This window comes from Patagioenas fasciata, chromosome 38 (assembly GCF_037038585.1).
Source record: "Patagioenas fasciata isolate bPatFas1 chromosome 38, bPatFas1.hap1, whole genome shotgun sequence".
Classification (NCBI taxonomy): domain Eukaryota; kingdom Metazoa; phylum Chordata; class Aves; order Columbiformes; family Columbidae; genus Patagioenas; species Patagioenas fasciata.
In genome coordinates, this window is record NC_092557.1 from 874,370 (window position 1) to 1,162,727 (window position 288,358).

Below are 288,358 nucleotides of genomic sequence, written 5' to 3' on the forward strand. Positions count from 1 at the left end.
GGGCTCGAGCAAACCCGACAGGGCCCGACGGAGCCTGACAGAGCTCGATGGAGCCCGACAGGGCCCGAGGAAACCCGACAGGGCCTGATTGAGCCCGATAGGGCCCGAGCAAACCCGACAGGGCCTGACGGAGCCTGACAGGGCCCGGGCAAACCCGACAGGGCACGCTGGAGCCCGACAGAGCCCGAGCAAACCCGACAGGGCCCGACAAGGCCCGACAGGGCCCAAGCAAACCTGACACGTCCTGAGAAAGCCTGACAGGGCCCGACGTAGCCCGCCAGGGCCCGAGCAAACCCGAAAGAGCCCGACGGAGCCTGACAGGGCTCAGTGGAGTCCGACAGGGCCCGAGGCAACCCGACAGGGCTCGAAGGAACCCGACAGGGCCCGACGGAGCCCGACAGGGCACGAGCAAACCAGACAGGGCTTGACGGAGCCTGACAGGGCCCGAGCAAACCCGACAGGGCCCAACAGATCCCGACAGGGCCCAAGCAAACCTGACAGGGCCCGACGGAGCCCGACAGGGCAGGAGCAAACGCGACAAGGCCCAACGGATCCCGACAGGGCCTGAGCAAACCTGACAGGGCCCAACAGAGCCCGACAGGGCACTAGCAAATCCGTCAGGGCCTGACGGAGCCTGACAGGGCCCGAGCAAACCCGACAGGGCCCGAGCGAATCTGACAGGGCCCGACGGAGCCCGACAGGATGCGGGCAAACCCGACAGGTCCCGAGCAAACCCGACAGGGCCTGACAAGGCCCGACAGGGCCCAAGCAATCCTGACAGGGCCTGACGGTGCCCGACAGGGCTCGAGCAAACCCGATAGGGCCTGACGGAGCCTGACAGGGCCCGAGCAAACCTGACAGGGCCCGAGAGAACCTGACAGGGCCCGACATACACCGACAGGGCGCGAGCAAACCCGACAGGGGCTGACAAGGCCCGACAGGGCCTGAGCAAACCCGACAGGACCCGCCAAAGCCTGATAGGGTCCGATGGAGCCCGACAGGGCCCGAGGAAACCCGACAGGGCGCAACGGAGCCTGACAGGGCCCGAGCAAACCCGACAGGGTCCGACGAAGCCTGACAGGGCTTCAGCAAACCCGACAGGGCCCGAGCAAACCCAACAGGGCCCGACGGAGCCCGACAGGGCCCGAGGAAACCAGACAGGGCTCGACAGAGCCCGACAGGGCCCGAGCAAACCCGACAGGGCCCGAGCAAACCCGACAGGGTTCGACAAAGCCTGACAGGGCTTGATGGAGCCCGACAGGGCCCGAGGAAACCCGACAGGGCCCGACGGAGCCTGACAGAGCCCGAGCAAACCCGACAGGGCTCGACGGAGCCCGATAGGGCCCGAGCAAACCCGACAGGGCCTGACGGAGCCCCACAGGGCCCAAGCAAACCCGAAAGGGCCCGCCGAAGCCTGACAGGGCTTGATGGAGCCCGACAGGGCCCGAGGAAACCCGACAGGGCCCGACGGAGCCCGATAGGGCCCGAGCAAACCCGACAGGGCCCGATGGAGCCCGACAGAGCCCGAGCAAACCCGAAAGGGCCCGACGGAGCCTGACAGGGCTCGATGGAGCCCGACAGGGCCCGAGGAAACCCGACAGGGCCTGATAGAGCCCGATAGGGCCCGAGCAACCCCGACACGGCCTGACGGAGCCTGACAGGGCCCGGGCAAACCCGACAGGGCACGCTGGAGCCCGACAGAGCCCGAGAAAACCCGACAGGGCCCGACAAGGCCCGACAGGGCCCGAGCAAACCTGACACGTCCTGACAAAGCCTGACAGGGCCTGACGGAGCCCGCCAGGGCCCGAGCAAACCCGAAAGAGCCCGACGGAGCCTGACAGGGCTCAGTGGAGTCCGACAGGGCCCGAGGAAACCCGACAGGGCTCGACGGAGCCGGATAGGGCCCGAGCAAACCCAACAGGGCCCGATGGAGCCCGACAGGGCTCGAACAAACCCGACAGGGCCTGAGCAAATCCGACAGGGCCCGACGGAGCCCGACAGGGCTCGAGGAAACCCGACAGGGCCCGCCGGAGCCTGACACGGCTCGATGGAGCCCGACAGGGCCCGAGGAAACCCGACAGGGCCCCACGGAGCCCGATAGGGCCCGAGCAAACCCGACAGGGCACGCTGGAGCCCGACAGAGCCTGAGCAAACCCGACAGGGCCCGACAAGGCCCGACAGGGCCCGAGCAAACCTGACACGACCTGACAAAGCCTGACAGGGCCCGACGGAGCCCGACAGGGCTTGAGCAAACCCGAAAGAGCCCGACGAAGCCTGACAGGGCTCAATGGAGCCCGACAGGGCCCGAGGAAACCCGACAGGGCCCCACGGAGACCGATAGGGCCCGAGCAAACCCAACAGGGCTTGATGGAGCCTGACAGGGCCCGGGCAAACCCAACAGGGCACGCTGGAGCCCGACAGAGCCCGAGCAAACCCAACAGGGCCCGACAAGGCCCGACAGGGCCCGAGCAAACCTGACAGGACCTGACAAAGCCTGACAGGGCCCGACGGAGCCCGACAGGGCCTGAGCAAACCCGAAAGAGCCCGACGGAGCCTGACAGGGCTCGATAGAGTCCGACAGGGCCCGAGGAAACCCGACAGGGCCCGACGGAACCCGAGAGGGCCCGACGGAACCCGAGAGGGCCCGAGGAAATCCGACAGAGCCCGACAGAGCCCGACAGGACCCGAGCAAACCCGACAGGGCCCGAGCAAACCCGAGAGGGTTCGACAAAGCCTGACAGGGCTCGATGGAGCCCGACAGGGCCCGAGGAAACCCGATAGGGCCTGACGGAGCCTGACAGGGCCCGAGCAAACCTGACAGGGCCCAAGAGAACCTGACAGGGCCCGACGGAGCCCGACAGGCCGCGAGCAAACCTGACAGGGGCTGACAAGGCCCGACAGGGCCTGAGCAAACCCGACAGGACCCGCCAAAGCCTGATAGGGTCCGATGGAGCCCGACAGGGCCCGAGCAAACCCGACAGGGCCCGAGCAAACCCGACAGGGCCCGAGCAAACCTGACAGGGCTCGATGGAGCCCGACAGGGCCCGAGGAAACCCGACAGGGCGCGACGGAGCCTGACAGGGCCCGAGCAAACCCTACAGGGTTCGACGGAGCCCGATAGGGCCCGAGCAAACCCGAAAGGGCCTGACGGAGCCCGACAGGGCTCAAGCAAACCCGAAAGGGCCCGACGGAGCCTGACAGGGCCCGAGCAAACCTGACAGGGCCCGAGAGAACCTGACAGGGCCCGACATACACCGACAGGGCGCGAGCAAACCCGACAGGGGCTGACAAGGCCCGACAGGGCCTGAGCAAACCCGACAGGACCCGCCAAAGCCTGATAGGGTCCGATGGAGCCCGACAGGGCCCAAGGAAACCCGACAGGGCGCAACGGAGCCTGACAGGGCCCGAGCAAACCCGACAGGGTCCGACGAAGCCTGACAGGGCTTCAGCAAACCCGACAGGGCCCGAGCAAACCCGACAGGGCCCGACGGAGCCCGACAGGGCCCGAGGAAACCAGACAGGGCTCGACAGAGCCCGACAGGGCCCGAGCAAACCCGACAGGGCCCGAGCAAACCCGACAGGGTTCGACAAAGCCTGACAGGGCTTGATGGAGCCAGACAGGGCCCGAGGAAACCCGACAGGGCCCGACGGAGCCTGACAGAGCCCGAGCAAACCCGACAGGGCTCGACGGAGCCCGATAGGGCCCGAGCAAACCCGACAGGGCCTGACGGAGCCCCACAGGGCCCAAGCAAACCCGAAAGGGCCCGCCGAAGCCTGACAGGGCTCGATGGAGCCCGACAGGGCCCGAGGAAACCCGACAGGGCCCGACGGAGCCCGATAGGGCCCGAGCAAACCCGACAGGGCCCGATGGAGCCCGACAGAGCCCGAGCAAACCCGAAAGGGCCCGACGGAGCCTGACAGGGCTCGATGGAGCCCGACAGGGCCCGAGGAAACCCGACAGGGCCTGATAGAGCCCGATAGGGCCCGAGCAACCCCGACACGGCCTGACGGAGCCTGACAGGGCCCGGGCAAACCCGACAGGGCACGCTGGAGCCCGACAGAGCCCGAGAAAACCCGACAGGGCCCGACAAGGCCCGACAGGGCCCGAGCAAACCTGACACGTCCTGACAAAGCCTGACAGGGCCTGACGGAGCCCGCCAGGGCCCGAGCAAACCCGAAAGAGCCCGACGGAGCCTGACAGGGCTCAGTGGAGTCCGACAGGGCCCGAGGAAACCCGACAGGGCTCGACGGAGCCGGATAGGGCCCGAGCAAACCCAACAGGGCCCGATGGAGCCCGACAGGGCTCGAACAAACCCGACAGGGCCTGAGCAAATCCGACAGGGCCCGACGGAGCCCGACAGGGCTCGATGAAACCCGACAGGGCCCGCCGGAGCCTGACACGGCTCGATGGAGCCCGACAGGGCCCGAGGAAACCCGACAGGGCCCCACGGAGCCCGATAGGGCCCGAGCAAACCCGACAGGGCACGCTGGAGCCCGACAGAGCCCGAGCAAACCCGACAGGGCCCGACAAGGCCCGACAGGGCCCGAGCAAACCTGACACGACCTGACAAAGCCTGACAGGGCCCGACGGAGCCCGGCAGGGCTTGAGCAAACCCGAAAGAGCCCGACGGAGCCTGACAGGGCTCAATGGAGCCCGACAGGGCCCGAGGAAACCCGACAGGGCCCCACGGAGACCGATAGGGCCCGAGCAAACCCAACAGGGCTTGATGGAGCCTGACAGGGCCCGGGCAAACCCAACAGGGCACGCTGGAGCCCGACAGAGCCCGAGCAAACCCAACAGGGCCCGACAAGGCCCGACAGGGCCCGAGCAAACCTGACAGGACCTGACAAAGCCTGACAGGGCCCGACGGAGCCCGACAGGGCCTGAGCAAACCCGAAAGAGCCCGACGGAGCCTGACAGGGCTCGATAGAGTCCGACAGGGCCCGAGGAAACCCGACAGGGCCCGACGGAACCCGAGAGGGCCCGACGGAACCCGAGAGGGCCCGAGGAAATCCGACAGAGCCCGACAGAGCCCGACAGGACCCGAGCAAACCCGACAGGGCCCGAGCAAACCCGAGAGGGTTCGACAAAGCCTGACAGGGCTCGATGGAGCCCGACAGGGCCCGAGGAAACCCGATAGGGCCTGACGGAGCCTGACAGGGCCCGAGCAAACCTGACAGGGCCCAAGAGAACCTGACAGGGCCCGACGGAGCCCGACAGGCCGCGAGCAAACCTGACAGGGGCTGACAAGGCCCGACAGGGCCTGAGCAAACCCGACAGGACCCGCCAAAGCCTGATAGGGTCCGATGGAGCCCGACAGGGCCCGAGCAAACCCGACAGGGCCCGAGCAAACCCGACAGGGCCCGAGCAAACCTGACAGGGCTCGATGGAGCCCGACAGGGCCCGAGGAAACCCGACAGGGCGCGACGGAGCCTGACAGGGCCCGAGCAAACCCTACAGGGTTCGACGGAGCCCGACAGGGCCCGAGCAAACCCGACAGGGTTCGACGAAGCCTGACAGGGCTTCAGCAAACCCGACAGGGCCCGAGCAAACCCGACAGGACCCGAGCAAACCCGACAGGGTCCGAGGGAGCCCGACAGGGCCCGAGGAAACCAGACAGGGCCCGACAGAGCCCGACAGGGCCCGACCAAACCCGTCAGGGCCCGAGCAAACCCGACAGGGTTCGACAAAGCCTGACAGGGCTCGATGGAGCCCGACAGGGCCCGAGGAAACCCGACAGGGCCCGACGGAGCCTGCCAGGGCCCGAGCAAACCCGACAGGGCTCGACGGAGCCTGACAGGGCCCGAGCAAACCCGACAGGGCCCGAGCAAACCTGACAGGGCACGAAGGAGCCCGACAGGGCCCGAGCAAACCCGACAAGGCCCAACGAAACCTAACAGGGCCTGAGCAAACCTGACAGGGCCCGACCGAGCCCGACAGGGCACGAGCAAACCCGACAGGGCCTGACGGAGCCTGACAGGACGCGGGCAAACCCGACAGGTCCCGAGCAAACCCGACAGGGCCTGACAAGGCCCGACAGGGCCCGAGCAAACCTGACAGGGCCTGACGGAGCCCGACAGGGCTCGAGCAAACCCGATAGGGCCTGACGGAGCCTGACAGGGCCCGAGCAAACCTGACAGGGCCCAAGAGAACCTGACAGGGCCCGACGGAGCCCGACAGGGCGCGAGCAAACCCGACAGGGGCTGACAATGCCCGACAGGGCCTGAGCAAACCCGACAGGACCCGCCAAAGCCTGATAGGGTCCGATGGAGCCCGACAGGGCCCGAGCAAACCCGACAGGGCCCGAGCAAACCTGACAGGGCTCGATGGAGCCCGACAGGGCCCGAGGAAACCCGACAGGGTTCGACGGAGTCCGACAGGGCCCGAGCAAACCCGACAGGGTCCGACGAAGCCTGACAGGGCTTCAGCAAACCCGACAGGGCCCGAGCAAAACCGACAGGACCCGAGCAAACCCGACAGGGTCCGAGGGAGCCCGACAGGGTCCGAGGGAGCCCGACAGGGTCCGAGGAAACCAGACAGGGCCCGACAGAGCCCGACAGGGCCCGAGCAAACCCGACAGGGCCCGAGCAAACCCGACAGGGTTCGACAAAGCCTGACAGGGCTTGATGGAGCCCGACAGGGCCCGAGGAAACCCGACAGGGCCCGACGGAGCCTGACAGAGCCCGAGCAAACCCGACAGGGCTCGACGGAGCCCGATAGGGCCCGAGCAAACCCGACAGGGCCTGACGGAGCCCGACAGGGCTCAAGCAAACCCGAAAGGGCCCGACGAAGCCTGACAGTGCTCGATGGAGCCCGACAGGGCCCGAGGAAACCCGACAGGGCCCGACAGAGCCCGATAGGGCCCGAGCAGACCTGACAGAGCCCGATGGAGGCCGACAGGGCTCGAGCAAACCCGACAGGGTCCGATGAAGCCTGACAGGGCTTCAGCAAACACGACATGGCCCGAGCAAACCCGACAGGGCCCGACAGAGCCCGACAGAGCCCGAGGAAACCCGACAGGGCCCGACGGAGCCCGACAGGGCTCGAGCAAACCCGACAGGGCCCGACGGAGCCTGACAGGGCTCAATGGAGCCCGACAGGGCTCGAGCAAACCCGAGAGAGTCTGACGAAGCCTGACAGGGCTTCAGCAAACCCGACATGGCCCGAGCAAACCCGACAGGGCCGACGGAGCCCTACAGAGCTCGAGGAAACCAGACAGGGCCCGACGGAGCCCGACAGGGCTCGAGCAAACCCGACAGGGCCCGACGGAGCCCGACAGGGCCGAGCAAACCCGAAAGGGCCCGACGGAGCCTGACAGAGCTCGATGGAGCCCGACAGGGCCCGAGGAAACCCGACAGGGCCTGATTGAGCCCGATAGGGCTCGAGCAAACCCGACAGGGCCTGACGGAGCCTGACAGGGCCCGGGCAAACCCGACAGGGCACGCTGGAGCCCGACAGAGCCCGAGCAAACCCGACAGGGCCCGACAAGGCCCGACAGGGCCCGAGCAAACCTGACACGTCCTGAGAAAGCCTGACAGGGCCCGACGTAGCCCGCCAGAGCCCGAGCAAACCCGAAAGAGCCCGACGGAGCCTGACAGGGCTCAGTGGAGTCCGACAGGGCCCGAGGCAACCCGACAGGGCTCGACGGAACCCGACAGGGCCCGACGGAGCCTGACAAGGCCCGAGAAAACCTGACAGGGCTCGACGGAGCCCGACAGGGCCCGAGCACACTCGACAGGGTCCGACGAAGCCTGACAGGGCTTCAGAAAACCCGACAAGGCCCGAGCAAACTGACAGGGCCCAACGGAGCCCGACAGGGCCCGAGCAAACCCGACAGGGCCTGAGCAAACCCGACAGGGTTCGACAAAGCCTGACAGGGCACGACGGAGCCCGACAGTGCCCAAGCAAACCTGACAGGGCCCGACGGAGCCCGACAGGGCACGAGCAAACCAGACAGGGCCTGACGGAGCCTGACAGGGCCCGAGCAAACCCGACAGGGCCCAACAGATCCCGACAGGGCCCAAGCAAACCTGACAGGGCCCGACGGAGCCCGACAGGGCAGGAGCAAACGCGACAAGGCCCAACGGATCCCGACAGGGCCTGAGCAAACCTGACAGGGCCCAACAGAGCCCGACAGGGCACTAGCAAATCCGTCAGGGCCTGACGGAGCCTGACAGGGCCCGAGCAAACCCGACAGGGCCCGAGCGAATCTGACAGGGCCCGACGGAGCCCGACAGGACGCGGGCAAACCCGACAGGTCCCGAGCAAACCCGACAGGGCCTGACAAGGCCCGACAGGGCCCAAGCAATCCTGACAGGGCCTGACGGTGCCCGACAGGGCTCGAGCAAACCCGATAGGGCCTGACGGAGCCTGACAGGGCCCGAGCAAACCTGACAGGGCCCGAGAGAACCTGACAGGGCCCGACATACCCCGACAGGGCGCGAGCAAACCCGACAGGGGCTGACAAGGCCCGACAGGGCCTGAGCAAACCCGACAGGACCCGCCAAAGCCTGATAGGGTCCGATGGAGCCCGACAGGGCCCGAGGAAACCCGACAGGGCGCGACGGAGCCTGACAGGGCCCGAGCAAACCCGACAGGGTCCGACGAAGCCTGACAGGGCTTCAGCAAACCCGACAGGGCCCGAGCAAACCCGACAGGGCCCGAGCAAACCTGACAGGGCTCGATGGAGCCCGACAGGGCCCGAGGAAACCCGACAGGGCGCGACGGAGCCTGACAGGGCCCGAGCAAACCCTACAGGGTTCGACGGAGCCCGACAGGGCCCGAGCAAACCCGACAGGGTTCGACGAAGCCTGACAGGGCTTCAGCAAACCCGACAGGGCCCGAGCAAACCCGACAGGACCCGAGCAAACCCGACAGGGTCCGAGGGAGCCCGACAGGGCCCGAGGAAACCAGACAGGGCCCGACAGAGCCCGACAGGGCCCGACCAAACCCGTCAGGGCCCGAGCAAACCCGACAGGGTTCGACAAAGCCTGACAGGGCTCGATGGAGCCCGACAGGGCCCGAGGAAACCCGACAGGGCCCGACGGAGCCTGACAGGGCCCGAGCAAACCCGACAGGGCTCGACGGAGCCTGACAGGGCCCGAGCAAACCCGACAGGGCCCGAGCAAACCTGACAGGGCACGAAGGAGCCCGACAGGGCCCGAGCAAACCCGACAAGGCCCAACGAAACCTAACAGGGCCTGAGCAAACCTGACAGGGCCCGACCGAGCCCGACAGGGCACGAGCAAACCCGACAGGGCCTGACGGAGCCTGACAGGACGCGGGCAAACCCGACAGGTCCCGAGCAAACCCGACAGGGCCTGACAAGGCCCGACAGGGCCCGAGCAAACCTGACAGGGCCTGACGGAGCCCGACAGGGCTCGAGCAAACCCGATAGGGCCTGACGGAGCCTGACAGGGCCCGAGCAAACCTGACAGGGCCCAAGAGAACCTGACAGGGCCCGACGGAGCCCGACAGGGCGCGAGCAAACCCGACAGGGGCTGACAATGCCCGACAGGGCCTGAGCAAACCCGACAGGACCCGCCAAAGCCTGATAGGGTCCGATGGAGCCCGACAGGGCCCGAGCAAACCCGACAGGGCCCGAGCAAACCTGACAGGGCTCGATGGAGCCCGACAGGGCCCGAGGAAACCCGACAGGGTTCGACGGAGTCCGACAGGGCCCGAGCAAACCCGACAGGGTCCGACGAAGCCTGACAGGGCTTCAGCAAACCCGACAGGGCCCGAGCAAAACCGACAGGACCCGAGCAAACCCGACAGGGTCCGAGGGAGCCCGACAGGGTCCGAGGGAGCCCGACAGGGTCCGAGGAAACCAGACAGGGCCCGACAGAGCCCGACAGGGCCCGAGCAAACCCGACAGGGCCCGAGCAAACCCGACAGGGTTCGACAAAGCCTGACAGGGCTTGATGGAGCCCGACAGGGCCCGAGGAAACCCGACAGGGCCCGACGGAGCCTGACAGAGCCCGAGCAAACCCGACAGGGCTCGACGGAGCCCGATAGGGCCCGAGCAAACCCGACAGGGCCTGACGGAGCCCGACAGGGCTCAAGCAAACCCGAAAGGGCCCGACGAAGCCTGACAGTGCTCGATGGAGCCCGACAGGGCCCGAGGAAACCCGACAGGGCCCGACAGAGCCCGATAGGGCCCGAGCAGACCTGACAGAGCCCGATGGAGGCCGACAGGGCTCGAGCAAACCCGACAGGGTCCGATGAAGCCTGACAGGGCTTCAGCAAACACGACATGGCCCGAGCAAACCCGACAGGGCCCGACAGAGCCCGACAGAGCCCGAGGAAACCCGACAGGGCCCGACGGAGCCCGACAGGGCTCGAGCAAACCCGACAGGGCCCGACGGAGCCTGACAGGGCTCAATGGAGCCCGACAGGGCTCGAGCAAACCCGAGAGAGTCTGACGAAGCCTGACAGGGCTTCAGCAAACCCGACATGGCCCGAGCAAACCCGACAGGGCCGACGGAGCCCTACAGAGCTCGAGGAAACCAGACAGGGCCCGACGGAGCCCGACAGGGCTCGAGCAAACCCGACAGGGCCCGACGGAGCCCGACAGGGCCGAGCAAACCCGAAAGGGCCCGACGGAGCCTGACAGAGCTCGATGGAGCCCGACAGGGCCCGAGGAAACCCGACAGGGCCTGATTGAGCCCGATAGGGCTCGAGCAAACCCGACAGGGCCTGACGGAGCCTGACAGGGCCCGGGCAAACCCGACAGGGCACGCTGGAGCCCGACAGAGCCCGAGCAAACCCGACAGGGCCCGACAAGGCCCGACAGGGCCCGAGCAAACCTGACACGTCCTGAGAAAGCCTGACAGGGCCCGACGTAGCCCGCCAGAGCCCGAGCAAACCCGAAAGAGCCCGACGGAGCCTGACAGGGCTCAGTGGAGTCCGACAGGGCCCGAGGCAACCCGACAGGGCTCGACGGAACCCGACAGGGCCCGACGGAGCCTGACAAGGCCCGAGAAAACCTGACAGGGCTCGACGGAGCCCGACAGGGCCCGAGCACACTCGACAGGGTCCGACGAAGCCTGACAGGGCTTCAGAAAACCCGACAAGGCCCGAGCAAACTGACAGGGCCCAACGGAGCCCGACAGGGCCCGAGCAAACCCGACAGGGCCTGAGCAAACCCGACAGGGTTCGACAAAGCCTGACAGGGCACGACGGAGCCCGACAGTGCCCAAGCAAACCTGACAGGGCCCGACGGAGCCCGACAGGGCACGAGCAAACCAGACAGGGCCTGACGGAGCCTGACAGGGCCCGAGCAAACCCGACAGGGCCCAACAGATCCCGACAGGGCCCAAGCAAACCTGACAGGGCCCGACGGAGCCCGACAGGGCAGGAGCAAACGCGACAAGGCCCAACGGATCCCGACAGGGCCTGAGCAAACCTGACAGGGCCCAACAGAGCCCGACAGGGCACTAGCAAATCCGTCAGGGCCTGACGGAGCCTGACAGGGCCCGAGCAAACCCGACAGGGCCCGAGCGAATCTGACAGGGCCCGACGGAGCCCGACAGGACGCGGGCAAACCCGACAGGTCCCGAGCAAACCCGACAGGGCCTGACAAGGCCCGACAGGGCCCAAGCAATCCTGACAGGGCCTGACGGTGCCCGACAGGGCTCGAGCAAACCCGATAGGGCCTGACGGAGCCTGACAGGGCCCGAGCAAACCTGACAGGGCCCGAGAGAACCTGACAGGGCCCGACATACCCCGACAGGGCGCGAGCAAACCCGACAGGGGCTGACAAGGCCCGACAGGGCCTGAGCAAACCCGACAGGACCCGCCAAAGCCTGATAGGGTCCGATGGAGCCCGACAGGGCCCGAGGAAACCCGACAGGGCGCGACGGAGCCTGACAGGGCCCGAGCAAACCCGACAGGGTCCGACGAAGCCTGACAGGGCTTCAGCAAACCCGACAGGGCCCGAGCAAACCCGACAGGGCCCGATGGAGCCCGACAGGGCCCGAGGAAACCAGACAGGGCTCGACAGAGCCCGACAGGGCCCGAGCAAACCCGACAGGGCCCGAGCAAACCCGACAGGGTTCGACAAAGCCTGACAGGGCTTGATGGAGCCCGACAGGGCCCGAGGAAACCCGACAGGGCCCGACGGAGCCTGACAGAGCCCGAGCAAACCCGACAGGGCTCGACGGAGCCCGATAGGGCCCGAGCAAACCCGAAAGGGCCTGACGGAGCCCCACAGGGCCCAAGCAAACCCGAAAGGGCCCGCCGAAGCCTGACAGGGCTCGATGGAGCCCGACAGGGCCCGAGGAAACCCGACAGGGCCCGACGGAGCCCGATAGGGCCCGAGCAAACCCGACAGGGCCCGATGGAGCCCGACAGAGCCCGAGCAAACCCGAAAGGGCCCGACGGAGCCTGACAGGGCTCGATGGAGCCCGACAGGGCCCGAGGAAACCCGACAGGGCCTGATTGAGCCCGATAGGGCCCGAGCAACCCCGACACGGCCTGACGGAGCCTGACAGGGCCCGGGCAAACCCGACAGGGCACGCTGGAGCCCGACAGAGCCCGAGAAAACCCGACAAGGCCCAACGAAACCTGACAGGGCCTGAGCAAACCTGACAGGGCCCGACGGAGCCCGACAGGGCACGAGCAAACCCGACAGGGCCTGACGGAGCCTGACAGGGCCCGAGCAAACCCGACAGGGCCCGAGCGAATCTGACAGGGCCCGACGGAGCCCGACAGGACGCGGGCAAACCCGACAGGTCCCGAGCAAACCCGACAGGGCCTGACAAGGCCCGACAGGGCCCGAGCAAACCTGACAGGGCCTGACGGAGCCCGACAGGGCTCGAGCAAACCCGATAGGGCCTGACGGAGCCTGACAGGGCCCGAGCAAACCTGACAGGGCCCAAGAGAACCTGACAGGGCCCGACGGAGCCCGACAGGGCGCGAGCAAACCCGACAGGGGCTGACAATGCCCGACAGGGCCTGAGCAAACCCGACAGGACCCGCCAAAGCCTGATAGGGTCCGATGGAGCCCGACAGGGCCCGAGCAAACCCGACAGGGCCCGAGCAAACCTGACAGGGCTCGATGGAACCCGACAGAGCCCGAGGAAACCCGACAGGGTTCGACGGAGCCCGACAGGGCCCGAGCAAACCCGACAGGGTCCGACGAAGCCTGACAGGGCTTCAGCAAACCCGACAGGGCCCGAGCAAAACCGACAGGACCCGAGCAAACCCGACAGGGTCCGAGGGAGCCCGACAGGGTCCGAGGAAACCAGACAGGGCCCGACAGAGCCCGACAGGGCCCGAGCAAACCCGACAGGGCCCGAGCAAACCCGACAGGGTTCGACAAAGCCTGACAGGGCTTGATGGAGCCCGACAGGGCCCGAGGAAACCCGACAGGGCCCGACGGAGCCTGACAGAGCCCGAGCAAACCCGACAGGGCTCGACGGAGCCCGATAGGGCCCGAGCAAACCCGACAGGGCCTGACGGAGCCCGACAGGGCTCAAGCAAACCCGAAAGGGCCCGACGAAGCCTGACAGTGCTCGATGGAGCCCGACAGGGCCCAAGGAAACCCGACAGGGCCCGACAGAGCCCGATAGGGCCCGAGCAGACCTGACAGGGCCCGATGGAGGCCGACAGGGCTCGAGCAAACCCGACAGGGTCCGATGAAGCCTGACAGGGCTTCAGCAAACACGACATGGCCCGAGCAAACCCGACAGGGCCCGACAGAGCCCGACAGAGCCCGAGGAAACCCGACAGGGCCCGACGGAGCCCGACAGGGCTCGAGCAAACCCGACAGGGCCCGACGGAGCCCGACAGGGCCCGAGCAAACCCGAAAGGGCCCGACGGAGCCTGACAGGGCTCGATGGAGCCCGACAGGGCTCGAGCAAACCCGAGAGAGTCTGACGAAGCCTGACAGGGCTTCAGCAAACCCGACATGGCCCGAGCAAACCCGACAGGGCCGACGGAGCCCTACAGAGCTCGAGGAAACCAGACAGGGCCCGACGGAGCCCGACAGGGCTCGAGCAAACCCGACAGGGCCCGACGGAGCCCGACAGGGCCGAGCAAACCCGAAAGGGCCCGACGGAGCCTGACAGAGCTCGATGGAGCCCGACAGGGCCCGAGGAAACCCGACAGGGCCTGATTGAGCCCGATAGGGCCCGAGCAAACCCGACAGGGCCTGACGGAGCCTGACAGGGCCCGGGCAAACCCGACAGGGCACGCTGGAGCCCGACAGAGCCCGAGCAAACCCGACAGGGCCCGACAAGGCCCGACAGGGCCCGAGCAAACCTGACACGTCCTGAGAAAGCCTGACAGGGCCTGACGTAGCCCGCCAGGGCCCGAGCAAACCCGAAAGAGCCCGACGGAGCCTGACAGGGCTCAGTGGAGTCCGACAGGGCCCGAGGCAACCCGACAGGGCTCGACGGAACCCGACAGGGCCCGACGGAGCCTGACAAGGCCCGAGAAAACCTGACAGGGCTCGACGGAGCCCGACAGGGCCCGAGCACACTCGACAGGGTCCGACGAAGCCTGACAGGGCTTCAGAAAACCCGACAAGGCCCGAGCAAACCGACAGGGCCCAACGGAGCCCGACAGGGCCCGAGCAAACCCGACAGGGCCTGAGCAAACCCGACAGGGTTCGACAAAGCCTGACAGGGCTCGACGGAGCCCGACAGGGCCCAAGGAAACCCGACAGGGCACGACGGAGCCCGACAGTGCCCAAGCAAACCTGACAGGGCCCGACGGAGCCCGACAGGGCACGAGCAAACCAGACAGGGCCTGACGGAGCCCGACAGGGCCCGAGCAAACCCGACAGGGCCCAACAGATCCCGACAGGGCCCAAGCAAACCTGACAGGGCCCGACGGAGCCCGACAGGGCAGGAGCAAACGCGACAAGGCCCAACGGATCCCGACAGGGCCTGAGCAAACCTGACAGGGCCCAACAGAGCCCGACAGGGCACTAGCAAATCCGTCAGGGCCTGACGGAGCCTGACAGGGCCCGAGCAAACCCGACAGGGCCCGAGCGAATCTGACAGGGCCCGACGGAGCCCGACAGGACGCGGGCAAACCCGACAGGTCCCGAGCAAACCCGACAGGGCCTGACAAGGCCCGACAGGGCCCAAGCAATCCTGACAGGGCCTGACGGTGCCCGACAGGGCTCGAGCAAACCCGATAGGGCCTGACGGAGCCTGACAGGGCCCGAGCAAACCTGACAGGGCCCGAGAGAACCTGACAGGGCCCGACATACCCCGACAGGGCGCGAGCAAACCCGACAGGGGCTGACAAGGCCCGACAGGGCCTGAGCAAACCCGACAGGACCCGCCAAAGCCTGATAGGGTCCGATGGAGCCCGACAGGGCCCGAGGACACCCGACAGGGCGCGACGGAGCCTGACAGGGCCCGAGCAAACCCTACAGGGTTCGACGGAGCCCGATAGGGCCCGAGCAAACCCGACAGGGCCTGACGGAGCCCGACAGGGCTCAAGCAAACCCGAAAGGGCCCGACGGAGCCTGACAGGGCCCGAGCAAACCTGACAGGGCCCGAGAGAACCTGACAGGGCCCGACATACACCGACAGGGCGCGAGCAAACCCGACAGGGGCTGACAAGGCCCGACAGGGCCTGAGCAAACCCGACAGGACCCGCCAAAGCCTGATAGGGTCCGATGGAGCCCGACAGGGCCCAAGGAAACCCGACAGGGCGCAACGGAGCCTGACAGGGCCCGAGCAAACCCGACAGGGTCCGACGAAGCCTGACAGGGCTTCAGCAAACCCGACAGGGCCCGAGCAAACCCGACAGGGCCCGACGGAGCCCGACAGGGCCCGAGGAAACCAGACAGGGCTCGACAGAGCCCGACAGGGCCCGAGCAAACCCGACAGGGCCCGAGCAAACCCGACAGGGTTCGACAAAGCCTGACAGGGCTTGATGGAGCCAGACAGGGCCCGAGGAAACCCGACAGGGCCCGACGGAGCCTGACAGAGCCCGAGCAAACCCGACAGGGCTCGACGGAGCCCGATAGGGCCCGAGCAAACCCGACAGGGCCTGACGGAGCCCCACAGGGCCCAAGCAAACCCGAAAGGGCCCGCCGAAGCCTGACAGGGCTCGATGGAGCCCGACAGGGCCCGAGGAAACCCGACAGGGCCCGACGGAGCCCGATAGGGCCCGAGCAAACCCGACAGGGCCCGATGGAGCCCGACAGAGCCCGAGCAAACCCGAAAGGGCCCGACGGAGCCTGACAGGGCTCGATGGAGCCCGACAGGGCCCGAGGAAACCCGACAGGGCCTGATAGAGCCCGATAGGGCCCGAGCAACCCCGACACGGCCTGACGGAGCCTGACAGGGCCCGGGCAAACCCGACAGGGCACGCTGGAGCCCGACAGAGCCCGAGAAAACCCGACAGGGCCCGACAAGGCCCGACAGGGCCCGAGCAAACCTGACACGTCCTGACAAAGCCTGACAGGGCCTGACGGAGCCCGCCAGGGCCCGAGCAAACCCGAAAGAGCCCGACGGAGCCTGACAGGGCTCAGTGGAGTCCGACAGGGCCCGAGGAAACCCGACAGGGCTCGACGGAGCCGGATAGGGCCCGAGCAAACCCAACAGGGCCCGATGGAGCCCGACAGGGCTCGAACAAACCCGACAGGGCCTGAGCAAATCCGACAGGGCCCGACGGAGCCCGACAGGGCTCGAGGAAACCCGACAGGGCCCGCCGGAGCCTGACACGGCTCGATGGAGCCCGACAGGGCCCGAGGAAACCCGACAGGGCCCCACGGAGCCCGATAGGGCCCGAGCAAACCCGACAGGGCATGCTGGAGCCCGACAGAGCCCGAGCAAACCCGACAGGGCCCGACAAGGCCCGACAGGGCCCGAGCAAACCTGACACGACCTGACAAAGCCTGACAGGGCCCGACGGAGCCCGACAGGGCTTGAGCAAACCCGAAAGAGCCCGACGGAGCCTGACAGGGCTCAATGGAGCCCGACAGGGCCCGAGGAAACCCGACAGGGCCCCACGGAGACCGATAGGGCCCGAGCAAACCCAACAGGGCTTGATGGAGCCTGACAGGGCCCGGGCAAACCCAACAGGGCACGCTGGAGCCCGACAGAGCCCGAGCAAACCCAACAGGGCCCGACAAGGCCCGACAGGGCCCGAGCAAACCTGACAGGACCTGACAAAGCCTGACAGGGCCCGACGGAGCCCGACAGGGCCTGAGCAAACCCGAAAGAGCCCGACGGAGCCTGACAGGGCTCGATAGAGTCCGACAGGGCCCGAGGAAACCCGACAGGGCCCGACGGAACCCGAGAGGGCCCGACGGAACCCGAGAGGGCCCGAGGAAATCCGACAGAGCCCGACAGAGCCCGACAGGACCCGAGCAAACCCGACAGGGCCCGAGCAAACCCGAGAGGGTTCGACAAAGCCTGACAGGGCTCGATGGAGCCCGACAGGGCCCGAGGAAACCCGATAGGGCCTGACGGAGCCTGACAGGGCCCGAGCAAACCTGACAGGGCCCAAGAGAACCTGACAGGGCCCGACGGAGCCCGACAGGCCGCGAGCAAACCTGACAGGGGCTGACAAGGCCCGACAGGGCCTGAGCAAACCCGACAGGACCCGCCAAAGCCTGATAGGGTCCGATGGAGCCCGACAGGGCCCGAGCAAACCCGACAGGGCCCGAGCAAACCCGACAGGGCCCGAGCAAACCTGACAGGGCTCGATGGAGCCCGACAGGGCCCGAGGAAACCCGACAGGGCGCGACGGAGCCTGACAGGGCCCGAGCAAACCCTACAGGGTTCGACGGAGCCCGACAGGGCCCGAGCAAACCCGACAGGGTTCGACGAAGCCTGACAGGGCTTCAGCAAACCCGACAGGGCCCGAGCAAACCCGACAGGACCCGAGCAAACCCGACAGGGTCCGAGGGAGCCCGACAGGGCCCGAGGAAACCAGACAGGGCCCGACAGAGCCCGACAGGGCCCGACCAAACCCGTCAGGGCCCGAGCAAACCCGACAGGGTTCGACAAAGCCTGACAGGGCTCGATGGAGCCCGACAGGGCCCGAGGAAACCCGACAGGGCCCGACGGAGCCTGACAGGGCCCGAGCAAACCCGACAGGGCTCGACGGAGCCTGACAGGGCCCGAGCAAACCCGACAGGGCCCGAGCAAACCTGACAGGGCACGAAGGAGCCCGACAGGGCCCGAGCAAACCCGACAAGGCCCAACGAAACCTAACAGGGCCTGAGCAAACCTGACAGGGCCCGACCGAGCCCGACAGGGCACGAGCAAACCCGACAGGGCCTGACGGAGCCTGACAGGACGCGGGCAAACCCGACAGGTCCCGAGCAAACCCGACAGGGCCTGACAAGGCCCGACAGGGCCCGAGCAAACCTGACAGGGCCTGACGGAGCCCGACAGGGCTCGAGCAAACCCGATAGGGCCTGACGGAGCCTGACAGGGCCCGAGCAAACCTGACAGGGCCCAAGAGAACCTGACAGGGCCCGACGGAGCCCGACAGGGCGCGAGCAAACCCGACAGGGGCTGACAATGCCCGACAGGGCCTGAGCAAACCCGACAGGACCCGCCAAAGCCTGATAGGGTCCGATGGAGCCCGACAGGGCCCGAGCAAACCCGACAGGGCCCGAGCAAACCTGACAGGGCTCGATGGAGCCCGACAGGGCCCGAGGAAACCCGACAGGGTTCGACGGAGTCCGACAGGGCCCGAGCAAACCCGACAGGGTCCGACGAAGCCTGACAGGGCTTCAGCAAACCCGACAGGGCCCGAGCAAAACCGACAGGACCCGAGCAAACCCGACAGGGTCCGAGGGAGCCCGACAGGGTCCGAGGGAGCCCGACAGGGTCCGAGGAAACCAGACAGGGCCCGACAGAGCCCGACAGGGCCCGAGCAAACCCGACAGGGCCCGAGCAAACCCGACAGGGTTCGACAAAGCCTGACAGGGCTTGATGGAGCCCGACAGGGCCCGAGGAAACCCGACAGGGCCCGACGGAGCCTGACAGAGCCCGAGCAAACCCGACAGGGCTCGACGGAGCCCGATAGGGCCCGAGCAAACCCGACAGGGCCTGACGGAGCCCGACAGGGCTCAAGCAAACCCGAAAGGGCCCGACGAAGCCTGACAGTGCTCGATGGAGCCCGACAGGGCCCGAGGAAACCCGACAGGGCCCGACAGAGCCCGATAGGGCCCGAGCAGACCTGACAGAGCCCGATGGAGGCCGACAGGGCTCGAGCAAACCCGACAGGGTCCGATGAAGCCTGACAGGGCTTCAGCAAACACGACATGGCCCGAGCAAACCCGACAGGGCCCGACAGAGCCCGACAGAGCCCGAGGAAACCCGACAGGGCCCGACGGAGCCCGACAGGGCTCGAGCAAACCCGACAGGGCCCGACGGAGCCTGACAGGGCTCAATGGAGCCCGACAGGGCTCGAGCAAACCCGAGAGAGTCTGACGAAGCCTGACAGGGCTTCAGCAAACCCGACATGGCCCGAGCAAACCCGACAGGGCCGACGGAGCCCTACAGAGCTCGAGGAAACCAGACAGGGCCCGACGGAGCCCGACAGGGCTCGAGCAAACCCGACAGGGCCCGACGGAGCCCGACAGGGCCGAGCAAACCCGAAAGGGCCCGACGGAGCCTGACAGAGCTCGATGGAGCCCGACAGGGCCCGAGGAAACCCGACAGGGCCTGATTGAGCCCGATAGGGCTCGAGCAAACCCGACAGGGCCTGACGGAGCCTGACAGGGCCCGGGCAAACCCGACAGGGCACGCTGGAGCCCGACAGAGCCCGAGCAAACCCGACAGGGCCCGACAAGGCCCGACAGGGCCCGAGCAAACCTGACACGTCCTGAGAAAGCCTGACAGGGCCCGACGTAGCCCGCCAGAGCCCGAGCAAACCCGAAAGAGCCCGACGGAGCCTGACAGGGCTCAGTGGAGTCCGACAGGGCCCGAGGCAACCCGACAGGGCTCGACGGAACCCGACAGGGCCCGACGGAGCCTGACAAGGCCCGAGAAAACCTGACAGGGCTCGACGGAGCCCGACAGGGCCCGAGCACACTCGACAGGGTCCGACGAAGCCTGACAGGGCTTCAGAAAACCCGACAAGGCCCGAGCAAACTGACAGGGCCCAACGGAGCCCGACAGGGCCCGAGCAAACCCGACAGGGCCTGAGCAAACCCGACAGGGTTCGACAAAGCCTGACAGGGCACGACGGAGCCCGACAGTGCCCAAGCAAACCTGACAGGGCCCGACGGAGCCCGACAGGGCACGAGCAAACCAGACAGGGCCTGACGGAGCCTGACAGGGCCCGAGCAAACCCGACAGGGCCCAACAGATCCCGACAGGGCCCAAGCAAACCTGACAGGGCCCGACGGAGCCCGACAGGGCAGGAGCAAACGCGACAAGGCCCAACGGATCCCGACAGGGCCTGAGCAAACCTGACAGGGCCCAACAGAGCCCGACAGGGCACTAGCAAATCCGTCAGGGCCTGACGGAGCCTGACAGGGCCCGAGCAAACCCGACAGGGCCCGAGCGAATCTGACAGGGCCCGACGGAGCCCGACAGGACGCGGGCAAACCCGACAGGTCCCGAGCAAACCCGACAGGGCCTGACGGAGCCTGACAGGACGCGGGCAAACCCGACAGGTCCCGAGCAAACCCGACAGGGCCTGACAAGGCCCGACAGGGCCCAAGCAATCCTGACAGGGCCTGACGGTGCCCGACAGGGCTCGAGCAAACCCGATAGGGCCTGACGGAGCCTGACAGGGCCCGAGCAAACCTGACAGGGCCCGAGAGAACCTGACAGGGCCCGACATACCCCGACAGGGCGCGAGCAAACCCGACAGGGGCTGACAAGGCCCGACAGGGCCTGAGCAAACCCGACAGGACCCGCCAAAGCCTGATAGGGTCCGATGGAGCCCGACAGGGCCCGAGGAAACCCGACAGGGCGCGACGGAGCCTGACAGGGCCCGAGCAAACCCGACAGGGTCCGACGAAGCCTGAAAGGGCTTCAGCAAACCCGACAGGGCCCGAGCAAACCCGACAGGGCCCGATGGAGCCCGACAGGGCCCGAGGAAACCAGACAGGGCTCGACAGAGCCCGACAGGGCCCGAGCAAACCCGACAGGGCCCGAGCAAACCCGACAGGGTTCGACAAAGCCTGACAGGGCTTGATGGAGCCCGACAGGGCCCGAGGAAACCCGACAGGGCCCGACGGAGCCTGACAGAGCCCGAGCAAACCCGACAGGGCTCGACGGAGCCCGATAGGGCCCGAGCAAACCCGAAAGGGCCTGACGGAGCCCCACAGGGCCCAAGCAAACCCGAAAGGGCCCGCCGAAGCCTGACAGGGCTCGATGGAGCCCGACAGGGCCCGAGGAAACCCGACAGGGCCCGACGGAGCCCGATAGGGCCCGAGCAAACCCGACAGGGCCCGATGGAGCCCGACAGAGCCCGAGCAAACCCGAAAGGGCCCGACGGAGCCTGACAGGGCTCGATGGAGCCCGACAGGGCCCGAGGAAACCCGACAGGGCCTGATTGAGCCCGATAGGGCCCGAGCAACCCCGACACGGCCTGACGGAGCCTGACAGGGCCCGGGCAAACCCGACAGGGCACGCTGGAGCCCGACAGAGCCCGAGAAAACCCGACAAGGCCCAACGAAACCTGACAGGGCCTGAGCAAACCTGACAGGGCCCGACGGAGCCCGACAGGGCACGAGCAAACCCGACAGGGCCTGACGGAGCCTGACAGGGCCCGAGCAAACCCGACAGGGCCCGAGCGAATCTGACAGGGCCCGACGGAGCCCGACAGGACGCGGGCAAACCCGACAGGTCCCGAGCAAACCCGACAGGGCCTGACAAGGCCCGACAGGGCCCGAGCAAACCTGACAGGGCCTGACGGAGCCCGACAGGGCTCGAGCAAACCCGATAGGGCCTGACGGAGCCTGACAGGGCCCGAGCAAACCTGACAGGGCCCAAGAGAACCTGACAGGGCCCGACGGAGCCCGACAGGGCGCGAGCAAACCCGACAGGGGCTGACAATGCCCGACAGGGCCTGAGCAAACCCGACAGGACCCGCCAAAGCCTGATAGGGTCCGATGGAGCCCGACAGGGCCCGAGCAAACCCGACAGGGCCCGAGCAAACCTGACAGGGCTCGATGGAACCCGACAGAGCCCGAGGAAACCCGACAGGGTTCGACGGAGCCCGACAGGGCCCGAGCAAACCCGACAGGGTCCGACGAAGCCTGACAGGGCTTCAGCAAACCCGACAGGGCCCGAGCAAAACCGACAGGACCCGAGCAAACCCGACAGGGTCCGAGGGAGCCCGACAGGGTCCGAGGAAACCAGACAGGGCCCGACAGAGCCCGACAGGGCCCGAGCAAACCCGACAGGGCCCGAGCAAACCCGACAGGGTTCGACAAAGCCTGACAGGGCTTGATGGAGCCCGACAGGGCCCGAGGAAACCCGACAGGGCCCGACGGAGCCTGACAGAGCCCGAGCAAACCCGACAGGGCTCGACGGAGCCCGATAGGGCCCGAGCAAACCCGACAGGGCCTGACGGAGCCCGACAGGGCTCAAGCAAACCCGAAAGGGCCCGACGAAGCCTGACAGTGCTCGATGGAGCCCGACAGGGCCCAAGGAAACCCGACAGGGCCCGACAGAGCCCGATAGGGCCCGAGCAGACCTGACAGGGCCCGATGGAGGCCGACAGGGCTCGAGCAAACCCGACAGGGTCCGATGAAGCCTGACAGGGCTTCAGCAAACACGACATGGCCCGAGCAAACCCGACAGGGCCCGACAGAGCCCGACAGAGCCCGAGGAAACCCGACAGGGCCCGACGGAGCCCGACAGGGCTCGAGCAAACCCGACAGGGCCCGACGGAGCCCGACAGGGCCCGAGCAAACCCGAAAGGGCCCGACGGAGCCTGACAGGGCTCGATGGAGCCCGACAGGGCTCGAGCAAACCCGAGAGAGTCTGACGAAGCCTGACAGGGCTTCAGCAAACCCGACATGGCCCGAGCAAACCCGACAGGGCCGACGGAGCCCTACAGAGCTCGAGGAAACCAGACAGGGCCCGACGGAGCCCGACAGGGCTCGAGCAAACCCGACAGGGCCCGACGGAGCCCGACAGGGCCGAGCAAACCCGAAAGGGCCCGACGGAGCCTGACAGAGCTCGATGGAGCCCGACAGGGCCCGAGGAAACCCGACAGGGCCTGATTGAGCCCGATAGGGCCCGAGCAAACCCGACAGGGCCTGACGGAGCCTGACAGGGCCCGGGCAAACCCGACAGGGCACGCTGGAGCCCGACAGAGCCCGAGCAAACCCGACAGGGCCCGACAAGGCCCGACAGGGCCCGAGCAAACCTGACACGTCCTGAGAAAGCCTGACAGGGCCTGACGTAGCCCGCCAGGGCCCGAGCAAACCCGAAAGAGCCCGACGGAGCCTGACAGGGCTCAGTGGAGTCCGACAGGGCCCGAGGCAACCCGACAGGGCTCGACGGAACCCGACAGGGCCCGACGGAGCCTGACAAGGCCCGAGAAAACCTGACAGGGCTCGACGGAGCCCGACAGGGCCCGAGCACACTCGACAGGGTCCGACGAAGCCTGACAGGGCTTCAGAAAACCCGACAAGGCCCGAGCAAACCGACAGGGCCCAACGGAGCCCGACAGGGCCCGAGCAAACCCGACAGGGCCTGAGCAAACCCGACAGGGTTCGACAAAGCCTGACAGGGCTCGACGGAGCCCGACAGGGCCCAAGGAAACCCGACAGGGCACGACGGAGCCCGACAGTGCCCAAGCAAACCTGACAGGGCCCGACGGAGCCCGACAGGGCACGAGCAAACCAGACAGGGCCTGACGGAGCCCGACAGGGCCCGAGCAAACCCGACAGGGCCCAACAGATCCCGACAGGGCCCAAGCAAACCTGACAGGGCCCGACGGAGCCCGACAGGGCAGGAGCAAACGCGACAAGGCCCAACGGATCCCGACAGGGCCTGAGCAAACCTGACAGGGCCCAACAGAGCCCGACAGGGCACTAGCAAATCCGTCAGGGCCTGACGGAGCCTGACAGGGCCCGAGCAAACCCGACAGGGCCCGAGCGAATCTGACAGGGCCCGACGGAGCCCGACAGGACGCGGGCAAACCCGACAGGTCCCGAGCAAACCCGACAGGGCCTGACAAGGCCCGACAGGGCCCAAGCAATCCTGACAGGGCCTGACGGTGCCCGACAAGGCTCGAGCAAACCCGATAGGGCCTGACGGAGCCTGACAGGGCCCGAGCAAACCTGACAGGGCCCAAGAGAACCTGACAGGGCCCGACGGAGCCCGACAGGGCGCGAGCAAACCCGACAGGGGCTGACAATGCCCGACAGGGCCTGAGCAAACCCGACAGGACCCGCCAAAGCCTGATAGGGTCCGATGGAGCCCGACAGGGCCCGAGCAAACCCGACAGGGCCCGAGCAAACCTGACAGGGCTCGATGGAGCCCGACAGGGCCCAAGGAAACCCGACAGGGTTCGACGGAGCCCGACAGGGCCCGAGCAAACCCGACAGGGTCCGACGAAGCCTGACAGGGCTTCAGCAAACCCGACAGGGCCCGAGCAAAACCGACAGGACCCGAGCAAACCCGACAGGGTCCGAGGGAGCCCGACAGGGTCCGAGGAAACCAGACAGGGCCCGACAGAGCCCGACAGGGCCCGAGCAAACCCGACAGGGCCCGAGCAAACCCGACAGGGTTCGACAAAGCCTGACAGGGCTTGATGGAGCCCGACAGGGCCCGAGGAAACCCGACAGGGCCCGACGGAGCCTGACAGAGCCCGAGCAAACCCGACAGGGCTCGACGGAGCCCGATAGGGCCCGAGCAAACCCGACAGGGCCTGACGGAGCCCGACAGGGCTCAAGCAAACCCGAAAGGGCCCGACGAAGCCTGACAGTGCTCGATGGAGCCCAACAGGGCCCGAGGAAACCCGACAGGGCCCGACAGAGCCCGATAGGGCCCGAGCAGACCTGACAGGGCCCGATGGAGGCCGACAGGGCTCGAGCAAACCCGACAGGGTCCGATGAAGCCTGACAGGGCTTCAGCAAACACGACATGGCCCGAGCAAACCCGACAGGGCCCGACAGAGCCTGACAGAGCCCGAGGAAACCCGACAGGGCCCGACGGAGCCCGACAGGGCTCGAGCAAACCCGACAGGGCCCGACGGAGCCCGACAGGGCCCGAGCAAACCCGAAAGGGCCCGACGGAGCCTGACAGGGCTCGATGGAGCCCGACAGGGCTCGAGCAAACCCGAGAGAGTCTGACGAAGCCTGACAGGGCTTCAGCAAACCCGACATGGCCCGAGCAAACCCAACAGGGCCGACGGAGCCCTACAGAGCTCGAGGAAACCAGACAGGGCCCGACGGAGCCCGACAGGGCTCGAGCAAACCCGACAGGGCCCGACGGAGCCTGACAGAGCTCGATGGAGCCCGACAGGGCCCGACGGAGCCTGACAGAGCTCGATGGAGCCCGACAGGGCCCGAGGAAACCCGACAGGGCCTGATTGAGCCCGATAGGGCCCGAGCAAACCCGAAAGAGCCCGACGGAGCCTGACAGGGCTCAATGGAGCCCGACAGGGCCCGAGGAAACCCGACAGGGCCCCACGGAGACCGATAGGGCCCGAGCAAACCCAACAGGGCTTGATGGAGCCTGACAGGGCCCGGGCAAACCCAACAGGGCACGCTGGAGCCCGACAGAGCCCGAGCAAACCCAACAGGGCCCGACAAGGCCCGACAGGGCCCGAGCAAACCTGACAGGACCTGACAAAGCCTGACAGGGCCCGACGGAGCCCGACAGGGCCTGAGCAAACCCGAAAGAGCCCGACGGAGCCTGACAGGGCTCGATAGAGTCCGACAGGGCCCGAGGAAACCCGACAGGGCCCGACGGAACCCGAGAGGGCCCGACGGAACCCGAGAGGGCCCGAGGAAATCCGACAGAGCCCGACAGAGCCCGACAGGACCCGAGCAAACCCGACAGGGCCCGAGCAAACCCGAGAGGGTTCGACAAAGCCTGACAGGGCTCGATGGAGCCCGACAGGGCCCGAGGAAACCCGATAGGGCCTGACGGAGCCTGACAGGGCCCGAGCAAACCTGACAGGGCCCAAGAGAACCTGACAGGGCCCGACGGAGCCCGACAGGCCGCGAGCAAACCTGACAGGGGCTGACAAGGCCCGACAGGGCCTGAGCAAACCCGACAGGACCCGCCAAAGCCTGATAGGGTCCGATGGAGCCCGACAGGGCCCGAGCAAACCCGACAGGGCCCGAGCAAACCCGACAGGGCCCGAGCAAACCTGACAGGGCTCGATGGAGCCCGACAGGGCCCGAGGAAACCCGACAGGGCGCGACGGAGCCTGACAGGGCCCGAGCAAACCCTACAGGGTTCGACGGAGCCCGACAGGGCCCGAGCAAACCCGACAGGGTTCGACGAAGCCTGACAGGGCTTCAGCAAACCCGACAGGGCCCGAGCAAACCCGACAGGACCCGAGCAAACCCGACAGGGTCCGAGGGAGCCCGACAGGGCCCGAGGAAACCAGACAGGGCCCGACAGAGCCCGACAGGGCCCGACCAAACCCGTCAGGGCCCGAGCAAACCCGACAGGGTTCGACAAAGCCTGACAGGGCTCGATGGAGCCCGACAGGGCCCGAGGAAACCCGACAGGGCCCGACGGAGCCTGACAGGGCCCGAGCAAACCCGACAGGGCTCGACGGAGCCTGACAGGGCCCGAGCAAACCCGACAGGGCCCGAGCAAACCTGACAGGGCACGAAGGAGCCCGACAGGGCCCGAGCAAACCCGACAAGGCCCAACGAAACCTAACAGGGCCTGAGCAAACCTGACAGGGCCCGACCGAGCCCGACAGGGCACGAGCAAACCCGACAGGGCCTGACGGAGCCTGACAGGACGCGGGCAAACCCGACAGGTCCCGAGCAAACCCGACAGGGCCTGACAAGGCCCGACAGGGCCCGAGCAAACCTGACAGGGCCTGACGGAGCCCGACAGGGCTCGAGCAAACCCGATAGGGCCTGACGGAGCCTGACAGGGCCCGAGCAAACCTGACAGGGCCCAAGAGAACCTGACAGGGCCCGACGGAGCCCGACAGGGCGCGAGCAAACCCGACAGGGGCTGACAATGCCCGACAGGGCCTGAGCAAACCCGACAGGACCCGCCAAAGCCTGATAGGGTCCGATGGAGCCCGACAGGGCCCGAGCAAACCCGACAGGGCCCGAGCAAACCTGACAGGGCTCGATGGAGCCCGACAGGGCCCGAGGAAACCCGACAGGGTTCGACGGAGTCCGACAGGGCCCGAGCAAACCCGACAGGGTCCGACGAAGCCTGACAGGGCTTCAGCAAACCCGACAGGGCCCGAGCAAAACCGACAGGACCCGAGCAAACCCGACAGGGTCCGAGGGAGCCCGACAGGGTCCGAGGGAGCCCGACAGGGTCCGAGGAAACCAGACAGGGCCCGACAGAGCCCGACAGGGCCCGAGCAAAACCGACAGGGCCCGAGCAAAACCGACAGGGTTCGACAAAGCCTGACAGGGCTTGATGGAGCCCGACAGGGCCCGAGGAAACCCGACAGGGCCCGACGGAGCCTGACAGAGCCCGAGCAAACCCGACAGGGCTCGACGGAGCCCGATAGGGCCCGAGCAAACCCGACAGGGCCTGACGGAGCCCGACAGGGCTCAAGCAAACCCGAAAGGGCCCGACGAAGCCTGACAGTGCTCGATGGAGCCCGACAGGGCCCGAGGAAACCCGACAGGGCCCGACAGAGCCCGATAGGGCCCGAGCAGACCTGACAGAGCCCGATGGAGGCCGACAGGGCTCGAGCAAACCCGACAGGGTCCGATGAAGCCTGACAGGGCTTCAGCAAACACGACATGGCCCGAGCAAACCCGACAGGGCCCGACAGAGCCCGACAGAGCCCGAGGAAACCCGACAGGGCCCGACGGAGCCCGACAGGGCTCGAGCAAACCCGACAGGGCCCGACGGAGCCTGACAGGGCTCAATGGAGCCCGACAGGGCTCGAGCAAACCCGAGAGAGTCTGACGAAGCCTGACAGGGCTTCAGCAAACCCGACATGGCCCGAGCAAACCCGACAGGGCCGACGGAGCCCTACAGAGCTCGAGGAAACCAGACAGGGCCCGACGGAGCCCGACAGGGCTCGAGCAAACCCGACAGGGCCCGACGGAGCCCGACAGGGCCGAGCAAACCCGAAAGGGCCCGACGGAGCCTGACAGAGCTCGATGGAGCCCGACAGGGCCCGAGGAAACCCGACAGGGCCTGATTGAGCCCGATAGGGCTCGAGCAAACCCGACAGGGCCTGACGGAGCCTGACAGGGCCCGGGCAAACCCGACAGGGCACGCTGGAGCCCGACAGAGCCCGAGCAAACCCGACAGGGCCCGACAAGGCCCGACAGGGCCCGAGCAAACCTGACACGTCCTGAGAAAGCCTGACAGGGCCCGACGTAGCCCGCCAGAGCCCGAGCAAACCCGAAAGAGCCCGACGGAGCCTGACAGGGCTCAGTGGAGTCCGACAGGGCCCGAGGCAACCCGACAGGGCTCGACGGAACCCGACAGGGCCCGACGGAGCCTGACAAGGCCCGAGAAAACCTGACAGGGCTCGACGGAGCCCGACAGGGCCCGAGCACACTCGACAGGGTCCGACGAAGCCTGACAGGGCTTCAGAAAACCCGACAAGGCCCGAGCAAACTGACAGGGCCCAACGGAGCCCGACAGGGCCCGAGCAAACCCGACAGGGCCTGAGCAAACCCGACAGGGTTCGACAAAGCCTGACAGGGCACGACGGAGCCCGACAGTGCCCAAGCAAACCTGACAGGGCCCGACGGAGCCCGACAGGGCACGAGCAAACCAGACAGGGCCTGACGGAGCCTGACAGGGCCCGAGCAAACCCGACAGGGCCCAACAGATCCCGACAGGGCCCAAGCAAACCTGACAGGGCCCGACGGAGCCCGACAGGGCAGGAGCAAACGCGACAAGGCCCAACGGATCCCGACAGGGCCTGAGCAAACCTGACAGGGCCCAACAGAGCCCGACAGGGCACTAGCAAATCCGTCAGGGCCTGACGGAGCCTGACAGGGCCCGAGCAAACCCGACAGGGCCCGAGCGAATCTGACAGGGCCCGACGGAGCCCGACAGGACGCGGGCAAACCCGACAGGTCCCGAGCAAACCCGACAGGGCCTGACAAGGCCCGACAGGGCCCAAGCAATCCTGACAGGGCCTGACGGTGCCCGACAGGGCTCGAGCAAACCCGATAGGGCCTGACGGAGCCTGACAGGGCCCGAGCAAACCTGACAGGGCCCGAGAGAACCTGACAGGGCCCGACATACCCCGACAGGGCGCGAGCAAACCCGACAGGGGCTGACAAGGCCCGACAGGGCCTGAGCAAACCCGACAGGACCCGCCAAAGCCTGATAGGGTCCGATGGAGCCCGACAGGGCCCGAGGAAACCCGACAGGGCGCGACGGAGCCTGACAGGGCCCGAGCAAACCCGACAGGGTCCGACGAAGCCTGAAAGGGCTTCAGCAAACCCGACAGGGCCCGAGCAAACCCGACAGGGCCCGATGGAGCCCGACAGGGCCCGAGGAAACCAGACAGGGCTCGACAGAGCCCGACAGGGCCCGAGCAAACCCGACAGGGCCCGAGCAAACCCGACAGGGTTCGACAAAGCCTGACAGGGCTTGATGGAGCCCGACAGGGCCCGAGGAAACCCGACAGGGCCCGACGGAGCCTGACAGAGCCCGAGCAAACCCGACAGGGCTCGACGGAGCCCGATAGGGCCCGAGCAAACCCGAAAGGGCCTGACGGAGCCCCACAGGGCCCAAGCAAACCCGAAAGGGCCCGCCGAAGCCTGACAGGGCTCGATGGAGCCCGACAGGGCCCGAGGAAACCCGACAGGGCCCGACGGAGCCCGATAGGGCCCGAGCAAACCCGACAGGGCCCGATGGAGCCCGACAGAGCCCGAGCAAACCCGAAAGGGCCCGACGGAGCCTGACAGGGCTCGATGGAGCCCGACAGGGCCCGAGGAAACCCGACAGGGCCTGATTGAGCCCGATAGGGCCCGAGCAACCCCGACACGGCCTGACGGAGCCTGACAGGGCCCGGGCAAACCCGACAGGGCACGCTGGAGCCCGACAGAGCCCGAGAAAACCCGACAAGGCCCAACGAAACCTGACAGGGCCTGAGCAAACCTGACAGGGCCCGACGGAGCCCGACAGGGCACGAGCAAACCCGACAGGGCCTGACGGAGCCTGACAGGGCCCGAGCAAACCCGACAGGGCCCGAGCGAATCTGACAGGGCCCGACGGAGCCCGACAGGACGCGGGCAAACCCGACAGGTCCCGAGCAAACCCGACAGGGCCTGACAAGGCCCGACAGGGCCCGAGCAAACCTGACAGGGCCTGACGGAGCCCGACAGGGCTCGAGCAAACCCGATAGGGCCTGACGGAGCCTGACAGGGCCCGAGCAAACCTGACAGGGCCCAAGAGAACCTGACAGGGCCCGACGGAGCCCGACAGGGCGCGAGCAAACCCGACAGGGGCTGACAATGCCCGACAGGGCCTGAGCAAACCCGACAGGACCCGCCAAAGCCTGATAGGGTCCGATGGAGCCCGACAGGGCCCGAGCAAACCCGACAGGGCCCGAGCAAACCTGACAGGGCTCGATGGAACCCGACAGAGCCCGAGGAAACCCGACAGGGTTCGACGGAGCCCGACAGGGCCCGAGCAAACCCGACAGGGTCCGACGAAGCCTGACAGGGCTTCAGCAAACCCGACAGGGCCCGAGCAAAACCGACAGGACCCGAGCAAACCCGACAGGGTCCGAGGGAGCCCGACAGGGTCCGAGGAAACCAGACAGGGCCCGACAGAGCCCGACAGGGCCCGAGCAAACCCGACAGGGCCCGAGCAAACCCGACAGGGTTCGACAAAGCCTGACAGGGCTTGATGGAGCCCGACAGGGCCCGAGGAAACCCGACAGGGCCCGACGGAGCCTGACAGAGCCCGAGCAAACCCGACAGGGCTCGACGGAGCCCGATAGGGCCCGAGCAAACCCGACAGGGCCTGACGGAGCCCGACAGGGCTCAAGCAAACCCGAAAGGGCCCGACGAAGCCTGACAGTGCTCGATGGAGCCCGACAGGGCCCAAGGAAACCCGACAGGGCCCGACAGAGCCCGATAGGGCCCGAGCAGACCTGACAGGGCCCGATGGAGGCCGACAGGGCTCGAGCAAACCCGACAGGGTCCGATGAAGCCTGACAGGGCTTCAGCAAACACGACATGGCCCGAGCAAACCCGACAGGGCCCGACAGAGCCCGACAGAGCCCGAGGAAACCCGACAGGGCCCGACGGAGCCCGACAGGGCTCGAGCAAACCCGACAGGGCCCGACGGAGCCCGACAGGGCCCGAGCAAACCCGAAAGGGCCCGACGGAGCCTGACAGGGCTCGATGGAGCCCGACAGGGCTCGAGCAAACCCGAGAGAGTCTGACGAAGCCTGACAGGGCTTCAGCAAACCCGACATGGCCCGAGCAAACCCGACAGGGCCGACGGAGCCCTACAGAGCTCGAGGAAACCAGACAGGGCCCGACGGAGCCCGACAGGGCTCGAGCAAACCCGACAGGGCCCGACGGAGCCCGACAGGGCCGAGCAAACCCGAAAGGGCCCGACGGAGCCTGACAGAGCTCGATGGAGCCCGACAGGGCCCGAGGAAACCCGACAGGGCCTGATTGAGCCCGATAGGGCCCGAGCAAACCCGACAGGGCCTGACGGAGCCTGACAGGGCCCGGGCAAACCCGACAGGGCACGCTGGAGCCCGACAGAGCCCGAGCAAACCCGACAGGGCCCGACAAGGCCCGACAGGGCCCGAGCAAACCTGACACGTCCTGAGAAAGCCTGACAGGGCCTGACGTAGCCCGCCAGGGCCCGAGCAAACCCGAAAGAGCCCGACGGAGCCTGACAGGGCTCAGTGGAGTCCGACAGGGCCCGAGGCAACCCGACAGGGCTCGACGGAACCCGACAGGGCCCGACGGAGCCTGACAAGGCCCGAGAAAACCTGACAGGGCTCGACGGAGCCCGACAGGGCCCGAGCACACTCGACAGGGTCCGACGAAGCCTGACAGGGCTTCAGAAAACCCGACAAGGCCCGAGCAAACCGACAGGGCCCAACGGAGCCCGACAGGGCCCGAGCAAACCCGACAGGGCCTGAGCAAACCCGACAGGGTTCGACAAAGCCTGACAGGGCTCGACGGAGCCCGACAGGGCCCAAGGAAACCCGACAGGGCACGACGGAGCCCGACAGTGCCCAAGCAAACCTGACAGGGCCCGACGGAGCCCGACAGGGCACGAGCAAACCAGACAGGGCCTGACGGAGCCCGACAGGGCCCGAGCAAACCCGACAGGGCCCAACAGATCCCGACAGGGCCCAAGCAAACCTGACAGGGCCCGACGGAGCCCGACAGGGCAGGAGCAAACGCGACAAGGCCCAACGGATCCCGACAGGGCCTGAGCAAACCTGACAGGGCCCAACAGAGCCCGACAGGGCACTAGCAAATCCGTCAGGGCCTGACGGAGCCTGACAGGGCCCGAGCAAACCCGACAGGGCCCGAGCGAATCTGACAGGGCCCGACGGAGCCCGACAGGACGCGGGCAAACCCGACAGGTCCCGAGCAAACCCGACAGGGCCTGACAAGGCCCGACAGGGCCCAAGCAATCCTGACAGGGCCTGACGGTGCCCGACAAGGCTCGAGCAAACCCGATAGGGCCTGACGGAGCCTGACAGGGCCCGAGCAAACCTGACAGGGCCCAAGAGAACCTGACAGGGCCCGACGGAGCCCGACAGGGCGCGAGCAAACCCGACAGGGGCTGACAATGCCCGACAGGGCCTGAGCAAACCCGACAGGACCCGCCAAAGCCTGATAGGGTCCGATGGAGCCCGACAGGGCCCGAGCAAACCCGACAGGGCCCGAGCAAACCTGACAGGGCTCGATGGAGCCCGACAGGGCCCAAGGAAACCCGACAGGGTTCGACGGAGCCCGACAGGGCCCGAGCAAACCCGACAGGGTCCGACGAAGCCTGACAGGGCTTCAGCAAACCCGACAGGGCCCGAGCAAAACCGACAGGACCCGAGCAAACCCGACAGGGTCCGAGGGAGCCCGACAGGGTCCGAGGAAACCAGACAGGGCCCGACAGAGCCCGACAGGGCCCGAGCAAACCCGACAGGGCCCGAGCAAACCCGACAGGGTTCGACAAAGCCTGACAGGGCTTGATGGAGCCCGACAGGGCCCGAGGAAACCCGACAGGGCCCGACGGAGCCTGACAGAGCCCGAGCAAACCCGACAGGGCTCGACGGAGCCCGATAGGGCCCGAGCAAACCCGACAGGGCCTGACGGAGCCCGACAGGGCTCAAGCAAACCCGAAAGGGCCCGACGAAGCCTGACAGTGCTCGATGGAGCCCAACAGGGCCCGAGGAAACCCGACAGGGCCCGACAGAGCCCGATAGGGCCCGAGCAGACCTGACAGGGCCCGATGGAGGCCGACAGGGCTCGAGCAAACCCGACAGGGTCCGATGAAGCCTGACAGGGCTTCAGCAAACACGACATGGCCCGAGCAAACCCGACAGGGCCCGACAGAGCCTGACAGAGCCCGAGGAAACCCGACAGGGCCCGACGGAGCCCGACAGGGCTCGAGCAAACCCGACAGGGCCCGACGGAGCCCGACAGGGCCCGAGCAAACCCGAAAGGGCCCGACGGAGCCTGACAGGGCTCGATGGAGCCCGACAGGGCTCGAGCAAACCCGAGAGAGTCTGACGAAGCCTGACAGGGCTTCAGCAAACCCGACATGGCCCGAGCAAACCCAACAGGGCCGACGGAGCCCTACAGAGCTCGAGGAAACCAGACAGGGCCCGACGGAGCCCGACAGGGCTCGAGCAAACCCGACAGGGCCCGACGGAGCCTGACAGAGCTCGATGGAGCCCGACAGGGCCCGACGGAGCCTGACAGAGCTCGATGGAGCCCGACAGGGCCCGAGGAAACCCGACAGGGCCTGATTGAGCCCGATAGGGCCCGAGCAAACCCGAAAGAGCCCGACGGAGCCTGACAGGGCTCAATGGAGCCCGACAGGGCCCGAGGAAACCCGACAGGGCCCCACGGAGACCGATAGGGCCCGAGCAAACCCAACAGGGCTTGATGGAGCCTGACAGGGCCCGGGCAAACCCAACAGGGCACGCTGGAGCCCGACAGAGCCCGAGCAAACCCAACAGGGCCCGACAAGGCCCGACAGGGCCCGAGCAAACCTGACAGGACCTGACAAAGCCTGACAGGGCCCGACGGAGCCCGACAGGGCCTGAGCAAACCCGAAAGAGCCCGACGGAGCCTGACAGGGCTCGATAGAGTCCGACAGGGCCCGAGGAAACCCGACAGGGCCCGACGGAACCCGAGAGGGCCCGACGGAACCCGAGAGGGCCCGAGGAAATCCGACAGAGCCCGACAGAGCCCGACAGGACCCGAGCAAACCCGACAGGGCCCGAGCAAACCCGAGAGGGTTCGACAAAGCCTGACAGGGCTCGATGGAGCCCGACAGGGCCCGAGGAAACCCGATAGGGCCTGACGGAGCCTGACAGGGCCCGAGCAAACCTGACAGGGCCCAAGAGAACCTGACAGGGCCCGACGGAGCCCGACAGGCCGCGAGCAAACCTGACAGGGGCTGACAAGGCCCGACAGGGCCTGAGCAAACCCGACAGGACCCGCCAAAGCCTGATAGGGTCCGATGGAGCCCGACAGGGCCCGAGCAAACCCGACAGGGCCCGAGCAAACCCGACAGGGCCCGAGCAAACCTGACAGGGCTCGATGGAGCCCGACAGGGCCCGAGGAAACCCGACAGGGCGCGACGGAGCCTGACAGGGCCCGAGCAAACCCTACAGGGTTCGACGGAGCCCGACAGGGCCCGAGCAAACCCGACAGGGTTCGACGAAGCCTGACAGGGCTTCAGCAAACCCGACAGGGCCCGAGCAAACCCGACAGGACCCGAGCAAACCCGACAGGGTCCGAGGGAGCCCGACAGGGCCCGAGGAAACCAGACAGGGCCCGACAGAGCCCGACAGGGCCCGACCAAACCCGTCAGGGCCCGAGCAAACCCGACAGGGTTCGACAAAGCCTGACAGGGCTCGATGGAGCCCGACAGGGCCCGAGGAAACCCGACAGGGCCCGACGGAGCCTGACAGGGCCCGAGCAAACCCGACAGGGCTCGACGGAGCCTGACAGGGCCCGAGCAAACCCGACAGGGCCCGAGCAAACCTGACAGGGCACGAAGGAGCCCGACAGGGCCCGAGCAAACCCGACAAGGCCCAACGAAACCTAACAGGGCCTGAGCAAACCTGACAGGGCCCGACCGAGCCCGACAGGGCACGAGCAAACCCGACAGGGCCTGACGGAGCCTGACAGGACGCGGGCAAACCCGACAGGTCCCGAGCAAACCCGACAGGGCCTGACAAGGCCCGACAGGGCCCGAGCAAACCTGACAGGGCCTGACGGAGCCCGACAGGGCTCGAGCAAACCCGATAGGGCCTGACGGAGCCTGACAGGGCCCGAGCAAACCTGACAGGGCCCAAGAGAACCTGACAGGGCCCGACGGAGCCCGACAGGGCGCGAGCAAACCCGACAGGGGCTGACAATGCCCGACAGGGCCTGAGCAAACCCGACAGGACCCGCCAAAGCCTGATAGGGTCCGATGGAGCCCGACAGGGCCCGAGCAAACCCGACAGGGCCCGAGCAAACCTGACAGGGCTCGATGGAGCCCGACAGGGCCCGAGGAAACCCGACAGGGTTCGACGGAGTCCGACAGGGCCCGAGCAAACCCGACAGGGTCCGACGAAGCCTGACAGGGCTTCAGCAAACCCGACAGGGCCCGAGCAAAACCGACAGGACCCGAGCAAACCCGACAGGGTCCGAGGGAGCCCGACAGGGTCCGAGGGAGCCCGACAGGGTCCGAGGAAACCAGACAGGGCCCGACAGAGCCCGACAGGGCCCGAGCAAACCCGACAGGGCCCGAGCAAACCCGACAGGGTTCGACAAAGCCTGACAGGGCTTGATGGAGCCCGACAGGGCCCGAGGAAACCCGACAGGGCCCGACGGAGCCTGACAGAGCCCGAGCAAACCCGACAGGGCTCGACGGAGCCCGATAGGGCCCGAGCAAACCCGACAGGGCCTGACGGAGCCCGACAGGGCTCAAGCAAACCCGAAAGGGCCCGACGAAGCCTGACAGTGCTCGATGGAGCCCGACAGGGCCCGAGGAAACCCGACAGGGCCCGACAGAGCCCGATAGGGCCCGAGCAGACCTGACAGAGCCCGATGGAGGCCGACAGGGCTCGAGCAAACCCGACAGGGTCCGATGAAGCCTGACAGGGCTTCAGCAAACACGACATGGCCCGAGCAAACCCGACAGGGCCCGACAGATCCCGACAGGGCCCAAGCAAACCCGACAGGGCCCGACGGAGCCCGACAGGGCTCGAGCAAACCCGACAGGGCCCGACGGAGCCTGACAGGGCTCAATGGAGCCCGACAGGGCTCGAGCAAACCCGAGAGAGTCTGACGAAGCCTGACAGGGCTTCAGCAAACCCGACATGGCCCGAGCAAACCCGACAGGGCCGACGGAGCCCTACAGAGCTCGAGGAAACCAGACAGGGCCCGACGGAGCCCGACAGGGCTCGAGCAAACCCGACAGGGCCCGACGGAGCCCGACAGGGCCGAGCAAACCCGAAAGGGCCCGACGGAGCCTGACAGAGCTCGATGGAGCCCGACAGGGCCCGAGGAAACCCGACAGGGCCTGATTGAGCCCGATAGGGCTCGAGCAAACCCGACAGGGCCTGACGGAGCCTGACAGGGCCCGGGCAAACCCGACAGGGCACGCTGGAGCCCGACAGAGCCCGAGCAAACCCGACAGGGCCCGACAAGGCCCGACAGGGCCCGAGCAAACCTGACACGTCCTGAGAAAGCCTGACAGGGCCCGACGTAGCCCGCCAGAGCCCGAGCAAACCCGAAAGAGCCCGACGGAGCCTGACAGGGCTCAGTGGAGTCCGACAGGGCCCGAGGCAACCCGACAGGGCTCGACGGAACCCGACAGGGCCCGACGGAGCCTGACAAGGCCCGAGAAAACCTGACAGGGCTCGACGGAGCCCGACAGGGCCCGAGCACACTCGACAGGGTCCGACGAAGCCTGACAGGGCTTCAGAAAACCCGACAAGGCCCGAGCAAACTGACAGGGCCCAACGGAGCCCGACAGGGCCCGAGCAAACCCGACAGGGCCTGAGCAAACCCGACAGGGTTCGACAAAGCCTGACAGGGCACGACGGAGCCCGATAGTGCCCAAGCAAACCTGACAGGGCCCGACGGAGCCCGACAGGGCACGAGCAAACCAGACAGGGCCTGACGGAGCCTGACAGGGCCCGAGCAAACCCGACAGGGCCCAACAGATCCCGACAGGGCCCAAGCAAACCTGACAGGGCCCGACGGAGCCCGACAGGGCAGGAGCAAACGCGACAAGGCCCAACGGATCCCGACAGGGCCTGAGCAAACCTGACAGGGCCCAACAGAGCCCGACAGGGCACTAGCAAATCCGTCAGGGCCTGACGGAGCCTGACAGGGCCCGAGCAAACCCGACAGGGCCCGAGCGAATCTGACAGGGCCCGACGGAGCCCGACAGGACGCGGGCAAACCCGACAGGTCCCGAGCAAACCCGACAGGGCCTGACAAGGCCCGACAGGGCCCAAGCAATCCTGACAGGGCCTGACGGTGCCCGACAGGGCTCGAGCAAACCCGATAGGGCCTGACGGAGCCTGACAGGGCCCGAGCAAACCTGACAGGGCCCGAGAGAACCTGACAGGGCCCGACATACCCCGACAGGGCGCGAGCAAACCCGACAGGGGCTGACAAGGCCCGACAGGGCCTGAGCAAACCCGACAGGACCCGCCAAAGCCTGATAGGGTCCGATGGAGCCCGACAGGGCCCGAGGAAACCCGACAGGGCGCGACGGAGCCTGACAGGGCCCGAGCAAACCCGACAGGGTCCGACGAAGCCTGACAGGGCTTCAGCAAACCCGACAGGGCCCGAGCAAACCCGACAGGGCCCGATGGAGCCCGACAGGGCCCGAGGAAACCAGACAGGGCTCGACAGAGCCCGACAGGGCCCGAGCAAACCCGACAGGGCCCGAGCAAACCCGACAGGGTTCGACAAAGCCTGACAGGGCTTGATGGAGCCCGACAGGGCCCGAGGAAACCCGACAGGGCCCGACGGAGCCTGACAGAGCCCGAGCAAACCCGACAGGGCTCGACGGAGCCCGATAGGGCCCGAGCAAACCCGAAAGGGCCTGACGGAGCCCCACAGGGCCCAAGCAAACCCGAAAGGGCCCGCCGAAGCCTGACAGGGCTCGATGGAGCCCGACAGGGCCCGAGGAAACCCGACAGGGCCCGACGGAGCCCGATAGGGCCCGAGCAAACCCGACAGAACCCGATGGAGCCCGACAGAGCCCGAGCAAACCCGAAAGGGCCCGACGGAGCCTGACAGGGCTCGATGGAGCCCGACAGGGCCCGAGGAAACCCGACAGGGCCTGATTGAGCCCGATAGGGCCCGAGCAACCCCGACACGGCCTGACGGAGCCTGACAGGGCCCGGGCAAACCCGACAGGGCACGCTGGAGCCCGACAGAGCCCGAGAAAACCCGACAAGGCCCAACGAAACCTGACAGGGCCTGAGCAAACCTGACAGGGCCCGACGGAGCCCGACAGGGCACGAGCAAACCCGACAGGGCCTGACGGAGCCTGACAGGGCCCGAGCAAACCCGACAGGGCCCGAGCGAATCTGACAGGGCCCGACGGAGCCCGACAGGACGCGGGCAAACCCGACAGGTCCCGAGCAAACCCGACAGGGCCTGACAAGGCCCGACAGGGCCCGAGCAAACCTGACAGGGCCTGACGGAGCCCGACAGGGCTCGAGCAAACCCGATAGGGCCTGACGGAGCCTGACAGGGCCCGAGCAAACCTGACAGGGCCCAAGAGAACCTGACAGGGCCCGACGGAGCCCGACAGGGCGCGAGCAAACCCGACAGGGGCTGACAATGCCCGACAGGGCCTGAGCAAACCCGACAGGACCCGCCAAAGCCTGATAGGGTCCGATGGAGCCCGACAGGGCCCGAGCAAACCCGACAGGGCCCGAGCAAACCTGACAGGGCTCGATGGAACCCGACAGAGCCCGAGGAAACCCGACAGGGTTCGACGGAGCCCGACAGGGCCCGAGCAAACCCGACAGGGTCCGACGAAGCCTGACAGGGCTTCAGCAAACCCGACAGGGCCCGAGCAAAACCGACAGGACCCGAGCAAACCCGACAGGGTCCGAGGGAGCCCGACAGGGTCCGAGGAAACCAGACAGGGCCCGACAGAGCCCGACAGGGCCCGAGCAAACCCGACAGGGCCCGAGCAAACCCGACAGGGTTCGACAAAGCCTGACAGGGCTTGATGGAGCCCGACAGGGCCCGAGGAAACCCGACAGGGCCCGACGGAGCCTGACAGAGCCCGAGCAAACCCGACAGGGCTCGACGGAGCCCGATAGGGCCCGAGCAAACCCGACAGGGCCTGACGGAGCCCGACAGGGCTCAAGCAAACCCGAAAGGGCCCGACGAAGCCTGACAGTGCTCGATGGAGCCCGACAGGGCCCAAGGAAACCCGACAGGGCCCGACAGAGCCCGATAGGGCCCGAGCAGACCTGACAGGGCCCGATGGAGGCCGACAGGGCTCGAGCAAACCCGACAGGGTCCGATGAAGCCTGACAGGGCTTCAGCAAACACGACATGGCCCGAGCAAACCCGACAGGGCCCGACAGAGCCCGACAGAGCCCGAGGAAACCCGACAGGGCCCGACGGAGCCCGACAGGGCTCGAGCAAACCCGACAGGGCCCGACGGAGCCCGACAGGGCCCGAGCAAACCCGAAAGGGCCCGACGGAGCCTGACAGGGCTCGATGGAGCCCGACAGGGCTCGAGCAAACCCGAGAGAGTCTGACGAAGCCTGACAGGGCTTCAGCAAACCCGACATGGCCCGAGCAAACCCGACAGGGCCGACGGAGCCCTACAGAGCTCGAGGAAACCAGACAGGGCCCGACGGAGCCCGACAGGGCTCGAGCAAACCCGACAGGGCCCGACGGAGCCCGACAGGGCCGAGCAAACCCGAAAGGGCCCGACGGAGCCTGACAGAGCTCGATGGAGCCCGACAGGGCCCGAGGAAACCCGACAGGGCCTGATTGAGCCCGATAGGGCCCGAGCAAACCCGACAGGGCCTGACGGAGCCTGACAGGGCCCGGGCAAACCCGACAGGGCACGCTGGAGCCCGACAGAGCCCGAGCAAACCCGACAGGGCCCGACAAGGCCCGACAGGGCCCGGGCAAACCTGACACGTCCTGAGAAAGCCTGACAGGGCCTGACGTAGCCCGCCAGGGCCCGAGCAAACCCGAAAGAGCCCGACGGAGCCTGACAGGGCTCAGTGGAGTCCGACAGGGCCCGAGGCAACCCGACAGGGCTCGACGGAACCCGACAGGGCCCGACGGAGCCTGACAAGGCCCGAGAAAACCTGACAGGGCTCGACGGAGCCCGACAGGGCCCGAGCACACTCGACAGGGTCCGACGAAGCCTGACAGGGCTTCAGAAAACCCGACAAGGCCCGAGCAAACCGACAGGGCCCAACGGAGCCCGACAGGGCCCGAGCAAACCCGACAGGGCCTGAGCAAACCCGACAGGGTTCGACAAAGCCTGACAGGGCTCGACGGAGCCCGACAGGGCCCAAGGAAACCCGACAGGGCACGACGGAGCCCGACAGTGCCCAAGCAAACCTGACAGGGCCCGACGGAGCCCGACAGGGCACGAGCAAACCAGACAGGGCCTGACGGAGCCCGACAGGGCCCGAGCAAACCCGACAGGGCCCAACAGATCCCGACAGGGCCCAAGCAAACCTGACAGGGCCCGACGGAGCCCGACAGGGCAGGAGCAAACGCGACAAGGCCCAACGGATCCCGACAGGGCCTGAGCAAACCTGACAGGGCCCAACAGAGCCCGACAGGGCACTAGCAAATCCGTCAGGGCCTGACGGAGCCTGACAGGGCCCGAGCAAACCCGACAGGGCCCGAGCGAATCTGACAGGGCCCGACGGAGCCCGACAGGACGCGGGCAAACCCGACAGGTCCCGAGCAAACCCGACAGGGCCTGACAAGGCCCGACAGGGCCCAAGCAATCCTGACAGGGCCTGACGGTGCCCGACAAGGCTCGAGCAAACCCGATAGGGCCTGACGGAGCCTGACAGGGCCCGAGCAAACCTGACAGGGCCCAAGAGAACCTGACAGGGCCCGACGGAGCCCGACAGGGCGCAAGCAAACCCGACAGGGGCTGACAATGCCCGACAGGGCCTGAGCAAACCCGACAGGACCCGCCAAAGCCTGATAGGGTCCGATGGAGCCCGACAGGGCCCGAGCAAACCCGACAGGGCCCGAGCAAACCTGACAGGGCTCGATGGAGCCCGACAGGGCCCAAGGAAACCCGACAGGGTTCGACGGAGCCCGACAGGGCCCGAGCAAACCCGACAGGGTCCGACGAAGCCTGACAGGGCTTCAGCAAACCCGACAGGGCCCGAGCAAAACCGACAGGACCCGAGCAAACCCGACAGGGTCCGAGGGAGCCCGACAGGGTCCGAGGAAACCAGACAGGGCCCGACAGAGCCCGACAGGGCCCGAGCAAACCCGACAGGGCCCGAGCAAACCCGACAGGGTTCGACAAAGCCTGACAGGGCTTGATGGAGCCCGACAGGGCCCGAGGAAACCCGACAGGGCCCGACGGAGCCTGACAGAGCCCGAGCAAACCCGACAGGGCTCGACGGAGCCCGATAGGGCCCGAGCAAACCCGACAGGGCCTGACGGAGCCCGACAGGGCTCAAGCAAACCCGAAAGGGCCCGACGAAGCCTGACAGTGCTCGATGGAGCCCAACAGGGCCCGAGGAAACCCGACAGGGCCCGACAGAGCCCGATAGGGCCCGAGCAGACCTGACAGGGCCCGATGGAGGCCGACAGGGCTCGAGCAAACCCGACAGGGTCCGATGAAGCCTGACAGGGCTTCAGCAAACACGACATGGCCCGAGCAAACCCGACAGGGCCCGACAGAGCCTGACAGAGCCCGAGGAAACCCGACAGGGCCCGACGGAGCCCGACAGGGCTCGAGCAAACCCGACAGGGCCCGACGGAGCCCGACAGGGCCCGAGCAAACCCGAAAGGGCCCGACGGAGCCTGACAGGGCTCGATGGAGCCCGACAGGGCTCGAGCAAACCCGAGAGAGTCTGACGAAGCCTGACAGGGCTTCAGCAAACCCGACATGGCCCGAGCAAACCCAACAGGGCCGACGGAGCCCTACAGAGCTCGAGGAAACCAGACAGGGCCCGACGGAGCCCGACAGGGCTCGAGCAAACCCGACAGGGCCCGACGGAGCCTGACAGAGCTCGATGGAGCCCGACAGGGCCCGACGGAGCCTGACAGAGCTCGATGGAGCCCGACAGGGCCCGAGGAAACCCGACAGGGCCTGATTGAGCCCGATAGGGCCCGAGCAAACCCGAAAGAGCCCGACGGAGCCTGACAGGGCTCAATGGAGCCCGACAGGGCCCGAGGAAACCCGACAGGGCCCCACGGAGACCGATAGGGCCCGAGCAAACCCAACAGGGCTTGATGGAGCCTGACAGGGCCCGGGCAAACCCAACAGGGCACGCTGGAGCCCGACAGAGCCCGAGCAAACCCAACAGGGCCCGACAAGGCCCGACAGGGCCCGAGCAAACCTGACAGGACCTGACAAAGCCTGACAGGGCCCGACGGAGCCCGACAGGGCCTGAGCAAACCCGAAAGAGCCCGACGGAGCCTGACAGGGCTCGATAGAGTCCGACAGGGCCCGAGGAAACCCGACAGGGCCCGACGGAACCCGAGAGGGCCCGACGGAACCCGAGAGGGCCCGAGGAAATCCGACAGAGCCCGACAGAGCCCGACAGGACCCGAGCAAACCCGACAGGGCCCGAGCAAACCCGAGAGGGTTCGACAAAGCCTGACAGGGCTCGATGGAGCCCGACAGGGCCCGAGGAAACCCGATAGGGCCTGACGGAGCCTGACAGGGCCCGAGCAAACCTGACAGGGCCCAAGAGAACCTGACAGGGCCCGACGGAGCCCGACAGGCCGCGAGCAAACCTGACAGGGGCTGACAAGGCCCGACAGGGCCTGAGCAAACCCGACAGGACCCGCCAAAGCCTGATAGGGTCCGATGGAGCCCGACAGGGCCCGAGCAAACCCGACAGGGCCCGAGCAAACCCGACAGGGCCCGAGCAAACCTGACAGGGCTCGATGGAGCCCGACAGGGCCCGAGGAAACCCGACAGGGCGCGACGGAGCCTGACAGGGCCCGAGCAAACCCTACAGGGTTCGACGCAGCCCGACAGGGCCCGAGCAAACCCGACAGGGTTCGACGAAGCCTGACAGGGCTTCAGCAAACCCGACAGGGCCCGAGCAAACCCGACAGGACCCGAGCAAACCCGACAGGGTCCGAGGGAGCCCGACAGGGCCCGAGGAAACCAGACAGGGCCCGACAGAGCCCGACAGGGCCCGACCAAACCCGTCAGGGCCCGAGCAAACCCGACAGGGTTCGACAAAGCCTGACAGGGCTCGATGGAGCCCGACAGGGCCCGAGGAAACCCGACAGGGCCCGACGGAGCCTGACAGGGCCCGAGCAAACCCGACAGGGCTCGACGGAGCCTGACAGGGCCCGAGCAAACCCGACAGGGCCCGAGCAAACCTGACAGGGCACGAAGGAGCCCGACAGGGCCCGAGCAAACCCGACAAGGCCCAACGAAACCTAACAGGGCCTGAGCAAACCTGACAGGGCCCGACCGAGCCCGACAGGGCACGAGCAAACCCGACAGGGCCTGACGGAGCCTGACAGGACGCGGGCAAACCCGACAGGTCCCGAGCAAACCCGACAGGGCCTGACAAGGCCCGACAGGGCCCGAGCAAACCTGACAGGGCCTGACGGAGCCCGACAGGGCTCGAGCAAACCCGATAGGGCCTGACGGAGCCTGACAGGGCCCGAGCAAACCTGACAGGGCCCAAGAGAACCTGACAGGGCCCGACGGAGCCCGACAGGGCGCGAGCAAACCCGACAGGGGCTGACAATGCCCGACAGGGCCTGAGCAAACCCGACAGGACCCGCCAAAGCCTGATAGGGTCCGATGGAGCCCGACAGGGCCCGAGCAAACCCGACAGGGCCCGAGCAAACCTGACAGGGCTCGATGGAGCCCGACAGGGCCCGAGGAAACCCGACAGGGTTCGACGGAGTCCGACAGGGCCCGAGCAAACCCGACAGGGTCCGACGAAGCCTGACAGGGCTTCAGCAAACCCGACAGGGCCCGAGCAAAACCGACAGGACCCGAGCAAACCCGACAGGGTCCGAGGGAGCCCGACAGGGTCCGAGGGAGCCCGACAGGGTCCGAGGAAACCAGACAGGGCCCGACAGAGCCCGACAGGGCCCGAGCAAACCCGACAGGGCCCGAGCAAACCCGACAGGGTTCGACAAAGCCTGACAGGGCTTGATGGAGCCCGACAGGGCCCGAGGAAACCCGACAGGGCCCGACGGAGCCTGACAGAGCCCGAGCAAACCCGACAGGGCTCGACGGAGCCCGATAGGGCCCGAGCAAACCCGACAGGGCCTGACGGAGCCCGACAGGGCTCAAGCAAACCCGAAAGGGCCCGACGAAGCCTGACAGTGCTCGATGGAGCCCGACAGGGCCCGAGGAAACCCGACAGGGCCCGACAGAGCCCGATAGGGCCCGAGCAGACCTGACAGAGCCCGATGGAGGCCGACAGGGCTCGAGCAAACCCGACAGGGTCCGATGAAGCCTGACAGGGCTTCAGCAAACACGACATGGCCCGAGCAAACCCGACAGGGCCCGACAGAGCCCGACAGAGCCCGAGGAAACCCGACAGGGCCCGACGGAGCCCGACAGGGCTCGAGCAAACCCGACAGGGCCCGACGGAGCCTGACAGGGCTCAATGGAGCCCGACAGGGCTCGAGCAAACCCGAGAGAGTCTGACGAAGCCTGACAGGGCTTCAGCAAACCCGACATGGCCCGAGCAAACCCGACAGGGCCGACGGAGCCCTACAGAGCTCGAGGAAACCAGACAGGGCCCGACGGAGCCCGACAGGGCTCGAGCAAACCCGACAGGGCCCGACGGAGCCCGACAGGGCCGAGCAAACCCGAAAGGGCCCGACGGAGCCTGACAGAGCTCGATGGAGCCCGACAGGGCCCGAGGAAACCCGACAGGGCCTGATTGAGCCCGATAGGGCTCGAGCAAACCCGACAGGGCCTGACGGAGCCTGACAGGGCCCGGGCAAACCCGACAGGGCACGCTGGAGCCCGACAGAGCCCGAGCAAACCCGACAGGGCCCGACAAGGCCCGACAGGGCCCGAGCAAACCTGACACGTCCTGAGAAAGCCTGACAGGGCCCGACGTAGCCCGCCAGAGCCCGAGCAAACCCGAAAGAGCCCGACGGAGCCTGACAGGGCTCAGTGGAGTCCGACAGGGCCCGAGGCAACCCGACAGGGCTCGACGGAACCCGACAGGGCCCGACGGAGCCTGACAAGGCCCGAGAAAACCTGACAGGGCTCGACGGAGCCCGACAGGGCCCGAGCACACTCGACAGGGTCCGACGAAGCCTGACAGGGCTTCAGAAAACCCGACAAGGCCCGAGCAAACTGACAGGGCCCAACGGAGCCCGACAGGGCCCGAGCAAACCCGACAGGGCCTGAGCAAACCCGACAGGGTTCGACAAAGCCTGACAGGGCACGACGGAGCCCGACAGTGCCCAAGCAAACCTGACAGGGCCCGACGGAGCCCGACAGGGCACGAGCAAACCAGACAGGGCCTGACGGAGCCTGACAGGGCCCGAGCAAACCCGACAGGGCCCAACAGATCCCGACAGGGCCCAAGCAAACCTGACAGGGCCCGACGGAGCCCGACAGGGCAGGAGCAAACGCGACAAGGCCCAACGGATCCCGACAGGGCCTGAGCAAACCTGAAAGGGCCCAACAGAGCCCGACAGGGCACTAGCAAATCCGTCAGGGCCTGACGGAGCCTGACAGGGCCCGAGCAAACCCGACAGGGCCCGAGCGAATCTGACAGGGCCCGACGGAGCCCGACAGGACGCGGGCAAACCCGACAGGTCCCGAGCAAACCCGACAGGGCCTGACAAGGCCCGACAGGGCCCAAGCAATCCTGACAGGGCCTGACGGTGCCCGACAGGGCTCGAGCAAACCCGATAGGGCCTGACGGAGCCTGACAGGGCCCGAGCAAACCTGACAGGGCCCGAGAGAACCTGACAGGGCCCGACATACCCCGACAGGGCGCGAGCAAACCCGACAGGGGCTGACAAGGCCCGACAGGGCCTGAGCAAACCCGACAGGACCCGCCAAAGCCTGATAGGGTCCGATGGAGCCCGACAGGGCCCGAGGAAACCCGACAGGGCGCGACGGAGCCTGACAGGGCCCGAGCAAACCCGACAGGGTCCGACGAAGCCTGACAGGGCTTCAGCAAACCCGACAGGGCCCGAGCAAACCCGACAGGGCCCGATGGAGCCCGACAGGGCCCGAGGAAACCAGACAGGGCTCGACAGAGCCCGACAGGGCCCGAGCAAACCCGACAGGGCCCGAGCAAACCCGACAGGGTTCGACAAAGCCTGACAGGGCTTGATGGAGCCCGACAGGGCCCGAGGAAACCCGACAGGGCCCGACGGAGCCTGACAGAGCCCGAGCAAACCCGACAGGGCTCGACGGAGCCCGATAGGGCCCGAGCAAACCCGAAAGGGCCTGACGGAGCCCCACAGGGCCCAAGCAAACCCGAAAGGGCCCGCCGAAGCCTGACAGGGCTCGATGGAGCCCGACAGGGCCCGAGGAAACCCGACAGGGCCCGACGGAGCCCGATAGGGCCCGAGCAAACCCGACAGGGCCCGATGGAGCCCGACAGAGCCCGAGCAAACCCGAAAGGGCCCGACGGAGCCTGACAGGGCTCGATGGAGCCCGACAGGGCCCGAGGAAACCCGACAGGGCCTGATTGAGCCCGATAGGGCCCGAGCAACCCCGACACGGCCTGACGGAGCCTGACAGGGCCCGGGCAAACCCGACAGGGCACGCTGGAGCCCGACAGAGCCCGAGAAAACCCGACAAGGCCCAACGAAACCTGACAGGGCCTGAGCAAACCTGACAGGGCCCGACGGAGCCCGACAGGGCACGAGCAAACCCGACAGGGCCTGACGGAGCCTGACAGGGCCCGAGCAAACCCGACAGGGCCCGAGCGAATCTGACAGGGCCCGACGGAGCCCGACAGGACGCGGGCAAACCCGACAGGTCCCGAGCAAACCCGACAGGGCCTGACAAGGCCCGACAGGGCCCGAGCAAACCTGACAGGGCCTGACGGAGCCCGACAGGGCTCGAGCAAACCCGATAGGGCCTGACGGAGCCTGACAGGGCCCGAGCAAACCTGACAGGGCCCAAGAGAACCTGACAGGGCCCGACGGAGCCCGACAGGCCGCGAGCAAACCCGACAGGGGCTGACAATGCCCGACAGGGCCTGAGCAAACCCGACAGGACCCGCCAAAGCCTGATAGGGTCCGATGGAGCCCGACAGGGCCCGAGCAAACCCGACAGGGCCCGAGCAAACCTGACAGGGCTCGATGGAACCCGACAGAGCCCGAGGAAACCCGACAGGGTTCGACGGAGCCCGACAGGGCCCGAGCAAACCCGACAGGGTCCGACGAAGCCTGACAGGGCTTCAGCAAACCCGACAGGGCCCGAGCAAAACCGACAGGACCCGAGCAAACCCGACAGGGTCCGAGGGAGCCCGACAGGGTCCGAGGAAACCAGACAGGGCCCGACAGAGCCCGACAGGGCCCGAGCAAACCCGACAGGGCCCGAGCAAACCCGACAGGGTTCGACAAAGCCTGACAGGGCTTGATGGAGCCCGACAGGGCCCGAGGAAACCCGACAGGGCCCGACGGAGCCTGACAGAGCCCGAGCAAACCCGACAGGGCTCGACGGAGCCCGATAGGGCCCGAGCAAACCCGACAGGGCCTGACGGAGCCCGACAGGGCTCAAGCAAACCCGAAAGGGCCCGACGAAGCCTGACAGTGCTCGATGGAGCCCGACAGGGCCCAAGGAAACCCGACAGGGCCCGACAGAGCCCGATAGGGCCCGAGCAGACCTGACAGGGCCCGATGGAGGCCGACAGGGCTCGAGCAAACCCGACAGGGTCCGATGAAGCCTGACAGGGCTTCAGCAAACACGACATGGCCCGAGCAAACCCGACAGGGCCCGACAGAGCCCGACAGAGCCCGAGGAAACCCGACAGGGCCCGACGGAGCCCGACAGGGCTCGAGCAAACCCGACAGGGCCCGACGGAGCCCGACAGGGCCCGAGCAAACCCGAAAGGGCCCGACGGAGCCTGACAGGGCTCGATGGAGCCCGACAGGGCTCGAGCAAACCCGAGAGAGTCTGACGAAGCCTGACAGGGCTTCAGCAAACCCGACATGGCCCGAGCAAACCCGACAGGGCCGACGGAGCCCTACAGAGCTCGAGGAAACCAGACAGGGCCCGACGGAGCCCGACAGGGCTCGAGCAAACCCGACAGGGCCCGACGGAGCCCGACAGGGCCGAGCAAACCCGAAAGGGCCCGACGGAGCCTGACAGAGCTCGATGGAGCCCGACAGGGCCCGAGGAAACCCGACAGGGCCTGATTGAGCCCGATAGGGCCCGAGCAAACCCGACAGGGCCTGACGGAGCCTGACAGGGCCCGGGCAAACCCGACAGGGCACGCTGGAGCCCGACAGAGCCCGAGCAAACCCGACAGGGCCCGACAAGGCCCGACAGGGCCCGAGCAAACCTGACACGTCCTGAGAAAGCCTGACAGGGCCTGACGTAGCCCGCCAGGGCCCGAGCAAACCCGAAAGAGCCCGACGGAGCCTGACAGGGCTCAGTGGAGTCCGACAGGGCCCGAGGCAACCCGACAGGGCTCGACGGAACCCGACAGGGCCCGACGGAGCCTGACAAGGCCCGAGAAAACCTGACAGGGCTCGACGGAGCCCGACAGGGCCCGAGCACACTCGACAGGGTCCGACGAAGCCTGACAGGGCTTCAGAAAACCCGACAAGGCCCGAGCAAACCGACAGGGCCCAACGGAGCCCGACAGGGCCCGAGCAAACCCGACAGGGCCTGAGCAAACCCGACAGGGTTCGACAAAGCCTGACAGGGCTCGACGGAGCCCGACAGGGCCCAAGGAAACCCGACAGGGCACGACGGAGCCCGACAGTGCCCAAGCAAACCTGACAGGGCCCGACGGAGCCCGACAGGGCACGAGCAAACCAGACAGGGCCTGACGGAGCCCGACAGGGCCCGAGCAAACCCGACAGGGCCCAACAGATCCCGACAGGGCCCAAGCAAACCTGACAGGGCCCGACGGAGCCCGACAGGGCAGGAGCAAACGCGACAAGGCCCAACGGATCCCGACAGGGCCTGAGCAAACCTGACAGGGCCCAACAGAGCCCGACAGGGCACTAGCAAATCCGTCAGGGCCTGACGGAGCCTGACAGGGCCCGAGCAAACCCGACAGGGCCCGAGCGAATCTGACAGGGCCCGACGGAGCCCGACAGGACGCGGGCAAACCCGACAGGTCCCGAGCAAACCCGACAGGGCCTGACAAGGCCCGACAGGGCCCAAGCAATCCTGACAGGGCCTGACGGTGCCCGACAGGGCTCGAGCAAACCCGATAGGGCCTGACGGAGCCTGACAGGGCCCGAGCAAACCTGACAGGGCCCAAGAGAACCTGACAGGGCCCGACGGAGCCCGACAGGGCGCGAGCAAACCCGACAGGGGCTGACAATGCCCGACAGGGCCTGAGCAAACCCGACAGGACCCGCCAAAGCCTGATAGGGTCCGATGGAGCCCGACAGGGCCCGAGCAAACCCGACAGGGCCCGAGCAAACCTGACAGGGCTCGATGGAGCCCGACAGGGCCCAAGGAAACCCGACAGGGTTCGACGGAGCCCGACAGGGCCCGAGCAAACCCGACAGGGTCCGACGAAGCCTGACAGGGCTTCAGCAAACCCGACAGGGCCCGAGCAAAACCGACAGGACCCGAGCAAACCCGACAGGGTCCGAGGGAGCCCGACAGGGTCCGAGGAAACCAGACAGGGCCCGACAGAGCCCGACAGGGCCCGAGCAAACCCGACAGGGCCCGAGCAAACCCGACAGGGTTCGACAAAGCCTGACAGGGCTTGATGGAGCCCGACAGGGCCCGAGGAAACCCGACAGGGCCCGACGGAGCCTGACAGAGCCCGAGCAAACCCGACAGGGCTCGACGGAGCCCGATAGGGCCCGAGCAAACCCGACAGGGCCTGACGGAGCCCGACAGGGCTCAAGCAAACCCGAAAGGGCCCGACGAAGCCTGACAGTGCTCGATGGAGCCCGACAGGGCCCGAGGAAACCCGACAGGGCCCGACAGAGCCCGATAGGGCCCGAGCAGACCTGACAGGGCCCGATGGAGGCCGACAGGGCTCGAGCAAACCCGACAGGGTCCGATGAAGCCTGACAGGGCTTCAGCAAACACGACATGGCCCGAGCAAACCCGACAGGGCCCGACAGAGCCTGACAGAGCCCGAGGAAACCCGACAGGGCCCGACGGAGCCCGACAGGGCTCGAGCAAACCCGACAGGGCCCGACGGAGCCCGACAGGGCCCGAGCAAACCCGAAAGGGCCCGACGGAGCCTGACAGGGCTCGATGGAGCCCGACAGGGCTCGAGCAAACCCGAGAGAGTCTGACGAAGCCTGACAGGGCTTCAGCAAACCCGACATGGCCCGAGCAAACCCGACAGGGCCGACGGAGCCCTACAGAGCTCGAGGAAACCAGACAGGGCCCGACGGAGCCCGACAGGGCTCGAGCAAACCCGACAGGGCCCGACGGAGCCTGACAGAGCTCGATGGAGCCCGACAGGGCCCGAGGAAACCCGACAGGGCCTGATTGAGCCCGATAGGGCCCGAGCAAACCCGACAGGGCCTGACGGAGCCTGACAGGGCCCGGGCAAACCCGACAGGGCACGCTGGAGCCCGACAGAGCCCGAGCAAACCCGACAGGGCCCGACAAGGCCCGACAGGGCCCAAGCAAACCTGACACGTCCTGAGAAAGCCTGACAGGGCCCGACGTAGCCCGCCAGGGCCCGAGCAAACCCGAAAGAGCCCGACGGAGCCTGACAGGGCTCAGTGGAGTCCGACAGGGCCCGAGGCAACCCGACAGGGCTCGAAGGAACCCGACAGGGCCCGACGGAGCCCGACAGGGCACGAGCAAACCAGACAGGGCTTGACGGAGCCTGACAGGGCCCGAGCAAACCCGACAGGGCCCAACAGATCCCGACAGGGCCCAAGCAAACCTGACAGGGCCCGACGGAGCCCGACAGGGCAGGAGCAAACGCGACAAGGCCCAACGGATCCCGACAGGGCCTGAGCAAACCTGACAGGGCCCAACAGAGCCCGACAGGGCACTAGCAAATCCGTCAGGGCCTGACGGAGCCTGACAGGGCCCGAGCAAACCCGACAGGGCCCGAGCGAATCTGACAGGGCCCGACGGAACCCGACAGGATGCGGGCAAACCCGACAGGTCCCGAGCAAACCCGACAGGGCCCGAGCAAACCTGACAGGGCTCGATGGAGCCCGACAGGGCCCGAGGAAACCCGACAGGGCGCGACGGAGCCTGACAGGGCCCGAGAAAACCCTACAGGGCCCGAGGAAACCCGACAGGGCGCGACGGAGCCTGACAGGGCCCGAGCAAACCCTACAGGGTTCGACGGAGCCCGATAGGGCCCGAGCAAACCCGACAGGGCCTGACGGAGCCCGACAGGGCTCAAGCAAACCCGAAAGGGCCCGACGGAGCCTGACAGGGCCCGAGCAAACCTGACAGGGCCCGAGAGAACCTGACAGGGCCCGACATACACCGACAGGGCGTGAGCAAACCCGACAGGGGCTGACAAGGCCCGACAGGGCCTGAGCAAACCCGACAGGACCCGCCAAAGCCTGATAGGGTCCGATGGAGCCCGACAGGGCCCAAGGAAACCCGACAGGGCGCAACGGAGCCTGACAGGGCCCGAGCAAACCCGACAGGGTCCGACGAAGCCTGACAGGGCTTCAGCAAACCCGACAGGGCCCGAGCAAACCCGACAGGGCCCGACGGAGCCCGACAGGGCCCGAGGAAACCAGACAGGGCTCGACAGAGCCCGACAGGGCCCGAGCAAACCCGACAGGGCCCGAGCAAACCCGACAGGGTTCGACAAAGCCTGACAGGGCTTGATGGAGCCAGACAGGGCCCGAGGAAACCCGACAGGGCCCGACGGAGCCTGACAGAGCCCGAGCAAACCCGACAGGGCTCGACGGAGCCCGATAGGGCCCGAGCAAACCCGACAGGGCCTGACGGAGCCCCACAGGGCCCAAGCAAACCCGAAAGGGCCCGCCGAAGCCTGACAGGGCTCGATGGAGCCCGACAGGGCCCGAGGAAACCCGACAGGGCCCGACGGAGCCCGATAGGGCCCGAGCAAACCCGACAGGGCCCGATGGAGCCCGACAGAGCCCGAGCAAACCCGAAAGGGCCCGACGGAGCCTGACAGGGCTCGATGGAGCCCGACAGGGCCCGAGGAAACCCGACAGGGCCTGATAGAGCCCGATAGGGCCCGAGCAACCCCGACACGGCCTGACGGAGCCTGACAGGGCCCGGGCAAACCCGACAGGGCACGCTGGAGCCCGACAGAGCCCGAGAAAACCCGACAGGGCCCGACAAGGCCCGACAGGGCCCGAGCAAACCTGACACGTCCTGACAAAGCCTGACAGGGCCTGACGGAGCCCGCCAGGGCCCGAGCAAACCCGAAAGAGCCCGACGGAGCCTGACAGGGCTCAGTGGAGTCCGACAGGGCCCGAGGAAACCCGACAGGGCTCGACGGAGCCGGATAGGGCCCGAGCAAACCCAACAGGGCCCGATGGAGCCCGACAGGGCTCGAACAAACCCGACAGGGCCTGAGCAAATCCGACAGGGCCCGACGGAGCCCGACAGGGCTCGAGGAAACCCGACAGGGCCCGCCGGAGCCTGACACGGCTCGATGGAGCCCGACAGGGCCCGAGGAAACCCGACAGGGCCCCACGGAGCCCGATAGGGCCCGAGCAAACCCGACAGGGCATGCTGGAGCCCGACAGAGCCCGAGCAAACCCGACAGGGCCCGACAAGGCCCGACAGGGCCCGAGCAAACCTGACACGACCTGACAAAGCCTGACAGGGCCCGACGGAGCCCGACAGGGCTTGAGCAAACCCGAAAGAGCCCGACGGAGCCTGACAGGGCTCAATGGAGCCCGACAGGGCCCGAGGAAACCCGACAGGGCCCCACGGAGACCGATAGGGCCCGAGCAAACCCAACAGGGCTTGATGGAGCCTGACAGGGCCCGGGCAAACCCAACAGGGCACGCTGGAGCCCGACAGAGCCCGAGCAAACCCAACAGGGCCCGACAAGGCCCGACAGGGCCCGAGCAAACCTGACAGGACCTGACAAAGCCTGACAGGGCCCGACGGAGCCCGACAGGGCCTGAGCAAACCCGAAAGAGCCCGACGGAGCCTGACAGGGCTCGATAGAGTCCGACAGGGCCCGAGGAAACCCGACAGGGCCCGACGGAACCCGAGAGGGCCCGACGGAACCCGAGAGGGCCCGAGGAAATCCGACAGAGCCCGACAGAGCCCGACAGGACCCGAGCAAACCCGACAGGGCCCGAGCAAACCCGAGAGGGTTCGACAAAGCCTGACAGGGCTCGATGGAGCCCGACAGGGCCCGAGGAAACCCGATAGGGCCTGACGGAGCCTGACAGGGCCCGAGCAAACCTGACAGGGCCCAAGAGAACCTGACAGGGCCCGACGGAGCCCGACAGGCCGCGAGCAAACCTGACAGGGGCTGACAAGGCCCGACAGGGCCTGAGCAAACCCGACAGGACCCGCCAAAGCCTGATAGGGTCCGATGGAGCCCGACAGGGCCCGAGCAAACCCGACAGGGCCCGAGCAAACCCGACAGGGCCCGAGCAAACCTGACAGGGCTCGATGGAGCCCGACAGGGCCCGAGGAAACCCGACAGGGCGCGACGGAGCCTGACAGGGCCCGAGCAAACCCTACAGGGTTCGACGGAGCCCGACAGGGCCCGAGCAAACCCGACAGGGTTCGACGAAGCCTGACAGGGCTTCAGCAAACCCGACAGGGCCCGAGCAAACCCGACAGGACCCGAGCAAACCCGACAGGGTCCGAGGGAGCCCGACAGGGCCCGAGGAAACCAGACAGGGCCCGACAGAGCCCGACAGGGCCCGACCAAACCCGTCAGGGCCCGAGCAAACCCGACAGGGTTCGACAAAGCCTGACAGGGCTCGATGGAGCCCGACAGGGCCCGAGGAAACCCGACAGGGCTCGACGGAGCCTGACAGGGCCCGAGCAAACCCGACAGGGCCCGAGCAAACCTGACAGGGCACGAAGGAGCCCGACAGGGCCCGAGCAAACCCGACAAGGCCCAACGAAACCTAACAGGGCCTGAGCAAACCTGACAGGGCCCGACCGAGCCCGACAGGGCACGAGCAAACCCGACAGGGCCTGACGGAGCCTGACAGGACGCGGGCAAACCCGACAGGTCCCGAGCAAACCCGACAGGGCCTGACAAGGCCCGACAGGGCCCGAGCAAACCTGACAGGGCCTGACGGAGCCCGACAGGGCTCGAGCAAACCCGATAGGGCCTGACGGAGCCTGACAGGGCCCGAGCAAACCTGACAGGGCCCAAGAGAACCTGACAGGGCCCGACGGAGCCCGACAGGGCGCGAGCAAACCCGACAGGGGCTGACAATGCCCGACAGGGCCTGAGCAAACCCGACAGGACCCGCCAAAGCCTGATAGGGTCCGATGGAGCCCGACAGGGCCCGAGCAAACCCGACAGGGCCCGAGCAAACCTGACAGGGCTCGATGGAGCCCGACAGGGCCCGAGGAAACCCGACAGGGTTCGACGGAGTCCGACAGGGCCCGAGCAAACCCGACAGGGTCCGACGAAGCCTGACAGGGCTTCAGCAAACCCGACAGGGCCCGAGCAAAACCGACAGGACCCGAGCAAACCCGACAGGGTCCGAGGGAGCCCGACAGGGTCCGAGGGAGCCCGACAGGGTCCGAGGAAACCAGACAGGGCCCGACAGAGCCCGACAGGGCCCGAGCAAACCCGACAGGGCCCGAGCAAACCCGACAGGGTTCGACAAAGCCTGACAGGGCTTGATGGAGCCCGACAGGGCCCGAGGAAACCCGACAGGGCCCGACGGAGCCTGACAGAGCCCGAGCAAACCCGACAGGGCTCGACGGAGCCCGATAGGGCCCGAGCAAACCCGACAGGGCCTGACGGAGCCCGACAGGGCTCAAGCAAACCCGAAAGGGCCCGACGAAGCCTGACAGTGCTCGATGGAGCCCGACAGGGCCCGAGGAAACCCGACAGGGCCCGACAGAGCCCGATAGGGCCCGAGCAGACCTGACAGAGCCCGATGGAGGCCGACAGGGCTCGAGCAAACCCGACAGGGTCCGATGAAGCCTGACAGGGCTTCAGCAAACACGACATGGCCCGAGCAAACCCGACAGGGCCCGACAGAGCCCGACAGAGCCCGAGGAAACCCGACAGGGCCCGACGGAGCCCGACAGGGCTCGAGCAAACCCGACAGGGCCCGACGGAGCCTGACAGGGCTCAATGGAGCCCGACAGGGCTCGAGCAAACCCGAGAGAGTCTGACGAAGCCTGACAGGGCTTCAGCAAACCCGACATGGCCCGAGCAAACCCGACAGGGCCGACGGAGCCCTACAGAGCTCGAGGAAACCAGACAGGGCCCGACGGAGCCCGACAGGGCTCGAGCAAACCCGACAGGGCCCGACGGAGCCCGACAGGGCCGAGCAAACCCGAAAGGGCCCGACGGAGCCTGACAGAGCTCGATGGAGCCCGACAGGGCCCGAGGAAACCCGACAGGGCCTGATTGAGCCCGATAGGGCTCGAGCAAACCCGACAGGGCCTGACGGAGCCTGACAGGGCCCGGGCAAACCCGACAGGGCACGCTGGAGCCCGACAGAGCCCGAGCAAACCCGACAGGGCCCGACAAGGCCCGACAGGGCCCGAGCAAACCTGACACGTCCTGAGAAAGCCTGACAGGGCCCGACGTAGCCCGCCAGAGCCCGAGCAAACCCGAAAGAGCCCGACGGAGCCTGACAGGGCTCAGTGGAGTCCGACAGGGCCCGAGGCAACCCGACAGGGCTCGACGGAACCCGACAGGGCCCGACGGAGCCTGACAAGGCCCGAGAAAACCTGACAGGGCTCGACGGAGCCCGACAGGGCCCGAGCACACTCGACAGGGTCCGACGAAGCCTGACAGGGCTTCAGAAAACCCGACAAGGCCCGAGCAAACTGACAGGGCCCAACGGAGCCCGACAGGGCCCGAGCAAACCCGACAGGGCCTGAGCAAACCCGACAGGGTTCGACAAAGCCTGACAGGGCACGACGGAGCCCGACAGTGCCCAAGCAAACCTGACAGGGCCCGACGGAGCCCGACAGGGCACGAGCAAACCAGACAGGGCCTGACGGAGCCTGACAGGGCCCGAGCAAACCCGACAGGGCCCAACAGATCCCGACAGGGCCCAAGCAAACCTGACAGGGCCCGACGGAGCCCGACAGGGCAGGAGCAAACGCGACAAGGCCCAACGGATCCCGACAGGGCCTGAGCAAACCTGACAGGGCCCAACAGAGCCCGACAGGGCACTAGCAAATCCGTCAGGGCCTGACGGAGCCTGACAGGGCCCGAGCAAACCCGACAGGGCCCGAGCGAATCTGACAGGGCCCGACGGAGCCCGACAGGACGCGGGCAAACCCGACAGGTCCCGAGCAAACCCGACAGGGCCTGACAAGGCCCGACAGGGCCCAAGCAATCCTGACAGGGCCTGACGGTGCCCGACAGGGCTCGAGCAAACCCGATAGGGCCTGACGGAGCCTGACAGGGCCCGAGCAAACCTGACAGGGCCCGAGAGAACCTGACAGGGCCCGACATACCCCGACAGGGCGCGAGCAAACCCGACAGGGGCTGACAAGGCCCGACAGGGCCTGAGCAAACCCGACAGGACCCGCCAAAGCCTGATAGGGTCCGATGGAGCCCGACAGGGCCCGAGGAAACCCGACAGGGCGCGACGGAGCCTGACAGGGCCCGAGCAAACCCGACAGGGTCCGACGAAGCCTGACAGGGCTTCAGCAAACCCGACAGGGCCCGAGCAAACCCGACAGGGCCCGATGGAGCCCGACAGGGCCCGAGGAAACCAGACAGGGCTCGACAGAGCCCGACAGGGCCCGAGCAAACCCGACAGGGCCCGAGCAAACCCGACAGGGTTCGACAAAGCCTGACAGGGCTTGATGGAGCCCGACAGGGCCCGAGGAAACCCGACAGGGCCCGACGGAGCCTGACAGAGCCCGAGCAAACCCGACAGGGCTCGACGGAGCCCGATAGGGCCCGAGCAAACCCGAAAGGGCCTGACGGAGCCCCACAGGGCCCAAGCAAACCCGAAAGGGCCCGCCGAAGCCTGACAGGGCTCGATGGAGCCCGACAGGGCCCGAGGAAACCCGACAGGGCCCGACGGAGCCCGATAGGGCCCGAGCAAACCCGACAGGGCCCGATGGAGCCCGACAGAGCCCGAGCAAACCCGAAAGGGCCCGACGGAGCCTGACAGGGCTCGATGGAGCCCGACAGGGCCCGAGGAAACCCGACAGGGCCTGATTGAGCCCGATAGGGCCCGAGCAACCCCGACACGGCCTGACGGAGCCTGACAGGGCCCGGGCAAACCCGACAGGGCACGCTGGAGCCCGACAGAGCCCGAGAAAACCCGACAAGGCCCAACGAAACCTGACAGGGCCTGAGCAAACCTGACAGGGCCCGACGGAGCCCGACAGGGCACGAGCAAACCCGACAGGGCCTGACGGAGCCTGACAGGGCCCGAGCAAACCCGACAGGGCCCGAGCGAATCTGACAGGGCCCGACGGAGCCCGACAGGACGCGGGCAAACCCGACAGGTCCCGAGCAAACCCGACAGGGCCTGACAAGGCCCGACAGGGCCCAAGCAATCCTGACAGGGCCTGACGGTGCCCGACAGGGCTCGAGCAAACCCGATAGGGCCTGACGGAGCCTGACAGGGCCCGAGCAAACCTGACAGGGCCCGAGAGAACCTGACAGGGCCCGACATACCCCGACAGGGCGCGAGCAAACCCGACAGGGGCTGACAAGGCCCGACAGGGCCTGAGCAAACCCGACAGGACCCGCCAAAGCCTGATAGGGTCCGATGGAGCCCGACAGGGCCCGAGGAAACCCGACAGGGCGCGACGGAGCCTGACAGGGCCCGAGCAAACCCGACAGGGTCCGACGAAGCCTGACAGGGCTTCAGCAAACCCGACAGGGCCCGAGCAAACCCGACAGGGCCCGATGGAGCCCGACAGGGCCCGAGGAAACCAGACAGGGCTCGACAGAGCCCGACAGGGCCCGAGCAAACCCGACAGGGCCCGAGCAAACCCGACAGGGTTCGACAAAGCCTGACAGGGCTTGATGGAGCCCGACAGGGCCCGAGCAAACCCGACAGGGCTCGACGGAGCCCGATAGGGCCCGAGCAAACCCGAAAGGGCCTGACGGAGCCCCACAGGGCCCAAGCAAACCCGAAAGGGCCCGCCGAAGCCTGACAGGGCTCGATGGAGCCCGACAGGGCCCGAGGAAACCCGACAGGGCCCGACGGAGCCCGATAGGGCCCGAGCAAACCCGACAGGGCCCGATGGAGCCCGACAGAGCCCGAGCAAACCCGAAAGGGCCCGACGGAGCCTGACAGGGCTCGATGGAGCCCGACAGGGCCCGAGGAAACCCGACAGGGCCTGATTGAGCCCGATAGGGCCCGAGCAACCCCGACACGGCCTGACGGAGCCTGACAGGGCCCGGGCAAACCCGACAGGGCACGCTGGAGCCCGACAGAGCCCGAGAAAACCCGACAAGGCCCAACGAAACCTGACAGGGCCTGAGCAAACCTGACAGGGCCCGACGGAGCCCGACAGGGCACGAGCAAACCCGACAGGGCCTGACGGAGCCTGACAGGGCCCGAGCAAACCCGACAGGGCCCGAGCGAATCTGACAGGGCCCGACGGAGCCCGACAGGACGCGGGCAAACCCGACAGGTCCCGAGCAAACCCGACAGGGCCTGACAAGGCCCGACAGGGCCCGAGCAAACCTGACAGGGCCTGACGGAGCCCGACAGGGCTCGAGCAAACCCGATAGGGCCTGACGGAGCCTGACAGGGCCCGAGCAAACCTGACAGGGCCCAAGAGAACCTGACAGGGCCCGACGGAGCCCGACAGGGCGCGAGCAAACCCGACAGGGGCTGACAATGCCCGACAGGGCCTGAGCAAACCCGACAGGACCCGCCAAAGCCTGATAGGGTCCGATGGAGCCCGACAGGGCCCGAGCAAACCCGACAGGGCCCGAGCAAACCTGACAGGGCTCGATGGAACCCGACAGGGCCCGAGGAAACCCGACAGGGTTCGACGGAGCCCGACAGGGCCCGAGCAAACCCGACAGGGTCCGACGAAGCCTGACAGGGCTTCAGCAAACCCGACAGGGCCCGAGCAAAACCGACAGGACCCGAGCAAACCCGACAGGGTCCGAGGGAGCCCGACAGGGTCCGAGGAAACCAGACAGGGCCCGACAGAGCCCGACAGGGCCCGAGCAAACCCGACAGGGCCCGAGCAAACCCGACAGGGTTCGACAAAGCCTGACAGGGCTTGATGGAGCCCGACAGGGCCCGAGGAAACCCGACAGGGCCCGACGGAGCCTGACAGAGCCCGAGCAAACCCGACAGGGCTCGACGGAGCCCGATAGGGCCCGAGCAAACCCGACAGGGCCTGACGGAGCCCGACAGGGCTCAAGCAAACCCGAAAGGGCCCGACGAAGCCTGACAGTGCTCGATGGAGCCCGACAGGGCCCAAGGAAACCCGACAGGGCCCGACAGAGCCCGATAGGGCCCGAGCAGACCTGACAGGGCCCGATGGAGGCCGACAGGGCTCGAGCAAACCCGACAGGGTCCGATGAAGCCTGACAGGGCTTCAGCAAACACGACATGGCCCGAGCAAACCCGACAGGGCCCGACAGAGCCCGACAGAGCCCGAGGAAACCCGACAGGGCCCGACGGAGCCCGACAGGGCTCGAGCAAACCCGACAGGGCCCGACGGAGCCCGACAGGGCCCGAGCAAACCCGAAAGGGCCCGACGGAGCCTGACAGGGCTCGATGGAGCCCGACAGGGCTCGAGCAAACCCGAGAGAGTCTGACGAAGCCTGACAGGGCTTCAGCAAACCCGACATGGCCCGAGCAAACCCGACAGGGCCGACGGAGCCCTACAGAGCTCGAGGAAACCAGACAGGGCCCGACGGAGCCCGACAGGGCTCGAGCAAACCCGACAGGGCCCGACGGAGCCCGACAGGGCCGAGCAAACCCGAAAGGGCCCGACGGAGCCTGACAGAGCTCGATGGAGCCCGACAGGGCCCGAGGAAACCCGACAGGGCCTGATTGAGCCCGATAGGGCCCGAGCAAACCCGACAGGGCCTGACGGAGCCTGACAGGGCCCGGGCAAACCCGACAGGGCACGCTGGAGCCCGACAGAGCCCGAGCAAACCCGACAGGGCCCGACAAGGCCCGACAGGGCCGAGCAAACCTGACACGTCCTGAGAAAGCCTGACAGGGCCTGACGTAGCCCGCCAGGGCCCGAGCAAACCCGAAAGAGCCCGACGGAGCCTGACAGGGCTCAGTGGAGTCCGACAGGGCCCGAGGCAACCCGACAGGGCTCGACGGAACCCGACAGGGCCCGACGGAGCCTGACAAGGCCCGAGAAAACCTGACAGGGCTCGACGGAGCCCGACAGGGCCCGAGCACACTCGACAGGGTCCGACGAAGCCTGACAGGGCTTCAGAAAACCCGACAAGGCCCGAGCAAACCGACAGGGCCCAACGGAGCCCGACAGGGCCCGAGCAAACCCGACAGGGCCTGAGCAAACCCGACAGGGTTCGACAAAGCCTGACAGGGCTCGACGGAGCCCGACAGGGCCCAAGGAAACCCGACAGGGCACGACGGAGCCCGACAGTGCCCAAGCAAACCTGACAGGGCCCGACGGAGCCCGACAGGGCACGAGCAAACCAGACAGGGCCTGACGGAGCCCGACAGGGCCCGAGCAAACCCGACAGGGCCCAACAGATCCCGACAGGGCCCAAGCAAACCTGACAGGGCCCGACGGAGCCCGACAGGGCAGGAGCAAACGCGACAAGGCCCAACGGATCCCGACAGGGCCTGAGCAAACCTGACAGGGCCCAACAGAGCCCGACAGGGCACTAGCAAATCCGTCAGGGCCTGACGGAGCCTGACAGGGCCCGAGCAAACCCGACAGGGCCCGAGCGAATCTGACAGGGCCCGACGGAGCCCGACAGGACGCGGGCAAACCCGACAGGTCCCGAGCAAACCCGACAGGGCCTGACAAGGCCCGACAGGGCCCAAGCAATCCTGACAGGGCCTGACGGTGCCCGACAGGGCTCGAGCAAACCCGATAGGGCCTGACGGAGCCTGACAGGGCCCGAGCAAACCTGACAGGGCCCAAGAGAACCTGACAGGGCCCGACGGAGCCCGACAGGGCGCGAGCAAACCCGACAGGGGCTGACAATGCCCGACAGGGCCTGAGCAAACCCGACAGGACCCGCCAAAGCCTGATAGGGTCCGATGGAGCCCGACAGGGCCCGAGCAAACCCGACAGGGCCCGAGCAAACCTGACAGGGCTCGATGGAGCCCGACAGGGCCCAAGGAAACCCGACAGGGTTCGACGGAGCCCGACAGGGCCCGAGCAAACCCGACAGGGTCCGACGAAGCCTGACAGGGCTTCAGCAAACCCGACAGGGCCCGAGCAAAACCGACAGGACCCGAGCAAACCCGACAGGGTCCGAGGGAGCCCGACAGGGTCCGAGGAAACCAGACAGGGCCCGACAGAGCCCGACAGGGCCCGAGCAAACCCGACAGGGCCCGAGCAAACCCGACAGGGTTCGACAAAGCCTGACAGGGCTTGATGGAGCCCGACAGGGCCCGAGGAAACCCGACAGGGCCCGACGGAGCCTGACAGAGCCCGAGCAAACCCGACAGGGCTCGACGGAGCCCGATAGGGCCCGAGCAAACCCGACAGGGCCTGACGGAGCCCGACAGGGCTCAAGCAAACCCGAAAGGGCCCGACGAAGCCTGACAGTGCTCGATGGAGCCCGACAGGGCCCGAGGAAACCCGACAGGGCCCGACAGAGCCCGATAGGGCCCGAGCAGACCTGACAGGGCCCGATGGAGGCCGACAGGGCTCGAGCAAACCCGACAGGGTCCGATGAAGCCTGACAGGGCTTCAGCAAACACGACATGGCCCGAGCAAACCCGACAGGGCCCGACAGAGCCTGACAGAGCCCGAGGAAACCCGACAGGGCCCGACGGAGCCCGACAGGGCTCGAACAAACCCGACAGGGCCTGAGCAAATCCGACAGGGCCCGACGGAGCCCGACAGGGCTCGAGGAAACCCGACAGGGCCCGCCGGAGCCTGACACGGCTCGATGGAGCCCGACAGGGCCCGAGGAAACCCGACAGGGCCCCACGGAGCCCGATAGGGCCCGAGCAAACCCGACAGGGCATGCTGGAGCCCGACAGAGCCCGAGCAAACCCGACAGGGCCCGACAAGGCCCGACAGGGCCCGAGCAAACCTGACACGACCTGACAAAGCCTGACAGGGCCCGACGGAGCCCGACAGGGCTTGAGCAAACCCGAAAGAGCCCGACGGAGCCTGACAGGGCTCAATGGAGCCCGACAGGGCCCGAGGAAACCCGACAGGGCCCCACGGAGACCGATAGGGCCCGAGCAAACCCAACAGGGCTTGATGGAGCCTGACAGGGCCCGGGCAAACCCAACAGGGCACGCTGGAGCCCGACAGAGCCCGAGCAAACCCAACAGGGCCCGACAAGGCCCGACAGGGCCCGAGAAAACCTGACAGGACCTGACAAAGCCTGACAGGGCCCGACGGAGCCCGACAGGGCCTGAGCAAACCCGAAAGAGCCCGACGGAGCCTGACAGGGCTCGATAGAGTCCGACAGGGCCCGAGGAAACCCGACAGGGCCCGACGGAACCCGAGAGGGCCCGACGGAACCCGAGAGGGCCCGAGGAAATCCGACAGAGCCCGACAGAGCCCGACAGGACCCGAGCAAACCCGATAGGGCCCGAGCAAACCCGAGAGGGTTCGACAAAGCCTGACAGGGCTCGATGGAGCCCGACAGGGCCCGAGGAAACCCGATAGGGCCTGACGGAGCCTGACAGGGCCCGAGCAAACCTGACAGGGCCCAAGAGAACCTGACAGGGCCCGACGGAGCCTGACAGGGCTCGATGGAGCCCGACAGGGCTCGAGCAAACCCGAGAGAGTCTGACGAAGCCTGACAGGGCTTCAGCAAACCCGACATGGCCCGAGCAAACCCGACAGGGCCGACGGAGCCCTACAGAGCTCGAGGAAACCAGACAGGGCCCGACGGAGCCCGACAGGGCTCGAGCAAACCCGACAGGGCCCGACGGAGCCCGACAGGGCCGAGCAAACCCGAAAGGGCCCGACGGAGCCTGACAGAGCTCGATGGAGCCCGACAGGGCCCGAGGAAACCCGACAGGGCCTGATTGAGCCCGATAGGGCTCGAGCAAACCCGACAGGGCCTGACGGAGCCTGACAGGGCCCGGGCAAACCCGACAGGGCACGCTGGAGCCCGACAGAGCCCGAGCAAACCCGACAGGGCCCGACAAGGCCCGACAGGGCCCGAGCAAACCTGACACGTCCTGAGAAAGCCTGACAGGGCCCGACGTAGCCCGCCAGAGCCCGAGCAAACCCGAAAGAGCCCGACGGAGCCTGACAGGGCTCAGTGGAGTCCGACAGGGCCCGAGGCAACCCGACAGGGCTCGACGGAACCCGACAGGGCCCGACGGAGCCTGACAAGGCCCGAGAAAACCTGACAGGGCTCGACGGAGCCCGACAGGGCCCGAGCACACTCGACAGGGTCCGACGAAGCCTGACAGGGCTTCAGAAAACCCGACAAGGCCCGAGCAAACTGACAGGGCCCAACGGAGCCCGACAGGGCCCGAGCAAACCCGACAGGGCCTGAGCAAACCCGACAGGGTTCGACAAAGCCTGACAGGGCACGACGGAGCCCGACAGTGCCCAAGCAAACCTGACAGGGCCCGACGGAGCCCGACAGGGCACGAGCAAACCAGACAGGGCCTGACGGAGCCTGACAGGGCCCGAGCAAACCCGACAGGGCCCAACAGATCCCGACAGGGCCCAAGCAAACCTGACAGGGCCCGACGGAGCCCGACAGGGCAGGAGCAAACGCGACAAGGCCCAACGGATCCCGACAGGGCCTGAGCAAACCTGACAGGGCCCAACAGAGCCCGACAGGGCACTAGCAAATCCGTCAGGGCCTGACGGAGCCTGACAGGGCCCGAGCAAACCCGACAGGGCCCGAGCGAATCTGACAGGGCCCGACGGAGCCCGACAGGACGCGGGCAAACCCGACAGGTCCCGAGCAAACCCGACAGGGCCTGACAAGGCCCGACAGGGCCCAAGCAATCCTGACAGGGCCTGACGGTGCCCGACAGGGCTCGAGCAAACCCGATAGGGCCTGACGGAGCCTGACAGGGCCCGAGCAAACCTGACAGGGCCCGAGAGAACCTGACAGGGCCCGACATACCCCGACAGGGCGCGAGCAAACCCGACAGGGGCTGACAAGGCCCGACAGGGCCTGAGCAAACCCGACAGGACCCGCCAAAGCCTGATAGGGTCCGACGGAGCCTGACAGGGCCCGAGCAAACCCGACAGGGTCCGACGAAGCCTGACAGGGCTTCAGCAAACCCGACAGGGCCCGAGCAAACCCGACAGGGCCCGATGGAGCCCGACAGGGCCCGAGGAAACCAGACAGGGCTCGACAGAGCCCGACAGGGCCCGAGCAAACCCGACAGGGCCCGAGCAAACCCGACAGGGTTCGACAAAGCCTGACAGGGCTTGATGGAGCCCGACAGGGCCCGAGGAAACCCGACAGGGCCCGACGGAGCCTGACAGAGCCCGAGCAAACCCGACAGGGCTCGACGGAGCCCGATAGGGCCCGAGCAAACCCGAAAGGGCCTGACGGAGCCCCACAGGGCCCAAGCAAACCCGAAAGGGCCCGCCGAAGCCTGACAGGGCTCGATGGAGCCCGACAGGGCCCGAGGAAACCCGACAGGGCCCGACGGAGCCCGATAGGGCCCGAGCAAACCCGACAGGGCCCGATGGAGCCCGACAGAGCCCGAGCAAACCCGAAAGGGCCCGACGGAGCCTGACAGGGCTCGATGGAGCCCGACAGGGCCCGAGGAAACCCGACAGGGCCTGATTGAGCCCGATAGGGCCCGAGCAACCCCGACACGGCCTGACGGAGCCTGACAGGGCCCGGGCAAACCCGACAGGGCACGCTGGAGCCCGACAGAGCCCGAGAAAACCCGACAAGGCCCAACGAAACCTGACAGGGCCTGAGCAAACCTGACAGGGCCCGACGGAGCCCGACAGGGCACGAGCAAACCCGACAGGGCCTGACGGAGCCTGACAGGGCCCGAGCAAACCCGACAGGGCCCGAGCGAATCTGACAGGGCCCGACGGAGCCCGACAGGACGCGGGCAAACCCGACAGGTCCCGAGCAAACCCGACAGGGCCTGACAAGGCCCGACAGGGCCCGAGCAAACCTGACAGGGCCTGACGGAGCCCGACAGGGCTCGAGCAAACCCGATAGGGCCTGACGGAGCCTGACAGGGCCCGAGCAAACCTGACAGGGCCCAAGAGAACCTGACAGGGCCCGACGGAGCCCGACAGGGCGCGAGCAAACCCGACAGGGGCTGACAATGCCCGACAGGGCCTGAGCAAACCCGACAGGACCCGCCAAAGCCTGATAGGGTCCGATGGAGCCCGACAGGGCCCGAGCAAACCCGACAGGGCCCGAGCAAACCTGACAGGGCTCGATGGAACCCGACAGGGCCCGAGGAAACCCGACAGGGTTCGACGGAGCCCGACAGGGCCCGAGCAAACCCGACAGGGTCCGACGAAGCCTGACAGGGCTTCAGCAAACCCGACAGGGCCCGAGCAAAACCGACAGGACCCGAGCAAACCCGACAGGGTCCGAGGGAGCCCGACAGGGTCCGAGGAAACCAGACAGGGCCCGACAGAGCCCGACAGGGCCCGAGCAAACCCGACAGGGCCCGAGCAAACCCGACAGGGTTCGACAAAGCCTGACAGGGCTTGATGGAGCCCGACAGGGCCCGAGGAAACCCGACAGGGCCCGACGGAGCCTGACAGAGCCCGAGCAAACCCGACAGGGCTCGACGGAGCCCGATAGGGCCCGAGCAAACCCGACAGGGCCTGACGGAGCCCGACAGGGCTCAAGCAAACCCGAAAGGGCCCGACGAAGCCTGACAGTGCTCGATGGAGCCCGACAGGGCCCAAGGAAACCCGACAGGGCCCGACAGAGCCCGATAGGGCCCGAGCAGACCTGACAGGGCCCGATGGAGGCCGACAGGGCTCGAGCAAACCCGACAGGGTCCGATGAAGCCTGACAGGGCTTCAGCAAACACGACATGGCCCGAGCAAACCCGACAGGGCCCGACAGAGCCCGACAGAGCCCGAGGAAACCCGACAGGGCCCGACGGAGCCCGACAGGGCTCGAGCAAACCCGACAGGGCCCGACGGAGCCCGACAGGGCCCGAGCAAACCCGAAAGGGCCCGACGGAGCCTGACAGGGCTCGATGGAGCCCGACAGGGCTCGAGCAAACCCGAGAGAGTCTGACGAAGCCTGACAGGGCTTCAGCAAACCCGACATGGCCCGAGCAAACCCGACAGGGCCGACGGAGCCCTACAGAGCTCGAGGAAACCAGACAGGGCCCGACGGAGCCCGACAGGGCTCGAGCAAACCCGACAGGGCCCGACGGAGCCCGACAGGGCCGAGCAAACCCGAAAGGGCCCGACGGAGCCTGACAGAGCTCGATGGAGCCCGACAGGGCCCGAGGAAACCCGACAGGGCCTGATTGAGCCCGATAGGGCCCGAGCAAACCCGACAGGGCCTGACGGAGCCTGACAGGGCCCGGGCAAACCCGACAGGGCACGCTGGAGCCCGACAGAGCCCGAGCAAACCCGACAGGGCCCGACAAGGCCCGACAGGGCCGAGCAAACCTGACACGTCCTGAGAAAGCCTGACAGGGCCTGACGTAGCCCGCCAGGGCCCGAGCAAACCCGAAAGAGCCCGACGGAGCCTGACAGGGCTCAGTGGAGTCCGACAGGGCCCGAGGCAACCCGACAGGGCTCGACGGAACCCGACAGGGCCCGACGGAGCCTGACAAGGCCCGAGAAAACCTGACAGGGCTCGACGGAGCCCGACAGGGCCCGAGCACACTCGACAGGGTCCGACGAAGCCTGACAGGGCTTCAGAAAACCCGACAAGGCCCGAGCAAACCGACAGGGCCCAACGGAGCCCGACAGGGCCCGAGCAAACCCGACAGGGCCTGAGCAAACCCGACAGGGTTCGACAAAGCCTGACAGGGCTCGACGGAGCCCGACAGGGCCCAAGGAAACCCGACAGGGCACGACGGAGCCCGACAGTGCCCAAGCAAACCTGACAGGGCCCGACGGAGCCCGACAGGGCACGAGCAAACCAGACAGGGCCTGACGGAGCCCGACAGGGCCCGAGCAAACCCGACAGGGCCCAACAGATCCCGACAGGGCCCAAGCAAACCTGACAGGGCCCGACGGAGCCCGACAGGGCAGGAGCAAACGCGACAAGGCCCAACGGATCCCGACAGGGCCTGAGCAAACCTGACAGGGCCCAACAGAGCCCGACAGGGCACTAGCAAATCCGTCAGGGCCTGACGGAGCCTGACAGGGCCCGAGCAAACCCGACAGGGCCCGAGCGAATCTGACAGGGCCCGACGGAGCCCGACAGGACGCGGGCAAACCCGACAGGTCCCGAGCAAACCCGACAGGGCCTGACAAGGCCCGACAGGGCCCAAGCAATCCTGACAGGGCCTGACGGTGCCCGACAGGGCTCGAGCAAACCCGATAGGGCCTGACGGAGCCTGACAGGGCCCGAGCAAACCTGACAGGGCCCAAGAGAACCTGACAGGGCCCGACGGAGCCCGACAGGGCGCGAGCAAACCCGACAGGGGCTGACAATGCCCGACAGGGCCTGAGCAAACCCGACAGGACCCGCCAAAGCCTGATAGGGTCCGATGGAGCCCGACAGGGCCCGAGCAAACCCGACAGGGCCCGAGCAAACCTGACAGGGCTCGATGGAGCCCGACAGGGCCCAAGGAAACCCGACAGGGTTCGACGGAGCCCGACAGGGCCCGAGCAAACCCGACAGGGTCCGACGAAGCCTGACAGGGCTTCAGCAAACCCGACAGGGCCCGAGCAAAACCGACAGGACCCGAGCAAACCCGACAGGGTCCGAGGGAGCCCGACAGGGTCCGAGGAAACCAGACAGGGCCCGACAGAGCCCGACAGGGCCCGAGCAAACCCGACAGGGCCCGAGCAAACCCGACAGGGTTCGACAAAGCCTGACAGGGCTTGATGGAGCCCGACAGGGCCCGAGGAAACCCGACAGGGCCCGACGGAGCCTGACAGAGCCCGAGCAAACCCGACAGGGCTCGACGGAGCCCGATAGGGCCCGAGCAAACCCGACAGGGCCTGACGGAGCCCGACAGGGCTCAAGCAAACCCGAAAGGGCCCGACGAAGCCTGACAGTGCTCGATGGAGCCCGACAGGGCCCGAGGAAACCCGACAGGGCCCGACAGAGCCCGATAGGGCCCGAGCAGACCTGACAGGGCCCGATGGAGGCCGACAGGGCTCGAGCAAACCCGACAGGGTCCGATGAAGCCTGACAGGGCTTCAGCAAACACGACATGGCCCGAGCAAACCCGACAGGGCCCGACAGAGCCTGACAGAGCCCGAGGAAACCCGACAGGGCCCGACGGAGCCCGACAGGGCTCGAGCAAACCCGACAGGGCCCGACGGAGCCCGACAGGGCCCGAGCAAACCCGAAAGGGCCCGACGGAGCCTGACAGGGCTCGATGGAGCCCGACAGGGCTCGAGCAAACCCGAGAGAGTCTGACGAAGCCTGACAGGGCTTCAGCAAACCCGACATGGCCCGAGCAAACCCGACAGGGCCCGACGGAGCCCTACAGAGCTCGAGGAAACCAGACAGGGCCCGACGGAGCCCGACAGGGCTCGAGCAAACCCGACAGGGCCCGACGGAGCCTGACAGAGCTCGATGGAGCCCGACAGGGCCCGAGGAAACCCGACAGGGCCTGATTGAGCCCGATAGGGCCCGAGCAAACCCGACAGGGCCTGACGGAGCCTGACAGGGCCCGGGCAAACCCGACAGGGCACGCTGGAGCCCGACAGAGCCCGAGCAAACCCGACAGGGCCCGACAAGGCCCGACAGGGCCCAAGCAAACCTGACACGTCCTGAGAAAGCCTGACAGGGCCCGACGTAGCCCGCCAGGGCCCGAGCAAACCCGAAAGAGCCCGACGGAGCCTGACAGGGCTCAGTGGAGTCCGACAGGGCCCGAGGAAACCCGACAGGGCTCGACGGAGCCGGATAGGGCCCGAGCAAACCCAACAGGGCCCGATGGAGCCCGACAGGGCTCGAAAAAACCCGACAGGGCCTGAGCAAATCCGACAGGGCCCGACGGAGCCCGACAGGGCTCGAGGAAACCCGACAGGGCCCGCCGGAGCCTGACACGGCTCGATGGAGCCCGACAGGGCCCGAGGAAACCCGACAGGGCCCCACGGAGCCCGATAGGGCCCGAGCAAACCCGACAGGGCATGCTGGAGCCCGACAGAGCCCGAGCAAACCCGACAGGGCCCGACAAGGCCCGACAGGGCCCGAGCAAACCTGACACGACCTGACAAAGCCTGACAGGGCCCGACGGAGCCCGACAGGGCTTGAGCAAACCCGAAAGAGCCCGACGGAGCCTGACAGGGCTCAATGGAGCCCGACAGGGCCCGAGGAAACCCGACAGGGCCCCACGGAGACCGATAGGGCCCGAGCAAACCCAACAGGGCTTGATGGAGCCTGACAGGGCCCGGGCAAACCCAACAGGGCACGCTGGAGCCCGACAGAGCCCGAGCAAACCCAACAGGGCCCGACAAGGCCCGACAGGGCCCGAGCAAACCTGACAGGACCTGACAAAGCCTGACAGGGCCCGACGGAGCCCGACAGGGCCTGAGCAAACCCGAAAGAGCCCGACGGAGCCTGACAGGGCTCGATAGAGTCCGACAGGGCCCGAGGAAACCCGACAGGGCCCGACGGAACCCGAGAGGGCCCGACGGAACCCGAGAGGGCCCGAGGAAATCCGACAGAGCCCGACAGAGCCCGACAGGACCCGAGCAAACCCGACAGGGCCCGAGCAAACCCGAGAGGGTTCGACAAAGCCTGACAGGGCTCGATGGAGCCCGACAGGGCCCGAGGAAACCCGATAGGGCCTGACGGAGCCTGACAGGGCCCGAGCAAACCTGACAGGGCCCAAGAGAACCTGACAGGGCCCGACGGAGCCCGACAGGCCGCGAGCAAACCTGACAGGGGCTGACAAGGCCCGACAGGGCCTGAGCAAACCCGACAGGACCCGCCAAAGCCTGATAGGGTCCGATGGAGCCCGACAGGGCCCGAGCAAACCCGACAGGGCCCGAGCAAACCCGACAGGGCCCGAGCAAACCTGACAGGGCTCGATGGAGCCCGACAGGGCCCGAGGAAACCCGACAGGGCGCGACGGAGCCTGACAGGGCCCGAGCAAACCCTACAGGGTTCGACGGAGCCCGACAGGGCCCGAGCAAACCCGACAGGGTTCGACGAAGCCTGACAGGGCTTCAGCAAACCCGACAGGGCCCGAGCAAACCCGACAGGACCCGAGCAAACCCGACAGGGTCCGAGGGAGCCCGACAGGGCCCGAGGAAACCAGACAGGGCCCGACAGAGCCCGACAGGGCCCGACCAAACCCGTCAGGGCCCGAGCAAACCCGACAGGGTTCGACAAAGCCTGACAGGGCTCGATGGAGCCCGACAGGGCCCGAGGAAACCCGACAGGGCCCGACGGAGCCTGACAGGGCCCGAGCAAACCCGACAGGGCTCGACGGAGCCTGACAGGGCCCGAGCAAACCCGACAGGGCCCGAGCAAACCTGACAGGGCACGAAGGAGCCCGACAGGGCCCGAGCAAACCCGACAAGGCCCAACGAAACCTAACAGGGCCTGAGCAAACCTGACAGGGCCCGACCGAGCCCGACAGGGCACGAGCAAACCCGACAGGGCCTGACGGAGCCTGACAGGACGCGGGCAAACCCGACAGGTCCCGAGCAAACCCGACAGGGCCTGACAAGGCCCGACAGGGCCCGAGCAAACCTGACAGGGCCTGACGGAGCCCGACAGGGCTCGAGCAAACCCGATAGGGCCTGACGGAGCCTGACAGGGCCCGAGCAAACCTGACAGGGCCCAAGAGAACCTGACAGGGCCCGACGGAGCCCGACAGGGCGCGAGCAAACCCGACAGGGGCTGACAATGCCCGACAGGGCCTGAGCAAACCCGACAGGACCCGCCAAAGCCTGATAGGGTCCGATGGAGCCCGACAGGGCCCGAGCAAACCCGACAGGGCCCGAGCAAACCTGACAGGGCTCGATGGAGCCCGACAGGGCCCGAGGAAACCCGACAGGGTTCGACGGAGTCCGACAGGGCCCGAGCAAACCCGACAGGGTCCGACGAAGCCTGACAGGGCTTCAGCAAACCCGACAGGGCCCGAGCAAAACCGACAGGACCCGAGCAAACCCGACAGGGTCCGAGGGAGCCCGACAGGGTCCGAGGGAGCCCGACAGGGTCCGAGGAAACCAGACAGGGCCCGACAGAGCCCGACAGGGCCCGAGCAAACCCGACAGGGCCCGAGCAAACCCGACAGGGTTCGACAAAGCCTGACAGGGCTTGATGGAGCCCGACAGGGCCCGAGGAAACCCGACAGGGCCCGACGGAGCCTGACAGAGCCCGAGCAAACCCGACAGGGCTCGACGGAGCCCGATAGGGCCCGAGCAAACCCGACAGGGCCTGACGGAGCCCGACAGGGCTCAAGCAAACCCGAAAGGGCCCGACGAAGCCTGACAGTGCTCGATGGAGCCCGACAGGGCCCGAGGAAACCCGACAGGGCCCGACAGAGCCCGATAGGGCCCGAGCAGACCTGACAGAGCCCGATGGAGGCCGACAGGGCTCGAGCAAACCCGACAGGGTCCGATGAAGCCTGACAGGGCTTCAGCAAACACGACATGGCCCGAGCAAACCCGACAGGGCCCGACAGAGCCCGACAGAGCCCGAGGAAACCCGACAGGGCCCGACGGAGCCCGACAGGGCTCGAGCAAACCCGACAGGGCCCGACGGAGCCTGACAGGGCTCAATGGAGCCCGACAGGGCTCGAGCAAACCCGAGAGAGTCTGACGAAGCCTGACAGGGCTTCAGCAAACCCGACATGGCCCGAGCAAACCCGACAGGGCCGACGGAGCCCTACAGAGCTCGAGGAAACCAGACAGGGCCCGACGGAGCCCGACAGGGCTCGAGCAAACCCGACAGGGCCCGACGGAGCCCGACAGGGCCGAGCAAACCCGAAAGGGCCCGACGGAGCCTGACAGAGCTCGATGGAGCCCGACAGGGCCCGAGGAAACCCGACAGGGCCTGATTGAGCCCGATAGGGCTCGAGCAAACCCGACAGGGCCTGACGGAGCCTGACAGGGCCCGGGCAAACCCGACAGGGCACGCTGGAGCCCGACAGAGCCCGAGCAAACCCGACAGGGCCCGACAAGGCCCGACAGGGCCCGAGCAAACCTGACACGTCCTGAGAAAGCCTGACAGGGCCCGACGTAGCCCGCCAGAGCCCGAGCAAACCCGAAAGAGCCCGACGGAGCCTGACAGGGCTCAGTGGAGTCCGACAGGGCCCGAGGCAACCCGACAGGGCTCGACGGAACCCGACAGGGCCCGACGGAGCCTGACAAGGCCCGAGAAAACCTGACAGGGCTCGACGGAGCCCGACAGGGCCCGAGCACACTCGACAGGGTCCGACGAAGCCTGACAGGGCTTCAGAAAACCCGACAAGGCCCGAGCAAACTGACAGGGCCCAACGGAGCCCGACAGGGCCCGAGCAAACCCGACAGGGCCTGAGCAAACCCGACAGGGTTCGACAAAGCCTGACAGGGCACGACGGAGCCCGACAGTGCCCAAGCAAACCTGACAGGGCCCGACGGAGCCCGACAGGGCACGAGCAAACCAGACAGGGCCTGACGGAGCCTGACAGGGCCCGAGCAAACCCGACAGGGCCCAACAGATCCCGACAGGGCCCAAGCAAACCTGACAGGGCCCGACGGAGCCCGACAGGGCAGGAGCAAACGCGACAAGGCCCAACGGATCCCGACAGGGCCTGAGCAAACCTGACAGGGCCCAACAGAGCCCGACAGGGCACTAGCAAATCCGTCAGGGCCTGACGGAGCCTGACAGGGCCCGAGCAAACCCGACAGGGCCCGAGCGAATCTGACAGGGCCCGACGGAGCCCGACAGGACGCGGGCAAACCCGACAGGTCCCGAGCAAACCCGACAGGGCCTGACAAGGCCCGACAGGGCCCAAGCAATCCTGACAGGGCCTGACGGTGCCCGACAGGGCTCGAGCAAACCCGATAGGGCCTGACGGAGCCTGACAGGGCCCGAGCAAACCTGACAGGGCCCGAGAGAACCTGACAGGGCCCGACATACCCCGACAGGGCGCGAGCAAACCCGACAGGGGCTGACAAGGCCCGACAGGGCCTGAGCAAACCCGACAGGACCCGCCAAAGCCTGATAGGGTCCGATGGAGCCCGACAGGGCCCGAGGAAACCCGACAGGGCGCGACGGAGCCTGACAGGGCCCGAGCAAACCCGACAGGGTCCGACGAAGCCTGACAGGGCTTCAGCAAACCCGACAGGGCCCGAGCAAACCCGACAGGGCCCGATGGAGCCCGACAGGGCCCGAGGAAACCAGACAGGGCTCGACAGAGCCCGACAGGGCCCGAGCAAACCCGACAGGGCCCGAGCAAACCCGACAGGGTTCGACAAAGCCTGACAGGGCTTGATGGAGCCCGACAGGGCCCGAGGAAACCCGACAGGGCCCGACGGAGCCTGACAGAGCCCGAGCAAACCCGACAGGGCTCGACGGAGCCCGATAGGGCCCGAGCAAACCCGAAAGGGCCTGACGGAGCCCCACAGGGCCCAAGCAAACCCGAAAGGGCCCGCCGAAGCCTGACAGGGCTCGATGGAGCCCGACAGGGCCCGAGGAAACCCGACAGGGCCCGACGGAGCCCGATAGGGCCCGAGCAAACCCGACAGGGCCCGATGGAGCCCGACAGAGCCCGAGCAAACCCGAAAGGGCCCGACGGAGCCTGACAGGGCTCGATGGAGCCCGACAGGGCCCGAGGAAACCCGACAGGGCCTGATTGAGCCCGATAGGGCCCGAGCAACCCCGACACGGCCTGACGGAGCCTGACAGGGCCCGGGCAAACCCGACAGGGCACGCTGGAGCCCGACAGAGCCCGAGAAAACCCGACAAGGCCCAACGAAACCTGACAGGGCCTGAGCAAACCTGACAGGGCCCGACGGAGCCCGACAGGGCACGAGCAAACCCGACAGGGCCTGACGGAGCCTGACAGGGCCCGAGCAAACCCGACAGGGCCCGAGCGAATCTGACAGGGCCCGACGGAGCCCGACAGGACGCGGGCAAACCCGACAGGTCCCGAGCAAACCCGACAGGGCCTGACAAGGCCCGACAGGGCCCAAGCAATCCTGACAGGGCCTGACGGTGCCCGACAGGGCTCGAGCAAACCCGATAGGGCCTGACGGAGCCTGACAGGGCCCGAGCAAACCTGACAGGGCCCGAGAGAACCTGACAGGGCCCGACATACCCCGACAGGGCGCGAGCAAACCCGACAGGGGCTGACAAGGCCCGACAGGGCCTGAGCAAACCCGACAGGACCCGCCAAAGCCTGATAGGGTCCGATGGAGCCCGACAGGGCCCGAGGAAACCCGACAGGGCGCGACGGAGCCTGACAGGGCCCGAGCAAACCCGACAGGGTCCGACGAAGCCTGACAGGGCTTCAGCAAACCCGACAGGGCCCGAGCAAACCCGACAGGGCCCGATGGAGCCCGACAGGGCCCGAGGAAACCAGACAGGGCTCGACAGAGCCCGACAGGGCCCGAGCAAACCCGACAGGGCCCGAGCAAACCCGACAGGGTTCGACAAAGCCTGACAGGGCTTGATGGAGCCCGACAGGGCCCGAGCAAACCCGACAGGGCTCGACGGAGCCCGATAGGGCCCGAGCAAACCCGAAAGGGCCTGACGGAGCCCCACAGGGCCCAAGCAAACCCGAAAGGGCCCGCCGAAGCCTGACAGGGCTCGATGGAGCCCGACAGGGCCCGAGGAAACCCGACAGGGCCCGACGGAGCCCGATAGGGCCCGAGCAAACCCGACAGGGCCCGATGGAGCCCGACAGAGCCCGAGCAAACCCGAAAGGGCCCGACGGAGCCTGACAGGGCTCGATGGAGCCCGACAGGGCCCGAGGAAACCCGACAGGGCCTGATTGAGCCCGATAGGGCCCGAGCAACCCCGACACGGCCTGACGGAGCCTGACAGGGCCCGGGCAAACCCGACAGGGCACGCTGGAGCCCGACAGAGCCCGAGAAAACCCGACAAGGCCCAACGAAACCTGACAGGGCCTGAGCAAACCTGACAGGGCCCGACGGAGCCCGACAGGGCACGAGCAAACCCGACAGGGCCTGACGGAGCCTGACAGGGCCCGAGCAAACCCGACAGGGCCCGAGCGAATCTGACAGGGCCCGACGGAGCCCGACAGGACGCGGGCAAACCCGACAGGTCCCGAGCAAACCCGACAGGGCCTGACAAGGCCCGACAGGGCCCGAGCAAACCTGACAGGGCCTGACGGAGCCCGACAGGGCTCGAGCAAACCCGATAGGGCCTGACGGAGCCTGACAGGGCCCGAGCAAACCTGACAGGGCCCAAGAGAACCTGACAGGGCCCGACGGAGCCCGACAGGGCGCGAGCAAACCCGACAGGGGCTGACAATGCCCGACAGGGCCTGAGCAAACCCGACAGGACCCGCCAAAGCCTGATAGGGTCCGATGGAGCCCGACAGGGCCCGAGCAAACCCGACAGGGCCCGAGCAAACCTGACAGGGCTCGATGGAACCCGACAGGGCCCGAGGAAACCCGACAGGGTTCGACGGAGCCCGACAGGGCCCGAGCAAACCCGACAGGGTCCGACGAAGCCTGACAGGGCTTCAGCAAACCCGACAGGGCCCGAGCAAAACCGACAGGACCCGAGCAAACCCGACAGGGTCCGAGGGAGCCCGACAGGGTCCGAGGAAACCAGACAGGGCCCGACAGAGCCCGACAGGGCCCGAGCAAACCCGACAGGGCCCGAGCAAACCCGACAGGGTTCGACAAAGCCTGACAGGGCTTGATGGAGCCCGACAGGGCCCGAGGAAACCCGACAGGGCCCGACGGAGCCTGACAGAGCCCGAGCAAACCCGACAGGGCTCGACGGAGCCCGATAGGGCCCGAGCAAACCCGACAGGGCCTGACGGAGCCCGACAGGGCTCAAGCAAACCCGAAAGGGCCCGACGAAGCCTGACAGTGCTCGATGGAGCCCGACAGGGCCCAAGGAAACCCGACAGGGCCCGACAGAGCCCGATAGGGCCCGAGCAGACCTGACAGGGCCCGATGGAGGCCGACAGGGCTCGAGCAAACCCGACAGGGTCCGATGAAGCCTGACAGGGCTTCAGCAAACACGACATGGCCCGAGCAAACCCGACAGGGCCCGACAGAGCCCGACAGAGCCCGAGGAAACCCGACAGGGCCCGACGGAGCCCGACAGGGCTCGAGCAAACCCGACAGGGCCCGACGGAGCCCGACAGGGCCCGAGCAAACCCGAAAGGGCCCGACGGAGCCTGACAGGGCTCGATGGAGCCCGACAGGGCTCGAGCAAACCCGAGAGAGTCTGACGAAGCCTGACAGGGCTTCAGCAAACCCGACATGGCCCGAGCAAACCCGACAGGGCCGACGGAGCCCTACAGAGCTCGAGGAAACCAGACAGGGCCCGACGGAGCCCGACAGGGCTCGAGCAAACCCGACAGGGCCCGACGGAGCCCGACAGGGCCGAGCAAACCCGAAAGGGCCCGACGGAGCCTGACAGAGCTCGATGGAGCCCGACAGGGCCCGAGGAAACCCGACAGGGCCTGATTGAGCCCGATAGGGCCCGAGCAAACCCGACAGGGCCTGACGGAGCCTGACAGGGCCCGGGCAAACCCGACAGGGCACGCTGGAGCCCGACAGAGCCCGAGCAAACCCGACAGGGCCCGACAAGGCCCGACAGGGCCGAGCAAACCTGACACGTCCTGAGAAAGCCTGACAGGGCCTGACGTAGCCCGCCAGGGCCCGAGCAAACCCGAAAGAGCCCGACGGAGCCTGACAGGGCTCAGTGGAGTCCGACAGGGCCCGAGGCAACCCGACAGGGCTCGACGGAACCCGACAGGGCCCGACGGAGCCTGACAAGGCCCGAGAAAACCTGACAGGGCTCGACGGAGCCCGACAGGGCCCGAGCACACTCGACAGGGTCCGACGAAGCCTGACAGGGCTTCAGAAAACCCGACAAGGCCCGAGCAAACCGACAGGGCCCAACGGAGCCCGACAGGGCCCGAGCAAACCCGACAGGGCCTGAGCAAACCCGACAGGGTTCGACAAAGCCTGACAGGGCTCGACGGAGCCCGACAGGGCCCAAGGAAACCCGACAGGGCACGACGGAGCCCGACAGTGCCCAAGCAAACCTGACAGGGCCCGACGGAGCCCGACAGGGCACGAGCAAACCAGACAGGGCCTGACGGAGCCCGACAGGGCCCGAGCAAACCCGACAGGGCCCAACAGATCCCGACAGGGCCCAAGCAAACCTGACAGGGCCCGACGGAGCCCGACAGGGCAGGAGCAAACGCGACAAGGCCCAACGGATCCCGACAGGGCCTGAGCAAACCTGACAGGGCCCAACAGAGCCCGACAGGGCACTAGCAAATCCGTCAGGGCCTGACGGAGCCTGACAGGGCCCGAGCAAACCCGACAGGGCCCGAGCGAATCTGACAGGGCCCGACGGAGCCCGACAGGACGCGGGCAAACCCGACAGGTCCCGAGCAAACCCGACAGGGCCTGACAAGGCCCGACAGGGCCCAAGCAATCCTGACAGGGCCTGACGGTGCCCGACAGGGCTCGAGCAAACCCGATAGGGCCTGACGGAGCCTGACAGGGCCCGAGCAAACCTGACAGGGCCCAAGAGAACCTGACAGGGCCCGACGGAGCCCGACAGGGCGCGAGCAAACCCGACAGGGGCTGACAATGCCCGACAGGGCCTGAGCAAACCCGACAGGACCCGCCAAAGCCTGATAGGGTCCGATGGAGCCCGACAGGGCCCGAGCAAACCCGACAGGGCCCGAGCAAACCTGACAGGGCTCGATGGAGCCCGACAGGGCCCAAGGAAACCCGACAGGGTTCGACGGAGCCCGACAGGGCCCGAGCAAACCCGACAGGGTCCGACGAAGCCTGACAGGGCTTCAGCAAACCCGACAGGGCCCGAGCAAAACCGACAGGACCCGAGCAAACCCGACAGGGTCCGAGGGAGCCCGACAGGGTCCGAGGAAACCAGACAGGGCCCGACAGAGCCCGACAGGGCCCGAGCAAACCCGACAGGGCCCGAGCAAACCCGACAGGGTTCGACAAAGCCTGACAGGGCTTGATGGAGCCCGACAGGGCCCGAGGAAACCCGACAGGGCCCGACGGAGCCTGACAGAGCCCGAGCAAACCCGACAGGGCTCGACGGAGCCCGATAGGGCCCGAGCAAACCCGACAGGGCCTGACGGAGCCCGACAGGGCTCAAGCAAACCCGAAAGGGCCCGACGAAGCCTGACAGTGCTCGATGGAGCCCGACAGGGCCCGAGGAAACCCGACAGGGCCCGACAGAGCCCGATAGGGCCCGAGCAGACCTGACAGGGCCCGATGGAGGCCGACAGGGCTCGAGCAAACCCGACAGGGTCCGATGAAGCCTGACAGGGCTTCAGCAAACACGACATGGCCCGAGCAAACCCGACAGGGCCCGACAGAGCCTGACAGAGCCCGAGGAAACCCGACAGGGCCCGACGGAGCCCGACAGGGCTCGAACAAACCCGACAGGGCCTGAGCAAATCCGACAGGGCCCGACGGAGCCCGACAGGGCTCGAGGAAACCCGACAGGGCCCGCCGGAGCCTGACACGGCTCGATGGAGCCCGACAGGGCCCGAGGAAACCCGACAGGGCCCCACGGAGCCCGATAGGGCCCGAGCAAACCCGACAGGGCATGCTGGAGCCCGACAGAGCCCGAGCAAACCCGACAGGGCCCGACAAGGCCCGACAGGGCCCGAGCAAACCTGACACGACCTGACAAAGCCTGACAGGGCCCGACGGAGCCCGACAGGGCTTGAGCAAACCCGAAAGAGCCCGACGGAGCCTGACAGGGCTCAATGGAGCCCGACAGGGCCCGAGGAAACCCGACAGGGCCCCACGGAGACCGATAGGGCCCGAGCAAACCCAACAGGGCTTGATGGAGCCTGACAGGGCCCGGGCAAACCCAACAGGGCACGCTGGAGCCCGACAGAGCCCGAGCAAACCCAACAGGGCCCGACAAGGCCCGACAGGGCCCGAGAAAACCTGACAGGACCTGACAAAGCCTGACAGGGCCCGACGGAGCCCGACAGGGCCTGAGCAAACCCGAAAGAGCCCGACGGAGCCTGACAGGGCTCGATAGAGTCCGACAGGGCCCGAGGAAACCCGACAGGGCCCGACGGAACCCGAGAGGGCCCGACGGAACCCGAGAGGGCCCGAGGAAATCCGACAGAGCCCGACAGAGCCCGACAGGACCCGAGCAAACCCGATAGGGCCCGAGCAAACCCGAGAGGGTTCGACAAAGCCTGACAGGGCTCGATGGAGCCCGACAGGGCCCGAGGAAACCCGATAGGGCCTGACGGAGCCTGACAGGGCCCGAGCAAACCTGACAGGGCCCAAGAGAACCTGACAGGGCCCGACGGAGCCTGACAGGGCTCGATGGAGCCCGACAGGGCTCGAGCAAACCCGAGAGAGTCTGACGAAGCCTGACAGGGCTTCAGCAAACCCGACATGGCCCGAGCAAACCCGACAGGGCCGACGGAGCCCTACAGAGCTCGAGGAAACCAGACAGGGCCCGACGGAGCCCGACAGGGCTCGAGCAAACCCGACAGGGCCCGACGGAGCCCGACAGGGCCGAGCAAACCCGAAAGGGCCCGACGGAGCCTGACAGAGCTCGATGGAGCCCGACAGGGCCCGAGGAAACCCGACAGGGCCTGATTGAGCCCGATAGGGCTCGAGCAAACCCGACAGGGCCTGACGGAGCCTGACAGGGCCCGGGCAAACCCGACAGGGCACGCTGGAGCCCGACAGAGCCCGAGCAAACCCGACAGGGCCCGACAAGGCCCGACAGGGCCCGAGCAAACCTGACACGTCCTGAGAAAGCCTGACAGGGCCCGACGTAGCCCGCCAGAGCCCGAGCAAACCCGAAAGAGCCCGACGGAGCCTGACAGGGCTCAGTGGAGTCCGACAGGGCCCGAGGCAACCCGACAGGGCTCGACGGAACCCGACAGGGCCCGACGGAGCCTGACAAGGCCCGAGAAAACCTGACAGGGCTCGACGGAGCCCGACAGGGCCCGAGCACACTCGACAGGGTCCGACGAAGCCTGACAGGGCTTCAGAAAACCCGACAAGGCCCGAGCAAACTGACAGGGCCCAACGGAGCCCGACAGGGCCCGAGCAAACCCGACAGGGCCTGAGCAAACCCGACAGGGTTCGACAAAGCCTGACAGGGCACGACGGAGCCCGACAGTGCCCAAGCAAACCTGACAGGGCCCGACGGAGCCCGACAGGGCACGAGCAAACCAGACAGGGCCTGACGGAGCCTGACAGGGCCCGAGCAAACCCGACAGGGCCCAACAGATCCCGACAGGGCCCAAGCAAACCTGACAGGGCCCGACGGAGCCCGACAGGGCAGGAGCAAACGCGACAAGGCCCAACGGATCCCGACAGGGCCTGAGCAAACCTGACAGGGCCCAACAGAGCCCGACAGGGCACTAGCAAATCCGTCAGGGCCTGACGGAGCCTGACAGGGCCCGAGCAAACCCGACAGGGCCCGAGCGAATCTGACAGGGCCCGACGGAGCCCGACAGGACGCGGGCAAACCCGACAGGTCCCGAGCAAACCCGACAGGGCCTGACAAGGCCCGACAGGGCCCAAGCAATCCTGACAGGGCCTGACGGTGCCCGACAGGGCTCGAGCAAACCCGATAGGGCCTGACGGAGCCTGACAGGGCCCGAGCAAACCTGACAGGGCCCGAGAGAACCTGACAGGGCCCGACATACCCCGACAGGGCGCGAGCAAACCCGACAGGGGCTGACAAGGCCCGACAGGGCCTGAGCAAACCCGACAGGACCCGCCAAAGCCTGATAGGGTCCGACGGAGCCTGACAGGGCCCGAGCAAACCCGACAGGGTCCGACGAAGCCTGACAGGGCTTCAGCAAACCCGACAGGGCCCGAGCAAACCCGACAGGGCCCGATGGAGCCCGACAGGGCCCGAGGAAACCAGACAGGGCTCGACAGAGCCCGACAGGGCCCGAGCAAACCCGACAGGGCCCGAGCAAACCCGACAGGGTTCGACAAAGCCTGACAGGGCTTGATGGAGCCCGACAGGGCCCGAGGAAACCCGACAGGGCCCGACGGAGCCTGACAGAGCCCGAGCAAACCCGACAGGGCTCGACGGAGCCCGATAGGGCCCGAGCAAACCCGAAAGGGCCTGACGGAGCCCCACAGGGCCCAAGCAAACCCGAAAGGGCCCGCCGAAGCCTGACAGGGCTCGATGGAGCCCGACAGGGCCCGAGGAAACCCGACAGGGCCCGACGGAGCCCGATAGGGCCCGAGCAAACCCGACAGGGCCCGATGGAGCCCGACAGAGCCCGAGCAAACCCGAAAGGGCCCGACGGAGCCTGACAGGGCTCGATGGAGCCCGACAGGGCCCGAGGAAACCCGACAGGGCCTGATTGAGCCCGATAGGGCCCGAGCAACCCCGACACGGCCTGACGGAGCCTGACAGGGCCCGGGCAAACCCGACAGGGCACGCTGGAGCCCGACAGAGCCCGAGAAAACCCGACAAGGCCCAACGAAACCTGACAGGGCCTGAGCAAACCTGACAGGGCCCGACGGAGCCCGACAGGGCACGAGCAAACCCGACAGGGCCTGACGGAGCCTGACAGGGCCCGAGCAAACCCGACAGGGCCCGAGCGAATCTGACAGGGCCCGACGGAGCCCGACAGGACGCGGGCAAACCCGACAGGTCCCGAGCAAACCCGACAGGGCCTGACAAGGCCCGACAGGGCCCGAGCAAACCTGACAGGGCCTGACGGAGCCCGACAGGGCTCGAGCAAACCCGATAGGGCCTGACGGAGCCTGACAGGGCCCGAGCAAACCTGACAGGGCCCAAGAGAACCTGACAGGGCCCGACGGAGCCCGACAGGGCGCGAGCAAACCCGACAGGGGCTGACAATGCCCGACAGGGCCTGAGCAAACCCGACAGGACCCGCCAAAGCCTGATAGGGTCCGATGGAGCCCGACAGGGCCCGAGCAAACCCGACAGGGCCCGAGCAAACCTGACAGGGCTCGATGGAACCCGACAGGGCCCGAGGAAACCCGACAGGGTTCGACGGAGCCCGACAGGGCCCGAGCAAACCCGACAGGGTCCGACGAAGCCTGACAGGGCTTCAGCAAACCCGACAGGGCCCGAGCAAAACCGACAGGACCCGAGCAAACCCGACAGGGTCCGAGGGAGCCCGACAGGGTCCGAGGAAACCAGACAGGGCCCGACAGAGCCCGACAGGGCCCGAGCAAACCCGACAGGGCCCGAGCAAACCCGACAGGGTTCGACAAAGCCTGACAGGGCTTGATGGAGCCCGACAGGGCCCGAGGAAACCCGACAGGGCCCGACGGAGCCTGACAGAGCCCGAGCAAACCCGACAGGGCTCGACGGAGCCCGATAGGGCCCGAGCAAACCCGACAGGGCCTGACGGAGCCCGACAGGGCTCAAGCAAACCCGAAAGGGCCCGACGAAGCCTGACAGTGCTCGATGGAGCCCGACAGGGCCCAAGGAAACCCGACAGGGCCCGACAGAGCCCGATAGGGCCCGAGCAGACCTGACAGGGCCCGATGGAGGCCGACAGGGCTCGAGCAAACCCGACAGGGTCCGATGAAGCCTGACAGGGCTTCAGCAAACACGACATGGCCCGAGCAAACCCGACAGGGCCCGACAGAGCCCGACAGAGCCCGAGGAAACCCGACAGGGCCCGACGGAGCCCGACAGGGCTCGAGCAAACCCGACAGGGCCCGACGGAGCCCGACAGGGCCCGAGCAAACCCGAAAGGGCCCGACGGAGCCTGACAGGGCTCGATGGAGCCCGACAGGGCTCGAGCAAACCCGAGAGAGTCTGACGAAGCCTGACAGGGCTTCAGCAAACCCGACATGGCCCGAGCAAACCCGACAGGGCCGACGGAGCCCTACAGAGCTCGAGGAAACCAGACAGGGCCCGACGGAGCCCGACAGGGCTCGAGCAAACCCGACAGGGCCCGACGGAGCCCGACAGGGCCGAGCAAACCCGAAAGGGCCCGACGGAGCCTGACAGAGCTCGATGGAGCCCGACAGGGCCCGAGGAAACCCGACAGGGCCTGATTGAGCCCGATAGGGCCCGAGCAAACCCGACAGGGCCTGACGGAGCCTGACAGGGCCCGGGCAAACCCGACAGGGCACGCTGGAGCCCGACAGAGCCCGAGCAAACCCGACAGGGCCCGACAAGGCCCGACAGGGCCGAGCAAACCTGACACGTCCTGAGAAAGCCTGACAGGGCCTGACGTAGCCCGCCAGGGCCCGAGCAAACCCGAAAGAGCCCGACGGAGCCTGACAGGGCTCAGTGGAGTCCGACAGGGCCCGAGGCAACCCGACAGGGCTCGACGGAACCCGACAGGGCCCGACGGAGCCTGACAAGGCCCGAGAAAACCTGACAGGGCTCGACGGAGCCCGACAGGGCCCGAGCACACTCGACAGGGTCCGACGAAGCCTGACAGGGCTTCAGAAAACCCGACAAGGCCCGAGCAAACCGACAGGGCCCAACGGAGCCCGACAGGGCCCGAGCAAACCCGACAGGGCCTGAGCAAACCCGACAGGGTTCGACAAAGCCTGACAGGGCTCGACGGAGCCCGACAGGGCCCAAGGAAACCCGACAGGGCACGACGGAGCCCGACAGTGCCCAAGCAAACCTGACAGGGCCCGACGGAGCCCGACAGGGCACGAGCAAACCAGACAGGGCCTGACGGAGCCCGACAGGGCCCGAGCAAACCCGACAGGGCCCAACAGATCCCGACAGGGCCCAAGCAAACCTGACAGGGCCCGACGGAGCCCGACAGGGCAGGAGCAAACGCGACAAGGCCCAACGGATCCCGACAGGGCCTGAGCAAACCTGACAGGGCCCAACAGAGCCCGACAGGGCACTAGCAAATCCGTCAGGGCCTGACGGAGCCTGACAGGGCCCGAGCAAACCCGACAGGGCCCGAGCGAATCTGACAGGGCCCGACGGAGCCCGACAGGACGCGGGCAAACCCGACAGGTCCCGAGCAAACCCGACAGGGCCTGACAAGGCCCGACAGGGCCCAAGCAATCCTGACAGGGCCTGACGGTGCCCGACAGGGCTCGAGCAAACCCGATAGGGCCTGACGGAGCCTGACAGGGCCCGAGCAAACCTGACAGGGCCCAAGAGAACCTGACAGGGCCCGACGGAGCCCGACAGGGCGCGAGCAAACCCGACAGGGGCTGACAATGCCCGACAGGGCCTGAGCAAACCCGACAGGACCCGCCAAAGCCTGATAGGGTCCGATGGAGCCCGACAGGGCCCGAGCAAACCCGACAGGGCCCGAGCAAACCTGACAGGGCTCGATGGAGCCCGACAGGGCCCAAGGAAACCCGACAGGGTTCGACGGAGCCCGACAGGGCCCGAGCAAACCCGACAGGGTCCGACGAAGCCTGACAGGGCTTCAGCAAACCCGACAGGGCCCGAGCAAAACCGACAGGACCCGAGCAAACCCGACAGGGTCCGAGGGAGCCCGACAGGGTCCGAGGAAACCAGACAGGGCCCGACAGAGCCCGACAGGGCCCGAGCAAACCCGACAGGGCCCGAGCAAACCCGACAGGGTTCGACAAAGCCTGACAGGGCTTGATGGAGCCCGACAGGGCCCGAGGAAACCCGACAGGGCCCGACGGAGCCTGACAGAGCCCGAGCAAACCCGACAGGGCTCGACGGAGCCCGATAGGGCCCGAGCAAACCCGACAGGGCCTGACGGAGCCCGACAGGGCTCAAGCAAACCCGAAAGGGCCCGACGAAGCCTGACAGTGCTCGATGGAGCCCGACAGGGCCCGAGGAAACCCGACAGGGCCCGACAGAGCCCGATAGGGCCCGAGCAGACCTGACAGGGCCCGATGGAGGCCGACAGGGCTCGAGCAAACCCGACAGGGTCCGATGAAGCCTGACAGGGCTTCAGCAAACACGACATGGCCCGAGCAAACCCGACAGGGCCCGACAGAGCCTGACAGAGCCCGAGGAAACCCGACAGGGCCCGACGGAGCCCGACAGGGCTCGAGCAAACCCGACAGGGCCCGACGGAGCCCGACAGGGCCCGAGCAAACCCGAAAGGGCCCGACGGAGCCTGACAGGGCTCGATGGAGCCCGACAGGGCTCGAGCAAACCCGAGAGAGTCTGACGAAGCCTGACAGGGCTTCAGCAAACCCGACATGGCCCGAGCAAACCCGACAGGGCCGACGGAGCCCTACAGAGCTCGAGGAAACCAGACAGGGCCCGACGGAGCCCGACAGGGCTCGAGCAAACCCGACAGGGCCCGACGGAGCCTGACAGAGCTCGATGGAGCCCGACAGGGCCCGAGGAAACCCGACAGGGCCTGATTGAGCCCGATAGGGCCCGAGCAAACCCGACAGGGCCTGACGGAGCCTGACAGGGCCCGGGCAAACCCGACAGGGCACGCTGGAGCCCGACAGAGCCCGAGCAAACCCGACAGGGCCCGACAAGGCCCGACAGGGCCCAAGCAAACCTGACACGTCCTGAGAAAGCCTGACAGGGCCCGACGTAGCCCGCCAGGGCCCGAGCAAACCCGAAAGAGCCCGACGGAGCCTGACAGGGCTCAGTGGAGTCCGACAGGGCCCGAGGCAACCCGACAGGGCTCGAAGGAACCCGACAGGGCCCGACGGAGCCCGACAGGGCACGAGCAAACCAGACAGGGCTTGACGGAGCCTGACAGGGCCCGAGCAAACCCGACAGGGCCCAACAGATCCCGACAGGGCCCAAGCAAACCTGACAGGGCCCGACGGAGCCCGACAGGGCAGGAGCAAACGCGACAAGGCCCAACGGATCCCGACAGGGCCTGAGCAAACCTGACAGGGCCCAACAGAGCCCGACAGGGCACTAGCAAATCCGTCAGGGCCTGACGGAGCCTGACAGGGCCCGAGCAAACCCGACAGGGCCCGAGCGAATCTGACAGGGCCCGACGGAGCCCGACAGGATGCGGGCAAACCCGACAGGTCCCGAGCAAACCCGACAGGGCCTGACAAGGCCCGACAGGGCCCAAGCAATCCTGACAGGGCCTGACGGTGCCCGACAGGGCTCGAGCAAACCCGATAGGGCCTGACGGAGCCTGACAGGGCCCGAGCAAACCTGACAGGGCCCGAGAGAACCTGACAGGGCCCGACATACACCGACAGGGCGCGAGCAAACCCGTCAGGGGCTGACAAGGCCCGACAGGGCCTGAGCAAACCCGACAGGACCCGCCAAAGCCTGATAGGGTCCGATGGAGCCCGACAGGGCCCGAGGAAACCCGACAGGGCGCAACGGAGCCTGACAGGGCCCGAGCAAACCCGACAGGGTCCGACGAAGCCTGACAGGGCTTCAGCAAACCCGACAGGGCCCGAGCAAACCCGACAGGGCCCGACGGAGCCCGACAGGGCCCGAGGAAACCAGACAGGGCTCGACAGAGCCCGACAGGGCCCGAGCAAACCCGACAGGGCCCGAGCAAACCCGACAGGGTTCGACAAAGCCTGACAGGGCTTGATGGAGCCCGACAGGGCCCGAGGAAACCCGACAGGGCCCGACGGAGCCTGACAGAGCCCGAGCAAACCCGACAGGGCTCGACGGAGCCCGATAGGGCCCGAGCAAACCCGACAGGGCCTGACGGAGCCCCACAGGGCCCAAGCAAACCCGAAAGGGCCCGCCGAAGCCTGACAGGGCTCGATGGAGCCCGACAGGGCCCGAGGAAACCCGACAGGGCCCGACGGAGCCCGATAGGGCCCGAGCAAACCCGACAGGGCCCGATGGAGCCCGACAGAGCCCGAGCAAACCCGAAAGGGCCCGACGGAGCCTGACAGGGCTCGATGGAGCCCGACAGGGCCCGAGGAAACCCGACAGGGCCTGATAGAGCCCGATAGGGCCCGAGCAACCCCGACACGGCCTGACGGAGCCTGACAGGGCCCGGGCAAACCCGACAGGGCACGCTGGAGCCCGACAGAGCCCGAGAAAACCCGACAGGGCCCGACAAGGCCCGACAGGGCCCGAGCAAACCTGACACGTCCTGACAAAGCCTGACAGGGCCTGACGGAGCCCGCCAGGGCCCGAGCAAACCCGAAAGAGCCCGACGGAGCCTGACAGGGCTCAGTGGAGTCCGACAGGGCCCGAGGAAACCCGACAGGGCTCGACGGAGCCGGATAGGGCCCGAGCAAACCCAACAGGGCCCGATGGAGCCCGACAGGGCTCGAAAAAACCCGACAGGGCCTGAGCAAATCCGACAGGGCCCGACGGAGCCCGACAGGGCTCGAGGAAACCCGACAGGGCCCGCCGGAGCCTGACACGGCTCGATGGAGCCCGACAGGGCCCGAGGAAACCCGACAGGGCCCCACGGAGCCCGATAGGGCCCGAGCAAACCCGACAGGGCACGCTGGAGCCCGACAGAGCCCGAGCAAACCCGACAGGGCCCGACAAGGCCCGACAGGGCCCGAGCAAACCTGACACGACCTGACAAAGCCTGACAGGGCCCGACGGAGCCCGACAGGGCTTGAGCAAACCCGAAAGAGCCCGACGGAGCCTGACAGGGCTCAATGGAGCCCGACAGGGCCCGAGGAAACCCGACAGGGCCCCACGGAGACCGATAGGGCCCGAGCAAACCCAACAGGGCTTGATGGAGCCTGACAGGGCCCGGGCAAACCCAACAGGGCACGCTGGAGCCCGACAGAGCCCGAGCAAACCCAACAGGGCCCGACAAGGCCCGACAGGGCCCGAGAAAACCTGACAGGACCTGACAAAGCCTGACAGGGCCCGACGGAGCCCGACAGGGCCTGAGCAAACCCGAAAGAGCCCGACGGAGCCTGACAGGGCTCGATAGAGTCCGACAGGGCCCGAGGAAACCCGACAGGGCCCGACGGAACCCGAGAGGGCCCGACGGAACCCGAGAGGGCCCGAGGAAATCCGACAGAGCCCGACAGAGCCCGACAGGACCCGAGCAAACCCGACAGGGCCCGAGCAAACCCGAGAGGGTTCGACAAAGCCTGACAGGGCTCGATGGAGCCCGACAGGGCCCGAGGAAACCCGATAGGGCCTGACGGAGCCTGACAGGGCCCGAGCAAACCTGACAGGGCCCAAGAGAACCTGACAGGGCCCGACGGAGCCCGACAGAGCCCGAGGAAACCCGACAGGGCCCGACGGAGCCCGACAGGGCTCGAGCAAACCCGACAGGGCCCGACGGAGCCCGACAGGGCCCGAGCAAACCCGAAAGGGCCCGACGGAGCCTGACAGGGCTCGATGGAGCCCGACAGGGCTCGAGCAAACCCGAGAGAGTCTGACGAAGCCTGACAGGGCTTCAGCAAACCCGACATGGCCCGAGCAAACCCGACAGGGCCGACGGAGCCCTACAGAGCTCGAGGAAACCAGACAGGGCCCGACGGAGCCCGACAGGGCTCGAGCAAACCCGACAGGGCCCGACGGAGCCCGACAGGGCCGAGCAAACCCGAAAGGGCCCGACGGAGCCTGACAGAGCTCGATGGAGCCCGACAGGGCCCGAGGAAACCCGACAGGGCCTGATTGAGCCCGATAGGGCTCGAGCAAACCCGACAGGGCCTGACGGAGCCTGACAGGGCCCGGGCAAACCCGACAGGGCACGCTGGAGCCCGACAGAGCCCGAGCAAACCCGACAGGGCCCGACAAGGCCCGACAGGGCCCGAGCAAACCTGACACGTCCTGAGAAAGCCTGACAGGGCCCGACGTAGCCCGCCAGAGCCCGAGCAAACCCGAAAGAGCCCGACGGAGCCTGACAGGGCTCAGTGGAGTCCGACAGGGCCCGAGGCAACCCGACAGGGCTCGACGGAACCCGACAGGGCCCGACGGAGCCTGACAAGGCCCGAGAAAACCTGACAGGGCTCGACGGAGCCCGACAGGGCCCGAGCACACTCGACAGGGTCCGACGAAGCCTGACAGGGCTTCAGAAAACCCGACAAGGCCCGAGCAAACTGACAGGGCCCAACGGAGCCCGACAGGGCCCGAGCAAACCCGACAGGGCCTGAGCAAACCCGACAGGGTTCGACAAAGCCTGACAGGGCACGACGGAGCCCGACAGTGCCCAAGCAAACCTGACAGGGCCCGACGGAGCCCGACAGGGCACGAGCAAACCAGACAGGGCCTGACGGAGCCTGACAGGGCCCGAGCAAACCCGACAGGGCCCAACAGATCCCGACAGGGCCCAAGCAAACCTGACAGGGCCCGACGGAGCCCGACAGGGCAGGAGCAAACGCGACAAGGCCCAACGGATCCCGACAGGGCCTGAGCAAACCTGACAGGGCCCAACAGAGCCCGACAGGGCACTAGCAAATCCGTCAGGGCCTGACGGAGCCTGACAGGGCCCGAGCAAACCCGACAGGGCCCGAGCGAATCTGACAGGGCCCGACGGAGCCCGACAGGACGCGGGCAAACCCGACAGGTCCCGAGCAAACCCGACAGGGCCTGACAAGGCCCGACAGGGCCCAAGCAATCCTGACAGGGCCTGACGGTGCCCGACAGGGCTCGAGCAAACCCGATAGGGCCTGACGGAGCCTGACAGGGCCCGAGCAAACCTGACAGGGCCCGAGAGAACCTGACAGGGCCCGACATACCCCGACAGGGCGCGAGCAAACCCGACAGGGGCTGACAAGGCCCGACAGGGCCTGAGCAAACCCGACAGGACCCGCCAAAGCCTGATAGGGTCCGATGGAGCCCGACAGGGCCCGAGGAAACCCGACAGGGCGCGACGGAGCCTGACAGGGCCCGAGCAAACCCGACAGGGTCCGACGAAGCCTGACAGGGCTTCAGCAAACCCGACAGGGCCCGAGCAAACCCGACAGGGCCCGATGGAGCCCGACAGGGCCCGAGGAAACCAGACAGGGCTCGACAGAGCCCGACAGGGCCCGAGCAAACCCGACAGGGCCCGAGCAAACCCGACAGGGTTCGACAAAGCCTGACAGGGCTTGATGGAGCCCGACAGGGCCCGAGGAAACCCGACAGGGCCCGACGGAGCCTGACAGAGCCCGAGCAAACCCGACAGGGCTCGACGGAGCCCGATAGGGCCCGAGCAAACCCGAAAGGGCCTGACGGAGCCCCACAGGGCCCAAGCAAACCCGAAAGGGCCCGCCGAAGCCTGACAGGGCTCGATGGAGCCCGACAGGGCCCGAGGAAACCCGACAGGGCCCGACGGAGCCCGATAGGGCCCGAGCAAACCCGACAGGGCCCGATGGAGCCCGACAGAGCCCGAGCAAACCCGAAAGGGCCCGACGGAGCCTGACAGGGCTCGATGGAGCCCGACAGGGCCCGAGGAAACCCGACAGGGCCTGATTGAGCCCGATAGGGCCCGAGCAACCCCGACACGGCCTGACGGAGCCTGACAGGGCCCGGGCAAACCCGACAGGGCACGCTGGAGCCCGACAGAGCCCGAGAAAACCCGACAAGGCCCAACGAAACCTGACAGGGCCTGAGCAAACCTGACAGGGCCCGACGGAGCCCGACAGGGCACGAGCAAACCCGACAGGGCCTGACGGAGCCTGACAGGGCCCGAGCAAACCCGACAGGGCCCGAGCGAATCTGACAGGGCCCGACGGAGCCCGACAGGACGCGGGCAAACCCGACAGGTCCCGAGCAAACCCGACAGGGCCTGACAAGGCCCGACAGGGCCCGAGCAAACCTGACAGGGCCTGACGGAGCCCGACAGGGCTCGAGCAAACCCGATAGGGCCTGACGGAGCCTGACAGGGCCCGAGCAAACCTGACAGGGCCCAAGAGAACCTGACAGGGCCCGACGGAGCCCGACAGGGCGCGAGCAAACCCGACAGGGGCTGACAATGCCCGACAGGGCCTGAGCAAACCCGACAGGACCCGCCAAAGCCTGATAGGGTCCGATGGAGCCCGACAGGGCCCGAGCAAACCCGACAGGGCCCGAGCAAACCTGACAGGGCTCGATGGAACCCGACAGGGCCCGAGGAAACCCGACAGGGTTCGACGGAGCCCGACAGGGCCCGAGCAAACCCGACAGGGTCCGACGAAGCCTGACAGGGCTTCAGCAAACCCGACAGGGCCCGAGCAAAACCGACAGGACCCGAGCAAACCCGACAGGGTCCGAGGGAGCCCGACAGGGTCCGAGGAAACCAGACAGGGCCCGACAGAGCCCGACAGGGCCCGAGCAAACCCGACAGGGCCCGAGCAAACCCGACAGGGTTCGACAAAGCCTGACAGGGCTTGATGGAGCCCGACAGGGCCCGAGGAAACCCGACAGGGCCCGACGGAGCCTGACAGAGCCCGAGCAAACCCGACAGGGCTCGACGGAGCCCGATAGGGCCCGAGCAAACCCGACAGGGCCTGACGGAGCCCGACAGGGCTCAAGCAAACCCGAAAGGGCCCGACGAAGCCTGACAGTGCTCGATGGAGCCCGACAGGGCCCAAGGAAACCCGACAGGGCCCGACAGAGCCCGATAGGGCCCGAGCAGACCTGACAGGGCCCGATGGAGGCCGACAGGGCTCGAGCAAACCCGACAGGGTCCGATGAAGCCTGACAGGGCTTCAGCAAACACGACATGGCCCGAGCAAACCCGACAGGGCTTGACAGAGCCCGACAGAGCCCGAGGAAACCCGACAGGGCCCGACGGAGCCCGACAGGGCTCGAGCAAACCCGACAGGGCCCGACGGAGCCCGACAGGGCCCGAGCAAACCCGAAAGGGCCCGACGGAGCCTGACAGGGCTCGATGGAGCCCGACAGGGCTCGAGCAAACCCGAGAGAGTCTGACGAAGCCTGACAGGGCTTCAGCAAACCCGACATGGCCCGAGCAAACCCGACAGGGCCGACGGAGCCCTACAGAGCTCGAGGAAACCAGACAGGGCCCGACGGAGCCCGACAGGGCTCGAGCAAACCCGACAGGGCCCGACGGAGCCCGACAGGGCCGAGCAAACCCGAAAGGGCCCGACGGAGCCTGACAGAGCTCGATGGAGCCCGACAGGGCCCGAGGAAACCCGACAGGGCCTGATTGAGCCCGATAGGGCCCGAGCAAACCCGACAGGGCCTGACGGAGCCTGACAGGGCCCGGGCAAACCCGACAGGGCACGCTGGAGCCCGACAGAGCCCGAGCAAACCCGACAGGGCCCGACAAGGCCCGACAGGGCCGAGCAAACCTGACACGTCCTGAGAAAGCCTGACAGGGCCTGACGTAGCCCGCCAGGGCCCGAGCAAACCCGAAAGAGCCCGACGGAGCCTGACAGGGCTCAGTGGAGTCCGACAGGGCCCGAGGCAACCCGACAGGGCTCGACGGAACCCGACAGGGCCCGACGGAGCCTGACAAGGCCCGAGAAAACCTGACAGGGCTCGACGGAGCCCGACAGGGCCCGAGCACACTCGACAGGGTCCGACGAAGCCTGACAGGGCTTCAGAAAACCCGACAAGGCCCGAGCAAACCGACAGGGCCCAACGGAGCCCGACAGGGCCCGAGCAAACCCGACAGGGCCTGAGCAAACCCGACAGGGTTCGACAAAGCCTGACAGGGCTCGACGGAGCCCGACAGGGCCCAAGGAAACCCGACAGGGCACGACGGAGCCCGACAGTGCCCAAGCAAACCTGACAGGGCCCGACGGAGCCCGACAGGGCACGAGCAAACCAGACAGGGCCTGACGGAGCCCGACAGGGCCCGAGCAAACCCGACAGGGCCCAACAGATCCCGACAGGGCCCAAGCAAACCTGACAGGGCCCGACGGAGCCCGACAGGGCAGGAGCAAACGCGACAAGGCCCAACGGATCCCGACAGGGCCTGAGCAAACCTGACAGGGCCCAACAGAGCCCGACAGGGCACTAGCAAATCCGTCAGGGCCTGACGGAGCCTGACAGGGCCCGAGCAAACCCGACAGGGCCCGAGCGAATCTGACAGGGCCCGACGGAGCCCGACAGGACGCGGGCAAACCCGACAGGTCCCGAGCAAACCCGACAGGGCCTGACAAGGCCCGACAGGGCCCGAGCAATCCTGACAGGGCCTGACGGTGCCCGACAGGGCTCGAGCAAACCCGATAGGGCCTGACGGAGCCTGACAGGGCCCGAGCAAACCTGACAGGGCCCAAGAGAACCTGACAGGGCCCGACGGAGCCCGACAGGGCGCGAGCAAACCCGACAGGGGCTGACAATGCCCGACAGGGCCTGAGCAAACCCGACAGGACCCGCCAAAGCCTGATAGGGTCCGATGGAGCCCGACAGGGCCCGAGCAAACCCGACAGGGCCCGAGCAAACCTGACAGGGCTCGATGGAGCCCGACAGGGCCCAAGGAAACCCGACAGGGTTCGACGGAGCCCGACAGGGCCCGAGCAAACCCGACAGGGTCCGACGAAGCCTGACAGGGCTTCAGCAAACCCGACAGGGCCCGAGCAAAACCGACAGGACCCGAGCAAACCCGACAGGGTCCGAGGGAGCCCGACAGGGTCCGAGGAAACCAGACAGGGCCCGACAGAGCCCGACAGGGCCCGAGCAAACCCGACAGGGCCCGAGCAAACCCGACAGGGTTCGACAAAGCCTGACAGGGCTTGATGGAGCCCGACAGGGCCCGAGGAAACCCGACAGGGCCCGACGGAGCCTGACAGAGCCCGAGCAAACCCGACAGGGCTCGACGGAGCCCGATAGGGCCCGAGCAAACCCGACAGGGCCTGACGGAGCCCGACAGGGCTCAAGCAAACCCGAAAGGGCCCGACGAAGCCTGACAGTGCTCGATGGAGCCCGACAGGGCCCGAGGAAACCCGACAGGGCCCGACAGAGCCCGATAGGGCCCGAGCAGACCTGACAGGGCCCGATGGAGGCCGACAGGGCTCGAGCAAACCCGACAGGGTCCGATGAAGCCTGACAGGGCTTCAGCAAACACGACATGGCCCGAGCAAACCCGACAGGGCCCGACAGAGCCTGACAGAGCCCGAGGAAACCCGACAGGGCCCGACGGAGCCCGACAGGGCTCGAGCAAACCCGACAGGGCCCGACGGAGCCCGACAGGGCCCGAGCAAACCCGAAAGGGCCCGACGGAGCCTGACAGGGCTCGATGGAGCCCGACAGGGCTCGAGCAAACCCGAGAGAGTCTGACGAAGCCTGACAGGGCTTCAGCAAACCCGACATGGCCCGAGCAAACCCGACAGGGCCGACGGAGCCCTACAGAGCTCGAGGAAACCAGACAGGGCCCGACGGAGCCCGACAGGGCTCGAGCAAACCCGACAGGGCCCGACGGAGCCTGACAGAGCTCGATGGAGCCCGACAGGGCCCGAGGAAACCCGACAGGGCCTGATTGAGCCCGATAGGGCCCGAGCAAACCCGACAGGGCCTGACGGAGCCTGACAGGGCCCGGGCAAACCCGACAGGGCACGCTGGAGCCCGACAGAGCCCGAGCAAACCCGACAGGGCCCGACAAGGCCCGACAGGGCCCAAGCAAACCTGACACGTCCTGAGAAAGCCTGACAGGGCCCGACGTAGCCCGCCAGGGCCCGAGCAAACCCGAAAGAGCCCGACGGAGCCTGACAGGGCTCAGTGGAGTCCGACAGGGCCCGAGGCAACCCGACAGGGCTCGAAGGAACCCGACAGGGCCCGACGGAGCCCGACAGGGCACGAGCAAACCAGACAGGGCTTGACGGAGCCTGACAGGGCCCGAGCAAACCCGACAGGGCCCAACAGATCCCGACAGGGCCCAAGCAAACCTGACAGGGCCCGACGGAGCCCGACAGGGCAGGAGCAAACGCGACAAGGCCCAACGGATCCCGACAGGGCCTGAGCAAACCTGACAGGGCCCAACAGAGCCCGACAGGGCACTAGCAAATCCGTCAGGGCCTGACGGAGCCTGACAGGGCCCGAGCAAACCCGACAGGGCCCGAGCGAATCTGACAGGGCCCGACGGAGCCCGACAGGATGCGGGCAAACCCGACAGGTCCCGAGCAAACCCGACAGGGCCTGACAAGGCCCGACAGGGCCCAAGCAATCCTGACAGGGCCTGACGGTGCCCGACAGGGCTCGAGCAAACCCGATAGGGCCTGACGGAGCCTGACAGGGCCCGAGCAAACCTGACAGGGCCCGAGAGAACCTGACAGGGCCCGACATACACCGACAGGGCGCGAGCAAACCCGTCAGGGGCTGACAAGGCCCGACAGGGCCTGAGCAAACCCGACAGGACCCGCCAAAGCCTGATAGGGTCCGATGGAGCCCGACAGGGCCCGAGGAAACCCGACAGGGCGCAACGGAGCCTGACAGGGCCCGAGCAAACCCGACAGGGTCCGACGAAGCCTGACAGGGCTTCAGCAAACCCGACAGGGCCCGAGCAAACCCGACAGGGCCCGACGGAGCCCGACAGGGCCCGAGGAAACCAGACAGGGCTCGACAGAGCCCGACAGGGCCCGAGCAAACCCGACAGGGCCCGAGCAAACCCGACAGGGTTCGACAAAGCCTGACAGGGCTTGATGGAGCCCGACAGGGCCCGAGGAAACCCGACAGGGCCCGACGGAGCCTGACAGAGCCCGAGCAAACCCGACAGGGCTCGACGGAGCCCGATAGGGCCCGAGCAAACCCGACAGGGCCTGACGGAGCCCCACAGGGCCCAAGCAAACCCGAAAGGGCCCGCCGAAGCCTGACAGGGCTCGATGGAGCCCGACAGGGCCCGAGGAAACCCGACAGGGCCCGACGGAGCCTGATAGGGCCCGAGCAAACCCGACAGGGCCCGATGGAGCCCGACAGAGCCCGAGCAAACCCGAAAGGGCCCGACGGAGCCTGACAGGGCTCGATGGAGCCCGACAGGGCCCGAGGAAACCCGACAGGGCCTGATAGAGCCCGATAGGGCCCGAGCAACCCCGACACGGCCTGACGGAGCCTGACAGGGCCCGGGCAAACCCGACAGGGCACGCTGGAGCCCGACAGAGCCCGAGAAAACCCGACAGGGCCCGACAAGGCCCGACAGGGCCCGAGCAAACCTGACACGTCCTGACAAAGCCTGACAGGGCCTGACGGAGCCCGCCAGGGCCCGAGCAAACCCGAAAGAGCCCGACGGAGCCTGACAGGGCTCAGTGGAGTCCGACAGGGCCCGAGGAAACCCGACAGGGCTCGACGGAGCCGGATAGGGCCCGAGCAAACCCAACAGGGCCCGATGGAGCCCGACAGGGCTCGAACAAACCCGACAGGGCCTGAGCAAATCCGACAGGGCCCGACGGAGCCCGACAGGGCTCGAGGAAACCCGACAGGGCCCGCCGGAGCCTGACACGGCTCGATGGAGCCCGACAGGGCCCGAGGAAACCCGACAGGGCCCCACGGAGCCCGATAGGGCCCGAGCAAACCCGACAGGGCACGCTGGAGCCCGACAGAGCCCGAGCAAACCCGACAGGGCCCGACAAGGCCCGACAGGGCCCGAGCAAACCTGACACGACCTGACAAAGCCTGACAGGGCCCGACGGAGCCCGACAGGGCTTGAGCAAACCCGAAAGAGCCCGACGGAGCCTGACAGGGCTCAGTGGAGCCCGACAGGGCCCGAGGAAACCCGACAGGGCCCCACGGAGACCGATAGGGCCCGAGCAAACCCAACAGGGCTTGATGGAGCCTGACAGGGCCCGGGCAAACCCAACAGGGCACGCTGGAGCCCGACAGAGCCCGAGCAAACCCAACAGGGCCCGACAAGGCCCGACAGGGCCCGAGAAAACCTGACAGGACCTGACAAAGCCTGAAAGGGCCCGACGGAGCCCGACAGGGCCTGAGCAAACCTGAAAGAGCCCGACGGAGCCTGACAGGGCTCGATAGAGTCCGACAGGGCCCGAGGAAACCCGACAGGGCCCGACGGAACCCGAGAGGGCCCGACGGAACCCGAGAGGGCCCGAGGAAATCCGACAGAGCCCGACAGAGCCCGACAGGACCCGAGCAAACCCGACAGGGCCCGAGCAAACCCGAGAGGGTTCGACAAAGCCTGACAGGGCTCGATGGAGCCCGACAGGGCCCGAGGAAACCCGATAGGGCCTGACGGAGCCTGACAGGGCCCGAGCAAACCTGACAGGGCCCAAGAGAACCTGACAGGGCCCGACGGAGCCCGACAGGCCGCGAGCAAACCTGACAGGGGCTGACAAGGCCCGACAGGGCCTGAGCAAACCCGACAGGACCCGCCAAAGCCTGATAGGGTCCGATGGAGCCCGACAGGGCCCGAGCAAACCCGACAGGGCCCGAGCAAACCCGACAGGGCCCGAGCAAACCTGACAGGGCTCGATGGAGCCCGACAGGGCCCGAGGAAACCCGACAGGGCGCGACGGAGCCTGACAGGGCCCGAGCAAACCCTACAGGGTTCGACGGAGCCCGACAGGGCCCGAGCAAACCCGACAGGGTTCGACGAAGCCTGACAGGGCTTCAGCAAACCCGACAGGGCCCGAGCAAACCCGACAGGACCCGAGCAAACCCGACAGGGTCCGAGGGAGCCCGACAGGGCCCGAGGAAACCAGACAGGGCCCGACAGAGCCCGACAGGGCCCGACCAAACCCGTCAGGGCCCGAGCAAACCCGACAGGGTTCGACAAAGCCTGACAGGGCTCGATGGAGCCCGACAGGGCCCGAGGAAACCCGACAGGGCCCGACGGAGCCTGACAGGGCCCGAGCAAACCCGACAGGGCTCGACGGAGCCTGACAGGGCCCGAGCAAACCCGACAGGGCCCGAGCAAACCTGACAGGGCACGAAGGAGCCCGACAGGGCCCGAGCAAACCCGACAAGGCCCAACGAAACCTAACAGGGCCTGAGCAAACCTGACAGGGCCCGACCGAGCCCGACAGGGCACGAGCAAACCCGACAGGGCCTGACGGAGCCTGACAGGGCTCAATGGAGCCCGACAGGGCTCGAGCAAACCCGAGAGAGTCTGACGAAGCCTGACAGGGCTTCAGCAAACCCGACATGGCCCGAGCAAACCCGACAGGGCCGACGGAGCCCTACAGAGCTCGAGGAAACCAGACAGGGCCCGACGGAGCCCGACAGGGCTCGAGCAAACCCGACAGGGCCCGACGGAGCCCGACAGGGCCGAGCAAACCCGAAAGGGCCCGACGGAGCCTGACAGAGCTCGATGGAGCCCGACAGGGCCCGAGGAAACCCGACAGGGCCTGATTGAGCCCGATAGGGCTCGAGCAAACCCGACAGGGCCTGACGGAGCCTGACAGGGCCCGGGCAAACCCGACAGGGCACGCTGGAGCCCGACAGAGCCCGAGCAAACCCGACAGGGCCCGACAAGGCCCGACAGGGCCCGAGCAAACCTGACACGTCCTGAGAAAGCCTGACAGGGCCCGACGTAGCCCGCCAGGGCCCGAGCAAACCCGAAAGAGCCCGACGGAGCCTGACAGGGCTCAGTGGAGTCCGACAGGGCCCGAGGCAACCCGACAGGGCTCGACGGAACCCGACAGGGCCCGACGGAGCCTGACAAGGCCCGAGAAAACCTGACAGGGCTCGACGGAGCCCGACAGGGCCCGAGCACACTCGACAGGGTCCGACGAAGCCTGACAGGGCTTCAGAAAACCCGACAAGGCCCGAGCAAACCGACAGGGCCCAACGGAGCCCGACAGGGCCCGAGCAAACCCGACAGGGCCTGAGCAAACCCGACAGGGTTCGACAAAGCCTGACAGGGCTCGACGGAGCCCGACAGGGCCCAAGGAAACCCGACAGGGCACGACGGAGCCCGACAGTGCCCAAGCAAACCTGACAGGGCCCGACGGAGCCCGACAGGGCACGAGCAAACCAGACAGGGCCTGACGGAGCCTGACAGGGCCCGAGCAAACCCGACAGGGCCCAACAGATCCCGACAGGGCCCAAGCAAACCTGACAGGGCCCGACGGAGCCCGACAGGGCAGGAGCAAACGCGACAAGGCCCAACGGATCCCGACAGGGCCTGAGCAAACCTGACAGGGCCCAACAGAGCCCGACAGGGCACTAGCAAATCCGTCAGGGCCTGACGGAGCCTGACAGGGCCCGAGCAAACCCGACAGGGCCCGAGCGAATCTGACAGGGCCCGACGGAGCCCGACAGGACGCGGGCAAACCCGACAGGTCCCGAGCAAACCCGACAGGGCCTGACAAGGCCCGACAGGGCCCAAGCAATCCTGACAGGGCCTGACGGTGCCCGACAGGGCTCGAGCAAACCCGATAGGGCCTGACGGAGCCTGACAGGGCCCGAGCAAACCTGACAGGGCCCGAGAGAACCTGACAGGGCCCGACATACCCCGACAGGGCGCGAGCAAACCCGACAGGGGCTGACAAGGCCCGACAGGGCCTGAGCAAACCCGACAGGACCCGCCAAAGCCTGATAGGGTCCGATGGAGCCCGACAGGGCCCGAGGAAACCCGACAGGGCGCGACGGAGCCTGACAGGGCCCGAGCAAACCCGACAGGGTCCGACGAAGCCTGACAGGGCTTCAGCAAACCCGACAGGGCCCGAGCAAACCCGACAGGGCCCGACGGAGCCCGACAGGGCCCGAGGAAACCAGACAGGGCTCGACAGAGCCCGACAGGGCCCGAGCAAACCCGACAGGGCCCGAGCAAACCCGACAGGGTTCGACAAAGCCTGACAGGGCTTGATGGAGCCCGACAGGGCCCGAGGAAACCCGACAGGGCCCGACGGAGCCTGACAGAGCCCGAGCAAACCCGACAGGGCTCGACGGAGCCCGATAGGGCCCGAGCAAACCCGAAAGGGCCTGACGGAGCCCCACAGGGCCCAAGCAAACCCGAAAGGGCCCGCCGAAGCCTGACAGGGCTCGATGGAGCCCGACAGGGCCCGAGGAAACCCGACAGGGCCCGACGGAGCCCGATAGGGCCCGAGCAAACCCGACAGGGCCCGATGGAGCCCGACAGAGCCCGAGCAAACCCGAAAGGGCCCGACGGAGCCTGACAGGGCTCGATGGAGCCCGACAGGGCCCGAGGAAACCCGACAGGGCCTGATTGAGCCCGATAGGGCCCGAGCAACCCCGACACGGCCTGACGGAGCCTGACAGGGCCCGGGCAAACCCGACAGGGCACGCTGGAGCCCGACAGAGCCCGAGAAAACCCGACAAGGCCCAACGAAACCTGACAGGGCCTGAGCAAACCTGACAGGGCCCGACGGAGCCCGACAGGGCACGAGCAAACCCGACAGGGCCTGACGGAGCCTGACAGGGCCCGAGCAAACCCGACAGGGCCCGAGCGAATCTGACAGGGCCCGACGGAGCCCGACAGGACGCGGGCAAACCCGACAGGTCCCGAGCAAACCCGACAGGGCCTGACAAGGCCCGACAGGGCCCGAGCAAACCTGACAGGGCCTGACGGAGCCCGACAGGGCTCGAGCAAACCCGATAGGGCCTGACGGAGCCTGACAGGGCCCGAGCAAACCTGACAGGGCCCAAGAGAACCTGACAGGGCCCGACGGAGCCCGACAGGGCGCGAGCAAACCCGACAGGGGCTGACAATGCCCGACAGGGCCTGAGCAAACCCGACAGGACCCGCCAAAGCCTGATAGGGTCCGATGGAGCCCGACAGGGCCCGAGCAAACCCGACAGGGCCCGAGCAAACCTGACAGGGCTCGATGGAGCCCGACAGGGCCCGAGGAAACCCGACAGGGTTCGACGGAGCCCGACAGGGCCCGAGCAAACCCGACAGGGTCCGACGAAGCCTGACAGGGCTTCAGCAAACCCGACAGGGCCCGAGCAAAACCGACAGGACCCGAGCAAACCCGACAGGGTCCGAGGGAGCCCGACAGGGTCCGAGGAAACCAGACAGGGCCCGACAGAGCCCGACAGGGCCCGAGCAAACCCGACAGGGCCCGAGCAAACCCGACAGGGTTCGACAAAGCCTGACAGGGCTTGATGGAGCCCGACAGGGCCCGAGGAAACCCGACAGGGCCCGACGGAGCCTGACAGAGCCCGAGCAAACCCGACAGGGCTCGACGGAGCCCGATAGGGCCCGAGCAAACCCGACAGGGCCTGACGGAGCCCGACAGGGCTCAAGCAAACCCGAAAGGGCCCGACGAAGCCTGACAGTGCTTGATGGAGCCCGACAGGGCCCGAGGAAACCCGACAGGGCCCGACAGAGCCCGATAGGGCCCGAGCAGACCTGACAGGGCCCGATGGAGGCCGACAGGGCTCGAGCAAACCCGACAGGGTCCGATGAAGCCTGACAGGGCTTCAGCAAACACGACATGGCCCGAGCAAACCCGACAGGGCCCGACAGAGCCCGACAGAGCCCGAGGAAACCCGACAGGGCCCGACGGAGCCCGACAGGGCTCGAGCAAACCCGACAGGGCCCGACGGAGCCCGACAGGGCCCGAGCAAACCCGAAAGGGCCCGACGGAGCCTGACAGGGCTCGATGGAGCCCGACAGGGCTCGAGCAAACCCGAGAGAGTCTGACGAAGCCTGACAGGGCTTCAGCAAACCCGACATGGCCCGAGCAAACCCGACAGGGCCGACGGAGCCCTACAGAGCTCGAGGAAACCAGACAGGGCCCGACGGAGCCCGACAGGGCTCGAGCAAACCCGACAGGGCCCGACGGAGCCTGACAGAGCTCGATGGAGCCCGACAGGGCCCGAGGAAACCCGACAGGGCCTGATTGAGCCCGATAGGGCCCGAGCAAACCCGACAGGGCCTGACGGAGCCTGACAGGGCCCGGGCAAACCCGACAGGGCACGCTGGAGCCCGACAGAGCCCGAGCAAACCCGACAGGGCCCGACAAGGCCCGACAGGGCCCAAGCAAACCTGACACGTCCTGAGAAAGCCTGACAGGGCCCGACGTAGCCCGCCAGGGCCCGAGCAAACCCGAAAGAGCCCGACGGAGCCTGACAGGGCTCAGTGGAGTCCGACAGGGCCCGAGGCAACCCGACAGGGCTCGAAGGAACCCGACAGGGCCCGACGGAGCCCGACAGGGCACGAGCAAACCAGACAGGGCTTGACGGAGCCTGACAGGGCCCGAGCAAACCCGACAGGGCCCAACAGATCCCGACAGGGCCCAAGCAAACCTGACAGGGCCCGACGGAGCCCGACAGGGCAGGAGCAAACGCGACAAGGCCCAACGGATCCCGACAGGGCCTGAGCAAACCTGACAGGGCCCAACAGAGCCCGACAGGGCACTAGCAAATCCGTCAGGGCCTGACGGAGCCTGACAGGGCCCGAGCAAACCCGACAGGGCCCGAGCGAATCTGACAGGGCCCGACGGAGCCCGACAGGATGCGGGCAAACCCGACAGGTCCCGAGCAAACCCGACAGGGCCTGACAAGGCCCGACAGGGCCCAAGCAATCCTGACAGGGCCTGACGGTGCCCGACAGGGCTCGAGCAAACCCGATAGGGCCTGACGGAGCCTGACAGGGCCCGAGCAAACCTGACAGGGCCCGAGAGAACCTGACAGGGCCCGACATACACCGACAGGGCGCGAGCAAACCCGTCAGGGGCTGACAAGGCCCGACAGGGCCTGAGCAAACCCGACAGGACCCGCCAAAGCCTGATAGGGTCCGATGGAGCCCGACAGGGCCCGAGGAAACCCGACAGGGCGCAACGGAGCCTGACAGGGCCCGAGCAAACCCGACAGGGTCCGACGAAGCCTGACAGGGCTTCAGCAAACCCGACAGGGCCCGAGCAAACCCGACAGGGCCCGACGGAGCCCGACAGGGCCCGAGGAAACCAGACAGGGCTCGACAGAGCCCGACAGGGCCCGAGCAAACCCGACAGGGCCCGAGCAAACCCGACAGGGTTCGACAAAGCCTGACAGGGCTTGATGGAGCCCGACAGGGCCCGAGGAAACCCGACAGGGCCCGACGGAGCCTGACAGAGCCCGAGCAAACCCGACAGGGCTCGACGGAGCCCGATAGGGCCCGAGCAAACCCGACAGGGCCTGACGGAGCCCCACAGGGCCCAAGCAAACCCGAAAGGGCCCGCCGAAGCCTGACAGGGCTCGATGGAGCCCGACAGGGCCCGAGGAAACCCGACAGGGCCCGACGGAGCCTGATAGGGCCCGAGCAAACCCGACAGGGCCCGATGGAGCCCGACAGAGCCCGAGCAAACCCGAAAGGGCCCGACGGAGCCTGACAGGGCTCGATGGAGCCCGACAGGGCCCGAGGAAACCCGACAGGGCCTGATAGAGCCCGATAGGGCCCGAGCAACCCCGACACGGCCTGACGGAGCCTGACAGGGCCCGGGCAAACCCGACAGGGCACGCTGGAGCCCGACAGAGCCCGAGAAAACCCGACAGGGCCCGACAAGGCCCGACAGGGCCCGAGCAAACCTGACACGTCCTGACAAAGCCTGACAGGGCCTGACGGAGCCCGCCAGGGCCCGAGCAAACCCGAAAGAGCCCGACGGAGCCTGACAGGGCTCAGTGGAGTCCGACAGGGCCCGAGGAAACCCGACAGGGCTCGACGGAGCCGGATAGGGCCCGAGCAAACCCAACAGGGCCCGATGGAGCCCGACAGGGCTCGAACAAACCCGACAGGGCCTGAGCAAATCCGACAGGGCCCGACGGAGCCCGACAGGGCTCGAGGAAACCCGACAGGGCCCGCCGGAGCCTGACACGGCTCGATGGAGCCCGACAGGGCCCGAGGAAACCCGACAGGGCCCCACGGAGCCCGATAGGGCCCGAGCAAACCCGACAGGGCACGCTGGAGCCCGACAGAGCCCGAGCAAACCCGACAGGGCCCGACAAGGCCCGACAGGGCCCGAGCAAACCTGACACGACCTGACAAAGCCTGACAGGGCCCGACGGAGCCCGACAGGGCTTGAGCAAACCCGAAAGAGCCCGACGGAGCCTGACAGGGCTCAGTGGAGCCCGACAGGGCCCGAGGAAACCCGACAGGGCCCCACGGAGACCGATAGGGCCCGAGCAAACCCAACAGGGCTTGATGGAGCCTGACAGGGCCCGGGCAAACCCAACAGGGCACGCTGGAGCCCGACAGAGCCCGAGCAAACCCAACAGGGCCCGACAAGGCCCGACAGGGCCCGAGAAAACCTGACAGGACCTGACAAAGCCTGACAGGGCCCGACGGAGCCCGACAGGGCCTGAGCAAACCTGAAAGAGCCCGACGGAGCCTGACAGGGCTCGATAGAGTCCGACAGGGCCCGAGGAAACCCGACAGGGCCCGACGGAACCCGAGAGGGCCCGACGGAACCCGAGAGGGCCCGAGGAAATCCGACAGAGCCCGACAGAGCCCGACAGGACCCGAGCAAACCCGACAGGGCCCGAGCAAACCCGAGAGGGTTCGACAAAGCCTGACAGGGCTCGATGGAGCCCGACAGGGCCCGAGGAAACCCGATAGGGCCTGACGGAGCCTGACAGGGCCCGAGCAAACCTGACAGGGCCCAAGAGAACCTGACAGGGCCCGACGGAGCCCGACAGGCCGCGAGCAAACCTGACAGGGGCTGACAAGGCCCGACAGGGCCTGAGCAAACCCGACAGGACCCGCCAAAGCCTGATAGGGTCCGATGGAGCCCGACAGGGCCCGAGCAAACCCGACAGGGCCCGAGCAAACCCGACAGGGCCCGAGCAAACCTGACAGGGCTCGATGGAGCCCGACAGGGCCCGAGGAAACCCGACAGGGCGCGACGGAGCCTGACAGGGCCCGAGCAAACCCTACAGGGTTCGACGGAGCCCGACAGGGCCCGAGCAAACCCGACAGGGTTCGACGAAGCCTGACAGGGCTTCAGCAAACCCGACAGGGCCCGAGCAAACCCGACAGGACCCGAGCAAACCCGACAGGGTCCGAGGGAGCCCGACAGGGCCCGAGGAAACCAGACAGGGCCCGACAGAGCCCGACAGGGCCCGACCAAACCCGTCAGGGCCCGAGCAAACCCGACAGGGTTCGACAAAGCCTGACAGGGCTCGATGGAGCCCGACAGGGCCCGAGGAAACCCGACAGGGCCCGACGGAGCCTGACAGGGCCCGAGCAAACCCGACAGGGCTCGACGGAGCCTGACAGGGCCCGAGCAAACCCGACAGGGCCCGAGCAAACCTGACAGGGCACGAAGGAGCCCGACAGGGCCCGAGCAAACCCGACAAGGCCCAACGAAACCTAACAGGGCCTGAGCAAACCTGACAGGGCCCGACCGAGCCCGACAGGGCACGAGCAAACCCGACAGGGCCTGACGGAGCCTGACAGGGCTCAATGGAGCCCGACAGGGCTCGAGCAAACCCGAGAGAGTCTGACGAAGCCTGACAGGGCTTCAGCAAACCCGACATGGCCCGAGCAAACCCGACAGGGCCGACGGAGCCCTACAGAGCTCGAGGAAACCAGACAGGGCCCGACGGAGCCCGACAGGGCTCGAGCAAACCCGACAGGGCCCGACGGAGCCCGACAGGGCCGAGCAAACCCGAAAGGGCCCGACGGAGCCTGACAGAGCTCGATGGAGCCCGACAGGGCCCGAGGAAACCCGACAGGGCCTGATTGAGCCCGATAGGGCTCGAGCAAACCCGACAGGGCCTGACGGAGCCTGACAGGGCCCGGGCAAACCCGACAGGGCACGCTGGAGCCCGACAGAGCCCGAGCAAACCCGACAGGGCCCGACAAGGCCCGACAGGGCCCGAGCAAACCTGACACGTCCTGAGAAAGCCTGACAGGGCCCGACGTAGCCCGCCAGGGCCCGAGCAAACCCGAAAGAGCCCGACGGAGCCTGACAGGGCTCAGTGGAGTCCGACAGGGCCCGAGGCAACCCGACAGGGCTCGACGGAACCCGACAGGGCCCGACGGAGCCTGACAAGGCCCGAGAAAACCTGACAGGGCTCGACGGAGCCCGACAGGGCCCGAGCACACTCGACAGGGTCCGACGAAGCCTGACAGGGCTTCAGAAAACCCGACAAGGCCCGAGCAAACCGACAGGGCCCAACGGAGCCCGACAGGGCCCGAGCAAACCCGACAGGGCCTGAGCAAACCCGACAGGGTTCGACAAAGCCTGACAGGGCTCGACGGAGCCCGACAGGGCCCAAGGAAACCCGACAGGGCACGACGGAGCCCGACAGTGCCCAAGCAAACCTGACAGGGCCCGACGGAGCCCGACAGGGCACGAGCAAACCAGACAGGGCCTGACGGAGCCTGACAGGGCCCGAGCAAACCCGACAGGGCCCAACAGATCCCGACAGGGCCCAAGCAAACCTGACAGGGCCCGACGGAGCCCGACAGGGCAGGAGCAAACGCGACAAGGCCCAACGGATCCCGACAGGGCCTGAGCAAACCTGACAGGGCCCAACAGAGCCCGACAGGGCACTAGCAAATCCGTCAGGGCCTGACGGAGCCTGACAGGGCCCGAGCAAACCCGACAGGGCCCGAGCGAATCTGACAGGGCCCGACGGAGCCCGACAGGACGCGGGCAAACCCGACAGGTCCCGAGCAAACCCGACAGGGCCTGACAAGGCCCGACAGGGCCCAAGCAATCCTGACAGGGCCTGACGGTGCCCGACAGGGCTCGAGCAAACCCGATAGGGCCTGACGGAGCCTGACAGGGCCCGAGCAAACCTGACAGGGCCCGAGAGAACCTGACAGGGCCCGACATACCCCGACAGGGCGCGAGCAAACCCGACAGGGGCTGACAAGGCCCGACAGGGCCTGAGCAAACCCGACAGGACCCGCCAAAGCCTGATAGGGTCCGATGGAGCCCGACAGGGCCCGAGGAAACCCGACAGGGCGCGACGGAGCCTGACAGGGCCCGAGCAAACCCGACAGGGTCCGACGAAGCCTGACAGGGCTTCAGCAAACCCGACAGGGCCCGAGCAAACCCGACAGGGCCCGACGGAGCCCGACAGGGCCCGAGGAAACCAGACAGGGCTCGACAGAGCCCGACAGGGCCCGAGCAAACCCGACAGGGCCCGAGCAAACCCGACAGGGTTCGACAAAGCCTGACAGGGCTTGATGGAGCCCGACAGGGCCCGAGGAAACCCGACAGGGCCCGACGGAGCCTGACAGAGCCCGAGCAAACCCGACAGGGCTCGACGGAGCCCGATAGGGCCCGAGCAAACCCGAAAGGGCCTGACGGAGCCCCACAGGGCCCAAGCAAACCCGAAAGGGCCCGCCGAAGCCTGACAGGGCTCGATGGAGCCCGACAGGGCCCGAGGAAACCCGACAGGGCCCGACGGAGCCCGATAGGGCCCGAGCAAACCCGACAGGGCCCGATGGAGCCCGACAGAGCCCGAGCAAACCCGAAAGGGCCCGACGGAGCCTGACAGGGCTCGATGGAGCCCGACAGGGCCCGAGGAAACCCGACAGGGCCTGATTGAGCCCGATAGGGCCCGAGCAACCCCGACACGGCCTGACGGAGCCTGACAGGGCCCGGGCAAACCCGACAGGGCACGCTGGAGCCCGACAGAGCCCGAGAAAACCCGACAAGGCCCAACGAAACCTGACAGGGCCTGAGCAAACCTGACAGGGCCCGACGGAGCCCGACAGGGCACGAGCAAACCCGACAGGGCCTGACGGAGCCTGACAGGGCCCGAGCAAACCCGACAGGGCCCGAGCGAATCTGACAGGGCCCGACGGAGCCCGACAGGACGCGGGCAAACCCGACAGGTCCCGAGCAAACCCGACAGGGCCTGACAAGGCCCGACAGGGCCCGAGCAAACCTGACAGGGCCTGACGGAGCCCGACAGGGCTCGAGCAAACCCGATAGGGCCTGACGGAGCCTGACAGGGCCCGAGCAAACCTGACAGGGCCCAAGAGAACCTGACAGGGCCCGACGGAGCCCGACAGGGCGCGAGCAAACCCGACAGGGGCTGACAATGCCCGACAGGGCCTGAGCAAACCCGACAGGACCCGCCAAAGCCTGATAGGGTCCGATGGAGCCCGACAGGGCCCGAGCAAACCCGACAGGGCCCGAGCAAACCTGACAGGGCTCGATGGAGCCCGACAGGGCCCGAGGAAACCCGACAGGGTTCGACGGAGCCCGACAGGGCCCGAGCAAACCCGACAGGGTCCGACGAAGCCTGACAGGGCTTCAGCAAACCCGACAGGGCCCGAGCAAAACCGACAGGACCCGAGCAAACCCGACAGGGTCCGAGGGAGCCCGACAGGGTCCGAGGAAACCAGACAGGGCCCGACAGAGCCCGACAGGGCCCGAGCAAACCCGACAGGGCCCGAGCAAACCCGACAGGGTTCGACAAAGCCTGACAGGGCTTGATGGAGCCCGACAGGGCCCGAGGAAACCCGACAGGGCCCGACGGAGCCTGACAGAGCCCGAGCAAACCCGACAGGGCTCGACGGAGCCCGATAGGGCCCGAGCAAACCCGACAGGGCCTGACGGAGCCCGACAGGGCTCAAGCAAACCCGAAAGGGCCCGACGAAGCCTGACAGTGCTTGATGGAGCCCGACAGGGCCCGAGGAAACCCGACAGGGCCCGACAGAGCCCGATAGGGCCCGAGCAGACCTGACAGGGCCCGATGGAGGCCGACAGGGCTCGAGCAAACCCGACAGGGTCCGATGAAGCCTGACAGGGCTTCAGCAAACACGACATGGCCCGAGCAAACCCGACAGGGCCCGACAGAGCCCGACAGAGCCCGAGGAAACCCGACAGGGCCCGACGGAGCCCGACAGGGCTCGAGCAAACCCGACAGGGCCCGACGGAGCCCGACAGGGCCCGAGCAAACCCGAAAGGGCCCGACGGAGCCTGACAGGGCTCGATGGAGCCCGACAGGGCTCGAGCAAACCCGAGAGAGTCTGACGAAGCCTGACAGGGCTTCAGCAAACCCGACATGGCCCGAGCAAACCCGACAGGGCCGACGGAGCCCTACAGAGCTCGAGGAAACCAGACAGGGCCCGACGGAGCCCGACAGGGCTCGAGCAAACCCGACAGGGCCCGACGGAGCCTGACAGAGCTCGATGGAGCCCGACAGGGCCCGAGGAAACCCGACAGGGCCTGATTGAGCCCGATAGGGCCCGAGCAAACCCGACAGGGCCTGACGGAGCCTGACAGGGCCCGGGCAAACCCGACAGGGCACGCTGGAGCCCGACAGAGCCCGAGCAAACCCGACAGGGCCCGACAAGGCCCGACAGGGCCCAAGCAAACCTGACACGTCCTGAGAAAGCCTGACAGGGCCCGACGTACCCCGCCAGGGCCCGAGCAAACCCGAAAGAGCCCGACGGAGCCTGACAGGGCTCAGTGGAGTCCGACAGGGCCCGAGGCAACCCGACAGGGCTCGAAGGAACCCGACAGGGCCCGACGGAGCCCGACAGGGCACGAGCAAACCAGACAGGGCTTGACGGAGCCTGACAGGGCCCGAGCAAACCCGACAGGGCCCAACAGATCCCGACAGGGCCCAAGCAAACCTGACAGGGCCCGACGGAGCCCGACAGGGCAGGAGCAAACGCGACAAGGCCCAACGGATCCCGACAGGGCCTGAGCAAACCTGACAGGGCCCAACAGAGCCCGACAGGGCACTAGCAAATCCGTCAGGGCCTGACGGAGCCTGACAGGGCCCGAGCAAACCCGACAGGGCCCGAGCGAATCTGACAGGGCCCGACGGAGCCCGACAGGATGCGGGCAAACCCGACAGGTCCCGAGCAAACCCGACAGGGCCTGACAAGGCCCGACAGGGCCCAAGCAATCCTGACAGGGCCTGACGGTGCCCGACAGGGCTCGAGCAAACCCGATAGGGCCTGACGGAGCCTGACAGGGCCCGAGCAAACCTGACAGGGCCCGAGAGAACCTGACAGGGCCCGACATACACCGACAGGGCGCGAGCAAACCCGACAGGGGCTGACAAGGCCCGGCAGGGCCTGAGCAAACCCGACAGGACCCGCCAAAGCCTGATAGGGTCCGATGGAGCCCGACAGGGCCCGAGGAAACCCGACAGGGCGCAACGGAGCCTGACAGGGCCCGAGCAAACCCGACAGGGTCCGACGAAGCCTGACAGGGCTTCAGCAAACCCGACAGGGCCCGAGCAAACCCGACAGGGCCCGACGGAGCCCGACAGGGCCCGAGGAAACCAGACAGGGCTCGACAGAGCCCGACAGGGCCCGAGCAAACCCGACAGGGCCCGAGCAAACCCGACAGGGTTCGACAAAGCCTGACAGGGCTTGATGGAGCCCGACAGGGCCCGAGGAAACCCGACAGGGCCCGACGGAGCCTGACAGAGCCCGAGCAAACCCGACAGGGCTCGACGGAGCCCGATAGGGCCCGAGCAAACCCGACAGGGCCTGACGGAGCCCCACAGGGCCCAAGCAAACCCGAAAGGGCCCGCCGAAGCCTGACAGGGCTCGATGGAGCCCGACAGGGCCCGAGGAAACCCGACAGGGCCCGACGGAGCCCGATAGGGCCCGAGCAAACCCGACAGGGCCCGATGGAGCCCGACAGAGCCCGAGCAAACCCGAAAGGGCCCGACGGAGCCTGACAGGGCTCGATGGAGCCCGACAGGGCCCGAGGAAACCCGACAGGGCCTGATTGAGCCCGATAGGGCCCGAGCAACCCCGACACGGCCTGACGGAGCCTGACAGGGCCCGGGCAAACCCGACAGGGCACGCTGGAGCCCGACAGAGCCCGAGAAAACCCGACAGGGCCCGACAAGGCCCGACAGGGCCCGAGCAAACCTGACACGTCCTGACAAAGCCTGACAGGGCCTGACGGAGCCCGCCAGGGCCCGAGCAAACCCGAAAGAGCCCGACGGAGCCTGACAGGGCTCAGTGGAGTCCGACAGGGCCCGAGGAAACCCGACAGGGCTCGACGGAGCCGGATAGGGCCCGAGCAAACCCAACAGGGCCCGATGGAGCCCGACAGGGCTCGAACAAACCCGACAGGGCCTGAGCAAATCCGACAGGGCCCGACGGAGCCCGACAGGGCTCGAGGAAACCCGACAGGGCCCGCCGGAGCCTGACACGGCTCGATGGAGCCCGACAGGGCCCGAGGAAACCCGACAGGGCCCCACGGAGCCCGATAGGGCCCGAGCAAACCCGACAGGGCACGCTGGAGCCCGACAGAGCCCGAGCAAACCCGACAGGGCCCGACAAGGCCCGACAGGGCCCGAGCAAACCTGACACGACCTGACAAAGCCTGACAGGGCCCGACGGAGCCCGACAGGGCTTGAGCAAACCCAAAAGAGCCCGACGGAGCCTGACAGGGCTCAATGGAGCCCGACAGGGCCCGAGGAAACCCGACAGGGCCCCACGGAGACCGATAGGGCCCGAGCAAACCCAACAGGGCTTGATGGAGCCTGACAGGGCCCGGGCAAACCCAACAGGGCACGCTGGAGCCCGACAGAGCCCGAGCAAACCCAACAGGGCCCGACAAGGCCCGACAGGGCCCGAGCAAACCTGACAGGACCTGACAAAGCCTGACAGGGCCCGACGGAGCCCGACAGGGCCCGAGCAAACCCGACAACGCCCAACGAAACCTAACAGGGCCTGAGCAAACCTGACAGGGCCCGACCGAGCCCGACAGGGCACGAGCAAACCCGACAGGGCCTGACGGAGCCTGACAGGACGCGGGCAAACCGGACAGGTCCCGAGCAAACCCGACAGGGCCTGACAAGGCCCGACAGGGCCCGAGCAAACCTGACAGGGCCTGACGGAGCCCGACAGGGCTCGAGCAAACCCGATAGGGCCTGACGGAGCCTGACAGGGCCCGAGCAAACCTGACAGGGCCCAAGAGAACCTGACAGGGCCCGACGGAGCCCGACAGGGCGCGAGCAAACCCGACAGGGGCTGACAATGCCCGACAGGGCCTGAGCAAACCCGACAGGACCCTCCAAAGCCTGATAGGGTCCGATGGAGCCCGACAGGGCCCGAGCAAACCCGACAGGGCCCGAGCAAACCTGACAGGGCTCGATGGAGCCCGACAGGGCCCGAGGAAACCCGACAGGGTTCGACGGAGTCCGACAGGGCCCGAGCAAACCCGACAGGGTCCGACGAAGCCTGACAGGGCTTCAGCAAACCCGACAGGGCCCGAGCAAAACCGACAGGACCCGAGCAAACCCGACAGGGTCCGAGGGAGCCCGACAGGGTCCGAGGGAGCCCGACAGGGTCCGAGGAAACCAGACAGGGCCCGACAGAGCCCGACAGGGCCCGAGCAAACCCGACAGGGCTCGAGCAAACCCGACAGGGTTCGACAAAGCCTGACAGGGCTTGATGGAGCCCGACAGGGCCCGAGGAAACCCGACAGGGCCCGACGGAGCCTGACAGAGCCCGAGCAAACCCGACAGGGCTCGACGGAGCCCGATAGGGCCCGAGCAAACCCGACAGGGCCTGACGGAGCCCGACAGGGCTCAAGCAAACCCGAAAGGGCCCGACGAAGCCTGACAGTGCTCGATGGAGCCCGACAGGGCCCGAGGAAACCCGACAGGGCCCGACAGAGCCCGATAGGGCCCGAGCAGACCTGACAGAGCCCGATGGAGGCCGACAGGGCTCGAGCAAACCCGACAGGGTCCGATGAAGCCTGACAGGGCTTCAGCAAACACGACATGGCCCGAGCAAACCCGACAGGGCCCGACAGAGCCCGACAGAGCCCGAGGAAACCCGACAGGGCCCGACGGAGCCCGACAGGGCTCGAGCAAACCCGACAGGGCCCGACGGAGCCCGACAGGGCCCGAGCAAACCCGAAAGGGCCCGACGGAGCCTGACAGGGCTCAATGGAGCCCGACAGGGCTCGAGCAAACCCGAGAGAGTCTGACGAAGCCTGACAGGGCTTCAGCAAACCCGACATGGCCCGAGCAAACCCGACAGGGCCGACGGAGCCCTACAGAGCTCGAGGAAACCAGACAGGGCCCGACGGAGCCCGACAGGGCTCGAGCAAACCCGACAGGGCCCGACGGAGCCCGACAGAGCCCGAGAAAACCCGACAGGGCCCGACAAGGCCCGACAGGGCCCGAGCAAACCTGACACGTCCTGACAAAGCCTGACAGGGCCTGACGGAGCCCGCCAGGGCCCGAGCAAACCCGAAAGAGCCCGACGGAGCCTGACAGGGCTCAGTGGAGTCCGACAGGGCCCGAGGAAACCCGACAGGGCTCGACGGAGCCGGATAGGGCCCGAGCAAACCCAACAGGGCCCGATGGAGCCCGACAGGGCTCGAACAAACCCGACAGGGCCTGAGCAAATCCGACAGGGCCCGACGGAGCCCGACAGGGCTCGAGGAAACCCGACAGGGCCCGCCGGAGCCTGACACGGCTCGATGGAGCCCGACAGGGCCCGAGGAAACCCGACAGGGCCCCACGGAGCCCGATAGGGCCCGAGCAAACCCGACAGGGCACGCTGGAGCCCGACAGAGCCCGAGCAAACCCGACAGGGCCCGACAAGGCCCGACAGGGCCCGAGCAAACCTGACACGACCTGACAAAGCCTGACAGGGCCCGACGGAGCCCGACAGGGCTTGAGCAAACCCAAAAGAGCCCGACGGAGCCTGACAGGGCTCAATGGAGCCCGACAGGGCCCGAGGAAACCCGACAGGGCCCCACGGAGACCGATAGGGCCCGAGCAAACCCAACAGGGCTTGATGGAGCCTGACAGGGCCCGGGCAAACCCAACAGGGCACGCTGGAGCCCGACAGAGCCCGAGCAAACCCAACAGGGCCCGACAAGGCCCGACAGGGCCCGAGCAAACCTGACAGGACCTGACAAAGCCTGACAGGGCCCGACGGAGCCCGACAGGGCCCGAGCAAACCCGACAACGCCCAACGAAACCTAACAGGGCCTGAGCAAACCTGACAGGGCCCGACCGAGCCCGACAGGGCACGAGCAAACCCGACAGGGCCTGACGGAGCCTGACAGGACGCGGGCAAACCGGACAGGTCCCGAGCAAACCCGACAGGGCCTGACAAGGCCCGACAGGGCCCGAGCAAACCTGACAGGGCCTGACGGAGCCCGACAGGGCTCGAGCAAACCCGATAGGGCCTGACGGAGCCTGACAGGGCCCGAGCAAACCTGACAGGGCCCAAGAGAACCTGACAGGGCCCGACGGAGCCCGACAGGGCGCGAGCAAACCCGACAGGGGCTGACAATGCCCGACAGGGCCTGAGCAAACCCGACAGGACCCTCCAAAGCCTGATAGGGTCCGATGGAGCCCGACAGGGCCCGAGCAAACCCGACAGGGCCCGAGCAAACCTGACAGGGCTCGATGGAGCCCGACAGGGCCCGAGGAAACCCGACAGGGTTCGACGGAGTCCGACAGGGCCCGAGCAAACCCGACAGGGTCCGACGAAGCCTGACAGGGCTTCAGCAAACCCGACAGGGCCCGAGCAAAACCGACAGGACCCGAGCAAACCCGACAGGGTCCGAGGGAGCCCGACAGGGTCCGAGGGAGCCCGACAGGGTCCGAGGAAACCAGACAGGGCCCGACAGAGCCCGACAGGGCCCGAGCAAACCCGACAGGGCTCGAGCAAACCCGACAGGGTTCGACAAAGCCTGACAGGGCTTGATGGAGCCCGACAGGGCCCGAGGAAACCCGACAGGGCCCGACGGAGCCTGACAGAGCCCGAGCAAACCCGACAGGGCTCGACGGAGCCCGATAGGGCCCGAGCAAACCCGACAGGGCCTGACGGAGCCCGACAGGGCTCAAGCAAACCCGAAAGGGCCCGACGAAGCCTGACAGTGCTCGATGGAGCCCGACAGGGCCCGAGGAAACCCGACAGGGCCCGACAGAGCCCGATAGGGCCCGAGCAGACCTGACAGAGCCCGATGGAGGCCGACAGGGCTCGAGCAAACCCGACAGGGTCCGATGAAGCCTGACAGGGCTTCAGCAAACACGACATGGCCCGAGCAAACCCGACAGGGCCCGACAGAGCCCGACAGAGCCCGAGGAAACCCGACAGGGCCCGACGGAGCCCGACAGGGCTCGAGCAAACCCGACAGGGCCCGACGGAGCCCGACAGGGCCCGAGCAAACCCGAAAGGGCCCGACGGAGCCTGACAGGGCTCAATGGAGCCCGACAGGGCTCGAGCAAACCCGAGAGAGTCTGACGAAGCCTGACAGGGCTTCAGCAAACCCGACATGGCCCGAGCAAACCCGACAGGGCCGACGGAGCCCTACAGAGCTCGAGGAAACCAGACAGGGCCCGACGGAGCCCGACAGGGCTCGAGCAAACCCGACAGGGCCCGACGGAGCCCGACAGAGCCCGAGAAAACCCGACAGGGCCCGACAAGGCCCGACAGGGCCCGAGCAAACCTGACACGTCCTGACAAAGCCTGACAGGGCCTGACGGAGCCCGCCAGGGCCCGAGCAAACCCGAAAGAGCCCGACGGAGCCTGACAGGGCTCAGTGGAGTCCGACAGGGCCCGAGGAAACCCGACAGGGCTCGACGGAGCCGGATAGGGCCCGAGCAAACCCAACAGGGCCCGATGGAGCCCGACAGGGCTCGAACAAACCCGACAGGGCCTGAGCAAATCCGACAGGGCCCGACGGAGCCCGACAGGGCTCGAGGAAACCCGACAGGGCCCGCCGGAGCCTGACACGGCTCGATGGAGCCCGACAGGGCCCGAGGAAACCCGACAGGGCCCCACGGAGCCCGATAGGGCCCGAGCAAACCCGACAGGGCACGCTGGAGCCCGACAGAGCCCGAGCAAACCCGACAGGGCCCGACAAGGCCCGACAGGGCCCGAGCAAACCTGACACGACCTGACAAAGCCTGACAGGGCCCGACGGAGCCCGACAGGGCTTGAGCAAACCCAAAAGAGCCCGACGGAGCCTGACAGGGCTCAATGGAGCCCGACAGGGCCCGAGGAAACCCGACAGGGCCCCACGGAGACCGATAGGGCCCGAGCAAACCCAACAGGGCTTGATGGAGCCTGACAGGGCCCGGGCAAACCCAACAGGGCACGCTGGAGCCCGACAGAGCCCGAGCAAACCCAACAGGGCCCGACAAGGCCCGACAGGGCCCGAGCAAACCTGACAGGACCTGACAAAGCCTGACAGGGCCCGACGGAGCCCGACAGGGCCCGAGCAAACCCGACAACGCCCAACGAAACCTAACAGGGCCTGAGCAAACCTGACAGGGCCCGACCGAGCCCGACAGGGCACGAGCAAACCCGACAGGGCCTGACGGAGCCTGACAGGACGCGGGCAAACCGGACAGGTCCCGAGCAAACCCGACAGGGCCTGACAAGGCCCGACAGGGCCCGAGCAAACCTGACAGGGCCTGACGGAGCCCGACAGGGCTCGAGCAAACCCGATAGGGCCTGACGGAGCCTGACAGGGCCCGAGCAAACCTGACAGGGCCCAAGAGAACCTGACAGGGCCCGACGGAGCCCGACAGGGCGCGAGCAAACCCGACAGGGGCTGACAATGCCCGACAGGGCCTGAGCAAACCCGACAGGACCCTCCAAAGCCTGATAGGGTCCGATGGAGCCCGACAGGGCCCGAGCAAACCCGACAGGGCCCGAGCAAACCTGACAGGGCTCGATGGAGCCCGACAGGGCCCGAGGAAACCCGACAGGGTTCGACGGAGTCCGACAGGGCCCGAGCAAACCCGACAGGGTCCGACGAAGCCTGACAGGGCTTCAGCAAACCCGACAGGGCCCGAGCAAAACCGACAGGACCCGAGCAAACCCGACAGGGTCCGAGGGAGCCCGACAGGGTCCGAGGGAGCCCGACAGGGTCCGAGGAAACCAGACAGGGCCCGACAGAGCCCGACAGGGCCCGAGCAAACCCGACAGGGCTCGAGCAAACCCGACAGGGTTCGACAAAGCCTGACAGGGCTTGATGGAGCCCGACAGGGCCCGAGGAAACCCGACAGGGCCCGACGGAGCCTGACAGAGCCCGAGCAAACCCGACAGGGCTCGACGGAGCCCGATAGGGCCCGAGCAAACCCGACAGGGCCTGACGGAGCCCGACAGGGCTCAAGCAAACCCGAAAGGGCCCGACGAAGCCTGACAGTGCTCGATGGAGCCCGACAGGGCCCGAGGAAACCCGACAGGGCCCGACAGAGCCCGATAGGGCCCGAGCAGACCTGACAGAGCCCGATGGAGGCCGACAGGGCTCGAGCAAACCCGACAGGGTCCGATGAAGCCTGACAGGGCTTCAGCAAACACGACATGGCCCGAGCAAACCCGACAGGGCCCGACAGAGCCCGACAGAGCCCGAGGAAACCCGACAGGGCCCGACGGAGCCCGACAGGGCTCGAGCAAACCCGACAGGGCCCGACGGAGCCCGACAGGGCCCGAGCAAACCCGAAAGGGCCCGACGGAGCCTGACAGGGCTCAATGGAGCCCGACAGGGCTCGAGCAAACCCGAGAGAGTCTGACGAAGCCTGACAGGGCTTCAGCAAACCCGACATGGCCCGAGCAAACCCGACAGGGCCGACGGAGCCCTACAGAGCTCGAGGAAACCAGACAGGGCCCGACGGAGCCCGACAGGGCTCGAGCAAACCCGACAGGGCCCGACGGAGCCCGACAGGGCTGAGCAAACCCGAAAGGGCCCGACGGAGCCTGACAGAGCTCGATGGAGCCCGACAGGGCCCGAGGAAACCCGACAGGGCCTGATTGAGCCCGATAGGGCTCGAGCAAACCCGACAGGGCCTGACGGAGCCTGACAGGGCCCGGGCAAACCCGACAGGGCACGCTGGAGCCCGACAGAGCCCGAGCAAACCCGACAGGGCCCGACAAGGCCCGACAGGGCCCGAGCAAACCTGACACGTCCTGAGAAAGCCTGACAGGGCCCGACGTAGCCCGCCAGGGCCCGAGCAAACCCGAAAGAGCCCGACGGAGCCTGACAGGGCTCAGTGGAGTCCGACAGGGCCCGAGGCAACCCGACAGGGCTCGACGGAACCCGACAGGGCCCGACGGAGCCTGACAAGGCCCGAGAAAACCTGACAGGGCTCGACGGAGCCCGACAGGGCCCGAGCACACTCGACAGGGTCCGACGAAGCCTGACAGGGCTTCAGAAAACCCGACAAGGCCCGAGCAAACTGACAGGGCCCAACGGAGCCCGACAGGGCCCGAGCAAACCCGACAGGGCCTGAGCAAACCCGACAGGGTTCGACAAAGCCTGACAGGGCTCGACGGAGCCCGACAGGGCCCAAGGAAACCCGACAGGGCACGACGGAGCCCGACAGTGCCCAAGCAAACCTGACAGGGCCCGACGGAGCCCGACAGGGCACGAGCAAACCAGACAGGGCCTGACGGAGCCTGACAGGGCCCGAGCAAACCCGACAGGGCCCAACAGATCCCGACAGGGCCCAAGCAAACCTGACAGGGCCCGACGGAGCCTGACAGGGCAGGAGCAAACGCGACAAGGCCCAACGGATCCCGACAGGGCCTGAGCAAACCTGACAGGGCCCAACAGAGCCCGACAGGGCACTAGCAAATCCGTCAGGGCCTGACGGAGCCTGACAGGGCCCGAGCAAACCCGACAGGGCCCGAGCGAATCTGACAGGGCCCGACGGAGCCCGACAGGACGCGGGCAAACCCGACAGGTCCCGAGCAAACCCGACAGGGCCTGACAAGGCCCGACAGGGCCCAAGCAATCCTGACAGGGCCTGACGGTGCCCGACAGGGCTCGAGCAAACCCGATAGGGCCTGACGGAGCCTGACAGGGCCCGAGCAAACCTGACAGGGCCCGAGAGAACCTGACAGGGCCCGACATACCCCGACAGGGCGCGAGCAAACCCGACAGGGGCTGACAAGGCCCGACAGGGCCTGAGCAAACCCGACAGGACCCGCCAAAGCCTGATAGGGTCCGATGGAGCCCGACAGGGCCCGAGGAAACCCGACAGGGCGCGACGGAGCCTGACAGGGCCCGAGCAAACCCGACAGGGTCCGACGAAGCCTGACAGGGCTTCAGCAAACCCGACAGGGCCCGAGCAAACCCGACAGGGCCCGATGGAGCCCGACAGGGCCCGAGGAAACCAGACAGGGCTCGACAGAGCCCGACAGGGCCCGAGCAAACCTGACAGGGCCCGAGCAAACCCGACAGGGTTCGACAAAGCCTGACAGGGCTTGATGGAGCCCGACAGGGCCCGAGGAAACCCGACAGGGCCCGACGGAGCCTGACAGAGCCCGAGCAAACCCGACAGGGCTCGACGGAGCCCGATAGGGCCCGAGCAAACCCGAAAGGGCCTGACGGAGCCCCACAGGGCCCAAGCAAACCCGAAAGGGCCCGCCGAAGCCTGACAGGGCTCGATGGAGCCCGACAGGGCCCGAGGAAACCCGACAGGGCCCGACGGAGCCCGATAGGGCCCGAGCAAACCCGACAGGGCCCGATGGAGCCCGACAGAGCCCGAGCAAACCCGAAAGGGCCCGACGGAGCCTGACAGGGCTCGATGGAGCCCGACAGGGCCCGAGGAAACCCGACAGGGCCTGATTGAGCCCGATAGGGCCCGAGCAACCCCGACACGGCCTGACGGAGCCTGACAGGGCCCGGGCAAACCCGACAGGGCACGCTGGAGCCCGACAGAGCCCGAGAAAACCCGACAAGGCCCAACGAAACCTGACAGGGCCTGAGCAAACCTGACAGGGCCCGACGGAGCCCGACAGGGCACGAGCAAACCCGACAGGGCCTGACGGAGCCTGACAGGGCCCGAGCAAACCCGACAGGGCCCGAGCGAATCTGACAGGGCCCGACGGAGCCCGACAGGACGCGGGCAAACCCGACAGGTCCCGAGCAAACCCGACAGGGCCTGACAAGGCCCGACAGGGCCCGAGCAAACCTGACAGGGCCTGACGGAGCCCGACAGGGCTCGAGCAAACCCGATAGGGCCTGACGGAGCCTGACAGGGCCCGAGCAAACCTGACAGGGCCCAAGAGAACCTGACAGGGCCCGACGGAGCCCGACAGGGCGCGAGCAAACCCGACAGGGGCTGACAATGCCCGACAGGGCCTGAGCAAACCCGACAGGACCCGCCAAAGCCTGATAGGGTCCGATGGAGCCCGACAGGGCCCGAGCAAACCCGACAGGGCCCGAGCAAACCTGACAGGGCTCGATGGAGCCCGACAGGGCCCGAGGAAACCCGACAGGGTTCGACGGAGCCCGACAGGGCCCGAGCAAACCCGACAGGGTCCGACGAAGCCTGACAGGGCTTCAGCAAACCCGACAGAGCCCGAGCAAAACCGACAGGACCCGAGCAAACCCGACAGGGTCCGAGGGAGCCCGACAGGGTCCGAGGAAACCAGACAGGGCCCGACAGAGCCCGACAGGGCCCGAGCAAACCCGACAGGGCCCGAGCAAACCCGACAGGGTTCGACAAAGCCTGACAGGGCTTGATGGAGCCCGACAGGGCCCGAGGAAACCCGACAGGGCCCGAAGGAGCCTGACAGAGCCCGAGCAAACCCGACAGGGCTCGACGGAGCCCGATAGGGCCCGAGCAAACCCGACAGGGCCTGACGGAGCCCGACAGGGCTCAAGCAAACCCGAAAGGGCCCGACGAAGCCTGACAGTGCTCGATGGAGCCCGACAGGGCCCGAGGAAACCCGACAGGGCCCGACAGAGCCCGACAGGGCAGGAGCAAACGCGACAAGGCCCAACGGATCCCGACAGGGCCTGAGCAAACCTGACAGGGCCCAACAGAGCCCGACAGGGCACTAGCAAATCCGTCAGGGCCTGACGGAGCCTGACAGGGCCCGAGCAAACCCGACAGGGCCCGAGCGAATCTGACAGGGCCCGACGGAGCCCGACAGGACGCGGGCAAACCCGACAGGTCCCGAGCAAACCCGACAGGGCCTGACAAGGCCCGACAGGGCCCGAGCAAACCTGACAGGGCCTGACGGAGCCCGACAGGGCTCGAGCAAACCCGATAGGGCCTGACGGAGCCTGACAGGGCCCGAGCAAACCTGACAGGGCCCAAGAGAACCTGACAGGGCCCGACGGAGCCCGACAGGGCGCGAGCAAACCCGACAGGGGCTGACAATGCCCGACAGGGCCTGAGCAAACCCGACAGGACCCGCCAAAGCCTGATAGGGTCCGATGGAGCCCGACAGGGCCCGAGCAAACCCGACAGGGCCCGAGCAAACCTGACAGGGCTCGATGGAGCCCGACAGGGCCCGAGGAAACCCGACAGGGTTCGACGGAGCCCGACAGGGCCCGAGCAAACCCGACAGGGTCCGACGAAGCCTGACAGGGCTCGATGGAGCCCGACAGGGCCCGAGGAAACCCGATAGGGCCTGACGGAGCCTGACAGGGCCCGAGCAAACCTGACAGGGCCCAAGAGAACCTGACAGGGCCCGACGGAGCCCGACAGGCCGCGAGCAAACCTGATAGGGGCTGACAAGGCCCGACAGGGCCTGAGCAAACCCGACAGGACCCGCCAAAGCCTGATAGGGTCCGATGGAGCCCGACAGGGCCCGAGCAAACCCGACAGGGCCCGAGCAAACCCGACAGGGCCCGAGCAAACCTGACAGGGCTCGATGGAGCCCGACAGGGCCCGAGGAAACCCGACAGGGCGCGACGGAGCCTGACAGGGCCCGAGCAAACCCTACAGGGTTCGACGGAGCCCGACAGGGCCCGAGCAAACCCGACAGGGTTCGACGAAGCCTGACAGGGCTTCAGCAAACCCGACAGGGCCCGAGCAAACCCGACAGGACCCGAGCAAACCCGACAGGGTCCGAGGGAGCCCGACAGGGCCCGAGGAAACCAGACAGGGCCCGACAGAGCCCGACAGGGCCCGACCAAACCCGTCAGGGCCCGAGCAAACCCGACAGGGTTCGACAAAGCCTGACAGGGCTCGATGGAGCCCGACAGGGCCCGAGGAAACCCGACAGGGCCCGACGGAGCCTGACAGGGCCCGAGCAAACCCGACAGGGCTCGACGGAGCCTGACAGGGCCCGAGCAAACCCGACAGGGCCCGAGCAAACCTGACAGGGCACAAAGGAGCCCGACAGGGCCCGAGCAAACCCGACAAGGCCCAACGAAACCTAACAGGGCCTGAGCAAACCTGACAGGGCCCGACCGAGCCCGACAGGGCACGAGCAAACCCGACAGGGCCTGACGGAGCCTGACAGGACGCGGGCAAACCCGACAGGTCCCGAGCAAACCCGACAGGGCCTGACAAGGCCCGACAGGGCCCGAGCAAACCTGACAGGGCCTGACGGAGCCCGACAGGGCTCGAGCAAACCCGATAGGGCCTGACGGAGCCTGACAGGGCCCGAGCAAACCTGACAGGGCCCAAGAGAACCTGACAGGGCCCGACGGAGCCCGACAGGGCGCGAGCAAACCCGACAGGGGCTGACAATGCCCGACAGGGCCTGAGCAAACCCGACAGGACCCTCCAAAGCCTGATAGGGTCCGATGGAGCCCGACAGGGCCCGAGCAAACCCGACAGGGCCCGAGCAAACCTGACAGGGCTCGATGGAGCCCGACAGGGCCCGAGGAAACCCGACAGGGTTCGACGGAGTCCGACAGGGCCCGAGCAAACCCGACAGGGTCCGACGAAGCCTGACAGGGCTTCAGCAAACCCGACAGGGCCCGAGCAAAACCGACAGGACCCGAGCAAACCCGACAGGGTCCGAGGGAGCCCGACAGGGTCCGAGGGAGCCCGACAGGGTCCGAGGAAACCAGACAGGGCCCGACAGAGCCCGACAGGGCCCGAGCAAACCCGACAGGGCTCGAGCAAACCCGACAGGGTTCGACAAAGCCTGACAGGGCTTGATGGAGCCCGACAGGGCCCGAGGAAACCCGACAGGGCCCGACGGAGCCTGACAGAGCCCGAGCAAACCCGACAGGGCTCGACGGAGCCCGATAGGGCCCGAGCAAACCCGACAGGGCCTGACGGAGCCCGACAGGGCTCAAGCAAACCCGAAAGGGCCCGACGAAGCCTGACAGTGCTCGATGGAGCCCGACAGGGCCCGAGGAAACCCGACAGGGCCCGACAGAGCCCGATAGGGCCCGAGCAGACCTGACAGAGCCCGATGGAGGCCGACAGGGCTCGAGCAAACCCGACAGGGTCCGATGAAGCCTGACAGGGCTTCAGCAAACACGACATGGCCCGAGCAAACCCGACAGGGCCCGACAGAGCCCGACAGAGCCCGAGGAAACCCGACAGGGCCCGACGGAGCCCGACAGGGCTCGAGCAAACCCGACAGGGCCCGACGGAGCCCGACAGGGCCCGAGCAAACCCGAAAGGGCCCGACGGAGCCTGACAGGGCTCAATGGAGCCCGACAGGGCTCGAGCAAACCCGAGAGAGTCTGACGAAGCCTGACAGGGCTTCAGCAAACCCGACATGGCCCGAGCAAACCCGACAGGGCCGACGGAGCCCTACAGAGCTCGAGGAAACCAGACAGGGCCCGACGGAGCCCGACAGGGCTCGAGCAAACCCGACAGGGCCCGACGGAGCCCGACAGGGCCGAGCAAACCCGAAAGGGCCCGACGGAGCCTGACAGAGCTCGATGGAGCCCGACAGGGCCCGAGGAAACCCGACAGGGCCTGATTGAGCCCGATAGGGCTCGAGCAAACCCGACAGGGCCTGACGGAGCCTGACAGGGCCCGGGCAAACCCGACAGGGCACGCTGGAGCCCGACAGAGCCCGAGCAAACCCGACAGGGCCCGACAAGGCCCGACAGGGCCCGAGCAAACCTGACACGTCCTGAGAAAGCCTGACAGGGCCCGACGTAGCCCGCCAGGGCCCGAGCAAACCCGAAAGAGCCCGACGGAGCCTGACAGGGCTCAGTGGAGTCCGACAGGGCCCGAGGCAACCCGACAGGGCTCGACGGAACCCGACAGGGCCCGACGGAGCCTGACAAGGCCCGAGAAAACCTGACAGGGCTCGACGGAGCCCGACAGGGCCCGAGCACACTCGACAGGGTCCGACGAAGCCTGACAGGGCTTCAGAAAACCCGACAAGGCCCGAGCAAACTGACAGGGCCCAACGGAGCCCGACAGGGCCCGAGCAAACCCGACAGGGCCTGAGCAAACCCGACAGGGTTCGACAAAGCCTGACAGGGCTCGACGGAGCCCGACAGGGCCCAAGGAAACCCGACAGGGCACGACGGAGCCCGACAGTGCCCAAGCAAACCTGACAGGGCCCGACGGAGCCCGACAGGGCACGAGCAAACCAGACAGGGCCTGACGGAGCCTGACAGGGCCCGAGCAAACCCGACAGGGCCCAACAGATCCCGACAGGGCCCAAGCAAACCTGACAGGGCCCGACGGAGCCCGACAGGGCAGGAGCAAACGCGACAAGGCCCAACGGATCCCGACAGGGCCTGAGCAAACCTGACAGGGCCCAACAGAGCCCGACAGGGCACTAGCAAATCCGTCAGGGCCTGACGGAGCCTGACAGGGCCCGAGCAAACCCGACAGGGCCCGAGCGAATCTGACAGGGCCCGACGGAGCCCGACAGGACGCGGGCAAACCCGACAGGTCCCGAGCAAACCCGACAGGGCCTGACAAGGCCCGACAGGGCCCAAGCAATCCTGACAGGGCCTGACGGTGCCCGACAGGGCTCGAGCAAACCCGATAGGGCCTGACGGAGCCTGACAGGGCCCGAGCAAACCTGACAGGGCCCGAGAGAACCTGACAGGGCCCGACATACCCCGACAGGGCGCGAGCAAACCCGACAGGGGCTGACAAGGCCCGACAGGGCCTGAGCAAACCCGACAGGACCCGCCAAAGCCTGATAGGGTCCGATGGAGCCCGACAGGGCCCGAGGAAACCCGACAGGGCGCGACGGAGCCTGACAGGGCCCGAGCAAACCCGACAGGGTCCGACGAAGCCTGACAGGGCTTCAGCAAACCCGACAGGGCCCGAGCAAACCCGACAGGGCCCGATGGAGCCCGACAGGGCCCGAGGAAACCAGACAGGGCTCGACAGAGCCCGACAGGGCCCGAGCAAACCTGACAGGGCCCGAGCAAACCCGACAGGGTTCGACAAAGCCTGACAGGGCTTGATGGACCCCGACAGGGCCCGAGGAAACCCGACAGGGCCCGACGGAGCCTGACAGAGCCCGAGCAAACCCGACAGGGCTCGACGGAGCCCGATAGGGCCCGAGCAAACCCGAAAGGGCCTGACGGAGCCCCACAGGGCCCAAGCAAACCCGAAAGGGCCCGCCGAAGCCTGACAGGGCTCGATGGAGCCCGACAGGGCCCGAGGAAACCCGACAGGGCCCGACGGAGCCCGATAGGGCCCGAGCAAACCCGACAGGGCCCGATGGAGCCCGACAGAGCCCGAGCAAACCCGAAAGGGCCCGACGGAGCCTGACAGGGCTCGATGGAGCCCGACAGGGCCCGAGGAAACCCGACAGGGCCTGATTGAGCCCGATAGGGCCCGAGCAACCCCGACACGGCCTGACGGAGCCTGACAGGGCCCGGGCAAACCCGACAGGGCACGCTGGAGCCCGACAGAGCCCGAGAAAACCCGACAAGGCCCAACGAAACCTGACAGGGCCTGAGCAAACCTGACAGGGCCCGACGGAGCCCGACAGGGCACGAGCAAACCCGACAGGGCCTGACGGAGCCTGACAGGGCCCGAGCAAACCCGACAGGGCCCGAGCGAATCTGACAGGGCCCGACGGAGCCCGACAGGACGCGGGCAAACCCGACAGGTCCCGAGCAAACCCGACAGGGCCTGACAAGGCCCGACAGGGCCCGAGCAAACCTGACAGGGCCTGACGGAGCCCGACAGGGCTCGAGCAAACCCGATAGGGCCTGACGGAGCCTGACAGGGCCCGAGCAAACCTGACAGGGCCCAAGAGAACCTGACAGGGCCCGACGGAGCCCGACAGGGCGCGAGCAAACCCGACAGGGGCTGACAATGCCCGACAGGGCCTGAGCAAACCCGACAGGACCCGCCAAAGCCTGATAGGGTCCGATGGAGCCCGACAGGGCCCGAGCAAACCCGACAGGGCCCGAGCAAACCTGACAGGGCTCGATGGAGCCCGACAGGGCCCGAGGAAACCCGACAGGGTTCGACGGAGCCCGACAGGGCCCGAGCAAACCCGACAGGGTCCGACGAAGCCTGACAGGGCTTCAGCAAACCCGACAGAGCCCGAGCAAAACCGACAGGACCCGAGCAAACCCGACAGGGTCCGAGGGAGCCCGACAGGGTCCGAGGAAACCAGACAGGGCCCGACAGAGCCCGACAGGGCCCGAGCAAACCCGACAGGGCCCGAGCAAACCCGACAGGGTTCGACAAAGCCTGACAGGGCTTGATGGAGCCCGACAGGGCCCGAGGAAACCCGACAGGGCCCGACGGAGCCTGACAGAGCCCGAGCAAACCCGACAGGGCTCGACGGAGCCCGATAGGGCCCGAGCAAACCCGACAGGGCCTGACGGAGCCCGACAGGGCTCAAGCAAACCCGAAAGGGCCCGACGAAGCCTGACAGTGCTCGATGGAGCCCGACAGGGCCCGAGGAAACCCGACAGGGCCCGACAGAGCCCGACAGGGCAGGAGCAAACGCGACAAGGCCCAACGGATCCCGACAGGGCCTGAGCAAACCTGACAGGGCCCAACAGAGCCCGACAGGGCACTAGCAAATCCGTCAGGGCCTGACGGAGCCTGACAGGGCCCGAGCAAACCCGACAGGGCCCGAGCGAATCTGACAGGGCCCGACGGAGCCCGACAGGACGCGGGCAAACCCGACAGGTCCCGAGCAAACCCGACAGGGCCTGACAAGGCCCGACAGGGCCCGAGCAAACCTGACAGGGCCTGACGGAGCCCGACAGGGCTCGAGCAAACCCGATAGGGCCTGACGGAGCCTGACAGGGCCCGAGCAAACCTGACAGGGCCCAAGAGAACCTGACAGGGCCCGACGGAGCCCGACAGGGCGCGAGCAAACCCGACAGGGGCTGACAATGCCCGACAGGGCCTGAGCAAACCCGACAGGACCCGCCAAAGCCTGATAGGGTCCGATGGAGCCCGACAGGGCCCGAGCAAACCCGACAGGGCCCGAGCAAACCTGACAGGGCTCGATGGAGCCCGACAGGGCCCGAGGAAACCCGACAGGGTTCGACGGAGCCCGACAGGGCCCGAGCAAACCCGACAGGGTCCGACGAAGCCTGACAGGGCTTCAGCAAACCCGACAGGGCCCGAGCAAAACCGACAGGACCCGAGCAAACCCGACAGGGTCCGAGGGAGCCCGACAGGGTCCGAGGAAACCAGACAGGGCCCGACAGAGCCCGACAGGGCCCGAGCAAACCCGACAGGGCCCGAGCAAACCCGACAGGGTTCGACAAAGCCTGACAGGGCTTGATGGAGCCCGACAGGGCCCGAGGAAACCCGACAGGGCCCGACGGAGCCTGACAGAGCCCGAGCAAACCCGACAGGGCTCGACGGAGCCCGATAGGGCCCGAGCAAACCCGACAGGGCCTGACGGAGCCCGACAGGGCTCAAGCAAACCCGAAAGGGCCCGACGAAGCCTGACAGTGCTCGATGGAGCCCGACAGGGCCCGAGGAAACCCGACAGGGCCCGACAGAGCCCGATAGGGCCCGAGCAGACCTGACAGGGCCCGATGGAGGCCGACAGGGCTCGAGCAAACCCGACAGGGTCCGATGAAGCCTGACAGGGCTTCAGCAAACACGACATGGCCCGAGCAAACCCGACAGGGCCCGACAGAGCCCGACAGAGCCCGAGGAAACCCGACAGGGCCCGACGGAGCCCGACAGGGCTCGAGCAAACCCGACAGGGCCCGACGGAGCCCGACAGGGCCCGAGCAAACCCGAAAGGGCCCGACGGAGCCTGACAGGGCTCGATGGAGCCCGACAGGGCTCGAGCAAACCCGAGAGAGTCTGACGAAGCCTGACAGGGCTTCAGCAAACCCGACATGGCCCGAGCAAACCCGACAGGGCCGACGGAGCCCTACAGAGCTCGAGGAAACCAGACAGGGCCCGACGGAGCCCGACAGGGCTCGAGCAAACCCGACAGGGCCCGACGGAGCCCGACAGGGCCGAGCAAACCCGAAAGGGCCCGACGGAGCCTGACAGAGCTCGATGGAGCCCGACAGGGCCCGAGGAAACCCGACAGGGCCTGATTGAGCCCGATAGGGCCCGAGCAAACCCGACAGGGCCTGACGGAGCCTGACAGGGCCCGGGCAAACCCGACAGGGCACGCTGGAGCCCGACAGAGCCCGAGCAAACCCGACAGGGCCCGACAAGGCCCGACAGGGCCCGAGCAAACCTGACACGTCCTGAGAAAGCCTGACAGGGCCCGACGTAGCCCGCCAGGGCCCGAGCAAACCCGAAAGAGCCCGACGGAGCCTGACAGGGCTCAGTGGAGTCCGACAGGGCCCGAGGCAACCCGACAGGGCTCGACGGAACCCGACAGGGCCCGACGGAGCCTGACAAGGCCCGAGAAAACCTGACAGGGCTCGACGGAGCCCGACAGGGCCCGAGCACACTCGACAGGGTCCGACGAAGCCTGACAGGGCTTCAGAAAACCCGACAAGGCCCGAGCAAACCGACAGGGCCCAACGGAGCCCGACAGGGCCCGAGCAAACCCGACAGGGCCTGAGCAAACCCGACAGGGTTCGACAAAGCCTGACAGGGCTCGACGGAGCCCGACAGGGCCCAAGGAAACCCGACAGGGCACGACGGAGCCCGACAGTGCCCAAGCAAACCTGACAGGGCCCGACGGAGCCCGACAGGGCACGAGCAAACCAGACAGGGCCTGACGGAGCCCGACAGGGCCCGAGCAAACCCGACAGGGCCCAACAGATCCCGACAGGGCCCAAGCAAACCTGACAGGGCCCGACGGAGCCCGACAGGGCAGGAGCAAACGCGACAAGGCCCAACGGATCCCGACAGGGCCTGAGCAAACCTGACAGGGCCCAACAGAGCCCGACAGGGCACTAGCAAATCCGTCAGGGCCTGACGGAGCCTGACAGGGCCCGAGCAAACCCGACAGGGCCCGAGCGAATCTGACAGGGCCCGACGGAGCCCGACAGGACGCGGGCAAACCCGACAGGTCCCGAGCAAACCCGACAGGGCCTGACAAGGCCCGACAGGGCCCAAGCAATCCTGACAGGGCCTGACGGTGCCCGACAGGGCTCGAGCAAACCCGATAGGGCCTGACGGAGCCTGACAGGGCCCGAGCAAACCTGACAGGGCCCGAGAGAACCTGACAGGGCCCGACATACCCCGACAGGGCGCGAGCAAACCCGACAGGGGCTGACAAGGCCCGACAGGGCCTGAGCAAACCCGACAGGACCCGCCAAAGCCTGATAGGGTCCGATGGAGCCCGACAGGGCCCGAGGAAACCCGACAGGGCGCAAGGGAGCCTGACAGGGCCCGAGCAAACCCGACAGGGTCCGACGAAGCCTGACAGGGCTTCAGCAAACCCGACAGGGCCCGAGCAAACCCGACAGGGCCCGACGGAGCTTGACAGGGCCCGAGGAAACCAGACAGGGCTCGACAGAGCCCGACAGGGCCCGAGCAAACCCGACAGGGCCCGAGCAAACCCGACAGGGTTCGACAAAGCCTGACAGGGCTTGATGGAGCCCGACAGGGCCCGAGGAAACCCGACAGGGCCCGACGGAGCCTGACAGAGCCCGAGCAAACCCGACAGGGCTCGACGGAGCCCGATAGGGCCCGAGCAAACCCGAAAGGGCCTGACGGAGCCCCACAGGGCCCAAGCAAACCCGAAAGGGCCCGCCGAAGCCTGACAGGGCTCGATGGAGCCCGACAGGGCCCGAGGAAACCCGACAGGGCCCGACGGAGCCCGATAGGGCCCGAGCAAACCCGACAGGGCCCGATGGAGCCCGACAGAGCCCGAGCAAACCCGAAAGGGCCCGACGGAGCCTGACAGGGCTCGATGGAGCCCGACAGGGCCCGAGGAAACCCGACAGGGCCTGATAGAGCCCGATAGGGCCCGAGCAACCCCGACACGGCCTGACGGAGCCTGACAGGGCCCGGGCAAACCCGACAGGGCACGCTGGAGCCCGACAGAGCCCGAGAAAACCCGACAAGGCCCAACGAAACCTGACAGGGCCTGAGCAAACCTGACAGGGCCCGACGGAGCCCGACAGGGCCCGAGCAAACCCGACAGGGCCCGAGCGAATCTGACAGGGCCCGACGGAGCCCGACAGGACCCGGGCAAACCCGACAGGTCCCGAGCAAACCCGACAGGGCCTGACAAGGCCCGACAGGGCCCGAGCAAACCTGACAGGGCCTGACGGAGCCCGACAGGGCTCGAGCAAACCCGATAGGGCCTGACGGAGCCTGACAGGGCCCGAGCAAACCTGACAGGGCCCAAGAGAACCTGACAGGGCCCGACGGAGCCCGACAGGGCGCGAGCAAACCCGACAGGGGCTGACAATGCCCGACAGGGCCTGAGCAAACCCGACAGGACCCGCCAAAGCCTGATAGGGTCCGATGGAGCCCGACAGGGCCCGAGCAAACCCGACAGGGCCCGAGCAAACCTGACAGGGCTCGATGGAGCCCGACAGGGCCCGAGGAAACCCGACAGGGTTCGACGGAGCCCGACAGGGCCCGAGCAAACCCGACAGGGTCCGACGAAGCCTGACAGGGCTTCAGCAAACCCGACAGGGCCCGAGCAAAACCGACAGGACCCGAGCAAACCCGACAGGGTCCGAGGGAGCCCGACAGGGTCCGAGGAAACCAGACAGGGCCCGACAGAGCCCGACAGGGCCCGAGCAAACCCGACAGGGCCCGAGCAAACCCGACAGGGTTCGACAAAGCCTGACAGGGCTTGATGGAGCCCGACAGGGCCCGAGGAAACCCGACAGGGCCCGATGGAGCCCGACAGGGCTCGAACAAACCCGACAGGGCCTGAGCAAATCCGACAGGGCCCGACGGAGCCCGACAGGGCTCGAGGAAACCCGACAGGGCCCGCCGGAGCCTGACACGGCTCGATGGAGCCCGACAGGGCCCGAGGAAACCCGACAGGGCCCCACGGAGCCCGATAGGGCCCGAGCAAACCCGACAGGGCACGCTGGAGCCCGACAGAGCCCGAGCAAACCCGACAGGGCCCGACAAGGCCCGACAGGGCCCGAGCAAACCTGACACGACCTGACAAAACCTGACATGGCCCGACGGAGCCCGACAGGGCTTGAGCAAACCCGAAAGAGCCTGACGGAGCCTGACAGGGCTCAATGGAGCCCGACAGGGCCCGAGGAAACCCGACAGGGCCTGATTGAGCCCGATAGGGCCCGAGCAAACCCGACAGGGCCTGACGGAGCCTGACAGGGCCCGGGCAAACCCGACAGGGCACGCTGGAGCCCGACAGAGCCCGAGCAAACCCGACAGGGCCCGACAAGGCCCGACAGGGCCCGAGCAAACCTGACACGTCCTGAGAAAGCCTGACAGGGCCCGACGTAGCCCGCCAGGGCCCGAGCAAACCCGAAAGAGCCCGACGGAGCCTGACAGGGCTCAGTGGAGTCCGACAGGGCCCGAGGCAACCCGACAGGGCTCGACGGAACCCGACAGGGCCCGACGGAGCCTGACAAGGCCCGAGAAAACCTGACAGGGCTCGACGGAGCCCGACAGGGCCCGAGCACACTCGACAGGGTCCGACGAAGCCTGACAGGGCTTCAGAAAACCCGACAAGGCCCGAGCAAACCGACAGGGCCCAACGGAGCCCGACAGGGCCCGAGCAAACCCGACAGGGCCTGAGCAAACCCGACAGGGTTCGACAAAGCCTGACAGGGCTCGACGGAGCCCGACAGGGCCCAAGGAAACCCGACAGGGCACGACGGAGCCCGACAGTGCCCAAGCAAACCTGACAGGGCCCGACGGAGCCCGACAGGGCACGAGCAAACCAGACAGGGCTTGACGGAGCCTGACAGGGCCCGAGCAAACCCGACAGGGCCCAACAGATCCCGACAGGGCCCATGCAAACCTGACAGGGCCCGACGGAGCCCGACAGGGCAGGAGCAAACGCGACAAGGCCCAACGGATCCCGACAGGGCCTGAGCAAACCTGACAGGGCCCAACAGAGCCCGACAGGGCACTAGCAAATCCGTCAGGGCCTGACGGAGCCTGACAGGGCCCGAGCAAACCCGACAGGGCCCGAGCGAATCTGACAGGGCCCGACGGAGCCCGACAGGACGCGGGCAAACCCGACAGGTCCCGAGCAAACCCGACAGGGCCTGACAAGGCCCGACAGGGCCCAAGCAATCCTGACAGGGCCTGACGGTGCCCGACAGGGCTCGAGCAAACCCGATAGGGCCTGACGGAGCCTGACAGGGCCCGAGCAAACCTGACAGGGCCCGAGAGAACCTGACAGGGCCCGACATACCCCGACAGGGCGCGAGCAAACCCGACAGGGGCTGACAAGGCCCGACAGGGCCTGAGCAAACCCGACAGGACCCGCCAAAGCCTGATAGGGTCCGATGGAGCCCGACAGGGCCCGAGGAAACCCGACAGGGCGCAACGGAGCCTGACAGGGCCCGAGCAAACCCGACAGGGTCCGACGAAACCTGACAGGGCTTCAGCAAACCCGACAGGGCCCGAGCAAACCCGACAGGGCCCGACGGAGCCCGACAGGGCCCGAGGAAACCAGACAGGGCTCGACAGAGCCCGACAGGGCCCGAGCAAACCCGACAGGGCCCGAGCAAACCCGACAGGGTTCGACAAAGCCTGACAGGGCTTGATGGAGCCCGACAGGGCCCGAGGAAACCCGACAGGGCCCGACGGAGCCTGACAGAGCCCGAGCAAACCCGACAGGGCTCGACGGAGCCCGATAGGGCCCGAGCAAACCCGACAGGGCCTGACGGAGCCCCACAGGGCCCAAGCAAACCCGAAAGGGCCCGCTGAAGCCTGACAGGGCTCGATGGAGCCCGACAGGGCCCGAGGAAACCCGACAGGGCCCGACGGAGCCCGATAGGGCCCGAGCAAACCCGACAGGGCCCGATGGAGCCCGACAGAGCCCGAGCAAACCCGAAAGGGCCCGACGGAGCCTGACAGGGCTCGATGGAGCCCGACAGGGCCCGAGGAAACCCGACAGGGCCTGATAGAGCCCGATAGGGCCCGAGCAACCCCGACACGGCCTGACGGAGCCTGACAGGGCCCGGGCAAACCCGACAGGGCACGCTGGAGCCCGACAGAGCCCGAGAAAACCCGACAAGGCCCAACGAAACCTGACAGGGCCTGAGCAAACCTGACAGGGCCCGACGGAGCCCGACAGGGCACGAGCAAACCCGACAGGGCCTGACGGAGCCTGACAGGGCCCGAGCAAACCCGACAGGGCCCGAGCGAATCTGACAGGGCCCGACGGAGCCCGACAGGACGCGGGCAAACCCGACAGGTCCCGAGCAAACCCGACAGGGCCTGACAAGGCCCGACAGGGCCCGAGCAAACCTGACAGGGCCTGACGGAGCCCGACAGGGCTCGAGCAAACCCGATAGGGCCTGACGGAGCCTGACAGGGCCCGAGCAAACCTGACAGGGCCCAAGAGAACCTGACAGGGCCCGACGGAGCCCGACAGGGCGCGAGCAAACCCGACAGGGGCTGACAATGCCCGACAGGGCCTGAGCAAACCCGACAGGACCCGCCAAAGCCTGATAGGGTCCGATGGAGCCCGACAGGGCCCGAGCAAACCCGACAGGGCCCGAGCAAACCTGACAGGGCTCGATGGAGCCCGACAGGGCCCGAGGAAACCCGACAGGGTTCGACGGAGCCCGACAGGGCCCGAGCAAACCCGACAGGGTCCGACGAAGCCTGACAGGGCTTCAGCAAACCCGACAGGGCCCGAGCAAAACCGACAGGACCCGAGCAAACCCGACAGGGTCCGAGGGAGCCCGACAGGGTCCGAGGAAACCAGACAGGGCCCGACAGAGCCCGACAGGGCCCGAGCAAACCCGACAGGGCCCGAGCAAACCCGACAGGGTTCGACAAAGCCTGACAGGGCTTGATGGAGCCCGACAGGGCCCGAGGAAACCCGACAGGGCCCGATGGAGCCCGACAGGGCTCGAACAAACCCGACAGGGCCTGAGCAAATCCGACAGGGCCCGACGGAGCCCGACAGGGCTCGAGGAAACCCGACAGGGCCCGCCGGAGCCTGACACGGCTCGATGGAGCCCGACAGGGCCCGAGGAAACCCGACAGGGCCCCACGGAGCCCGATAGGGCCCGAGCAAACCCGACAGGGCACGCTGGAGCCCGACAGAGCCCGAGCAAACCCGACAGGGCCCGACAAGGCCCGACAGGGCCCGAGCAAACCTGACACGACCTGACAAAACCTGACAGGGCCCGACGGAGCCCGACAGGGCTTGAGCAAACCCGAAAGAGCCCGACGGAGCCTGACAGGGCTCAATGGAGCCCGACAGGGCCCGAGGAAACCCGACAGGGCCTGATTGAGCCCGATAGGGCCCGAGCAAACCCGACAGGGCCTGACGGAGCCTGACAGGGCCCGGGCAAACCCGACAGGGCACGCTGGAGCCCGACAGAGCCCGAGCAAACCCGACAGGGCCCGACAAGGCCCGACAGGGCCCGAGCAAACCTGACACGTCCTGAGAAAGCCTGACAGGGCCCGACGTAGCCCGCCAGGGCCCGAGCAAACCCGAAAGAGCCCGACGGAGCCTGACAGGGCTCAGTGGAGTCCGACAGGGCCCGAGGCAACCCGACAGGGCTCGACGGAACCCGACAGGGCCCGACGGAGCCTGACAAGGCCCGAGAAAACCTGACAGGGCTCGACGGAGCCCGACAGGGCCCGAGCACACTCGACAGGGTCCGACGAAGCCTGACAGGGCTTCAGAAAACCCGACAAGGCCCGAGCAAACCGACAGGGCCCAACGGAGCCCGACAGGGCCCGAGCAAACCCGACAGGGCCTGAGCAAACCCGACAGGGTTCGACAAAGCCTGACAGGGCTCGACGGAGCCCGACAGGGCCCAAGGAAACCCGACAGGGCACGACGGAGCCCGACAGTGCCCAAGCAAACCTGACAGGGCCCGACGGAGCCCGACAGGGCACGAGCAAACCAGACAGGGCTTGACGGAGCCTGACAGGGCCCGAGCAAACCCGACAGGGCCCAACAGATCCCGACAGGGCCCATGCAAACCTGACAGGGCCCGACGGAGCCCGACAGGGCAGGAGCAAACGCGACAAGGCCCAACGGATCCCGACAGGGCCTGAGCAAACCTGACAGGGCCCAACAGAGCCCGACAGGGCACTAGCAAATCCGTCAGGGCCTGACGGAGCCTGACAGGGCCCGAGCAAACCCGACAGGGCCCGAGCGAATCTGACAGGGCCCGACGGAGCCCGACAGGACGCGGGCAAACCCGACAGGTCCCGAGCAAACCCGACAGGGCCTGACAAGGCCCGACAGGGCCCAAGCAATCCTGACAGGGCCTGAAGGTGCCCGACAGGGCTCGAGCAAACCCGATAGGGCCTGACGGAGCCTGACAGGGCCCGAGCAAACCTGACAGGGCCCGAGAGAACCTGACAGGGCCCGACATACCCCGACAGGGCGCGAGCAAACCCGACAGGGGCTGACAAGGCCCGACAGGGCCTGAGCAAACCCGACAGGACCCGCCAAAGCCTGATAGGGTCCGATGGAGCCCGACAGGGCCCGAGGAAACCCGACAGGGTCCGACGAAGCCTGACAGGGCTTCAGCAAACCCGACAGGGCCCGAGCAAACCCGACAGGGCCCGACGGAGCCCGACAGGGCCCGAGGAAACCAGACAGGGCTCGACAGAGCCCGACAGGGCCCGAGCAAACCCGACAGGGCCCGAGCAAACCCGACAGGGTTCGACAAAGCCTGACAGGGCTTGATGGAGCCCGACAGGGCCCGAGGAAACCCGACAGGGCCCGACGGAGCCTGACAGAGCCCGAGCAAACCCGACAGGGCTCGACGGAGCCCGATAGGGCCCGAGCAAACCCGACAGGGCCTGACGGAGCCCCACAGGGCCCAAGCAAACCCGAAAGGGCCCGCCGAAGCCTGACAGGGCTCGATGGAGCCCGACAGGGCCCGAGGAAACCCGACAGGGCCCAACGGAGCCCGATAGGGCCCGAGCAAACCCGACAGGGCCCGATGGAGCCCGACAGAGCCCGAGCAAACCCGAAAGGGCCCGACGGAGCCTGACAGGGCTCGATGGAGCCCGACAGGGCCCGAGGAAACCCGACAGGGCCTGATAGAGCCCGATAGGGCCCGAGCAACCCCGACACGGCCTGACGGAGCCTGACAGGGCCCGGGCAAACCCGACAGGGCACGCTGGAGCCCGACAGAGCCCGAGAAAACCCGACAAGGCCCAACGAAACCTGACAGGGCCTGAGCAAACCTGACAGGGCCCGACGGAGCCCGACAGGGCACGAGCAAACCCGACAGGGCCTGACGGAGCCTGACAGGGCCCGAGCAAACCCGACAGGGCCCGAGCGAATCTGACAGGGCCCGACGGAGCCCGACAGGACGCGGGCAAACCCGACAGGTCCCGAGCAAACCCGACAGGGCCTGACAAGGCCCGACAGGGCCCGAGCAAACCTGACAGGGCCTGACGGAGCCCGACAGGGCTCGAGCAAACCCGATAGGGCCTGACGGAGCCTGACAGGGCCCGAGCAAACCTGACAGGGCCCAAGAGAACCTGACAGGGCCCGACGGAGCCCGACAGGGCGCGAGCAAACCCGACAGGGGCTGACAATGCCCGACAGGGCCTGAGCAAACCCGACAGGACCCGCCAAAGCCTGATAGGGTCCGATGGAGCCCGACAGGGCCCGAGCAAACCCGACAGGGCCCGAGCAAACCTGACAGGGCTCGATGGAGCCCGACAGGGCCCGAGGAAACCCGACAGGGTTCGACGGAGCCCGACAGGGCCCGAGCAAACCCGACAGGGTCCGACGAAGCCTGACAGGGCTTCAGCAAACCCGACAGGGCCCGAGCAAAACCGACAGGACCCGAGCAAACCCGACAGGGTCCGAGGGAGCCCGACAGGGTCCGAGGAAACCAGACAGGGCCCGACAGAGCCCGACAGGGCCCGAGCAAACCCGACAGGGCCCGAGCAAACCCGACAGGGTTCGACAAAGCCTGACAGGGCTTGATGGAGCCCGACAGGGCCCGAGGAAACCCGACAGGGCCCGACGGAGCCTGACAGAGCCCGAGCAAACCCGACAGGGCTCGACGGAGCCCGATAGGGCCCGAGCAAACCCGACAGGGCCTGACGGAGCCCGACAGGGCTCAAGCAAACCCGAAAGGGCCCGACGAAGCCTGACAGTGCTCGATGGAGCCCGACAGGGCCCGAGGAAACCCGACAGGGCCCGACAGAGCCCGATAGGGCCCGAGCAGACCTGACAGGGCCCGATGGAGGCCGACAGGGCTCGAGGAAACCCGACAGGGTTCGACGGAGCCCGACAGGGCCCGAGCAAACCCGACAGGGTCCGACGAAGCCTGACAGGGCTTCAGCAAACCCGACAGGGCCCGAGCAAAACCGACAGGACCCGAGCAAACCCGACAGGGTCCGAGGGAGCCCGACAGGGTCCGAGGAAACCAGACAGGGCCCGACAGAGCCCGACAGGGCCCGAGCAAACCCGACAGGGCCCGAGCAAACCCGACAGGGTTCGACAAAGCCTGACAGGGCTTGATGGAGCCCGACAGGGCCCGAGGAAACCCGACAGGGCCCGATGGAGCCCGACAGGGCTCGAACAAACCCGACAGGGCCTGAGCAAATCCGACAGGGCCCGACGGAGCCCGACAGGGCTCGAGGAAACCCGACAGGGCCCGCCGGAGCCTGACACGGCTCGATGGAGCCCGACAGGGCCCGAGGAAACCCGACAGGGCCCCACGGAGCCCGATAGGGCCCGAGCAAACCCGACAGGGCACGCTGGAGCCCGACAGAGCCCGAGCAAACCCGACAGGGCCCGACAAGGCCCGACAGGGCCCGAGCAAACCTGACACGACCTGACAAAACCTGACAGGGCCCGACGGAGCCCGACAGGGCTTGAGCAAACCCGAAAGAGCCCGACGGAGCCTGACAGGGCTCAATGGAGCCCGACAGGGCCCGAGGAAACCCGACAGGGCCTGATTGAGCCCGATAGGGCCCGAGCAAACCCGACAGGGCCTGACGGAGCCTGACAGGGCCCGGGCAAACCCGACAGGGCACGCTGGAGCCCGACAGAGCCCGAGCAAACCCGACAGGGCCCGACAAGGCCCGACAGGGCCCGAGCAAACCTGACACGTCCTGAGAAAGCCTGACAGGGCCCGACGTAGCCCGCCAGGGCCCGAGCAAACCCGAAAGAGCCCGACGGAGCCTGACAGGGCTCAGTGGAGTCCGACAGGGCCCGAGGCAACCCGACAGGGCTCGACGGAACCCGACAGGGCCCGACGGAGCCTGACAAGGCCCGAGAAAACCTGACAGGGCTCGACGGAGCCCGACAGGGCCCGAGCACACTCGACAGGGTCCGACGAAGCCTGACAGGGCTTCAGAAAACCCGACAAGGCCCGAGCAAACCGACAGGGCCCAACGGAGCCCGACAGGGCCCGAGCAAACCCGACAGGGCCTGAGCAAACCCGACAGGGTTCGACAAAGCCTGACAGGGCTCGACGGAGCCCGACAGGGCCCAAGGAAACCCGACAGGGCACGACGGAGCCCGACAGTGCCCAAGCAAACCTGACAGGGCCCGACGGAGCCCGACAGGGCACGAGCAAACCAGACAGGGCTTGACGGAGCCTGACAGGGCCCGAGCAAACCCGACAGGGCCCAACAGATCCCGACAGGGCCCATGCAAACCTGACAGGGCCCGACGGAGCCCGACAGGGCAGGAGCAAACGCGACAAGGCCCAACGGATCCCGACAGGGCCTGAGCAAACCTGACAGGGCCCAACAGAGCCCGACAGGGCACTAGCAAATCCGTCAGGGCCTGACGGAGCCTGACAGGGCCCGAGCAAACCCGACAGGGCCCGAGCGAATCTGACAGGGCCCGACGGAGCCCGACAGGACGCGGGCAAACCCGACAGGTCCCGAGCAAACCCGACAGGGCCTGACAAGGCCCGACAGGGCCCAAGCAATCCTGACAGGGCCTGACGGTGCCCGACAGGGCTCGAGCAAACCCGATAGGGCCTGACGGAGCCTGACAGGGCCCGAGCAAACCTGACAGGGCCCGAGAGAACCTGACAGGGCCCGACATACCCCGACAGGGCGCGAGCAAACCCGACAGGGGCTGACAAGGCCCGACAGGGCCTGAGCAAACCCGACAGGACCCGCCAAAGCCTGATAGGGTCCGATGGAGCCCGACAGGGCCCGAGGAAACCCGACAGGGTCCGACGAAGCCTGACAGGGCTTCAGCAAACCCGACAGGGCCCGAGCAAACCCGACAGGGCCCGACGGAGCCCGACAGGGCCCGAGGAAACCAGACAGGGCTCGACAGAGCCCGACAGGGCCCGAGCAAACCCGACAGGGCCCGAGCAAACCCGACAGGGTTCGACAAAGCCTGACAGGGCTTGATGGAGCCCGACAGGGCCCGAGGAAACCCGACAGGGCCCGACGGAGCCTGACAGAGCCCGAGCAAACCCGACAGGGCTCGACGGAGCCCGATAGGGCCCGAGCAAACCCGACAGGGCCTGACGGAGCCCCACAGGGCCCAAGCAAACCCGAAAGGGCCCGCCGAAGCCTGACAGGGCTCGATGGAGCCCGACAGGGCCCGAGGAAACCCGACAGGGCCCGACGGAGCCCGATAGGGCCCGAGCAAACCCGACAGGGCCCGATGGAGCCCGACAGAGCCCGAGCAAACCCGAAAGGGCCCGACGGAGCCTGACAGGGCTCGATGGAGCCCGACAGGGCCCGAGGAAACCCGACAGGGCCTGATAGAGCCCGATAGGGCCCGAGCAACCCCGACACGGCCTGACGGAGCCTGACAGGGCCCGGGCAAACCCGACAGGGCACGCTGGAGCCCGACAGAGCCCGAGAAAACCCGACAAGGCCCAACGAAAACATGACAGGGCCTGAGCAAACCTGACAGGGCCCGACAGAGCCCGACAGGGCACGAGCAAACCCGACAGGGCCTGACGGAGCCTGACAGGGCCCGAGCAAACCCGACAGGGCCCGAGCGAATCTGACAGGGCCCGACGGAGCCCGACAGGACACGGGCAAACCCGACAGGTCCCGAGCAAACCCGACAGGGCCTGACAAGGCCCGACAGGGCCCGAGCAAACCTGACAGGGCCTGACGGAGCCCGACAGGGCTCGAGCAAACCCGATAGGGCCTGACGGAGCCTGACAGGGCCCGAGCAAACCTGACAGGGCCCAAGAGAACCTGACAGGGCCCGACGGAGCCCGACAGGGCGCGAGCAAACCCGACAGGGGCTGACAATGCCCGACAGGGCCTGAGCAAACCCGACAGGACCCGCCAAAGCCTGATAGGGTCCGATGGAGCCCGACAGGGCCCGAGCAAACCCGACAGGGCCCGAGCAAACCTGACAGGGCTCGATGGAGCCCGACAGGGCCCGAGGAAACCCGACAGGGTTCGACGGAGCCCGACAGGGCCCGAGCAAACCCGACAGGGTCCGACGAAGCCTGACAGGGCTTCAGCAAACCCGACAGGGCCCGAGCAAAACCGACAGGACCCGAGCAAACCCGACAGGGTCCGAGGGAGCCCGACAGGGTCCGAGGAAACCAGACAGGGCCCGACAGAGCCCGACAGGGCCCGAGCAAACCCGACAGGGCCCGAGCAAACCCGACAGGGTTCGACAAAGCCTGACAGGGCTTGATGGAGCCCGACAGGGCCCGAGGAAACCCGACAGGGCCCGACGGAGCCTGACAGAGCCCGAGCAAACCCGACAGGGCTCGACGGAGCCCGATAGGGCCCGAGCAAACCCGACAGGGCCTGACGGAGCCCGACAGGGCTCAAGCAAACCCGAAAGGGCCCGACGAAGCCTGACAGTGCTCGATGGAGCCCGACAGGGCCCGAGGAAACCCGACAGGGCCCGACAGAGCCCGATAGGGCCCGAGCAGACCTGACAGGGCCCGATGGAGGCCGACAGGGCTCGAGCAAACCCGACAGGGTCCGATGAAGCCTGACAGGGCTTCAGCAAACACGACATGGCCCGAGCAAACCCGACAGGGCCCGACAGAGCCCGACAGAGCCCGAGGAAACCCGACAGGGCCCGACGGAGCCCGACAGGGCTCGAGCAAACCCGACAGGGCCCGACGGAGCCCGACAGGGCCCGAGCAAACCCGAAAGGGCCCGACGGAGCCTGACAGGGCTCGATGGAGCCCGACAGGGCTCGAGCAAACTAGAGAGAGTCTGACGAAGCCTGACAGGGCTTCAGCAAACCCGACATGGCCCGAGCAAACCCGACAGGGCCGACGGAGCCCTACAGAGCTCGAGGAAACCAGACAGGGCCCGACGGAGCCCGACAGGGCTCGAGCAAACCCGACAGGGCCCGACGGAGCCCGACAGGGCCGAGCAAACCCGAAAGGGCCCGACGGAGCCTGACAGAGCTCGATGGAGCCCGACAGGGCCCGAGGAAACCCGACAGGGCCTGATTGAGCCCGATAGGGCCCGAGCAAACCCGACAGGGCCTGACGGAGCCTGACAGGGCCCGGGCAAACCCGACAGGGCACGCTGGAGCCCGACAGAGCCCGAGCAAACCCGACAGGGCCCGACAAGGCCCGACAGGGCCCGAGCAAACCTGACACGTCCTGAGAAAGCCTGACAGGGCCCGACGTAGCCCGCCAGGGCCCGAGCAAACCCGAAAGAGCCCGACGGAGCCTGACAGGGCTCAGTGGAGTCCGACAGGGCCCGAGGCAACCCGACAGGGCTCGACGGAACCCGACAGGGCCCGACGGAGCCCGACAGGGCTTGAGCAAACCCGAAAGAGCCCGACGGAGCCTGACAGGGCTCAATGGAGCCCGACAGGGCCCGAGGAAACCCGACAGGGCCTGATTGAGCCCGATAGGGCCCGAGCAAACCCGACAGGGCCTGACGGAGCCTGACAGGGCCCGGGCAAACCCGACAGGGCACGCTGGAGCCCGACAGAGCCCGAGCAAACCCGACAGGGCCCGACAAGGCCCGACAGGGCCCGAGCAAACCTGACACGTCCTGAGAAAGCCTGACAGGGCCCGACGTAGCCCGCCAGGGCCCGAGCAAACCCGAAAGAGCCCGACGGAGCCTGACAGGGCTCAGTGGAGTCCGACAGGGCCCGAGGCAACCCGACAGGGCTCGACGGAACCCGACAGGGCCCGACGGAGCCTGACAAGGCCCGAGAAAACCTGACAGGGCTCGACGGAGCCCGACAGGGCCCGAGCACACTCGACAGGGTCCGACGAAGCCTGACAGGGCTTCAGAAAACCCGACAAGGCCCGAGCAAACCGACAGGGCCCAACGGAGCCCGACAGGGCCCGAGCAAACCCGACAGGGCCTGAGCAAACCCGACAGGGTTCGACAAAGCCTGACAGGGCTCGACGGAGCCCGACAGGGCCCAAGGAAACCCGACAGGGCACGACGGAGCCCGACAGTGCCCAAGCAAACCTGACAGGGCCCGACGGAGCCCGACAGGGCACGAGCAAACCAGACAGGGCTTGACGGAGCCTGACAGGGCCCGAGCAAACCCGACAGGGCCCAACAGATCCCGACAGGGCCCATGCAAACCTGACAGGGCCCGACGGAGCCCGACAGGGCAGGAGCAAACGCGACAAGGCCCAACGGATCCCGACAGGGCCTGAGCAAACCTGACAGGGCCCAACAGAGCCCGACAGGGCACTAGCAAATCCGTCAGGGCCTGACGGAGCCTGACAGGGCCCGAGCAAACCCGACAGGGCCCGAGCGAATCTGACAGGGCCCGACGGAGCCCGACAGGACGCGGGCAAACCCGACAGGTCCCGAGCAAACCCGACAGGGCCTGACAAGGCCCGACAGGGCCCAAGCAATCCTGACAGGGCCTGACGGTGCCCGACAGGGCTCGAGCAAACCCGATAGGGCCTGACGGAGCCTGACAGGGCCCGAGCAAACCTGACAGGGCCCGAGAGAACCTGACAGGGCCCGACATACCCCGACAGGGCGCGAGCAAACCCGACAGGGGCTGACAAGGCCCGACAGGGCCTGAGCAAACCCGACAGGACCCGCCAAAGCCTGATAGGGTCCGATGGAGCCCGACAGGGCCCGAGGAAACCCGACAGGGTCCGACGAAGCCTGACAGGGCTTCAGCAAACCCGACAGGGCCCGAGCAAACCCGACAGGGCCCGACGGAGCCCGACAGGGCCCGAGGAAACCAGACAGGGCTCGACAGAGCCCGACAGGGCCCGAGCAAACCCGACAGGGCCCGAGCAAACCCGACAGGGTTCGACAAAGCCTGACAGGGCTTGATGGAGCCCGACAGGGCCCGAGGAAACCCGACAGGGCCCGACGGAGCCTGACAGAGCCCGAGCAAACCCGACAGGGCTCGACGGAGCCCGATAGGGCCCGAGCAAACCCGACAGGGCCTGACGGAGCCCCACAGGGCCCAAGCAAACCCGAAAGGGCCCGCCGAAGCCTGACAGGGCTCGATGGAGCCCGACAGGGCCCGAGGAAACCCGACAGGGCCCGACGGAGCCCGATAGGGCCCGAGCAAACCCGACAGGGCCCGATGGAGCCCGACAGAGCCCGAGCAAACCCGAAAGGGCCCGACGGAGCCTGACAGGGCTCGATGGAGCCCGACAGGGCCCGAGGAAACCCGACAGGGCCTGATAGAGCCCGATAGGGCCCGAGCAACCCCGACACGGCCTGACGGAGCCTGACAGGGCCCGGGCAAACCCGACAGGGCACGCTGGAGCCCGACAGAGCCCGAGAAAACCCGACAAGGCCCAACGAAACCTGACAGGGCCTGAGCAAACCTGACAGGGCCCGACGGAGCCCGACAGGGCACGAGCAAACCCGACAGGGCCTGACGGAGCCTGGCAGGGCCCGAGCAAACCCGACAGGGCCCGAGCGAATCTGACAGGGCCCGACGGAGCCCGACAGGACGCGGGCAAACCCGACAGGTCCCGAGCAAACCCGACAGGGCCTGACAAGGCCCGACAGGGCCCGAGCAAACCTGACAGGGCCTGACGGAGCCCGACAGGGCTCGAGCAAACCCGATAGGGCCTGACGGAGCCTGACAGGGCCCGAGCAAACCTGACAGGGCCCAAGAGAACCTGACAGGGCCCGACGGAGCCCGACAGGGCGCGAGCAAACCCGACAGGGGCTGACAATGCCCGACAGGGCCTGAGCAAACCCGACAGGACCCGCCAAAGCCTGATAGGGTCCGATGGAGCCCGACAGGGCCCGAGCAAACCCGACAGGGCCCGAGCAAACCTGACAGGGCTCGATGGAGCCCGACAGGGCCCGAGGAAACCCGACAGGGTTCGACGGAGCCCGACAGGGCCCGAGCAAACCCGACAGGGTCCGACGAAGCCTGACAGGGCTTCAGCAAACCCGACAGGGCCCGAGCAAAACCGACAGGACCCGAGCAAACCCGACAGGGTCCGAGGGAGCCCGACAGGGTCCGAGGAAACCAGACAGGGCCCGACAGAGCCCGACAGGGCCCGAGCAAACCCGACAGGGCCCGAGCAAACCCGACAGGGTTCGACAAAGCCTGACAGGGCTTGATGGAGCCCGACAGGGCCCGAGGAAACCCGACAGGGCCCGACGGAGCCTGACAGAGCCCGAGCAAACCCGACAGGGCTCGACGGAGCCCGATAGGGCCCGAGCAAACCCGACAGGGCCTGACGGAGCCCGACAGGGCTCAAGCAAACCCGAAAGGGCCCGACGAAGCCTGACAGTGCTCGATGGAGCCCAACAGGGCCCGAGGAAACCCGACAGGGCCCGACAGAGCCCGATAGGGCCCGAGCAGACCTGACAGGGCCCGATGGAGGCCGACAGGGCTCGAGCAAACCCGACAGGGTCCGATGAAGCCTGACAGGGCTTCAGCAAACACGACATGGCCCGAGCAAACCCGACAGGGCCCGACAGAGCCCGACAGAGCCCGAGGAAACCCGACAGGGCCCGACGGAGCCCGACAGGGCTCGAGCAAACCCGACAGGGCCCGACGGAGCCCGACAGGGCCCGAGCAAACCCGAAAGGGCCCGACGGAGCCTGACAGGGCTCGATGGAGCCCGACAGGGCTCGAGCAAACCCGAGAGAGTCTGACGAAGCCTGACAGGGCTTCAGCAAACCCGACATGGCCCGAGCAAACCCGACAGGGCCGACGGAGCCCTACAGAGCTCGAGGAAACCAGACAGGGCCCGACGGAGCCCGACAGGGCTCGAGCAAACCCGACAGGGCCCGACGGAGCCCGACAGGGCCGAGCAAACCCGAAAGGGCCCGACGGAGCCTGACAGAGCTCGATGGAGCCCGACAGGGCCCAAGGAAACCCGACAGGGCCTGATTGAGCCCGATAGGGCCCGAGCAAACCCGACAGGGCCTGTCGGAGCCTGACAGGGCCCGGGCAAACCCGACAGGGCACGCTGGAGCCCGACAGAGCCCGAGCAAACCCGACAGGGCCCGACAAGGCCCGACAGGGCCCGAGCAAACCTGACACGTCCTGAGAAAGCCTGACAGGGCCCGACGTAGCCCGCCAGGGCCCGAGCAAACCCGAAAGAGCCCGACGGAGCCTGACAGGGCTCAGTGGAGTCCGACAGGGCCCGAGGCAACCCGACAGGGCTCGACGGAACCCGACAGGGCCCGACGGAGCCTGACAAGGCCCGAGAAAACCTGACAGGGCTCGACGGAGCCCGACAGGGCCCGAGCACACTCGACAGGGTCCGACGAAGCCTGACAGGGCTTCAGAAAACCCGACAAGGCCCGAGCAAACCGACAGGGCCCAACGGAGCCCGACAGGGCCCGAGCAAACCCGACAGGGCCTGAGCAAACCCGACAGGGTTCGACAAAGCCTGACAGGGCTCGACGGAGCCCGACAGGGCCCAAGGAAACCCGACAGGGCACGACGGAGCCCGACAGTGCCCAAGCAAACCTGACAGGGCCCGACGGAGCCCGACAGGGCACGAGCAAACCAGACAGGGCTTGACGGAGCCTGACAGGGCCCGAGCAAACCCGACAGGGCCCAACAGATCCCGACAGGGCCCATGCAAACCTGACAGGGCCCGACGGAGCCCGACAGGGCAGGAGCAAACGCGACAAGGCCCAACGGATCCCGACAGGGCCTGAGCAAACCTGACAGGGCCCAACAGAGCCCGACAGGGCACTAGCAAATCCGTCAGGGCCTGACGGAGCCTGACAGGGCCCGAGCAAACCCGACAGGGCCCGAGCGAATCTGACAGGGCCCGACGGAGCCCGACAGGACGCGGGCAAACCCGACAGGTCCCGAGCAAACCCGACAGGGCCTGACAAGGCCCGACAGGGCCCAAGCAATCCTGACAGGGCCTGACGGTGCCCGACAGGGCTCGAGCAAACCCGATAGGGCCTGACGGAGCCTGACAGGGCCCGAGCAAACCTGACAGGGCCCGAGAGAACCTGACAGGGCCCGACATACCCCGACAGGGCGCGAGCAAACCCGACAGGGGCTGACAAGGCCCGACAGGGCCTGAGCAAACCCGACAGGACCCGCCAAAGCCTGATAGGGTCCGATGGAGCCCGACAGGGCCCGAGGAAACCCGACAGGGTCCGACGAAGCCTGACAGGGCTTCAGCAAACCCGACAGGGCCCGAGCAAACCCGACAGGGCCCGACGGAGCCCGACAGGGCCCGAGGAAACCAGACAGGGCTCGACAGAGCCCGACAGGGCCCGAGCAAACCCGACAGGGCCCGAGCAAACCCGACAGGGTTCGACAAAGCCTGACAGGGCTTGATGGAGCCCGACAGGGCCCGAGGAAACCCGACAGGGCCCGACGGAGCCTGACAGAGCCCGAGCAAACCCGACAGGGCTCGACGGAGCCCGATAGGGCCCGAGCAAACCCGAAAGGGCCTGACGGAGCCCCACAGGGCCCAAGCAAACCCGAAAGGGCCCGCCGAAGCCTGACAGGGCTCGATGGAGCCCGACAGGGCCCGAGGAAACCCGACAGGGCCCGACGGAGCCCGATAGGGCCCGAGCAAACCCGACAGGGCCCGATGGAGCCCGACAGAGCCCGAGCAAACCCGAAAGGGCCCGACGGAGCCTGACAGGGCTCGATGGAGCCCGACAGGGCCCGAGGAAACCCGACAGGGCCTGATAGAGCCCGATAGGGCCCGAGCAACCCCGACACGGCCTGACGGAGCCTGACAGGGCCCGGGCAAACCCGACAGGGCACGCTGGAGCCCGACAGAGCCCGAGAAAACCCGACAAGGCCCAACGAAAACATGACAGGGCCTGAGCAAACCTGACAGGGCCCGACAGAGCCCGACAGGGCACGAGCAAACCCGACAGGGCCTGACGGAGCCTGACAGGGCCCGAGCAAACCCGACAGGGCCCGAGCGAATCTGACAGGGCCCGACGGAGCCCGACAGGACACGGGCAAACCCGACAGGTCCCGAGCAAACCCGACAGGGCCTGACAAGGCCCGACAGGGCCCGAGCAAACCTGACAGGGCCTGACGGAGCCCGACAGGGCTCGAGCAAACCCGATAGGGCCTGACGGAGCCTGACAGGGCCCGAGCAAACCTGACAGGGCCCAAGAGAACCTGACAGGGCCCGACGGAGCCCGACAGGGCGCGAGCAAACCCGACAGGGGCTGACAATGCCCGACAGGGCCTGAGCAAACCCGACAGGACCCGCCAAAGCCTGATAGGGTCCGATGGAGCCCGACAGGGCCCGAGCAAACCCGACAGGGCCCGAGCAAACCTGACAGGGCTCGATGGAGCCCGACAGGGCCCGAGGAAACCCGACAGGGTTCGACGGAGCCCGACAGGGCCCGAGCAAACCCGACAGGGTCCGACGAAGCCTGACAGGGCTTCAGCAAACCCGACAGGGCCCGAGCAAAACCGACAGGACCCGAGCAAACCCGACAGGGTCCGAGGGAGCCCGACAGGGTCCGAGGAAACCAGACAGGGCCCGACAGAGCCCGACAGGGCCCGAGCAAACCCGACAGGGCCCGAGCAAACCCGACAGGGTTCGACAAAGCCTGACAGGGCTTGATGGAGCCCGACAGGGCCCGAGGAAACCCGACAGGGCCCGACGGAGCCTGACAGAGCCCGAGCAAACCCGACAGGGCTCGACGGAGCCCGATAGGGCCCGAGCAAACCCGACAGGGCCTGACGGAGCCCGACAGGGCTCAAGCAAACCCGAAAGGGCCCGACGAAGCCTGACAGTGCTCGATGGAGCCCGACAGGGCCCGAGGAAACCCGACAGGGCCCGACAGAGCCCGATAGGGCCCGAGCAGACCTGACAGGGCCCGATGGAGGCCGACAGGGCTCGAGCAAACCCGACAGGGTCCGATGAAGCCTGACAGGGCTTCAGCAAACACGACATGGCCCGAGCAAACCCGACAGGGCCCGACAGAGCCCGACAGAGCCCGAGGAAACCCGACAGGGCCCGACGGAGCCCGACAGGGCTCGAGCAAACCCGACAGGGCCCGACGGAGCCCGACAGGGCCCGAGCAAACCCGAAAGGGCCCGACGGAGCCTGACAGGGCTCGATGGAGCCCGACAGGGCTCGAGCAAACCCGAGAGAGTCTGACGAAGCCTGACAGGGCTTCAGCAAACCCGACATGGCCCGAGCAAACCCGACAGGGCCGACGGAGCCCTACAGAGCTCGAGGAAACCAGACAGGGCCCGACGGAGCCCGACAGGGCTCGAGCAAACCCGACAGGGCCCGACGGAGCCCGACAGGGCCGAGCAAACCCGAAAGGGCCCGACGGAGCCTGACAGAGCTCGATGGAGCCCGACAGGGCCCGAGGAAACCCGACAGGGCCTGATTGAGCCCGATAGGGCCCGAGCAAACCCGACAGGGCCTGACGGAGCCTGACAGGGCCCGGGCAAACCCGACAGGGCACGCTGGAGCCCGACAGAGCCCGAGCAAACCCGACAGGGCCCGACAAGGCCCGACAGGGCCCGAGCAAACCTGACACGTCCTGAGAAAGCCTGACAGGGCCCGACGTAGCCCGCCAGGGCCCGAGCAAACCCGAAAGAGCCCGACGGAGCCTGACAGGGCTCAGTGGAGTCCGACAGGGCCCGAGGCAACCCGACAGGGCTCGACGGAACCCGACAGGGCCCGACGGAGCCCGACAGGGCTTGAGCAAACCCGAAAGAGCCCGACGGAGCCTGACAGGGCTCAATGGAGCCCGACAGGGCCCGAGGAAACCCGACAGGGCCTGATTGAGCCCGATAGGGCCCGAGCAAACCCGACAGGGCCTGACGGAGCCTGACAGGGCCCGGGCAAACCCGACAGGGCACGCTGGAGCCCGACAGAGCCCGAGCAAACCCGACAGGGCCCGACAAGGCCCGACAGGGCCCGAGCAAACCTGACACGTCCTGAGAAAGCCTGACAGGGCCCGACGTAGCCCGCCAGGGCCCGAGCAAACCCGAAAGAGCCCGACGGAGCCTGACAGGGCTCAGTGGAGTCCGACAGGGCCCGAGGCAACCCGACAGGGCTCGATGGAACCCGACAGGGCCCGACGGAGCCTGACAAGGCCCGAGAAAACCTGACAGGGCTCGACGGAGCCCGACAGGGCCCGAGCACACTCGACAGGGTCCGACGAAGCCTGACAGGGCTTCAGAAAACCCGACAAGGCCCGAGCAAACCGACAGGGCCCAACGGAGCCCGACAGGGCCCGAGCAAACCCGACAGGGCCTGAGCAAACCCGACAGGGTTCGACAAAGCCTGACAGGGCTCGACGGAGCCCGACAGGGCCCAAGGAAACCCGACAGGGCACGACGGAGCCCGACAGTGCCCAAGCAAACCTGACAGGGCCCGACGGAGCCCGACAGGGCACGAGCAAACCAGACAGGGCTTGACGGAGCCTGACAGGGCCCGAGCAAACCCGACAGGGCCCAACAGATCCCGACAGGGCCCATGCAAACCTGACAGGGCCCGACGGAGCCCGACAGGGCAGGAGCAAACGCGACAAGGCCCAACGGATCCCGACAGGGCCTGAGCAAACCTGACAGGGCCCAACAGAGCCCGACAGGGCACTAGCAAATCCGTCAGGGCCTGACGGAGCCTGACAGGGCCCGAGCAAACCCGACAGGGCCCGAGCGAATCTGACAGGGCCCGACGGAGCCCGACAGGACGCGGGCAAACCCGACAGGTCCCGAGCAAACCCGACAGGGCCTGACAAGGCCCGACAGGGCCCAAGCAATCCTGACAGGGCCTGACGGTGCCCGACAGGGCTCGAGCAAACCCGATAGGGCCTGACGGAGCCTGACAGGGCCCGAGCAAACCTGACAGGGCCCGAGAGAACCTGACAGGGCCCGACATACCCCGACAGGGCGCGAGCAAACCCGACAGGGGCTGACAAGGCCCGACAGGGCCTGAGCAAACCCGACAGGACCCGCCAAAGCCTGATAGGGTCCGATGGAGCCCGACAGGGCCCGAGGAAACCCGACAGGGTCCGACGAAGCCTGACAGGGCTTCAGCAAACCCGACAGGGCCCGAGCAAACCCGACAGGGCCCGACGGAGCCCGACAGGGCCCGAGGAAACCAGACAGGGCTCGACAGAGCCCGACAGGGCCCGAGCAAACCCGACAGGGCCCGAGCAAACCCGACAGGGTTCGACAAAGCCTGACAGGGCTTGATGGAGCCCGACAGGGCCCGAGGAAACCCGACAGGGCCCGACGGAGCCTGACAGAGCCCGAGCAAACCCGACAGGGCTCGACGGAGCCCGATAGGGCCCGAGCAAACCCGACAGGGCCTGACGGAGCCCCACAGGGCCCAAGCAAACCCGAAAGGGCCCGCCGAAGCCTGACAGGGCTCGATGGAGCCCGACAGGGCCCGAGGAAACCCGACAGGGCCCGACGGAGCCCGATAGGGCCCGAGCAAACCCGACAGGGCCCGATGGAGCCCGACAGAGCCCGAGCAAACCCGAAAGGGCCCGACGGAGCCTGACAGGGCTCGATGGAGCCCGACAGGGCCCGAGGAAACCCGACAGGGCCTGATAGAGCCCGATAGGGCCCGAGCAACCCCGACACGGCCTGACGGAGCCTGACAGGGCCCGGGCAAACCCGACAGGGCACGCTGGAGCCCGACAGAGCCCGAGAAAACCCGACAAGGCCCAACGAAACCTGACAGGGCCTGAGCAAACCTGACAGGGCCCGACGGAGCCCGACAGGGCACGAGCAAACCCGACAGGGCCTGACGGAGCCTGGCAGGGCCCGAGCAAACCCGACAGGGCCCGAGCGAATCTGACAGGGCCCGACGGAGCCCGACAGGACGCGGGCAAACCCGACAGGTCCCGAGCAAACCCGACAGGGCCTGACAAGGCCCGACAGGGCCCGAGCAAACCTGACAGGGCCTGACGGAGCCCGACAGGGCTCGAGCAAACCCGATAGGGCCTGACGGAGCCTGACAGGGCCCGAGCAAACCTGACAGGGCCCAAGAGAACCTGACAGGGCCCGACGGAGCCCGACAGGGCGCGAGCAAACCCGACAGGGGCTGACAATGCCCGACAGGGCCTGAGCAAACCCGACAGGACCCGCCAAAGCCTGATAGGGTCCGATGGAGCCCGACAGGGCCCGAGCAAACCCGACAGGGCCCGAGCAAACCTGACAGGGCTCGATGGAGCCCGACAGGGCCCGAGGAAACCCGACAGGGTTCGACGGAGCCCGACAGGGCCCGAGCAAACCCGACAGGGTCCGACGAAGCCTGACAGGGCTTCAGCAAACCCGACAGGGCCCGAGCAAAACCGACAGGACCCGAGCAAACCCGACAGGGTCCGAGGGAGCCCGACAGGGTCCGAGGAAACCAGACAGGGCCCGACAGAGCCCGACAGGGCCCGAGCAAACCCGACAGGGCCCGAGCAAACCCGACAGGGTTCGACAAAGCCTGACAGGGCTTGATGGAGCCCGACAGGGCCCGAGGAAACCCGACAGGGCCCGACGGAGCCTGACAGAGCCCGAGCAAACCCGACAGGGCTCGACGGAGCCCGATAGGGCCCGAGCAAACCCGACAGGGCCTGACGGAGCCCGACAGGGCTCAAGCAAACCCGAAAGGGCCCGACGAAGCCTGACAGTGCTCGATGGAGCCCAACAGGGCCCGAGGAAACCCGACAGGGCCCGACAGAGCCCGATAGGGCCCGAGCAGACCTGACAGGGCCCGATGGAGGCCGACAGGGCTCGAGCAAACCCGACAGGGTCCGATGAAGCCTGACAGGGCTTCAGCAAACACGACATGGCCCGAGCAAACCCGACAGGGCCCGACAGAGCCCGACAGAGCCCGAGGAAACCCGACAGGGCCCGACGGAGCCCGACAGGGCTCGAGCAAACCCGACAGGGCCCGACGGAGCCCGACAGGGCCCGAGCAAACCCGAAAGGGCCCGACGGAGCCTGACAGGGCTCGATGGAGCCCGACAGGGCTCGAGCAAACCCGAGAGAGTCTGACGAAGCCTGACAGGGCTTCAGCAAACCCGACATGGCCCGAGCAAACCCGACAGGGCCGACGGAGCCCTACAGAGCTCGAGGAAACCAGACAGGGCCCGACGGAGCCCGACAGGGCTCGAGCAAACCCGACAGGGCCCGACGGAGCCCGACAGGGCCGAGCAAACCCGAAAGGGCCCGACGGAGCCTGACAGAGCTCGATGGAGCCCGACAGGGCCCAAGGAAACCCGACAGGGCCTGATTGAGCCCGATAGGGCCCGAGCAAACCCGACAGGGCCTGTCGGAGCCTGACAGGGCCCGGGCAAACCCGACAGGGCACGCTGGAGCCCGACAGAGCCCGAGCAAACCCGACAGGGCCCGACAAGGCCCGACAGGGCCCGAGCAAACCTGACACGTCCTGAGAAAGCCTGACAGGGCCCGACGTAGCCCGCCAGGGCCCGAGCAAACCCGAAAGAGCCCGACGGAGCCTGACAGGGCTCAGTGGAGTCCGACAGGGCCCGAGGCAACCCGACAGGGCTCGACGGAACCCGACAGGGCCCGACGGAGCCTGACAAGGCCCGAGAAAACCTGACAGGGCTCGACGGAGCCCGACAGGGCCCGAGCACACTCGACAGGGTCCGACGAAGCCTGACAGGGCTTCAGAAAACCCGACAAGGCCCGAGCAAACCGACAGGGCCCAACGGAGCCCGACAGGGCCCGAGCAAACCCGACAGGGCCTGAGCAAACCCGACAGGGTTCGACAAAGCCTGACAGGGCTCGACGGAGCCCGACAGGGCCCAAGGAAACCCGACAGGGCACGACGGAGCCCGACAGTACCCAAGCAAACCTGACAGGGCCCGACGGAGCCCGACAGGGCACGAGCAAACCAGACAGGGCTTGACGGAGCCTGACAGGGCCCGAGCAAACCCGACAGGGCCCAACAGATCCCGACAGGGCCCAAGCAAACCTGACAGGGCCCGACGGAGCCCGACAGGGCAGGAGCAAACGCGACAAGGCCCAACGGATCCCGACAGGGCCTGAGCAAACCTGACAGGGCCCAACAGAGCCCGACAGGGCACTAGCAAATCCGTCAGAGCCTGACGGAGCCTGACAGGGCCCGAGCAAACCCGACAGGGCCCGAGCGAATCTGACAGGGCCCGACGGAGCCCGACAGGACGCGGGCAAACCCGACAGGTCCCGAGCAAACCCGACAGGGCCTGACAAGGCCCGACAGGGCCCAAGCAATCCTGACAGGGCCTGACGGTGCCCGACAGGGCTCGAGCAAACCCGATAGGGCCTGACGGAGCCTGACAGGGCCCGAGCAAACCTGACAGGGCCCGAGAGAACCTGACAGGGCCCGACATACCCCGACAGGGCGCGAGCAAACCCGACAGGGGCTGACAAGGCCCGACAGGGCCTGAGCAAACCCGACAGGACCCGCCAAAGTCTGATAGGGTCCGATGGAGCCCGACAGGGCCCGAGGAAACCCGACAGGGCGCAACGGAGCCTGACAGGGCCCGAGCAAACCCGACAGGGTCCGACGAAGCCTGACAGGGCTTCAGCAAACCCGACAGGGCCCGAGCAAACCCGACAGGGCCCGACGGAGCCCGACAGGGCCCGAGGAAACCAGACAGGGCTCGACAGAGCCCGACAGGGCCCGAGCAAACCCGACAGGGCCCGAGCAAACCCGACAGGGTTCGACAAAGCCTGACAGGGCTTGATGGAGCCCGACAGGGCCCGAGGAAACCCGACAGGGCCCGACGGAGCCTGACAGAGCCCGAGCAAACCCGACAGGGCTCGACGGAGCCCGATAGGGCCCGAGCAAACCCGACAGGGCCTGACGGAGCCCCACAGGGCCCAAGCAAACCCGAAAGGGCCCGCCGAAGCCTGACAGGGCTCGATGGAGCCCGACAGGGCCCGAGGAAACCCGACAGGGCCCGACGGAGCCCGATAGGGCCCGAGCAAACCCGACAGGGCCCGATGGAGCCCGACAGAGCCCGAGCAAACCCGAAAGGGCCCGACGGAGCCTGACAGGGCTCGATGGAGCCCGACAGGGCCCGAGGAAACCCGACAGGGCCTGATAGAGCCCGATAGGGCCCGAGCAACCCCGACACGGCCTGACGGAGCCTGACAGGGCCCGGGCAAACCCGACAGGGCACGCTGGAGCCCGACAGAGCCCGAGAAAACCCGACAGGGCCCGACAAGGCCCGACAGGGCCCGAGCAAACCTGACACGTCCTGACAAAGCCTGACAGGGCCCGACGGAGCCCGCCAGGGCCCGAGCAAACCCGAAAGAGCCCGACGGAGCCTGACAGGGCTCAGTGGAGTCCGACAGGGCCCGAGGAAACCCGACAGGGCTCGACGGAGCCCGATAGGGCCCGAGCAAACCCAACAGGGCCCGATGGAGCCCGACAGGGCTCGAACAAACCCGACAGGGCCTGAGCAAATCCGACAGGGCCCGCCGGAGCCTGACACGGCTCGATGGAGCCCGACAGGGCCCGAGGAAACCCGACAGGGCCCCACGGAGCCCGATAGGGCCCGAGCAAACCCGACAGGGCACGCTGGAGCCCGACAGAGCCCGAGCAAACCCGACAGGGCCCGACAAGGCCCGACAGGGCCCGAGCAAACCTGACACGACCTGACAAAGCCTGACAGGGCCCGACGGAGCCCGACAGGGCTTGAGCAAACCCGAAAGAGCCCGACGGAGCCTGACAGGGCTCAATGGAGCCCGACAGGGCCCGAGGAAACCCGACAGGGCCCCACGGAGCCCGATAGGGCCCGAGCAAACCCAACAGGGCTTGATGGAGCCTGACAGGGCCCGGGCAAACCCGACAGGGCACGCTGGAGCCCGACAGAGCCCGAGCAAACCCAACAGGGCCCGACAAGGCCCGACAGGGCCCGAGCAAACCTGACAGGACCTGACAAAGCCTGACAGGGCCCGACGGAGCCCGACAGGGCCTGAGCAAACCCGAAAGAGCCCGACGGAGCCTGACAGGGCTCGATAGAGTCCGACAGGGCCCGAGGAAACCCGACAGGGCCCGACGGAACCCGAGAGGGCCCGACGGAACCCGAGAGGGCCCGAGGAAATCCGACAGAGCCCGACAGAGCCCGACAGGACCCGAGCAAACCCGACAGGGCCCGAGCAAACCCGAGAGGGTTCGACAAAGCCTGACAGGGCTCGATGGAGCCCGACAGGGCCCGAGGAAACCCGATAGGGCCTGACGGAGCCTGACAGGGCCCGAGCAAACCTGACAGGGCCCAAGAGAACCTGACAGAGCCCGACGGAGCCCGACAGGCCGCGAGCAAACCTGACAGGGGCTGACAAGGCCCGACAGGGCCTGAGCAAACCCGACAGGACCCGCCAAAGCCTGATAGGGTCCGATGGAGCCCGACAGGGCCCGAGCAAACCCGACAGGGCCCGAGCAAACCCGACAGGGCCCGAGCAAACCTGACAGGGCTCGATGGAGCCCGACAGGGCCCGAGGAAACCCGACAGGGCGCGACGGAGCCTGACAGGGCCCGAGCAAACCCTACAGGGTTCGACGGAGCCCGACAGGGCCCGAGCAAACCCGACAGGGTTCGACGAAGCCTGACAGGGCTTCAGCAAACCCGACAGGGCCCGAGCAAACCCGACAGGACCCGAGCAAACCCGACAGGGTCCGAGGGAGCCCGACAGGGCCCGAGGAAACCAGACAGGGCCCGACAGAGCCCGACAGGGCCCGACCAAACCCGTCAGGGCCCGAGCAAACCCGACAGGGTTCGACAAAGCCTGACAGGGCTCGATGGAGCCCGACAGGGCCCGAGGAAACCCGACAGGGCCCGACGGAGCCTGACAGGGCCCGAGCAAACCCGACAGGGCTCGACGGAGCCTGACAGGGCCCGAGCAAACCCGACAGGGCCCGAGCAAACCTGACAGGGCACGAAGGAGCCCGACAGGGCCCGAGCAAACCCGACAAGGCCCAACGAAACCTGACAGGGCCTGAGCAAACCTGACAGGGCCCGACGGAGCCCGACAGGGCACAAGCAAACCCGACAGGGCCTGACGGAGCCTGACAGGACGCGGGCAAACCCGACAGGTCCCGAGCAAACCCGACAGGGCCTGACAAGGCCCGACAGGGCCCGAGCAAACCTGACAGGGCCTGACGGAGCCCGACAGGGCTCGAGCAAACCCGATAGGGCCTGACGGAGCCTGACAGGGCCCGAGCAAACCTGACAGGGCCCAAGAGAACCTGACAGGGCCCAACGGAGCCCGACAGGGCGCGAGCAAACCCGACAGGGGCTGACAATGCCCGACAGGGCCTGAGCAAACCCGACAGGACCCGCCAAAGCCTGATAGGGTCCGATGGAGCCCGACAGGGCCCGAGCAAACCCGACAGGGCCCGAGCAAACCTGACAGGGCTCGATGGAGCCCGACAGGGCCCGAGGAAACCCGACAGGGTTCGACGGAGTCCGACAGGGCCCGAGCAAACCCGACAGGGTCCGACGAAGCCTGACAGGGCTTCAGCAAACCCGACAGGGCCCGAGCAAAACCGACAGGACCCGAGCAAACCCGACAGGGTCCGAGGGAGCCCGACAGGGTCCGAGGAAACCAGACAGGGCCCGACAGAGCCCGACAGGGCCCGAGCAAACCCGACAGGGCCCGAGCAAACCCGACAGGGTTCGACAAAGCCTGACAGGGCTTGATGGAGCCCGACAGGGCCCGAGGAAACCCGACAGGGCCCGACGGAGCCTGACAGAGCCCGAGCAAACCCGACAGGGCTCGACGGAGCCCGATAGGGCCCGAGCAAACCCGACAGGGCCTGACGGAGCCCGACAGGGCTCAAGCAAACCCGAAAGGGCCCGACGAAGCCTGACAGTGCTCGATGGAGCCCGACAGGGCCCGAGGAAACCCGACAGGGCCCGACAGAGCCCGATAGGGCCCGAGCAGACCTGACAGAGCCCGATGGAGGCCGACAGGGCTCGAGCAAACCCGACAGGGTCCGATGAAGCCTGACAGGGCTTCAGCAAACACGACATGGCCCGAGCAAACCCGACAGGGCCCGACAGAGCCCGACAGAGCCCGAGGAAACCCGACAGGGCCCGACGGAGCCCGACAGGGCTCGAGCAAACCCGACAGGGCCCGACGGAGCCCGACAGGGCCCGAGCAAACCCGAAAGGGCCCGACGGAGCCTGACAGGGCTCAATGGAGCCCGACAGGGCTCGAGCAAACCCGAGAGAGTCTGACGAAGCCTGACAGGGCTTCAGCAAACCCGACATGGCCCGAGCAAACCCGACAGGGCCGACGGAGCCCTACAGAGCTCGAGGAAACCAGACAGGGCCCGACGGAGCCCGACAGGGCTCGAGCAAACCCGACAGGGCCCGACGGAGCCCGACAGGGCCGAGCAAACCCGAAAGGGACCGACGGAGCCTGACAGAGCTCGATGGAGCCCGACAGGGCCCGAGGAAACCCGACAGGGCCTGATTGAGCCCGATAGGGCTCGAGCAAACCCGACAGGGCCTGACGGAGCCTGACAGGGCCCGGGCAAACCCGACAGGGCACGCTGGAGCCCGACAGAGCCCGAGCAAACCCGACAGGGCCCAACAAGGCCCGACAGGGCCCGAGCAAACCTGACACGTCCTGAGAAAGCCTGACAGGGCCCGACGTAGCCCGCCAGGGCCCGAGCAAACCCGAAAGAGCCCGACGGAGCCTGACAGGGCTCAGTGGAGTCCGACAGGGCCCGAGGCAACCCGACAGGGCTCGACGGAACCCGACAGGGCCCGACGGAGCCTGACAAGGCCCGAGAAAACCTGACAGGGCTCGACGGAGCCCGACAGGGCCCGAGCACACTCGACAGGGTCCGACGAAGCCTGACAGGGCTTCAGAAAACCCGACAAGGCCCGAGCAAACCGACAGGGCCCAACGGAGCCCGACAGGGCCCGAGCAAACCCGACAGGGCCTGAGCAAACCCGACAGGGTTCGACAAAGCCTGACAGGGCTCGACGGAGCCCGACAGGGCCCAAGGAAACCCGACAGGGCACGACGGAGCCCGACAGTGCCCAAGCAAACCTGACAGGGCCCGACGGAGCCCGACAGGGCACGAGCAAACCAGACAGGGCCTGACGGAGCCTGACAGGGCCCGAGCAAACCCGACAGGGCCCAACAGATCCCGACAGGGCCCAAGCAAACCTGACAGGGCCCGACGGAGCCCGACAGGGCAGGAGCAAACGCGACAAGGCCCAACGGATCCCGACAGGGCCTGAGCAAACCTGACAGGGCCCAACAGAGCCCGACAGGGCACTAGCAAATCCGTCAGGGCCTGACGGAGCCTGACAGGGCCCGAGCAAACCCGACAGGGCCCGAGCGAATCTGACAGGGCCCGACGGAGCCCGACAGGACGCGGGCAAACCCGACAGGTCCCGAGCAAACCCGACAGGGCCTGACAAGGCCCGACAGGGCCCAAGCAATCCTGACAGGGCCTGACGGTGCCCGACAGGGCTCGAGCAAACCCGATAGGGCCTGACGGAGCCTGACAGGGCCCGAGCAAACCTGACAGGGCCCGAGAGAACCTGACAGGGCCCGACATACCCCGACAGGGCGCGAGCAAACCCGACAGGGGCTGACAAGGCCCGACAGGGCCTGAGCAAACCCGACAGGACCCGCCAAAGCCTGATAGGGTCCGATGGAGCCCGACAGGGCCCGAGGAAACCCGACAGGGCGCGACGGAGCCTGACAGGGCCCGAGCAAACCCGACAGGGTCCGACGAAGCCTGACAGGGCTTCAGCAAACCCGACAGGGCCCGAGCAAACCCGACAGGGCCCGACGGAGCCCGACAGGGCCCGAGGAAACCAGACAGGGCTCGACAGAGCCCGACAGGGCCCGAGCAAACCCGACAGGGCCCGAGCAAACCCGACAGGGTTCGACAAAGCCTGACAGGGCTTGATGGAGCCCGACAGGGCCCGAGGAAACCCGACAGGGCCCGACGGAGCCTGACAGAGCCCGAGCAAACCCGACAGGGCTCGACGGAGCCCGATAGGGCCCGAGCAAACCCGAAAGGGCCTGACGGAGCCCCACAGGGCCCAAGCAAACCCGAAAGGGCCCGCCGAAGCCTGACAGGGCTCGATGGAGCCCGACAGGGCCCGAGGAAACCCGACAGGGCCCGACGGAGCCCGATAGGGCCCGAGCAAACCCGACAGGGCCCGACAAGGCCCGACAGGGCCCGAGCAAACCTGACACGTCCTGAGAAAGCCTGACAGGGCCCGACGTAGCCCGCCAGGGCCCGAGCAAACCCGAAAGAGCCCGACGGAGCCTGACAGGGCTCAGTGGAGTCCGACAGGGCCCGAGGCAACCCGACAGGGCTCGACGGAACCCGACAGGGCCCGACGGAGCCCGACAGGGCTTGAGCAAACCCGAAAGAGCCCGACGGAGCCTGACAGGGCTCAATGGAGCCCGACAGGGCCCGAGGAAACCCGACAGGGCCTGATTGAGCCTGATAGGGCCCGAGCAAACCCGACAGGGCCTGACGGAGCCTGACAGGGCCCGGGCAAACCCGACAGGGCACGCTGGAGCCCGACAGAGCCCGAGCAAACCCGACAGGGCCCGACAAGGCCCGACAGGGCCCGAGCAAACCTGACACGTCCTGAGAAAGCCTGACAGGGCCCGACGTAGCCCGCCAGGGCCCGAGCAAACCCGAAAGAGCCCGACGGAGCCTGACAGGGCTCAGTGGAGTCCGACAGGGCCCGAGGCAACCCGACAGGGCTCGACGGAACCCGACAGGGCCCGACGGAGCCTGACAAGGCCCGAGAAAACCTGACAGGGCTCGACGGAGCCCGACAGGGCCCGAGCACACTCGACAGGGTCCGACGAAGCCTGACAGGGCTTCAGAAAACCCGACAAGGCCCGAGCAAACCGACAGGGCCCAACGGAGCCCGACAGGGCCCGAGCAAACCCGACAGGGCCTGAGCAAACCCGACAGGGTTCGACAAAGCCTGACAGGGCTCGACGGAGCCCGACAGGGCCCAAGGAAACCCGACAGGGCACGACGGAGCCCGACAGTGCCCAAGCAAACCTGACAGGGCCCGACGGAGCCCGACAGGGCACGAGCAAACCAGACAGGGCTTGACGGAGCCTGACAGGGCCCGAGCAAACCCGACAGGGCCCAACAGATCCCGACAGGGCCCATGCAAACCTGACAGGGCCCGACGGAGCCCGACAGGGCAGGAGCAAACGCGACAAGGCCCAACGGATCCCGACAGGGCCTGAGCAAACCTGACAGGGCCCAACAGAGCCCGACAGGGCACTAGCAAATCCGTCAGGGCCTGACGGAGCCTGACAGGGCCCGAGCAAACCCGACAGGGCCCGAGCGAATCTGACAGGGCCCGACGGAGCCCGACAGGACGCGGGCAAACCCGACAGGTCCCGAGCAAACCCGACAGGGCCTGACAAGGCCCGACAGGGCCCAAGCAATCCTGACAGGGCCTGACGGTGCCCGACAGGGCTCGAGCAAACCCGATAGGGCCTGACGGAGCCTGACAGGGCCCGAGCAAACCTGACAGGGCCCGAGAGAACCTGACAGGGCCCGACATACCCCGACAGGGCGCGAGCAAACCCGACAGGGGCTGACAAGGCCCGACAGGGCCTGAGCAAACCCGACAGGACCCGCCAAAGCCTGATAGGGTCCGATGGAGCCCGACAGGGCCCGAGGAAACCCGACAGGGTCCGACGAAGCCTGACAGGGCTTCAGCAAACCCGACAGGGCCCGAGCAAACCCGACAGGGCCCGACGGAGCCCGACAGGGCCCGAGGAAACCAGACAGGGCTCGACAGAGCCCGACAGGGCCCGAGCAAACCCGACAGGGCCCGAGCAAACCCGACAGGGTTCGACAAAGCCTGACAGGGCTTGATGGAGCCCGACAGGGCCCGAGGAAACCCGACAGGGCCCGACGGAGCCTGACAGAGCCCGAGCAAACCCGACAGGGCTCGACGGAGCCCGATAGGGCCCGAGCAAACCCGACAGGGCCTGACGGAGCCCCACAGGGCCCAAGCAAACCCGAAAGGGCCCGCCGAAGCCTGACAGGGCTCGATGGAGCCCGACAGGGCCCGAGGAAACCCGACAGGGCCCGACGGAGCCCGATAGGGCCCGAGCAAACCCGACAGGGCCCGATGGAGCCCGACAGAGCCCGAGCAAACCCGAAAGGGCCCGACGGAGCCTGACAGGGCTCGATGGAGCCCGACAGGGCCCGAGGAAACCCGACAGGGCCTGATAGAGCCCGATAGGGCCCGAGCAACCCCGACACGGCCTGACGGAGCCTGACAGGGCCCGGGCAAACCCGACAGGGCACGCTGGAGCCCGACAGAGCCCGAGAAAACCCGACAAGGCCCAACGAAACCTGACAGGGCCTGAGGAAACCTGACAGGGCCCGACGGAGCCCGACAGGGCACGAGCAAACCCGACAGGGCCTGACGGAGCCTGGCAGGGCCCGAGCAAACCCGACAGGGCCCGAGCGAATCTGACAGGGCCCGACGGAGCCCGACAGGACGCGGGCAAACCCGACAGGTCCCGAGCAAACCCGACAGGGCCTGACAAGGCCCGACAGGGCCCGAGCAAACCTGACAGGGCCTGACGGAGCCCGACAGGGCTCGAGCAAACCCGATAGGGCCTGACGGAGCCTGACAGGGCCCGAGCAAACCTGACAGGGCCCAAGAGAACCTGACAGAACCCGACGGAGCCCGACAGGGAGCGAGCAAACCCGACAGGGGCTGACAATGCCCGACAGGGCCTGAGCAAACCCGACAGGACCCGCCAAAGCCTGATAGGGTCCGATGGAGCCCGACAGGGCCCGAGCAAACCCGACAGGGCCCGAGCAAACCTGACAGGGCTCGATGGAGCCCGACAGGGCCCGAGGAAACCCGACAGGGTTCGACGGAGCCCGACAGGGCCCGAGCAAACCCGACAGGGTCCGACGAAGCCTGACAGGGCTTCAGCAAACCCGACAGGGCCCGAGCAAAACCGACAGGACCCGAGCAAACCCGACAGGGTCCGAGGGAGCCCGACAGGGTCCGAGGAAACCAGACAGGGCCCGACAGAGCCCGACAGGGCCCGAGCAAACCCGACAGGGCCTGAGCAAACCCGACAGGGTTCGACAAAGCCTGACAGGGCTTGATGGAGCCCGACAGGGCCCGAGGAAACCCGACAGGGCCCGACGGAGCCTGACAGAGCCCGAGCAAACCCGACAGGGCTCGACGGAGCCCGATAGGGCCCGAGCAAACCCGACAGGGCCTGACGGAGCCCGACAGGGCTCAAGCAAACCCGAAAGGGCCCGACGAAGCCTGACAGTGCTCGATGGAGCCCAACAGGGCCCGAGGAAACCCGACAGGGCCCGACAGAGCCCGATAGGGCCCGAGCAGACCTGACAGGGCCCGATGGAGGCCGACAGGGCTCGAGCAAACCCGACAGGGTCCGATGAAGCCTGACAGGGCTTCAGCAAACACGACATGGCCCGAGCAAACCCGACAGGGCCCGACAGAGCCCGACAGAGCCCGAGGAAACCCGACAGGGCCCGACGGAGCCCGACAGGGCTCGAGCAAACCCGACAGGGCCCGACGGAGCCCGACAGGGCCCGAGCAAACCCGAAAGGGCCCGACGGAGCCTGACAGGGCTCGATGGAGCCCGACAGGGCTCGAGCAAACCCGAGAGAGTCTGACGAAGCCTGACAGGGCTTCAGCAAACCCGACATGGCCCGAGCAAACCCGACAGGGCCGACGGAGCCCTACAGAGCTCGAGGAAACCAGACAGGGCCCGACGGAGCCCGACAGGGCTCGAGCACACTCGACAGGGTCCGACGAAGCCTGACAGGGCTTCAGAAAACCCGACAAGGCCCGAGCAAACCGACAGGGCCCAACGGAGCCCGACAGGGCCCGAGCAAACCCGACAGGGCCTGAGCAAACCCGACAGGGTTCGACAAAGCCTGACAGGGCTCGACGGAGCCCGACAGGGCCCAAGGAAACCCGACAGGGCACGACGGAGCCCGACAGTGCCCAAGCAAACCTGACAGGGCCCGACGGAGCCCGACAGGGCACGAGCAAACCAGACAGGGCCTGACGGAGCCTGACAGGGCCCGAGCAAACCCGACAGGGCCCAACAGATCCCGACAGGGCCCAAGCAAACCTGACAGGGCCCGACGGAGCCCGACAGGGCAGGAGCAAACGCGACAAGGCCCAACGGATCCCGACAGGGCCTGAGCAAACCTGACAGGGCCCAACAGAGCCCGACAGGGCACTAGCAAATCCGTCAGGGCCTGACGGAGCCTGACAGGGCCCGAGCAAACCCGACAGGGCCCGAGCGAATCTGACAGGGCCCGACGGAGCCCGACAGGACGCGGGCAAACCCGACAGGTCCCGAGCAAACCCGACAGGGCCTGACAAGGCCCGACAGGGCCCAAGCAATCCTGACAGGGCCTGACGGTGCCCGACAGGGCTCGAGCAAACCCGATAGGGCCTGACGGAGCCTGACAGGGCCCGAGCAAACCTGACAGGGCCCGAGAGAACCTGACAGGGCCCGACATACCCCGACAGGGCGCGAGCAAACCCGACAGGGGCTGACAAGGCCCGACAGGGCCTGAGCAAACCCGACAGGACCCGCCAAAGCCTGATAGGGTCCGATGGAGCCCGACAGGGCCCGAGGAAACCCGACAGGGCGCGACGGAGCCTGACAGGGCCCGAGCAAACCCGACAGGGTCCGACGAAGCCTGACAGGGCTTCAGCAAACCCGACAGGGCCCGAGCAAACCCGACAGGGCCCGACGGAGCCCGACAGGGCCCGAGGAAACCAGACAGGGCTCGACAGAGCCCGACAGGGCCCGAGCAAACCCGACAGGGCCCGAGCAAACCCGACAGGGTTCGACAAAGCCTGACAGGGCTTGATGGAGCCCGACAGGGCCCGAGGAAACCCGACAGGGCCCGACGGAGCCTGACAGAGCCCGAGCAAACCCGACAGGGCTCGACGGAGCCCGATAGGGCCCGAGCAAACCCGAAAGGGCCTGACGGAGCCCCACAGGGCCCAAGCAAACCCGAAAGGGCCCGCCGAAGCCTGACAGGGCTCGATGGAGCCCGACAGGGCCCGAGGAAACCCGACAGGGCCCGACGGAGCCCGATAGGGCCCGAGCAAACCCGACAGGGCCCGACAAGGCCCGACAGGGCCCGAGCAAACCTGACACGTCCTGAGAAAGCCTGACAGGGCCCGACGTAGCCCGCCAGGGCCCGAGCAAACCCGAAAGAGCCCGACGGAGCCTGACAGGGCTCAGTGGAGTCCGACAGGGCCCGAGGCAACCCGACAGGGCTCGACGGAACCCGACAGGGCCCGACGGAGCCCGACAGGGCTTGAGCAAACCCGAAAGAGCCCGACGGAGCCTGACAGGGCTCAATGGAGCCCGACAGGGCCCGAGGAAACCCGACAGGGCCTGATTGAGCCTGATAGGGCCCGAGCAAACCCGACAGGGCCTGACGGAGCCTGACAGGGCCCGGGCAAACCCGACAGGGCACGCTGGAGCCCGACAGAGCCCGAGCAAACCCGACAGGGCCCGACAAGGCCCGACAGGGCCCGAGCAAACCTGACACGTCCTGAGAAAGCCTGACAGGGCCCGACGTAGCCCGCCAGGGCCCGAGCAAACCCGAAAGAGCCCGACGGAGCCTGACAGGGCTCAGTGGAGTCCGACAGGGCCCGAGGCAACCCGACAGGGCTCGACGGAACCCGACAGGGCCCGACGGAGCCTGACAAGGCCCGAGAAAACCTGACAGGGCTCGACGGAGCCCGACAGGGCCCGAGCACACTCGACAGGGTCCGACGAAGCCTGACAGGGCTTCAGAAAACCCGACAAGGCCCGAGCAAACCGACAGGGCCCAACGGAGCCCGACAGGGCCCGAGCAAACCCGACAGGGCCTGAGCAAACCCGACAGGGTTCGACAAAGCCTGACAGGGCTCGACGGAGCCCGACAGGGCCCAAGGAAACCCGACAGGGCACGACGGAGCCCGACAGTGCCCAAGCAAACCTGACAGGGCCCGACGGAGCCCGACAGGGCACGAGCAAACCAGACAGGGCTTGACGGAGCCTGACAGGGCCCGAGCAAACCCGACAGGGCCCAACAGATCCCGACAGGGCCCATGCAAACCTGACAGGGCCCGACGGAGCCCGACAGGGCAGGAGCAAACGCGACAAGGCCCAACGGATCCCGACAGGGCCTGAGCAAACCTGACAGGGCCCAACAGAGCCCGACAGGGCACTAGCAAATCCGTCAGGGCCTGACGGAGCCTGACAGGGCCCGAGCAAACCCGACAGGGCCCGAGCGAATCTGACAGGGCCCGACGGAGCCCGACAGGACGCGGGCAAACCCGACAGGTCCCGAGCAAACCCGACAGGGCCTGACAAGGCCCGACAGGGCCCAAGCAATCCTGACAGGGCCTGACGGTGCCCGACAGGGCTCGAGCAAACCCGATAGGGCCTGACGGAGCCTGACAGGGCCCGAGCAAACCTGACAGGGCCCGAGAGAACCTGACAGGGCCCGACATACCCCGACAGGGCGCGAGCAAACCCGACAGGGGCTGACAAGGCCCGACAGGGCCTGAGCAAACCCGACAGGACCCGCCAAAGCCTGATAGGGTCCGATGGAGCCCGACAGGGCCCGAGGAAACCCGACAGGGTCCGACGAAGCCTGACAGGGCTTCAGCAAACCCGACAGGGCCCGAGCAAACCCGACAGGGCCCGACGGAGCCCGACAGGGCCCGAGGAAACCAGACAGGGCTCGACAGAGCCCGACAGGGCCCGAGCAAACCCGACAGGGCCCGAGCAAACCCGACAGGGTTCGACAAAGCCTGACAGGGCTTGATGGAGCCCGACAGGGCCCGAGGAAACCCGACAGGGCCCGACGGAGCCTGACAGAGCCCGAGCAAACCCGACAGGGCTCGACGGAGCCCGATAGGGCCCGAGCAAACCCGACAGGGCCTGACGGAGCCCCACAGGGCCCAAGCAAACCCGAAAGGGCCCGCCGAAGCCTGACAGGGCTCGATGGAGCCCGACAGGGCCCGAGGAAACCCGACAGGGCCCGACGGAGCCCGATAGGGCCCGAGCAAACCCGACAGGGCCCGATGGAGCCCGACAGAGCCCGAGCAAACCCGAAAGGGCCCGACGGAGCCTGACAGGGCTCGATGGAGCCCGACAGGGCCCGAGGAAACCCGACAGGGCCTGATAGAGCCCGATAGGGCCCGAGCAACCCCGACACGGCCTGACGGAGCCTGACAGGGCCCGGGCAAACCCGACAGGGCACGCTGGAGCCCGACAGAGCCCGAGAAAACCCGACAAGGCCCAACGAAACCTGACAGGGCCTGAGGAAACCTGACAGGGCCCGACGGAGCCCGACAGGGCACGAGCAAACCCGACAGGGCCTGACGGAGCCTGGCAGGGCCCGAGCAAACCCGACAGGGCCCGAGCGAATCTGACAGGGCCCGACGGAGCCCGACAGGACGCGGGCAAACCCGACAGGTCCCGAGCAAACCCGACAGGGCCTGACAAGGCCCGACAGGGCCCGAGCAAACCTGACAGGGCCTGACGGAGCCCGACAGGGCTCGAGCAAACCCGATAGGGCCTGACGGAGCCTGACAGGGCCCGAGCAAACCTGACAGGGCCCAAGAGAACCTGACAGAACCCGACGGAGCCCGACAGGGAGCGAGCAAACCCGACAGGGGCTGACAATGCCCGACAGGGCCTGAGCAAACCCGACAGGACCCGCCAAAGCCTGATAGGGTCCGATGGAGCCCGACAGGGCCCGAGCAAACCCGACAGGGCCCGAGCAAACCTGACAGGGCTCGATGGAGCCCGACAGGGCCCGAGGAAACCCGACAGGGTTCGACGGAGCCCGACAGGGCCCGAGCAAACCCGACAGGGTCCGACGAAGCCTGACAGGGCTTCAGCAAACCCGACAGGGCCCGAGCAAAACCGACAGGACCCGAGCAAACCCGACAGGGTCCGAGGGAGCCCGACAGGGTCCGAGGAAACCAGACAGGGCCCGACAGAGCCCGACAGGGCCCGAGCAAACCCGACAGGGCCTGAGCAAACCCGACAGGGTTCGACAAAGCCTGACAGGGCTTGATGGAGCCCGACAGGGCCCGAGGAAACCCGACAGGGCCCGACGGAGCCTGACAGAGCCCGAGCAAACCCGACAGGGCTCGACGGAGCCCGATAGGGCCCGAGCAAACCCGACAGGGCCTGACGGAGCCCGACAGGGCTCAAGCAAACCCGAAAGGGCCCGACGAAGCCTGACAGTGCTCGATGGAGCCCAACAGGGCCCGAGGAAACCCGACAGGGCCCGACAGAGCCCGATAGGGCCCGAGCAGACCTGACAGGGCCCGATGGAGGCCGACAGGGCTCGAGCAAACCCGACAGGGTCCGATGAAGCCTGACAGGGCTTCAGCAAACACGACATGGCCCGAGCAAACCCGACAGGGCCCGACAGAGCCCGACAGAGCCCGAGGAAACCCGACAGGGCCCGACGGAGCCCGACAGGGCTCGAGCAAACCCGACAGGGCCCGACGGAGCCCGACAGGGCCCGAGCAAACCCGAAAGGGCCCGACGGAGCCTGACAGGGCTCGATGGAGCCCGACAGGGCTCGAGCAAACCCGAGAGAGTCTGACGAAGCCTGACAGGGCTTCAGCAAACCCGACATGGCCCGAGCAAACCCGACAGGGCCGACGGAGCCCTACAGAGCTCGAGGAAACCAGACAGGGCCCGACGGAGCCCGACAGGGCTCGAGCAAACCCGACAGGGCCCGACGGAGCCCGACAGGGCCGAGCAAACCCGAAAGGGCCCGACGGAGCCTGACAGAGCTCGATGGAGCCCGACAGGGCCCGAGGAAACCCGACAGGGCCTGATTGAGCCCGATAGGGCCCGAGCAAACCCGACAGGGCCTGTCGGAGCCTGACAGGGCCCGGGCAAACCCGACAGGGCACGCTGGAGCCCGACAGAGCCCGAGCAAACCCGACAGGGCCCGACAAGGCCCGACAGGGCCCGCGCAAACCTGACACGTCCTGAGAAAGCCTGACAGGGCCCGACGTAGCCCGCCAGGGCCCGAGCAAACCCGAAAGAGCCCGACGGAGCCTGACAGGGCTCAGTGGAGTCCGACAGGGCCCGAGGCAACCCGACAGGGCTCGACGGAACCCGACAGGGCCCGACGGAGCCTGACAAGGCCCGAGAAAACCTGACAGGGCTCGACGGAGCCCGACAGGGCCCGAGCACACTCGACAGGGTCCGACGAAGCCTGACAGGGCTTCAGAAAACCCGACAAGGCCCGAGCAAACCGACAGGGCCCAACGGAGCCCGACAGGGCCCGAGCAAACCCGACAGGGCCTGAGCAAACCCGACAGGGTTCGACAAAGCCTGACAGGGCTCGACGGAGCCCGACAGGGCCCAAGGAAACCCGACAGGGCACGACGGAGCCCGACAGTGCCCAAGCAAACCTGACAGGGCCCGACGGAGCCCGACAGGGCACGAGCAAACCAGACAGGGCTTGACGGAGCCTGACAGGGCCCGAGCAAACCCGACAGGGCCCAACAGATCCCGACAGGGCCCAAGCAAACCTGACAGGGCCCGACGGAGCCCGACAGGGCAGGAGCAAACGCGACAAGGCCCAACGGATCCCGACAGGGCCTGAGCAAACCTGACAGGGCCCAACAGAGCCCGACAGGGCACTAGCAAATCCGTCAGGGCCTGACGGAGCCTGACAGGGCCCGAGCAAACCCGACAGGGCCCGAGCGAATCTGACAGGGCCCGACGGAGCCCGACAGGACGCGGGCAAACCCGACAGGTCCCGAGCAAACCCGACAGGGCCTGACAAGGCCCGACAGGGCCCAAGCAATCCTGACAGGGCCTGACGGTGCCCGACAGGGCTCGAGCAAACCCGATAGGGCCTGACGGAGCCTGACAGGGCCCGAGCAAACCTGACAGGGCCCGAGAGAACCTGACAGGGCCCGACATACCCCGACAGGGCGCGAGCAAACCCGACAGGGGCTGACAAGGCCCGACAGGGCCTGAGCAAACCCGACAGGACCCGCCAAAGTCTGATAGGGTCCGATGGAGCCCGACAGGGCCCGAGCAAACCCGACAGGGCCTGACGGAGCCTGACAGGGCCCGGGCAAACCCGACAGGGCACGCTGGAGCCCGACAGAGCCCGAGCAAACCCGACAGGGCCCGACAAGGCCCGACAGGGCCCGAGCAAACCTGACACGTCCTGAGAAAGCCTGACAGGGCCCGACGTAGCCCGCCAGGGCCCGAGCAAACCCGAAAGAGCCCGACGGAGCCTGACAGGGCTCAGTGGAGTCCGACAGGGCCCGAGGCAACCCGACAGGGCTCGACGGAACCCGACAGGGCCCGACGGAGCCTGACAAGGCCCGAGAAAACCTGACAGGGCTCGACGGAGCCCGACAGGGCCCGAGCACACTCGACAGGGTCCGACGAAGCCTGACAGGGCTTCAGAAAACCCGACAAGGCCCGAGCAAACCGACAGGGCCCAACGGAGCCCGACAGGGCCCGAGCAAACCCGACAGGGCCTGAGCAAACCCGACAGGGTTCGACAAAGCCTGACAGGGCTCGACGGAGCCCGACAGGGCCCAAGGAAACCCGACAGGGCACGACGGAGCCCGACAGTGCCCAAGCAAACCTGACAGGGCCCGACGGAGCCCGACAGGGCACGAGCAAACCAGACAGGGCTTGACGGAGCCTGACAGGGCCCGAGCAAACCCGACAGGGCCCAACAGATCCCGACAGGGCCCATGCAAACCTGACAGGGCCCGACGGAGCCCGACAGGGCAGGAGCAAACGCGACAAGGCCCAACGGATCCCGACAGGGCCTGAGCAAACCTGACAGGGCCCAACAGAGCCCGACAGGGCACTAGCAAATCCGTCAGGGCCTGACGGAGCCTGACAGGGCCCGAGCAAACCCGACAGGGCCCGAGCGAATCTGACAGGGCCCGACGGAGCCCGACAGGACGCGGGCAAACCCGACAGGTCCCGAGCAAACCCGACAGGGCCTGACAAGGCCCGACAGGGCCCAAGCAATCCTGACAGGGCCTGACGGTGCCCGACAGGGCTCGAGCAAACCCGATAGGGCCTGACGGAGCCTGACAGGGCCCGAGCAAACCTGACAGGGCCCGAGAGAACCTGACAGGGCCCGACATACCCCGACAGGGCGCGAGCAAACCCGACAGGGGCTGACAAGGCCCGACAGGGCCTGAGCAAACCCGACAGGACCCGCCAAAGCCTGATAGGGTCCGATGGAGCCCGACAGGGCCCGAGGAAACCCGACAGGGTCCGACGAAGCCTGACAGGGCTTCAGCAAACCCGACAGGGCCCGAGCAAACCCGACAGGGCCCGACGGAGCCCGACAGGGCCCGAGGAAACCAGACAGGGCTCGACAGAGCCCGACAGGGCCCGAGCAAACCCGACAGGGCCCGAGCAAACCCGACAGGGTTCGACAAAGCCTGACAGGGCTTGATGGAGCCCGACAGGGCCCGAGGAAACCCGACAGGGCCCGACGGAGCCTGACAGAGCCCGAGCAAACCCGACAGGGCTCGACGGAGCCCGATAGGGCCCGAGCAAACCCGACAGGGCCTGACGGAGCCCCACAGGGCCCAAGCAAACCCGAAAGGGCCCGCCGAAGCCTGACAGGGCTCGATGGAGCCCGACAGGGCCCGAGGAAACCCGACAGGGCCCGACGGAGCCCGATAGGGCCCGAGCAAACCCGACAGGGCCCGATGGAGCCCGACAGAGCCCGAGCAAACCCGAAAGGGCCCGACGGAGCCTGACAGGGCTCGATGGAGCCCGACAGGGCCCGAGGAAACCCGACAGGGCCTGATAGAGCCCGATAGGGCCCGAGCAACCCCGACACGGCCTGACGGAGCCTGACAGGGCCCGGGCAAACCCGACAGGGCACGCTGGAGCCCGACAGAGCCCGAGAAAACCCGACAAGGCCCAACGAAACCTGACAGGGCCTGAGCAAACCTGACAGGGCCCGACGGAGCCCGACAGGGCACGAGCAAACCCGACAGGGCCTGACGGAGCCTGGCAGGGCCCGAGCAAACCCGACAGGGCCCGAGCGAATCTGACAGGGCCCGACGGAGCCCGACAGGACGCGGGCAAACCCGACAGGTCCCGAGCAAACCCGACAGGGCCTGACAAGGCCCGACAGGGCCCGAGCAAACCTGACAGGGCCTGACGGAGCCCGACAGGGCTCGAGCAAACCCGATAGGGCCTGACGGAGCCTGACAGGGCCCGAGCAAACCTGACAGGGCCCAAGAGAACCTGACAGAACCCGACGGAGCCCGACAGGGAGCGAGCAAACCCGACAGGGGCTGACAATGCCCGACAGGGCCTGAGCAAACCCGACAGGACCCGCCAAAGCCTGATAGGGTCCGATGGAGCCCGACAGGGCCCGAGCAAACCCGACAGGGCCCGAGCAAACCTGACAGGGCTCGATGGAGCCCGACAGGGCCCGAGGAAACCCGACAGGGTTCGACGGAGCCCGACAGGGCCCGAGCAAACCCGACAGGGTCCGACGAAGCCTGACAGGGCTTCAGCAAACCCGACAGGGCCCGAGCAAAACCGACAGGACCCGAGCAAACCCGACAGGGTCCGAGGGAGCCCGACAGGGTCCGAGGAAACCAGACAGGGCCCGACAGAGCCCGACAGGGCCCGAGCAAACCCGACAGGGCCCGAGCAAACCCGACAGGGTTCGACAAAGCCTGACAGGGCTTGATGGAGCCCGACAGGGCCCGAGGAAACCCGACAGGGCCCGACGGAGCCTGACAGAGCCCGAGCAAACCCGACAGGGCTCGACGGAGCCCGATAGGGCCCGAGCAAACCCGACAGGGCCTGACGGAGCCCCACAGGGCCCAAGCAAACCCGAAAGGGCCCGCCGAAGCCTGACAGGGCTCGATGGAGCCCGACAGGGCCCGAGGAAACCCGACAGGGCCCGACGGAGCCCGATAGGGCCCGAGCAAACCCGACAGGGCCCGATGGAGCCCGACAGAGCCCGAGCAAACCCGAAAGGGCCCGACGGAGCCTGACAGGGCTCGATGGAGCCCGACAGGGCCCGAGGAAACCCGACAGGGCCTGATAGAGCCCGATAGGGCCCGAGCAACCCCGACACGGCCTGACGGAGCCTGACAGGGCCCGGGCAAACCCGACAGGGCACGCTGGAGCCCGACAGAGCCCGAGAAAACCCGACAGGGCCCGACAAGGCCCGACAGGGCCCGAGCAAACCTGACACGTCCTGACAAAGCCTGACAGGGCCCGACGGAGCCCGCCAGGGCCCGAGCAAACCCGAAAGAGCCCGACGGAGCCTGACAGGGCTCAGTGGAGTCCGACAGGGCCCGAGGAAACCCGACAGGGCTCGACGGAGCCCGATAGGGCCCGAGCAAACCCAACAGGGCCCGATGGAGCCCGACAGGGCTCGAACAAACCCGACAGGGCCTGAGCAAATCCGACAGGGCCCGACGGAGCCCGACAGGGCTCGAGGAAACCCGACAGGGCCCGCCGGAGCCTGACACGGCTCGATGGAGCCCGACAGGGCCCGAGGAAACCCGACAGGGCCCCACGGAGCCCGATAGGGCCCGAGCAAACCCGACAGGGCACGCTGGAGCCCGACAGAGCCCGAGCAAACCCGACAGGGCCCGACAAGGCCCGACAGGGCCCGAGCAAACCTGACACGACCTGACAAAGCCTGACAGGGCCCGACGGAGCCCGACAGGGCTTGAGCAAACCCGAAAGAGCCCGACGGAGCCTGACAGGGCTCAATGGAGCCCGACAGGGCCCGAGGAAACCCGACAGGGCCCCACGGAGCCCGATAGGGCCCGAGCAAACCCAACAGGGCTTGATGGAGCCTGACAGGGCCCGGGCAAACCCGACAGGGCACGCTGGAGCCCGACAGAGCCCGAGCAAACCCAACAGGGCCCGACAAGGCCCGACAGGGCCCGAGCAAACCTGACAGGACCTGACAAAGCCTGACAGGGCCCGACGGAGCCCGACAGGGCCTGAGCAAACCCGAAAGAGCCCGACGGAGCCTGACAGGGCTCGATAGAGTCCGACAGGGCCCGAGGAAACCCGACAGGGCCCGACGGAACCCGAGAGGGCCCGACGGAACCCGAGAGGGCCCGAGGAAATCCGACAGAGCCCGACAGAGCCCGACAGGACCCGAGCAAACCCGACAGGGCCCGAGCAAACCCGAGAGGGTTCGACAAAGCCTGACAGGGCTCGATGGAGCCCGACAGGGCCCGAGGAAACCCGATAGGGCCTGACGGAGCCTGACAGGGCCCGAGCAAACCTGACAGGGCCCAAGAGAACCTGACAGAGCCCGACGGAGCCCGACAGGCCGCGAGCAAACCTGACAGGGGCTGACAAGGCCCGACAGGGCCTGAGCAAACCCGACAGGACCCGCCAAAGCCTGATAGGGTCCGATGGAGCCCGACAGGGCCCGAGCAAACCCGACAGGGCCCGAGCAAACCTGACAGGGCCCGAGCAAACCTGACAGGGCTCGATGGAGCCCGACAGGGCCCGAGCAAACCCGACAGGACCCGAGCAAACCCGACAGGGTCCGAGGGAGCCCGACAGGGCCCGAGGAAACCAGACAGGGCCCGACAGAGCCCGACAGGGCCCGACCAAACCCGTCAGGGCCCGAGCAAACCCGACAGGGTTCGACAAAGCCTGACAGGGCTCGATGGAGCCCGACAGGGCGCGACGGAGCCTGACAGGGTCCGATGGAGCCCGACAGGGCGCGACGGAGCCTGACAGGGCCCGAGCAAACCCTACAGGGTTCGACGGAGCCCGACAGGGCCCGAGCAAACCCGACAGGGTTCGACGAAGCCTGACAGGGCTTCAGCAAACCCGACAGGGCCCGAGCAAACCCGACAGGACCCGAGCAAACCCGACAGGGTTCGACAAAGCCTGACAGGGCTCGATGGAGCCCGACAGGGCCCGAGGAAACCCGACAGGGCCCGACGGAGCCTGACAGGGCCCGAGCAAACCCGACAGGGCTCGACGGAGCCTGACAGGGCCCGAGCAAACCCGACAGGGCCCGAGCAAACCTGACAGGGCACGAAGGAGCCCGACAGGGCCCGAGCAAACCCGACAAGGCCCAACGAAACCTGACAGGGCCTGAGCAAACCTGACAGGGCCCGACGGAGCCCGACAGGGCACAAGCAAACCCGACAGGGCCTGACGGAGCCTGACAGGACGCGGGCAAACCCGACAGGTCCCGAGCAAACCCGACAGGGCCTGACAAGGCCCGACAGGGCCCGAGCAAACCTGACAGGGCCTGACGGAGCCCGACAGGGCTCGAGCAAACCCGATAGGGCCTGACGGAGCCTGACAGGGCCCGAGCAAACCTGACAGGGCCCAAGAGAACCTGACAGGGCCCAACGGAGCCCGACAGGGCGCGAGCAAACCCGACAGGGGCTGACAATGCCCGACAGGGCCTGAGCAAACCCGACAGGACCCGCCAAAGCCTGATAGGGTCCGATGGAGCCCGACAGGGCCCGAGCAAACCCGACAGGGCCCGAGCAAACCTGACAGGGCTCGATGGAGCCCGACAGGGCCCGAGGAAACCCGACAGGGTTCGACGGAGTCCGACAGGGCCCGAGCAAACCCGACAGGGTCCGACGAAGCCTGACAGGGCTTCAGCAAACCCGACAGGGCCCGAGCAAAACCGACAGGACCCGAGCAAACCCGACAGGGTCCGAGGGAGCCCGACAGGGTCCGAGGAAACCAGACAGGGCCCGACAGAGCCCGACAGGGCCCGAGCAAACCCGACAGGGCCCGAGCAAACCCGACAGGGTTCGACAAAGCCTGACAGGGCTTGATGGAGCCCGACAGGGCCCGAGGAAACCCGACAGGGCCCGACGGAGCCTGACAGAGCCCGAGCAAACCCGACAGGGCTCGACGGAGCCCGATAGGGCCCGAGCAAACCCGACAGGGCCTGACGGAGCCCGACAGGGCTCAAGCAAACCCGAAAGGGCCCGACGAAGCCTGACAGTGCTCGATGGAGCCCGACAGGGCCCGAGGAAACCCGACAGGGCCCGACAGAGCCCGATAGGGCCCGAGCAGACCTGACAGAGCCCGATGGAGGCCGACAGGGCTCGAGCAAACCCGACAGGGTCCGATGAAGCCTGACAGGGCTTCAGCAAACACGACATGGCCCGAGCAAACCCGACAGGGCCCGACAGAGCCCGACAGAGCCCGAGGAAACCCGACAGGGCCCGACGGAGCCCGACAGGGCTCGAGCAAACCCGACAGGGCCCGACGGAGCCCGACAGGGCCCGAGCAAACCCGAAAGGGCCCGACGGAGCCTGACAGGGCTCAATGGAGCCCGACAGGGCTCGAGCAAACCCGAGAGAGTCTGACAAAGCCTGACAGGGCTTCAGCAAACCCGACATGGCCCGAGCAAACCCGACAGGGCCGACGGAGCCCTACAGAGCTCGAGGAAACCAGACAGGGCCCGACGGAGCCCGACAGGGCTCGAGCAAACCCGACAGGGCCCGACGGAGCCCGACAGGGCCGAGCAAACCCGAAAGGGACCGACGGAGCCTGACAGAGCTCGATGGAGCCCGACAGGGCCCGAGGAAACCCGACAGGGCCTGATTGAGCCCGATAGGGCTCGAGCAAACCCGACAGGGCCTGACGGAGCCTGACAGGGCCCGGGCAAACCCGACAGGGCACGCTGGAGCCCGACAGAGCCCGAGCAAACCCGACAGGGCCCGACAAGGCCCGACAGGGCCCGAGCAAACCTGACACGTCCTGAGAAAGCCTGACAGGGCCCGACGTAGCCCGCCAGGGCCCGAGCAAACCCGAAAGAGCCCGACGGAGCCTGACAGGGCTCAGTGGAGTCCGACAGGGCCCGAGGCAACCCGACAGGGCTCGACGGAACCCGACAGGGCCCGACGGAGCCTGACAAGGCCCGAGAAAACCTGACAGGGCTCGACGGAGCCCGACAGGGCCCGAGCACACTCGACAGGGTCCGACGAAGCCTGACAGGGCTTCAGAAAACCCGACAAGGCCCGAGCAAACCGACAGGGCCCAACGGAGCCCGACAGGGCCCGAGCAAACCCGACAGGGCCTGAGCAAACCCGACAGGGTTCGACAAAGCCTGACAGGGCTCGACGGAGCCCGACAGGGCCCAAGGAAACCCGACAGGGCACGACGGAGCCCGACAGTGCCCAAGCAAACCTGACAGGGCCCGACGGAGCCCGACAGGGCACGAGCAAACCAGACAGGGCCTGACGGAGCCTGACAGGGCCCGAGCAAACCCGACAGGGCCCAACAGATCCCGACAGGGCCCAAGCAAACCTGACAGGGCCCGACGGAGCCCGACAGGGCAGGAGCAAACGCGACAAGGCCCAACGGATCCCGACAGGGCCTGAGCAAACCTGACAGGGCCCAACAGAGCCCGACAGGGCACTAGCAAATCCGTCAGGGCCTGACGGAGCCTGACAGGGCCCGAGCAAACCCGACAGGGCCCGAGCGAATCTGACAGGGCCCGACGGAGCCCGACAGGACGCGGGCAAACCCGACAGGTCCCGAGCAAACCCGACAGGGCCTGACAAGGCCCGACAGGGCCCAAGCAATCCTGACAGGGCCTGACGGTGCCCGACAGGGCTCGAGCAAACCCGATAGGGCCTGACGGAGCCTGACAGGGCCCGAGCAAACCTGACAGGGCCCGAGAGAACCTGACAGGGCCCGACATACCCCGACAGGGCGCGAGCAAACCCGACAGGGGCTGACAAGGCCCGACAGGGCCTGAGCAAACCCGACAGGACCCGCCAAAGCCTGATAGGGTCCGATGGAGCCCGACAGGGCCCGAGGAAACCCGACAGGGCGCGACGGAGCCTGACAGGGCCCGAGCAAACCCGACAGGGTCCGACGAAGCCTGACAGGGCTTCAGCAAACCCGACAGGGCCCGAGCAAACCCGACAGGGCCCGACGGAGCCCGACAGGGCCCGAGGAAACCAGACAGGGCTCGACAGAGCCCGACAGGGCCCGAGCAAACCCGACAGGGCCCGAGCAAACCCGACAGGGTTCGACAAAGCCTGACAGGGCTTGATGGAGCCCGACAGGGCCCGAGGAAACCCGACAGGGCCCGACGGAGCCTGACAGAGCCCGAGCAAACCCGACAGGGCTCGACGGAGCCCGATAGGGCCCGAGCAAACCCGAAAGGGCCTGACGGAGCCCCACAGGGCCCAAGCAAACCCGAAAGGGCCCGCCGAAGCCTGACAGGGCTCGATGGAGCCCGACAGGGCCCGAGGAAACCCGACAGGGCCCGACGGAGCCCGATAGGGCCCGAGCAAACCCGACAGGGCCCGATGGAGCCCGACAGAGCCCGAGCAAACCCGAAAGGGCCCGACGAAGCCTGACAGGGCTCGATGGAGCCCGACAGGGCCCGAGGAAACCCGACAGGGCCTGATAGAGCCCGATAGGGCCCGAGCAACCCCGACACGGCCTGACGGAGCCTGACAGGGCCCGGGCAAACCCGACAGGGCACGCTGGAGCCCGACAGAGCCCGAGAAAACCCGACAAGGCCCAACGAAAACATGACAGGGCCTGAGCAAACCTGACAGGGCCCGACAGAGCCCGACAGGGCACGAGCAAACCCGACAGGGCCTGACGGAGCCTGACAGGGCCCGAGCAAACCCGACAGGGCCCGAGCGAATCTGACAGGGCCCGACGGAGCCCGACAGGACACGGGCAAACCCGACAGGTCCCGAGCAAACCCGACAGGGCCTGACAAGGCCCGACAGGGCCCGAGCAAACCTGACAGGGCCTGACGGAGCCCGACAGGGCTCGAGCAAACCCGATAGGGCCTGACGGAGCCTGACAGGGCCCGAGCAAACCTGACAGGGCCCAAGAGAACCTGACAGGGCCCGACGGAGCCCGACAGGGCGCGAGCAAACCCGACAGGGGCTGACAATGCCCGACAGGGCCTGAGCAAACCCGACAGGACCCGCCAAAGCCTGATAGGGTCCGATGGAGCCCGACAGGGCCCGAGCAAACCCGACAGGGCCCGAGCAAACCTGACAGGGCTCGATGGAGCCCGACAGGGCCCGAGGAAACCCGACAGGGTTCGACGGAGCCCGACAGGGCCCGAGCAAACCCGACAGGGTCCGACGAAGCCTGACAGGGCTTCAGCAAACCCGACAGGGCCCGAGCAAAACCGACAGGACCCGAGCAAACCCGACAGGGTCCGAGGGAGCCCGACAGGGTCCGAGGAAACCAGACAGGGCCCGACAGAGCCCGACAGGGCCCGAGCAAACCCGACAGGGCCCGAGCAAACCCGACAGGGTTCGACAAAGCCTGACAGGGCTTGATGGAGCCCGACAGGGCCCGAGGAAACCCGACAGGGCCCGACGGAGCCTGACAGAGCCCGAGCAAACCCGACAGGGCTCGACGGAGCCCGATAGGGCCCGAGCAAACCCGACAGGGCCTGACGGAGCCCGACAGGGCTCAAGCAAACCCGAAAGGGCCCGACGAAGCCTGACAGTGCTCGATGGAGCCCGACAGGGCCCGAGGAAACCCGACAGGGCCCGACAGAGCCCGATAGGGCCCGAGCAGACCTTACAGAGCCCGATGGAGGCCGACAGGGCTCGAGCAAACCCGACAGGGTCCGATGAAGCCTGACAGGGCTTCAGCAAACACGACATGGCCCGAGCAAACCCGACAGGGCCCGACAGAGCCCGACAGAGCCCGAGGAAACCCGACAGGGCCCGACGGAGCCCGACAGGGCTCGAGCAAACCCGACAGGGCCCGACGGAGCCCGACAGGGCCCGAGCAAACCCGAAAGGGCCCGACGGAGCCTGACAGGGCTCAATGGAGCCCGACAGGGCTCGAGCAAACCCGAGAGAGTCTGACGAAGCCTGACAGGGCTTCAGCAAACCCGACATGGCCCGAGCAAACCCGACAGGGCCGACGGAGCCCTACAGAGCTCGAGGAAACCAGACAGGGCCCGAGGGAGCCCGACAGGGCTCGAGCAAACCCGACAGGGCCCGACGGAGCCCGACAGGGCCGAGCAAACCCGAAAGGGACCGACGGAGCCTGACAGAGCTCGATGGAGCCCGACAGGGCCCGAGGAAACCCGACAGGGCCTGATTGAGCCCGATAGGGCTCGAGCAAACCCGACAGGGCCTGACGGAGCCTGACAGGGCCCGGGCAAACCCGACAGGGCACGCTGGAGCCCGACAGAGCCCGAGCAAACCCGACAGGGCCCAACAAGGCCCGACAGGGCCCGAGCAAACCTGACACGTCCTGAGAAAGCCTGACAGGGCCCGACGTAGCCCGCCAGGGACCGAGCAAACCCGAAAGAGCCCGACGGAGCCTGACAGGGCTCAGTGGAGTCCGACAGGGCCCGAGGCAACCCGACAGGGCTCGACGGAACCCGACAGGGCCCGACGGAGCCTGACAAGGCCCGAGAAAACCTGACAGGGCTCGACGGAGCCCGACAGGGCCCGAGCACACTCGACAGGGTCCGACGAAGCCTGACAGGGCTTCAGAAAACCCGACAAGGCCCGAGCAAACCGACAGGGCCCAACGGAGCCCGACAGGGCCCGAGCAAACCCGACAGGGCCTGAGCAAACCCGACAGGGTTCGACAAAGCCTGACAGGGCTCGACGGAGCCCGACAGGGCCCAAGGAAACCCGACAGGGCACGACGGAGCCCGACAGTGCCCAAGCAAACCTGACAGGGCCCGACGGAGCCCGACAGGGCACGAGCAAACCAGACAGGGCCTGACGGAGCCTGACAGGGCCCGAGCAAACCCGACAGGGCCCAACAGATCCCGACAGGGCCCAAGCAAACCTGACAGGGCCCGACGGAGCCCGACAGGGCAGGAGCAAACGCGACAAGGCCCAACGGATCCCGACAGGGCCTGAGCAAACCTGACAGGGCCCAACAGAGCCCGACAGGGCACTAGCAAATCCGTCAGGGCCTGACGGAGCCTGACAGGGCCCGAGCAAACCCGACAGGGCCCGAGCGAATCTGACAGGGCCCGACGGAGCCCGACAGGACGCGGGCAAACCCGACAGGTCCCGAGCAAACCCGACAGGGCCTGACAAGGCCCGACAGGGCCCAAGCAATCCTGACAGGGCCTGACGGTGCCCGACAGGGCTCGAGCAAACCCGATAGGGCCTGACGGAGCCTGACAGGGCCCGAGCAAACCTGACAGGGCCCGAGAGAACCTGACAGGGCCCGACATACCCCGACAGGGCGCGAGCAAACCCGACAGGGGCTGACAAGGCCCGACAGGGCCTGAGCAAACCCGACAGGACCCGCCAAAGCCTGATAGGGTCCGATGGAGCCCGACAGGGCCCGAGGAAACCCGACAGGGCGCGACGGAGCCTGACAGGGCCCGAGCAAACCCGACAGGGTCCGACGAAGCCTGACAGGGCTTCAGCAAACCCGACAGGGCCCGAGCAAACCCGACAGGGCCCGACGGAGCCCGACAGGGCCCGAGGAAACCAGACAGGGCTCGACAGAGCCCGACAGGGCCCGAGCAAACCCGACAGGGCCCGAGCAAACCCGACAGGGTTCGACAAAGCCTGACAGGGCTTGATGGAGCCCGACAGGGCCCGAGGAAACCCGACAGGGCCCGACGGAGCCTGACAGAGCCCGAGCAAACCCGACAGGGCTCGACGGAGCCCGATAGGGCCCGAGCAAACCCGAAAGGGCCTGACGGAGCCCCACAGGGCCCAAGCAAACCCGAAAGGGCCCGCCGAAGCCTGACAGGGCTCGATGGAGCCCGACAGGGCCCGAGGAAACCCGACAGGGCCCGACGGAGCCCGATAGGGCCCGAGCAAACCCGACAGGGCCCGATGGAGCCCGACAGAGCCCGAGCAAACCCGAAAGGGCCCGACGGAGCCTGACAGGGCTCGATGGAGCCCGACAGGGCCCGAGGAAACCCGACAGGGCCTGATAGAGCCCGATAGGGCCCGAGCAACCCCGACACGGCCTGACGGAGCCTGACAGGGCCCGGGCAAACCCGACAGGGCACGCTGGAGCCCGACAGAGCCCGAGAAAACCCGACAAGGCCCAACGAAAACATGACAGGGCCTGAGCAAACCTGACAGGGCCCGACAGAGCCCGACAGGGCACGAGCAAACCCGACAGGGCCTGACGGAGCCTGACAGGGCCCGAGCAAACCCGACAGGGCCCGAGCGAATCTGACAGGGCCCGACGGAGCCCGACAGGACACGGGCAAACCCGACAGGTCCCGAGCAAACCCGACAGGGCCTGACAAGGCCCGACAGGGCCCGAGCAAACCTGACAGGGCCTGACGGAGCCCGACAGGGCTCGAGCAAACCCGATAGGGCCTGACGGAGCCTGACAGGGCCCGAGCAAACCTGACAGGGCCCAAGAGAACCTGACAGGGCCCGACGGAGCCCGACAGGGCGCGAGCAAACCCGACAGGGGCTGACAATGCCCGACAGGGCCTGAGCAAACCCGACAGGACCCGCCAAAGCCTGATAGGGTCCGATGGAGCCCGACAGGGCCCGAGCAAACCCGACAGGGTTCGACGGAGCCCGACAGGGCCCGAGCAAACCCGACAGGGTCCGACGAAGCCTGACAGGGCTTCAGCAAACCCGACAGGGCCCGAGCAAAACCGACAGGACCCGAGCAAACCCGACAGGGTCCGAGGGAGCCCGACAGGGTCCGAGGAAACCAGACAGGGCCCGACAGAGCCCGACAGGGCCCGAGCAAACCCGACAGGGCCCGAGCAAACCCGACAGGGTTCGACAAAGCCTGACAGGGCTTGATGGAGCCCGACAGGGCCCGAGGAAACCCGACAGGGCCCGACGGAGCCTGACAGAGCCCGAGCAAACCCGACAGGGCTCGACGGAGCCCGATAGGGCCCGAGCAAACCCGACAGGGCCTGACGGAGCCCGACAGGGCTCAAGCAAACCCGAAAGGGCCCGACGAAGCCTGACAGTGCTCGATGGAGCCCGACAGGGCCCGAGGAAACCCGACAGGGCCCGACAGAGCCCGATAGGGCCCGAGCAGACCTGACAGAGCCCGATGGAGGCCGACAGGGCTCGAGCAAACCCGACAGGGTCCGATGAAGCCTGACAGGGCTTCAGCAAACACGACATGGCCCGAGCAAACCCGACAGGGCCCGACAGAGCCCGACAGAGCCCGAGGAAACCCGACAGGGCCCGACGGAGCCCGACAGGGCTCGAGCAAACCCGACAGGGCCCGACGGAGCCCGACAGGGCCCGAGCAAACCCGAAAGGGCCCGACGGAGCCTGACAGGGCTCAATGGAGCCCGACAGGGCTCGAGCAAACCCGAGAGAGTCTCACGAAGCCTGACAGGGCTTCAGCAAACCCGACATGGCCCGAGCAAACCCGACAGGGCCGACGGAGCCCTACAGAGCTCGAGGAAACCAGACAGGGCCCGACGGAGCCCGACAGGGCTCGAGCAAACCCGACAGGGCCCGACGGAGCCCGACAGGGCCGAGCAAACCCGAAAGGGACCGACGGAGCCTGACAGAGCTCGATGGAGCCCGACAGGGCCCGAGGAAACCCGACAGGGCCTGATTGAGCCCGATAGGGCTCGAGCAAACCCGACAGGGCCTGACGGAGCCTGACAGGGCCCGGGCAAACCCGACAGGGCACGCTGGAGCCCGACAGAGCCCGAGCAAACCCGACAGGGCCCAACAAGGCCCGACAGGGCCCGAGCAAACCTGACACGTCCTGAGAAAGCCTGACAGGGCCCGACGTAGCCCGCCAGGGCCCGAGCAAACCCGAAAGAGCCCGACGGAGCCTGACAGGGCTCAGTGGAGTCCGACAGGGCCCGAGGCAACCCGACAGGGCTCGACGGAACCCGACAGGGCCCGACGGAGCCTGACAAGGCCCGAGAAAACCTGACAGGGCTCGACGGAGCCCGACAGGGCCCGAGCACACTCGACAGGGTCCGACGAAGCCTGACAGGGCTTCAGAAAACCCGACAAGGCCCGAGCAAACCGACAGGGCCCAACGGAGCCCGACAGGGCCCGAGCAAACCCGACAGGGCCTGAGCAAACCCGACAGGGTTCGACAAAGCCTGACAGGGCTCGACGGAGCCCGACAGGGCCCAAGGAAACCCGACAGGGCACGACGGAGCCCGACAGTGCCCAAGCAAACCTGACAGGGCCCGACGGAGCCCGACAGGGCACGAGCAAACCAGACAGGGCCTGACGGAGCCTGACAGGGCCCGAGCAAACCCGACAGGGCCCAACAGATCCCGACAGGGCCCAAGCAAACCTGACAGGGCCCGACGGAGCCCGACAGGGCAGGAGCAAACGCGACAAGGCCCAACGGATCCCGACAGGGCCTGAGCAAACCTGACAGGGCCCAACAGAGCCCGACAGGGCACTAGCAAATCCGTCAGGGCCTGACGGAGCCTGACAGGGCCCGGGCAAACCCGACAGGGCACGCTGGAGCCCGACAGAGCCCGAGCAAACCCGACAGGGCCCAACAAGGCCCGACAGGGCCCGAGCAAACCCGAGAGAGTCTGACGAAGCCTGACAGGGCTTCAGCAAACCCGACATGGCCCGAGCAAACCCGACAGGGCCGACGGAGCCCTACAGAGCTCGAGGAAACCAGACAGGGCCCGACGGAGCCCGACAGGGCTCGAGCAAACCCGACAGGGCCCGACGGAGCCCGACAGGGCCGAGCAAACCCGAAAGGGCCCGACGGAGCCTGACAGAGCTCGATGGAGCCCGACAGGGCCCGAGGAAACCCGACAGGGCCTGATTGAGCCCGATAGGGCCCGAGCAAACCCGACAGGGCCTGACGGAGCCTGACAGGGCCCGGGCAAACCCGACAGGGCACGCTGGAGCCCGACAGAGCCCGAGCAAACCCGACAGGGCCCGACAAGGCCCGACAGGGCCCGAGCAAACCTGACACGTCCTGAGAAAGCCTGACAGGGCCCGACGTAGCCCGCCAGGGCCCGAGCAAACCCGAAAGAGCCCGACGGAGCCTGACAGGGCTCAGTGGAGTCCGACAGGGCCCGAGGCAACCCGACAGGGCTCGACGGAACCCGACAGGGCCCGACGGAGCCTGACAAGGCCCGAGAAAACCTGACAGGGCTCGACGGAGCCCGACAGGGCCCGAGCACACTCGACAGGGTCCGACGAAGCCTGACAGGGCTTCAGAAAACCCGACAAGGCCCGAGCAAACCGACAGGGCCCAACGGAGCCCGACAGGGCCCGAGCAAACCCGACAGGGCCTGAGCAAACCCGACAGGGTTCGACAAAGCCTGACAGGGCTCGACGGAGCCCGACAGGGCCCAAGGAAACCCGACAGGGCACGACGGAGCCCGACAGTGCCCAAGCAAACCTGACAGGGCCCGACGGAGCCCGACAGGGCACGAGCAAACCAGACAGGGCCTGACGGAGCCTGACAGGGCCCGAGCAAACCCGACAGGGCCCAACAGATCCCGACAGGGCCCAAGCAAACCTGACAGGGCCCGACGGAGCCCGACAGGGCAGGAGCAAACGCGACAAGGCCCAACGGATCCCGACAGGGCCTGAGCAAACCTGACAGGGCCCAACAGAGCCCGACAGGGCACTAGCAAATCCGTCAGGGCCTGACGGAGCCTGACAGGGCCCGAGCAAACCCGACAGGGCCCGAGCGAATCTGACAGGGCCCGACGGAGCCCGACAGGACGCGGGCAAACCCGACAGGTCCCGAGCAAACCCGACAGGGCCTGACAAGGCCCGACAGGGCCCAAGCAATCCTGACAGGGCCTGACGGTGCCCGACAGGGCTCGAGCAAACCCGATAGGGCCTGACGGAGCCTGACAGGGCCCGAGCAAACCTGACAGGGCCCGAGAGAACCTGACAGGGCCCGACATACCCCGACAGGGCGCGAGCAAACCCGACAGGGGCTGACAAGGCCCGACAGGGCCTGAGCAAACCCGACAGGACCCGCCAAAGCCTGATAGGGTCCGATGGAGCCCGACAGGGCCCGAGGAAACCCGACAGGGCGCGACGGAGCCTGACAGGGCCCGAGCAAACCCGACAGGGTCCGACGAAGCCTGACAGGGCTTCAGCAAACCCGACAGGGCCCGAGCAAACCCGACAGGGCCCGACGGAGCCCGACAGGGCCCGAGGAAACCAGACAGGGCTCGACAGAGCCCGACAGGGCCCGAGCAAACCCGACAGGGCCCGAGCAAACCCGACAGGGTTCGACAAAGCCTGACAGGGCTTGATGGAGCCCGACAGGGCCCGAGGAAACCCGACAGGGCCCGACGGAGCCTGACAGAGCCCGAGCAAACCCGACAGGGCTCGACGGAGCCCGATAGGGCCCGAGCAAACCCGACAGGGCCTGACGGAGCCCCACAGGGCCCAAGCAAACCCGAAAGGGCCCGCCGAAGCCTGACAGGGCTCGATGGAGCCCGACAGGGCCCGAGGAAACCCGACAGGGCCCGACGGAGCCCGATAGGGCCCGAGCAAACCCGACAGGGCCCGATGGAGCCCGACAGAGCCCGAGCAAACCCGAAAGGGCCCGACGGAGCCTGACAGGGCTCGATGGAGCCCGACAGGGCCCGAGGAAACCCGACAGGGCCTGATAGAGCCCGATAGGGCCCGAGCAACCCCGACACGGCCTGACGGAGCCTGACAGGGCCCGGGCAAACCCGACAGGGCACGCTGGAGCCCGACAGAGCCCGAGAAAACCCGACAAGGCCCAACGAAACCTGACAGGGCCTGAGCAAACCTGACAGGGCCCGACGGAGCCCGACAGGGCACGAGCAAACCCGACAGGGCCTGACGGAGCCTGACAGGGCCCGAGCAAACCCGACAGGGCCCGAGCGAATCTGACAGGGCCCGACGGAGCCCGACAGGACGCGGGCAAACCCGACAGGTCCCGAGCAAACCCGACAGGGCCTGACAAGGCCCGACAGGGCCCGAGCAAACCTGACAGGGCCTGACGGAGCCCGACAGGGCTCGAGCAAACCCGATAGGGCCTGACGGAGCCTGACAGGGCCCGAGCAAACCTGACAGGGCCCAAGAGAACCTGACAGGGCCCGACGGAGCCCGACAGGGCGCGAGCAAACCCGACAGGGGCTGACAATGCCCGACAGGGCCTGAGCAAACCCGACAGGACCCGCCAAAGCCTGATAGGGTCCGATGGAGCCCGACAGGGCCCGAGCAAACCCGACAGGGCCCGAGCAAACCTGACAGGGCTCGATGGAGCCCGACAGGGCCCGAGGAAACCCGACAGGGTTCGACGGAGCCCGACAGGGCCCGAGCAAACCCGACAGGGTCCGACGAAGCCTGACAGGGCTTCAGCAAACCCGACAGGGCCCGAGCAAAACCGACAGGACCCGAGCAAACCCGACAGGGTCCGAGGGAGCCCGACAGGGTCCGAGGAAACCAGACAGGGCCCGACAGAGCCCGACAGGGCCCGAGCAAACCCGACAGGGCCCGAGCAAACCCGACAGGGTTCGACAAAGCCTGACAGGGCTTGATGGAGCCCGACAGGGCCCGAGGAAACCCGACAGGGCCCGACGGAGCCTGACAGAGCCCGAGCAAACCCGACAGGGCTCGACGGAGCCCGATAGGGCCCGAGCAAACCCGACAGGGCCTGACGGAGCCCGACAGGGCTCAAGCAAACCCGAAAGGGCCCGACGAAGCCTGACAGTGCTCGATGGAGCCCGACAGGGCCCGAGGAAACCCGACAGGGCCCGACAGAGCCCGATAGGGCCCGAGCAGACCTGACAGGGCCCGATGGAGGCCGACAGGGCTCGAGGAAACCCGACAGGGTCCGATGAAGCCTGACAGGGCTTCAGCAAACACGACATGGCCCGAGCAAACCCGACAGGGCCCGACAGAGCCCGACAGAGCCCGAGGAAACCCGACAGGGCCCGACGGAGCCCGACAGGGCTCGAGCAAACCCGACAGGGCCCGACGGAGCCCGACAGGGCCCGAGCAAACCCGAAAGGGCCCGACGGAGCCTGACAGGGCTCGATGGAGCCCGACAGGGCTCGAGCAAACCCGAGAGAGTCTGACGAAGCCTGACAGGGCTTCAGCAAACCCGACATGGCCCGAGCAAACCCGACAGGGCCGACGGAGCCCTACAGAGCTCGAGGAAACCAGACAGGGCCCGACGGAGCCCGACAGGGCTCGAGCAAACCCGACAGGGCCCGACGGAGCCCGACAGGGCCGAGCAAACCTGAAAGGGCCCGACGGAGCCTGACAGAGCTCGATGGAGCCCGACAGGGCCCGAGGAAACCCGACAGGGCCTGATTGAGCCCGATAGGGCCCGAGCAAACCCGACAGGGCCTGACGGAGCCTGACAGGGCCCGGGCAAACCCGACAGGGCACGCTGGAGCCCGACAGAGCCCGAGCAAACCCGACAGGGCCCGACAAGGCCCGACAGGGCCCGAGCAAACCTGACACGTCCTGAGAAAGCCTGACAGGGCCCGACGTAGCCCGCCAGGGCCCGAGCAAACCCGAAAGAGCCCGACGGAGCCTGACAGGGCTCAGTGGAGTCCGACAGGGCCCGAGGCAACCCGACAGGGCTCGACGGAACCCGACAGGGCCCGACGGAGCCTGACAAGGCCCGAGAAAACCTGACAGGGCTCGACGGAGCCCGACAGGGCCCGAGCACACTCGACAGGGTCCGACGAAGCCTGACAGGGCTTCAGAAAACCCGACAAGGCCCGAGCAAACCGACAGGGCCCAACGGAGCCCGACAGGGCCCGAGCAAACCCGACAGGGCCTGAGCAAACCCGACAGGGTTCGACAAAGCCTGACAGGGCTCGACGGAGCCCGACAGGGCCCAAGGAAACCCGACAGGGCACGACGGAGCCCGACAGGGCCCAAGCAAACCTGACAGGGCCCGACAAAGCCCGACAGGGCACGAGCAAACCAGACAGGGCCTGACGGAGCCTGACAGGGCCCGAGCAAACCCGACAGGGCCCAACAGATCCCGACAGGGCCCAAGCAAACCTGACAGGGCCCGACGGAGCCCGACAGGGCAGGAGCAAACGCGACAAGGCCCAACGGATCCCGACAGGGCCTGAGCAAACCTGACAGGGCCCAACAGAGCCCGACAGGGCACTAGCAAATCCGTCAGGGCCTGACGGAGCCTGACAGGGCCCGAGCAAACCCGACAGGGCCCGAGCGAATCTGACAGGGCCCGACGGAGCCCGACAGGACGCGGGCAAACCCGACAGGTCCCGAGCAAACCCGACAGGGCCTGACAAGGCCCGACAGGGCCCAAGCAATCCTGACAGGGCCTGACGGTGCCCGACAGGGCTCGAGCAAACCCGATAGGGCCTGACGGAGCCTGACAGGGCCCGAGCAAACCTGACAGGGCCCGAGAGAACCTGACAGGGCCCGACATACCCCGACAGGGCGCGAGCAAACCCGACAGGGGCTGACAAGGCCCGACAGGGCCTGAGCAAACCCGACAGGACCCGCCAAAGCCTGATAGGGTCCGATGGAGCCCGACAGGGCCCGAGGAAACCCGACAGGGCGCGACGGAGCCTGACAGGGCCCGAGCAAACCCGACAGGGTCCGACGAAGCCTGACAGGGCTTCAGCAAACCCGACAGGGCCCGAGCAAACCCGACAGGGCCCGACGGAGCCCGACAGGGCCCGAGGAAACCAGACAGGGCTCGACAGAGCCCGACAGGGCCCGAGCAAACCCGACAGGGCCCGAGCAAACCCGACAGGGTTCGACAAAGCCTGACAGGGCTTGATGGAGCCCGACAGGGCCCGAGGAAACCCGACAGGGCCCGACGGAGCCTGACAGAGCCCGAGCAAACCCGACAGGGCTCGACGGAGCCCGATAGGGCCCGAGCAAACCCGACAGGGCCTGACGGAGCCCCACAGGGCCCAAGCAAACCCGAAAGGGCCCGCCGAAGCCTGACAGGGCTCGATGGAGCCCGACAGGGCCCGAGGAAACCCGACAGGGCCCGACGGAGCCCGATAGGGCCCGAGCAAACCCGACAGGGCCCGATGGAGCCCGACAGAGCCCGAGCAAACCCGAAAGGGCCCGACGGAGCCTGACAGGGCTCGATGGAGCCCGACAGGGCCCGAGGAAACCCGACAGGGCCTGATAGAGCCCGATAGGGCCCGAGCAACCCCGACACGGCCTGACGGAGCCTGACAGGGCCCGGGCAAACCCGACAGGGCACGCTGGAGCCCAACAGAGCCCGAGAAAACCCGACAAGGCCCAACGAAACCTGACAGGGCCTGAGCAAACCTGACAGGGCCCGACGGAGCCCGACAGGGCACGAGCAAACCCGACAGGGCCTGACGGAGCCTGACAGGGCCCGAGCAAACCCGACAGGGCCCGAGCGAATCTGACAGGGCCCGACGGAGCCCGACAGGACGCGGGCAAACCCGACAGGTCCCGAGCAAACCCGACAGGGCCTGACAAGGCCCGACAGGGCCCGAGCAAACCTGACAGGGCCTGACGGAGCCCGACAGGGCTCGAGCAAACCCGATAGGGCCTGACGGAGCCTGACAGGGCCCGAGCAAACCTGACAGGGCCCAAGAGAACCTGACAGGGCCCGACGGAGCCCGACAGGGCGCGAGCAAACCCGACAGGGGCTGACAATGCCCGACAGGGCCTGAGCAAACCCGACAGGACCCGACAAAGCCTGATAGGGTCCGATGGAGCCCGACAGGGCCCGAGCAAACCTGACAGGGCCCGAGCAAACCTGACAGGGCTCGATGGAGCCCGACAGGGCCCGAGGAAACCCGACAGGGTTCGACGGAGCCCGACAGGGCCCGAGCAAACCCGACAGGGTCCGACGAAGCCTGACAGGGCTTCAGCAAACCCGACAGGGCCCGAGCAAAACCGACAGGACCCGAGCAAACCCGACAGGGTCCGAGGGAGCCCGACAGGGTCCGAGGAAACCAGACAGGGCCCGACAGAGCCCGACAGGGCCCGAGCAAACCCGACAGGGCCCGAGCAAACCCGACAGGGTTCGACAAAGCCTGACAGGGCTTGATGGAGCCCGACAGGGCCCGAGGAAACCCGACAGGGCCCGACGGAGCCTGACAGAGCCCGAGCAAACCCGACAGGGCTCGACGGAGCCCGATAGGGCCCGAGCAAACCCGACAGGGCCTGACGGAGCCCGACAGGGCTCAAGCAAACCCGAAAGGGCCCGACGAAGCCTGACAGTGCTCGATGGAGCCCGACAGGGCCCGAGGAAACCCGACAGGGCCCGACAGAGCCCGATAGGGCCCGAGCAGACCTGACAGGGCCCGATGGAGGCCGACAGGGCTCGAGCAAACCCGACAGGGTCCGATGAAGCCTGACAGGGCTTCAGCAAACACGACATGGCCCGAGCAAACCCGACAGGGCCCGACAGAGCCCGACAGAGCCCGAGGAAACCCGACAGGGCCCGACGGAGCCCGACAGGGCTCGAGCAAACCCGACAGGGCCCGACGGAGCCCGACAGGGCCCGAGCAAACCCGAAAGGGCCCGACGGAGCCTGACAGGGCTCGATGGAGCCCGACAGGGCTCGAGCAAACCCGAGAGAGTCTGACGAAGCCTGACAGGGCTTCAGCAAACCCGACATGGCCCGAGCAAACCCGACAGGGCCGACGGAGCCCTACAGAGCTCGAGGAAACCAGACAGGGCCCGACGGAGCCCGACAGGGCTCGAGCAAACCCGACAGGGCCCGACGGAGCCCGACAGGGCCGAGCAAACCCGAAAGGGCCCGACGGAGCCTGACAGAGCTCGATGGAGCCCGACAGGGCCCGAGGAAACCCGACAGGGCCTGATTGAGCCCGATAGGGCCCGAGCAAACCCGACAGGGCCTGACGGAGCCTGACAGGGCCCGGGCAAACCCGACAGGGCACGCTGGAGCCCGACAGAGCCCGAGCAAACCCGACAGGGCCCGACAAGGCCCGACAGGGCCCGAGCAAACCTGACACGTCCTGAGAAAGCCTGACAGGGCCCGACGTAGCCCGCCAGGGCCCGAGCAAACCCGAAAGAGCCCGACGGAGCCTGACAGGGCTCAGTGGAGTCCGACAGGGCCCGAGGCAACCCGACAGGGCTCGACGGAACCCGACAGGGCCCGACGGAGCCTGACAAGGCCCGAGAAAACCTGACAGGGCTCGACGGAGCCCGACAGGGCCCGAGCACACTCGACAGGGTCCGACGAAGCCTGACAGGGCTTCAGAAAACCCGACAAGGCCCGAGCAAACCGACAGGGCCCAACGGAGCCCGACAGGGCCCGAGCAAACCCGACAGGGCCTGAGCAAACCCGACAGGGTTCGACAAAGCCTGACAGGGCTCGACGGAGCCCGACAGGGCCCAAGGAAACCCGACAGGGCACGACGGAGCCCGACAGTGCCCAAGCAAACCTGACAGGGCCCGACAAAGCCCGACAGGGCACGAGCAAACCAGACAGGGCCTGACGGAGCCTGACAGGGCCCGAGCAAACCCGACAGGGCCCAACAGATCCCGACAGGGCCCAACAGATCCCGACAGGGCCCAAGCAAACCTGACAGGGCCCGACGGAGCCCGACAGGGCAGGAGCAAACGCGACAAGGCCCAACGGATCCCGACAGGGCCTGAGCAAACCTGACAGGGCCCAACAGAGCCCGACAGGGCACTAGCAAATCCGTCAGGGCCTGACGGAGCCTGACAGAGCCCGAGCAAACCCGACAGGGCCCGAGCGAATCTGACAGGGCCCGACGGAGCCCGACAGGACGCGGGCAAACCCGACAGGTCCCGAGCAAACCCGACAGGGCCTGACAAGGCCCGACAGGGCCCAAGCAATCCTGACAGGGCCTGACGGTGCCCGACAGGGCTCGAGCAAACCCGATAGGGCCTGACGGAGCCTGACAGGGCCCGAGCAAACCTGACAGGGCCCGAGAGAACCTGACAGGGCCCGACATACCCCGACAGGGCGCGAGCAAACCCGACAGGGGCTGACAAGGCCCGACAGGGCCTGAGCAAACCCGACAGGACCCGCCAAAGCCTGATAGGGTCCGATGGAGCCCGACAGGGCCCGAGGAAACCCGACAGGGCGCGACGGAGCCTGACAGGGCCCGAGCAAACCCGACAGGGTCCGACGAAGCCTGACAGGGCTTCAGCAAACCCGACAGGGCCCGAGCAAACCCGACAGGGCCCGACGGAGCCCGACAGGGCCCGAGGAAACCAGACAGGGCTCGACAGAGCCCGACAGGGCCCGAGCAAACCCGACAGGGCCCGAGCAAACCCGACAGGGTTCGACAAAGCCTGACAGGGCTTGATGGAGCCCGACAGGGCCCGAGGAAACCCGACAGGGCCCGACGGAGCCTGACAGAGCCCGAGCAAACCCGACAGGGCTCGACGGAGCCCGATAGGGCCCGAGCAAACCCGACAGGGCCTGACGGAGCCCCACAGGGCCCAAGCAAACCCGAAAGGGCCCGCCGAAGCCTGACAGGGCTCGATGGAGCCCGACAGGGCCCGAGGAAACCCGACAGGGCCCGACGGAGCCCGATAGGGCCCGAGCAAACCCGACAGGGCCCGATGGAGCCCGACAGAGCCCGAGCAAACCCGAAAGGGCCCGACGGAGCCTGACAGGGCTCGATGGAGCCCGACAGGGCCCGAGGAAACCCGACAGGGCCTGATAGAGCCCGATAGGGCCCGAGCAACCCTGACACGGCCTGACGGAGCCTGACAGGGCCCGGGCAAACCCGACAGGGCACGCTGGAGCCCGACAGAGCCCGAGCAAACCCGACAGGGCCCGACAAGGCCCGACAGGGCCCGAGTAAACCTGACACGTCCTGAGAAAGCCTGACAGGGCCCGACGTAGTCCGCCAGGGCCCGAGCAAACCCGAAAGAGCCCGACGGAGCCTGACAGGGCTCAGTGGAGTCCGACAGGGCCCGAGGAAACCCGACAGGGCTCGACGGAGCCCGATAGGGCCCGAGCAAACCCAACAGGGCCCGATGGAGCCCGACAGGGCTCGAACAAACCCGACAGGGCCTGAGCATATCCGACAGGGCCCGACGGAGCCCGACAGGGCTCGAGGAAACCCGACAGGGCCCGCCGGAGCCTGACACGGCTCGATGGAGCCCGACAGGGCCCGAGGAAACCCGACAGGGCCCCACGGAGCCCGATAGGGCCCGAGCAAACCCGACAGGGCACGCTGGAGCCCGACAGAGCCCGAGCAAACCCGACAGGGCCCGACAAGGCCCGACAGGGCCCGAGCAAACCTGACACGACCTGACAAAGCCTGACAGGGCCCGACGGAGCCCGACAGGGCTTGAGCAAACCCGAAAGAGCCCGACGGAGCCTGACAGGGCTCAATGGAGCCCGACAGGGCCCGAGGAAACCCGACAGGGCCTGATTGAGCCCGATAGGGCCCGAGCAAACCCGACAGGGCCTGACGGAGCCTGACAGGGCCCGGGCAAACCCGACAGGGCACGCTGGAGCCCGACAGAGCCCGAGCAAACCCGACAGGGCCCGACAAGGCCCGACAGGGCCCGAGCAAACCTGACACGTCCTGAGAAAGCCTGACAGGGCCCGACGTAGCCCGCCAGGGCCCGAGCAAACCCGAAAGAGCCCGACGGAGCCTGACAGGGCTCAGTGGAGTCCGACAGGGCCCGAGGCAACCCGACAGGGCTCGACGGAACCCGACAGGGCCCGACGGAGCCTGACAAGGCCCGAGAAAACCTGACAGGGCTCGACGGAGCCCGACAGGGCCCGAGCACACTCGACAGGGTCCGACGAAGCCTGACAGGGCTTCAGAAAACCCGACAAGGCCCGAGCAAACCGACAGGGCCCAACGGAGCCCGACAGGGCCCGAGCAAACCCGACAGGGCCTGAGCAAACCCGACAGGGTTCGACAAAGCCTGACAGGGCTCGACGGAGCCCGACAGGGCCCAAGGAAACCCGACAGGGCACGACGGAGCCCGACAGTGCCCAAGCAAACCTGACAGGGCCCGACGGAGCCCGACAGGGCACGAGCAAACCAGACAGGGCTTGACGGAGCCTGACAGGGCCCGAGCAAACCCGACAGGGCCCAACAGATCCCGACAGGGCCCAAGCAAACCTGACAGGGCCCGACGGAGCCCGACAGGGCAGGAGCAAACGCGACAAGGCCCAACGGATCCCGACAGGGCCTGAGCAAACCTGACAGGGCCCAACAGAGCCCGACAGGGCACTAGCAAATCCGTCAGGGCCTGACGGAGCCTGACAGGGCCCGAGCAAACCCGACAGGGCCCGAGCGAATCTGACAGGGCCCGACGGAGCCCGACAGGACGCGGGCAAACCCGACAGGTCCCGAGCAAACCCGACAGGGCCTGACAAGGCCCGACAGGGCCCAAGCAATCCTGACAGGGCCTGACGGTGCCCGACAGGGCTCGAGCAAACCCGATAGGGCCTGACGGAGCCTGACAGGGCCCGAGCAAACCTGACAGGGCCCGAGAGAACCTGACAGGGCCCGACATACCCCGACAGGGCGCGAGCAAACCCGACAGGGGCTGACAAGGCCCGACAGGGCCTGAGCAAACCCGACAGGACCCGCCAAAGCCTGATAGGGTCCGATGGAGCCCGACAGGGCCCGAGGAAACCCGACAGGGCGCGACGGAGCCTGACAGGGCCCGAGCAAACCCGACAGGGTCCGACGAAGCCTGACAGGGCTTCAGCAAACCCGACAGGGCCCGAGCAAACCCGACAGGGCCCGACGGAGCCCGACAGGGCCCGAGGAAACCAGACAGGGCTCGACAGAGCCCGACAGGGCCCGAGCAAACCCGACAGGGCCCGAGCAAACCCGACAGGGTTCGACAAAGCCTGACAGGGCTTGATGGAGCCCGACAGGGCCCGAGGAAACCCGACAGGGCCCGACGGAGCCTGACAGAGCCCGAGCAAACCCGACAGGGCCTGACGGAGCCCGATAGGGCCCGAGCAAACCCGAAAGGGCCTGACGGAGCCCCACAGGGCCCAAGCAAACCCGAAAGGGCCCGCCGAAGCCTGACAGGGCTCGATGGAGCCCGACAGGGCCCGAGGAAACCCGACAGGGCCCGACGGAGCCCGATAGGGCCCGAGCAAACCCGACAGGGCCCGATGGAGCCCGACAGAGCCCGAGCAAACCCGAAAGGGCCCGACGGAGCCTGACAGGGCTCGATGGAGCCCGACAGGGCCCGAGGAAACCCGACAGGGCCTGATTGAGCCCGATAGGGCCCGAGCAACCCCGACACGGCCTGACGGAGCCTGACAGGGCCCGGGCAAACCCGACAGGGCACGCTGGAGCCCGACAGAGCCCGAGAAAACCCGACAAGGCCCAACGAAACCTGACAGGGCCTGAGCAAACCTGACAGGGCCCGACGGAGCCCGACAGGGCACGAGCAAACCCGACAGGGCCTGACGGAGCCTGACAGGGCCCGAGCAAACCCGACAGGGCCCGAGCGAATCTGACAGGGCCCGACGGAGCCCGACAGGACGCGGGCAAACCCGACAGGTCCCGAGCAAACCCGACAGGGCCTGACAAGGCCCGACAGGGCCCGAGCAAACCTGACAGGGCCTGACGGAGCCCGACAGGGCTCGAGCAAACCCGATAGGGCCTGACGGAGCCTGACAGGGCCCGAGCAAACCTGACAGGGCCCAAGAGAACCTGACAGGGCCCGACGGAGCCCGACAGGGCGCGAGCAAACCCGACAGGGGCTGACAATGCCCGACAGGGCCTGAGCAAACCCGACAGGACCCGACAAAGCCTGATAGGGTCCGATGGAGCCCGACAGGGCCCGAGCAAACCCGACAGGGCCCGAGCAAACCTGACAGGGCTCGATGGAGCCCGACAGGGCCCGAGGAAACCCGACAGGGTTCGACGGAGCCCGACAGGGCCCGAGCAAACCCGACAGGGTCCGACGAAGCCTGACAGGGCTTCAGCAAACCCGACAGGGCCCGAGCAAAACCGACAGGACCCGAGCAAACCCGACAGGGTCCGAGGGAGCCCGACAGGGTCCGAGGAAACCAGACAGGGCCCGACAGAGCCCGACAGGGCCCGAGCAAACCCGACAGGGCCCGAGCAAACCCGACAGGGTTCGACAAAGCCTGACAGGGCTTGATGGAGCCCGACAGGGCCCGAGGAAACCCGACAGGGCCCGATGGAGCCCGACAGGGCTCGAACAAACCCGACAGGGCCTGAGCAAATCCGACAGGGCCCGACGGAGCCCGACAGGGCTCGAGCAAACCCGACAGGGCCCGCCGGAGCCTGACACGGCTCGATGGAGCCCGACAGGGCCCGAGGAAACCCGACAGGGCCCCACGGAGCCCGATAGGGCCCGAGCAAACCCGACAGGGCACGCTGGAGCCCGACAGAGCCCGAGCAAACCCGACAGGGCCCGACAAGGCCCGACAGGGCCCGAGCAAACCTGACACGACCTGACAAAGCCTGACAGGGCCCGACGGAGCCCGACAGGGCTTGAGCAAACCCGAAAGAGCCCGACGGAGCCTGACAGGGCTCAATGGAGCCCGACAGGGCCCGAGGAAACCCGACAGGGCCTGATTGAGCCCGATAGGGCCCGAGCAAACCCGACAGGGCCTGACGGAGCCTGACAGGGCCCGGGCAAACCCGACAGGGCACGCTGGAGCCCGACAGAGCCCGAGCAAACCCGACAGGGCCCGACAAGGCCCGACAGGGCCCGAGCAAACCTGACACGTCCTGAGAAAGCCTGACAGGGCCCGACGTAGCCCGCCAGGGCCCGAGCAAACCCGAAAGAGCCCGACGGAGCCTGACAGGGCTCAGTGGAGTCCGACAGGGCCCGAGGCAACCCGACAGGGCTCGACGGAACCCGACAGGGCCCGACGGAGCCTGACAAGGCCCGAGAAAACCTGACAGGGCTCGACGGAGCCCGACAGGGCCCGAGCACACTCGACAGGGTCCGACGAAGCCTGACAGGGCTTCAGAAAACCCGACAAGGCCCGAGCAAACCGACAGGGCCCAACGGAGCCCGACAGGGCCCGAGCAAACCCGACAGGGCCTGAGCAAACCCGACAGGGTTCGACAAAGCCTGACAGGGCTCGACGGAGCCCGACAGGGCCCAAGGAAACCCGACAGGGCACGACGGAGCCCGACAGTGCCCAAGCAAACCTGACAGGGCCCGACGGAGCCCGACAGGGCACGAGCAAACCAGACAGGGCTTGACGGAGCCTGACAGGGCCCGAGCAAACCCGACAGGGCCCAACAGATCCCGACAGGGCCCAAGCAAACCTGACAGGGCCCGACGGAGCCCGACAGGGCAGGAGCAAACGCGACAAGGCCCAACGGATCCCGACAGGGCCTGAGCAAACCTGACAGGGCCCAACAGAGCCCGACAGGGCACTAGCAAATCCGTCAGGGCCTGACGGAGCCTGACAGGGCCCGAGCAAACCCGACAGGGCCCGAGCGAATCTGACAGGGCCCGACGGAGCCCGACAGGACGCGGGCAAACCCGACAGGTCCCGAGCAAACCCGACATGGCCTGACAAGGCCCGACAGGGCCCAAGCAATCCTGACAGGGCCTGACGGTGCCCGACAGGGCTCGAGCAAACCCGATAGGGCCTGACGGAGCCTGACAGGGCCCGAGCAAACCTGACAGGGCCCGAGAGAACCTGACAGGGCCCGACATACCCCGACAGGGCGCGAGCAAACCCGACAGGGGCTGACAAGGCCCGACAGGGCCTGAGCAAACCCGACAGGACCCGCCAAAGTCTGATAGGGTCCGATGGAGCCCGACAGGGCCCGAGGAAACCCGACAGGGCGCAACGGAGCCTGACAGGGCCCGAGCAAACCCGACAGGGTCCGACGAAGCCTGACAGGGCTTCAGCAAACCCGACAGGGCCCGAGCAAACCCGACAGGGCCCGACGGAGCCCGACAGGGCCCGAGGAAACCAGACAGGGCTCGACAGAGCCCGACAGGGCCCGAGCAAACCCGACAGGGCCCGAGCAAACCCGACAGGGTTCGACAAAGCCTGACAGGGCTTGATGGAGCCCGACAGGGCCCGAGGAAACCCGACAGGGCCCGACGGAGCCTGACAGAGCCCGAGCAAACCCGACAGGGCTCGACGGAGCCCGATAGGGCCCGAGCAAACCCGACAGGGCCTGACGGAGCCCCACAGGGCCCAAGCAAACCCGAAAGGGCCCGCCGAAGCCTGACAGGGCTCGATGGAGCCCGACAGGGCCCGAGGAAACCCGACAGGGCCCGACGGAGCCCGATAGGGCCCGAGCAAACCCGACAGGGCCCGATGGAGCCCGACAGAGCCCGAGCAAACCCGAAAGGGCCCGACGGAGCCTGACAGGGCTCGATGGAGCCCGACAGGGCCCGAGGAAACCCGACAGGGCCTGATAGAGCCCGATAGGGCCCGAGCAACCCCGACACGGCCTGACGGAGCCTGACAGGGCCCGGGCAAACCCGACAGGGCACGCTGGAGCCCGACAGAGCCCGAGCAAACCCGACAGGGCCCGACAAGGCCCGACAGGGCCCGAGCAAACCTGACACGTCCTGACAAAGCCTGACAGGGCCCGACGGAGCCCGCCAGGGCCCGAGCAAACCCGAAAGAGCCCGACGGAGCCTGACAGGGCTCAGTGGAGTCCGACAGGGCCCGAGGAAACCCGACAGGGCTCGACGGAGCCCGATAGGGCCCGAGCAAACCCAACAGGGCCCGATGGAGCCCGACAGGGCTCGAACAAACCCGACAGGGCCTGAGCAAATCCGACAGGGCTTGACGGAGCCCGACAGGGCTCGAGCAAACCCGACAGGGCCCGCCGGAGCCTGACACGGCTCGATGGAGCCCGACAGGGCCCGAGGAAACCCGACAGGGCCCCACGGAGCCCGATAGGGCCCGAGCAAACCCGACAGGGCACGCTGGAGCCCGACAGAGCCCGAGCAAACCCGACAGGGCCCGACAAGGCCCGACAGGGCCCGAGCAAACCTGACACGACCTGACAAAGCCTGACAGGGCCCGACGGAGCCCGACAGGGCTTGAGCAAACCCGAAAGAGCCCGACGGAGCCTGACAGGGCTCAATGGAGCCCGACAGGGCCCGAGGAAACCCGACAGGGCCCCACAGAGACCGATAGGGCCCGAGCAAACCCAACAGGGCTTGATGGAGCCTGACAGGGCCCGGGCAAACCCGACAGGGCACGCTGGAGCCCGACAGAGCCCGAGCAAACCCAACAGGGCCCGACAAGGCCCGACAGGGCCCGAGCAAACCTGACAGGACCTGACAAAGCCTGACAGGGCCCGACGGAGCCCGACAAGGCCTGAGCAAACCCGAAAGAGCCCGACGGAGCCTGACAGGGCTCGATAGAGTCCGACAGGGCCCGAGGAAACCCGACAGGGCCCGACGGAACCCGAGAGGGCCCGACGGAACCCGAGAGGGCCCGAGGAAATCCGACAGAGCCCGACAGAGCCCGACAGGACCCGAGCAAACCCGACAGGGCCCGAGCAAACCCGAGAGGGTTCGACAAAGCCTGACAGGGCTCGATGGAGCCCGACAGGGCCCGAGGAAACCCGATAGGGCCTGACGGAGCCTGACAGGGCCCGAGCAAACCTGACAGGGCCCAAGAGAACCTGACAGGGCCCGACGGAGCCCGACAGGCCGCGAGCAAACCTGACAGGGGCTGACAAGGCCCGACAGGGCCTGAGCAAACCCGACAGGACCCGCCAAAGCCTGATAGGGTCCGATGGAGCCCGACAGGGCCCGAGCAAACCCGACAGGGCCCGAGCAAACCCGACAGGGCCCGAGCAAACCTGACAGGGCTCGATGGAGCCCGACAGGGCCCGAGGAAACCCGAGAGGGCGCGACGGAGCCTGACAGGGCCCGAGCAAACCCTACAGGGTTCGACGGAGCCCGACAGGGCCCAAGCAAACCCGACAGGGTTCGACGAAGCCTGACAGGGCTTCAGCAAACCCGACAGGGCCCGAGCAAACCCGACAGGACCCGAGCAAACCCGACAGGGTCCGAGGGAGCCCGACAGGGCCCGAGGAAACCAGACAGGGCCCGACAGAGCCCGACAGGGCCCGAGCAAACCCGTCAGGGCCCGAGCAAACCCGACAGGGTTCGACAAAGCCTGACAGGGCTCGATGGAGCCCGACAGGGCCCGAGGAAACCCGACAGGGCCCGACGGAGCCTGACAGGGCCCGAGCAAACCCGACAGGGCCCGAGCAAACCTGACAGGGCACGAAGGAGCCCGACAGGGCCCGAGCAAACCCGACAAGGCCCAACGAAACCTGACAGGGCCTGAGCAAACCTGACAGGGCCCGACGGAGCCCGACAGGGCACGAGCAAACCCGACAGGGACTGACGGAGCCTGACAGGACGCGGGCAAACCCGACAGGTCCCGAGCAAACCCGACAGGGCCTGACAAGGCCCGACAGGGCCCGAGCAAACCTGACAGGGCCTGACGGAGCCCGACAGGGCTCGAGCAAACCCGATAGGGCCTGACGGAGCCTGACAGGGCCCGAGCAAACCTGACAGGGCCCAAGAGAACCTGACAGGGCCCGACGGAGCCCGACAGGGCGCGAGCAAACCCGACAGGGGCTGACAATGCCCGACAGGGCCTGAGCAAACCCGACAGGACCCGCCAAAGCCTGATAGGGTCCGATGGAGCCCGACAGGGCCCGAGCAAACCCGACAGGGCCCGAGCAAACCTGACAGGGCTCGATGGAGCCCGACAGGGCCCGAGGAAACCCGACAGGGTTCGACGGAGCCCGACAGGGCCCGAGCAAACCCGACAGGGTCCGACGAAGCCTGACAGGGCTTCAGCAAACCCGACAGGGCCCGAGCAAAACCGACAGGACCCGAGCAAACCCGACAGGGTCCGAGGGAGCCCGACAGGGTCCGAGGAAACCAGACAGGGCCCGACAGAGCCCGACAGGGCCCGAGCAAACCCGACAGGGCCCGAGCAAACCCGACAGGGTTCGACAAAGCCTGACAGGGCTTGATGGAGCCCGACAGGGCCCGAGGAAACCCGACAGGGCCCGACGGAGCCTGACAGAGCCCGAGCAAACCCGACAGGGCTCGACGGAGCCCGATAGGGCCCGAGCAAACCCGACAGGGCCTGACGGAGCCCGACAGGGCTCAAGCAAACCCGAAAGGGCCCGACGAAGCCTGACAGTGCTCGATGGAGCCCGACAGGGCCCGAGGAAACCCGACAGGGCCCGACAGAGCCCGATAGGGCCCGAGCAGACCTGACAGGGCCCGATGGAGGCCGACAGGGCTCGAGCAAACCCGACAGGGTCCGATGAAGCCTGACAGGGCTTCAGCAAACACGACATGGCCCGAGCAAACCCGACAGGGCCCGACAGAGCCCGACAGAGCCTGAGGAAACCCGACAGGGCCCGACGGAGCCCGACAGGGCTCGAGCAAACCCGACAGGGCCCGACGGAGCCCGACAGGGCCCGAGCAAACCCGAAAGGGCCCGACGGAGCCTGACAGGGCTCAATGGAGCCCGACAGGGCTCGAGCAAACCCGAGAGAGTCTGACGAAGCCTGACAGGTCTTCAGCAAACCCGACATGGCCCGAGCAAACCCGACAGGGCCGACGGAGCCCTACAGAGCTCGAGGAAACCAGACAGGGCCCGACGGAGCCCGACAGGGCTCGAGCAAACCCGACAGGGCCCGACGGAGCCCGACAGGGCCGAGCAAACCCGAAAGGGCCCGACGGAGCCTGACAGAGCTCGATGGAGCCCGACAGGGCCCGAGGAAACCCGACAGGGCCTGATTGAGCCCGATAGGGCCCGAGCAAACCCGACAGGGCCTGACGGAGCCTGACAGGGCCCGGGCAAACCCGACAGGGCACGCTGGAGCCCGACAGAGCCCGAGCAAACCCGACAGGGCCCGACAAGGCCCGACAGGGCCCGAGCAAACCTGACACGTCCTGAGAAAGCCTGACAGGGCCCGACGTAGCCCGCCAGGGCCCGAGCAAACCCGAAAGAGCCCGACGGAGCCTGACAGGGCTCAGTGGAGTCCGACAGGGCCCGAGGCAACCCGACAGGGCTCGACGGAACCCGACAGGGCCCGACGGAGCCTGACAAGGCCCGAGAAAACCTGACAGGGCTCGACGGAGCCCGACAGGGCCCGAGCACACTCGACAGGGTCCGACGAAGCCTGACAGGGCTTCAGAAAACCCGACAAGGCCCGAGCAAACCGACAGGGCCCAACGGAGCCCGACAGGGCCCGAGCAAACCCGACAGGGCCTGAGCAAACCCGACAGGGTTCGACAAAGCCTGACAGGGCTCGACGGAGCCCGACAGGGCCCAAGGAAACCCGACAGGGCACGACGGAGCCCGACAGTGCCCAAGCAAACCTGACAGGGCCCGACGGAGCCCGACAGGGCACGAGCAAACCAGACAGGGCCTGACGGAGCCTGACAGGGCCCGAGCAAACCCGACAGGGCCCAACAGATCCCGACAGGGCCCAAGCAAACCTGACAGGGCCCGACGGAGCCCGACAGGGCAGGAGCAAACGCGACAAGGCCCAACGGATCCCGACAGGGCCTGAGCAAACCTGACAGGGCCCAACAGAGCCCGACAGGGCACTAGCAAATCCGTCAGGGCCTGACGGAGCCTGACAGGGCCCGAACAAACCCGACAGGGCCCGAGCGAATCTGACGGGGCCCGACGGAGCCCGACAGGACGCGGGCAAACCCGACAGGTCCCGAGCAAACCCGACAGGGCCTGACAAGGCCCGACAGGGCCCAAGCAATCCTGACAGGGCCTGACGGTGCCCGACAGGGCTCGAGCAAACCCGATAGGGCCTGACGGAGCCTGACAGGGCCCGAGCAAACCTGACAGGGCCCGAGAGAACCTGACAGGGCCCGACATACCCCGACAGGGCGCGAGCAAACCCGACAGGGGCTGACAAGCACCGACAGGGCCTGAGCAAACCCGACAGGACCCGCCAAAGCCTGATAGGGTCCGATGGAGCCCGACAGGGCCCGAGGAAACCCGACAGGGCGCGACGGAGCCTGACAGGGCCCGAGCAAACCCGACAGGGTCCGACGAAGCCTGACAGGGCTTCAGCAAACCCGACAGGGCCCGAGCAAACCCGACAGGGCCCGACGGAGCCCGACAGGGCCCGAGGAAACCAGACAGGGCTCGACAGAGCCCGACAGGGCCCGAGCAAACCCGACAGGGCCCGAGCAAACCCGACAGGGTTCGACAAAGCCTGACAGGGCTTGATGGAGCCCGACAGGGCCCGAGGAAACCCGACAGGGCCTGACGGAGCCCCACAGGGCCCAAGCAAACCCGAAAGGGCCCGCCGAAGCCTGACAGGGCTCGATGGAGCCCGACAGGGCCCGAGGAAACCCGACAGGGCCCGACGGAGCCCAATAGGGCCCGAGCAAACCCGACAGGGCCCGATGGAGCCCGACAGAGCCCGAGCAAACCCGAAAGGGCCCGACGGAGCCTGACAGGGCTCGATGGAGACCGACAGGGCCCGAGGAAACCCGACAGGGCCTGATAGAGCCCGATAGGGCCCGAGCAACCCCGACACGGCCTGACGGAGCCTGACAGGGCCCGGGCAAACCCGACAGGGCACGCTGGAGCCCGACAGAGCCCGAGAAAACCCGACAGGGCCCGACAAGGCCCGACAGGGCCCGAGCAAACCTGACACGTCCTGACAAAGCCTGACAGGGCCCGACGGAGCCCGCCAGGGCCCGAGCAAACCCGAAAGAGCCCGACGGAGCCTGACAGGGCTCAGTGGAGTCCGACAGGTCCCGAGGAAGCCCGACAGGGCTCGACGGAGCCCGATAGGGCCCGAGCAAACCCAACAGGGCCCGATGGAGCCCGACAGGGCTCGAACAAACCCGACAGGGCCTGAGCAAATCCGACAGGGCCCGACGGAGCCCGACAGGGCTCGAGGAAACCCGACAGGGCCCACCGGAGCCTGACACGGCTCGATGGAGCCCGACAGGGCCCGAGGAAACCCGACAGGGCCCCACGGAGCCCGATAGGGCCCGAGCAAACCCGACAGGGCACGCTGGAGCCCGACAGAGCCCGAGCAAACCCGACAGGGCCCGACAAGGCCCGACAGGGCCCGAGCAAACCCGACAGGGCCCGAGCAAACCCGAGAGAGTTCGACAAAGCCTGACAGGGCTCGATGGAGCCCGACAGGGCCCGAGGAAACCCGACAGGGCCTGACGGAGCCTGACAGGGCCCGAGCAAACCTGACAGGGCCCAAGAGAACCTGACAGGGCCCGACGGAGCCCGACAGGCCGCGAGCAAACCTGACAGGGGCTGACAAGGCCCGACAGGGCCTGAGCAAACCCGACAGGACCCGCCAAAGCCTGATAGGGTCCGATGGAGCCCGACAGGGCCCGAGCAAACCCGACAGGGCCCGAGCAAACCCGACAGGGCCCGAGCAAACCTGACAGGGCTCGATGGAGCCCGACAGGGCCCGAGAAAACCTGACAGGGCTCGACGGAGCCCGACAGGGCCCGAGCACACTCGACAGGGTCCGACGAAGCCTGACAGGGCTTCAGAAAACCCGACAAGGCCCGAGGAAACCGACAGGGCCCAACGGAGCCCGACAGGGCCCGAGCAAACCCGACAGGGCCTGAGCAAACCCGACAGGGTTCGACAAAGCCTGACAGGGCTCGACGGAGCCCGACAGGGCCCAAGGAAACCCGACAGGGCACGACGGAGCCCGACAGTGCCCAAGCAAACCTGACAGGGCCCGACGGAGCCCGACAGGGCACGAGCAAACTCGACAGAGCCTGACGGAGCCTGACAGGGCCCGAGCAAACCCGACAGGGCCCAACGGATCCCGACAGGGCCCAAGCAAAACTGACAGGGCCCGACGGAGCCCGACAGGGCAGAAGCAAACTCGACAGAGCCTGACGGAGCCTGAGAGGGCCCGAGCAAACCCGACAGGGCCCGAGCACACTCGACAGGGTCCGACGAAGCCTGACAGGGCTTCAGAAAACCCGACAAGGCCCGAGCAAACCGACAGGGCCCAACGGAGCCCGACAGGGCCCGAGCAAACCCGACAGGGCCTGAGCAAACCCGACAGGGTTCGACAAAGCCTGACAGAACTCGACGGAGCCCGACAGGGCCCAAGGAAACCCGACAGGGCCCGACGGAGCCCGACAGGGCACGAGCAAACCAGACAGGGCCTGACGGAGCCTGACAGGGCCCGAGCAAACCCGACAGGGCCCAACAGATCCCGACAGGGCCCAAGCAAACCTGACAGGGCCCGACGGAGCCCGACAGGGCAGGAGCAAACGCGACAAGGCCCAACGGATCCCGACAGGGCCTGAGCAAACCTGACAGGGCCCAACAGAGCCCGACAGGGCACTAGCAAATCCGTCAGGGCCCGACGGAGCCTGACAGGGCCCGAGCAAACCCGACAGGGCCCGAGCGAATCTGACAGGGCCCGACGGAGCCCGACAGGACGCGGGCAAACCCGACAGGTCCCGAGCAAACCCGACAGGGCCTGACAAGGCCCGACAGGGCCCAAGCAATCCTGACAGGGCCTGACGGTGCCCGACAGGGCTCGAGCAAACCCGATAGGGCCTGACGGAGCCTGACAGGGCCCGAGCAAACCTGACAGGGCCCGAGAGAACCTGACAGGGCCCGACATACCCCGACAGGGCGCGAGCAAACCCGACAGGGGCTGACAAGGCCCGACAGGGCCTGAGCAAACCCGACAGGACCCGCCAAAGTCTGATAGGGTCCGATGGAGCCCGACAGGGCCCGAGGAAACCCGACAGGGCGCAACGGAGCCTGACAGGGCCCGAGCAAACCCGACAGGGTCCGACGAAGCCTGACAGGGCTTCAGCAAACCCGACAGGGCCCGAGCAAACCCGACAGGGCCCGACGGAGCCCGACAGGGCCCGAGGAAACCAGACAGGGCTCGACAGAGCCCGACAGGGCCCGAGCAAACCCGACAGGGCCCGAGCAAACCCGACAGGGTTCGACAAAGCCTGACAGGGCTTGATGGAGCCCGACAGGGCCCGAGGAAACCCGACAGGGCCCGACGGAGCCTGACAGAGCCCGAGCAAACCCGACAGGGCTCGACGGAGCCCGATAGGGCCCGAGCAAACCCGACAGGGCCTGACGGAGCCCCACAGGGCCCAAGCAAACCCGAAAGGGCCCGCCGAAGCCTGACAGGGCTCGATGGAGCCCGACAGGGCCCGAGGAAACCCGACAGGGCCCGACGGAGCCCGATAGGGCCCGAGCAAACCCGACAGGGCCCGATGGAGCCCGACAGAGCCCGAGCAAACCCGAAAGGGCCCGACGGAGCCTGACAGGGCTCGATGGAGCCCGACAGGGCCCGAGGAAACCCGACAGGGCCTGATAGAGCCCGATAGGGCCCGAGCAACCCCGACACGGCCTGACGGAGCCTGACAGGGCCCGGGCAAACCCGACAGGGCACGCTGGAGCCCGACAGAGCCCGAGCAAACCCGACAGGGCCCGACAAGGCCCGACAGGGCCCGAGCAAACCTGACACGTCCTGACAAAGCCTGACAGGGCCCGACGGAGCCCGCCAGGGCCCGAGCAAACCCGAAAGAGCCCGACGGAGCCTGACAGGGCTCAGTGGAGTCCGACAGGGCCCGAGGAAACCCGACAGGGCTCGACAGAGCCTGATAGGGCCCGAGCAAACCCACACGGGCCCGATGGAGCCCGATAGGGCCCGAGCAGACCTGACAGGGCCCGATGGAGGCCGACAGGGCTCGAGCAAACCCGACAGGGTCCGATGAAGCCTGACAGGGCTTCAGCAAACACGACATGGCCCGAGCAAACCCGACAGGGCCCGACAGAGCCCGACAGAGCCGGAGGAAACCCAACAGGGCCCGACGGAGCCCGACAGGGCTCGAGCAAACCCGACAGGGCCCGACGGAGCCCGACAGGGCCCGAGCAAACCCGAAAGGGCCCGACGGAGCCCGACAGGGCTCGATGGAGCCCGACAGGGCTCGAGCAAACCCGAGAGAGTCTGACGAAGCCTGACAGGGCTTCAGCAAACCCGACATGGCCCGAGCAAACCCGACAGGGCCGACGGAGCCCTACAGAGCTCGAGGAAACCAGACAGGGCCCGACGGAGCCCGACAGGGCTCGAGCAAACACGACAGGGCCCGACGGAGCCCGACAGGGCCGAGCAAACCCGAAAGGGCCCGACGGAGCCTGACAGAGCTCGATGGAGCCCGACAGGGCCCGAGGAAACCCGACAGGGCCTGATTGAGCCCGATAGGGCCCGAGCAAACCCGACAGGGCCTGACGGAGCCTGACAGGGCCCGGACAAACCCGACAGGGCCCGACAAGGCCCGACAGGGCCCGAGCAAACCTGACACGTCCTGAGAAAGCCTGACAGGGCCCGACGTAGCCCGCCAGGGCCCGAGCAAACCCGAAAGAGCCCGACGGAGCCTGACAGGGCTCAGTGGAGTCCGACAGGGCCCGAGGCAACCCGACAGGGCTCGACGGAACCCGACAGGGCCCGACGGAGCCTGACAAGGCCCGAGAAAACCTGACAGGGCTCGACGGAGCCCGACAGGGCCCGAGCACACTCGACAGGGTCCGACGAAGCCTGACAGGGCTTCAGAAAACCCGACAAGGCCCGAGCAAACCGACAGGGCCCAACGGAGCCCGACAGGGCCCGAGCAAACCCGACAGGGCCTGAGCAAACCCGACAGGGTTCGACAAAGCCTGACAGGGCTCGACGGAGCCCGACAGGGCCCAAGGAAACCCGACAGGGCACGACGGAGCCCGACAGTGCCCAAGCAAACCTGACAGGGCCCGACGGAGCCCGACAGGGCACGAGCAAACCAGACAGGGCCTGACGGAGCCTGACAGGGCCCGAGCAAACCCGACAGGGCCCGAGCAAACCCGACAGGGTTCGACAAAGCCTGACAGGGCTCGATGGAGCCCGACAGGGCCCGAGGAAACCCGACAGGGCCCGACGTAGCCTGACAGGGCCCGAGCAAACCCGACAGGGCTCGACGGAGCCTGACAGGGCCCGAGCAAACCCGACAGGGCCCGAGCAAACCTGACAGGGCACGAAGGAGCCCTACAGGGCCCGAGCAAACCCGACAAGGCCCAACGAAACCTGACAGGGCCTGAGCAAACCTGACAGGGCCCGACGGAGCCCGACAGGGCACGAGCAAACCCGACAGGGCCTGACGGAGCCTGACAGGGCCCGAGCAAACCCGACAGGGCCCGAGCGAATCTGACAGGGCCCGACGGAGCCCGACAGGACGCGGGCAAACCCGACAGGTCCCGAGCAAACCCGACAGGGCCTGACAAGGCCCGACAGGGCCCGAGCAAACCTGACAGGGCCTGACTAAGCCCGACAGGGCTCGAGCAAACCCGATAGGGCCTGACGGAGCCTGACAGGGCCCGAGCAAACCTGACAGGGCCCAAGAGAACCTGACAGGGCCCGACGGAGCCCGACAGGGCGCGAGCAAACCCGACAGGGGCTGACAATGCCCGACAGGGCCTGAGCAAACCCGACAGGACCCGCCAAAGCCTGATAGGGTCCGATGGAGCCCGACAGGGCCCGAGCAAACCCGACAGGGCCCGAGCAAACCTGACAGGGCTCGATGGAGCCCGACAGGGCCCGAGGAAACCCGACAGGGTTCGACGGAGCCCGACAGGGCCCGAGCAAACCCGACAGGGTCCGACGAAGCCTGACAGGGCTTCAGCAAACCCGACAGGGCCCAAGCAAAACCGACAGGACCCGAGCAAACCCGACAGGGTCCGAGGGAGCCCGACAGGGTCCGAGGAAACCAGACAGGGCCCGACAGAGCCCGACAGGGCCCGAGCAAACCCGACAGGGCCCGACAGAGCCCGATAGGGCCCGAGCAGACCTGACAGGGCCCGATGGAGGCCGACAGGGCTCGAGCAAACCCGACAGGGTCCGATGAAGCCTGACAGGGCTTCAGCAAACACGACATGGCCCGAGCAAACCCGACAGGGCCCGACAGAGCCCGACAGAGCCCGAGGAAACCCGACAGGGCCCGACGGAGCCCGACAGGGCCCGAGCAAACCCGACAGGGCCCGACGGAGCCCGACAGGGCTCGAGCAAACCCGACAGGGCCCGACGGAGCCCGACAGGGCCTGAGCAAACCCGAAAGGGCCCGACGGAGCCTGACAGGGCTCGATGGAGCCCGACAGGGCTCGAGCAAACCCGAGAGAGTCTGACGAAGCCTGACAGGGCTTCAGCAAACCCGACATGGCCCGAGCAAACCCGACAGGGCCGACGGAGCCCTACAGAGCTCGAGGAAACCAGACAGGGCCCGACGGAGCCCGACAGGGCTCGAGCAAACCCGACAGGGCCCGACGGAGCCCGACAGGGCCGAGCAAACCCGAAAGGGCCCGACGGAGCCTGACAGAGCTCGATGGAGCCCGACAGGGCCCGAGGAAACCCGACAGGGCCTGATTGAGCCCGATAGGGCCCGAGCAAACCCGACAGGGCCTGACGGAGCCTGACAGGGCCCGGGCAAACCCGACAGGGCACGCTGGAGCCCGACAGAGCCCGAGCAAACCCGACAGGGCCCGACAAGGCCCGACAGGGCCCGAGCAAACCTGACACGTCCTGAGAAAGCCTGACAGGGCCCGACGTAGCCCGCCAGGGCCCGAGCAAACCCGAAAGAGCCCGACGGAGCCTGACAGGGCTCAGTGGAGTCCGACAGGGCCCGAGGCAACCCGACAGGGCTCGACGGAACCTGACAAGGCCCGAGCAAACCTGACAGGGCTCGACGGAGCCCGACAGGGCCCGAGCACACTCGACAGGGTCCGACGAAGCCTGACAGGGCTTCAGAAAACCCGACAGGGCCCGAGGCAACCCGACAGGGCCCGACGGAGCCTGACAAGGCCCGAGCAAACCTGACAGGGCTCGACGGAGCCCGACAGGGCCCGAGCACACTCGACAGGGTCCGACGAAGCCTGACAGGGCTTCAGAAAACCCGACAAGGCCCGAGCAAACCGACAGGGCCCAACGGAGCCCGACAAGGCCCGAGCAAACGCGACAAGGCCCAACGGATCCCGACAGGGCCTGAGCAAACCTGACAGGGCCCAACAGAGCCCGACAGGGCACTAGCAAATCCGTCAGGGCCTGACGGAGCCTGACAGGGCCCGAGCAAACCCGACAGGGCCCGAGCGAATCTGACAGGGCCCGACGGAGCCCGACAGGACGCGGGCAAACCCGACAGGTCCCGAGCAAACCCGACAGGGCCTGACAAGGCCCGACAGGTCCCGAGCAAACCCGACAGGGCCTGACAAGGCCCGACAGGGCCCAAGCAATCCTGACAGGGCCTGACGGTGCCCGACAGGGCTCGAGCAAACCCGATAGGGCCTGACGGAGCCTGACAGGGCCCGAGCAAACCTGACAGGGCCCGAGAGAACCTGACAGGGCCCGACATACCCCGACAGGGCGCGAGCAAACCCGACAGGGGCTGACAAGGCCCGACAGGGCCTGAGCAAACCCGACAGGACCCGCCAAAGTCTGATAGGGTCCGATGGAGCCCGACAGGGCCCGAGGAAACCCGACAGGGCGCAACGGAGCCTGACAGGGCCCGAGCAAACCCGACAGGGTCCGACGAAGCCTGACAGGGCTTCAGCAAACCCGACAGGGCCCGAGCAAACCCGACAGGGCCCGACGGAGCCCGACAGGGCCCGAGGAAACCAGACAGGGCTCGACAGAGCCCGACAGGGCCCGAGCAAACCCGACAGGGCCCGAGCAAACCCGACAGGGTTCGACAAAGCCTGACAGGGCTTGATGGAGCCCGACAGGGCCCGAGGAAACCCGACAGGGCCCGACGGAGCCTGACAGAGCCCGAGCAAACCCGACAGGGCTCGACGGAGCCCGATAGGGCCCGAGCAAACCCGACAGGGCCTGACGGAGCCCCACAGGGCCCAAGCAAACCCGAAAGGGCCCGCCGAAGCCTGACAGGGCTCGATGGAGCCCGACAGGGCCCGAGGAAACCCGACAGGGCCCGACGGAGCCCGATAGGGCCCGAGCAAACCCGACAGGGCCCGATGGAGCCCGACAGAGCCCGAGCAAACCCGAAAGGGCCCGACGGAGCCTGACAGGGCTCGATGGAGCCCGACAGGGCCCGAGGAAACCCGACAGGGCCTGATAGAGCCCGATAGGGCCCGAGCAACCCCGACACGGCCTGACGGAGCCTGACAGGGCCCGGGCAAACCCGACAGGGCACGCTGGAGCCCGACAGAGCCCGAGCAAACCCGACAGGGCCCGACAAGGCCCGACAGGGCCCGAGCAAACCTGACACGTCCTGACAAAGCCTGACAGGGCCCGACGGAGCCCGCCAGGGCCCGAGCAAACCCGAAAGAGCCCGACGGAGCCTGACAGGGCTCAGTGGAGTCCGACAGGGCCCGAGGAAACCCGACAGGGCTCGACAGAGCCCGATAGGGCCCGAGCAAACCCACACGGGCCCGATGGAGCCCGATAGGGCCCGAGCAGACCTGACAGGGCCCGATGGAGGCCGACAGGGCTCGAGCAAACCCGACAGGGTCCGATGAAGCCTGACAGGGCTTCAGCAAACACGACATGGCCCGAGCAAACCCGACAGGGCCCGACAGAGCCCGACAGAGCCGGAGGAAACCCAACAGGGCCCGACGGAGCCCGACAGGGCTCGAGCAAACCCGACAGGGCCCGACGGAGCCCGACAGGGCCCGAGCAAACCCGAAAGGGCCCGACGGAGCCCGACAGGGCTCGATGGAGCCCGACAGGGCTCGAGCAAACCCGAGAGAGTCTGACGAAGCCTGACAGGGCTTCAGCAAACCCGACATGGCCCGAGCAAACCCGACAGGGCCGACGGAGCCCTACAGAGCTCGAGGAAACCAGACAGGGCCCGACGGAGCCCGACAGGGCTCGAGCAAACACGACAGGGCCCGACGGAGCCCGACAGGGCCGAGCAAACCCGAAAGGGCCCGACGGAGCCTGACAGAGCTCGATGGAGCCCGACAGGGCCCGAGGAAACCCGACAGGGCCTGATTGAGCCCGATAGGGCCCGAGCAAACCCGACAGGGCCTGACGGAGCCTGACAGGGCCCGGACAAACCCGACAGGGCCCGACAAGGCCCGACAGGGCCCGAGCAAACCTGACACGTCCTGAGAAAGCCTGACAGGGCCCGACGTAGCCCGCCAGGGCCCGAGCAAACCCGAAAGAGCCCGACGGAGCCTGACAGGGCTCAGTGGAGTCCGACAGGGCCCGAGGCAACCCGACAGGGCTCGACGGAACCCGACAGGGCCCGACGGAGCCTGACAAGGCCCGAGCAAACCTGACAGGGCTCGACGGAGCCCGACAGGGCCCGAGCACACTCGACAGGGTCCGACGAAGCCTGACAGGGCTTCAGAAAACCCGACAAGGCCCGAGCAAACCGACAGGGCCCAACGGAGCCCGACAAGGCCCGAGCAAACGCGACAAGGCCCAACGGATCCCGACAGGGCCTGAGCAAACCTGACAGGGCCCAACAGAGCCCGACAGGGCACTAGCAAATCCGTCAGGGCCTGACGGAGCCTGACAGGGCCCGAGCAAACCCGACAGGGCCCGAGCGAATCTGACAGGGCCCGACGGAGCCCGACAGGACGCGGGCAAACCCGACAGGTCCCGAGCAAACCCGACAGGGCCTGACAAGGCCCGACAGGTCCCGAGCAAACCCGACAGGGCCTGACAAGGCCCGACAGGGCCCAAGCAATCCTGACAGGGCCTGACGGTGCCCGACAGGGCTCGAGCAAACCCGATAGGGCCTGACGGAGCCTGACAGGGCCCGAGCAAACCTGACAGGGCCCGAGAGAACCTGACAGGGCCCGACATACCCCGACAGGGCGCGAGCAAACCCGACAGGGGCTGACAAGGCCCGACAGGGCCTGAGCAAACCCGACAGGACCCGCCAAAGCCTGATAGGGTCCGATGGAGCCCGACAGGGCCCGAGGAAACCCGACAGGGCGCGACGGAGCCTGACAGGGCCCGAGCAAACCCGACAGGGTCCGACGAAGCCTGACAGGGCTTCAGCAAACCCGACAGGGCCCGAGCAAACCCGACAGGGCCCGACGGAGCCCGACAGGGCCCGAGGAAACCAGACAGGGCTCGACAGAGCCCGACAGGGCCCGAGCAAACCCGACAGGGCCCGAGCAAACCCGACAGGGTTCGACAAAGCCTGACAGGGCTTGATGGAGCCCGACAGGGCCCGAGGAAACCCGACAGGGCCCGACGGAGCCTGACAGAGCCCGAGCAAACCCGACAGGGCTCGACGGAGCCCGATAGGGCCCGAGCAAACCCGACAGGGCCTGACGGAGCCCCACAGGGCCCAAGCAAACCCGAAAGGGCCCGCCGAAGCCTGACAGGGCTCGATGGAGCCCGACAGGGCCCGAGGAAACCCGACAGGGCCCGACGGAGCCCGATAGGGCCCGAGCAAACCCGACAGGGCCCGATGGAGCCCGACAGAGCCCGAGCAAACCCGAAAGGGCCCGACGGAGCCTGACAGGGCTCGATGGAGCCCGACAGGGCCCGAGGAAACCCGACAGGGCCTGATAGAGCCCGATAGGGCCCGAGCAACCCCGACACGGCCTGACGGAGCCTGACAGGGCCCGGGCAAACCCGACAGGGCACGCTGGAGCCCGACAGAGCCCGAGAAAACCCGACAGGGCCCGACGGAGCCCGACAGGGCCCGAGCAAACCTGACACGTCCTGACAAAGCCTGACAGGGCCCGACGGAGCCCGCCAGGGCCCGAGCAAACCCGAAAGAGCCCGACGGAGCCTGACAGGGCTCAGTGGAGTCCGACAGGGCCCGAGGAAACCCGACAGGGCTCGACGGAGCCCGATAGGGCACGAGCAAACCCAACAGGGCCCGATGGAGCCCGACAGGGCTCGAACAAACCCGACAGGGCCTGAGCAAACCCGACAGGACCCGCCAAAGCCTGATAGGGTCTGATGGAGCCCGACAGGGCCCGAGGAAACCCGACAGGGCGCGACGGAGCCTGACAGGGCCCGAGCAAACCCGACAGGGTCCGACGAAGCCTGACAGGGCTTCAGCAAACCCGACAGGGCCCGAGCAAACCCGACAGGGCCCGACGGAGCCCGACAGGGCCCGAGGAAACCAGACAGGGCTTGACAGAGCCCGACAGGGCCCGAGCAAACCCGACAGGGCCCGAGCAAACCCGACAGGGTTCGACAAAGCCTGACAGGGCTTGATGGAGCCCGACAGGGCCCGAGGAAACCCGACAGGGCCCGACGGAGCCTGACAGAGCCCGAGCAAACCCGACAGGGCTCGACGGAGCCCGATAGGGCCCGAGCAAACCCGACAGGGCCTGACGGAGCCCCACAGGGCCCAAGCAAACCCGAAAGGGCCCGCCGAAGCCTGACAGGGCTCGATGGAGCCCGACAGGGCCCGAGGAAACCCGACAGGGCCCGACGGAGCCCGATAGGGCCCGAGCAAACCCGACAGGGCCCGATGGAGCCCGACAGAGCCCGAGCAAACCCGAAAGGGCCCGACGGAGCCTGACAGGGCTCGATGGAGCCCGACAGGGCCCGAGGAAACCCGACAGGGCCTGATAGAGCCCGATAGGGCCCGAGCAACCCCGACACGGCCTGACGGAGCCTGACAGGGCCCGGGCAAACCCGACAGGGCACGCTGGAGCCCGACAGAGCCCGAGAAAACCCGACAGGGCCCGACAAGGCCCGACAGGGCCCGAGCAAACCTGACACGTCCTGACAAAGCCTGACAGGGCCCGACGGAGCCCGCCAGGGCCCGAGCAAACCCGAAAGAGCCCGACGGAGCCTGACAGGGCTCAGTGGAGTCCGACAGGGCCCGAGGAAGCCCGACAGGGCTCGACGGAGCCCGATAGGGCCCGAGCAAACCCAACAGGGCCCGATGGAGCCCGACAGGGCTCGAACAAACCCGACAGGGCCTGAGCAAATCCGACAGGGCCCGACGGAGCCCGACAGGGCTCGAGGAAACCCGACAGGGCCCACCGGAGCCTGACACGGCTCGATGGAGCCCGACAGGGCCCGAGGAAACCCGACAGGGCCCCACGGAGCCCGATAGGGCCCGAGCAAACCCGACAGGGCACGCTGGAGCCCGACAGAGCCCGAGCAAACCCGACAGGGCCCGACAAGGCCCGACAGGGCCCGAGCAAACCCGACAGGGCCCGAGCAAACCCGAGAGAGTTCGACAAAGCCTGACAGGGCTCGATGGAGCCCGACAGGGCCCGAGGAAACCCGATAGGGCCTGACGGAGCCTGACAGGGCCCGAGCAAACCTGACAGGGCCCAAGAGAACCTGACAGGGCCCGACGGAGCCCGACAGGCCGCGAGCAAACCTGACAGGGGCTGACAAGGCCCGACAGGGCCTGAGCAAACCCGACAGGACCCGCCAAAGCCTGATAGGGTCCGATGGAGCCCGACAGGGCCCGAACAAACCCGACAGGGCCCGAGCAAACCCGACAGGGCCCGAGCAAACCTGACAGGGCTCGATGGAGCCCGACAGGGCCCGAGAAAACCTGACAGGGCTCGACGGAGCCCGACAGGGCCCGAGCACACTCGACAGGGTCCGACGAAGCCTGACAGGGCTTCAGAAAACCCGACAAGGCCCGAGGAAATTGACAGGGCCCAACGGAGCCCGACAGGGCCCGAGCAAACCCGACAGGGCCTGAGCAAACCCGACAGGGTTCGACAAAGCCTGACAGGGCTCGACGGAGCCCGACAGGGCCCAAGGAAACCCGACAGGGCACGACGGAGCCCGACAGTGCCCAAGCAAACCTGACAGGGCCCGACGGAGCCCGACAGGGCACGAGCAAACTCGACAGAGCCTGACGGAGCCTGACAGGGCCCGAGCAAACCCGACAGGGCCCAACGGATCCCGACAGGGCCCAAGCAAAACTGACAGGGCCCGACGGAGCCCGACAGGGCAGAAGCAAACTCGACAGAGCCTGACGGAGCCTGACAGGGCCCGAGCAAACCCGACGGGGCCCGAGTACACTCGACAGAGTCCGACGAAGCCTGACAGGGCTTCAGAAAACCCGACAAGGCCCGAGCAAACCGACAGGGCCCAACGGAGCCCGACAGGGCCCGAGCAAACCCGACAGGGCCTGAGCAAACCCGACAGGGTTCGACAAAGCCTGACAGGGCTCGACGGAGCCCGACAGGGCCCAAGGAAACCCGACAGGGCCCGACGGAGCCCGACAGGGCACGAGCAAACCAGACAGGGCCTGACGGAGCCTGACAGGGCCCGAGCAAACCCGACAGGGCCCAACAGATCCCGACAGGGCCCAAGCAAACGTGACAGGGCCCGACGGAGCCCGACAGGGCAGGAGCAAACGCGACAAGGCCCAACGGATCCCGACAGGGCCTGAGCAAACCTGACAGGGCCCAACAGAGCCCGACAGGGCACTAGCAAATCCGTCAGGGCCTGACGGAGCCTGACAGGGCCCGAGCAAACCCGACAGGGCCCGAGCGAATCTGACAGGGCCCGACGGAGCCCGACAGGACGCGGGCAAACCCGACAGGTCCCGAGCAAACCCGACAGGGCCTGACAAGGCCCGACAGGGCCCAAGCAATCCTGACAGGGCCTGACGGTGCCCGACAGGGCTCGAGCAAACCCGATAGGGCCTGACGGAGCCTGACAGGGCCCGAGCAAACCTGACAGGGCCCGAGAGAACCTGACAGGGCCCGACATACCCCGACAGGGCGCGAGCAAACCCGACAGGGGCTGACAAGGCCCGACAGGGCCTGAGCAAACCCGACAGGACCCGCCAAAGCCTGATAGGGTCCGATGGAGCCCGACAGGGCCCGAGGAAACCCGACAGGGCGCGACGGAGCCTGACAGGGCCCGAGCAAACCCGACAGGGTCCGACGAAGCCTGACAGGGCTTCAGCAAACCCGACAGGGCCCGAGCAAACCCGACAGGGCCCGACGGAGCCCGACAGGACCCGAGGAAACCAGACAGGGCTTGACAGAGCCCGACAGGGCCCGAGCAAACCCGACAGGGCCCGAGCAAACCCGACAGGGTTCGACAAAGCCTGACAGGGCTTGATGGAGCCCGACAGGGCCCGAGGAAACCCGACAGGGCCCGACGGAGCCTGACAGAGCCCGAGCAAACCCGACAGGGCTCGACGGAGCCCGATAGGGCCCGAGCAAACCCGACAGGGCCTGACGGAGCCCCACAGGGCCCAAGCAAACCCGAAAGGGCCCGCCGAAGCCTGACAGGGCTCGATGGAGCCCGACAGGGCCCGAGGAAACCCGACAGGGCCCGACGGAGCCCGATAGGGCCCGAGCAAACCCGACAGGGCCCGATGGAGCCCGACAGAGCCCGAGCAAACCCGAAAGGGCCCGACGGAGCCTGACAGGGCTCGATGGAGCCCGACAGGGCCCGAGGAAACCCGACAGGGCCTGATAGAGCCCGATAGGGCCCGAGCAACCCCGACACGGCCTGACGGAGCCTGACAGGGCCCGGGCAAACCCGACAGGGCACGCTGGAGCCCGACAGAGCCCGAGAAAACCCGACAGGGCCCGACAAGGCCCGACAGGGCCCGAGCAAACCTGACACGTCCTGACAAAGCCTGACAGGGCCCGACGGAGCCCGCCAGGGCCCGAGCAAACCCGAAAGAGCCCGACGGAGCCTGACAGGGCTCAGTGGAGTCCGACAGGGCCCGAGGAAGCCCGACAGGGCTCGACGGAGCCCGATAGGGCCCGAGCAAACCCAACAGGGCCCGATGGAGCCCGACAGGGCTCGAACAAACCCGACAGGGCCTGAGCAAATCCGACAGGGCCCGACGGAGCCCGACAGGGCTCGAGGAAACCCGACAGGGCCCACCGGAGCCTGACACGGCTCGATGGAGCCCGACAGGGCCCGAGGAAACCCGACAGGGCCCCACGGAGCCCGATAGGGCCCGAGCAAACCCGACAGGGCACGCTGGAGCCCGACAGAGCCCGAGCAAACCCGACAGGGCCCGACAAGGCCCGACAGGGCCCGAGCAAACCCGACAGGGCCCGAGCAAACCCGAGAGGGTTCGACAAAGCCTGACAGGGCTCGATGGAGCCCGACAGGGCCCGAGGAAACCCGATAGGGCCTGACGGAGCCTGACAGGGCCCGAGCAAACCTGACAGGGCCCAAGAGAACCTGACAGGGCCCGACGGAGCCCGACAGGCCGCGAGCAAACCTGACAGGGGCTGACAAGGCCCGACAGGGCCTGAGCAAACCCGACAGGACCCGCCAAAGCCTGATAGGGTCCGATGGAGCCCGACAGGGCCCGAACAAACCCGACAGGGCCCGAGCAAACCCGACAGGGCCCGAGCAAACCTGACAGGGCTCGATGGAGCCCGACAGGGCCCGAGAAAACCTGACAGGGCTCGACGGAGCCCGACAGGGCCCGAGCACACTCGACAGGGTCCGACGAAGCCTGACAGGGCTTCAGAAAACCCGACAAGGCCCGAGGAAATTGACAGGGCCCAACGGAGCCCGACAGGGCCCGAGCAAACCCGACAGGGCCTGAGCAAACCCGACAGGGTTCGACAAAGCCTGACAGGGCTCGACGGAGCCCGACAGGGCCCAAGGAAACCCGACAGGGCACGACGGAGCCCGACAGTGCCCAAGCAAACCTGACAGGGCCCGACGGAGCCCGACAGGGCACGAGCAAACTCGACAGAGCCTGACGGAGCCTGACAGGGCCCGAGCAAACCCGACAGGGCCCAACGGATCCCGACAGGGCCCAAGCAAAACTGACAGGGCCCGACGGAGCCCGACAGGGCAGAAGCAAACTCGACAGAGCCTGACGGAGCCTGACAGGGCCCGAGCAAACCCGACGGGGCCCGAGTACACTCGACAGGGTCCGATGAAGCCTGACAGGGCTTCAGAAAACCCGACAAGGCCCGAGCAAACCGACAGGGCCCAACGGAGCCCGACAGGGCCCGAGCAAACCCGACAGGGCCTGAGCAAACCCGACAGGGTTCGACAAAGCCTGACAGGGCTCGACGGAGCCCGACAGGGCCCAAGGAAACCCGACAGGGCCCGACGGAGCCCGACAGGGCACGAGCAAACCAGACAGGGCCTGACGGAGCCTGACAGGGCCCGAGCAAACCCGACAGGGCCCAACAGATCCCGACAGGGCCCAAGCAAACGTGACAGGGCCCGACGGAGCCCGACAGGGCAGGAGCAAACGCGACAAGGCCCAACGGATCCCGACAGGGCCTGAGCAAACCTGACAGGGCCCAACAGAGCCCGACAGGGCACTAGCAAATCCGTCAGGGCCTGACGGAGCCTGACAGGGCCCGAGCAAACCCGACAGGGCCCGAGCGAATCTGACAGGGCCCGACGGAGCCCGACAGGACGCGGGCAAACCCGACAGGTCCCGAGCAAACCCGACAGGGCCTGACAAGGCCCGACAGGGCCCAAGCAATCCTGACAGGGCCTGACGGTGCCCGACAGGGCTCGAGCAAACCCGATAGGGCCTGACGGAGCCTGACAGGGCCCGAGCAAACCTGACAGGGCCCGAGAGAACCTGACAGGGCCCGACATACCCCGACAGGGCGCGAGCAAACCCGACAGGGGCTGACAAGGCCCGACAGGGCCTGAGCAAACCCGACAGGACCCGCCAAAGCCTGATAGGGTCCGATGGAGCCCGACAGGGCCCGAGGAAACCCGACAGGGCGCGACGGAGCCTGACAGGGCCCGAGCAAACCCGACAGGGTCCGACGAAGCCTGACAGGGCTTCAGCAAACCCGACAGGGCCCGAGCAAACCCGACAGGGCCCGACGGAGCCCGACAGGACCCGAGGAAACCAGACAGGGCTTGACAGAGCCCGACAGGGCCCGAGCAAACCCGACAGGGCCCGAGCAAACCCGACAGGGTTCGACAAAGCCTGACAGGGCTTGATGGAGCCCGACAGGGCCCGAGGAAACCCGACAGGGCCCGACGGAGCCTGACAGAGCCCGAGCAAACCCGACAGGGCTCGACGGAGCCCGATAGGGCCCGAGCAAACCCGACAGGGCCTGACGGAGCCCCACAGGGCCCAAGCAAACCCGAAAGGGCCCGCCGAAGCCTGACAGGGCTCGATGGAGCCCGACAGGGCCCGAGGAAACCCGACAGGGCCCGACGGATCCCGATAGGGCCCGAGCAAACCCGACAGGGCCCGATGGAGCCCGACAGAGCCCGAGCAAACCCGAAAGGGCCCGACGGAGCCTGACAGGGCTCGATGGAGCCCGACAGGGCCCGAGGAAACCCGACAGGGCCTGATAGAGCCCGATAGGGCCCGAGCAACCCCGACACGGCCTGACGGAGCCTGACAGGGCCCGGGCAAACCCGACAGGGCACGCTGGAGCCCGACAGAGCCCGAGAAAACCCGACAGGGCCCGACAAGGCCCGACAGGGCCCGAGCAAATCTGACACGTCCTGACAAAGCCTGACAGGGCCCGACGGAGCCCGCCAGGGCCCGAGCAAACCCGAAAGAGCCCGACGGAGCCTGACAGGGCTCAGTGGAGTCCGACAGGGCCCGAGGAAACCCGACAGGGCTCGACGGAGCCCGATAGGGCCCGAGCAAACCCAACAGGGCCCGATGGAGCCCGACAGGGCTCGAACAAACCCGTCAGGGCCTGAGCAAATCCGACAGGGCCTGACGGAGCCCGACAGGGCTCGAGGAAACCCGACAGGGCCCGCCGGAGCCTGACACGGCTCGATGGAGCCCGACAGGGCCCGAGGAAACCCGACAGGGCCCCACGGAGCCCGATAGGGCCCGAGCAAACCCGACAGGGCACGCTGGAGCCCGACAGAGCCCGAGCAAACCCGACAGGGCCCGACAAGGCCCGGCAGGGCCCGAGCAAACCCGACAGGGCCCGAGCAAACCCGAGAGGGTTCGACAAAGCCTGACAGGGCTCGATGGAGCCCGACAGGGCCCGAGGAAACCCGATAGGGCCTGACGGAGCCTGACAGGGCTTCAGAAAACCCGACAAGGCCCGAGGAAATTGACAGGGCCCAACGGAGCCCGACAGGGCCCGAGCAAACCCGACAGGGCCTGAGCAAACCCGACAGGGTTCGACAAAGCCTGACAGGGCTCGACGGAGCCCGACAGGGCCCAAGGAAACCCGACAGGGCACGACGGAGCCCGACAGTGCCCAAGCAAACCTGACAGGGCCCGACGGAGCCCGACAGGGCACGAGCAAACTCGACAGAGCCTGACGGAGCCTGACAGGGCCCGAGCAAACCCGACAGGGCCCAACGGATCCCGACAGGGCCCAAGCAAAACTGACAGGGCCCGACGGAGCCCGACAGGGCAGAAGCAAACTCGACAGAGCCTGACGGAGCCTGACAGGGCCCGAGCAAACCCGACGGGGCCCGAGTACACTCGACAGGGTCCGATGAAGCCTGACAGGGCTTCAGAAAACCCGACAAGGCCCGAGCAAACCGACAGGGCCCAACGGAGCCCGACAGGGCCCGAGCAAACCCGACAGGGCCTGAGCAAACCCGACAGGGTTCGACAAAGCCTGACAGGGCTCGACGGAGCCCGACAGGGCCCAAGGAAACCCGACAGGGCCCGACGGAGCCCGACAGGGCACGAGCAAACCAGACAGGGCCTGACGGAGCCTGACAGGGCCCGAGCAAACCCGACAGGGCCCAACAGATCCCGACAGGGCCCAAGCAAACGTGACAGGGCCCGACGGAGCCCGACAGGGCAGGAGCAAACGCGACAAGGCCCAACGGATCCCGACAGGGCCTGAGCAAACCTGACAGGGCCCAACAGAGCCCGACAGGGCACTAGCAAATCCGTCAGGGCCTGACGGAGCCTGACAGGGCCCGAGCAAACCCGACAGGGCCCGAGCGAATCTGACAGGGCCCGACGGAGCCCGACAGGACGCGGGCAAACCCGACAGGTCCCGAGCAAACCCGACAGGGCCTGACAAGGCCCGACAGGGCCCAAGCAATCCTGACAGGGCCTGACGGTGCCCGACAGGGCTCGAGCAAACCCGATAGGGCCTGACGGAGCCTGACAGGGCCCGAGCAAACCTGACAGGGCCCGAGAGAACCTGACAGGGCCCGACATACCCCGACAGGGCGCGAGCAAACCCGACAGGGGCTGACAAGGCCCGACAGGGCCTGAGCAAACCCGACAGGACCCGCCAAAGCCTGATAGGGTCCGATGGAGCCCGACAGGGCCCGAGGAAACCCGACAGGGCGCGACGGAGCCTGACAGGGCCCGAGCAAACCCGACAGGGTCCGACGAAGCCTGACAGGGCTTCAGCAAACCCGACAGGGCCCGAGCAAACCCGACAGGGCCCGACGGAGCCCGACAGGACCCGAGGAAACCAGACAGGGCTTGACAGAGCCCGACAGGGCCCGAGCAAACCCGACAGGGCCCGAGCAAACCCGACAGGGTTCGACAAAGCCTGACAGGGCTTGATGGAGCCCGACAGGGCCCGAGGAAACCCGACAGGGCCCGACGGAGCCTGACAGAGCCCGAGCAAACCCGACAGGGCTCGACGGAGCCCGATAGGGCCCGAGCAAACCCGACAGGGCCTGACGGAGCCCCACAGGGCCCAAGCAAACCCGAAAGGGCCCGCCGAAGCCTGACAGGGCTCGATGGAGCCCGACAGGGCCCGAGGAAACCCGACAGGGCCCGACGGATCCCGATAGGGCCCGAGCAAACCCGACAGGGCCCGATGGAGCCCGACAGAGCCCGAGCAAACCCGAAAGGGCCCGACGGAGCCTGACAGGGCTCGATGGAGCCCGACAGGGCCCGAGGAAACCCGACAGGGCCTGATAGAGCCCGATAGGGCCCGAGCAACCCCGACACGGCCTGACGGAGCCTGACAGGGCCCGGGCAAACCCGACAGGGCACGCTGGAGCCCGACAGAGCCCGAGAAAACCCGACAGGGCCCGACAAGGCCCGACAGGGCCCGAGCAAATCTGACACGTCCTGACAAAGCCTGACAGGGCCCGACGGAGCCCGCCAGGGCCCGAGCAAACCCGAAAGAGCCCGACGGAGCCTGACAGGGCTCAGTGGAGTCCGACAGGGCCCGAGGAAACCCGACAGGGCTCGACGGAGCCCGATAGGGCCCGAGCAAACCCAACAGGGCCCGATGGAGCCCGACAGGGCTCGAACAAACCCGTCAGGGCCTGAGCAAATCCGACAGGGCCTGACGGAGCCCGACAGGGCTCGAGGAAACCCGACAGGGCCCGCCGGAGCCTGACACGGCTCGATGGAGCCCGACAGGGCCCGAGGAAACCCGACAGGGCCCCACGGAGCCCGATAGGGCCCGAGCAAACCCGACAGGGCACGCTGGAGCCCGACAGAGCCCGAGCAAACCCGACAGGGCCCGACAAGGCCCGGCAGGGCCCGAGCAAACCCGACAGGGCCCGAGCAAACCCGAGAGGGTTCGACAAAGCCTGACAGGGCTCGATGGAGCCCGACAGGGCCCGAGGAAACCCGATAGGGCCTGACGGAGCCTGACAGGGCCCGAGCAAACCTGACAGGGCCCAAGAGAACCTGACAGGGCCCGACGGAGCCCGACAGGCCGCGAGCAAACCTGACAGGGGCTGACAAGGCCCGACAAGGCCTGAGCAAACCCGACAGGACCCGCCAAAGCCTGATAGGGTCCGATGGAGCCCGACAGGGCCCGAGCAAACCCGACAGGGCCCGAGCAAACCCGACAGGGCCCGAGCAAACCTGACAGGGCTCGATGGAGCCCGACAGGGCCCGAGGAAACCCGACAGGGCGCGACGGAGCCTGACAGGGCCCGAGCAAACCCTACAGGGTTCGACGGAGCCCGACAGGGCCCGAGCAAACCCGACAGGGCCCGAGCAAACCCGACAGGACCCGAGCAAACCCGACAGGGTCCGAGGGAGCCCGACAGGGCCCGAGGAAACCAGACAGGGCTTGACAGAGCCCGACAGGGCCCAAGCAAACCTGACAGGGCCCGACGGAGCCCGACAGGGCAGGAGCAAACGCGACAAGGCCCAACGGATCCCGACAGGGCCTGAGCAAACCTGACAGGGCCCAACAGAGCCCGACAGGGCACTAGCAAATCCGTCAGGGCCTGACGGAGCCTGACAGGGCCCGAGCAAACCCGACAGGGCCCGAGCGAATCTGACAGGGCCCGACGGAGCCCGACAGGACGCGGGCAAACCCGACAGGTCCCGAGCAAACCCGACAGGGCCTGACAAGGCCCGACAGGTCCCGAGCAAACCCGACAGGGCCTGACAAGGCCCGACAGGGCCCAAGCAATCCTGACAGGGCCTGACGGTGCCTGACAGGGCTCGAGCAAACCCGATAGGGCCTGACGGAGCCTGACAGGGCCCGAGCAAACCTGACAGGGCCCGAGAGAACCTGACAGGGCCCGACATACCCCGACAGGGCGCGAGCAAACCCGACAGGGGCTGACAAGGCCCGACAGGGCCTGAGCAAACCCGACAGGACCCGCCAAAGCCTGATAGGGTCCGATGGAGCCCGACAGGGCCCGAGGAAACCCGACAGGGCGCGACGGAGCCTGACAGGGCCCGAGCAAACCCGACAGGGTCCGACGAAGCCTGACAGGGCTTCAGCAAACCCGACAGGGCCCGAGCAAACCCGACAGGGCCCGACGGAGCCCGACAGGGCCCGAGGAAACCAGACAGGGCTCGACAGAGCCCGACAGGGCCCGAGCAAACCCGACAGGGCCCGAGCAAACCCGACAGGGTTCGACAAAGCCTGACAGGGCTTGATGGAGCCCGACAGGGCCCGAGGAAACCCGACAGGGCCCGACGGAGCCTGACAGAGCCCGAGCAAACCCGACAGGGCTCGACGGAGCCCGATAGGGCCCGAGCAAACCCGACAGGGCCTGACGGAGCCCCACAGGGCCCAAGCAAACCCGAAAGGGCCCGCCGAAGCCTGACAGGGCTCGATGGAGCCCGACAGGGCCCGAGGAAACCCGACAGGGCCCGACGGAGCCCGATAGGCCCCGAGCAAACCCGACAGGGCCCGATGGAGCCCGACAGAGCCCGAGCAAACCCGAAAGGGCCCGACGGAGCCTGACAGGGCTCGATGGAGCCCGACAGGGCCCGAGGAAACCCGACAGGGCCTGATAGAGCCCGATAGGGCCCGAGCAACCCCGACACGGCCTGACGGAGCCTGACAGGGCCCGGGCAAACCCGACAGGGCACGCTGGAGCCCGACAGAGCCCGAGAAAACCCGACAGGGCCCGACAAGGCCCGACAGGGCCCGAGCAAACCTGACACGTCCTGACAAAGCCTGACAGGGCCCGACGGAGCCCGCCAGGGCCCGAGCAAACCCGAAAGAGCCCGACGGAGCCTGACAGGGCTCAGTGGAGTCCGACAGGGCCCGAGGAAGCCCGACAGGGCTCGACGGAGCCCGATAGGGCACGAGCAAACCCAACAGGGCCCGATGGAGCCCGACAGGGCTCGAACAAACCCGACAGGGCCTGAGCAAACCCGACAGGACCCGCCAAAGCCTGATAGGGTCCGATGGAGCCCGACAGGGCCCGAGGAAACCCGACAGGGCGCGACGGAGCCTGACAGGGCCCGAGCAAACCCGACAGGGTCCGACGAAGCCTGACAGGGCTTCAGCAAACCCGACAGGGCCCGAGCAAACCCGACAGGGCCCGACGGAGCCCGACAGGGCCCGAGGAAACCAGACAGGGCTTGACAGAGCCCGACAGGGCCCGAGCAAACCCGACAGGGCCCGAGCAAACCCGACAGGGTTCGACAAAGCCTGACAGGGCTTGATGGAGCCCGACAGGGCCCGAGGAAACCCAACAGGGCCCGACGGAGCCTGACAGAGCCCGAGCAAACCCGACAGGGCTCGACGGAGCCCGATAGGGCCCGAGCAAACCCGACAGGGCCTGACGGAGCCCCACAGGGCCCAAGCAAACCCGAAAGGGCCCGCCGAAGCCTGACAGGGCTCGATGGAGCCCGACAGGGCCCGAGGAAACCCGACAGGGCCCGACGGAGCCCGATAGGGCCCGAGCAAACCCGACAGGGCCCGATGGAGCCCGACAGAGCCCGAGCAAACCCGAAAGGGCCCGACGGAGCCTGACAGGGCTCGATGGAGCCCGACAGGGCCCGAGGAAACCCGACAGGGCCTGATAGAGCCCGATAGGGCCCGAGCAACCCCGACACGGCCTGACGGAGCCTGACAGGGCCCGGGCAAACCCGACAGGGCACGCTGGAGCCCGACAGAGCCCGAGAAAACCCGACAGGGCCCGACAAGGCCCGACAGGGCCCGAGCAAACCTGACACGTCCTGACAAAGCCTGACAGGGCCCGACGGAGCCCGCCAGGGCCCGAGCAAACCCGAAAGAGCCCGACGGAGCCTGACAGGGCTCAGTGGAGTCCGACAGGGCCCGAGGAAACCCGACAGGGCTCGACGGAGCCCGATAGGGCCCGAGCAAACCCAACAGGGCCCGATGGAGCCCGACAGGGCTCGAACAAACCCGACAGGGCCTGAGCAAATCCGACAGGGCCTGACGGAGCCCGACAGGGCTCGAGGAAACCCGACAGGGCCCGCCGGAGCCTGACACGGCTCGATGGAGCCCGACAGGGCCCGAGGAAACCCGACAGGGCCCCACGGAGCCCGATAGGGCCCGAGCAAACCCGACAGGGCACGCTGGAGCCCGACAGAGCCCGAGCAAACCCGACAGGGCCCGACAAGGCCCGGCAGGGCCCGAGCAAACCCGACAGGGCCCGAGCAAACCCGAGAGGGTTCGACAAAGCCTGACAGGGCTCGATGGAGCCCGACAGGGCCCGAGGAAACCCGATAGGGCCTGACGGAGCCTGACAGGGCCCGAGCAAACCTGACAGGGCCCAAGAGAACCTGACAGGGCCCGACGGAGCCCGACAGGCCGCGAGCAAACCTGACAGGGGCTGACAAGGCCCGACAGGGCCTGAGCAAACCCGACAGGACCCGCCAAAGCCTGATAGGGTCCGATGGAGCCCGACAGGGCCCGAGCAAACCCGACAGGGCCCGAGCAAACCCGACAGGGCCCGAGCAAACCTGACAGGGCTCGATGGAGCCCGACAGGGCCCGAGGAAACCCGACAGGGCGCGACGGAGCCTGACAGGGCCCGAGCAAACCCTACAGGGTTCGACGGAGCCCGACAGGGCCCGAGCAAACCCGACAGGGCCCGAGCAAACCCGACAGGACCCGAGCAAACCCGACAGGGTCCGAGGGAGCCCGACAGGGCCCGAGGAAACCAGACAGGGCTTGACAGAGCCCGACAGGGCCCGAGCAAACCCGTCAGGGCCCGAGCAAACCCGACAGGGTTCGACAAAGCCTGACAGGGCTCGATGGAGCCCGACAGTGCCCGAGGAAACCCGACAGGGCCCGACGGAGCCTGACAGGGCCCGAGCAAACCCGACAGGGCTCGACGGAGCCTGACAGGGCCCGAGCAAACCCGACAGGGCCTGACGGAGCAAACCTGACAGGGCACGAAGGAGCCCGACAGGGCCCGAGCAAACCCGACAAGGCCCAACGAAACCTGACAGGGCCTGAGCAAACCTGACAGGGCCCGACGGAGCCCGACAGGGCACGAGCAAACCCGACAGGGCCTGACGGAGCCTGACAGGGCCCGAGCAAACCCGATAGGGCCCGAGCGAATCTGACAGGGCCCGACGGAGCCCGACAGGACGCGGGCAAACCCGACAGGTCCCGAGCAAACCCGACAGGGCCTGACAAGGCCCGACAGGGCCCGAGCAAACCTGACAGGGCCTGACGGAGCCCGACAGGGCTCGAGCAAACCCGATAGGGCCTGACGGAGCCTGACAGGGCCCGAGCAAACCTGACAGGGCCCGAGAGAACCTGACAGGGCCCGACGGAGCCCGACAGGGCGCGAGCAAACCCGACAGGGGCTGACAATGCCCGAAAGGGCCTGAGCAAAACCGACAGGACCCGCCAAAGCCTGATAGGGTTCGATGGAGCCCGACAGGGCCCGAGGAAACCCGACAGGGTTCGACGGAGCCCGACAGGGCCCGAGCAAACCCGACAGGGTCCGACGAAGCCTGACAGGGCTTCAGCAAACCCGACAGGGCCCGAGCAAAACCGACAGGACCCGAGCAAACCCGACAGGGTCCGAGGGAGCCCGACAGGGTCCGAGGAAACCAGACAGGGCCCGACAGAGCCCGACAGGGCCCGAGCAAACCCGACAGGGCCCGAGCAAACCCGACAGGGTTCGACAAAGCCTGACAGGGCTTGATGGAGCCCGACAGGGCCCGAGGAAACCCGACAGGGCCCGACGGAGCCTGACAGAGCCCGAGCAAACCCGACAGGGCTCGACGGAGCCCGATAGGGCCCGAGCAAACCCGACAGGGCCTGATGGAGCCCGACAGGGCTCAAGCAAACCCGAAAGGGCCCGACGAAGCCTGACAGTGCTCGATGGAGCCCGACAGGGCCCGAGGAAACCCGACAGGGCCCGACAGAGCCCGATAGGGCCCGAGCAGACCTGACAGGGCCCGATGGAGGCCGACAGGGCTCAAGCAAACCCGACAGGGTCCGATGAAGCCTGACAGGGCTTCAGCAAACACGACATGGCCCGAGCAAACCCGACAGGGCCCGACAGAGCCCGACAGAGCCCGAGGAAACCCGACAGGGCCCGACGGAGCCCGACAGGGCTCGAGCAAACCCGACAGGGCCCGACGGAGCCCGACAGGGCCCGAGCAAACCCGAAAGGGCCCGACGGAGCCTGACAGGGCTCGATGGAGCCCGACAGGGCTCGAGCAAACCCGAGAGAGTCTGACGAAGCCTGACAGGGCTTCAGCAAACCCGACATGGCCCGAGCAAACCCGACAGGGCCGACGGAGCCCTACAGAGCTCGAGGAAACCAGACAGGGCCCGACGGAGCCCGACAGGGCTCGAGCAAACCCGACAGGGCCCGACGGAGCCCGACAGGGCCGAGCACACCCGAAAGGGCCCGACGGAGCCTGACAGAGCTCGATGCAGCCCGACAGGGCCCGAGCAAACCCGACAGTGCCTGACGGAGCCTGACAGGGCCCGGGCAAACCCGACAGGGCACGCTGGAGCCCGACAGAGCCCGAGCAAACCCGACAGGGCCCGACAAGGCCCGACAGGGCCCGAGCAAACCTGACACGTCCTGACAAAGCCTGACAGGGCCCGACGTAGCCCGCCAGGGCCCGAGCAAACCCGAAAGAGCCCGACGGAGCCTGACAGGGCTCAGTGGAGTCCGACAGGGCCCGAGGCAACCCGACAGGGCTCGACGGAACCCGACAGGGCCCGATGGAGCCTGACAAGGCCCGAGAAAACCTGACAGGGCTCGACGGAGCCCGACAGGGCCCGAGCACACTCGACAGGGTCCGACGAAGCCTGACAGGGCTTCAGAAAACCCGACAAGGCCCGAGCAAACCGACAGGGCCCAACGGAGCCCGACAGGGCCCGAGCAAACCCGACAGGGCCTGAGCAAACCCGACAGGGTTCGACAAAGCCTGACAGGGCTCGACGGAGCCCGACAGGGCCCAAGGAAACCCGACAGGGCACGACGGAGCCCGACAGTGCCCAAGCAAACCTGACAGGGCCCGACGGAGCCCGACAGGGCACGAGCAAACTCGACAGAGCCTGACGGAGCCTGACAGGGCCCGAGCAAACCCGACAGGGCCCAACGGATCCCGACAGGGCCCAAGCAAACCTGACAGGGCCCGACGGAGCCCGACAGGGCAGAAGCAAACTCGACAGAGCCTGACGGAGCCTGACAGGGCCCGAGCAAACCCGACAGGGCCCGAGCGAATCTGACAGGGCCCGACGGACCCCGACAGGACGTGGGCAATCCCGACAGGGCCCGAGAAAACCCGACAGGGCCAGACAAGGCCCGACAGGGCCTGAGCAAACCCGACAGGACCCGACAAAGCCTGACAGGGCCCGACGGAGCCCGACAGGGCCCGGGCAAACCCGAAAGTGCCCGACGGAGCCTGACAGGGCTCGATGGAGCCCGACAGGGCCCGAGGAAACCCGACGGGGCCCCACGGAGACCGATAGGGCCCGAGCAAACCCGACAGGGCCTGACGGAGCCCGACAGGGCCCGAGCAAACCCAATAGGGCACACTGGATCCCGACAGAGCCCGAGCAAACCCGACAGGGCCCGACAAGGCCCGACAGGGCCCGAGCAAACCTGACACGACCTGACAAAGCCTGACAGGGCCCGACGGAGCCCGACAGGGCTTGAGCAAACCTGAAAGAGTCCGACGGAGTCTGACAGGGCTCGATAGAGTCCGACAGGGCACTAGGAAATCCGACAGGGCCCGACGGAGCCTGACTGGGCCCGAGCAAACCCGACAGGGCTCGACAAAGCCCGACAGTGTCTGAGCACACTCGATAGGGTCCGACGAAGCCTGACAGGGCTTCAGCAAACCTGACAGGGCCCGAGCAAACCCGACAGGGCTCGACGGAGCCCGACTGGGCTCGAGGAAACCAGACAGGGCCCGACAGAGCCCGACAGGTCCCGAGCAAACCCGACAGGGCCCGAACAAACCCGACAGGGTTCGACAAAGCCTGACAGGGCTCGATGGAGCCCGACAGGGCCCAAGGAAACCCGACAGGGCCCGACAGAGCCTGACAGGGCCCGAGCAAACCCGACAGGGCTCGACGGAGCCTGACAGGCCCCGAGCGAACCTGACAGGGCCCGACGGAGCCTGACAGGGCCCGAGCAAACCCGACAGGGCCCGAGCAAACCTGACAGGGCCCGAGCAAACCCGACAGGGCCCGAGCAAACCCAACAGGGCCCGAGCAAACCCGACAGGGCTTGACAGAGCCTGACAGGGCCCGAGCAAACCCCACAGGGCCCGAGCAAACCTGACAGGGCCCGAGCAAACCCGACAGGGCCTGACAAGGCCCGACAGGGCCTGAGCAAACCCGACAGGACCCGACAAAGCCTGACAGGGTCCGATGGAGCCCGACAGGGCCCGTGCAAACCCTACAGGGCTCGATGGAGCCCGACAGGGCCCAAGGAAACCCAACAGGGCGCGACGGAGCCTGTCGGGTTTGCTCGGGCTCTGTCGGGCTCCATTGGGCCCTGTCGGGTTTGCTCGGGCCCTGTCGGGTTTGCTAGGGCCCAGTCAGGTTCCGTCAAGCCCTGCCGGGTTTGCTCGGGCCCTGTCGGGTTTGTTAGGGCCCTGTCGGGCTCCGTCGGGCCCTGTCTGGTTTCCTCAGGCCCTGTCGGGCTCCGTCGGTCCCTGTTGGTTTTGCTCAGGCCCTTTCGGGTTTGCTCAGGCCCTGTCAGGCTCCGTCGACCCCTGTCAGGTTTGCTCGGGCCCTGTCGGGCTCCGTCGGGCCCTATCAGGTTTGCTCGGGCCCTGTCGGGTTTGCTCAGGCCCTGTCAGGCTCCGTCGAGCCCTGTCGGGTTTGCTCAGGCCCTGTCAGGCTCCGTCAGGCCCTGTCGGGTTTGCTCGGGCCCTGTCGGGTTTGCTCGGGCCCTGTCGGGCTCCGTCTAGCCCTGTCGGGTTTGCTCAGGCCCTGTCGGGCTCCATCGAGCCCTGTCAGGCTCTGTGAGGCTTTGTCGGGTTTGCTCGGGCCCTGTCGGGCTCCGTCGGGCCCTGTCAGGTTTGCTCGGGCCATGTCGGGTTTGCTCGGGCCCTGTCAGGCTCTGTCGGGCCCTGTCTGGTTTCCTCGGGCCCTGTCGGACTCCTTCGAGCCCTGTCAGGTTTGCTCGGGCCGTGTCGGGTTTGCTCGGGGCCTGTCAGGCTCCGTCGAGCCCTGGCGGATTTGCTCGGGCCCTCTCGGGCCTTGTCGGGCCCTGTCGGGTTTGCTCGGGCTCTGTCAAGCTCTAGCATGCCCTGTCGGGTTTGCCCGGGCCCTGTCAGGCTCCGTCAGGCCCTGTCGGGTTTGCTCGGGCCCTATCGGGCTCCGTGGGGCCCTGTCGGGTTGCCTCGGGCCCTGTCGGGCTCCATCGAGCCCTCTCAGGCTCCGTCGGGCCCTTTCGGGTTTGCTCGGGCCCTGTCGGGCTCCGTCAGGCCCTGTCGGATTTGCTCAGGCCCTGTCGGGTTTGCTCGAGCCCTGTCGGGCTCCATCGGGCCCTGTCGGGTTTGCTCGGGCCCTATCGGGCTCCGTCGGGCCCTGTCGGGTTTCCTCGGGCCCTGTCAGGCTCCATCGAACCCTGTCAGGCTTCGTCGGGCCCTTTCGGGTTTGCTCGGGCCCTGTCGGGCTCCGTCAGGCCCTGTCGGCTTTGCTCGGGCCCTATCGAGCTCCGTCGGGGGTCTGTCGGGTTTCCTCGGGCTCTGTCGGTCTCCATCGAGCCCTGTCATGCTCCGTCGGGCCCTGTCGGGTTTGCTCGGGCCCTGTCAGGTTTGCTCAGGCACTGTCGGGTTTGCTCAGGCCCTGTCGGGTTTGCTTGGGCTCTGTCGGGTTTGCTCGGGCCCTGTCGGGCTTCCTCGGGCCCTGTCGGGCTCCATCGAGCCCTGTCAGGCTCCGTCGGGCCCTTTCGGGTTTGCTCGGGCCCTGTCAGGCTCCGTCGGGCCATGTCGGGTTTCCTCGGGCCCTGTCGGGTTCCATCGAGCCCTGTCAGGCTCTGTCGGGCCTTTTTGGGTTTGATCGGGCCCTGTCAGGCTTTGTCAGGTCCTGTCAGGTTTGTTCTGGCCCTGTCGGGCCTTGTCGAGCCCTGTCGGGTTTGCTCGGGCTCTGTTGGGCTCCGTTGGGCCCTGTCGGGTTTGCTCGGGCACTGTCGGGTTTGCTCCGGCCCTGTCAGGCTCCGTCGACCCCTGTCAGGTTTGCTCTGGCCCTGTCGGGCTCCGTTGAGCCATGTCGGGTTTGCTCGGGCCCTGTCGGATTCCGTGGGGCCCTATCAGGTTTGCTCGGGCCCTGTCGGGTTTGCTCAGGCCCTGTCAGGCTCCGTCGACCCCTGTCAGGTTTGCTCGGGCCCTGTCGGGCTCCGTCGGGCCCTATCAGGTTTGCTCGGGCCCTGTCGGGTTTGCTCAGGCCCTGTCAGGCTCCGTCGAGCCCTGTCGGGTTTGCTCAGGCCCTGTCAGGCTCCGTCAGGTCCTGTCGGGTTTGCTCGGGCCTTGTCGGGTTTGCTGGGGCCCTGTCGGGCTCTGTCGGGCCCTGTCGGGTTTGCTCGGACCCTGTCGGGCTCCGTCTAGCCCTGTCGGGTTTCCTCGGGCCCTGTCGGGCTCCATCGAGCCCTGTCAGGCTCTGTGAGGCTTTGTCGGGTTTGCTCGGGCCCTGTCGGGCTCCGTCGGGCCCTGTCAGGCTTTGTCGGGCCCTGTCGGGTTTGCTCGGGCCCTGTCGGGCCTTGTCGGGCCCTGTCGGGATTGCTCGGGCTCTGTCGGGCTCCGTCGAGCTTTGTCGGGTTTGTTCGGGCCCTTTCGGTTTTACTCAGGCCCTGTCAGGCTCCGACAAGCCCTGTCAGGTTTGCTCGGGCCCTGTCGGGTTTGCTCGGGCCCTCTTGGGCTCCGTCGGGCTCTGTCAGGTTTCCTCGGGCCCTGTCAGGCTCCGTCAGGCCCTGTCGGGTTTGCTCGGGCCCTGTCGGTCTCCGTCGAGACCTGTCGGGTTTGCTCGGGCCCTGTCAGGCTCGGTCGCGCCCTGTCGGGTTTCCTCGGGCCCTGTCGGGCTCCATCGAGCCCTGTCAGGTTTGCTCGGGCCATGTCGGGTTTGCTCGGGCCCTGTCGGGTTTGCCCGCGTCCTGTCGGGCTCTGTCGGGCCCTCTCGGGTTTACTCGGGCCCTGTCGGGCTCCTTCGTGCCCTGTCAGGTTTGCTCGGGCCCTGTCGGGTTTGCTCGGGCCCTGTCGGGCTCCTTCGTGCCCTGTCAGGTTTGCTCGGGCCCTGTCGGGTTTGCTCAGGCCCTGTCGGGCTCCGTCGAGCCCTGTCGGGTTTGCTCAGGCCCTGTCACGCTCCGTCGGGCCCTATCGGGTTTCCTCGGGCCCTGTCGGGCTCCATCGAGCCCTGTCAGGCTTTGTCGAACTCTTTCGCATTTGCTCGGGCCCTGTCGGGTTTGCTCGGGCCCTGTCGGGCTCTTTTGGGCCCTGTCTGGTTTCCTCAGGCCCTGTCGGGCTCCGTCGGGCTCTGTCGGGTTTCCTCGGGCCCTGTCGGGTTTGCTGAAGCCCTGTCAGGCTTCGTCGGACCCTGTCGGGTGAGCTCGGGCCCTGTCGGGCTCCGTCGAGCCCTGTCGGGTTTGCTCGGGCCCTGTCAGGCTCCGTCGGGCTCTGTCGGGTTTCCTCGGGCCCTGTCGGGTTTGCTGAAGCCCTGTCAGGCTTCGTCGGACCCTGTCGGGTTTGCTCGGGCCCTGTCAGGCTCCGTCGAGCCCTGTCGGGTTTCCTCGGGCCCTGTCAAGCTCCGTCGGGCCCTGTCAGGTTTGCTCGGGCCTTGTCGGGTTTGCTCGGGCCCTGTCGGGCTCCATCGGACCCTATCAGGTTTTGTCGGGTCCTGTCGGGTTTGCTCAGGCCCTGTCGGGCCTTGTCAGCCCCTGTCGGGTTTGCTCACGCCCTGTCGGGCTCCGTCAAGCCCTGTCAGGTTCTCTCGGGCCCTGTCAGGTTTCCTCGGGCCCTGTCGGGCTCCGTCGAGCCCTGTCGGGTTTGCTCAGGCCCTGTCAGGCTCCGTCGCGCCCTGTCGGGTTTCCTCGGGCCCTGTCAGGTTTGCTTGGGCCCTGTCGGGATCCGTTGGGCCCTGTCGGGTTTGCTCAAGCCCTGTCGGGCTCCATCAAGCCCTGTCAGGCTTCGTCGGGCCCTTTCGATTTTGCTCGGGCCCTGTCGGGCTCCGTCAGGCCCTGTCGGGTTTGCTCGGGCCCTATCGGGCTCTGTCGGGCCCTGTCGGGTTTCCTCGGGCCCTGTCGGGCTCCATCGAGCCCTGTCAGGCTCCGTCGGGCCCTTTCGGGTTTGCTCGGGCCCTGTCGGGCTCCGTCGGGCCCTGTCGGATTTGCTCAGGCCCTGTAGGGTTTGCTCGAGCTTTGTCGGGCTCCATCGGGTCCTGTCGGGTTTGCTCAGGCCCTATCGGGCTCCGTCGGGCCCTGTCGGGTTTACTCGGGCCCTGTCAGGCTCCATCGAGCCCTCTCAGGCTTCGTCGGGCCTTTTCGGGTTTGCTCGGGCCCTGTCGGGCTCCGTCAGGCCCTGTCGGGTTTGCTCTGGCCCTATCGGGCTCCGTCGAGCCCTGTCGAGTTTCCTCGGGCCCTGTCAGGCTCCATCGAGCCCTGTCAGGCTCCGTCGGGCCATTTCGGGTTTGCTCGAACCCTGTCGGGCTCCGTCGGGCCCTGTCCGGTTTGCTCGGGCCCTGTCGGGTTTGCTCGGGCCCTGTCAGGCTTTGTCAAGCCCTGTCGGGTTTGCTAGGGCCCTGTCGGGCTCCGTCGGGCTCTGTCAGGCTTTGTCGAACCCTGTCGGGTTTGCTCGGGCCCTGTCGGGTTTGCTCGGGCCCTGTCGGGCTCTGTCGGGCCCTGTCTGGTTTCCTCGGGCCCTGTCGGGCTCCGTCGGGCCCTATCGGATTTGCTCGGGCCCTGTCGGGTTTGCTGAAGCCCTGTCAGGCTTCGTCGGACCCTGTCGGGTTTGCTCGGGCCCTGTCGGGCTCCGTCGAACCCTGTCGGGTTTGCTCGGGCCCTGTCAGGCTCCGTCGCGCCCTGTCGGGTTTCCTCGGGCCCTGTCGGGCTCCATCGAGCCCTGTCAGGTTTGCTCGGGCCCTGTCGGGTTTGCTCGGGCCCTGTCGGGCTCCATCGGACCCTATCAGGCTTTGGCGGGTCCTGTCGGGTTTGCTCAGGCCCTGTCGGGCCTTGTCAGCCCCTGTCAGGTTTCCTCGCGCCCTGTCGGGCTCCGTCGGGCCCTGTCAGGTTCTCTCGGGCCCTGTCAGGTTTGCTCGGGCCCTGTCAGGCTCCGTCAGGCCCTATCGGGTTTGCTCGAGCCCTATCGGGCTCCGTCAGGCCCTGTCAGGTTTGCTCGGGACCTGTCGGGCCTTGTCAGGCCCTGTCGGGTTTGCTCGGGACCTGTCGGGTTTGCCCGCGCCCTGTCGGGCTCCGTCGGGCCCTGTCAGATTCGCTCGGGCCCTATCGGGTTTGCTCGGGCCCTTTCAGGCTCCGTCAGGCCCTGTCGGATTTGCTCGGGCCCTTTCAGGCTCCGTCAGGCCCTGTCGGGTTTGCTCGTGCCCTGTCGGGCTCCGTCGGGCCCTGTCAGGTTTGCTCAGGCCCTGTCGGGATCCGTTGGGCCTTGTCGGATTTGCTCGGACCCTGTCGGGCTCCTTCGTGCCCTGTCAGGTTTGCTCGGGCCCTGTCGGGTTTGGTCGGGCCCTGTCAGGCTCCGTCGGGCCCTGTCGGGTTTCCTCGGGCCCTGTCGGGCTCCATCGAGCCCTGTCAGGCTTTGTCGAACCCTTTCGGGTTTGCTCGGGCCCTGTCGGGATTGCTCGGGTCCTGTCAGGCTCTGTCGGGCCCTGTCATGTTTGCTCGGGCCCTGTCAGGCCTTGTCGGGCCCTGTCGGGATTGCTCAGGCCCTGTCGGGCCTTGTCAGGCCCTGTCGGGTTTGCTCGGGCCCTGTCGGGTTTGCCCTGTCCTGTCGGGCTCCGTCGGGCCCTGTCAGATTCGCTCGGGCCCTGTCGGGTTTGCTCGGGCCCTGTCAGGCTCCGTCAGGCCCTGTCGGGTTTGCTCGTGCCCTGTCGGGCTCCGTCGGGCCCTGTCAGGTTTGCTTGCGCCCTGTCGGGATCCGGTGGGCCCTGTCGGGTTTGCTCGGGCCTTGTCGGGCTCCTTCGTGCCCTGTCAGGTTTGCTCGGGCCCTGTCGGGTTTGCTCGGGCCCTGTCAGGCTCCGTCGAGCCCTGTCGGGTTTGCTCGGGCCCTGTCAGGCTCCGTCGGGCCCTGTCGGGTTTCCTTGGGCCCTGTCAGGCTCCATCGAGCCCTGTCAGGCTTTGTCGAACCCTGTCAGGTTTGCTCGGGCCATGTCGGGTTTGCTCGGGCCCTGTCAGGCTCTGTCGGGCCCTGTCTGGTTTCCTCGGGCCCTGTCGGACTCCTTCGAGCCCTGTCAGGTTTGCTCGGGCCGTGTCGGGTTTGCTCGGGGCCTGTCAGGCTCCGTCGAGCCCTGGCGGGTTTGCTCGGGCCCTGTCGGACCTTGTCAGGCCCTGTCGGGTTTGCTCGGGCTCTGTCGGGCTCTAGCATGCCCAGTCGGGTTTGCCCGGGCCCTGTCAGGCTCCGTCAGGCCCTGTCGGGTTTCCTCGGGCCCTGTCGGGCTCCATCGAGCCCTGTCAGGCTCCGTCGGGCCCTTTCGGGTTTGCTCGGGCCCTGTCGGGCTCCGTCAGGCCCTGTCGGATTTGCTCAGGCCCTGTCGGGTTTGCTCGAGCCCTGTCGGGCTCCATCGGGCCCTGTCGGGTTTGCTCGGGCCCTATCGGGCTCCGTCGGGCCCTATCGGGTTTCCTCGGGCCCTGTCAGGCTCCATCGAACCTTGTCAGGCTTCGTCGGGCCCTTTCGGGTTTGCTCGGGCCCTGTCGGGCTCCGTCAGGCCCTGTCGGGTTTGCTCGGGCCCTATCGGGCTCCGTCGGGCCCTGTCGGGATTCCTCGGGCTCTGTCGGTCTCCATCGAGCCCTGTCAGGCTCCGTCAGGCCCTGTCGGGTTTGCTCGGGCCCTATCGAGCTCCGTCGGGCCCATTGTGGCGTCCCAGGATGCTTCGTTGTCCCCTGGGCCCATTGTGACATCCCAGGGACCCCTTTTGTCCCCAGGGCCCATTGTGACATCCTGGGGACCCCCTTTGTCCCTAGGGTTCATTGTGACATCCCAGGACCCCCATTGTCCCCAGGGCCCATTGTGAACAACCTGGGGACCCCCCTTTTTCCCCGGGCCCATTGTGGCGTCCCAGGATGCTTCGTTGTCCCCTGGGCCCATTGTGACATCCCGGGGACCCCTTTTGTCCCCAGGGTTCATTGTGACATCCTGGGGCCTCCCTTTGTCCCCAGGGCCCATTGTGACATCGCAGGAGCCCCCATTGTCCCAAGGGCACATTGTTACATCCTGGGGACCCCCTTGTCCCCAGGGCCCATCGTGGCACCGTGGGGACCCCACCTTTGTCTCCAGTGCCCATTGTGACATTCTTGGGACCCCCCTTGTCCCCAGGACCCGTTGTGACATCTTGGGGACCCCTATGTCACCAGAGCCCATTGTGATATCCTGGGGAGCCCCCTTTGTCCCCAGGGCCCATTGTGCACATCCTGTGGACCCCTCTTTGTCCCCAGGGCCCATTGTGATATCCTGGGGAGCCCTCTTTTTCCCCAGGGCCTATTGTGACATCCTGGGGACCCCCTTTGTCCCCCGGGCCCATTGTGACATCCTGAAGACCCCCTTTGTCCCCAGGGCCTATTGTGACATCCCAGCCCCCCCCTTTTCTCCAGGGCCCATTGTAACGTCCCAGGACCCCCTATTGTCCCCAGAGCCCATTGTGACATCCCAGGACCCCCCATTGTCCCCAGGCCCCATTATACACATCCTGGGGTCCCCCTTTATCCCCAGGGCCATTGTGACACCATGGGGACCCCCTTTGTCCCCAGGGCCCATTGTGACGTCCCAGGATGCCCCATTGTCCCCTGGGCCCATTGTGAAATCATGGGGACCCCCTTTGTCCCCAGGGCCCATTGTGACATCCTGGGGACCCCCTTTGTCCCCAAGACCCATTGTGACATCCTAGTACCCCCCGCAGTCCCCAGGGCCCATTGTGACATCCTGGGGATCCCTTTGGCCCCAGGGCCCATTGTGACAGGGCGGGGATCCCCCTTGTCCCCAGGGCCCATTGTGAAACCGTGGGGACCCTCTTGTCCCCAGGGCCCATTGTGGCACCGTGGAGACCCCCCCTTTGTCTCCAGTGCCCATTGTGACATCCTGGGGACCCCCTTTGTCCCCAGTGCTCATTGTGACAGGGTGGGACCCCCCTTGTACCCAGGGCCCGCTGTGACATCCTGGGGACCCCCTTTGTCCCCAGGGCCTATTGTGACATCCTGGGGAGTCCCCTTTATCCCCAGGGCCCATTGTGACATCCTGGGGACCCCCTTTGTCCCTAGGGTTCATTGTGACATCCCAGGACCCCCATTGTCCCCAGGGCCCATTGTGAACAACCTGGGGACCCCCCTTTTTCCCCGGGCCCATTGTGGCGTCCCAGGATGCTTCGTTGTCCCCTGGGCCCATTGTGACATCCTGGGGACCCCTTTTGTCCCCAGGGTCCATTGTGACATCCTGGGGCCTCCCTTTGTCCCCATGGCCCATTGTGACATCGCAGGAGCCCCCATTGTCCCAAGGGCACATTGTTACATCCTGGGGACCCCCTTGTCCCCAGGGCCCATCGTGGCACCGTGGGGACCCCCCCTTTGTCTCCAGTGCCCATTGTGACATCCTTGGGACCCCCCTTGTCCCCAGGACCCGTTGTGACATCTTGGGGACCCCTATGTCAACAGAGCCCATTGTGATATCCTGGGGAGCCCCCTTTGTCCCCAGGGCCCATTGTGCACATCCTGTGGACCCCTCTTTGTCCCCAGGGCCCATTGTGATATCCTGGGGAGCCCTCTTTTTCCTCAGGGCCTATTGTGACATCCTGGGGACCCCCTTTGTCCCCCGGGCCCATTGTGACATCCTGAAGACCCCCTTTGTCCCCAGGGCCTATTGTGACATCCCAGGACCCCCCCTTTTCTCCAGGGCCCATTGTGACGTCCCAGGACCCCCTATTGTCCCCAGAGCCCATTGTGACATCCCAGGACCCCCCATTGTCCCCAGGCCCCATTATACACATCCTGGGGTCCCCCTTTATCCCCAGGGCCATTGTGACACCATGGGGACCCCCTTTATCCCCAGGGCCCATTGTGATGTCCCAGGATGCCCCATTGTCCCCTGGGCCCATTGTGAAATCATGGGGACCCCCTTTGTCCCCAGGGCCTATTGTGACATCCCAGGACCCCCCATTGTCCCCAGGGCCCATTGTGACACCGTGGAGACCCTCCTTGTCCTCAGGGCCCATTATGACATTCAGGGGACTCCTCTTTGTCCCCAGGGACTATTGTGACATCCCAGGACCCCCCCTTTTCTCCAGGGCCCATTGTGACACCGTGGAGACCCCATTTGTCACTGGGGCCCATTGTGACATCCCAGGACCCCCCATTGTCCCCAGGCCCCATTATACACATCCTGGGGTCCCCCTTTATCCCCAGGGCCATTGTGATACCATGGGGACCCCCTTTGTCCCCAGGGCCCATTGTGACGTCCCAGGATGCCCCATTGTCCCCAGGGCCCATTGTGACATCCTGGGGACCCCCTTTGTCCCCAGGGCCTATTGTGACATCCGAGGACCCCCCATTGTCCCCAGGGCCCATTGTGACACCGTGGAGACCCTCCTTGTCCTCAGGGCCCATTATGACATTCAGGGGACTCCTCTTTGTCCCCAGGGACTATTGTGACATCCTGGGGACCCCCCTTTACTCCAGGGCCCATTGTGACACCGTGGAGACCCCATTTGTCACTGGGGCCCATTGTGACATCCCAGGACACCCCATTGTCCCCAGGGCCCACTGAGACATCCCGGCGACCACCCTTTGTCCCCAGGGCCCATTATGCACATTCAGGGGACACCCCTTTGTCCCCAAGGCCCATTGTGACATCCTGGGGAGACCCCATTGTCCCCAAGGCCCATTGTGGCACCATGGGGACCCCCTTTGTCCCCAGTGCCCATTGTGACATCTTAGGACCCCACTTTGTCCCCAGGGCCCATTGTGACATCCTGGGGACCACCTGTGTCCCCAGGGCCCATTGTGACATCCCAGGAGCCACCGTTGTCCCCAGGGCCCATTGTGGCACCATGTGGACCCCCTGTTGTTCCTGAGGGCCCATTATAACGTCCCAGGACCCCCCATTGTCCCCTGGGCCCATTGTGACATCCTGGGGTCCCCCTTTTGTCCCCTGGGCCCATTGTGACACTGTGGGGATCTCCTTTGTCCCCAGGGACCATTGTGACACTGTGGGGACCCCCTTTGTCCCCAGGGCCCATTGTGACATCCTGGGGAATCCCTTTGTCTCCAGGGCCCATTGTGACGTCCCAGGACCCTGCTTTGTCCCCGGGGCCCATTGTGACATCCTGGGGAACCGCTTTGTCCCCAGGACCCATTGTGACGTCCCAGGACCCCCCCTTGTCCCCAGGGCTCATTGTGATGTCCCAGGATCCCCATTGTCCCCAGAGCCCATTGTGATGTCCTGGGAACCCCCTTTGACCCCAGGGTCCATTGTGACACCATGGGGACCCCCTCTTGTCCCCAGGGCCCATCGTGGCACCGTGGGGACCCCCTTGTCACTGGGGACCCATTGTGACACTATGGGGACCCCCCTTTGTGCCCAGGGCCCATTGTAACATCCTGGGGACCCCCTTGCCTCCAGGGCCCATTGTGGCACCATGAGGACCCCCTTTGTCACTGGTGCCCATTGTGACATCCCAGGACCCCCCATTGTCTGCAGAGCCCATTGTGACACTATAGGGACCCCCCTTGTCACTGAGGACCCATTGTGACACCATGGGCACCTCCCCTTGTCGTCAGAGCCCATCGTGACATCCCAAAACCCCCAATTGTCTCCAGGGCCCATTGTGACATCCTGGGGACCTCCCTTTCTCCCCAGGGCCCATTGTGACGTTCCAGGAACCCCCATTGTCCTCAGGGCCCATTGTGACATTCAGGGGACCCCCTTTGTCTTCAGGGCCCATTGTGACACCATGGAGACCCCATTTGTCACTCGGGCCCATTGTGACATCCTAGGACCCCCCATTGTCCCCAAGGCCCATTGCGACATCCTGGGGACCCCCCTTTGTCCTCAGGGCCCATTGTGACATTCAGGGCACCCCTCTTTGTCCCCAGGGCCCATTCTGATACCATGGGGACCACTTTGTCCCCAGGGCCCACTGTGACATCCTGGGGACGCCCTTTGTCCCCAGGGCCCATTTTGACACCATGTGCACCCCCCTTTGTGCCCAGGGCCGATTGTGACATCCTGGGGACCCTCTTTGTCCCCAGGGCCCATTGTGACATCCTGGGGACACCCCATTGTCTCCAGGGCCCATTGTGAACATCCTGGGGACCCCCTTGTCCCCAGGGCCCATCGTGGCACCGTGGGGACCCCCCGTTGTCCCCAGGGCCTATAGTGACACCGTGGGTACCCCCTTTGTCCCCAGTGCCCATTGTGACATCCTGGGGACCCCCCTTGTCCCCAGGGCTTATTGTGACATCCTGGGGACCGCCTTTGTCCCCAGGGCCCATTGTGACATCCCAGGACCCCAAGTTGTCCCCAGGGACCATTGTGACACCGTGGGGACCCCCTTTGTCCTCAGGGCCCATTGTGAACATCCTGGGGACCCCCTTGTCCACACGACCCATCGTGGCACCGTGGGGACCCCCCGTTGTCCCCAGGGCCTATAGCGACACCGTGGGTACCTCCTTTATCCCATGAGCCCATTGTGACATCCTGGGGACCCCCTTGTCCCCAGGGCCCATTGTGACACCATGGGGATCGCCTTTGTCCCCGTGGCCCATTGTGACATCCCAGGACCCCGCGTTGTCCCCAGGGCCCATTCTGACATCCTGGGGACCCCCCTTGTCCCCAGGGCTTATTGTGACATCCTGGGGACCCCTTTGTCCCAGGAGCACATTGTGGCACCATGGGGACCCCCTTTATCCCCAGGGCCACTTGTGACATCCTGGGGACCCCCCTTGTCCCCAGTGCCCATTATGACATTCTGGGGACCCCCTTTGTCCCAGGGGCACATTGTGGCACCACGGGGACCCCTTTGTCACCGGGGCCCATTGTGACATCCCAGGACCCCAAGTTGTCCCCAGGGCCCATTGTGACACCATGGGTACCCCCTTTGTCCCATGGGCCCATTGTGACATCCTGGGGACCCCCTTGTCGCCAGGGCCCATCATGGCACCGTGGGGACCCCCTTTGTCCCCAGTGCCCATTGTGACATCCTGGGGACCCCCCTTGTCCCCAGGGCCCATTGTGACATTCAGGGGGACCCCCCTTTGTCCCCAGCGCCCATTGTGACATCCTGGGGACCCCCCTTGTCCCCATGGCTTATTCTGACACCCTGGGACCACCTTTGTCCCCAGGGCCCATTGTGACGTCCCAGGACCCCACATTGTCCCCAGGGACCATTGTGACATCCTGGGGACCCCCTTTGTCCCCAGGGCCCATTGTGGCACCATGGGGACACCCTTTGTCACTGGGGCCAGTTGTGACATCCCAGGACCCCACTTTGTCCCCAGGGCTTATTGTGATACCATGGGGACCCCCCTTGTCCCCAGGGCCCATTGTGACATTCAGGGGGACTCCTCTTTGTCCCCAGGGCCTATTGTGTCATCCTGGGGATCTCCCCTTGTCTCTAGGGCCCATTGTGAGACTGTGGAAGACCCCCTTTGTCCCCAAGTCCCATTGTGACGTCCCAGGACGCCTCGTTGTCCCCAGGTCCCATTGTGACTCCATGGGAACCCCTCCTTGTCCCCAGGGCCCATTGTGACATCCTGGGACCCCCCTTTGTCCCCAGTGCTCATTGTGAAATCCTGGGGACCCACTTTGTCCCCAGGGCCCATTGTGGCACCATGGGGAGCGCCTTTGTCACTGGGGACCATTGTGACATTCCAGGATTTTACTTTGTCCCCGGGGCCCATTGTGACATCCTGGGGATCCCCCTTTGTCGCCAGGGCCCACTGTGACACCGTGGGCACCCTCTTTGTCCCATGGGCCCATTGTGACCTTCAAGGGACCCCCCATTGTCCCCAGGGCCCATTGTGACATCCTGGGTACCCCCTTTGTCCCCAAGACCCATTGTGACATCCTAGTACCCCCCGCAGTCCCCAGGGCCCATTGTGACATCCTGGGGATCTCTTTGGCCCCAGGGGCCATTGTGACAGGGCGGGGATCCCCCTTGTCCCCAGTGCTCATTGTGACAGGGTGGGACCCCCCTTGTACCCAGGGCCCGTTGTGACATCCTGGGGACCCCCTTTGTCCCCAGGGCCTATTGTGACATCCTGGGGAGTCCCCTTTATCCCCAGGGCCCATTGTGACATCCTGGGGACCCCCTTTGTCCCTAGGGTTCATTGTGACATCCCAGGACCCCCATTGTCCCCAGGGCCCATTGTGAACAACCTGGGGACCCCCCTTTTTCCCCGGGCCCATTGTGGCGTCCCAGGATGCTTCGTTGTCCCCTGGGCCCATTGTGACATCCCGGGGACCCCTTTTGTCCCCAGGGTTCATTGTGACATCCTGGGGCCTCCCTTTGTCCCCAGGGCCCATTGTGACATCGCAGGAGCCCCCATTGTCCCAAGGGCACATTGTTACATCCTGGGGACCCCCTTGTCCCCAGGGCCCATCGTGGCACCGTGGGGACCCCACCTTTGTCTCCAGTGCCCATTGTGACATTCTTGGGACCCCCCTTGTCCCCAGGACCCGTTGTGACATCTTGGGGACCCCTATGTCACCAGAGCCCATTGTGATATCCTGGGGAGCCCCCTTTGTCCCCAGGGCCCATTGTGCACATCCTGTGGACCCCTCTTTGTCCCCAGGGCCCATTGTGATATCCTGGGGAGCCCTCTTTTTCCCCAGGGCCTATTGTGACATCCTGGGGACCCCCTTTGTCCCCCGGGCCCATTGTGACATCCTGAAGACCCCCTTTGTCCCCAGGGCCTATTGTGACATCCCAGCCCCCCCCTTTTCTCCAGGGCCCATTGTAACGTCCCAGGACCCCCTATTGTCCCCAGAGCCCATTGTGACATCCCAGGACCCCCCATTGTCCCCAGGCCCCATTATACACATCCTGGGGTCCCCCTTTATCCCCAGGGCCATTGTGACACCATGGGGACCCCCTTTGTCCCCAGGGCCCATTGTGACGTCCCAGGATGCCCCATTGTCCCCTGGGCCCATTGTGAAATCATGGGGACCCCCTTTGTCCCCAGGGCCCATTGTGACATCCTGGGGACCCCCTTTGTCCCCAAGACCCATTGTGACATCCTAGTACCCCCCGCAGTCCCCAGGGCCCATTGTGACATCCTGGGGATCCCTTTGGCCCCAGGGCCCATTGTGACAGGGCGGGGATCCCCCTTGTCCCCAGGGCCCATTGTGAAACCGTGGGGACCCTCTTGTCCCCAGGGCCCATTGTGGCACCGTGGAGACCCCCCCTTTGTCTCCAGTGCCCATTGTGACATCCTGGGGACCCCCTTTGTCCCCAGTGCTCATTGTGACAGGGTGGGACCCCCCTTGTACCCAGGGCCCGTTGTGACATCCTGGGGACCCCCTTTGTCCCCAGGGCCTATTGTGACATCCTGGGGAGTACCCTTTATCCTTAGGGCCCATTGTGAAATCATGGGGACCCCCTTTGTCCCCAGGGCCTATTGTGACATCCCAGGACCCCCCATTGTCCCCAGGGCCCATTGTGACACCGTGGAGACCCTCCTTGTCCTCAGGGCCCATTATGACATTCAGGGGACTCCTCTTTGTCCCCAGGGACTATTGTGACATCCTGGGGACCCCCCTTTACTCCAGGGCCCATTGTGACACCGTGGAGACCCCATTTGTCACTGGGGCCCATTGTGACATCCCAGGACACCCCATTGTCCCCAGGGCCCACTGAGACATCCCGGCGACCACCCTTTGTCCCCAGGGCCCATTATGCACATTCAGGGGGACACCCCTTTGTCCCCAAGGCCCATTGTGACATCCTGGGGAGACCCCATTGTCCCCAAGGCCCATTGTGGCACCATGGGGACCCCCTTTGTCCCCAGTGCCCATTGTGACATCTTAGGACCCCACTTTGTCCCCAGGGCCCATTGTGACATCCTGGGGACCATCTGTGTCCCCAGGGCCCATTGTGACATCCCAGGAGCCACCGTTGTCCCCAGGGCCCATTGTGACATCCTGGGGACCCCCTTGTCCCCAGTGTCCATTGTGGCATCCTGGGACCCCCGTTGTCCCCAGGGCCCATTGTGGCACCATGTGGACCCCCTTTTTCCCGAGGGCCCATTATAACGTCCCAGGACCCCCCATTGTCCCCTGGGCCCATTGTGACATCCTGGGGACCCCCCTTTGTCCTCAGGGGCCATTGTGACATTCAGGGCACCCCTCTTTGTCCCCAGGGCCCATTCTGATACCATGGGGACCACTTTGTCCCCAGGGCCCACTGTGACATCCTGGGGACGCCCTTTGTCCCCAGGGCCCATTTTGACACCATGTGCACCCCCCTTTGTGCCCAGGGCCGATTGTGACATCCTGGGGACCCTCTTTGTCCCCAGGGCCCATTGTGACATCCTGGGGACACCCCATTGTCTCCAGGGCCCATTGTGAACATCCTGGGGACCCCCTTGTCCCCAGGGCCCATCGTGGCACCGTGGGGACCCCCCGTTGTCCCCAGGGCCTATAGTGACACCGTGGGTACCCCCTTTGTCCCCAGTGCCCATTGTGACATCCTGGGGACCCCCCTTGTCCCCAGGGCTTATTGGACATCCTGGGGACCGCCTTTGTCCCCAGGGCCCATTGTGACATCCCAGGACCCCAAGTTGTCCCCAGGGACCATTGTGACACCGTGGGGACCCCCTTTGTCCTCAGGGCCCATTGTGAACATCCTGGGGACCCCCTTGTCCACACGACCCATCGTGGCACCGTGGGGACCCCCCGTTGTCCCCAGGGCCTATAGCGACACCGTGGGTACCCCCTTTATCCCATGAGCCCATTGTGACATCCTGGGGACCCCCTTGTCCCCAGGGCCCATTGTGACACCATGGGGATCGCCTTTGTCCCCGTGGCCCATTGTGACATCCCAGGACCCCGCGTTGTCCCCAGGGCCCATTCTGACATCCTGGGGACCCCCCTTGTCCCCAGGGCTTATTGTGACATCCTGGAGACCCCTTTGTCTTAGGGGCACATTGTGGCACCATGGGTACCCCCTTTGTCCCATGGGCCCATTGTGACATCCTGGGGACCCCCTTGTCGCCAGGGCCCATCATGGCACCGTGGGGACCCCCTTTGTCCCCAGTGCCCATTGTGACATCCTGGGGACCCCCCTTGTCCCCATGGCTTATTGTGACACCCTGGGACCGCCTTTGTCCCCAGGGCCCATTGTGACACCCTGGGACCGCCTTTGTCCCCAGGGCCCATTGTGATGTCCCAGGACCCCCCATTGTCCCCAGGGACCATTGTGACATCCTGGGGACCCCCTTTGTCCCAAGACCCCATTGTGACATCCTGGGGACCCCGCCTTGTCCCCAAAGCCCATTGTGACATCCTGGGGACCCTCTTTGTCCCCAGGGCCCATTGTGGCACCATGGGGACACCCTTTGTCACTGGGGCCAGTTGTGACATCCCAGGACCCCACTTTGTCCCCAGGGCTTATTGTGATACCATGGGGACCCCCCTTGTCCCCAGGGCCCATTGTGACATTCAGGGGGACTCCTCTTTGTCCCCAGGGCCTATTGTGTCATCCTGGGGATCTCCCCTTGTCTCTAGGGCCCATTGTGAGACTGTGGAAGACCCCCTTTGTCCCCAAGTCCCATTGTGACGTCCCAGGACGCCTCGTTGTCCCCAGGACCCATTGTGACTCCATGGGAACCCCCCCTTGTCCCCAGGGCCCATTGTGACATCCTGGGACCCCCCTTTGTCCCCAGTGCTCATTGTGAAATCCTGGGGACCCACTTTGTCCCCAGGGCCCATTGTGGCACCATGGGGAGCGCCTTTGTCACTGGGGACCATTGTGACATTCCAGGATTTTACTTTGTCCCCGGGGCCCATTGTGACATCCTGGGTACCCCCTTTGTCCCCAAGACCCATTGTGACATCCTAGTACCCCCCGCAGTCCCCAGGGCCCATTGTGACATCCTGGGGATCCCCTTTGTCCCCAGGGCCCATTGTGAAACCGTGGGGACCCTCTTGTCCCCAGGGCCCATTGTGGCACCGTGGAGACCCCCCCTTTGTCTCCAGTGCCCATTGTGACATCCTGGGGACCCCCTTTGTCCCCAGTGCTCATTGTGACAGGGTGGGACCCCCCTTGTACCCAGGGCCCGTTGTGACATCCTGGGGACCCCCTTTGTCCCCAGGGCCTATTGTGACATCCTGGGGAGTCCCCTTTATCCCCAGGGCCCATTGTGACATCCTGGGGACCCCCTTTGTCCCTAGGGTTCATTGTGACATCCCAGGACCCCCATTGTCCCCAGGGCCCATTGTGAACAACCTGGGGACCCCCCTTTTTCCCCGGGCCCATTGTGGCGTCCCAGGATGCTTCGTTGTCCCCTGGGCCCATTGTGACATCCCGGGGACCCCTTTTGTCCCCAGGGTCCATTGTGACATCCTGGGGCCTCCCTTTGTCCCCAGGGCCCATTGTGACATCGCAGGAGCCCCCATTGTCCCAAGGGCACATTGTTACATCCTGGGGACCCCCTTGTCCCCAGGGCCCATCGTGGCACCGTGGGGACCCCCCCTTTGTCTCCAGTGCCCATTGTGACATCCTTGGGACCCCCCTTGTCCCCAGGACCCGTTGTGACATCTTGGGGACCCCTATGTCACCAGAGCCCATTGTGATATCCTGGGGAGCCCCCTTTGTCCCCAGGGCCCATTGTGCACATCCTGTGGACCCCTCTTTGTCCCCAGGGCCCATTGTGATATCCTGGGGAGCCCTCTTTTTCCCCAGGGCCTATTGTGACATCCTGGGGACCCCCTTTGTCCCCCGGGCCCATTGTGACATCCTGAAGACCCCCTTTGTCCCCAGGGCCTATTGTGACATGCCAGGACCCCCCCTTTTCTCCAGGGCCCATTGTGACGTCCCAGGACCCCCTATTGTCCCCAGAGCCCATTGTGACATCCCAGGACCCCCCATTGTCCCCAGGCCCCATTATACACATCCTGGGGTCCCCCTTTATCCCCAGGGCCATTGTGACACCATGGGGACCCACTTTGTCCCCAGGGCCCATTGTGACGTCCCAGGATGCCCCATTGTCCCCTGGGCCCATTGTGAAATCATGGGGACCCCCTTTGTCCCCAGGGCCCATTGTGACATCCCAGGACCCCACTTTGTCCCCAGTGCTCATTGTGAAATTCTGGGGACCCCCCTTGTCCTCAGGGCTCATTGTGACAGCCGAGGACCTTACTTTGTCCCCAGGGCCCATTGTGACATCCCAGGACCCCCCACTGTCTCCAGTGCCCATTGTGACATCATGGGGACCACCCTTTTTCCCCAGGGCTAATTGTGACGTCCCAGGACCCCTCGTTGTCCCCAGGCCCCATCGTGACATCCTGGGGACCCCCCTTGTCCCCAGGGCCCATTGTGACATCCGTGGGACCCCCTTGTCTCCAGGGCCCATAGTGGCACTGTGGGGACTCATCACTTGGGCCCATTGTGACATCCTGGAGACCCCCCTTTATCCCCAGGGCCCATTGTGACACCGTGGAGACCCCATTTGTCACTGGGGCCCATTGTGACATCCCAGGACACCCCATTGTCCCCAGGGCCCACTGAGACATCCTGGCGACCACCCTTTGTCCCCAGGGCCCATTATGCACATTCAGGGGACACCCCTTTGTCCCCAAGGCCCATTGTGACATCCTGGGGAGACCCCATTGTCCCCAAGGCCCATTGTGACATCCTGGGGAGACCCCATTGTCCTCAAGGCCCATTGTGGCACCATGGGGACCCCCTTTGTCCCCAGTGCCCATTGTGACATCTTAGGACCCCACTTTGTCCCCACGGCCCATTGTGACATCCTGGGGACCACCTGTGTCCCTAGGGCCCATTGTGACATCCTGGGGACCTCCCTTTCTCCCCAGGGCCCATTGTGACGTTCCAGGAACCCCCATTGTCCTCAGGGCCCATTGTGACATTCAGGGGACCCCCTTTGTCTTCAGGGCCCATTGTGACACCATGGAGACCCCATTTGTCACTCGGGCCCATTGTGACTCCTAGGACCCCCCATTGTCCCCAAGGCCCATTGCGACATCCTGGGGACCCCCCTTTGTCCTCAGGGCTTATTGTGACATCCTGGGGACCGCCTTTGTCCCCAGGGCCCATTGTGACATCCCAGGACCCCAAGTTGTCCCCAGGGACCATTGTGACACCGTGGGGACCCCCTTTGTCCTCAGGGCCCGTTGTGAACATCCTGGGGACCCCCTTGTCCACACGACCCATCGTGGCACCGTGGGGACCCCCCGTTGTCCCCAGGGCCTATAGTGACACCGTGGGTACCCCCTTTATCCCATGAGCCCATTGTGACATCCTGGGGACCCCCTTGTCCCCAGGGCCCATTGTGACACCATGGGGATCGCCTTTGTCCCCGTGGCCCATTGTGACATCCCAGGACCCCCCGTTGTCCCCAGGGCCCTTTGTGACATCCTGGGGACCCCCATTGTCCCCAGAGTCCATTGTGACATCCTGGGCAGCCCCCTTTGTCCCCAGGGCCCATTGTGACATCCCAGGACCCCCCTTGTCTCCAGACCCCATTGTGACATCCTGGGGACCCTGTTGTCACAAGGGCCCATTGTGACACCGTGGGGACCCCCTTTGTCACTGGGGCCCATTGTGGCATACCAGGACTCCACTTTGTCCCCAGGGCTCATTGTGACACCGTGGGGACCCCTTTGTCCCCAGGGACCATTGTGACAGGGTGGGACACCCCTTGTCTCCAAGGCCCATTGTGACATCATGGGGACCCCCCTTTGTCCCCAGGGCCCATTGTGACATCCTGGGGATCCCGTTTGTCCCCAGGGCCCATTGTTACATCCTGGGGACCCCCTTTGTCCCCAGGGGCCATTGTGACATCCTGGGGACCCCCCTTGTCCCCAGAGCCCATTGTGACATTCAGGGGACCCTCTCTTTGTCTCCAGGGCCAATTGTGACATCCTTGGGACCTCGTTTGTCCCCAGGGCCCATTGTTGTACCATGGGGACCGCCTTTGTCCCCAGGGCCCATTGTGGCACCATGGTGAACCCCTTTGTCACTGGGGCTCATTGTGACATCCCAGGACCCCCCGTTGTCCCCAGGGCCCATTGTGACATCCCAGGACCCCCTTTGTCCCTGTCGAGGGTTAGGATTGCGGGGTGACAATCAAACCCTGGCAGATGTGTTGTCAACCTCCTCTCCCCCCCACTTCCCCCTTTTGCCCCTCCCTCTCCCCCCTTCCCACTCAGCACAGGCGATCGGGAGGGGAAGAAGCACAGAGGGGAGAGAGTTGGAAAAGTTCAAGATGTTTTACTGATGCTACTGATAAGAACAGAGAAAATAATACAAATATACAAAACCAGTCTTGTAAGTCTGAGCAACTGCAGGGCAGGCACCCAAAGTCCTGGACTGGACTCTGCAGCCAACCGGAGCTGGATTCAGTCTCTCACTGGCCTCCGTTCGCAGGGACGACCAGCAAGGTCCTCTCCTGATGTCGGCCATGAGGAAAAAAGGGAGAAAGGGAAAAGGGGCGAGATCCTCGTGATCTCCCACTTTTATATGAAGTATTCACGTGAATGGAATGTTATTCACCGTTGGTCAGTCTCTCGATCACCAGTTTCTCGTTGCCCCTCTCGCGAGATGTCCATCTGTGCTTGTCAATAAGTTTGCATTCCCTTGCTGGGTTTAACCAAAACATGTGTCTGGTTCTCCAGGAAAATGCAGCTGACATGAAGGCTTTGGCTGACAGGCAAAATTCACTAAAAGAGAAACTTGTTTTTACCAAAACCAGGACATTCCACCCCTTATCATATGACATTCACTGAATACTTAAACCTTATCAATACAATCTATCAATACAATCTAATTAATCACTACTACTATATATATATACATATGTACATATATACACAGGAGTAATTAATCAGTGGACCATCCTTTGAAAAGTTCATTAAGTTCATTTTGTCACCACAGTCTCCCAGGGCAGGGAAAATGGTCCAAGTGCATCTCATGACCCCTGTTGGTGGGTTAAGGACACCAACTTCCAAGAAGGTGTCGGGCGCCACTCGAAGAAGCCAGCGCTGGTTTCATCACCATTGTCTTGATCTGAAAGACACTTATTAAACATTGTTAGTGCGGCAATTCACATCGTACAGTTCAGCATTGCACATTTTCACCTAAAATCAAATCCCCTTGAGGTGCACACCGAACTTCTCCATCCTTAAGCATCACCCACCAGGTGCTGCCAGGTCCCTGGGCGAAAACAATCCCACGAATAGGTTTGCCTGTGCCTGAGGCAGGAGGAACCCAGACTGCCTTTCCTAACATATTTTCCATGTGTACTACAGGGACTTTATCTCCTTCCACAGTCCATAGAATTTCTGATTGGGCAGGCCCGGCTCGATTGGTTGATCCCCTGGTGTTGACCAACCAAGTGGCTTTTGCTAAATGTGAATCCCAGTTTTTAAAGGCTCCACCACCCAGTGCCTTTAGTGTAGTTTTTAACAAACCATTGCACCTTTCAGTTTTCCCAGAGGCTGGTGCATGATATGGAATATGATACACCCACTCAATACCATGTTCTTTGGCCCAATTGTCTATAATACTGTTTTTGAAATGAGTACCATAGTCTGATTCAATTCTTTCTGGCGTACCCGGCCACCAAAGGACTTGCTTCTCAAGGCCCAAGATGGTATTTCGGGCTGTAGCAGGAGGTACGGCAGATGTTTCCAACCATCCAGTGGTTGCTTCCACCACTGTAAGTACATAACGCTTACCTTGACGTGTTTGTGGAAGTGTAATATAATCAATCTGCCAAGCTTCTCCATACTTACACTTTAACCATCGCCCCCCACATAAGGACCCCCCATCTAAGGACCCCCCAGTTGTGCCCAGGGCTCATTGTAACATATCAGGACGCCCCATTGTCCCCAGGGCCCATTGTGACGTCCCAGGACCCCCCGTCATCCCCAGGGCCCATTGTGACATCCTGGGGACCTCCCTTTGTCCCCAGGGCCCATTTTGACACCGTGGGTATCCCCCTTGTCCCCAGGGCCCATTGTGACATCCTGGGGACCCCCAGTTGTCCCCAGGACCCATTGTGACAACCTGGGGACCAACCTTTGTCCCTAGGGCCCATTGTGACATTCCAGGACCCCCCATTGTCCCCAGAGCCCATTGTGACATCCTGGGCACCATCCTTGATCCCCAGGGCCCATTGTGACATCCCAGGACCCCACTTTATACTGAAGGCCCATTGTGACATCCTGGGGACCCCCATTGTCCCCAGGGCCCATTGTGACATTCAGGGGACAGCCTTTTTCCCAAGGGCCCATTGTGACACCGTCGGAACCCTCGTTGTCCCCAGGGCCCATTGTGATATCCTGGGGACCCTCTTGTCCCCAGGGCCCATAGTGGCACCCTGGGGACCCCCTCTTTCTTCCCAGTGCCCATTGTGACATCCCAGGACCCCCATTGTCCTCAGGGCCCATTGTGACACCATGGGGACACCCCTTTGACTCGAGAGCCCATTGTCACATCCCAGGAGCCCCCTTTGCCCCCAGGGCCCATTGTGACCTCCTGGGGACCCTCTTTGTCACTGGGGACCCATTGTATACACCATGGGGATCCCCACTGTCCCCAGGGCCCATTGTGACATCCTGGGGACCCCCCTTTGTCCCAAGGACCCATTGTGACATCTCAGGACCCCACCTGTCACTGGGGACCCATTGTGACACCATAGGGACCCCCATTTGTCCCCAGGGCCCATTGTGACACCGTGGGGACCCCCTCTGTCCCCAGAGCCCATTGTGACATCCTGGGGAGCCCCCTTTGTCCCCAGGGCCCATTGTGACATTTTTGAACTCCCCACTGTCTCCAGGGCCCATTGTGAACATCCTGGGGAGCCCCCTTTGTCCCCAGGGCCCATTGCGACACCATGGGGACCCCCCCTTTGTCCCCAGTGCCCATTGTGACATCCTGGGTACCCCTATGTCCCCAGGGCCCATTGTGACGTCCCAGGACCCCCCATTGTCTCCAGGGCGCATTGTGACATTCAGGGGACCCCTCTTTGTCCCCAGGGCCCATTGTGACATCCTGGGGACCCCTTTGTCCCCAGAGCCCATTGTGACATCCTGGGGAGACCCCTTTGTCCCCAGGGCCCATTGTGCCGTCCCAGAACCCCTCATTGTCCCCAGGGCCCATTGTGACATCCCAGGACCCCCAATTGTCCCCAAGGCCCATTGTGACACCATGGGGAACCCCCTTGTCACTGGCGATGCATTGTGACACAATGGGGACCCCCCCTTTGTCTCAGGTGCCCATTGTGACATCCTGGGGACCCCCCTTGTCCCCAGGGTCTATTTTGACATCCTGGGGACCCCTCTTTGTCCCCTGGGCCCATTGTGACATCCCAGGGCCCCACTTTGTCCCCAGGGCCCATTGTGACATCCTGGTGACTCCCTTTGTCCCCAGGGCCCATTGTGGCACCATGGGGACCCTCTTTGTCACTGGGGCCCATTGTGACATCCCAGGACCCCACTTTGTCTTAGAAGGTCACTGATCGGACTACTGGTGCATCCTGACTCTGCTTTCTCAATAAACATTGAAGAACACCTGGGGTTTGTTTGCTCCAAGGGAAAACTTCCCTGCCACGGTTCCTGGTTCCCGGTCCTGTTTCCCGGTCCGGTTTGGCTTCGCTATCAGAACAGCTGCTGCCTCCACAGCCGCGCTCAAAGTCCCCGTTGTGACACCGGGATGGCGGGAGAAGGGGGGTGGCGGGGGCGGCAGCGGCGGCGATTGGGGGGGGGCAGTCGGGGCTGGGCGGACAAGCGGCGGCTGCTGCGGCTCCTCAGGCAGCGACAGCAGCAGCGATCGGGGGGACGTGGGGGGCGGACAAGCGGCGGCTGCTGCGGCTCCTCAGGCAGCGACAGCAGCAGCGATCGGGGGGACGTGGGGGGGCGGACAAGCGGCGGCTGCTGCGGCTCCTCAGGCAGCGACAGCAGCAGCGATCGGGGGGACGTGGGGGGGCGGACAAGCGGCGGCTGCTGCGGCTCCTCAGGCAGCGACAGCAGCAGCGATCGGGGGGACGTGGGGGGGCGGACAAGCGGCGGCTGCTGCGGCTCCTCAGGCAGCGACAGCAGCAGCGATCGGGGGGACGTGGGGGGCGGACAAGCGGCGGCTGCTGCGGCTCCTCAGGCAGCGACAGCAGCAGCGATCGGGGGGACGTGGGGGGCGGACAAGCGGCGGCTGCTGCGGCTCCTCAGGCAGCGACAGCAGCAGCGATCGGGGGGACGTGGGGGGCGGACAAGCGGCGGCTCCTGCGGCTCCTCAGGCAGCGACAGCAGCAGCGATCGGGGGGACGTGGGGGGCGGACAAGCGGCGGCTCCTGCGGCTCCTCAGGCAGCGACAGCAGCAGCGATCGGGGGGACGTGGGGGGCGGACAAGCGGCGGCTCCTCCGGCCGCGGCCAGGACGTGGCTTCGCCGGCACCGGGGCCCGAGACCGCGCGCTGTGGGGCTGCGGGGCGGGTGTGGGGCCGGGGGGCTCCGGGGGTCCCGCAGCGGCCGCTGTGGGGCGGGATGGGGCGGCTGTGGAATTACCTGTGGGGCACTCATGGGGCTGCTGTAGGGGTCTGAAGAGGCATGTCTGGAGCACTTATGGGGCGACTATGGGGCAGGTGCTGGGCTGCTACAGCGGGACCTGTGGGGCAGCCATAGGGCTGCTATGGGGTTGGTTATGGGTCACAGATGGGAGGGGGCAGCTGGGTGTGGCCCCGCCTACATGGGGTGGGGTCAGTGCCGAGGGGCGGGTACTGAGAGGGCACGCCCACGGGGAGCCCCTCGGGGGGGCGGAGCCTCTGTGTCACGCCCCATGGGATGTGGTCTGGGGGTGGGCATTCTCTGGGGCACGCCCCCATGGGAGGAGCCTCTTGGGGTAGGGAGAGGGTGCGGTCAACATGGCACGGCCCCAAGGGGGCGTGGCTTAGCTCGGGAAGAGGTGGAGCCGAGAAGGGGCTGCCCGACCCGGCTCTCCAGGCGGCTCTGAGACGGAGCGGAGCGGGCCGGGCGGGGCCGGGCCGGGCACTCCCCGGGGCCTCGCAGAAACAGCGGCGCAGCGAGTCCGCTCCGGGCTCCAACGGTGCGCGCACGTGGCCGCCGAGAGCGCCCCGTGCACCTCGCAGCGCCCATTTCTGCGCATGCGCATTGGGAAGCCCTCGAGACAACCCTTCCCCCGCGGCCCGCCCCTTCTCTTCCCTCTCCGCAATCTGATTGGCCAGCTAAGCACGTCAATTTCCATTCTCTCCGCCTATCATCACCCGTCCCCGTTTGCCCCGCGCCGCGCTCTGATCCAGTGTCTATTTACACTTAAATACATTTAAACTTCCGTTTTAACACTCAGGTATCTTTTCAAATTTACAGATTTTGACATATTTACAATTATATATATTTAGACTGGGATATCGATTTACATTTATTAATAAATTAAAGGTATGTATACGGGTGTGAGTGGATATATATAGATGATATTTATTACCTATTTAGACTATGTAACACGTAGTAATTATACATAGCTCTGCCTACTCACACTTTTTTCTATTTTAAGTTCCTATCTAGATATTTTTTTCTTTTTCAAGTCCTTCACTTTTTAATCTACAAATAGATAAGATGTTTGTATTCTTAAAACCATCAACAGAAATTTTTTACATTCTAAAATCCTTTATATAACAGAGTAGAAAAGGGGTTTTATTTTAAAATCATTTTATATCTACATGAATACCATTCTGCAATATATAAATACAAACGACAGACTTCTCTCTGTTTGAAATTCTCACGCTCATATTTACAGGGTTTAATAAGTTTTATCCTCCCCCAGGAATTTTCAGGCATTTTTGGACTGTGACCCCCTCTTTTCAGGGGGACTCCCTTTTGAGCCCCACATTGTGGGGGATTTGAGGGATTTTCTTGCAGTCAGTGAACATTGTATGGAACTGAACTGAACTGAACAGGGCTCTGAGGCCTCTGTGTCCTGCAAGAGAGCAAGAGAGCAGGAGCGGAGCAGCCCCCGTGTCTACGTGACTGTACAGCCTTCTTCAGTGTTGGAACCGAGCTGCTTCGCCTTCTGTTTGTCCACGTGCACACACACCATTCCCCACTGGAAAACAGGCAGAAACCTTTCCACACGCACCCAGGTCTGTGCACCCAGGCCTTGTCTATTCCTGTCGGGTTTGCTGGGCTCTGTCAGGCTCCTCTGGCTCTGTCGTGCTTTGACAGCCTCTGTCAGGCCCGGCCAGACTCCACTGTTCGCTGTCAGGCGCTGTCGGGATTTGTCGGCCCCTGTTGAGTTCTATCAGGCTCTGTCAAGCCCTGTTGGGCTCTGTCGCGCTTTGTCAGGCTCTGCCTGGCTTTATCATGTTCCACAAGTGCTCCAAAAACTGGATGCTCTTGCGATGCTTGTATTCACACAATTATCGCATATTCATTACAATTTGGGGGAATTTTTAGCATCAAACGCATCTATAGTAGGAAAAAATGTCATAAACCTAGGGTTAGACTGAGGTTAATAATTTCATGGTCTTTGCTGCCATCTAGCGTCCCTTAAGAGAATGCACAGAACACACATTCGGAGGGTGCCTGCAGGTATGTGCCTGTTCTTGGACGAACCTGTGCGCGAAAGCCTTAGTGCCTATAAACGTTGGTCTGTCCACATGTGAGTGCCTTGATGTCAGCTCCATTTATGCTAAAGCTGGAGCATCATCGTTCAGACGTGTGCGTGTGTGCAGTGTGCCAAACATCCACGCACGTGTTTACCCTCAAGCATGTCAGTGCATTTCACGTACGTCTTTCTGTCAATAGATGGGACTGGGCACGCTTGTGGAAGTGTGCGTGTGTGTGGCCACGTGTTTGCTTACACATCAGTGTGTAGCTGCGTGTGCGTGCACGCGGTGCTGGGTGCACATACCTGGGTGCCCCACAGGTCCCGCTGTAGCAGCCCAGCACCTGCCCCATAGTCGCCCCATAAGTGCTCCAGACATGCCTCTTAAGACCCCTACAGCAGCCCCATGAGTGCCCCACAGGTAATTCCACAGCCGCCCCATCCCGCCCCACAGCGGCCGCTGCGGGACCCCCGGAGACCCCCGGCCCCACACCCGCCCCGCAGCCCCACAGCGCGCGGTCTCGGGCCCCGGTGCCGGCGAAGCCACGTCCTGGCCGCGGCCGGAGGAGCCGCCGCTTGTCCGCCCCCCACGTCCCCCCGATCGCTGCTGCTGTCGCTGCCTGAGGAGCCGCAGCAGCCGCCGCTTGTCCGCCCCCCACGTCCCCCCGATCGCTGCTGCTGTCGCTGCCTGAGGAGCCGCAGCAGCCGCCGCTTGTCCGCCCCCCACGTCCCCCCGATCGCTGCTGCTGTCGCTGCCTGAGGAGCCGCAGCAGCCGCCTCTTGTCCGCCCCCCACGTCCCCCCGATCGCTGCTGCTGTCGCTGCCTGAGGAGCCGCAGCAGCCGCCGCTTGTCCGCCCCCCACGTCCCCCCGATCGCTGCTGCTGTCGCTGCCTGAGGAGCCGCAACAGCCGCCCCTTTCCCCCCGCCTCGTCTCCCCGATCGCTGCTGCTGTCGCTGCCTGAGGAGCCGCAGCAGCCGCCGCTTGTCCGCCCCCCCACGTCCCCCCGATCGCTGCTGCTGTCGCTGCCTGAGGAGCCGCAGCAGCCGCCGCTTGTCCGCCCCCCACGTCCCCCCGATCGCTGCTGCTGTCGCTGCCTGAGGAGCCGCAGCAGCCGCCGCTTGTCCGCCCCCCACGTCCCCCCGATCGCTGCTGCTGTCGCTGCCTGAGGAGCCGCAGCAGCCGCCGCTTGTCCGCCCCCCACGTCCCCCCGATCGCTGCTGCTGTCGCTGCCTGAGGAGCCGCAGGAGCCGCCGCTTGTCCGCCCCCCACGTCCCCCCGATCGCTGCTGCTGTCGCTGCCTGAGGAGCCGCAGCAGCCGCCGCTTGTCCGTCCCCCACGTCCCCCCGATCGCTGCTGCTGTCGCTGCCTGAGGAGCCGCAGGAGCCGCCGCTTGTCCGCCCCCCACGTCCCCCCGATCGCTGCTGCTGTCGCTGCCTGAGGAGCCGCAGCAGCCGCCGCTTGTCCGTCCCCCACGTCCCCCCGATCGCTGCTGCTGTCGCTGCCTGAGGAGCCGCAGCAGCCGCCGCTTGTCCGCCCCCCACGTCCCCCCGATCGCTGCTGCTGTCGCTGCCTGAGGAGCCGCAGCAGCCGCCGCTTCTCTGCCCCCCACGTCCCCCCGATCGCTGCTGCTGTCGCTGCCTGAGGAGCCGCAGCAGCCGCCGCTTGTCCGCCCCCCACGTCCCCCCGATCGCTGCTGCTGTCGCTGCCTGAGGAGCCGCAGCAGCCGCCGCTTGTCCGCCCCCCACGTCCCCCCGATCGCTGCTGCTGTCGCTGCCTGAGGAGCCGCAGCAGCCGCCGCTTGTCCGCCCCCCCACGTCCCCCCGATCGCTGCTGCTGTCGCTGCCTGAGGAGCCGCAGCAGCCGCCGCTTGTCCGCCCCCCACGTCCCCCCGATCGCTGCTGCTGTCGCTGCCTGAGGAGCCGCAGCAGCCGCCGCTTGTCCGCCCAGCCCCGACTGCCCCCCCCCAATCGCCGCCGCTGCCGCCCCCGCCACCCCCCTTCTCCCGCCATCCCGGTGTCACAACGGGGACTTTGAGCGCGGCTGTGGAGGCAGCAGCTGTTCTGATAGCGAAGCCAAACCGGACCGGGAAACAGGACCGGGAACCAGGAACCGTGGCAGGGAAGTTTTCCCTTGGAGCAAACAAACCCCAGGTGTTCTTCAATGTTTATTGAGAAAGCAGAGTCAGGATGTACCAGTAGTCCGATCAGTGACCTTCTAAGACAAAGTGGGGTCCTGGGATGTCACAATGGGCCCCAGTGACAAAGAGGGTCCCCATGGTGCCACAATGGGCCCTGGGGACAAAGGGAGTCACCAGGATGTCACAATGGGCCCTGGGGACAAAGAGGGGTCCCCAGGATGTCAAAATAGACCCTGGGGACAAGGGGGGTCCCCAGGATGTCACAATGGGCACCTGAGACAAAGGGGGGGTCCCCATTGTGTCACAATGCATCGCCAGTGACAAGGGGGTTCCCCATGGTGTCACAATGGGCCTTGGGGACAATTGGGGGTCCTGGGATGTCACTATGGGCCCTGGGGACAAAGGGAGGTTGCCAGGATGTCACAATGGGCCCTGGGGACAATGAGGGGTTCTGGGACGGCACAATGGGCCCTGGGGACAAAGGGGTCTCCCCAGGATGTCACAATGGGCTCTGGGGACAAAGGGGTCCCCAGGATGTCACAATGGGCCCTGGGGACAAAGAGGGGTCCCCTGAATGTCACAATGCGCCCTGGAGACAATGGGGGGTCCTGGGACGTCACAATGGGCCCTGGGGACATAGGGGTACCCAGGATGTCACAATGGGCACTGGGGACAAAGGGGGGGTCCCCATGGTGTCGCAATGGGCCCTGGGGACAAAGGGGGCTCCCCAGGATGTTCACAATGGGCCCTGGAGACAGTGGGGAGTTCAAAAATGTCACAATGGGCCCTGGGGACAAAGGGGGCTCCCCAGGATGTCACAATGGGCTCTGGGGACAGAGGGGGTCCCCACGGTGTCACAATGGGCCCTGGGGACAAATGGGGGTCCCCTGAATGTCACAATGCACCCTGAGGACAATGGGGGGTCCTGGGATGTCACAATGGGCCCTGGGGACACAGGGGTCCCCAGGATGTGATAATGGGTTCTGGGGACAAGTGGGGTCCCCAGGATGTCACAATGGGCACTGGGGGGAAAGGGGTGGTCCCCATGGTGTCACAATGGGCCCAAGTGACAAGGAGGGTCCCCACGGTTCCACGATGGGCCCTGGGGACAACGGGGTCCACTGGATGTCACAATGGGCCCTGGGGACATAGGGAGGTCCTAGGATGTCACAGTGGGCCCTGGGGACAAAGTAGGGTGCCCTGAATGTCAGAATGGAACCTGGGGACAAAGGGGGTTCCTGGGATCCACAATGGGCCCCAGTGACAAAGGGGGTCCCCATGGCGTCACAATGGGCCCTGGGGACAAAGGGGGTTCCCCAAGATGTCTCAATGGGCCCTAGAGACAATGGGGAGTCCTGGAACATCACAATGGGCCCTGGGGACAAAGTGGGGTCTCCTGAATGTCAAAATGGGCCCTGGGGACAAGGGGGGACCCCATGGTGTCACAATGGGCCCTGGGGACAAAGAGGGGTCCCCTGAATGTCACAATGGGCCCTGGGGACAAAGTGGGGTACCCTGAATGTCAGAATGGGACCCTGGGACAAAGGGGGTCCTGGGATGTCACAATGGGCTCCAGTGACAAAGGGGGTCCCCATGGTGCCAAAATGGGCCCTCAGGAGAAAGTGGGTCCCCAGGATGTCACAATGGGCCCTGGGGACAAAGGGGGTCCTGGGACGTCAGAATAGGCCCTGGGGACAAAGGCGGTCCCCATGGTGTCACAATGGCCCCTGGGGACAAAGGAGGGTCCCCAGGATCTCAAAATGGGCCCTGGGGACAAGGGGGGACCTGCAATGTCACAATAGGTTCTGGGGACTAAGGGGGTCCCCAGGATGTCACAACGGGCCCTGGGGATAACGGGGGATCCTGGGACGTCACAATGGCCCCTGGGGATAATGGGGGATCCCCAGGGTGACACAATGGGCCCTGGGGACAATTGGGGGGTCCGGAGATGTTGCAATGGGCCCTGGGGACAAAGGGGGTCCCCAGGATGTCACAATGGGCCCTGGGGACAAGGGGGCCCCCAGGATCTCACAATGGGCCGTGGGGACAAAGAGGGGTCCCCAGGATGTCACAATGGACCCTGGGGACAATGGGGGGTCCTGGGACGTCACAATGGGCCCTGGGGACAAAGGGTTCCCCTGAATGTCAAAATGGGCCCTGGGGACAATGGGGGTCCCCAGGATGTCACAATGGGCTCTGGGGACCATGGGGGGTCCGGGAACGTCACAATGGGCCCTGGGGACAAAGGGGGGTCCTGGGACGTCACAATGGGCCCCAGTGACAAAGGGGGTCCCAATGGTGCCACAATGGGTCCTGGGGAAAAAGGGCGTCCCCAGGATGTCACAATGGCCTCTGGGGACAAGGGGGTCCCCACGGTGTCACAATGGGTCTTGGGTACAAAGTGGGGTCCTGGGATGTCACATTGGGCCACAGTGACAATAGGGGTCCCCATGGTGCCCCAATGGGCCCTGGGGACAAAGGAGGTCCCCATGGTGCCACAGTGGGCCCCTGTGACAAAGGGGGTCCCCACGGTATCACAATGGGCCTTGGGTACAAACTGGGGTCCTGGGGTGTCACACTGGGCCACAGTGACAAAAGGGGGCCCCATGGTGCCACAATGGGCCCTGGGGACAAAGGGGGTCCCCAGGATGTCACAATGGCCCTGGGGAGAAAGAGGGGGTCCCCATGGTGTCACAATGGGTCCCGAGTGATAAGGGGGGTCCCCACGGTGCCACAATGGGCCAGAGGGACGAGGTGGTCCCCATGATGTCACAATGGGCCCTGGGGACAATGAGTTGTGCCCAGGATGTCACAATGGGCCCTGAGCACAAGGGGGGGTCCCCATGCTGTCACAATGGGTTACCAGTGACAAGGGGGGTCCACATGGTGTCACGATGGGCCCTGGGGACAAAGGTGGGTCCCCATGGTGTCACAATGGACCCTGGGGACAAACGGGGGTCCCAATGGTGTCACAATGGGTCCCCAGTGACAAGTGGGGTCCTGAGATGTCACAATGGGTCCTTGGGACAAAGGGGGGTCCCCAGGATGTCACAATGGGCCCTGGGGACAAAGGGGGTCCTGGGACTTCACAATGGGCCCTGCGTACAAGGGCGGGTCCCCAGGAGGTCACAATGGGCCCTGGGGGCAAAGGGGGCTCCTGGGATGTGACAATGGGCCCTCGAGTCAAAGGGGTGTCCCCATGGTGTCACAATGGGCCCTGAGGACAATGGGGGGTCCTGGGATGTCACAATGGGCACTGGGAAGAAAGAGGGGGTCCCCAGGGTGCCACTATGGGCCCTGGGGACAAGAGGGTCCCCAGGATATCACAATGGGCCCTGGGGACAACGAGGGTTCCGACGGTGTCACAATGGGCCCTTGGGAAAAAGGCTGTCCCCTGAATGTCACAATGGGCCCTGGGGACAGTGGGGGTCCCCAGGATGTCACAATGGGCTCTGGGGACAAGGGGGATACCCACGGTGTCAAAATGGGCCCTGGGGACAAAGGGAGGTCCCCAGGATGTCACAATGGGCCCTGGGGATGACGGGGGGTCCTGGGACGTCACAATGGGCCCTGGGGACAATGGGGCGTCCTGATATGTTACAATGAGCCCTGGGCACAACTGGGGGGTCCTTAGATGGGGGGTCCTTATGTGGGGGGCGATGGTTAAAGTGTAAGTATGGAGAAGCTTGGCAGATTGATTATATTACACTTCCACAAACACGTCAAGGTAAGCGTTATGTACTTACAATGGTGGAAGCAACCACTGGATGGTTGGAAACATCTGCCGTACCTCATGCTACAGCCCGAAATACCATCTTGGGCCTTGAGAAGCAAGTCCTTTGGTGGCCGGGTACGCCAGAAAGAATTGAATCAGACAATGGTACTCATTTCAAAACCAGTATTATAGACAATTGGGCCAAAGAACATGGTATTGAGTGGGTGTATCATATTCCATATCATGCACCAGCCTCTGGGAAAATTGAAAGGTGCAATGGTTTGTTAAAAACTACACTAAAGGCACTGGGTGGTGGAGCCTTTAAAAACTGGGATTCACATTTAGCAAAAGCCACTTGGTTGGTCAACACCAGGGGATCAACCAATCGAGCCGGGCCTGCCCAATCAGAAATTCTATGGACTGTAGAAGGAGATAAAGTCCCTGTAGTACACATGGAAAATATGTTAGGAAAGGCAGTCTGGGTTCCTCCTGCCTCAGGCACAGGCAAACCTATTCGTGGGATTGTTTTTGCCCAGGGACCTGGCAGCACCTGGTGGGTGATGCTTAAGGATGGAGAAGTTCGGTGTGCACCTCAAGGGGATTTGATTTTAGGTGAAAATGTGCAATGCTGAACTGTACGATGTGAATTGCCGCACTAACAATGTTTAATAAGTGTCTTTCAGATCAAGACAATGGTGATGAAACCAGCGCTGGCTTCTTCGAGTGGCGCCCGACACCTTCTTGGAAGTTGGTGTCCTTAACCCACCAACAGGGGTCATGAGATGCACTTGGACCATTTTCCCTGCCCTGGGAGACTGTGGTGACAAAATGAACTTAATGAACTTTTCAAAGGATGGTCCACCGATTAATTACTCCTGTGTATATATGTACATATGTATATATATATAGTAGTAGTGATTAATTAGATTGTATTGATAGATTGTATTGATAAGGTTTAAGTATTCAGTGAATGTCATATTATAAGGGGTGGAATGTCCTGGTTTTGTTAAAAACAAGTTTCTCTTTTAGTGAATTTGCCTGTCAGCCAAAGCCTTCATGTCAGCTGCATTTTCCTGGAGAACCCGACACATGTTTTGGTTAAACCCAGCAAGGGAATGCAAACTTATTGATAAGCATGGATGGACATCTCGCGAGAGGGGCAACGAGAAACCGGTGACCAACTGTGTATAACATTCCGTTCACGTGAATACTTCATATAAAAGTGGGAGATCACGAGGATCTCGTCCCTTTTTCCCTTCCCTTTTGCCTTTTTCCTTCCCTTCTGCTCATGGCTGACATTAGGAGAGGACCTTGCTGGTCGTCCCTGCGAACGGAGGCCAGTGAGAGACTGAATCCAGCTCCGGTTGGCTGCAGAGTCTGATCCAGGACTTTGGGTGCCTGCCCTGCAGTTGCTCAGACTTACAAGACTGGTTTTGTATATTTGTATCATTTTCTCTGTTCTCATCAGTAGCATCAGTAAAACATCTTGAACTTTTCCAGCTCTCTCCCCTCTGTGCTTCTTCCCCTCCCGATCGCCTGTGCTGAGTGGGAAGGGGGGAGAGGGAGGGGCAAAAGGGGGAATTGGGGGGGGAGAGGAGGTTGACAACACATCTGCCAGGGTTTGATTGTCACCCCGCAATCCTAACCCTCGACAGGGACAAAGGGGGGTGCCCAGGATGTCACAATGGGCCCTGGGGACAAGGGGGTGCAGTGGATGTTACAATGGGCCCTGGGGACAATGGGGGGTGTCCAGGATGTGAGAATGAGTCATGAGGACAAGGGGGGGTCCCCATGGTGTCACAATGGGCCCTGGGGACAAAGAGGGGTCCCCTGAATGTCACAATGGGCCCTGGGGACAAGGGGGTGCATTGGATGTCACAACGGGCCCTGGGGACAATGGGGGGTGTCCAGGATGTGAGAATGAGTCCTGAGGACAACGGGGGGTCCCCATGGTGTCACAATGGGTCCCCAGTGACAAGGAGGGGTCCCCATGGTGTCACAATAGGCCCTGGGGACAAAGTGGGGTCCAAGAATGTCACAATGGGCCCTGGGGACAAAGGGGGTCCCCATGGTGCCACAATGGGCCCTGGGGTCAAAGGGGGTCCCCATGGTGCCACAATGGGCCCTGGGGACAAAGCGGGTGTCCCCATGGTGCCACAACGGGCCCTGGGAGCAAGGGGGTGGCCAGGATGTCACAATGGGTCCTGGAGAAAATGGGGGGTGCCCAGGATGTCACAATGGACCCTGAGGACAAGCGGGGGTCTCCATGGTGTCACAATGGGCCCCAGTGACAAAGGGGGTCCCCTGAATGTCACAATAGGTCCTGGGGACAATGGGGGATCCTGGGACGTCACAATGGGCCCTGGGGACAATGGTGGGTCCCCTGAATGTCAAAATGGGCCCTGGGGGCAAAGGGGGGTCAGCAGGATGTCCAAATGGGCACTGGGGACAAAGGGGGGGTCCCCAGGATGTCACAATGGGCCCTGGGGACAATGTGGGGTCCTGGGATGTCACAATGGGCCCCAGTGACAAACGGGGGCCCCTGAATGTCACAATGGGCCCTGGGGACAATGGGGGGTCCTGGGACGTCACAATGGGCCCTGGGGACAAGGAGGGATCCCCAGGATGTCACAATGGGCCCTGGGGACAATGGCGGGTCCTGGGACGTCACAATGGGCCCTGGGGACAAGGGGGGTCCCCAGGATGTCACAATGGGCCCTGGGGACAAAGAGGGGTCCCCTGAATGTCACAATGGGCCCTGGGGACAAGGGGGTGCCGAGGATGTCACAATGGGCCCAGGGGACAATGGGGGGTCCTGGGACGTCACAATGGGCCCTGAGGACAATTGTGGGTCCCCTGAATGTCACAATGCGCCCTGGGGACAAAGGGGGGTCCGCAGGATGTCACAATGGGCACTGGTGACAAAGGGGGGGTCCCCATGGTGTCACAATGGGCCCAAGTGACAAGGAGGGTCCCCACGGTGCCACGATGGGTCCTGGGGACAAGGGCGTCCTCCAGATGTCAAAATGGGCCCTGGGGACAATGGGAGTCCCCAAGGTGTCAGAACGAGCCCTGGGGACAAAGTGGAATCCTGGAATGTCACAATGGCCCCCAGTGACAAAGGGGTTCCCCATGGTGCCACAATGGGCCCTGGGGACAAAAGGGGTCCCCAGGATTTCACAATAGCACTGGGGATAAAGGGGGGTCATGGGATGTCACAATGGGCCCTGGGGACAAGGGAGATCCCCATGGTGTCACAATAAGCCCTGGGGACAAAGTGGGGTCCTGGGATGTCACAATGGGCCCCAGTGACAAAGAGGGTCCCCATGGTGCCACAATGGGCCCTGGGGACAAACGGAGTCACCAGGATGTCACAATGGGCCCTGGGGACAAGGGGGGTCCCACCCTGTAACAATGGGCCCTTGGGACAAAGTGGGGCCCTGGGATGTCACAATGGGCCTTGGGGACAAATGGGGTCCTGGGACGTCACAATGGGTCCTGGGGATAAAGGGGGTCCCCAGGATGTCACAATGGGCACTTGAGACAAAGGTGGGGTCCCCATTGTGTCACAATGCATCCCCAGTGACAAGAGGGTTCCCCATGGTGTCACAATGGGCCCTGGGGACAATTGGGGGTCCTGGGATGTCACAATGGGCCCTGAGGACAACAGGGGGTCCCCACGGTGTCAAAATGGGCCCTGGTGACATACGGGGCAGCCCAGGATGTCACAATGGGCCCTGGGGACAAAGAGGGGTCCCCAGGATGTTCACAATGAGCCCTGGAGACAGTGGGGGGTCCAGAAATGTCACAATGGGCCCTGGGGACAAAGGGGGCTCCCCAGGATGTCACAATGGGCTCTGGGGACAAAGGGGGTCCCCACGGTGTCACAATGCACCCTGGGGACAATGGGGGGTCCTGGGACGTCACAATGGGCCCTGGGGACACAGGGGTCCCAAGGATGTGATAATGGGCTCTGGGGACAAGTGGGGTCCCCAGGATGTCACAATGGGCACTGGGGAGAAAGGGGTGGGCCCCATGGTGTCACAATGGGCCCTAGTGACAAGGAGGGTCCCCACGGTTCCACGATGGGCCCTGGGGACAAGGGGGTCCACCAGATGTCACAATGGGCCCTGGGGAAAACAGGGGGTCCCCACGGTGTCACAATGGGCCCTGGGGACAAAGGGAGGTCCTAGGACGTCACAGTGGGCCCTGGGGACAAAGTGGGGTCCCCTGAATGTCACATTGGGACCTGCAGACAAAGGGGGGTCCTGGGATGTCACAATGGGCCCCAGTGACAAAGGGGGTCCCCAGGATGTCACAACAGGCCCTGGGGACAAAGAGGGCTCTCCTGAATGTCAAAATGGGCCCTGGGGACAAGGGGGGACCCCAGGATGCAACAACGGGCCCTGGGGACAAAGAGGGGTCCCCTGAATGTCACAAAGGGCCCTGGAGACAAGGGGTGTCCTGGGATGTCACAATGGGCCCTGGGGACAAAGGGCGTCCCTGTGGTGCCAAAATGGGCCCTGGGGACAAAGGGGGTCCCCAGGATGTCACAATGGGTCCTGGGGACAAAGGGCATCCCCATGGTGCCAAAATGGGCCCTGGGGACAAAGGGGGGTCCTGGGATGTCACAATGGGCCCTGGGGACAAAGATGAGTCCCCTAAATGTCACAATGGGCCCTGGAGACAGAGGGGCTCCCCATGGTGCCACAATGGGCCCTGAGGAAAAAGCGGGGTCGCCAGGATGTCACAATGGGCTGTTGGAAAAATGGAGGGTCCAGGGACGTCACAATGGGCCCTGGGGACAAAGGAGGTCCCCAGTATGTCACAATGGGCCCTGGGGACAAAGGGGGTCCCCAGAATTTTACAATGGACCCTGGGGACAAAGGGAGTCCCCACACTGTCACAATAGGCCCTGGGGACAAAGGGTGTGCCCAGGATGTCACAATGGGTCCTGGGGACAAAGGGGGTCCCCAGGATTTCACAATGGGCCCTGGGGACAAAGGGGGTCCCCATGGTGCCACAATGGACCCTGGGGACAAACGAGGTCCCCAGGATGTCACAATGGGCCCTAGGGACAAAGGGAGTCCCCACCCTGTCACAATAGGCCCTGGGGACAAAGGGGGTGCCCAGGATGTCACAATGGGTCCTGGGGACAAAGGGCATCCCCATGGTGCCACAATGGACCCTAGTGACAAACGAGGTCCCCAGGATGTCACAATGGGCCCTAGGGACAAAGGGGGGTCCCCAGGATGTCAAAATAGGCCCTGGGGACAAAGGGGGGGCCTGGGACATCACAATGGGCCCTGGGGACAATGGGGGGTCCTGTGATGTCACAATGAGCCCTGGGCACAATTGGGGGGTCCTTAGATGTCACAACGGGCTCTGGGGACAAAGGGCGTCTCCAGGATGTCACAATGGGCCCTGGGGACAAAGTGGGGTCCTGAAATGTCACAATGGGCCCTGGGCACAAAGGGGGTTCCCAGGATGTCACAATGGGCTCTGAGGACAACGGGGATTCCAACGGTGTCACAACGGGCCCTTGGGACATAGGTTGTCCCCTGAATGTCACAATGGGCCCTGGGGACAAAGGGGGTCCCCAAGATGTCACAATGGGTCTGGGGACAATAGGGGGTCCGGGGACGTCACAATGGGCCCTGGGGACAAAGGGGGGTCCTGGGACGTCACAATGGGCCCTGGTGACAAAGGGGGTCCCCCGGAAGTCACAATGGGCCCTGGGGACAAAGTGAGGTCCTGGGAAGTCACAATGGGCCCCAGTGACAAAGGGGGTCCCAATGGTGCCACAATGGGTCCTGGGGAAAAAGGGCGTCCCCAGGATGTCACAATGGGCTCTGGGGACAAGGGGGGGTCCTGGGACATCACAGTGGGCCATGGGGAACAAGGGGGTCCCCAGGATGTCACAATGGGCTCTGGGGACAAGGGGGGATCCCCATAGTGTTACAATGGGTCCCAGTGACAAGGGTGGTCCCCACGGTGCCACGGTGGGTCCTGGAGACAAGGGGGGTCCCCACGGTGTCACAATGGGCCTTGGGTACAAAGTGGGGTCCTGGGATGTCACATTGGACCACAGTGACAAAAGGGGTCCCCATGGTGTCACAATGGGCCCTGGGGACAAAGGAGGTCCCCACGGTGCCACAACGGGCCAGAGGGACAAGGCGGTCCCCATGATGTCACAATGGGCCCTGGGGACAATGGGAGGTCCTGGGATGTCACAATGAGCCCTGGGGACAAACGGGAGTCCCCATGGTGTCACAATGGGTCACCAGTGACAAGGGGGGTCCCCAGGATGTCACAATGGGCCCTGGGGACAATTGGGAGGTCCTGGGATGTGACAATGGGCCCTGGAGTCAAAGGGGTGTCCCCATGGTGTCACAATGGGCCCTGGGGACATAGGGGGGTCCTGGGATGTCACAATGGGCACTGGGAATAAAGAGGGGGTCCCCAGGGTGCAACTATGGGCCCTGGGGACAAGAGGGTCCCCAGGATGTCACAATGGGCCCTGAGGACAAGGGCAGGTCCCCATGGTGTCACAATGGGTCCGCAGTGACGAGGAGGGTCCCCATGGTGTCACAATTGGCCCTGGGGACAACGGGGGTCCCGATGGTGTCACAATGGGCCCTTGGGAAAAAGGCTGTCCCCTGAATGTCACAATGGGCCCTGGGGACAATGGGGGTCCCAAGGATGTCACAATGGGCTCTGGGGACAATGGGGGGTCCGGGGATGTCACAATGGGCACTGGGGACAAAGAGGGGTCCTGGGACGTCACAATGGGCCCTGGTGACAAAGGGGGGTCCTGGGATGTCACAATGGGCCCTGGGGACAAAGGGGTCCCCAGGATGTCACAATGGGCACTGGGGAGAAAGGGGTGGTCCCCATGGTGTCACAATGGGTCCCCAGTGACAAGGGGAGTCCCCAGGATGCCACAATGGGCCCTGGAAACAATTGGGGTGTCCTGAGATGTCACAATGGGCCCTGGGGACAAAGGGGGATCCTGAGATGTCACAATGGGCCCTGGGGACAAAGGGAGTCCCCACCCTGTCACAATGGGCCTAGGGGACAAAGAGGGTCCCCAGGATGTCACAATGGACCCTGGGGACAATGGGGGGTCCTGGGACGTCACAATGGGCCCTGGGGACAAAGGAGGTCCCCAGGATTTCACAATGGGCCATGGGGACAAGGGGTGTCCTGGAATGTCACAATGGGCCCTGGGGACAAAGGGGGTGCCCAGGATTTCACAATAGGCACTGGGGACAAGGGGGGGTCCCCTGAATGTCACAATGGGCCCTGGGGACAGGGGGGTGCAGTGGATGTCACAATGGGCCCTGGGGACAATGGGGGGTGTCCAGGATGTGAGAATGAGTCCTGAGGACAAGGGGGGGTCCCCAGGATGTCACAATGGGCCCTGGGGACAAAGAGGGGTCCCCTGAATGTCACAATGGGCCCTGGGGACAAGGGGGTGCAGTGGATGTCACAATGGGCCCTGGGGACAATGGGGGGTGTCCAGGATGTGAGAATGAGTCCTGAGGACAAGGGGGGGTCCCCATGGTGTCACAATGGGTCCCCAGTGACAAGGAGGGGTCCCCATGGTGTCACAATAGGCCCTGGGGACAAAGTGGGGTCCAAGAATGTCACAATGGGCCCTGGGGACAAAAGGGCTTGCCATGGTCCCACAATGGGCCCTGGGGTCAAAGGGGGTGTCCCCATGGTGCCACAACGGGCCCTGGGAGCAAGGGGGTGGCCAGGATGTCACAATGGGTCCTGGGGAAAATGGGGGGTGCCCAGGAAGTCACAATGGACCCTGAGGACAATGAGGGTCCCCAGGATGTCACAATGGGCCCTGGGGACAATGGCGGGTGCCCAGGATGTGAGAATGAGTCCTGAGGACAAGGAGGGGTCCCCATGGTGTCACAATAGGCCCTGGGGACAAAGTGGGGTCCTAGAATGTCACAATGGGCCCTGGGGACAAAAGTGGTCCCCATGGTGCTACAATGGCTCCTGGGGACAAAGGGGGGTCCTGGGATGTCACAATGGGCACCGGGGACAAGGGGGTGTCCCCATGGTGCCACAACGGGCCCTGGGAGCAAGGGGGTGGCCAGGATGTCACAATAGGTCCTGGGGACAATGGGGGGTCCTGGGACGTCACAATGGGCCCTGGGGTCAAGGAGGGATCCCCAGGATGTCACAATGGGCCCTGGGGACAAAGAGGGGTCCCCTGAATGTCACAATGGGCCCTGGGGACAAGGGGGTGCCGAGGATGTCACAATGGGCCCTGGGGACAATGGGGGGTCCTGGGATGTCACAATGGGCACTGGGGACAAAGAGGGGTCCTGGGACGTCACAATGGGCCCTGGTGACAAAGGGGGGTCCTGGGATGTCACAATGGGCCCTGGGGACAAAGGGGTCCCCAGGATGTCACAATGGGCACTGGGGAGAAAGGGGTGGTCCCCATGGTGTCACAATGGGTCCCCAGTGACAAGGGGAGTCCCCAGGATGCCACAATGGGCCCTGGAAACAATTGGGGTGTCCTGAGATGTCACAATGGGCCCTGGGGACAAAGGGGGATCCTGAGATGTCACAATGGGCCCTGGGGACAAAGGGAGTCCCCACCCTGTCACAATGGGCCTAGGGGACAAAGAGGGTCCCCAGGATGTCACAATGGACCCTGGGGACAATGGGGGGTCCTGGGACGTCACAATGGGCCCTGGGGACAAAGGAGGTCCCCAGGATTTCACAATGGGCCATGGGGACAAGGGGTGTCCTGGAATGTCACAATGGGCCCTGGGGACAAAGGGGGTGCCCAGGATTTCACAATAGGCACTGGGGACAAGGGGGGGTCCCCTGAATGTCACAATGGGCCCTGGGGACAGGGGGGTGCAGTGGATGTCACAATGGGCCCTGGGGACAATGGGGGGTGTCCAGGATGTGAGAATGAGTCCTGAGGACAAGGGGGGGTCCCCAGGATGTCACAATGGGCCCTGGGGACAAAGAGGGGTCCCCTGAATGTCACAATGGGCCCTGGGGACAAGGGGGTGCAGTGGATGTCACAATGGGCCCTGGGGACAATGGGGGGTGTCCAGGATGTGAGAATGAGTCCTGAGGACAAGGGGGGGTCCCCATGGTGTCACAATGGGTCCCCAGTGACAAGGAGGGGTCCCCATGGTGTCACAATAGGCCCTGGGGACAAAGTGGGGTCCAAGAATGTCACAATGGGCCCTGGGGACAAAAGGGCTTGCCATGGTCCCACAATGGGCCCTGGGGTCAAAGGGGGTGTCCCCATGGTGCCACAACGGGCCCTGGGAGCAAGGGGGTGGCCAGGATGTCACAATGGGTCCTGGGGAAAATGGGGGGTGCCCAGGAAGTCACAATGGACCCTGAGGACAATGAGGGTCCCCAGGATGTCACAATGGGCCCTGGGGACAATGGCGGGTGCCCAGGATGTGAGAATGAGTCCTGAGGACAAGGAGGGGTCCCCATGGTGTCACAATAGGCCCTGGGGACAAAGTGGGGTCCTAGAATGTCACAATGGGCCCTGGGGACAAAAGTGGTCCCCATGGTGCTACAATGGCTCCTGGGGACAAAGGGGGGTCCTGGGATGTCACAATGGGCACCGGGGACAAGGGGGTGTCCCCATGGTGCCACAACGGGCCCTGGGAGCAAGGGGGTGGCCAGGATGTCACAATAGGTCCTGGGGACAATGGGGGGTCCTGGGACGTCACAATGGGCCCTGGGGTCAAGGAGGGATCCCCAGGATGTCACAATGGGCCCTGGGGACAAAGAGGGGTCCCCTGAATGTCACAATGGGCCCTGGGGACAAGGGGGTGCCGAGGATGTCACAATGGGCCCTGGGGACAATGGGGGGTCCTGGGATGTCACAATGGGCCCTGGGGACAAGGGTGGGTCCCCAGGATGTCACAATGGGCCTTGGGAACAAGGGGTTCCCCCAGATAACACAATGGGCCCTGGGGACAATGTAAGGTCCTGGGATGTCACAATGGACCCTGAGGACAAGGGGGGTCCCCAGGATGTCACAATGAAGTCCTGGGACAAAGGGGGTCCCCAGGATGTCACAATGGGGCCTGGGGACCAGGGGGGGTCCTGGGACGTCACAATGGGCCCCAGTGACAAAGGGGGTCCCTATGGTGCCACAATGGGCCCTGGGGACAAAGGGGGTCCCCAGGATGTCACAATGGGCCCTGGGGACAAAGAGCGTCCCCAGCATGTCACAATGGGCTCTGGGGACAAAGGGGGTCCCCTGAATGTCACAATGGGCTCTGGGGACAAAGGGGGTCCTGGGATGTCACAATGAGCCCTGCAGACAAGGGTGGTACCCACGGTGTCACTATGGGCCCTGGGCACAAGGGGGGGTCCCCATAGTGTCACAATGGACCCTGGGGACAAGTGGGGTCCCCACGATGTCACAATGGGCCCTGGGGACAATGGGGGGTACCCAGGATGTGAGAATGAGTCCTGAGGACAAGGAGGGGTCCCCATGGTGCCACAACGGGCCCTGGGAGCAAGGGGGTGGCCAGGATGTCACAATGGGTCCTGGAGAAAATGGGGGGTGCCCAGGATGTCACAATGGACCCTGAGGACAAGCGGGGGTCTCCATGGTGTCACAATGGGCCCCAGTGACAAAGGGGGTCCCCTGAATGTCACAATAGGTCCTGGGGACAATGGGGGATCCTGGGACGTCACAATGGGCCCTGGGGACAATGGTGGGTCCCCTGAATGTCAAAATGGGCCCTGGGAACAAAGGGGGGTCAGCAGGATGTCCAAATGGGCACTGGGGACAAAGGGGGGGTCCCCAGGATGTCACAATGGGCCCTGGGGACAATGTGGGGTCCTGGGATGTCACAATGGGCCCCAGTGACAAACGGGGGCCCCTGAATGTCACAATGGGCCCTGGGGACAATGGGGGGTCCTGGGACGTCACAATGGGCCCTGGGGACAAGGAGGGATCCCCAGGATGTCACAATGGGCCCTGGGGACAATGGCGGGTCCTGGGACGTCACAATGGGCCCTGGGGACAAGGGGGGTCCCCAGGATGTCACAATGGGCCCTGGGGACAAAGAGGGGTCCCCTGAATGTCACAATGGGCCCTGGGGACAAGGGGGTGCCGAGGATGTCACAATGGGCCCAGGGGACAATGGGGGGTCCTGGGACGTCACAATGGGCCCTGGGGTCAAGGAGGGATCCCCAGGATGTCACAATGGGCCCTGGGGACAAAGAGGGGTCCCCTGAATGTCACAATGGGCCCTGGGGACAAGGGGGTGCCGAGGATGTCACAATGGGCCCTGGGGACAATGGGGGGTCCTGGGATGTCACAATGGGCCCTGGGGACAAGGGTGGGTCCCCAGGATGTCACAATGGGCCTTGGGAACAAGGGGTTCCCCCAGATAACACAATGGGCCCTGGGGACAATGTAAGGTCCTGGGATGTCACAATGGACCCTGAGGACAAGGGGGGTCCCCAGGATGTCACAATGAAGTCCTGGGACAAAGGGGGTCCCCAGGATGTCACAATGGGGCCTGGGGACCAGGGGGGGTCCTGGGACGTCACAATGGGCCCCAGTGACAAAGGGGGTCCCTATGGTGCCACAATGGGCCCTGGGGACAAAGGGGGTCCCCAGGATGTCACAATGGGCCCTGGGGACAAAGAGCGTCCCCAGCATGTCACAATGGGCTCTGGGGACAAAGGGGGTCCCCTGAATGTCACAATGGGCTCTGGGGACAAAGGGGGTCCTGGGATGTCACAATGAGCCCTGCAGACAAGGGTGGTACCCACGGTGTCACTATGGGCCCTGGGCACAAGGGGGGGTCCCCATAGTGTCACAATGGACCCTGGGGACAAGTGGGGTCCCCACGATGTCACAATGGGCCCTGGGGACAATGGGGGGTACCCAGGATGTGAGAATGAGTCCTGAGGACAAGGAGGGGTCCCCATGGTGCCACAACGGGCCCTGGGAGCAAGGGGGTGGCCAGGATGTCACAATGGGTCCTGGAGAAAATGGGGGGTGCCCAGGATGTCACAATGGACCCTGAGGACAAGCGGGGGTCTCCATGGTGTCACAATGGGCCCCAGTGACAAAGGGGGTCCCCTGAATGTCACAATAGGTCCTGGGGACAATGGGGGATCCTGGGACGTCACAATGGGCCCTGGGGACAATGGTGGGTCCCCTGAATGTCAAAATGGGCCCTGGGAACAAAGGGGGGTCAGCAGGATGTCCAAATGGGCACTGGGGACAAAGGGGGGGTCCCCAGGATGTCACAATGGGCCCTGGGGACAATGTGGGGTCCTGGGATGTCACAATGGGCCCCAGTGACAAACGGGGGCCCCTGAATGTCACAATGGGCCCTGGGGACAATGGGGGGTCCTGGGACGTCACAATGGGCCCTGGGGACAAGGAGGGATCCCCAGGATGTCACAATGGGCCCTGGGGACAATGGCGGGTCCTGGGACGTCACAATGGGCCCTGGGGACAAGGGGGGTCCCCAGGATGTCACAATGGGCCCTGGGGACAAAGAGGGGTCCCCTGAATGTCACAATGGGCCCTGGAGACAAGGGGGTGCCGAGGATGTCACAATGGGCCCAGGGGACAATGGGGGGTCCTGGGACGTCACAATGGGCCCTGAGGACAATTGTGGGTCCCCTGAATGTCACAATGCGCCCTGGGGACAAAGGGGGGTCCGCAGGATGTCACAATGGGCACTGGTGACAAAGGGGGGGTCCCCATGGTGTCACAATGGGCCCAAGTGACAAGGAGGGTCCCCACGGTGCCACGATGGGTCCTGGGGACAAGGGCGTCCTCCAGATGTCAAAATGGGCCCTGGGGACAATGGGAGTCCCCAAGGTGTCAGAACGAGCCCTGGGGACAAAGTGGAATCCTGGAATGTCACAATGGCCCCCAGTGACAAAGGGGTTCCCCATGGTGCCACAATGGGCCCTGGGGACAAAAGGGGTCCCCAGGATTTCACAATAGCACTGGGGATAAAGGGGGGTCATGGGATGTCACAATGGGCCCTGGGGACAAGGGAGATCCCCATGGTGTCACAATAAGCCCTGGGGACAAAGTGGGGTCCTGGGATGTCACAATGGGCCCCAGTGACAAAGAGGGTCCCCATGGTGCCACAATGGGCCCTGGGGACAAACGGAGTCACCAGGATGTCACAATGGGCCCTGGGGACAAGGGGGGTCCCACCCTGTAACAATGGGCCCTTGGGACAAAGTGGGGCCCTGGGATGTCACAATGGGCCTTGGGGACAAATGGGGTCCTGGGACGTCACAATGGGTCCTGGGGATAAAGGGGGTCCCCAGGATGTCACAATGGGCACTTGAGACAAAGGTGGGGTCCCCATTGTGTCACAATGCATCCCCAGTGACAAGAGGGTTCCCCATGGTGTCACAATGGGCCCTGGGGACAATTGGGGGTCCTGGGATGTCACAATGGGCCCTGAGGACAACAGGGGGTCCCCACGGTGTCAAAATGGGCCCTGGTGACATACGGGGCAGCCCAGGATGTCACAATGGGCCCTGGGGACAAAGAGGGGTCCCCAGGATGTTCACAATGAGCCCTGGAGACAGTGGGGGGTCCAGAAATGTCACAATGGGCCCTGGGGACAAAGGGGGCTCCCCAGGATGTCACAATGGGCTCTGGGGACAAAGGGGGTCCCCACGGTGTCACAATGCACCCTGGGGACAATGGGGGGTCCTGGGACGTCACAATGGGCCCTGGGGACACAGGGGTCCCAAGGATGTGATAATGGGCTCTGGGGACAAGTGGGGTCCCCAGGATGTCACAATGGGCACTGGGGAGAAAGGGGTGGGCCCCATGGTGTCACAATGGGCCCTAGTGACAAGGAGGGTCCCCACGGTTCCACGATGGGCCCTGGGGACAAGGGGGTCCACCAGATGTCACAATGGGCCCTGGGGAAAACAGGGGGTCCCCACGGTGTCACAATGGGCCCTGGGGACAAAGGGAGGTCCTAGGACGTCACAGTGGGCCCTGGGGACAAAGTGGGGTCCCCTGAATGTCACATTGGGACCTGCAGACAAAGGGGGGTCCTGGGATGTCACAATGGGCCCCAGTGACAAAGGGGGTCCCCAGGATGTCACAACAGGCCCTGGGGACAAAGAGGGCTCTCCTGAATGTCAAAATGGGCCCTGGGGACAAGGGGGGACCCCAGGATGCAACAACGGGCCCTGGGGACAAAGAGGGGTCCCCTGAATGTCACAAAGGGCCCTGGAGACAAGGGGTGTCCTGGGATGTCACAATGGGCCCTGGGGACAAAGGGCGTCCCTGTGGTGCCAAAATGGGCCCTGGGGACAAAGGGGGTCCCCAGGATGTCACAATGGGTCCTGGGGACAAAGGGCATCCCCATGGTGCCAAAATGGGCCCTGGGGACAAAGGGGGGTCCTGGGATGTCACAATGGGCCCTGGGGACAAAGATGAGTCCCCTAAATGTCACAATGGGCCCTGGAGACAGAGGGGCTCCCCATGGTGCCACAATGGGCCCTGAGGAAAAAGCGGGGTCGCCAGGATGTCACAATGGGCTGTTGGAAAAATGGAGGGTCCAGGGACGTCACAATGGGCCCTGGGGACAAAGGAGGTCCCCAGTATGTCACAATGGGCCCTGGGGACAAAGGGGGTCCCCAGAATTTTACAATGGACCCTGGGGACAAAGGGAGTCCCCACACTGTCACAATAGGCCCTGGGGACAAAGGGTGTGCCCAGGATGTCACAATGGGTCCTGGGGACAAAGGGGGTCCCCAGGATTTCACAATGGGCCCTGGGGACAAAGGGGGTCCCCATGGTGCCACAATGGACCCTGGGGACAAACGAGGTCCCCAGGATGTCACAATGGGCCCTAGGGACAAAGGGAGTCCCCACCCTGTCACAATAGGCCCTGGGGACAAAGGGGGTGCCCAGGATGTCACAATGGGTCCTGGGGACAAAGGGCATCCCCATGGTGCCACAATGGACCCTAGTGACAAACGAGGTCCCCAGGATGTCACAATGGGCCCTAGGGACAAAGGGGGGTCCCCAGGATGTCAAAATAGGCCCTGGGGACAAAGGGGGTCCTGGGACATCACAATGGGCCCTGGGGACAATGGGGGGTCCTGTGATGTCACAATGAGCCCTGGGCACAATTGGGGGGTCCTTAGATGTCACAACGGGCTCTGGGGACAAAGGGCGTCTCCAGGATGTCACAATGGGCCCTGGGGACAAAGTGGGGTCCTGAAATGTCACAATGGGCCCTGGGCACAAAGGGGGTTCCCAGGATGTCACAATGGGCTCTGAGGACAACGGGGATTCCAACGGTGTCACAACGGGCCCTTGGGACATAGGTTGTCCCCTGAATGTCACAATGGGCCCTGGGGACAAAGGGGGTCCCCAAGATGTCACAATGGGTCTGGGGACAATAGGGGGTCCGGGGACGTCACAATGGGCCCTGGGGACAAAGGGGGGTCCTGGGACGTCACAATGGGCCCTGGTGACAAAGGGGGTCCCCCGGAAGTCACAATGGGCCCTGGGGACAAAGTGAGGTCCTGGGAAGTCACAATGGGCCCCAGTGACAAAGGGGGTCCCAATGGTGCCACAATGGGTCCTGGGGAAAAAGGGCGTCCCCAGGATGTCACAATGGGCTCTGGGGACAAGGGGGGGTCCTGGGACATCACAGTGGGCCATGGGGAACAAGGGGGTCCCCAGGATGTCACAATGGGCTCTGGGGACAAGGGGGGATCCCCATAGTGTTACAATGGGTCCCAGTGACAAGGGTGGTCCCCACGGTGCCACGGTGGGTCCTGGAGACAAGGGGGGTCCCCACGGTGTCACAATGGGCCTTGGGTACAAAGTGGGGTCCTGGGATGTCACATTGGACCACAGTGACAAAAGGGGTCCCCATGGTGTCACAATGGGCCCTGGGGACAAAGGAGGTCCCCACGGTGCCACAACGGGCCAGAGGGACAAGGCGGTCCCCATGATGTCACAATGGGCCCTGGGGACAATGGGAGGTCCTGGGATGTCACAATGAGCCCTGGGGACAAACGGGAGTCCCCATGGTGTCACAATGGGTCACCAGTGACAAGGGGGGTCCCCAGGATGTCACAATGGGCCCTGGGGACAATTGGGAGGTCCTGGGATGTGACAATGGGCCCTGGAGTCAAAGGGGTGTCCCCATGGTGTCACAATGGGCCCTGGGGACATAGGGGGGTCCTGGGATGTCACAATGGGCACTGGGAATAAAGAGGGGGTCCCCAGGGTGCAACTATGGGCCCTGGGGACAAGAGGGTCCCCAGGATGTCACAATGGGCCCTGAGGACAAGGGCAGGTCCCCATGGTGTCACAATGGGTCCGCAGTGACGAGGAGGGTCCCCATGGTGTCACAATTGGCCCTGGGGACAACGGGGGTCCCGATGGTGTCACAATGGGCCCTTGGGAAAAAGGCTGTCCCCTGAATGTCACAATGGGCCCTGGGGACAATGGGGGTCCCAAGGATGTCACAATGGGCTCTGGGGACAATGGGGGGTCCGGGGATGTCACAATGGGCACTGGGGACAAAGAGGGGTCCTGGGACGTCACAATGGGCCCTGGTGACAAAGGGGGGTCCTGGGATGTCACAATGGGCCCTGGGGACAAAGGGGTCCCCAGGATGTCACAATGGGCACTGGGGAGAAAGGGGTGGTCCCCATGGTGTCACAATGGGTCCCCAGTGACAAGGGGAGTCCCCAGGATGCCACAATGGGCCCTGGAAACAATTGGGGTGTCCTGAGATGTCACAATGGGCCCTGGGGACAAAGGGGGATCCTGAGATGTCACAATGGGCCCTGGGGACAAAGGGAGTCCCCACCCTGTCACAATGGGCCTAGGGGACAAAGAGGGTCCCCAGGATGTCACAATGGACCCTGGGGACAATGGGGGGTCCTGGGACGTCACAATGGGCCCTGGGGACAAAGGAGGTCCCCAGGATTTCACAATGGGCCATGGGGACAAGGGGTGTCCTGGAATGTCACAATGGGCCCTGGGGACAAAGGGGGTGCCCAGGATTTCACAATAGGCACTGGGGACAAGGGGGGGTCCCCTGAATGTCACAATGGGCCCTGGGGACAGGGGGGTGCAGTGGATGTCACAATGGGCCCTGGGGACAATGGGGGGTGTCCAGGATGTGAGAATGAGTCCTGAGGACAAGGGGGGGTCCCCAGGATGTCACAATGGGCCCTGGGGACAAAGAGGGGTCCCCTGAATGTCACAATGGGCCCTGGGGACAAGGGGGTGCAGTGGATGTCACAATGGGCCCTGGGGACAATGGGGGGTGTCCAGGATGTGAGAATGAGTCCTGAGGACAAGGGGGGGTCCCCATGGTGTCACAATGGGTCCCCAGTGACAAGGAGGGGTCCCCATGGTGTCACAATAGGCCCTGGGGACAAAGTGGGGTCCAAGAATGTCACAATGGGCCCTGGGGACAAAAGGGCTTGCCATGGTCCCACAATGGGCCCTGGGGTCAAAGGGGGTGTCCCCATGGTGCCACAACGGGCCCTGGGAGCAAGGGGGTGGCCAGGATGTCACAATGGGTCCTGGGGAAAATGGGGGGTGCCCAGGAAGTCACAATGGACCCTGAGGACAATGAGGGTCCCCAGGATGTCACAATGGGCCCTGGGGACAATGGCGGGTGCCCAGGATGTGAGAATGAGTCCTGAGGACAAGGAGGGGTCCCCATGGTGTCACAATAGGCCCTGGGGACAAAGTGGGGTCCTAGAATGTCACAATGGGCCCTGGGGACAAAAGTGGTCCCCATGGTGCTACAATGGCTCCTGGGGACAAAGGGGGGTCCTGGGATGTCACAATGGGCACCGGGGACAAGGGGGTGTCCCCATGGTGCCACAACGGGCCCTGGGAGCAAGGGGGTGGCCAGGATGTCACAATAGGTCCTGGGGACAATGGGGGGTCCTGGGACGTCACAATGGGCCCTGGGGTCAAGGAGGGATCCCCAGGATGTCACAATGGGCCCTGGGGACAAAGAGGGGTCCCCTGAATGTCACAATGGGCCCTGGGGACAAGGGGGTGCCGAGGATGTCACAATGGGCCCTGGGGACAATGGGGGGTCCTGGGATGTCACAATGGGCCCTGGGGACAAGGGTGGGTCCCCAGGATGTCACAATGGGCCTTGGGAACAAGGGGTTCCCCCAGATAACACAATGGGCCCTGGGGACAATGTAAGGTCCTGGGATGTCACAATGGACCCTGAGGACAAGGGGGGTCCCCAGGATGTCACAATGGGGCCTGGGGACCAGGGGGGGTCCTGGGACGTCACAATGGGCCCCAGTGACAAAGGGGGTCCCTATGGTGCCACAATGGGCCCTGGGGACAAAGGGGGTCCCCAGGATGTCACAATGGGCCCTGGGGACAAAGAGCGTCCCCAGCATGTCACAATGGGCTCTGGGGACAAAGGGGGTCCCCTGAATGTCACAATGGGCTCTGGGGACAAAGGGGGTCCTGGGATGTCACAATGAGCCCTGCAGACAAGGGTGGTACCCACGGTGTCACTATGGGCCCTGGGCACAAGGGGGGGTCCCCATAGTGTCACAATGGACCCTGGGGACAAGTGGGGTCCCCACGATGTCACAATGGGCCCTGGGGACAATGGGGGGTACCCAGGATGTGAGAATGAGTCCTGAGGACAAGGAGGGGTCCCCATGGTGTCACAATAGGCCCTGGGGACAAAGTGGGGTCCTAGAATGTCACAATGGGCCCTGGGGACAAGGGGGTATCCCCATGGTGCCACAATGGGCCCTGGGAGCAAGGGGGTGCCCAGGATGTCACAATGGACCCTGAGGACAAGCAGGGGTCTCCATGGTGTCACAATGGGCCCCCAGTGACAAGGGGGAGTCCCCATGGTGCCACAATACGCCGTGGGGAGAAACGGGACCCCAGGATGTCACAATGGGCCCTAGGGACAAAGGGGGGTCCGCCGGATGTCACAATGGGCCCTGGGGACCAGGGGGGGTCCTGGGATGTCACAATGGGCCCCAGTGACAAAGTGGGTCCCTATGGTGCCACAATGGGCCCTGGGGACAAAGGGGGTCCCCTGGATGTCACAATGGGCTCTGGAGACACGGAGGATCCCCAGGATGTCACAATGGGCCCTGGGGACAAACGGGGTCCCCACGGTATCAGAATGGGCCCTGGCGACAAAGGGAGGTCCCCTGAATGTCACAATGGGCCCTGGGGACAATGGGGGGTCCTGGGATGTCACAATGAGCCCTGCGGACAAGGGTGGTACCCACAGTGCCACAATGGGCCCTGGGCACAAGTGGATGTCCCCATAGTGTCACAATGGGTCCTGGGGACAAGTGGGGTCCCCAGGATGTCACAATGGGCCCTGGGGACAATGTGGGGTCCTGGGATGTCACAATGGGCCCCAGAGACAAAGGGGGTCCCCCTGAATGTCACAATGGGTCCTGGGGACAATGGGGGGTCCTAGGACGTCAAAATGGGCCCTGGGGACAAGGAGCGATCCCCAGGATGTCACAATGGGCCCTGGGGACTATGGGGGTCCTGGGATGTCACAATGGGCCCTGGGGATAAGGGGGGGTCCCCAGGATGTCACAGTGTGCCCTGGGTACAAAGAGGCGTCCCTGGAATGTCACAATGGGCCTTGGAGACAAGGGGGTGCCCTGAATGTCACAATGGGCCCTGGGGACAATGGGGGGTCCTGGGACGTCACAATGGGCCCGAGTGACAAGGGGGTTCCCCAGGATGTCACAATGGGCCCTGGGGACAAAGAGGGGTCCCCTGAATGTCACAATGGGCCCTGGGGACAAGGGGGTGCCCTGAATGTCACAATGGGCCCTGGGGACAATGGGGGGTCCTGGGACGTCACAATGGGCCCGAGTGACAAGGGGGGGTCCCCAGGATGTCACAATGGGCCCTGGGGACAATGGCGGGTCCCCTGAATGTCACAATGGGCCCTGGGGACAAGGGGGTGCAGTGGATGTCACAATGGGCCCTGGGGACAATGGGGGGTCCTGGAATGTCACAATGGGACCTAGGGACAATGGGGGTCCCCAGGATGTCACAATGGGCCCTGGGGACAAAGGGGGGTCCTGGGATGTCACAATGGGCCCCAGTGACAAAGGGGGTCCCCATGGTGCCACAATGGGCCCTGGGGACAAGGGGGTTCCCCTGGATGTCACAATGGGCTCTGGGGACAAGGAGGGTCCCCAGGATGTCACAATGGGCCCTGGAGACAAAGGCGGTCCCCACCATATCAGAATGGGCCCTGGGGACAATGGGGGGTCCCGTGAATGTCACAATGGGCCCTAGGGACAAGGGGGTGCCGAGGAGGTCACAATGGGCCCTGGGGACAATGGGGGGTCCTGGGACGTCACAATGGGCCCTGGGGACAAGAGGGGATCCCTAGGATGTCACAATGGGCCCTGGGGACTAATGAGGTCCCCACGGTGTCACAATATGTCCTGGAGACAAAGGGGGGTCCCCAGAATGTCACAATGGGCCCTTGTGACAAGGGGGGATCCCCAGGATGTCACAATGGGCCCTGGGGACAATGGGGGGTCCTGGGACGTCACAATGGGCCCTGGGGACAAGAGGGGGTCCCCAGGATGTCACAATGGGCCCTGGGGACAAAGAGGGGTCCCCTGAATGTCACAATGGGCCCTGGGGACAAGGGGGTGCCGAGGATGTCACAATGGGCCCTGGGGACAATGGGGGGTCCTGGGACGTCACAATGGGCCTTGGGGACAAAGAGGGGCCCTAGGACGTCACAATCAGCCCTGGGGACAAGGGGGGATCCCCTGAAAGTCACAATGAGCCCTGGGAACAGAGGGGGGTCCTGGGACGTCACAATGGGCCCTGGTGACAAGGGGGGATCCCCAGGATGTCACAATGGGCCCTGGGGACAATGGGGGGTCCTGGGACGTCACAATGGGCCCTGGGGACAAGGGGGGGTCTCCAGGATGTCACAATGGGCCCTGGGGACAAAGAGGGGTCCCTAAAGTGTCACAATGGGCCCTGGGGACACAGAGGGGCCCTGGGACGTCACAATCAGCCCTGGGGACAAAGTGGGGTCCTGGGATGTCACAATGGGCCCCAGTGACAAAGGGGGTCCCCATGGTGCCACAATGGGCCGTGGGGACAAAAGGGGTGCCCAGGATGTCACAATGGGCCCTGGGGACCAGGGTGGGTCCTGCGATGTCACAATGGGCCCTGGGGACAAAGGGGGTCCCCTGTATGTCACAATGGGCTCTGGGGACAAAGGGGGGTCCTGCGATGTCACAATGAGCCCTGCGGACAAGGGTGGTACCCACGGTGTCACAATGGGCCCTGGGAACAGGGGGGGGTCCCCATAGGGTCACAATGGGTCCTGGGGAAAATGGGGTCCCCAGGATGTCACAATGGGCCCTGGGGACAATGGGCGGTCCTGGGACGTCACAATGGGCCCCAGTGACAACGGGGGTCCCCAGGATGTCACAATGGGCCCTGGGGACAAAGAGGGGTCCCCTGAATGTCACAATGGGCCCTGGGGACAAGGGGGAGCAGTGGATGTCACAATGGGCCCTGGGGACAATGGGGGGTCCTGGAATGTCACAATGGGCCTTGGGGACAATGGGGGTCCCCAGGATGTCACAATGGGCCCTGGGGACAATGGGGGGTCCCAGGACATCACAATGGGCCCGGGGAACAAGGGGGTTCCCCAGGATGTCACAATGGGCCCTGGGGACAAAGAGGGGCCCTACAACGTCACAATCAGCCCTGGGTACAAGGGGGGATCCCCTGAAAGTCACAATGAGCCTTGGGAGCAGAGGGGGCTCCCCAGGACGTCACAATGGGCCCTGAGGACAATGGTGGGTCCCCTGAATGTCAAAATGGGCCCTGGGGACAAAGGGGGGTCCGCAGGATGTCACAATGGGCACTGGGGACAAAGGGGAGGTCCCCATGGTGTCACAATGGGCCCAAGTGACAAGGAGGGTCCCCACGGTGCCACGATGGGTCCTGGGGACAAGGGGGTCCCCCAGATGTCACAATGGGCCGTGGGGACAATGGGGTTGCCCAGGATGTCACAATGGACCCTGGGGACAAAGGGGGATCCCCAGGATGTCACAATGGGCCCTGGGGACCAGGGGGGTCCTGCGATGTCACAATGGGCCCTGGGGACAATGGGGTTGCCCAGGATGTCACAACAGACCCTGGGGACAAAGAGGGATCCCCAGGATGTCACAATGGGCCCTGGGGACCAGGGGGGTCCTGCGATGTCACAATGGGCCCTGGGGAGAAAGGGGGTCCCCTGGATGTCACAATGGGCTCTGGGGACAAGGAGGGTCCCCAGGATGTCACAATGACCCCTGCGGACAAGGGGGGTGTCGATGGTGTCACAATGGGCCCTGGGAACAAGGGGGGGTCCCCATAGTGTCACAATGGGTCCTGGGGACAAGTGGGGTCCCCAGGATGTCACAATGGGTCCTGGGGACAATGTGGAGTCCTGGGATGTCACAATGGGCCCCAGTGACAAAGGGATTCCCCATGGTGCCACAATGGCCCCTGGGGACAAAGGGGGTCCCCAGGATTTGACAATAGCACTGGGGACAAATGGGGGTCATGGGATGTCACAGTGGGCCCTGGGGACAAGGGAGGTCCCCATGGTGTCACAATAAGCCCTGGGGACAAAGTGGGGTGCTGGGATGTCACAATGGGCCCCAGTGACAAAAGGGGGTCCCCATGGTGCCACAATGGGCCGTGGGGACCAGGGGGGATACTGCGATGTCACAATGGGCCCTGGGGATAAAGGGGGTCCCCTGGATGTCACAATGGGCTCTGGGGACAAGGAGTGTCCCCAGGATGTCACAATGGGCCCTGGGGACAAACGGGGGTCCCCACGGTATCAGAATGGGCCCTGGGGACAAAGGGGGGTCCCCTGAATGTCACAATGGGCCCTGGGGACAATGGGGGTCCTGGGATGTCACAATGACCCCTGCGGACAAGGGTGGTACCCACAGTATCATAATGGGCCCTGGGCACAAGGGGTGGTCCCCATAGTGTCACAATGGGTCCTGGGGACAAGTGGGGTCCCCAGGATGTCACAATAGGTCCTGGGGACAATGTGGGGTCCTGGGATGTCACAATGGGCCCCAGTGACAAGGGGGGGTCCCCAGGATGTCACAATGGGCCCTGAGGACAAAGAGGGGTCCCCTGAATGTCACAATGGGCCCTGGGGACAAGGGCGTGCCGAGGATGTCACAATGGGCCTTGGGGACAATGGGGGGTCCTGGAATGTCACAATAGGCACTGGGGACTATGGGGGTCCCCAGGATGTCACTATGGGCCTTGGGGACAATAGGAGGTTCTGGGATGTCACAATGGGCCCTGGGGACAATGGGGGGTGCCCAGGATGTGAAAATGAGTCCTGAGGACATGGGGGGGTCCCCATGTTGTCACAATGGGTCCCCAGTGACAAGGAGGGGTCCCCATGGTGTCACAATAGGCCCTGGGGACAATGGGGTTCCCTGAATGTCACAATGGGCCGTGGGAACAAAAGTGGTTGCCATGCTGCCACAAGGGGCCCTGGGGTCAAAGGCGGTCCCCATGGTGCTAAAATGGGCCCTGGGAGCAAGGGGGTGGCCAGGATGTCACAATGGGTCCTGGGGACAATGGGGGGTGCCCAGGATGTCACAATGGACCCTGAGGACAAGGGGGGGTCTCCATGGTGTCACAATGGGTCCGCAGTGACAAGGAGGGGTCCCCATGGTGTCACAATGAGCCCTGGGGACAAAGGGAGGTCCCTACGATGTCACAATGGGCCCTGGGGACTAATGAGGTCCCCACGGTGTCACAATGCGTCCTGGAGAAAAAGGGGGGTCCCCAGGATGTTACAATGGGCTCTTGGCACAATGGGGTTCCTGGGATGTCACAATGGGTCCCCAGTGACAAAGGGGGTCCCCAGGAT